The 288,358-nt window shown below is 42.7% G+C and overlaps 9 protein-coding genes and 1 long non-coding RNA gene across 20 annotated transcripts; 6 read left to right on the top strand and 4 right to left on the bottom strand.

Annotated features, from left to right (window-relative positions):
- The first annotated feature begins 1,101 nt into the window (after positions 1 to 1,101).
- Positions 1,102 to 24,513, top strand: LOC115152514 (protein ANKUB1). The gene is made up of 6 exons (XM_029697376.1): positions 1,102 to 1,191; positions 3,063 to 3,206; positions 20,247 to 20,457; positions 20,709 to 20,823; positions 22,080 to 23,021; positions 23,886 to 24,513. Exons 1-6 carry the CDS (start codon positions 1,102 to 1,104, stop codon positions 24,007 to 24,009), a joined length of 1,626 nt encoding a protein of 541 aa, XP_029553236.1. The 3' UTR covers positions 24,010 to 24,513.
- Positions 24,514 to 26,941: 2,428 nt separating this feature from the next.
- Positions 26,942 to 28,656, bottom strand: LOC115151512 (uncharacterized). The gene is made up of 3 exons (XM_029695501.1): positions 27,801 to 28,656; positions 27,548 to 27,635; positions 26,942 to 27,204 (listed from the first exon to the last, which is right to left on the bottom strand). Exons 1-3 carry the CDS (start codon positions 28,638 to 28,640, stop codon positions 27,026 to 27,028), a joined length of 1,107 nt encoding a protein of 368 aa, XP_029551361.1. The 5' UTR covers positions 28,641 to 28,656; the 3' UTR covers positions 26,942 to 27,025.
- An 18-nt stretch (positions 28,657 to 28,674) lies between these two features.
- LOC115152515 (uncharacterized) lies at positions 28,675 to 35,910 on the bottom strand. Its single transcript, XM_029697377.1, has 6 exons — positions 35,839 to 35,910; positions 35,481 to 35,599; positions 34,808 to 34,844; positions 34,267 to 34,676; positions 28,856 to 31,413; positions 28,675 to 28,724 (listed from the first exon to the last, which is right to left on the bottom strand). The coding sequence occupies exons 1-6, from the start codon at positions 35,839 to 35,841 to the stop codon at positions 28,675 to 28,677; spliced, it is 3,177 nt and encodes a 1,058-aa protein (XP_029553237.1). The 5' UTR covers positions 35,842 to 35,910.
- Positions 35,911 to 46,833: 10,923 nt separating this feature from the next.
- ppp1r2 (protein phosphatase 1, regulatory (inhibitor) subunit 2) lies at positions 46,834 to 78,406 on the top strand. Its single transcript, XM_029695502.1, has 6 exons — positions 46,834 to 47,249; positions 56,649 to 56,756; positions 57,442 to 57,522; positions 70,764 to 70,858; positions 72,819 to 72,989; positions 75,915 to 78,406. The coding sequence occupies exons 1-6, from the start codon at positions 47,113 to 47,115 to the stop codon at positions 75,926 to 75,928; spliced, it is 606 nt and encodes a 201-aa protein (XP_029551362.1). The 5' UTR covers positions 46,834 to 47,112; the 3' UTR covers positions 75,929 to 78,406.
- Positions 78,407 to 93,678: 15,272 nt separating this feature from the next.
- LOC115151514 (arf-GAP with coiled-coil, ANK repeat and PH domain-containing protein 2) lies at positions 93,679 to 171,482 on the top strand. 8 transcript variants are annotated; one of them, XM_029695504.1, is made up of 26 exons: positions 93,679 to 94,106; positions 113,502 to 113,559; positions 115,651 to 115,770; positions 120,106 to 120,159; positions 121,583 to 121,641; positions 122,981 to 123,164; positions 126,761 to 126,805; positions 126,918 to 127,013; positions 130,168 to 130,242; positions 131,507 to 131,518; positions 133,923 to 133,967; positions 139,070 to 139,182; positions 140,024 to 140,075; positions 140,480 to 140,580; positions 142,132 to 142,237; positions 142,678 to 142,883; positions 150,511 to 150,580; positions 150,843 to 150,937; positions 155,025 to 155,227; positions 155,884 to 155,985; positions 156,341 to 156,421; positions 158,437 to 158,672; positions 158,913 to 159,022; positions 161,675 to 161,785; positions 163,597 to 163,658; positions 169,215 to 171,482. In XM_029695504.1, the coding sequence occupies exons 1-26, from the start codon at positions 94,054 to 94,056 to the stop codon at positions 169,319 to 169,321; spliced, it is 2,556 nt and encodes an 851-aa protein (XP_029551364.1). In that variant the 5' UTR covers positions 93,679 to 94,053; the 3' UTR covers positions 169,322 to 171,482. The 8 variants fall into 8 exon arrangements, with proteins under 8 accessions (XP_029551364.1, XP_029551363.1, XP_029551365.1 ...); XM_029695503.1 differs by having other exon boundaries at positions 93,680 to 94,106; positions 142,675 to 142,883; XM_029695505.1 differs by having other exon boundaries at positions 93,680 to 94,106; positions 142,675 to 142,883; positions 155,025 to 155,218.
- Positions 95,421 to 98,699, top strand: LOC115151515 (mucin-17-like). Its single transcript, XM_029695512.1, has 2 exons — positions 95,421 to 95,589; positions 95,641 to 98,699. The coding sequence occupies exon 2, from the start codon at positions 95,649 to 95,651 to the stop codon at positions 97,536 to 97,538; it is 1,890 nt and encodes a 629-aa protein (XP_029551372.1). The 5' UTR covers positions 95,421 to 95,589; positions 95,641 to 95,648; the 3' UTR covers positions 97,539 to 98,699.
- On the top strand, positions 134,042 to 135,265 carry LOC115151516 (uncharacterized). Its single transcript, XR_003867315.1, has 2 exons — positions 134,042 to 134,739; positions 134,774 to 135,265. It is a non-coding gene; the product is annotated as an uncharacterized LOC115151516 (long non-coding RNA).
- An 8,651-nt stretch (positions 171,483 to 180,133) lies between the features above and the next one.
- On the bottom strand, positions 180,134 to 242,149 carry psmd1 (proteasome 26S subunit, non-ATPase 1). Of its 4 annotated transcripts, XR_003867316.1 has the most exons (26): positions 241,965 to 242,149; positions 241,051 to 241,094; positions 240,707 to 240,780; positions 240,162 to 240,331; positions 239,698 to 239,906; positions 239,306 to 239,449; positions 238,531 to 238,757; positions 238,290 to 238,350; positions 238,050 to 238,178; positions 237,844 to 237,932; positions 237,120 to 237,198; positions 236,816 to 236,989; positions 236,087 to 236,198; positions 234,542 to 234,738; positions 231,422 to 231,517; positions 230,926 to 230,990; positions 202,590 to 202,704; positions 197,603 to 197,719; positions 196,248 to 196,350; positions 189,219 to 189,388; positions 187,919 to 188,011; positions 187,453 to 187,551; positions 184,788 to 184,973; positions 181,487 to 181,651; positions 180,562 to 180,634; positions 180,134 to 180,319 (listed from the first exon to the last, which is right to left on the bottom strand). XR_003867316.1 is itself a non-coding variant. In XM_029695514.1 (25 exons), the coding sequence occupies exons 1-24, from the start codon at positions 241,978 to 241,980 to the stop codon at positions 181,505 to 181,507; spliced, it is 2,913 nt and encodes a 970-aa protein (XP_029551374.1). In that variant the 5' UTR covers positions 241,981 to 242,149; the 3' UTR covers positions 180,134 to 180,319; positions 181,487 to 181,504. The 4 variants fall into 4 exon arrangements, 3 of the variants coding, with proteins under 3 accessions (XP_029551374.1, XP_029551375.1, XP_029551373.1); XM_029695514.1 differs by lacking the exon at positions 180,562 to 180,634 and having other exon boundaries at positions 238,050 to 238,175; XM_029695515.1 differs by lacking the exon at positions 180,562 to 180,634 and having other exon boundaries at positions 187,459 to 187,551.
- On the top strand, positions 210,334 to 225,395 carry LOC115151518 (5-hydroxytryptamine receptor 2B-like). The gene is made up of 4 exons (XM_029695516.1): positions 210,334 to 210,713; positions 211,604 to 212,245; positions 221,520 to 221,720; positions 223,654 to 225,395. The coding sequence occupies exons 2-4, from the start codon at positions 211,984 to 211,986 to the stop codon at positions 224,574 to 224,576; spliced, it is 1,386 nt and encodes a 461-aa protein (XP_029551376.1). The 5' UTR covers positions 210,334 to 210,713; positions 211,604 to 211,983; the 3' UTR covers positions 224,577 to 225,395.
- A 17,263-nt stretch (positions 242,150 to 259,412) lies between the features above and the next one.
- Positions 259,413 to 261,912, bottom strand: LOC115151519 (uncharacterized). The gene is made up of 3 exons (XM_029695518.1): positions 260,941 to 261,912; positions 260,547 to 260,654; positions 259,413 to 260,452 (listed from the first exon to the last, which is right to left on the bottom strand). Exons 1-3 carry the CDS (start codon positions 261,749 to 261,751, stop codon positions 260,328 to 260,330), a joined length of 1,044 nt encoding a protein of 347 aa, XP_029551378.1. The 5' UTR covers positions 261,752 to 261,912; the 3' UTR covers positions 259,413 to 260,327.
- Between the last annotated feature and the right edge of the window lie 26,446 nt (positions 261,913 to 288,358).

Genomic DNA, 288,358 nt, shown 5'->3' on the forward strand with positions numbered 1-288,358 from the left:
TGAGATAACAGTTTTATCTCAGTCAAACAGCAACACCAGACAATGTATCTATATGCAGTGGTGGAAAAAATACCCAATTGTCAAGATACCTTAATAGAAAATGACTCAAGTAAAAGTCACTCAGTAAAATACTACTTGAGTCTAAAAGTCTAAAAGTATTTGGTTTTAAATATACTTAAGTACCAAAAGTAAAGGTTTAAATCATTTAAAATTCCTAATATAAATCAAACCAGACGGCACATTTTTCATGTTTTTAAAATTTACGGATAGCCAGGGGCACACCAACACTAATTCACAATCGAACCGTTTGTGTTTAGTGAGTCTGCCAGATCAGAGGCAGTAGGGATGACCAGGGATTTTTTTCTTGCAAAGTATGTGACTTTGACAATTTTCCAGTTCTGCTAAGCATTCAAAATGCAACGAGTACTTTTGGGTGTCAGGGAAAATGTATGGAGTAAAAAGTACATCATTTTCTTTAGGAATGTAGTGTAGTAAAAGTAAAAGTTGTCAAAAACATAAATAGTAAAGTGAAGTACAGATACCCCAAAAAACTACTTAAGTAGTACTTTATAGTCTTTTTTCTTAAGTACTTTACACCCTATTCCCTATGTAAGGCACTACTTTTGACCAAGGATCATTTGGGACTTACTATTTCTGTATTATCACATGACCCGTAGTTTTATGTTTACTATCTTTGTGCTTATCAGTGGCCAAGTAGACACATGTTTCTGTGTGCCCTGCAAAGGTATAACTTGTCTTTTGTTCTTCTCTCTCTCTCTGTGTGTGTGTGTGTGTGTGTGTGTGTGTGTGTGTTGTCACTTTCTCTCGTGAACACAACACCATCCGTCATACCCTTCTCTATGCCCCCCCCCCCGCCTCTTCCCCCTTGCAGAGAGGCTTCCTTAGATCCACCAAACGTCCCAGTCTTCCTTCCCTCCCTGGCACTTCCTTAGACCCACCAAATGCCACCCTGTCTCCCTTCTCTCCCTGGCCCTCCCCAGAATGGTCTCTTCAGACAAACCCTAGATACAAACTTCAACACTACACACACACTGCACTCTGTGGTTAGAGCGGTGGAGAGGGGCAGAGGGGCATCCTGCCATGAGGGTCTTCATCGCCTTTGATGGTTCCTGTGAGCCTTTTGACGTCTCTCCTGACCAGACCGTGGGGAGCGTAAAACTGATGGTAAAGGTAATTAAACCTCTAAAAGAGGACCTTGTTAAGTACTGTAGTCACCTGGTAATATAGCAGTGTTACTCCCCTCTCTCTGTTTGTACACTGAACAGCTATGGGAAATGAAGATGATTCTAAGAAACAATTTGTTCATTTGGCTGATGTCAACTAAAGTACGTGAGTAGTACTTACCGTAGGAGACATGGTTATGTGATGAGGTGATAGTACTTACAGTAGGAGACATGGTTATGTGATGAGGTGATAGTTCTTACAGTAGGAGACATGGTTATGTGATGAGGTGATAGTTCTTACCGTAGGAGACATGGTTATGTGATGAGGTGATAGTTCTTACCGTAGGAGACATGGTTATGTGATGAGGTGATAGTACTTACAGTAGGAGACATGGTTATGTGATGAGGTGATAGTTCTTACCGTAGGAGACATGGTTATGTGATGAGGTGATAGTTCTTACCGTAGGAGACATGGTTATGTGATGAGGTGATAGTTCTTACCGTAGGAGACATGGTTATGTGATGAGGTGATAGTTCTTACCGTAGGAGACATGGTTATGTGATGAGGTGATAGTTCTTACCGTAGGAGACATGGTTATGTGATGAGGTGATAGTTCTTACCGTAGGAGACATGGTTATGTGATGAGGTGATAGTTCTTACCGTAGGAGACATGGTTATGTGATGAGGTGATAGTTCTTACCGTAGGAGACATGGTTATGTGATGAGGTGATAGTTCTTACCGTAGGAGACATGGTTATGTGATGAGGTGATAGTTCTTACCGTAGGAGACATGGTTATGTGATGAGGTGATAGTTCTTACCGTAGGAGACATGGTTATGTGATGAGGTGATAGTTCTTACCGTAGGAGACATGGTTATGTGATGAGGTGATAGTTCTTACCGTAGGAGACATGGTTATGTGATGAGGTGATAGTTCTTACCGTAGGAGACATGGTTATGTGATGGGATTGAAATGATGATAATCAACAATGTTTATGTAGATTTTGTTGTCTATTTTACTATTATAAACTGGGTGGTTCGAGCCCCGAATGCTGATTGGCTGACAGCCGTGGTATTTCACAGGTATGACAAAACATACATTTTTACTGCTCTAATTACATTGGTAACCAGGTTATAATAGCAATAAGGCACCTCGGGCTTCCCGAGTGGCGCAGTGGTCTAAGGCACTGCATCGTAGTACTAGCTGTGCCACTAGAGATCCTGGTTCAAGTCTCTGTCGCAGCCGGCCGCGACCGGGAGACCCATGGGGCGGTGCACAATTGGCCCAGTGTCATCTGGGTTAGGGGAGGGTTTGGCCGGCAGGGATGTCCTTGTCCCATCATGCACTAGCGACTCCTGTGGCGGGCCGGGTGCAATGCATGGTCGCCAGATGTACGGTGTTTCCTCTGACACATTGGTACGGCTGGCTTCAAGGTTAAGCGGGCATTGTGTCCTGAAGCAGTGTGGCTTGGCTGGGTTGTGTTTCGGAGGATGCATGGCTCTTGGCCCTTGACTCTCCCAAGTCCATATGGGAGTTGTAGCGATGGGACAAGACTGTAACTACCAATTGGATACCATGAAATTGGGTAAAAAAAATAAGTCACCTTGGGGGTTTGTGGTATATGGCCAATATACCTCTGCGTTACGTTGTCCCTAAGAACAGCCCTTAGCTGTGGTATATTGGCCATATACCACACCTCCTTGGGCCTTATTTCTTAATTGGACACTTTTACAATTGTGTCTCTCTTTGTATGGTAAATCATCCATTGACATCTGTCTGGGTGGAACACGGCTCCATCAGTGTTGAGCCCTCTCACTCTGAATGTATGGGACACTAAATTACGGCTCTCTGTGTTTCCAATCTTCTTCCTCTGGCAGGATTACTTCCACGTGCAACTGTCAGACGACAAGCAGGTGAGGCACTTCCTGGAACTGAGCTATGCTGGTGCCATCCTTCTGGACAACTGGGTCCTGACAGACGTTGGCATCACCCCTGGCAGTGCCATCTGCTGCCTGCTGAAGGTACCAGCCGGACACCTAGCTTTTTTCAACCCGTGCTTGAAAATGCATATAAGAGTGTGCTGGCTATTGCTTGAAACAGCTTCATATTATCATTTACATAAAGTGTTTCACATATAGTGTGGTGATATATAGTGTGGTGGTATATAGTGGTGTGATATATAGTGTGGTGATATATAGTGTGGTGGTATATAGTATGGTGGTATATAGTGTGGTGATATATAGTGTGGTGATATATAGTGTGGTGATATATAGTGTGGTGGTATATAGTATGGTGGTATATAGTGTGGTGATATATAGTGTGGTGGTATATAGTGTGGTGATATATAGTGTGGTGATATATAGTGTGGTGATATATAGTGTGGTGATATATAGTGTGGTGATATATAGTGTGGTGATATATAGTGTGGTGATATATAGTGTGGTGATATATAGTGGTGTGATATATAGTGTGGTGATATATAGTGGTGTGATATATAGTGTGGTGATATATAGTGGTGTGATATATAGTGTGGTGATATATAGTGGTGTGATATATAGTGGTGTGATATATAGTGTGGTGATATATAGTATGGTGGTATATAGTGTGGTGGTATATAGTGTGGTGATATATAGTATGGTGATATATAGTGGTGTGATATATAGTGTGGTGATATATAGTGGTGTGATATATAGTGTGGTGGTATATAGTGTGGTGATATATAGTGTGGTGGTATATAGTGTGGTGATATATAGTGTGGTGGTATATAGTGTGGTGATATATAGTGTGGTGATATATAGTGTGGTGGTATATAGTGTGGTGATATATAGTGTGGTGATATATAGTGTGGTGATATATAGTGGTGTGATATATAGTGTGGTGATATATAGTGTGGTGATATATAGTGTGGTGATATATAGTGTGATGATATATAGTGTGGTGATATATAGTGTGGTGATATATAGTGTGGTGATATATAGTGTGGTGATATATAGTGTGGTGATATATAGTGTGGTGATATATAGTATGGTGATATATAGTGGTGTGATATATAGTGGTGTGATATATAGTGGTGTGATATATAGTGTGGTGATATATAGTGGTGTGATATATAGTGTGGTAATATATAGTGTGGTGATATATAGTGTGGTGGTATATAGTGTGGTAATATATAGTGTGGTGATATAGTGTGGTGATATATAGTGTGGTGGTATATAGTGTGATGATATATAGTGTGGTGATATAGTGTGGTGGTATATAGTGGTGTGATATATAGTAAGGTTATATATAGTGTGGTGATATATAGTATGGTGGTATATAGTATGGTGGTATATAGTATGGTGGTATATAGTATGGTGGTATATAGTATGGTGGTATATAGTATGGTGGTATATAGTATGGTGGTATATAGTATGGTGGTATATAGTATGGTGGTATATAGTGTGGTGATATATAGTGTGGTGGTATATAGTGGTGTGATATATAGTATGGTTATATATAGTGTGGTGATATATAGTATGGTGGTATATAGTATGGTGGTATATAGTATGGTGGTATATAGTATGGTGGTATATAGTGTGGTGATATATAGTGTGGTGGTATATAGTGGTGTGATATATAGTGTGGTGGTATATAGTGTGGTGATATATAGTGTGGTGATATATAGTATGGTGGTATATAGTGTGGTGGTATATAGTATGGTGGTATATAGTGTGGTGATATATAGTGTGGTGATATATAGTATGGTGGTATATAGTGTGGTGGTATATAGTGTGGTGGTATATAGTGTGGTGATATATAGTGTGGTGATATATAGTATGGTGGTATATAGTGGTGTGATATATAGTGTGGTGGTATATAGTGTGGTGATATATAGTGTGGTGATATATAGTATGGTGATATATAGTATGGTGGTATATAGTGTGGTGGTATATAGTGTGGTGATATATAGTGTGGTGGTATATAGTGTGGTGATATATAGTGTGATGATATATAGTGTGGTGATATATAGTGTGGTGATATATAGTGTGGTGGTATATAGTGTGGTAATATAGTGTGGTGATATATAGTGTGGTGGTATATAGTGTGAAAATATATAGTATGATGATATATAGTGTGGTGGTATATAGTGTGGTGATATATAGTTGTGTGATATATAGTGGTGTGGTGATATATAGTTGTGTGATATATAGTGTGGTGATATAGTGTGGTGGTATATAGTGTGGTGATATATAGTATGGTGGTATAGTATGGTGATATATAGTATGGTGGTATATAGTGTGGTGATATATAGTGTGGTGATATATAGTGTGGTGATATATAGTGTGGTGATATATAGTGTGGTGGTATATAGTGGTGTGATATATAGTATGGTGGTATATAGTGTGGTGATATATAGTGTGATGATATATAGTGTGGTGATATATAGTGTGGTGATATATAGTGTGGTGATATATAGTGTGGTGATATATAGTGTGGTGATATATAGTGTGGTGGTATATAGTGTGGTGATATATAGTGGTGATATATAGTGTGGTAATATATAGTGTGGTGGTATATAGTGTGGTGATATATAGTGTGGTGATATATAGTGGTGTGATATATAGTGTGGTGGTATATAGTGTGGTGATATATAGTGTGGTGATATATAGTGGTGTGATATATAGTGTGGTGGTATATAGTATGGTGGTATATAGTATGGTTATATATAGTGTGATGATATATAGTATGGTTATATATAGTGTGGTGATATATAGTATGGTGGTATATAGTATGGTGGTATATAGTGTGGTGATATATAGTGTGGTGATATATAGTGTGGTGGTATATAGTATAGTGGTATATAGTATGGTGGTATATAGTATGGTTATATATAGTGTGATGGTATATAGTGTGGTAATATAGTATGGTGGTATATAGTGTGGTGATATATAGTGTAGTGATATATAGTGTGGTGATATATAGTGTAGTGATATATAGTGTGGTGATATATAGTGTGGTGGTATATAGTGTGGTGGTATATAGTGTGGTGGTATATAGTATGGTGATATAAACTGTGGTGACAGAGTGTGGTGACATAGTGTGGTGATGTAGTGTGGTGATATATAGTGTGGTGATATATAGTGTGGTGATATATAGTGTGATGATATATAGTGTGGTGATATATAGTGTGGTGATATATAGTGTGGTGGTATATAGTGTGGTGATATATAGTGTGGTGATATAGTATGGTGGTATATAGTGTGGTGGTATATAGTATGGTGATATATACTGTGGTGACAGAGTGTGGTGACATAGTGTGGTGATGTAGTGTGGTGATATATAGTGTGGTGATATAGTATGGTGATATATAGTGTGGTGATATATAGTGTGGTGATATAGTATGGTGGTATATAGTGGTGTGATATATAGTGTGGTGACATAGTGTGGTGATGTAGTGTGGTGATATATAGTGTGGTGATATATAGTATGGTGGTATATAGTGTGGTGATATAGTATGGTGGTATATAGTGGTGTGATATATAGTGTGGTGATATATAGTGTGGTGATATATAGTGTGGTGATATATAGTGTGGTGGTATATAGTGTGGTGATATATAGTGTGGTGGTATATAGTGTGGTGATATAGTGTGGTGATATATAGTGTGGTGATATATAGTGTGGTGATATAATATGGTGGTATATAGTGTGGTGATATAGTGTGGTGATATATAGTGTGGTGATATATAGTGTGGTGATATATAGTGTGGTGATATATAGTGTGGTGATATATAGTGTGTTGATATATAGTATGGTGGTATATAGTATGGTGGTATATAGTGTGGTGATATATAGTGTGGTGATATATAGTGTGGTGATATATAGTATGGTGGTATATAGTGGTGTGATATATAGTGTGGTGATATTTAGTGGTGTGATATATAGTGGTGTGATATATAGTGTGGTGATATATAGTGGTGTGATATATAGTGTGGTGATATATAGTGTGGTGGTATATAGTGTGGTGATATATAGTGGTGTGATATATAGTGGTGTGATATATAGTGTGGTGATATATAGTATGGTGGTATATAGTATGGTGGTATATAGTGTGGTGATATATACTGTGGTGACAGAGTGTGGTGACATAGTGTGGTGATGTAGTGTGGTGATATATAGTGTGGTGATATATAGTGTGGTGGTATATAGTATGGTGGTATATAGTGTGGTGATATATAGTGGTGTGATATATAGTGTGGTGGTATATAGTGTGGTGATATATAGTGTGGTGATATATAGTGTGGTGATATATAGTATGGTGGTATATAGTATGGTGGTATATAGTGTGGTGATATATAGTGTGGTGATATATAGTATGTTGATATATAGTGTGGTGATATATAGTGTGGTGATATATAGTGTGGTGATATATAGTGTGGTGATATATAGTGTGGTGGTATATAGTGTGGGATATATAGTGGTGTGATATATAGTGGTGTGATATATAGTGTGGTGATATATAGTATGGTGGTATATAGTATGGTGGTATATAGTGTGGTGATATATAGTGTGATGATATAGTGTGGTGATATATAGTGTGGTGATATATAGTGGTGTGATATATAGTGTGGTGATATATAGTATGGTGGTATATAGTGTGGTGATATATAGTGTGATGATATAGTGTGGTGATATATAGTGTGGTGATATATAGTATGGTGGTATATAGTGTGGTGGTATATAGTGTGGTGATATATAGTGGTGTGATATATAGTATGGTGGTATATAGTGTGGTGATATAGTGTGGTGATATATAGTATGGTGATATATAGTGTGGTGGTATATAGTGGTGTGATATATAGTGTGGTGATATATAGTGTGGTGGTATATAGTGTGGTGATATAGTGTGGTGATATATAGTGTGGTGGTATATAGTGTGGTGATATAGTGTGGTGATATGTAGTGTGGTGATATATAGTGTGGTGATATATAGTGTGGTGATATATAGTGTGGTGATATATAGTGTGGTGATATATAGTGTGGTGATATATAGTGGTGTGATATATAGTGTGGTGATATAGTGTGGTGATATATAGTGTGGTGGTATATAGTGGTGTGATATATAGTGTGGTGATATATAGTGTGGTGATATATAGTATGGTGGTATATAGTGTGGTGATATATAGTGTGGTGATATAATATGGTGATATATAGTGTGGTGGTATATAGTGTGGTGATATATAGTGTGGTGGTATATAGTATGGTGGTATATAATATGGTGATATATAGTGTGGTGATATATAGTGGTGTGATATATAGTGGTGTGATATATAGTGTGGTGATATATAGTATGGTGGTATATAGTATGGTGGTATATAGTGTGGTGATATATAGTGTGATGATATATAGTGTGGTGGTATATAGTGTGGTGGTATATAGTGTGGTGATATATAGTATGGTGGTATATAGTATGATGATATATAGTGTGGTGATATATAGTGTGGTGATATATAGTGGTGTGATATATAGTGTGGTGATATATAGTGTGGTGATATATAGTATGGTGGTATATAGTGTGGTGATATATAGTGTGGTGATATATAGTGTGGTGATATATAGTGTGGTGGTATATAGTGTGGTGATATATAGTGGTGTGATATATAGTGTGGTGATATATAGTGTGGTGGTATATAGTGTGGTGATATATAGTGGTGTGATATATAGTGGTGTGATATATAGTGTGGTGATATATAGTATGGTGGTATATAGTATGGTGGTATATAGTGTGGTGATATATAGTGTGATGATATATAGTGTGGTGGTATATAGTATGGTGGTATATAGTGTGGTGATATATAGTGTGGTGATATATAGTGTGGTGATATATAGTGTGGTGATATATAGTGTGGTGATATATAGTGTGGTGATATATAGTATGGTGGTATATAGTGTGGTGATATATAGTGTGGTGATATATAGTGTGGTGATATATAGTGTGGTGATATATAGTATGGTGGTATATAGTGTGGTGATATATAGTGTGGTGATATATAGTGTGGTGATATATAGTGTGGTGATATATAGTGGTGTGATATATAGTGTGGTGATATATAGTGGTGTGATATATAGTGTGGTGATATATAGTGTGGTGGTATATAGTGTGGTGATATATAGTGGTGTGATATATAGTGGTGTGATATATAGTGTGGTGATATATAGTATGGTGGTATATAGTATGGTGGTATATAGTGTGGTGATATATAGTGTGATGATATAGTGTGGTGATATATAGTGTGGTGGTATATAGTGTGGTGGTATATAGTATGGTGGTATATAGTGTGGTGATATATAGTGTGGTGATATATAGTGTGGTGATATATAGTGTGGTGGTATATAGTATGGTGGTATATAGTGTGGTGATATATAGTGGTGTGATATATAGTGTGGTGGTATATAGTATGGTGGTATATAGTGTGGTGATATATAGTGTGATGATATATAGTGTGGTGATATATAGTGTGGTGATATATAGTGTGGTGATATATAGTGGTGTGATATATAGTGTGGTGATATATAGTGTGGTGGTATATAGTGTGGTGATATATAGTGTGGTGATATATAGTGTGGTGATATATAGTGTGGTGATATATAGTGTGGTGATATATAGTGTGGTGATATATAGTGTGGTGATATATAGTATGGTGGTATATAGTGGTGTGATATATAGTGTGGTGATATATAGTGTGGTGGTATATAGTGGTGTGATATATAGTGTGGTGATATATAGTGTGGTGATATATAGTGTGGTGATATATAGTGTGGTGATATATAGTGGTGTGATATATAGTGTGGTGGTATATAGTGTGGTGATATATAGTGGTGTGATATATAGTGTGGTGATATATAGTGTGGTGATATATAGTGTGGTGGTATATAGTATGGTGGTATATAGTGTGGTGGTATATAGTGTGATGATATATAGTGTGGTGATATAGTGTGGTGATATAGTGTGGTGATATATAGTGTGGTGATATATAGTGTGGTGATATATAGTGTGGTGATATATAAACTCAGCAAAAAAAAGAAATGTCCCTTTTTCAGGACCCTGTCTTTCAAAGATAATTAGTGAAAATCTAAATAACTTCACAGATCTTCATTTTAAAGGGTTTAAACACTGATTCCCATACTTCTTCAACGAACTGTAAACAATTAATGAACCTGCACCTGTGGAATGGTCGTTAAGACACTAACAGCTTACAGACGGTAGGCAATTAAGGTCACAGTTATGAAAACTTAGGACGCTAAAGAGGCCTTTCTACTGACTCTGAAAAACAACAAAAGAAAGATGCCCAGGGTCCCTGCTCATCTGCGTGAACGAGCCTTGGGCATGCTGCAAGGAGGCATGAGGACTGCAGATGTGGCCAGGGCAATAAATTGCAATGTCCGTACTGTGAGACGCCTAAGACAGCGCTACAGGGAGACAGGATGGACAGCTGATCGGTACATCCGAACGTAACACCTGCGGGACAGGTACAGGATGGCAACAACAACTGTCCGAGTTACACCAGGTACGCACAATCCCTCCATCAGTGCTCATCAGCCTGCAATAGGCTGATGAGGCAGGTCCTCACCAGACATCACTGGCAACAATGTCGCCTATGGGCACAAACCCACCGTCACTGGACCAGACAGGCCTGGCAAAAAATGCTCTTCTCTGACGAGTCGCGGTTTTGTCTCACCAGGGATGATGGTCGGATTTGCGTTTATTGTTGAAGGAATGAGCGTTACACCGAGGCCTGTACTCTGGAGCGGGATCGATTTGGAGGTGGAGGGTCCATCATGGTCTGGGGCAGTGTGTCACAGCATCATCGGACTGAGCTTGTTGTCATTGCAGGCAATCTCAATGCTATGCATTACAGGGAAGACATCCTCCTCCCTCATGTGGTACCCTTCCTGCAGGCTCATCCTGACATGACACTCCAGCATGACAATGCCACCAGCCATACTGCTCGTTCTGTGCATGATTTCCTGCAAGACAGGAATGTCAGTGTTCTGCCATGGCCAGTGAAGAACCCGGATCTCAATCCCATTGAGCACGTCTGGGACCTGTTCGATCAGAGGGTGAGGGCTAGGGCCATTCTCTCCAGAAATGTCCGGGAACTTGCATGTGCCTTGGTGGAAGAGCGGGGTAACATCTCACAGCAAGAACTGGCAAATCTGGTGCAGTCCATGAGGAGGAGATGCACTGCAGTACTTAATGCAGCTGGTGGCCACACCAGATACTGGCTGTTACTTTTGATTTTGACCCCCCCTTTTTTAAGGGACACATTATTCAATTTCTGTTAGTCACATGTCTGTGGAACTTGTTCAGTTTATGCCTCAGTTGTTGAATCTTGTTATGTTCATACAAATATTTACACATGTTAAGTTTGCTGAAAATAAATGCAGTTGACAGTGAGAGGACGTTTCTTTTTTTGCTGAGTTTAATATGGTGATATATAGTATGGTGATATAGTATGGTGGTATATACAGCGCCTTGCAAAAGTATTCACCTGCTTGGCGTTTTTCCTATTTTGTTGCATTACAATCTGTAATTAAAATGATTTTTATTTGGATTTCATGTAATGGACATACACAAAATTGTCCAAATTGGTGAAGTGAAATGAACAAAATAACTTGTTTCAAAAAAGTTGACTAAATAAAAAACAGAAAAGTGGTGCGTGCATATGTATTCACCCCCTTTGCCATGAAGCCTCTAAATAAGATCTGGTGCAACCAATTACCTTCAGAAGTCACATAATTAGTTAGATTGCACAGGTGGACTTTATTTAAGTGTCACATGATCTGTCACATGATCTCAGTATAAATACACCTGTTCTGAAAGGCCCCAGAGTCTGCAACACCACAAAGCAAGGGGCATCACCAAGCAAGTGGCACAATGAAGACCAAGGAGCTCTCCAAACAGGTCAGGGACAACTTTGTGGAGAAGTACAGATCAGGGTTGGGTTATAAAAAAATATCAGAAACTTTGAACATCCCATGGAGCACCATTAAACCCATTATAAAAAAATTGAAAGAATATGGCACCACAACAAACCTGCCAAGAGAGGGCCGCCCACCAAAACTCACGGACCAGGCAAAGCGGCCATTAATCAGAGAGTCAACAAAGAGACCAAAGATAACCCTGAAGGAGCTGCAAAGCTCCACAGCGGAGATTGGAGTATCTGTCCATAGGACCACTTTCAGCCGTACACTCCACAGAGCTGGGCTCTACGGAAGAGTGGCCAGAAAAAAATAAGCAAACATGTTTGGTGTTCGCCAAAAGGCATGTGGGAGACTCCCCAAACATATGGAAGAAGGTACTCTGGTCAGATGAGACTAAAATTGAGCATTTTTGCCATCAAGGAAAACACTATGTCTGTCGCAAACCCAACACCTCTCATCACCCCAAGAACACCATCCCCACAGTGAAACATGGTGGTGGCAGCGTCATGCTGTGGAGATGTTTTTCATCGGCAGGGACTGGGAAACTGGTCAGAATTGAAGGAATGATGGATGGCGCTAAGTACAGGGAAATTCTTGAGGTTAACCTGTTTGTCTTCCAGAGATTTGAGACTGGGACGGAGGTTCACCTTCCAGCAGGACAATGACCCTAAGCATGCTACTAAAGCAACACTCAAGTGGCTTAAGGGGAAACATTTAGATATCTTGGAATGGACTAGTCAAAGCCCAGACCTCAATCCAATTGAGAATCTGTGGTATGACTTAAAGATTGCTGTACACCAGCGGAACCCATCCAACTTGAAGGGGCTAGAGCAGTTTTGCCTTGAAGAATGGGAAAAAATCCCATTTGCTAGATGTGCCAAGCTTATAGAGGGGGGGGGGGGTTGTAGGGGGGATGAATACTTTTGCAAGCCACTAGTATGGTGATATATAGTGTGGTGATATATAGTGTGGTGGTATATAGTGTGGTGATATATAGTGTGGTGGTATATAGTATGGTGATATATAGTGTGGTGATATATAGTGTGGTGGTATATAGTATGGTGATATATAGTGTGGTGATATATAGTGTGGTGATATATAGTGTGGTGATATATAGTGTGATGATATATAGTGTGGTGATATATAGTGTGGTGATATATAGTGTGGTGGTATATAGTGTGGTGATATATAGTGTGGTGGTATATAGTGTGGTGATATATAGTGTGGTGATATATAGTGTGGTGATATATAGTGTGGTGGTATATAGTGTGTGTATAGTGTGGTGGTATATAGTGTGGTGATATATAGTGTGGTGGTATATAGTATGGTGGTATATAGTGTGGTGATATATAGTGTGGTGATATATAGTGTGATGATATATAGTGTGGTGGTATATAGTGTGATGATATAGTGTGGTGGTATATAGTGTGGTGGTATATAGTGTGATGATATAGTGTGGTGATATATAGTGGTGATATATAGTATGGTTGTATATAGTATGGTGATATATAGTGTGGTGATATAGTGTGGTGATATATAGTGGTGATATATAGTGGTGATATATAGTATGGTGGTATATAGTGTGGTGATATATAGTGTGGTGATATATAGTGTGGTAATATATAGTGTGGTGATATATAGTGTGGTGATATATAGTGGTGATATATAGTGTGATGATATAGTGTGGTGGTATATAGTGTGGTGATATATAGTGTGGTGATATATAGTGTGGTGATATATAGTGGTGTGATATATAGTGTGGTGATATATAGTATGGTGATATATAGTGTGGTGATATATAGTGGTGTGATATATAGTGTGGTGGTATATAGTGTGGTGATATATAGTGTGGTGATATATAGTGTGGTGATATATAGTGGTGTGATATATAGTGTGGTGATATATAGTGGTGTGATATATAGTGTGGTGGTATATAGTGTGGTGGTATATAGTGTGGTGGTATATAGTGTGGTGGTATATAGTGTGGTGATATAGTGTGGTGATATATAGTGTGGTGGTATATAGTGTGGTGATATATAGTATGGTTGTATATAGTATGGTGATATATAGTGTGATGATATAGTGTGGTGGTATATAGTGTGGTGATATATAGTGTGGTGGTATATAGTGTGGTGGTATATAGTGTGGTGGTATATAGTGGTGTGATATATAGTGTGGTGATATATAGTGGTGTGATATATAGTGTGGTGATATATAGTGTGGTGATATATAGTGTGGTGATATATAGTGTGGTGATATATAGTGTGGTGATATATAGTGTGGTGATATATAGTGTGGTGATATATAGTGTGGTGATATATAGTGTGGTGGTATATAGTGTGGTGGTATATAGTGTGGTGATATATAGTGTGGTGATATATAGTGTGGTGATATATAGTGGTGTGATATATAGTGTGATGATATAGTGTGGTGATATATAGTGTGGTGATATATAGTGTGGTGATATATAGTGTGGTGATATATAGTGTGGTGATATATAGTGTGGTGATATATAGTGTGGTGGTATATAGTGTGGTGATATATAGTGTGGTGGTATATAGTGTGGTGATATATAGTGTGGTGATATATAGTGTGGTGGTATATAGTGTGGTGATATATAGTATGGTGGTATATAGTGTGGTGATATATAGTGTGATGATATATAGTGTGGTGGTATATAGTATGGTGATATATAGTGGTGTGATATATAGTGTGGTGATATATAGTGTGGTGGTATATAGTGTGGTGGTATATAGTATGGTGATATATAGTGTGGTGATATATAGTGTGATGATATAGTGTGGTGATATATAGTGTGGTGATATATAGTATGGTGGTATATAGTGTGGTGGTATATAGTGTGGTGATATATAGTGTGGTGGTATATAGTATGGTGGTATATAGTGTGGTGATATATAGTATGGTGGTATATAGTGTGATGATATAGTGTGGTGATATATAGTGTGGTGATATAGTATGGTGGTATATAGTGTGGTGATATATAGTGTGATGATATAGTATGGTGGTATATAGTGTGGTGATATATAGTGGTGTGATATATAGTGTGGTGATATATAGTGTGGTGATATATAGTGTGATGATATAGTGTGGTGATATATAGTGTGGTGATATATAGTATGGTGGTATATAGTGTGGTGATATATAGTGTGGTGATATATAGTGTGGTGATATATAGTGTGGTGATATATAGTATGGTGGTATATAGTGTGATGATATAGTGTGGTGATATATAGTGTGGTGATATATAGTGTGGTGGTATATAGTGTGGTGATATATAGTATGGTTGTATATAGTATGGTGATATATAGTGTGATGATATAGTGTGGTGGTATATAGTGTGGTGATATATAGTGTGGTGGTATATAGTGTGGTGGTATATAGTGTGGTGGTATATAGTGGTGTGATATATAGTGTGGTGATATATAGTGGTGTGATATATAGTGTGATGATATAGTGTGGTGATATATAGTGTGGTGATATATAGTGTGGTGATATATAGTGTGGTGATATATAGTGTGGTGATATATAGTGTGGTGATATATAGTGTGGTGATATATAGTGTGGTGATATATAGTGTGGTGGTATATAGTGTGGTGGTATATAGTATGGTGATATATAGTGTGGTGATATATAGTGTGATGATATAGTGTGGTGATATATAGTGTGGTGGTATATAGTGTGGTGATATATAGTGTGGTGGTATATAGTGTGGTGATATATAGTGTGGTGGTATATAGTGTGGTGATATATAGTATGGTGGTATATAGTGTGGTGATATATAGTGTGATGATATATAGTGTGGTGGTATATAGTATGGTGATATATAGTGGTGTGATATATAGTGTGGTGATATATAGTGTGGTGGTATATAGTGTGGTGGTATATAGTGTGGTGATATATAGTGTGATGATATAGTGTGGTGATATATAGTGTGGTGATATATAGTATGGTGGTATATAGTGTGGTGGTATATAGTGTGGTGATATATAGTGTGGTGGTATATAGTATGGTGGTATATAGTGTGGTGATATATAGTATGGTGGTATATAGTGTGATGATATAGTGTGGTGATATATAGTGTGGTGATATAGTATGGTGGTATATAGTGTGGTGATATATAGTGTGATGATATAGTATGGTGGTATATAGTGTGGTGATATATAGTGTGGTGATATATAGTGTGGTGATATATAGTGTGGTGATATATAGTGTGGTGATATATAGTGTGGTGATATAGTGTGGTGATATAGTGTGGTGATATAGTGTGGTGGTATATAGTGTGGTGGTATATAGTATGGTGATATATAGTGTGGTGATATATAGTGTGATGATATAGTGTGGTGATATATAGTGTGGTGGTATATAGTGTGGTGATATATAGTGTGGTGGTATATAGTGTGGTGATATATAGTGTGGTGATATATAGTGTGGTGGTATATAGTGTGGTGATATATAGTATGGTGGTATATAGTGTGGTGATATATAGTGTGATGATATATAGTGTGGTGGTATATAGTATGGTGATATATAGTGGTGTGATATATAGTGTGGTGATATATAGTGTGGTGGTATATAGTGTGGTGGTATATAGTATGGTGATATATAGTGTGGTGATATATAGTGTGATGATATAGTGTGGTGATATATAGTGTGGTGATATATAGTATGGTGGTATATAGTGTGGTGGTATATAGTGTGGTGATATATAGTGTGGTGGTATATAGTATGGTGGTATATAGTGTGGTGATATATAGTATGGTGGTATATAGTGTGATGATATAGTGTGGTGATATATAGTGTGGTGATATAGTATGGTGGTATATAGTGTGGTGATATATAGTGTGATGATATAGTATGGTGGTATATAGTGTGGTGATATATAGTGGTGTGATATATAGTGTGGTGATATATAGTGTGGTGATATATAGTGTGATGATATAGTGTGGTGATATATAGTGTGGTGATATATAGTATGGTGGTATATAGTGTGGTGATATATAGTGTGGTGATATATAGTGTGGTGATATATAGTGTGGTGATATATAGTATGGTGGTATATAGTGTGATGATATAGTGTGGTGATATATAGTGTGGTGATATATAGTGTGGTGGTATATAGTGTGGTGATATATAGTATGGTTGTATATAGTATGGTGATATATAGTGTGATGATATAGTGTGGTGGTATATAGTGTGGTGATATATAGTGTGGTGGTATATAGTGTGGTGGTATATAGTGTGGTGGTATATAGTGGTGTGATATATAGTGTGGTGATATATAGTGGTGTGATATATAGTGTGATGATATAGTGTGGTGATATATAGTGTGGTGATATATAGTGTGGTGATATATAGTGTGGTGATATATAGTGTGGTGATATATAGTGTGGTGATATATAGTGTGGTGATATATAGTGTGGTGATATATAGTGTGGTGGTATATAGTGTGGTGGTATATAGTATGGTGATATATAGTGTGGTGATATATAGTGTGATGATATAGTGTGGTGATATATAGTGTGGTGGTATATAGTGTGGTGATATATAGTGTGGTGGTATATAGTGTGGTGATATATAGTGTGGTGATATATAGTGTGGTGGTATATAGTGTGGTGATATATAGTATGGTGGTATATAGTGTGGTGATATATAGTGTGATGATATATAGTGTGGTGGTATATAGTATGGTGATATATAGTGGTGTGATATATAGTGTGGTGATATATAGTGTGGTGGTATATAGTGTGGTGGTATATAGTATGGTGATATATAGTGTGGTGATATATAGTGTGATGATATAGTGTGGTGATATATAGTGTGGTGATATAGTATGGTGGTATATAGTGTGGTGGTATATAGTGTGGTGATATATAGTGTGGTGGTATATAGTATGGTGGTATATAGTGTGGTGATATATAGTATGGTGGTATATAGTGTGATGATATAGTGTGGTGATATATAGTGTGGTGATATAGTATGGTGGTATATAGTGTGGTGATATATAGTGTGATGATATAGTATGGTGGTATATAGTGTGGTGATATATAGTGGTGTGATATATAGTGTGGTGATATATAGTGTGGTGATATATAGTGTGATGATATAGTGTGGTGATATATAGTGTGGTGATATATAGTATGGTGGTATATAGTGTGGTGATATATAGTGTGGTGATATATAGTGTGGTGATATATAGTGTGGTGATATATAGTATGGTGGTATATAGTGTGATGATATAGTGTGGTGATATATAGTGTGGTGATATATAGTATGGTGGTATATAGTGTGGTGATATATAGTGTGGTGGTATATAGTGTGGTGATATATAGTGTGGTGATATATAGTGTGGTGATATATAGTGTGATGATATAGTGTGGTGATATATAGTGTGGTGATATATAGTGTGGTGGTATATAGTGTGGTGGTATATAGTATGGTTGTATATAGTATGGTGGTATATAGTGTGATGATATAGTGTGGTGATATATAGTGTGGTGCAGTCACCCTGCTTGAGACTTAATGTTGCCCTTGCTCAACAAAGACCATGGTTATGGTAGAGTGATAGGTTAGTAAGAACACTGCTTCGTGAGTGTGAAGTGTTGTTGTACAGAGGTTCCTGGGTACATGTCCAGAGCCGGACAGGGACAGAACTCACTCTGTTACACAAAGATTTGTGGAAGATTTGCTAACAGAGGAGAGTGGTTATGTATCAAGTACAAGTTTAACCATCAGAATAATGTTTATTTCTGTTCCTTACTCCTTACTTACACATCCCATCATTGACAGAGTCAAAGCCAGACCTTCTGTCTGTCTCTCCCTCTTGCTGGTTGACTAGAGTGGAAATCTATAGTATTGTATGGTTGACCTGGGATAGAGCTGAAATGTGGCCCAATGTAATGTTGCCTTTGTACCAAACACCCTTACAGTCATAAGCCTTTTCCCCATGTAATCGCCTTGACCTGTCTGGTGTTCGCTAACAGTAGCTGAAGAGTCTGTATACCCAGTGGTGTACAGTACAGTAGAGCACAGCAGAGTACAGCAGGCCGTATAGTAGTAGAAGAAGAGGCCATATACCCTTTGGGTTCATTGAAATACATATTAGATTTCTGTTAACAATTTAATCTGCACCCAGATTAGTGTTCAATTGAATCTGCACCCAGATTAGTGTTCAATTGAATCTGCACCCAGATTAGTGTTCAATATGATAGAACAGAACTCAGTGCAGTACATTAATTAGAAAATGTTGTTACAAGTTTGAGCCACGAGATGGTGGTAGATCACAAGTTTAAATAGAATGGACCTTTGATTTGTCTCTGGATAGAAATTGCCCTTGGACGCAGATCTAGGATCAGCTTACTCTCACCAAATCCTAACCTTTACCATTAGCAGTAAAAACACAAACCAGACCTTAGATCAGTGCAAAGGAGCCACTTCATCTTACCCCTGTAATTATATGACTCCTAACTTATATATACTGAGTGTACCAAACATTAGAAACACTTTCCTAATATTGAGTTGTACCCCCTTTTGCCCTCAGAACAGCCTCAATTCATTGGTACATGGACTCTACAAGATGTTGAAAGCATTCCACAGGGATGCTGGCCCATGTTGACTCCAATGCTTCCAACAGTTGTGCCAAGTTGGCTGGATGTTCTTTGGGTGGTGGACCATTCTTGATACACACAGGAAACTGTTGAGTGTAAAAACCCCAGCAACATTGCAGTTCTTGACACAAACCGGTGCGCCTGGCACCTACTACCATACCCTGTTCAAAGGCACTTAAATATTTTGTCTTGACCATTCACCCTCTGAATGGCACACATACACAATCCATGTCTCAATTGTCTCATGGCTTAAAAATCTTTCTTTAACCTGTCTCCTCCCCTTCATCTACACTGATTGAAGTGGATTTAAGTGACATCATTAAGGGATCATAGCTTTCACCTGGATTCACCTGGTCAGTCTGTCATGGAAAGAGCAGGTGTTCATAATGTTTTGTTTACTCGGTGTATAAACACAACATAGGTATTTATGTAAAACAAGTGAATATACTGTATGTCCATGGTGTTATACTTCAGCAGGAGCCGGTGGTGCGTGTGTTCAGTGCCGTGACGGGGGAGACCCTCTCAGTCTTGGGCACGGTGTTTCTCCTGAGTACGTCTGTGGCCAGGCTCATGACCCTGGTGTCCCAGCAGTGTGGGCTTCCCGTCAGCTCCTTCAGACTGAGCTCTCCCACCGGCCTGCAACTCTACGACTGCAACCGGCTCCACGACTACGCCGTTGACGTGGGTATGGCCTTCCTTGTGCAGTAGGTCAATGGTCCTCTGCTGTGTGTGTGTGTGTGTGGGGGGGGGGGGGTCCTTTATACTGAAATGTTTCCACATTACTGTGGAGGTCCAGTGAAGTTCCAGCATTGCAATGCAAAAAAAAAAGTCTCTACACCTTTATGGATGTAACATAGAGACAAATGGACTGTACGGAACACATTCTTGGTTCATGGCAACCAGGAGGACAACCCTGCATATGTCTCTGTCTCCCAGGGGCTACTCTACGGTTGGACACCTGGGATGGGTGGGCGGAGTTTATCAGAGGCTGCTTCCTGGGACACAGACTGACCGTCCAACGATACCTGTCTAGGGAGAGACCTGTGATGAGGTCATCTACACATCTACACATCTACACACGGAATAAACATCTACACACGGAATAAACATCTACACACGGAATAAACATCTACACACGGAATACACATCTACACATCTACACACGGAATAAACATCTACACACGGAATACACATCTACACACTGAATACACATCTACACATCTACACACTGAATACACATCTACACACTGAATACACATCTACACACTGAATACACATCTACACACTGAATACACATCTACACATCTACACACTGAATACACATCTACACATCTACACACGAAATACACATCTACACACTGAATACACATCTACACACGGAATACACATCTACACACTGAATAAACATCTACACACGGAATACACATCTACACACTGAATACACATCTACACACTGAATACACATCTACACACTGAATACACATCTACACATCTACACACTGAATACACATCTACACACTGAACTGTATGATAGACTAGTACAATTCCATTCCCCTCAGCTACTTGTATTATTATCAACAGTGATGGTACTGACCCTGTATATAGCTTACAATAATGGTACTGACCCTGTATATAGCTTACAATGATGGTACTGACCCTGTATATAGCTTACAATGATGGTACCTACTCTGTATATAGCTTACAATTATGGTACTCACCCTGTATATAGCTTACAATGATGGTACTGACCGGGTATATAGCTTACAATTATGGTACTCACCCTGTATATATCTACAATTATGGTACTGACCGGGTATATAGCTTACAATTATGGTACTCACCCTGTATATATCTACAATTATGGTACTGACCGGGTATATAGCTTACAATGATGGTACTGACCCTGTATATAGCTTACAATAATGGTACTGTCCCTGTATATAGCTTACAATGATGGTACTGACCGGGTATATAGCTTACAATGATGGTACTGACCCTGTATATAGCTTACAATAATGGTACTGTCCCTGTATATAGCTTACAATGATGGTACTGACCCTGTATATAGCTTACAATGATGGTACTGACCCTGTATATAGCTTACAATAATGGTACTGACCCGGTATATAGCTTATATTCTCGTGTTTTTTTCCTTTATACATTTTTTCTCTTACCCTGATATTTAATACTGCATTGTGGGAAAGAGTAAGCATTTAACTGTACTGTTTTATAACCTGCTGTATCTTGTGAACTTGACAAAAAAAACTTGAAACGTGTAATAAATACATTGTTTCTGTATTATTCCAGGTTCCAGCTCCGGGTGGCACTCTACATTGCTGCTTCTCTGGGCCACCTGGACCTGGCCGACTGGCTGCTGGAGAGGGGGGTGCGTGCCATTGAGCCGGTGGGGGTCCACCCTTACCGTGAGTGGTGCCACCAGATGGCCCACCCCGACGCCGCCAAGTGTCCCGCCGTCGCCTCCATCGAGCGCGGCCAGCTCACCATCCTCAAACTCTTTATCGCCAGCAGCGTTCTGACCCTTGCCTGTCGGGATCCCCAAGGTCGTGACCCACTCAGGATCGCCCTCCAGCACGGCCACAGAGAGTGTGTGTGTCACCTGGCCACCAAGCTGTGCTCTGTGGTGGTCCTCCCAGGTATGGCTCTGCCCATGCGGACATACGTCCAGATAAAGCGCTGGGTGAGGCTGGGGCAGAGGAGGGCAGCATCCAGGCACTGCATGGGCCTCAACAGGGCTCCGTTCAGGACCAGGGTGGGCGACACGGTCCTGGTGGACGGCTTCACCCTCCCCAAGATGTCCTCCAAGCCCAGGAGGAGTGAGGCCAAGGCGAGTATCAGGGTGGCGTCCAAAGCCTCTCAACCTTTGAGCCCCATCAACTGCCCGTCTCATGTATCCTGCACGCTCCGTGCCCTGGCATCCCTGGATGCACCTCTTCAACTACCGAAGCTACCCCCTGTGGCCACGAGGGATGGAAGAGAGAAGAAGAGAGGGAAGAAGAGGGGATGTGGTGGGAAGGGATGTGAGGAGGATGAGAGTGGGGATCATAACAGCAACCAATGGAGGAGCAGAGTCTCGCTCCCGCCCATTTCCAGAGACACCAATCTCAGACCTGTGTTTGCCTCTGCCTCGCCAAACTTCGCCCAGATCCTCACCACCTCACTGGAGTCCTTTTCTCTCCACTGCGACCGCACACCCAGAGAAAATGCCATATACTGTTTGGCCTTGGCCAGGTTAGTCCAACTTTAAATGACGGTGATTTACAAGTGAAATTACAGTGTTATTTCAATGCTACGGTTTTAATATGAATGTTTCTCTGGAGGTTTCTTATGAAAGGTGTGAATACTGTCAGAAGATGCCTCCTATAATCAGTGGTGGGGGAAAACACATGTAAAAGCTGTTTACACACTTTTTATTTTATTTTGCGCAAGCGTTTACCCACCTTTTGTGGAAGATGCATTGAAAGTATAGGGAGCGTTACTTCTTTAATCCTGAACGGCAATCAGCATTTACCAGTCAATGTTTTTACCACTTCATCACTGCCGATGATATACCCTTATCCTCCCTGAATAGATTTTAGTAAAAACAAATCATGAGCCAACCATCATGCTAAGAAGGTATATAGAGTCAAGTCAAATCAACTCAAAATGTATTTGTCACATGCGCTGAATACAACAAGTGTAGACCTTTCCGTGAAATGCTTACTTACAAGCCCTTAACCAACAGTGCAGTTCAAGAAGAGTTAAGAGAATATTTACCAAATAAACTAAAGTAAGAAATAATAAAACATTTGAACTAGTCCGGTGGCCATTTTGATTAATTGTTCAGCAGTCTTATGGCTTGGGGTTAGAAGCTGTTATTGGTTTACCCTAACAAGTCCTAAAACAAATCATGAGCCAACTATCATGCTTAGAAGGTATATAGAGTGTCAGCCTTATTGGTTTACTCTAACAAGTTGTTTCAGTATGGGGAGAGGAAAGGATGTAAGAAAGGGAGCTTCATTAATGTATTGAGGCCATCACATATACAGTATTTCACAATGTTAGACCACCGATTTGGCCCCCTAACCTTGTTCTGGTTGATTGACTCTCTAACAGTGCCTTCACACAGAGACCATGGCTGCAGCAGCTGAATGTAGCGCGGGCTCTGACCAGGAGGAGAGCTCAGCACATTGGGTCGACACCAGGATCCTGGTCATTAGGCAGATTAAACATACTGTAACAAGGAGGGACAACCTGGACTTGTCCAAAAAGGAACTCTTATTTAAGTTTTCTCTTTGGCAAAACATTTTTAAAATTTTTTAAAAATGTTTTCCATTGTGTGCCCTCATGAACACAACCCAGAGATCAACTACACTAACTGGTACCTCACAAAGTACCTGTATTGTCACTAACAAGGGAGGAAAATACAGTGAACAAGATGAGACTTTGGAACAGACGATGCCTGAAACAATGCGGACGACGAAGAATTGAGTTCCTTTTGATGAGGCTTATAGATATATAGAGATACTTATAGATATAGTCAGTACTGTGTTTGATTTGTGTGTAGAACGTTTATAACGGCAGGCAGTGGATTCTCAGTCACTCGTATTCTCAAGTAACAAAACCGGATCATATTTCACTGGCTATTTGTAAAAGCCAAATGTGAATGGAATTACTATTATTCTTGTCCGTCTTTATTCTAGAGTCATTCAGTTGAATGAATGTGACTGTATGTGATTGTACTGTATGTGATTGTACTGATTGTACTGAATGTGATTGTACTGAATGTGATTGTACTGATTGTACTGAATGTGATTGTACTGAATGTGATTGTACTGATTGTACTGAATGTGATTGTACTGATTGTACTGAATGTGATTGTACTGAATGTGATTGTACTGATTGTACTGAATGTGATTGTACTGAATGTGATTGTACTGAATGTGATTGTACTGAATGTGATTGTACTGATTGTACTGAATGTGATTGTACTGAATGTGATTGTAAGTGTTTGACATGGGTCTAATTGAGGCTCCAAACCCCCCACTGAACACTAGTTTTTGTCCATAGAAATCCCTCCTTGCTGATGAAGACCTATAGTGGTTGAAATCGATGTAAAATACACAGTATGAACACTGCTGCATTAAAACTATTTCATTAAGATGTGAATCATAATTGCTCATATAAATGAGTCTGTGCAGTGTCAAAATAATACATCTGTTACATAAGGAAAATAAAATGCTGTTTTGGGAGAAATAAATACCACCAAAGACATGAAATAATGGCATTATGGGGAAAATAATACAAAAATACATACTGTATTTCAGAGTATTTGAAAAAAACCTGTTTACATTTACATTTTAGTCATTTAGCAGACGCTCTTATCCAGAGCGACTTACAGTAGTGAATGCATACATTTCATGTTTATTTACATTACAAAACTGACAACTACTCTAACAATGTGTTAGACAGCATGTGTCATCATAGGCTAAACGGTAGCCCATTCCCCTGCAGTATGTGGTTTTACACAGCAACATAGCAGACAACTGAAATAGTTTTTATTTAACCATTATTTCACTAGACAAGTCAGTTAAGAACAAATTCTTATTTACAATGATGGCTAAACCCGGATGACGCTGGGCCAATTATGCGGCACCCTCTGGGACTCCCAATCACTTGGAGTGGGAAGGACACAAAATCCAATATCACACACTTCATCCTTAGTATTCTGAGAACTGTCAGATAGCTGTGAGAGCTATGAGTGGATCGTTGACCCCATGCATAAATGATAACTTTGCTTTAACTCAGTGGGGCAAGTAGAACATCCGGGTTAGTGTATGTGCATTGTCTTGTCAGTTGATTGTCTTTGTCTCAAAGATTTTTCATTTGTGGGGTATTGAAGAAGCTTCTGATCTCAAACTTCTTGACAGGTAAGAAACACTTGGTTAGTGTATGTGTCTCATCCAGTGTGTTGTCAGGTGAACGTTGAACATGCTTCTTGCAGGTGATCTAATGATGTCATTGAATCGTTGTCATTGAGTTGCTCACTGGACAAGACAATTATTCACTGAAAATGAAATCTGTATTGTAATTTCACTTGTTGATATTTGATTGGCTATTTGCTGTCTTTTGAAAATACAAAAATAAATATATCTGGTTTTATGAAGCACTTGTAGACATTCATTGTTTTCAAAATCATATTTTCAGCAGAACAGATACATACTTTTACAATATGACATCAAATAAAATAAAAATCAAGTAAGCGATAGGTAAATGATTGGCAAAAGGCTCCAAACACCCAGGTCATAGACTGTTCACTCTGCTACCACATGGCAGGTGATACGGAAGCACCAAGTCTGGGACAAAAGGCTCCTTACAGCTTCTACCCCAAAGCCATAAGACTACTGAACAGCTTCTACCCCCAAGCCATAAGATTGCTGAACAGCTTCTACCCCCGAGCCATAAGACTGCTGAACAGCTTCTACCCCCAAGTCATAAGACTGCTGAACAGCTTCTACCCCCAAGCCATAAGACTGCTGAACAGCTTCTACCCCCAAGTCATAAGACTGCTGAACAGCTTCTACCCCCAAGCCATAAGACTGCTGAACAGCTTCTATCTCCAAGTCATAAGACTGCTGAACAGCTTCTACCTCCAAGTCATAAGACTGCTGAACAGCTTCTACCCCCAAGCCATAAGACTGCTGAACAGCTTCTACCCCCAAGCCATAAGACTGCTGAACAGCTTCTACCCCCAAGCCATAAGACTGCTGTTAATTAATTAAATGGCTATCTGCACTATTTGCATTGACCCCCTTTGTTACTGATGCATTTTTCTAATTGTTTTGCCCTGACTCTCTTGAATTGGCTCGATGCACACTCACTACACTCTACCCACACATTCACTGTGACACTGACCGACTTTCACACTTCACACAAGTTGCTGCTACTGTGTTTATCTATCCTGATTGCCTAGTCACTTTTACCCTTACCTACATGTACATACTGTATTACCTCAACTACCTCGCACCCATGCACATTGACTCGGTACTGGTACTCCTTGTATATAGCCTTGTTATTGTTATTTTATTGTGTTACTATTTAGAAAATATTTTCTTACTTTTTAACTCTGCATTGTTGGGAATGGGCTTGTAATAAAGCATCTCACAAGTCTACACCTGTTGTTTTCGGCGTATGTGACCAATACGATTACATTTTGATTTGAACAAATGAATGCTCTTGTTGTTTTAATGAGGAATTTAATTAAATAATTTGGTTTTCCTTGAAGATTTGAATGGTCTGGAAAAGCCTTTTGTGATGGCTCTATACAATCTGGTGAAAAGGGAGGATTTGCGACTCTTCTCTTCAAGTGGGAAGGACGATGCAATATCAGAATTTCCCTCTGGAGCAAAGGAGCCATAAGAATTTGTCATCAACTCTGCAAAGAAAAGACCATCCAGTATGTCATCAATTTACATTTTTTGTCATTTAGCAGACGCTCTTATCCAGAGCGATTTACAGGAGCATTTAGGATTAAGTGCCTTGCTCAAGAGCACATTGACAGATTTTTCCTAGTTAGCTCAGGGATTCTGAACCAGCAAACTATCGGTTACTGGCCCAACCTCTTAACCCACTAGGCTACCACCCAGCCCGCAGTACAGTATGTCATAGGTAACAACTCAGAGGAGAGTACAATGTCTTTCCAAATGAATTAGTGGACTGGTAAAGGGATAATGTCTTAGTCTTGACTGAGCAGCAGCCTAAACAACAGCAGGGCTTACCTGTAAAGTACACAGTAGGGGAAGTGTTCTGAGGCTGGTACTCCATAGACTCTTGGGGACAGAGGTTCTTACTAACGTTCTTGGAACCCTGGTTGGTGGGAAAAGGCACATTAAAACAAACAAAACATGTTCTATATCTTAAAGTACAGCATATCAATTGCAAAGAAGCAGTGCAATGCCATGACCCAAAGAATCATAGGTCTGATAAAAGTAAACAGCAGTGTTATTCATGAAAGATGTATGTGTACTATACCTTTGTGTTAATGGTGAGGACCTGCTCTCCAGTACTGCTGGTGGTATCCCTTGCCAAATCAAACTCGCCTTCTACAATGTCACTGGTGGCCATGCTGGTAGTGGACTCAAAATAACATTTAGCAGTGGCTTTGGTGATCATTTGAAGAATTACCATGCAAGTAGAAGTCTTTGGATCATTCTGGACTGAAACATCAAAGTTTATATTTTCATACTCATCAGACCACTGTTTTAGGAAGCCCCTCAATGTCTCTTCAGCAAATATCTGGAGAAGCTGAGAGGAGAGATTCCTGGATACGCCACATTGTTCCTTTTCCCATTTCAGCCTTGAAAGAATGGCATCAGAAGCACTTTTGGCTGCTTCCAATGTTAAGACCTGTGGAGTGCTGTGGCTGTCCTGAATGGCTATCACTTTATCCACAAATTCATGACTGAAAATGTGGATGGTCCAAGTGGAAATTATTTTTCTCAATTTCCTAACAGCAGATCGGAGGTCGTCAGGATGAGAGGCACCCTGTCCATTTTCCTGTGTGTTCTCAACACTTTCCACCATAATGTCCACTACCACCCCAGCAGCTTTCCTGACTTTGTCCACAAAGGATGGGGGAAGTAAGTCCTCTGTGTGAAAAAAGTCCTCAATGATTGTGTTTCTTACAATGGGAAAGTCACACTGAGCAGGCAACTCAGTGGGTATGGGAGTCCCGGGTAAAGCAAAGTACCATTTCGACTGCCTTGATTTTGAAATAGGTGTTGGAGAGATGGAGGAGCGTGAAGAAGAGGGCTTTCTTGTCTTTTGGCTGTCAGCACTCCTACAGCGGATCGTGCCAATATCCTCCAGCATGGATCCTGAGAGCTCAGTGGTTTTAGGTAGTAAATCATGCGGAATGTCCACACAGGCATCTTTTCCACCAGGTGTAACACTGCTCTGGTTGACCTCAAGATGGCCGAGATTAGCTCTTTGTGATGCAGGACTGCTTTGATATGTAAACATTTTGATTGAATCAAAAGTTGTGTCTGATCTTTGAAGATCTTTTCTGAGCAACTCCGTAATCTTACTTTGCAGACTGTAGTAGATGTTACAAGCAACAGACCGGATCCTTTCCTCAGAAACCTGTCCAGTGGTGAGCAGGGAGGTTCCAGATACCATCTCCGATGATTGGGTGGTCTGGGTGAGCTCCTGCTGGTCTTTCACCATGGTTTCTATAATATCAGTAGATGTGGTGGATGTAGATACAGACTGGAGGTACTTATCTGTTGTACCTTCCTCCACAATGTTAAATGATCTAGAGAGGACCTCACTCACTCCTTTCTCAGCTTTGGTTTGGAACTCATGACTAGAGAGTTTCTGGAGGCTCTTTGTTGAAAGACTATGGGAAGATGCAATGCCTTTGGAGGTAGACATGCTGAAATCTAGATTTACTGGAGAGGTTCGCTCAAGAGAATCTTGGAGATGTTCAAACATGTTTTCACATGGTGTTGGGGACCTTGACAAGGAGATGTTATTCAGCCTAGACAGAACACCACCTACCAACACACTGACCTCAAGAGACACATCAGATATTTTCTTTCCTACTGTGGAGAAGCAAGGTGCATTTGATGTCTGATCCTCGCATGAGGTCAAGATTGTTGAAATGACCTCTTTGGTACTATTGGTCAGTAGAGCCTCATCTGTTTCAGTCCAGAGAAGTTTTGAACTCTCGCTGATACCCCTGTGTAGAGCCACTTCCTGGTTCAAACTGGGCAAGTGAGGCACACTCTTACTGGCTTGCCTCAAGTCTTGGCTTGCCAAACCAAGGTACTCCTCAGTCCCAAGATGTTCAGAGTCCTCTGTGGGTGTATGACTGGATATTCTGCTCAGCATGTCTGACCTCCGCTGGCGAATGGTGAAGTCCTTTAATGTCTTCTTAATGTTGTTATATAAACTAGTGGTAGCAGACCAGATCCTGCTCTGTAGCTTTTGTGCATTTTCCTGGAGGTCAGGTTCTCTCTGTTCTACTTCTGCAGGTTGCGCCAAGTTCTGCAGGTCTTCCACAAATGTGTCAATGATGCCAATGGCAGCAGAATCTGCACAAATATCCTTTGACCATGTGTTCTGGTTTTGAATGGAACCAGACCTGGATGCTACAGAATAAGCAGGCATTGCACTAGTTAAGCTAGTGGTGGACTTTTTAACTAGGAACTCACTCACTGCTTGAGTGGCATTTCTCTTGAATTCCTCACTTGAGAGTTTTTTCATGCAATCTAACAGACTTGTCAAAGAAGCTGTGGCCTTGCTGCCTATGATGTCCTCACATTCAGAGGGGAACTTACATACCATTGCTGATGGGGCCCTGGAATGGGAGATATCCCCAAGCTGAGCCAGAACACCTTCTACAAATTTCTCTCTCTCAATAGAAAAGTCCTCCTTTGACATCTCAGTGTTGTACAAGACCAGAAGCTCTGAGATGACTTCTTTGGTGCAAGTTGTCAGAAGGAGCTTGTTTTCTTCTGAGTCAGTTTGTGCCCAAAGAAGTTTTGAGCTCTCACTTAAGCCTCTTTGTAGAGTAACTTCACCAGTGGACTCTGGCAACTGAGGCTCACTCTTACTGGGGCTATATTTTTTGTGCAGGCATTGAAGAGGAACTCTCTCCTTACACTCAGCATGTGTGGTGTTTTCAGCAGATGTGACAGTGCTCTTTAAGGCACATCGTTGAAGCTTGCTGAAATAATCATTCAAGTTGTTTTGGATGCTGTGGTAAATGTGAACAGCAGCAGACCAGGCACTCTTCTGTTGAGGACTCTCTTTAGGCTCGGTCAAAGACTTCATATCTGACACGAAAGTCTTAACAACTACTGATGCTGCTGTGCCCACTGGGTGAATTGACAATGTCTTTACAATGCCAGACAATGTTTGACCTGATACAGCACCTGTTAACTCAGACTGAACGACTGAACTAGGAAAGCTCAAACTAATGACTTTTTTGTCAAGAACTCCACTCACTGCTTGTATTGCTGATGTTTGAAACTCCCGGCTGGAGAGTTTTTGGATGCTCTTAGATGTGAGCGTGCAGGAGGATCCAGATTCACTAATATTGTAGCTGCTCTCGTATTTCCTTATCAGGGCATCAAGATCGTCAATGAAGCCAACATGCGATGCCAAAAACGTGATATTTTTCTTCAGATCTTCCAGCAAATTCTGTTCGTTCTCGTCAACAAAAGCCACCATTGTTTCAGAGACGGTGGTTATGACTTGCCCTGTTAGACTCTTGCTCTCTTGGTCAACTTTTTCAAGTTTAGCTGCCAGCTCTCTCACCATGCTCTCAGTCACCTTGGTCTGTGCGTCTCCCCTTCTTCCAGATGTCACTAGAGAGGTTTGACTTGCAGAGGCACTCTTAACGACCACTGATATGGCCGACTTGACATCTTTAGCCAACTCTGCCATTACAGCAGGGGTTAGCGTCATAGAGCCTGCACTTCCAGATGGAGAATCGGACATGCATGCAAGTTTGGAGAGAGAACCTTGCAGGCTGTCCTGCACACAGGTGACGAGGGTGTCCTCTGAGACACCTAAAAGGACTTGTAGCAACTCAGAGTTGGTTGTCTTCTTCTGCACCTCAGACAAAGAGGTTTGAGACCTTGAACAAAACACAGAAATCATCACAGTCAAACAAATAATATGTAAGGCTGTGATGCACGTTCAGTGTGTCAAATACATCTGCACCATTGAAAACAATGAGGAAAACGCTGCTGTTTCCCTGAGAAAAAACCTTAGTGTGATGTCAGCCTAACTGCTTCATTTCTAAAGCCCAATAAAATGTTTTTTTTTGTATAAGTAATTTGTATTGAAACTAGCTTGTAGGTGGCAATATCTATCCTCAACAAAATCCAAATTGCTATAATCTTCAAATACTGTAACTTCTAATAACTTCAAGGACAATCATAAATACAAGGCAGTTTGAAGAAATGTTAAAGGGAAATTTCTAAATGTTTCAACTTCATATTCATCATCTCCAGCACCACCCCAACATCAGCATATGTAAAAAATGGGCATTTCTATGCTTTGTAGTAAAAAAGAAAGAGGAAGATAAGTGTTTCCTATGACATCGTCAACCAATTAGTAGGCAATGCCTACTCATAATTGGTTAAAATCACACGATGCACACTGATGACGTCATTAGAAACTACAGCTGAGCGATTAACCAACATTTTTGTTATTTTTCGGTTTTTAAACAACTAATTGACCGACGTCGGCTCAATTATTTGAATTCCATATATACCTAATTTTTTTCTTCTTCTGTGAGCTTGATGCTCAGTTTCTGTAGAGATAAATCAGATGAAAGCACGAACTATGCAATATAGTAGGAAGTTGTAGTTTTCAACAGGCCAATATTCTACATAGTTTAGCACAGAAAATATGGTAATTAATTCCCATAATCCATTGCACGCCCGCTTACTTGTCCACTCTGTGTGGAGCAGATACGAAGACCTCATTGACTGAGACGGAGAGAACGCATGTGAGCGATAAAAAGCAGTTGCTTTGCGAGGTTTCTCAACCTGGAAATACGTTATCTAAGTGATTGATAGTTGGTATTCAGCAGTCATAAAATTATGCCTTATTTACTTCGAAGAACTACTAAAATTGTGATTTTGTCAGACAGGATAGGCAGCAGCTCTATAGAGATGAGTTGATGACTTGGAATGAAATAATAAAGTCATCAAATAAATATTTTATATGAGAAAGTAAATGATGGTTAATAAGGGATGAGCAGTAATGTTCAGTCACTACCCAAAGGGGACTTTTATTAACTGTTTTATTCTGTGTTGTTACAGCATTCAACCCACATAATGCATACTGCATTCAATGTCTAAAAAAAATGATTGAAATCGAAAACCGTGATTATTTTTTAAATATTTTAAACCAAACCAAACCAACCTGAAAAAGCACAAATCTCTCAGCACTATTAGAAACAGTTACGTTCCTCTATCTTTTTTTACTACAAAACATGGAAATGTGTAATTTTCACATATGGTGATGCTGGAGATGAATATGAAGTTGTTAAATTTCACTTTAACCTCTCTGGGGTATGTGGGACACTATTCAACAGCCAGTGAAATAGCAGGGCGGCAAATTCAAAACAACTAAAATCTCATAATTCAAATTTCTCAAACATACAACTATTATATCCCATTTTAAAGATACACTTCTCGTTAATCCAACCACATTGTCTGATTTCAAAAGGCTTTACGGCGAAAGCATAACATTAGGTTATGTTAGGACAGCGCTGAGACAAGAAAAACCACACAGCCATTTTCCAAGCAAGGAGAGGCGTCACAAAAACCAGAAATACAGCTAAAATTAATCACTAACCTTTGACGATCTTCATCAGATGACACTGATGACTCAATGTTACACAATACATGTATGTTTTGTTAGATAAAGTTCATATTTATATCCAAAAACACTATTTTACATTGGCGCGTGATGTTCAGAAAATGTTTTGCCTCCAAAACTTCCAGTGAATGAGCACATCAATTTACAAAAATACTCATCATAAACGTTGATCAAATTTACAACAGTTATTGAAAGAATTATAGATACACTTCTCCTTAATGCAACCGCTGTGTCAGATTTCAAAATAGCTTTACGGCGAAAACACATTGTTCAATATTCTGAGTACAGAGCTCAGCCATCAAAGCAAGCTATATAGTTACCCGCCAAGTTCTAGAGTCAACAAAACTCAGAAATAGTATTATAAATCTTCACTTACCTTTGCTGATCTTCGTCGGAATGCACTCCCAGGACTCCCACAAGAAATGTTCGTTTTGTTCGATAAACTCCATATTTATGTCCAAATACCTCCGTTTTGTTCGCGTGTTCAGATCACTATCCAAAAGGCATAATGCGCGAGCGCAAAACCCGAGACGAAAAGTCAAAAAGTTTCATTACCGTTTGTAGAAACATGTCAAACGATGTTTACAATCAATCCTTAGGGTCTTTTTATCATAAATATTCGATAATATTCCAACCGGACAATAGCGTATTCATTACAGAGGAAAAAGAAGGAACGGCACGCCTGCGTGACCGCGCAGTAAACAACTCATTTGCCTCAGGCAGTCCACTTGTTGAGTCAGCTCTTATTCTCTCCCCAGTAACAGTAGAAGCATGAAACAAGGTTCTAAAGACTGTTGACATCTAGTGGAAGCCTTAGGAAGTGCAAAATGAACCCTAAGTTGAAAAACTACAAACCTCAAATTTCCACACTTCCTGGTTGGATTTTTCTCAGGATTTTGCCTGCCATATGAGTTATGTTATACTCACAGACATCATTCAAACAGTTTTAGAAACTTCAGAGTGTTTTCTATCCAAATATACTAATAATATGCATATCCTAGCTTTTGGGCCTGAGTAGCAGGCAGTTTACTACGCGCATGCCTTTCATCCGGACGTCAAAATACTGCCCCCTACCCTAGAGAAGTTAAGAACATACCTCATGGCCCCCTTGGGCAGGTAGCTTCCACTGCCCAGACTGCGCATCTCCTTAGTCAGGTAAAACTCCTTGAATTTAAATTGTTGTGATTCCTGCTCTTCTTCCTCTTCTTGCTCCATACAGTTGGAGGAAGGGTAGGGAGTCGGGATGCGAAAGCTAGCGTAAGACTTTCGACTGCCTTGCCTCTTAGGTACACCAGCCTCAGTAAATCTCACACGGGACTTGTTGTTAGCCTTATCGTCCTCCAGACTGCTGAGTGACGCTGTGAGAGATCTCTGTGACAATGGAGAGGAGGCAGCATCTTGGATGCCCAGTAGTTCGTAAAGACCTGGGATGATGATCTGCATCAGCTTGTCCGATAAAAACTGGACAATCCTCAGACACAAGCTGGCAAGCTGTTGTTTTGTCAGCTGTATTCCAGAAACAGAAGAAGTGTTTTAAAATGTTGCATTGTGCGTCTTTCAAAAGCTTATGAACAAGGTTAAACATGAGGCAGAGTTTTCATGGTAATCTGATTAAATTGTCAGTAACATGATCTTACCGGGTCAAACATGCCCTCACGAATCCCCCTCCATTGCCTGAAAACAATATTGTTCGAAATGTTGTCATATCAGGATGCCTTAGAATGTTGTCATATCAGGATGCCTTAGACATGTTGTCATATCAGGATGCCTTAGAAATGTTGTCATATCAGGATGCCTTAGAAATGTTGTCATATCAGGATGCCTTAGAAATGTTGTCATATCAGGATGCCTTAGACATGTCGTCATATCAGGATGCCTTAGAAATGTCGTCATATCAGGATGCCTTAGACATGTCGTCATATCAGGATGCCTTAGACATGTCGTCATATCAGGATGCCTTAGAAATGTCGTCATATCAGGATGCCTTAGACATGTCGTCATATCAGGATGCCTTAGACATGTCGTCATATCAGGATGCCTTAGAAATGTCGTCATATCAGGATGCCTTAGACATGTTGTCATATCAGGATGCCTTAGAAATGTGGTCATATCAGGATGCGTGGCAGAATTGTTTTTATTTAAATATTTGTCTGATAGTGTAGTTATACTTGCTTTGTGTCAGTTGTTTTGACAACATTGCAATGTGACAACTTTTCTAGCACTTTACTTTTTTTTTCTTTCGATTAATCCGTTTCTAATATGATCCTATTTCCTTCAAGGTGTGATAGTACCAAAGAAAACAGAACATACTTCTCAGTTAGGTTTAGAAAGAAGTCCATAAGTGTCAGATCTTCCACACTGTTGAGCTTCCCCTCTTCTGTGGTTTCCATCACTGAGGTTGCTCTGCTCCTGGTAGAATTGCTCTGCTCCTGGTAGAAATGTAATTATATTGCAAATAATCAAACTTAATATCAAACTTAATATACAACAAATATCATACTGAAATAATTATGAACTGTTAGAGAGTGGAGGAGCATTTGCAACGTTGGACCAATTAAACAACTGCAACACAACAGAGATGGTTGTGGTAAGTCAACATTGGCAATGATAGCATCACTATAACATTTTATTGGATTAATGTTGCAATATGAAATGATGGTCAACTTACCATCTCATTGACAGCTTCAGAGGGCAGGTGGTCATCCACCACACAGACAGGCAGGTCTAGAGACTGGGACAAGGCTCTATGGTCATAACCAGGAGAGAATGGAAACAACATCCGAGCAATCCCAATGGCAGAATCTAACCACTGTCTTCATGTTAAAGACTCACTTAGCAGTTAATACATAGCCACAAATAATGAGGGGTTCAAATAGATCTGCTGGGGACTTGACCCTACAAATGACTCCAAGAATGATGCCTGACCTGCCCCATAACAAGTTCTCTCTTATTAGACTCTCTCTCTTAATCTCCACACAACAATCTAACTGGACAGAGTGAGTGGCCTTACCTGACTGTCTCAGTGTCAGAAACATCATAGTCTTATTGTTCTATGTCTTCCAGGGATGTCTCAGCTACAGCAGAGGGGGCAAAGCCCGGGATGATCTCTCAAGCTGAAACAAAGTGACTGGATGTAAACTGAACCATTTCCCACTGGGCAAAAACTGCTTGAATCAACATTATTTCCACATCATTTCAAGCACAAAAAAGCTATGTGATATTTAATCAACGTAGAAAACGAATTGGATTTGCAAAAAGTAATCAACTTGAAAGGCATTTAGTCTTTTCGTCACCCAACTTTTAACCTAGAGACATGGTGAAATATTTTGTTGATTTTACATTGAACTCACGTTAGTTAACAACCACCAAACTTTAAACGTCTGTGCCCAGTGGGTTATATTAATGGTTCCGATCAATTATCTTAGTTCTGCTGGTATTATTAGCTGCATGAAAATACATCTGTGGAGTACAAATATTAGCTGCTTTCTGAAGGACAGCCAAGCTGAGAGACAACATGGAACCTCCAGAAAATTATGACATCATTGGAACACATGCACATGTCACAAACCCTTTGGGACTATAGAAAAAAGCAGTGTAGCAGTGGTTCCTAACCTGGGGAGGTGGGACAATTTTATTAGGCTTTTATTCAGATTCACCAACAATGCTCTACTTGAAGTCAATGAGTAAACAAGCCTCAGCAATGTAGACACATCCCACTGGGCACACCAGGTCATTTCTACATGGAAATGTGGGTAATATTTGATTGAGATGATGATCAATGAGATTTTAACCTTTATTCATCCACTCAAAAAGACAATGAGAAGTTTGGGAATATAAACAATGTGTTTTCACTATGCGTTCAACCATCTAAAAGCACCAACAAATTCCAATGGAAAAACAATGTCTGACTTCTGGTTTAGTTGTCATGTACATGTTTTATCACAGCGCTTTGAACCATTTAAAAGCACAACAAAGTTCAAATGGGAATACAATGTCAGATATTTTATATTTATACAACAACTTCAATGTGTTATCAATGTGCTTTATCTAATAGCACAACCAAATGACCTGGATTGTAGTTGGGATTACATTGAAAGAGCATGGTGCAAGTGATCAATGCTGTTTGAGATTCTGTGCAGATTAATAAAGCAATTGGGAAGATCTCCACCGACCTGCAACCTTAGAATGCTATTTTTTTTTCTTTTTTCCCCCCACCTTTATTTAACCAGGTGGGCAGTTGAGAACAAGATCTCATTTACAACTGCGACCTGGCCAAGATGAAGCAAAGCAGTGTGACCAAAAACAACAACACAGAGTTACACATGTCACTATCTTGAACATGCATGCTTTGTCAAAATGTGGCTATGAATGTGTTACTCATTTTAAGGTTGAATAAATACTGCGCCATTAGTTTGTAAGTTAGCCTAAAGTTCAGCCTATCTACTGTATTACTAAAGTAATATTGTGTTTGGTTGACAACGAAACCAAATATCAACATTTGAAGGAGACGTATCTTCTGCTTGGATAGTTCCATCTGTGCCACTGACTTAGTCTGGCTTTAATTCCAGTTTGTCTAAAAATGAATCATTTATATGTTAGATTCACGTCTTTACCTCAACCAAAAATCTAAGTTAAAGTATAGGTCTACATTTAATCAAATCAAACTTTAAATGCACGTTAATTAAAGTTTGATTCGATTTAGTCCTATTCTTTAACTTAGATTTTTGGTTGAGATGGAGACGTGAATCCAAAATGTTAATGATTAACAGGAAGATTCCATTTGAAATCAACCAAAGCTTGAGACACTAGGCCTATACTGTATGCCTTGTCTATTAGTTGAACTCTGGGTTGAATTGAAACAATAGCTGTTGATGCCTTAACAAATGCTATATAGGCTTTTATAAAGTATGGTTACATCTCATTTGCTTTGTCAAACCTACCCCTTGGAATGACTTCGATATTTACACTGAATATATTTTGTTATTAAGAGATCTCTCAATAATAATTCTCACAATAGCATATTGGTAGTAGTCAGTGACATATCAAAGCTAAGCAGGGCTGGGTGTGGTTGAAACCCTGGATGGGGTTCGATCCCGGGCTGTGTTGCAGCCGGCTGTGGCCAGAGACCCATGAGATGGCGCACAATTGGCGTCGTCCGGGTTAGGGGAGGGATGGCCGTCCGGGATATCCTTGTCCCATCGCGCTCTAGTGACTCCTGTGGTGTGCCGGGCACAATGCATGTTGACACGGTCGCCAGTTGTACGGCGTTTCCTCCGACACATTGGTGCGGCTGGATTCCGGGTTAAGCGAGCAGTGTGTCAAGAAGCAGTGTGGCTTGGCAGGGTCGTGTTTCGAAGGACGCACGGCTCTCGACCTTCGCCTCTCCCGAGTCCGTACGGGTGTTGCAGCGATGGGACAAGACTAACTATCAATTGGGAAGGAAAAAAGGGGTCAAAAAAATACCTGGATGGGAGACCAAATGAATAGCTGTAGATAGATGAACTCTCCAGTAGGAAGTGCTGCCCAACCTATTGTTTTTTCTGAAAGTATATATTACATTGAAAATCTGACATTGTTTCAAAGGTACAAATTCAACCTATCCATAGTTTAGAGGTTGAAAACAGTGTAGGCCTATACCCCATTTTATCCCCCCCCACCCCCCCCACACACACACACTTTACATTTGACCAATATGTATGCAGCCCACCAGCCCTAAAGCATGAACATGTTTTTTTCCTAGAAAATGTGGATTAAGAGAAGCAAAATTATCCTTTTCGCTAGTTTCATCTAAATAGGAGGGCAACATGACAGTGACAAACCTTGTCATATCTGCTTTCACCGGGATTTAAAAACCCAGGCTTTCCTAAACTGTTTACCTCAGCCAGTCTAGAACCCAGGTGTGTCTGCAAAACACATGCACGCCTCCATAAGGTTCATGGGTTCCCTATTGTTTTATCCCAGTACTAGAGGGGCAACTGGATTCAGGATCAAACACAAGTAGTCTTTAAGGTATATCTTATTACAGTTTAGGCCTACCTTATTATTTTCTTCCATCTGGCAATATCATTTTAAGGAATTAAATCTGTTTTGTTGCTAGTATTATTATTAACTGTAGGAAAATACAGCTGTAGAGTACAAGTATTAGCTACTTTCTGAAGGACAGACAAGCTGATAGACAATTTAGAACCTACAGTCAATTATGACATCTTTGGAACGCATGTACGTGTCACAAACGCCTTATGGTCACATGTTATTTTAGGGCGTGGCTCCGCATTCGTGACCGGAACTCTTATTTCTATTGCCCAGTATCCGTTACTGCGCAAGTTCTCGCGGGAATTCGGGATTAATACTTTTCTCATGCCGAAACCGGATTAGATAATACATACCGGTAGTTAAATGACAAAAATGGTTATATTCGCAATGTCATTAAGCAAAAAAACAAACAAACAAAACATCAATAGCCACTACAATTTAGAAACATGATTTTGTCATCAGTTCAGTAACATTTGTTTGATTTTTGTGGACCCGCGACTAAAGTTTATCGACGTTAGCTTCTTGCTAACGACGCTAGTCAGCATAGGCTGCTACATTAGCTACCTATTAGCCAGCCTAACAAACTGTCAAGTCCAATGGAAACCGATGCAACCCTGCTGGCAAATAAGGGCTGGCTAGATGGCCAGTGGTGACAGTGATGTCCCTATGAGTTTCAGGGCTGTAATAAGTGCTATCGTGCAGAAAAAGAGAATAAAATGCTAGCTAAATGAGCTAGCAAGACAGATATGACCGTTAACAGCGTATCTAAGTGAAGAAGGCATGCAAAACGCGATCGCCCCACCAAGCCAGATAGTAGAGGGGCACAACAACGCCAGTACACAGATGCATAGCTCATACAATTATATTTTGTTCCAGGCAATGACAATACATGTTGAAAAAATAAATACCTGCGTTAAATATATTGCATGCTAGTGCATAGCTAGCATGGATTTTTTGTTAAACCGGTGACCAGTAGATGTCCTCGTATACCCATATTTAGATCAAATGCACTTGATTTTTCAACAATACTGTGAATGACAAGCCCACTAAATCTAGTTTAATAATCTTTATACTCAGCAGGTAGAGAGAGGCCTATGTACTTCAAATCAGTGCTTAATTTGAGCCGGATCATGCCAGAACAGAATCCGGCACCTTTCCGTTCTGGACTGTTTTGTTCCGGAACCTATTTGGCCGGATCCTGTACCTCTCGTGCCATGAAAAATCATTTTCACTTTTTGCTATGTAACAATTATAATAAAAGCGATCAAAGTTCATTCGAGTTGCCTCTTCGTCAATTATCCTGCCCCCTCATCTTTCCAGAGTTGCACTTCATCAATTTGTTTCCTTATAGAATCATAGCTGCGTGAATGGTTCTGGAGGAATTTTCTAAAGTTATGTAATTACTGCTGTCTGTTCAGAAATAAATTCAATCATTCAGAATAGCCTAATACGTAATGAGAAGCACTATAATTTAACCACTGAGGACCAATAGCTTCTTTTAAAAAAATAGCCTACAGTCGGGAACGCGAGGCAAATCTGTCAGTGAAAAAACAGCAGGCAGATACAAAACAGGCCTTTTGCAATATTTCAAATACAATCGAGTGAAAACAGCGGCTGGAAAGCAATGACTCCTGCTGAAAAGATAAGACTATGCTGTAGACTACCAAAATATTTGATCAACTTCCAAATATTGTTTTACAAAAGAGAAAGAGAGAGATAGGCTTTTGAAACGAGCGCATCGACAATCTCCAGCGAGTGAACTGCGCATCATTGGGCGAGTCAGTGAAACTGGAAAGCATTTTTAGGACTATAATTTCCTCCTCATATCGTAGCCTATAATATGTTTCTCCACAAACCTAGGCCTACAGGCTATTGATGGATTCAAGACAAGGTCGTTTTTATTGATCTCAGATACTAAGTTTGTCAGCGTCAAAGTAGCCTGCCATTTCGATCATTTGTGCGGTATTAAAAAAGATAATGCCAATGTCTCCAGTCATGTAAAATGATGTAGAATTGCATGAAATGCGGTTTTAAAAGGCCAACATTTTCCCGGACCCCAGGCTACTAAAAATGTTCCCCATGTGTGCACCTTCTATAAGTGTCTCTACTCTACTGCTCTACCCCACTACGCAAATGTGATGATATGCGTTCAATGCTTGATTATAAAGGTGATCTTTTTTTCTCGTGAGTTCTGGTACCGCAGAACCCCCCCTCGAGCGCTCACTTTTTGTTCTGGCACATCCCGATTTACAAATTACCGCTTCAGATCACTTGTCTTCATGAAGCGTTTCATGTGAGCCTGGTTGCGTCCCCCATCTTATTAAAGTGCAAGAAGGCATTTGATATCACAAGGTATGCTGTATTTCCATTTCTCCTGGATTGCCATTTCTCATTTAGTTTGCCCCGCCTCACCCCTGAAATGCAAATCAGTCGTCAAATCAGTTTACAGAGAAAATGCATAGATGTATGAATGAATAATAATAATAATAATAATAATAATGTATGTGTCTAACAGATCCGTAAGTGTTCTCCAAAATGTCCCAGATATGTTAATATACAAATCATATGCAATGTAGACAGAGTACAGAGAAAAGCAGACCCGATATAATTTGGGATGCTTTTAAAGTGTACATTAGGGGATAATATACTCATACTCGGCAAAAATGTAATCTGAGTTAGAAATTGAAAATAAATAAATCAATATCTTACAAAAAGCCCATAAAAATCTTTACACGTTAAAGAAGAAAACAACATTTTTGAATTTAAGCAGGAATACAACCTTTTACTTTTGATGAAAGCCAACAATTACAGGTTAAACTAAAATAAAGCATACTACTTAATGGCAAATAAACCTGGTAAACATCTCGCCGCCCTCACAAAACGAATACACACCAAACCAGTTATAATTTTACTAGATAAAGATATAAATGCGTTAATTAGAAACAACATGATTAATGACAATTTTAAAAGCTTCTATAAAAATCTATATAAAGCAGAATTAAACAACAGTTGTACGGATCCTATAGCCTTCTTACACTCAATAACCCTGAAGCAATTATCAACAGACAAAAAATAATCACTCAAATCCGATCACCCAAAAATAAACATTAGACACAGTTAATAAAACATTCCCCTGGAGAAAAGCACCAGGAATGGACGGCTTTCCCAAAGAATTCTATTTAACATTTTGGATTAAAGTACTTACACAAATGACAACACACTAAATTTAAATGTAGTGCTTCCTCGTTCCATGTATCAAACAGTTATTTCAGTTATTTTAAAAGCAGGAAAATCTGGAGAGTCCCCTGCTGCTTACAGACCCATAAGTTTAATAAATTGTAACAATAAAATTAAAAATAGACAATTACAAACAAATACAAGAACATGTTTCAGTTTAATAAAATATACTAAAAAACAAGATAGAGATTCATCAATAATAGCAGTTGATGCTGAAAATACTTTCCACCGTCTTGAATGGCATTTTCTATTCAGAACTTTTGAATCTTTCAACTTTCCAGCTGAAATAATACATTTAATGAAAATTGTATACAAATGTTCTAAAGCAAAAATATACAAAAATAATAAATTATCTGGCTGAAACTACTTTAGAAAGGGGCACAAAACAGGGATGTACTCTCTCCCCCCTCCTGTTTGCACTGGCAATTGAACCACTTGCAGATTGAATTAGACAGGATCTAAACATAACAAGTACCGGTAAACAGGAATATAAACTAATCTTATTTGCAGATGTTCTCCTGATATACCTGACCAATATTGAAAACTCAATGCCGCCCTTGCAAAAAATATTTTCAGAATACTCTAAAATCTCAGGATATAAAATTAAAGTGAAAAAAATAATAATAATAATGGGAATAGGAAAAATAAAATAATAACTCATGATCTACAGCAATACTTTAAGTGGACCACAAAAAATATCAAATACTTAGGATGCTTAACATGTGACAACAAACAACAAATACAGGGGCGCAAGGTTGGTTTTAGAAGTGGGGGGGGACATAATTATTCAATTTTTCAGTCGGATAAATACTCCAAACAGCCTACCCAACCACTCGGAGGCGTCTGCATGGTCCTAAAGCACACCGTAGCCCTGTTTATATCACATTCCAATGATACAACTGGGGGGGGGACAAAAATGCAATTTCAGAAAGTGGGGGGGACATGTCCCCGTCTCCCATCCCCGTCCCCAGTGAAAGTTTTGCCCCTGAACAAATATATAAAGATAACTTTATCCCATTACTCAAAGATATATTATATAAACATATCTAATAAGCCAGCAGCCAGCAGCATACCACCCTGCATCCCACTGCTGGCTTGCTTCTGAAGCTAAGCAGGGTTGGTCCTGGTCAGTCCCTGGATGGGAGACCAGATGCTGCTGGAAGTGGTGTTGGGCCAGTAGGAGGCACTCTTTCCCCTGGTCTAAAAAATATCCCAGGGCAGTGATTGGGGACACTGCACAATGGCAGTCATGTCTTAAGTGTTAAAAAGTGGTATTACAATGTAAATTTACTTATAATCCATCTGTCTGCATAATTCAAGACATGGCATATGAGGGTGCAGTGATATACCCGAATGGTTGGATGTTACTTTTCTCGTCAATCATCTTGAAAAAAAGTATTCAAAAACTGGAAATCAACCAATCCGCCATAGTTAATAACACAATGGAAAGGAAAAATGCTTTGTTATCTAAATGTTGAAAGTGCGTTGGCAACAGAGACATACATAATTGTGCAGTTTGAGGCCATGTGGTGGAGAATAATGCTGGCGCTGGAAATGGGGTTGTGAGCAGGTGGGTCTGGGCAGGTGAGATGTCGTTGATTTTTATTTATCTATTTAACTAGGCAAGTCAGTTAAGAACAAATTCTTGTTTATAATGACGGCGTACCAAAAGGCAAACGACCTCCTGCGGGGACAAAAAATAAAGAAATTAATCAAATATAAATATAGGACAAGACACACATCACGACAAGAGAGACCTAAGACAACAACATAGCAAGGAAGCAACACATGACAACACAGCATGGTAGCAACACAACATAACAACATGGTAGCAACGCAACATAACAACATGGTAGCAACGCAACATGGTAGCAGCACAAAACATGGTACAAACATTATTGGGCAAGGACAACAGCCCAAAGGACAAGAAGGTAGAGACAACAATACTTCACGCAAAGCAAGCACAACTGTCAGTATGCGTGTCCATGATTGAGTCTTTGAAGAGATGGAGGTTAAACTGTCCAGTTTGAGTGTTTGTTGCAGCTCGTTCCAGTCGCTAGCTGCAGCGAACTGAAAAGAGGAGCGACCCAGAGATGTGTGCTTTGGGGACCGTTAACAGAATGTGACTGACAGAACGGGTGTTGTATGTGGAGGATGAGGGCTGCAGTAGATATCTCGAATAGGGAGGGAGTGAGAACTAAGTGGGTCTTGCGATGGGTATACAGAGATGACCAGTTTACAGAGGAGTATGATGGAGATAGGGGTGTGAGCAGGTGGGCCTGGACAGGTGTGATGCCGTTGATGTTTGTGGGTGTCTGTATGCTGTCGTTTGTATGTTTTGTAAATATACATCTTACAAAAATATGAAATCAATTTGATCTATGTGTATACGATGACACCTAGTGGTCGCAAGGTTGATTTGTCCCTAACCATAACTTATCTCCAGTTTCTGTTCAGTTTGTTGTGATCTGGCAGTGGTATTTATGTACATTTTTTGGGTATCTGTACTTTACTATTTATATTTGACAACTTAATTTACTACAATGTATGGGATACTTTTGAATCCCATACATTTCCCCTGATAGACCACCAAAAGTACATTTTGAATGCTCAGGCAGGACAGCAATCAAATCAAATTGTATTGGTCACGTGACCCTCCTGAGCGCTCTGGAGCAGGTTGTCATCACAGATCTTTCTGTACTTCGCTCTGTTAAACTTTCCCTTGATGCTGACTCGTCTCCCAGTCCCTGAAAAAATAAAATCCCACAGCATGATGCTGCCACAACCCCTCGTCACCATATGACTGGTGCCAGGTCTCCTCCAGACGTGACGCTTAGCATTCAGGCCAAAGAGTTAAAGCTTGTTTTCATCGACCAGAGAATCTTGTTCCTCATGGTCAGAGTCCTTTAGGGACCTCTTGGCAAACTCCAAGCAGCCTGTTGTGCCTTTTACTGGGGAGTGGCTTCCGTCTGGCCACTCAACCATAAAGGCCTGATTGGTGGAGTGGGGCAGAGATGGTTGTCCTTCTGGAATATTCTCCCATCTCCACAGAGGAACTCTGGAGCTCTGTCATTAATAATGATGGAGGCCACTGTGTTCTTGGGGACCTTCAATGCTGTAGACATTTTTTGGTACCCATCCACAGATCTGTACTTTGACACAATCCTGTCTCGGAGCTTTACGGACAATTCCTTCGACCTCATGGCCTGGTTTTTTCTCTGACATGCACTGTCAACGGTGGGACCTTATATAGACAGGTGTGTGCCTTTCCAAATCATCTCCAATCAATTGAATTTACCACAGGTGGACTCCAGTCAAGTTGTAGAAACATCTCAAGGATGATCAATGGAAACAGGATACACCTGAGCTCAATTCCGAGTCTCATAGCAAAGGGTCTGAATACTTATGTAAATATTGTATTTCTGTTGTTCATTTTTAATACTTTTGCAAAAATGTCTAAAAACCTGTTTTCTCATTGTCGTTATGGGATATTGTATGTAGATTGATGAGGAACATTTTTTATTTAATCAATTTTATAAAAAGGCTGTAACGTAAGAAAATATGGAAAAAGTATTACCGAAGAATACTTTCCGAATGCGCTGTATGTCTGTGTATACAAATCACAGAAGTTGGTGGCATCTTAATTGGAGAGGACGGGCTCGTAGTAATGGCTGGAGCGGAAAAGGTGTAATGGTGTCAAACACATGGTTTCTATGTGTTTGATGCCATTGCATTTGCCTCATTCCAGCCATTATTATGAGCCGTTAGGTATATATATATATATATATATATATATATATATATATATATATATATAGTTTATTAAACTGGAGTATGCATATAACCCAAGGGTGGGCATTTCCAGTCCTCAAGGACCTGATTGTTGTCACAGTTTTGCCCCAGCTAACACACCTGACTCCAATAATCACCTAATCATGATCTTCATTTTAAAATGCAATTTGATTTATCAGCTGTGTTTGCTAGGGATGGAGAAAATGTTTGACACCAATCAGGCCCTCAAGGAGTTGCCCCCCACCCCTGAATAAAAACCCATCTGAGTGCCACAATAAGTATGGCTACCTTTTCAGGTCACTGTGAAGAAAGCCTTCTTATAGCAACTCTATAATCTCGCGATGATAAAACAATAAAGGGGGTGTCGGCGAAGGTTGTCACTAGTTACCACAGCCATAAAATCAAAATGGTTTATATCGTAAAAATTCATGAAAACTAAAGCTTTTTTTTGTCCTAATGTAAGGTTAGGCATAAGGTTGGCAGTGTGGCTATAGTTAGAGTTAAGGGATTATGGTTAGATTAAAATCAGATTTTAAGAAGAGGTATTGTAGAAATGGGCGTTTTTTTTTTTGACTTTGTGTTTGTGGTAACTAGTGACGACTGTCGGCGACTGCTGCTTTTTGCCGCTAGTCGCCACCGATACTTCAGTGGTCGCCACAGACAAAACAGCGTGCGGGCACGCCAAATACTTTCAGCTGTGAAGTTGAGCGTGTTTATGAGACAACCGGGAGTTTGGAGTGCAGGAACAGTTGTAGCCTAATCGGGTTTTGTCTTTTTGAATCATAAAAGCAAAGGGCACAACATTTAAGGTGCATCGCGTTGCCAGCTAGTTCTGAAAATTGACAACCACTCTCCAGTGAGTGACCTAGCGCTTGTGGAAATGGCAGCTCCCCGGCCGATAAAAGGTATTCTGAAGAACAAGAACAGCGGGACGGGTATCAAAGTGGGCCCAGCCGAAGAAGTGCCAGTAGAGACTCCAGAACAAGTGGATCCTAGACTTCTGGAAGATGACCAACAGTGAGTAGACAAGTCAGTTAGCTTGCTAGCTTAGTTTCTTGTTGACACCGACAGTTTAGGTAACGTTAGCTTAGCTTGCTCTGCGTTGGTTGCTGCCCTGGCTGAAAACTTTATGGACTTGCTAGCTAACGTAAACTCGTCAGCAATGTGCCAGGTTGTACATAACGCTAACTAGTTAGCTAACGTTAGCGAGTCAGTTGTCATGCTTGCTTTCCAATTCACTCATATTGTTCTCACTAGGACTGTTAACTTACCAGTTCATGTTGGCTAGCCAATTTGCTAGCTAGTTTGCCCCGAGAAGGTAACATTGGCTAGCTACGTTACCTAGCTAACGTTTGCAACGTTTCAAATGTCTACTTGTCGATATCAGTTGATAAGGTGGCTAGTTAATATTTTATCCGGTTTCACACCTGTAATCAAACGTAAATTTCATCAGCCAACTCCCTGATGTTAGCTGTTTTAAAGGTGGGTGATGAATGGGTTGACTGGCTAGCTAGCCAAATTATAGCCTAGCCACAGACATTTTTACCAGCGCAAACAAACCAATTGGAAGTGTTTTTTTTTCTTTCTACAGATATGTTTAAACCCAGAGACTATTTTAGTAATTAGTTAAGATTTTAAGAAATGTTATGTTGGCATCAGGTATGTTAGCCAGCAGGTTACCCATTCCTACTCTCATCACACACACATGATGTACAGCAGTAACTGAAGGATTCAGACCTGTAAATTATAGACTCATTCACCATTGTGTGGTGGGCACAGACTGTCCTATACAGTTTAGTTTCTAAGACCGTGGGTAAATGTGGAAGCAGGATGGTAGCTTACTGTACACTACACCCTTAGTGCCTAGAGTGCCATCAGTGAGAGTATCTGCTGTTAAGGCACTGACTTCCACATCCCAAGCTATCACGTTATATTTACACCATGGCCCCCTGGGGTTGTCAGAACTGTGGTGAGTTTATGCCTGAAGTCAGGCATTGATCTAATTCACGTTGCACATTAAACTGTCAGTGAGCTAGTCCTTTTGAGCTGTTCAGTTGCTCAAATGATACCACTAGGAAATACACCGTGGCTAATTGCAACATGAGTGTTGTTTTCTCAATTCCAGCTTGTCTTTTTAACGAAGAGCTGGTGGTCCATGTGAAGATGCACAGGTGGATAGAGATGGAGGTTGTTCGAGTTTCAATAATTCATGCTCGTGATTTATATAGTCCATTTATGGTGTTAGGTGGCTAGCCTTCATACAACCTACTATGAGACTCATAACTTCCCGTCCATGTGAAACTGCCGTCCTTGTATGGCCTATTTATCAGTGAATTCCATTCCCAGCCAGTTCTGTGTTGATACCAAAATAGTCTCTCTGTAGGAAATGGGTAAAAAGGTTTCCTGAACGATTCTCTTTCTTCAAATGTAGTGGGATGAGACCAGCACGACTGGCTGCGCTGTAGCCTCCTCCTTCAGTTCAAGCTATGTCTGTAGCAAACAAACAAGAACACGCGCAGACAGCTGCATGCACTCACCCCTTCAGCACCAGAACTCATAGCGTGTTGTTTATATCCCATCTCTCTAACAGTCCTCACAAACCAAAACCACACACATGGCTTATTTTTTCATCACTACTCTTAAGCTCTTTCCCAAATTTTAGCTTAAGCCCTCTGTCTGTATTAGGGTACAACTTTCAGTCAAAATCAGATTTAAATTTGATGGATGAGCAGTAGGGCCGGGACGATACCATTGTCGCAACGTTTTTTTCCATGGCAAAAATTCAACCACAAAGCAGACAACTCTTTGGTCCTTTAAAAACCTGCTGTTTGTAAAATATTGTGTGCCATAGCTTGGAAAATAAATGTCACTCTGGATGACAACCGGTTGAGAGAATACCAAGACAGCTTTTCACTTTGAAGAATCTCAAATCTCAAATATATTTATTTAGCACTTTTTTGCTTACTACATGATTCCATGCTATTGTTATGGCGAAACTAATCACACATTAAGTACTTTATCCTTCAACACCAATTCTATTTGGCTATATCATCTCAAGGTTAGCTTACTGCATTCAGTTTGCTGTGCTGGAGGAACAATGAATCAACTAAAGCTATCGGAATTGTATCTATGTTAGGCTCATTGCCACAGCAGTGGAATATTCCCATGCTTTTCTAGATTTATTTTTTAATTTTATTTCACCTTATTTAACCAGGCATGCCAGTTTAGAACAAGTTCTCATTTACACCTGTGACCTGTCCAAGATAAAGCAAAGCAGTGCGACACAAACAACAGAGTTATACATGGAATAAACGAACATGCAGTCAATAATACAATAGAAAATGTCTATATACAGTGTGTGCAAATGACATAGGATAAGGGAGGTAAGGCAATAAATAGGCCATAGTGGCAAAATAATTAAAATATAGCAATTAAACACTGGAGTGATAAATGTGCAGAAGATGAGTGTGCAAGGAGAGATACTGGGGTGCAAAGGAGCAAAATAAATAACAGTATGAGGGATGAGGTAGTTGGATGGGCTATTTACAGATGGGCTATGTACAGGTGCAGTGATCTGTGAGCTGCTCTGACAGCTGGTGCTTAAAGCTAGTGATGGAGATATACGTCTCCAGCTTCAGTGATTTTTGCAGTTCGTTCCCGTCATTGGCAGCAGAGAACTGGAAGGAAAGGCGGCCAAAGGAAGTGTTGGCTTTGGGGATAACCAGTGCAATATACCTGCTGGAGTGCGTGCTACGGGTGGGTGTGGCTATGGTGACCAGTGAGCTGAGATAAGGTGGGGCTTTACCTAGCAAAGACTTATAGGTGACCTGGAGCCAGTGTGTTTGGTGAAAGATATGTAGTGAGGGCCAGCCAACGAGATCGTACATGTCGCTGTGGTGGGTAGTATATGGGGCTTTGGTGATAAAATGGATGGCACTGGATCCAATTTGCTGAATAGAGTGTTGGTGGCTATTTTGTAAATTACAACGCCGAAGTCAAGGATCGGTAGGATAGTCAGTTTTACGAGGGTATGTTTGGTAGCATGAGTGAAGGATGCTTTGTTGCGAAATAGGAAGCCGATTCTAGATTTAATTTTGGATTGGAGATGCTTAATGTGAGTCTGGAAGGAGAGTTTAGTCTAACCAGACACCTAGATATTTGTAGTTGTCCACATATTCTAAGTCCGAGCCGTCCATAGTAGTGATGCTAGTCGGGCAGGCAGGTGTGGGCAGCGATCGGTTGAAAAGCATGCATTTAGTTTTACTTGCGTTTTAAGAGCAGTTGGAGGCCACGGAAGCAGAGTTGTATGACATTGAAGCTTGTCTGGAGGTTAGTTAAGTGTCCCAAGACGGGCCAGAAGTATACAGAATGGTGGCGTCTGCGTAGAGGTGGATCAGAGAATCACCAGCAGCAAGAGCGACATCAATGATCTATACAGAGAAAATAGTCGACCCGAGAATTGAACCCTGTGGCACCCCCAGAGACGGCCAGTTTCTCATTCTTTAAGTAATGTATTGTTTGGGAAAACGTGTTCCTATCTGTTGCTAGGTTTTCCTCCAGTTGGTGGATGATTTTCATGCAGATATAATAAAACCTGCATAAAAACAAAAAGCAAATTTTTCCACCTGAGATGCGTTTCCATCAAATTGACTTGTTGCAACTAAAACAATGTGCTTTAATAAACTGCATGCTTTACTGAGTTGAAATGGGAGGACCACGCAACATATCATGGAAGTTTACTGCTTGTTATATGAATATTTGCGGTTTCCACTGCCTTTTCTCGCATGATTCATTTGACCAACACACAAAGATCCTACCTTGCCTAGAATATATGGAAAATGTACCGATTTTAAATGAGCTTTTTCCATCAGGCCTGTCGTAACATTTTGTTTAAAATCCGACATCTACTTTATTCGTGTGAAACGGTTGGATAGAACCCTGGTAAGAGTGGAAAGGGTAAGGGATACATGTCCAAGTGAATGCATTCAACTGAAATATGTCTTCTGCATTTAACCCAACCCCTCTGAATCAGAGAGGTGAGGCGGGGGACGATGACGACTGCCTTAATCCACGTCATTGGAGCCCGGGGAGCAGTTGTTGTTGGGGGTTAACTGCATTGGTCAAGGGCATTTTTTTTTTTCAGCTTGCCGGCTTGGGGATTCGAACCAGCGACCTTTCTATTACTGGCCCAACGCTCTTAACCACTAGGCTGTGTTGCCATCTCTTGTGTTTCCCAAAGGGGACAGAAAAGACTGGAGCTTTCAATTCATTAAACAGCACCAAGGGGATATCCTGAGCCTGCTTTCCAAATATCCGTATTGCTGTCACAAAGCATTTGTTCACTCTGCACCTGTCCAGAGTCCAAACAACCACAACTTCCTGCCATAGAGTTCTAGAAAGTGTCATGGGGCATGACTATTGGTGCCCCGTAAACAATAGTCAAGCATCTTCTCAATTTCAATGTAGGCCGTTTCATTGCACTCACTAATCAGTTAACATTGATGCATGGACCCCAAGCTCAGTCATTCATTATTCATTATAGTCAATGACTTTTAACTGAGTCACAGGCATGTTTCCATGAAACACTATCTCTCCTCCCACTGTCTTAGATGCCCAATCTGACCATTTCATGAGTGGGTTGAGGGACATTCATGACTTTTGATACAGTGGGGAGAAAATACCATAGGAACAACCTGTATAGTAGCCTACTTCCTGCTCCAGTGCTCCAGATCAAATGGGCACTGCAGTCCCTTGACATTGGGCTTCACTGGGTTCAAGCAAAAAAATTTTTTTTTTATTTTAAAACAGATTTATCTCAACATGAGTGGATTTCTAGGCTTTCCCCGCCTCTCCAAGTCCCTACTACTCCCTATATTGACTTTAGTGTGCTCTGATTTTACAAACAACACATTTTGACATTTTAGTCATTTAACAGACGCTCTTATCCAGAGCGACTTACAGTAGAGTGCATATGTTTTTGTACTGGTCCCCTGTGGGAATCGAACCCACAATCTTGGCGTTTTTTTTGAAAGCGCCAACTGAGCCACACGGGACCACGGCTGGAAAGACCAGAGAGCCCTTTAACACACTGCTTGTCTTAGAATATTCTATCTGATAGTGTAGTTCACCTCTCCACTTTATTTACTGAGGGTTTTTAGAGGGATGTACCCAGCTGTTGGCCTCTCCAAGAGATGCTCACTGCACACACACACACACACACACACACACACACACACACACACACACACACTGAATAGAAGTGTCAAATAGCGTCCGTTCTCAAATCAAATTTTATTGGTCACATCATATGCCGAATACAACAGGTAGACCTTACAGTGAAATGCTTACTTACGAGCCCCTAACCAACAATGCCGTTGAAAAATGATAATAAATAAGAATAACAGAAGTAGTAAGTCGCTCTGGATAAGAGCGTCTGCTAAATGACTTATGTTATGTATGTAAAGTAGTAATGGGGCTGTTTTTTTTTACCTGAAGAGGTGGTTGTCATTCCATTATGTATTTTTATTTTTTTAGAAACATTTTTTCCTGACTGGCTGCGTCAGGTCTTGAGTGGATTTGTACGGGTGCTGTGTACTGTAAATCAGGCCAGGCTGGCTGGCAGTGTCTGTGATGTGTTGTATAACCAACCCCCTCACACATACAGAAGGATAAAGACAGACGCAGAAATACACAGACTGACGTACAGACATTTTTAGAGCAGTGAAACTGGCTCCTCTTCTCTACTGGCTTGTCAACACTCCTCACATACATACAAATCTCCCTATCTGCCCTGGCCCAGATGCAGTCACACTGGTTTGGCTTCTGTTTTAAATGATTTAGAAATTGTCCATAAAGGTAGGGTTCAAAGTCTGGTGAATGTAGACGCATCAAACTAGGGATGGTGAAATTTAAAAAGTAACTGCAAACTTGTAATTTCCACGTATACAGTGAGCTCCAACCCTATTTGGGCAGTGACAGATTTCTGTTGTTGTTTTGACTCTGTTCTCCCAACACTTTGGATTTGAAATAATATCATGACTATGAGGTTAAAGTGCAGACTGTCAGCTTTAATTTGAAGGTATTTTCATCCATATTGGGTAAACCGGTTACAAATTACAGCAGTTTTTGTACATAGTCCATTTTAGGGGACTAAAAGTATTGTATAGTAGTCAAAAGTTTAGTATTTGGTCTTGTGACTACAAATTTTCTGGATGCAGTTGCAGTTTTGTTTTGGTTGTGTTTCAGATGATTTTGTGCCCAATAGAAATTCATTGTAAGTAGTGTATTTTGTCATTTTAGAGTCATTTTTATTGGAAATAAGAATATTATGTTTCATAACACTTCTACGTTCATGTGGGTGCTACCATGATTACGTATAATCCTGAATGAATAATGATGAATGAGAGAAATACACACGCACAAATATCATACCCCCAAGACATGCTAACCTCTCACCATTACAATAACAGGGGAGGTTAGCATTTTATATCATACCCCCAAGACATGCTAACCTCTCACCATTATTATGATTCATTCAGGATAATCCATAATTATGGTAGCATCAACATTCATGTTGAAGTGTTTAGAAACATTCTATTCTTAATTACAAAACATTCTTTACCATTTCTATTGGGCACAAAATCACCTGAAACACAACCAAAACAAACTGCAAATGCATCCCCAAAGTTTGTAGAGTCACAAGCTTGATGTAAATGTTGCCTGCTAGGAATATAGGACGAAATACTAAACTTTTGACTACTTTAAGACGCATATAAACTCAGCAAAAAAATAAACGTCCTCACTGTCAACTGCATTTATTTTCAGCAAACTTAACGTGTAAATATTTGTATGAAAATAAGATTCAACAACTGAGACACAAACTGAACAAGTTCCACAGACGTGTGACTAACAGAAATTGAATCATGTGTCCCTGAACAAAGGGGGGGGGGGGGGGGGGGGGGGGGGGGGGAGGGGGTCAAAATCAAAAGTAACAGTCAATATCTGGTGTGGCCACCAGCTTCATTAAGTACTGCAGTGCATTTCCTCCTCTTGGACTGCACCAGATTTGCCAGTTCTTGCTGTGAGATGTTACCCCACTCTTCCACCAAGGCACCTGCAAGTTCCCGGAAATGTCTGGGGGGAATGGCCCTAGCCCTCACCCTCCAATCCAACAGGTTCCAGACGTGTTCAATGGGATTGCGATCCGGGCTCTTCGCTGGCCATGGCAGAACACTGACATTCCTGTCTTGCAGGAAATCACACACAGAAGGAGCAGTATGGCTGGTGGCATTGTCATGCTGGAGGGTCATGTCAGGATGAGCCTGCAGGAAGGGTACCACATGAGGGAGGAGGATGTCTTCCCTGTAATGCATAGCATTGAGATTGCCTGCAATGACAACAAGCTCAGTCCGATGACGCTGTGACACACCGCCCCAGACCATGACGGACCCTCCACCTCCAAATCGATCCCGCTCCAGAGTACAGGCCTCGGTGTAACGCTCATTCCTTCAATGAACGCGAATCCGACCATCACCCCTGGTGAGACAAAACCACGACTCGTCAGTGAAGAGCACTTTTTGCCAGTCCTGTCTGGTCCAGCGACGGTGTGTTTGTGCCCATAGGCGACGTTGTTTACGGTGAGGTCTGGTGAGGACCTGCCTTACAACAGGCCCTTAGTCCAGCCTCTCTCAGCCTATTGCGGACAGTCTGAGCACTGATGGAGGGATTGTGCGTTACTGGTGTAACTCGGGCAGTTGTTGTTGCCATCCTGTACCTGTCCCGCAGGTGTGATGTTCGGATGCACCAATCCTGTGCCGGTGTTGTTACACGTGGTCTGCCACTGCGAGGACAATCAGCTGCCCGTCCTGTCTCCCTGTTGCGCTGTCTTAGGTGTCTCACAGTACGGACATTGCGATTTATTGCCCTGGCCACATCTGCAGTCCTCATGCCTCCTTGCAGCATGCCTAAGACACGTTACCGCAGATGAGCAGGGACCTTGGGCATCTTTCTTTTGTTGTTTTTCAGTCAGTAGAAGGCCCTCTTTAGCGTCCTAAGTTTTCGTAACTGTGACCTTAATTGCCTACCGTCTGTAAGCTGTTAGTGTCTTTACGACCATTCCACAGGTGCATGTTCATTAATTGTTTATGGTTCATTGAACAAGCATGGGAAACAGTGTTTAAACCCTTTACTGTGAAGATCTGTGAAAGTTATTTGCGATTGTACGAATTTTTACGAATTGTCTTTGAAAGGCAGGGTCCTGAAAACGGGACCTTTCTTTTTTTTATTTTTTTTTAGCTGAGTTGAAGTGCATTTGTCCCAATACCTTTGGTCCCCTACCATGGGGGGGGGGGAGACTATGTACAAAAAGTGCTGTAATTTCTAAACTGTTCCCCGGATATGGATGTTAATACCGTCAAGTTAAAGCTGACCGTCTGCCCTTTAACCTCGGTCATTATATAATTTCTGAAGTACAGAGCCAAAACAACAACAAATGTGTCACTGTCCCAATACTTTTGGAGCTCACTGTATGTCTGACAGTTTCATGTAATGATATAATTTTATGTTTTGTCTTCACTAGCTTACATTGGTTTCTTACATGTATCCCATGGGTTATATATGTTATGAAACAGTGGTTAAGCGCTGGCTTACCTCAGCAAGCCTGACTGAGCAGTATTGATATGTGCCTCATCCCATGATGTGCCATTTTAGTGTGAGACACAGCTGTACAGGGCACGTCTCCCATTGATTTAGCCCTGTGCCATCGACAGTCAAACTGCCTGCTGTGTGCCTGACTTATTGAGCACTCGTGTGTGTGTGTGTGTGTGTGTGTGTGTGTGTGTGTGAGAGCAGCTAGCGATGGCTCTGCAGGATTACTGCAGCAGGGAGCAGATTTATCACCCCCCCCCACCCCTCTCTACCATGATGGCAGGCCTCTGCCTCCATAAACACGTCCGGGAGGCTGGCTACTTTGACAAAGGGAGAGAGGGGCGCACCAGTAGAGACAGTTTAACGGCTGTATTTGGCACTGTCTCCAAGTCCAGACAGCGGTGTTATTGAAGGCGCCAACTCCAGCCAGAAGCCCAGAGGAAGCCTAGAATTTATACCTGGGGAAAGTACATTCGTGAAGCATTTCTACCCACACACTCACTCGCTCGATCAGCCTCAGCATCATTCTGAAGGTGAAGTGACCAACCTCTGTACGGGGTCACTGTCATTTTCCAAACAATGAATCATTTAATTGTACATAAGACCCTTTTTTTTATTTAATTGCTGCCTTGTTTGTGTTCCCAAAATATACTACGGGAGTGAAAACTGGGTCACTGTGTAGTCCTAGATTTAAATCTGCCAGGTCTCTAGGGTAATATCTGGTTGGTTTTGAGTACCACCCTGAGCTCATCTCTGGACCCATTCTTTCAGGAAAAAGTCACAGAAATGGGACGAGATGAACATCCTGGCCACGTACCACCCGGCAGACAAGGACTATGGGTTGATGAAGATCGACGAGCCCAGCACGCCCTACAACAGGTGAGTTGCCCCATTCAATGTGTAAAGCACGATGCAATTCATTCTCATGAACAGGTAAGGACATAGTTACCCAGCGAATGTCAAAATGGCTTCCCATATACACTGTTATCTAGTATTTCCAGTTTTTGACTTTTTTGTTTACGAATACCTCATAATGGTATTAATTTATTCAATTAGTTAGGCCTATTACATGTGAAAATGACAGTTGGACTTTTCACACTACATATTCTTAGTTCTGGGCAAACCAAAAAAACAAACTACTTTTCTGGAGTCAAATATCCACATTTGTTGACAGCAGAGATTTGTGATTGACTTGGCCTGAGAAGAAACTCAGCTCTGGTATGTTTGGCGTCATCCTACTTTTTTGTGTGTGTGTGTGAACAGTCCCTAGATCCCACACTAATGTGATGTAGAAAAGAGACTATAATTTGATCATTTTTGTAGAGAATATGTTCACCCCGGATTAGATACAATTTCGATAGCAGATTGGCCTTCTCTCATAGGGCACCTCAATTCTTGCAGTGCAGGTTCAGTGTGTGTGTGGATGAGTTTCTGCCCAGTCTGCATAAAGCGTGGGTGGGGTGGGCCATCTAAACTGGCACGTAACCCAATCTCCAAGGCCGTTGCATAGAAGGTCACCGTTGTGACACACTGTTCTCTCCTTCTCTCGTTCTCTCTTCCTCAGGATGGTGGGGGACGAGGAGGATGAAGGGGCGCACAGCGACTCAGAGGTCAACTTGCCCACTGTGGGTGACCTGGCCTCCAAGTAAGTTATTTCTGACTGGATAGGTTTGGGAGGGCCAGCATCACTGACTGGAGAGGTCTGGGAGGGCCAGTATCACTGACTGGAGAGGTCTGGGAGGGTCAGCATCACTGACTGGAGAGGTCTGGGAGGGTCAGCATCACTGACTGGAGAGGTCTGGGAGGGCCAGCATCACTGACTGGAGAGGTCTGGGAGGGCCAGCATCACTGACTGGAGAGGTCTGGGAGGGTCAGCATCACTGACTGGAGAGGTCTGGGAGGGCCAGCATCACTGACTGGAGAGGTCTGGGAGGGTCAGCATCACTGACTGGAGAGGTCTGGGAGGGCCAGCATCACTGACTGGAGAGGTCTGGGAGGGCCAGCATCACTGACTGGAGAGGTCTGGGAGGGCCAGCATCACTGACTGGAGAGGTCTGGGAGGGGGAAGGAGGGCTAAAGTTAAGTTATTGGACTCAAAGGTTTGGAATGTTAAAACACTTATCAAGGCTGTATGAGAAGGGTAGTGATGCAACTCAAACATAGCATCTTGATGCGTCTCGGTCTTATGAGACTGAAGGTGGGGGGGGGGGGGGACTCCGTATGGTTACGGCTTGAACATGCTGTATAACAGAATGTATACTCATCTGGATTTCAACTATTTGCAATAGGGTCTGGCTGCAGCAGATGCCTTCTTACGCCACAGATGCTATGAGACATACGAACTCAGACAGGATGTTGAATGGTGCCAGAGAAGATGGTGCGTTACCGCCACCAACAGCACAGGTGCTGAAATTAAGTTTAGAATTAGAAGATGGGTACTTGCTAGTGTGTGCTAGCTAGCGTGTGCTAGAGAGTTTGTGCTAGCTGGTGTGTGCTAGAGAGAGTTTGTGCTAGCTAGCGTGTGCTAGAGAGTTTGTGCTAGCTAGCTGTGCTAGAGAGAGTTTGTGCTAGCTGGTGTGTGCTAGAGAGTTTGTGCTAGCTAGCGTGTGCTAGAGAGTTTGTGCTAGCTAGCTGTGCTAGAGAGAGTTTGTGCTAGCTAGCTGTGCTAGAGAGAGTTTGTGCTAGCTGGCGTGTGCTAGAGAGAGTTTGTGCTAGCTGGCGTGTGCTAGAGAGAGTTTGTGCTAGCTAGCTGTGCTAGAGAGAGTTTGTGCTAGCTAGCTGTGCTAGAGAGAGTTTGTGCTAGCTAGCTGTTCAAGCAACAGTGGTTAATGTAACGCCCTGGACCAGAGTTAGTGCCGACTGGTATGTGCATAGCACAGTGACGCCCTGGAATAAAGCCACTAACTCACGCAATACACCAGGCCAACAAAAGCCTACTGGTTGCGCACAGCTGGATACTTTTCACCCCCCCCAAATAACATTGAGTATAGAGTGAATTTCGCTCTTGGGTAAATTGAATGATCAGCTAAATAGTTTTGGAGCCGTCAGAAGACAGTCTCACCAGTTGAGTTAACAGTAGAGGTAAAACTGCAGAAGGGAAATCCCCCCCCAATAAAGAAAAAATCTGAAATTAACTCCCTTGCCTTTCGTGAACTTAAACTGGCATATATTTTTTTCCTACTAGCACTGACTTTGCTAATAGCTACTTTATTGAGGAAAAATGTACTTACTATGACTGAGATATGTGGTTGTCCCACCTAGCTATCTTAAGATGAATGCACTAACGGTAAGCTACACTGGAAAAGATTGTCTGCTAAATGACTCAAATGTAATCCATTTCAACTCTGCCATCAAAAACCCTTATCCAATCAGCTCCATTTGACTAAAGGAGAACTAATTTTCCCCAAGTATCCAATGATACTCTCAATTAGCCTACAGTCAGAGTTAAAAAAAAAAAGTATTTTAAATGTTACATTTATTGTCAGTTAAAAATAAATTATTATTTACAATGACGGCCTCCCCTAACCCAGACGACGCTGGGCCAAATGTGCACCGCCCTATGGGACTCCCAATCACGGCTGGTTGTGACACAGCCTGGGAACGAACCAGGGTCTGTAGTGACGCCTCTAGCACTGCAATGCAGTGCCTTAGACCGCTGCGCCTCTCGGGAGGTGTGATAAGATAAGCCTCTCTCTAAACTCAAACATTGTGTGTGGTACACTTTTTCAGTAACTGATAACGTGTTTATTTACCTACAGCACCAGTCAAAAGTTTGGACACCTCCTCCAAAGGTTTTTCTTAATTTTTATTATTTTCTACATTGTAGAACAATAGTGAAGACATTAAACTATGAAATAACTAGTGAAACACCGATATACATTTTTTTGGCCCGATACCGATATCTGATATTTTCAAAGCCGAAAAAAAAAAAAAACTATGCCAAATTTCAAAGAATTTTGCGGCCTTTTAAGCATTCTAGTACAGTTAAATAGTTAACACATGCATGGATGCCTCGGTCTATGGCACTGCATCTCAGTGCAAGAGGCGTCACTACAGTCCCTTGGTTAGAATCCAGGCTGTACCACATCCGGCTGTGATTGGGAGTTCCATAGGGCGGCACACAATTGGCCAAGTGTCATCCGGGTTTGGCCGTCCATTGTAAGTAAGAATTTCTTCTTAACTGATTTGCCTAGTTAAATAAAGGTTACACGCCACACTGACAAAAAAGTTATTTTGTTGGCATTTATGCATGTCCCCATTACCAGTAATGTATGTCCCTATAACATCAAAACCTATTTATTTCACTTTCTTACTGTGTTGTTTCAATCAACCAGGATTGCATCATACATGTCAAGCAGTGAAGTTTCAGCTCTCTGTCCGTGGCCTCTCTTCCTTGGTGCGCACTGTCACTGTGTCCGTTTCCATCTTGTCCAGCTGTGTATGTAACATTTCACGTAAAACCTGTTTCTTGTCTGCATTGAAGTAGCGGTCCTTGTACATAGCATCGAGCATGGTGGTGACATAGTAAAGAGAGAATGCCACCGAAACGCTTTTTCACAGCCTGTGTGGGCTGTTTTGTTGCCAGGGCAAACTGTTGTCAAGGGCAACTGTTTAATTCGCCAATGTGGGCCAGTAAAAACATCCACCTCGTCGGGAAAAGGGGCCATGTAACGTTACACTCTAGCTGCTAGCTAACTGGTTATCTTAGTATTGGCGAAGTCAGAATTGGCATGCGCACTCCACTGTCGTGACAGAATCGGCGGCGTTAGAATTAGGAATTAGAATACAAATTCTACTCTGAATAAAAATATAAACGCAACATGTAAAGTGTTTGTTTCATGAGCTGAAAAAAAGATCCCAGAAATGTTCCATACACACATAAAGCTTATCTCAAATTTTGTGCATATTCTGTTTACATCCCTGTCAGTTTTGTTGAGCAGGCGTTTCAATGCCATGACAGAGGGTATCACGTCTGCTGCAGACGCAGTTGATGAGCTTATTTCTTCAGTCAGTTGTTCCAATGGAGCTAGCTAGTGTGTTCATGTTTCAAACATCTTCTCAAATGCCATTGAAATGGCAGCAGCGGTATGACAACGAGCATATTCATGAGCATGCAAAATGACTTTACTCAGTATGAAATACTTGACGACCCACTGTGCTGTCAGACTCTGCATGCTCATGGGGTTGATATCGCTGGCCCAAATGTCAGTCGTGAAGCTAATAGCAGGGATGCTATTACTGTGTAACTCCGGTAGGGCAACATCTGAAAAATAGTACCCCCCCCCAAAAAGTGTGCTCGACCAGTCGGCGAAAGCCAACATCACCCACGACAGAGAACGGTTGATTGTCAAGGGCAATGAATTCCATTATCTTGGCGTTTAATGGATTTTGCCTTTTGGGCTAGGTTAGGAATGCTGTGTAGCGCAACATTTTACATGGCGTCGTTACGTCATGTACCTACGTTATATACGAAGATGTTCTTATCGGTGTTATATAGGTATGCACGTAAGCTTTGATATCGGTTTTGCACATCGGCGTTAAACTAGACATCGGGCCGATGTTGGTATTTTTAGCTAATAACAGCCGATTCCGATATGTTAACCGACTATATCGTGCATCCCTAGAAATAACACATGGAATCATGTAGTAACCAAAAAAGTGTTAAACAAATCAAAATATATTTTAGATTCTTCCAAGTAGCCACCCTTTGCCTTGACAGCTTTGTACACGCTTGGCATTCTCTTAACCAGATTCACCTGGAATGCTTTTCCAACAGTCTTGAAGGAGTTCCCACACATGCTGAGCACTTGCTGGCTGCTTTTCCTTCACTCTGCGATCCAACTCATCCCAAACCATCTCAATTGGGTTGAGGTCGGGTGATTGTGGAGGCCAGATCATCTGATGCTGCACTCCATCACTCTTGGTCAAATATCCCTTACACAGCCTGGAGGTGTGTTTTGGGTTATTGTCCTGTTGAAAAACAAATGATAGTCCCATTAAGCGCAAACCAGATGGGATGCCGTATCACTGCAGAATGCTGTGGTAGCCATGCTGTTTAAGTGTGCCATGAATTCTTAATTAATCATGGACAGTGTCACCAGCGACACACCATCACACCTCCTCCTCCATGCTTCACGGTGGGAACCATACATGCGGCGATCATCCGTTCACCTACTCTGCGTCTCTCAAAGATGCGTCGGTTGGAACCAAAAATCTGTAATTTGGACTCATCAGACCAAGGGCAGATTTCCACTGGTCTAATGTCCATTGCTTGTGTTTTTCTTTGCCCAAACAAGTCTCTTCTTCTTATTGGTGTCCTTTAGTAGTGGTTTCTTTGCAGCAATTCGACCCATGAAGGACTCATTTACGCAGTCTCCTCTGAACAGTTGATGTGTCTTTTACTTGAACTCTGTGAAGCATTTATCTGGGCTGTAATTTCTTTTCCAGTGGCGGTCCTCATGAGAGTCAGTTTCATAGCACTTTATGTTTTTTGATACTGCACTTGAAGAAACGTTCAAAGTTCTGGAAATTTTACGGATAGACTGACCTTTATGTCTTGAACTAATGATGGACTGTCGTTTCTCTTTGCTTGTTTGAGCTGTTCTTGCCATAATATGGACTTGGTCTTTTACCAAATAGGGCTGTCTTCTGTATACCACGCCTACTTTGTCACAACACAACTGATTGGCTCAAACGCATTAAGAAGGAAAGAAATTCCACAAATGAGCTTTTAACAAGGCACACCTGTTAATTGAAATGCATTCCAGGTGACTACCTCATGAAGCTGGTTAAGAGAATGCCAAGAGTGTGCCTAGCAGTCATCAAGGTAGAGTGGCTACTTTCAATAATCTCAAATATAACATCTATTTTGATCTAACACTTTTTTTTTTTGGTTACTACATGATTCCATTTGTGTTATTTCATGGTTTTGATGTCTTCACTATTATTCTACGCTGTAGAAAATCGAAGAAAAAAAAAAGAAACCCTTGAATGAGTAGGGGCCCATACTTTTGAATGGTACTGTATAAATATTAGATTGAGCAATGTCGGAGTGGCATTGACTAACACACAGTAGAATAGAATACAGTATATACATATGAGATGAGTAAAGCAGTGTGCAAACATTTATTAAAGTGACAAGTGATTCCAGGTCTATGTACATATGGCAGCAGCCTCCAAGGTGCAGGGTTGTGTAACCAGGTGGAAGCCGGCTAGCGATAGATGCTGCCTTTCAGTCACGGTCCCAGCTTTGATGCACCTGTACTGACCTCGCCTTCTGGATGATAACGGGGTGAACAGGCAGTGGCTCGGGTTCTTGATGTCCTTGATGATCTGTTTGGCCTTCCTGTGACATCGGGTGTTGTAGGTTTTCCTTGAGGGCAGGTATTATGCCCCCCAGTGATGCGTTGGGCAGACAGCACCACCCTCTGGGGAAACCCTGCGGTTGCGAGCGGTGTACCAGGCGGTGATGCATCCCGGCAGATGCTCTCAACTGTGCATCTGGTACTGTATATCCCCTGGCACGGCGAGAGAAGGCCATGGCTATGGTAACACTGTAGATTTTCAGTAGCGATGTAGTAGGAGCTAGTCTACTGCTTTATAGCATTAGCACTCATCATAGAGTGGAGCAGATGCTCCGTCACAGCCTCAAGGCCAAACTCCACTGAGGCAAAGGTCTGTCACATGTACTGTTACCACACATTTTTATACCCACTTCACAGGCAGGGAGGTCAACCCTTTGTGTGTGTAAGTAACATGCCATTATAGCATTTGCTTTTATCTAGTGCGCGCATACATTTTTAGTATATGTGTCCCATGCGGGAATTGAACCCACGACCCTGGCATTGCAAGCGCTGTGTCCACTCCCTCTAAATCGACTCTGCCTTGGACGAATGCATTAATCTCAGTGTTACCTTTATCCCTCAATGTGATCACACTATTGATGCACTGAGTGTTTTATTTGAGTTTCAAACAGCGTGATTAATGCATGTGGGTTAGAGGGAGTGAGTAAGCCCTTGTGTCTCTTCACTGGTATCTGTTCTCTCTGACAACATTTTCATCCCGGTGTTGACTACTAGGCCACTGATGCTCAAGGCACACAACTATCTCTAACCTCACTGATATTACCTCTCGTTCTAATCTCCCCCCCCAGTGGAGCGTATTGGCTAAACATCACGTAATGGTGTTCGATGGATCTGCGCCCAGTCATTTATTTCAGTGAAAACAGCTTGGATCTATAAATGCCACTCAATAGATCTCATCAACCCTAAATCCAGGGGAATGAGGACAATGTAATGGGAGGTGATTACAGACTTAGATCAGTTTACTTTCTGTACCTGCAGCGTTGACTCCACCTGTCCGGTTGGTTTTAAACCTGTGAAATGAAAATTAATAACTAACTTACACAAAGCCTTGTCTTGTGTTATGCCTCTTCGACATTTTCAAATCAAACTGTATTTGTCACATGCTTCGTAAGAAACAAAAGGTGTGGACTAACAGTGAAATGCTTACTTACGGGTCCTTCCCAACTATGCCGAGAGGGAAAATATAACTTAAGGAATAAATACACAATGGGTAATGAGAAATTGGCTATATACACAGGGTACCAGTACTGAGTCGATGTGCAGGGATCGGAGGTAATTGAAGTAGATATGTACATATACAGTGCCTTCTGATAGTATGCATACCCCTTGACTTATTCCACATTTTGTTGTGTTACAGCCTGAATTCAAGCTCTGTCAAATTGGTTGTTGATCATTGCTAGTCAGCCATTTTGGGTCTTGCCGTAGATTTATGTCAACTAACTTGGTCACGCTGGAACGTTCACTGTCTTGGTAAGCAACTCCAGTGTAGATTTGGCCTTGTGTTTTAGGTTATTGTTCTGCTTAAAGGTGAATTCATCTCTCTGTGTCTGGTGGAAAGCCGACTGAACCAGGTTTTCCTTTAGGGTTTTGCCTGTGCTTAGTTCCGTTTATTTTTTTGTATCCCTAAAAACTCCCCAGTCCTTAATGATTACAATCATACCCATAACATGATGCAGCCACCACGATGTTTGAAAATATGGAGAGTGGTACTCTGTAATGTGTTGTTTTGGGTTTTCCCTATACATAACATTTTTGTATTCATTACAAAAAATGAATTGTTTTGCCACATGCTTTGCAGTATTACTCTGTCAATTAGGTTAGTATTGTGTTGTAACTACAATGTTGCTCCATCTTCAGTTTTCTCCTATCACAACCATTAAACTCCAACTGCCTCATGGTGAAATCCCCGAGCGGTTTCCTTCCTCTCCGGCAACTAAGTTAGGAAGGAGGCCTGTGTCTTTGTAGTGACTTGGTGTATTGATACACCATCCAAAATGTAATTTAGAACTACTAGTAAGTGCCCTTTTTGTGAGGCATTGGCAAACCTTTGTGATTGAATCTCTGTTTGAAATTGACTGCTTGAATTAGGGACCTTACAATTATCTGTATGTGTGGGGTACAGAGATGAGGTAGTCATTCAAAAATCATGGTAGACGTTTTTATTGCACACTGAGTGAGTCCATGCAGCTTATGACTTGTTGAGCAAATTTTTACTTCTGATTTTTAGGTTTGCCATAACAGGGGTTGATACTTGATTCAAGACATTTCAGCTTTTCATTTTTATGAATTACTAAAGAAAATTGTAAAACGATGCATTCGGAAAGTATTCAGATCCCTCTACTTTTTTCCAAAGTTTGTTACGTTACAGCCTTACTCTAAAATAAATAAAAAATCCTCTTCAATTTACACAATACCCCATAATAATAAAGTATGCAAATGGATACCTCATTTACATAAGTATTCAGACCCTTTGCTATGAGACACAGGTTCATCCTGTTTCCATTGATCATCCTTGATGTTTCTACAACTTGATTTTAGTCCACCTGTGGTAAATTCAATTGATTGGACATGATTTGGAAAGTCACACACCTGTCTATATAAGGTTCCACAGTTGACAGTGAATGTCAGAGCAAAAACCAAGCCATGAGGTCGAAGGAATTGTCTGTAAAGCGCCGAGACAGGATTGTCGAGGCACAGATCTGGGGAAGGATACCAAAACATTTCTGCAGCATTGAAGGTCCCCAAGAACACAGTTGCCTCCATTCATAAATGGAAGAAGTTCGGAACCACCAAGACTCTTCCTAGAGCTGGCCGCCCGGCCAAACTTAGCAATCGGGGGAGAAGGGCCTTGGTCAGGGAGATGACCAAGAACCCGATGGTCATCCTGACAGAGCTCCAGAGTTCCTCTGTGGAGATGGGAGAACCTTCCAGAAGGACAACCATCTCTGCAGCACTCCACCAATCAGGCATTTAGGGTAGAGTAGCCAGACGGAAGCCACTCCTCCAGTAACTGGTACATGACCGCCCACTTGGAGTTTGCGAAGAGGCACCTAAAGGACTCTCAGACCATGAGAAACATGATTCTCTGGTCTGATGAAGCAAAGATTGAACTCTTTGGCCTGAATGCCAGCGTCACATCAGGAGGAAACATGGTACCATCCCTATGGTGAAGCATAGTGGCGGCAGCATCTTGCTGTGGGGACGTTTTTCAGCAGCAGGGACTGGGAGACTAGTCAGGATTGAGTGGAAAAATTAACGGAGCAAAGTACAGAAATCTTTTATTTAATAAAATAAAAATTACTGCTACTCCCATACGGACTCGGGAGAGGCGAAGGTTGAGAGCCATGCGTCCTCCGAAACACAACCCAACCTAGCCGCACTGCTTCTTGACACAACGCACATCCAACCCGGAAGCCAGCCGCACCAATGTGTCGGAGTCGCCGCCAGGTGTATGGTGTTCTGGTCAGCGTTCGCTGCGCTCGGCCCGCCACAGGAGTCGCTAGTGTGCGATGAGACAAGAATATCCCTGCCGACCAAACCCTCCCTAACCCGGTCGACGCGTCGCCCCATGGACCTCCCAGCTGCGACAGAGCCTGGGCTCCAACCCAGAATCTCTGGTGGCACAGCAGTACAGAGATCCTTGCTGAAAACCTGCTCCAGAGCGCTCAGGACCTCAGACTGGGGTGACGGTTCACCTTCCAACAGGACAACAACACTAAGCACACAGCCAAGACAATGTAGCAGTGGCTTTGGTACAAGTTTCTGAATGTCCTTGAGTGGCCCAGACAGAGCCAGGACTTAAACCCAATCTAACCTCTCTGGAGAGACCTGAAAATAGCTGTGCAGTGACGCTCTCCATCCAACCTGACAGTTTGAGAGGATCTACAGAGAAGAATGGGAGAAATTCCCAAATACAGGTGTGCCAAGCTTGTAGCGTCACACCCAAGAAGACTCGAAGCTGTCATCGATGCCAAAGCTGCTTCAACAAAGTACTGAGTAAAGGGTCTGAATACTTATGTAAATGTGATATAAACTTGTTTTTTTGCATTGTCATTATTGGGTTGGTTGTGTGTAGATTGGGGGGGGGGGAGGGAAGGCTAACGTAACAAAATCATGGTCTGAATACTTTCTGAATGCACTGAAATTCCTTTTCTTTTTTTTTTTTTACTTCATGGGGTATTGTGTGTAGGCCAGTGACGACAATCTCAATCGAAAACGTTTTATATTGTCTAACAACAAAATGTGGATAAAGTCGAGGTGTGAATACTTTATGAAGGCACTGTATATGTGCATGTCTACTTCAATTACCTCCTACCCCTACCCTGCGTATATAGCCAGATTTCTGTAGGAGTAAAGTGACTAGGGGTAACTAGGCAACAGGATTAACATTTGATTTAGGTTATGTGATGAGTCTAAAGTATTAGTGCAAAGAGGGTCAATGCAGATAGTACTAGTAGCTATTTGGGTAACTATTTAGTTGTTATGGCTTAGGGGTAGAAGCTGTTTCGGGGTCCTGTTGGTTCCAGGCTTAGTGTGTTGCAATTGCTTCCCGTGCGGTAGCAGACAGAACAGTCTGACTTGGGTGGCTGGACAATTTGACTATTTATTTTAGGTCCTTCATCTGACACCGCCTGGTATAGTGGTCCGGGACTGCAGGAAGCTATTCACTGTAGCGCCATGCGGTCAGATGCCAAGCAGTTGCCATACCAAGCGGTGACGCAGCCAGTCAAGATGCGGTCAGTGGTGCAGCTGTAAAACTTTTTGGGAGGATCTGAGGGGCCCATTTAAAATCTTTTCAGCCTCCTGAGGGAGAGGTGTGTGTGTGTGTGTGTGTGTGTGTGTGTGGACCATGTTAATTCCTTAGTAATGTGAACACGCTGTCGACCCGCTCCTACAGCCCCGTCGATGTGCTTGGCCCTCCGTTTCCTGTAGTCCACAATCAGCTCATTTGTCTTATTGTGGTGGTTTATTTCTACATGGAAATGAATGACATACCTTAGGCCTACTCACTCACTGTCTCAACGGATGCTGCACATTGCATATCCACCATTAGTTGAAGGGATAAAGGCCACGGAGTTCAGTATTCCATATTTAACACTGTATTCGTCGCATGACACTACAAATGAAAGCTTTTTTTCCCGGTTTCCTCACCATCAATACGTCTAAAATTAATGTTTGTTTGACTAGACAAGTCCCTATTCAGTCCACTTCTCCCACAACTGTCATACACCGCCATCAGAACAAGACACATGAAATCATGGCTGCTGTTCAAGGAAATAAAAGCACTTGGAAAGGTCTCAGGTTTAAAGGACGCTGTTAGAAGTATTACATCAGTGGCCGTCTGGTCGGCTATTGTGCAATCATATTGGGTCTGGTCTAGGCTTGAAAGAAATGTCTGTCTGTGCTCTGGGCCTGTATGTGCGTTGCTCGTGTCTACTCATCAAAAGCCTGGTGTTGTGAAGATGGATGTCAGTAAATAAGTGAAGAGGATTGTTCTGCTCCAGACCTGAAACTCTATCTGCAGCCATTGTTTATTTCCACTCAGTGTTCCATTGTTCCACCTCATCCTATTAAAATGGCTACTGCCTGGTCTCTCGCTCCTTTGTTTTCTTTGTCCCTCCCCCTCTTTCTCTAACTCACACTCATTTTGTTTCTCTCTACGTTTCCCTTCCTCCTTCCCCTCTTGTGTTCACTCGTTCTCTCCCCCTCCCCAAATCTATCTTCCTTCCCTCCCTTTCTTATTCTGTCTTTCATCTCACTCTGTTCCTGCCCTCATCTGTATCCATCTCCAAGATAACTGTTTTTTATTTATTTTATTTTTTAAAAAAAATTCTGCTCTTCCTCCTTTTTGGAGGTAATTTAGAAAGTGAACGTGGACCAGAAAGTTCTGACAGTGACTACTGCGATGCTCATCTTCTCCCAGTAGAGAACTCCATAGATGTATATAGAGCTCATAATCTTGCTATGATATTGTCTGACTCAAGCTCTCTGGCCTTCACAAACAAGAAAGTTAATTAAGGACAACATTTTATTAAGTGTTTCTCACAGTCAAAAGTCAGATTCTTTTGCCATGTCCAAAACTTCACCCTGACTTTTAGGAGGAGGCAAAGAGTTGAATGGTTTTATCCTTCCGGAGACACCTGAAACCCCACCTCTTTAAGGAATACCTGGGATAGGATTAAGTAATCCTTCTAACCCCCCCCCCTTAAAAGATTTAGATGCACTATTGTAAAGTGGTTGTTCCACTGGATATCATAAGGTGAATGCACCAATTTGTAAGTCGCTCTGGATAAGAGCGTCTGCTAAATGACTTAAATGTAATGTAAATCTGTGGGCGTAAAAGGTCGCAACTGGAAAAGGTTTGCCAGATTCAGCTGGTGGAAAATAAGGGAATTTGCAAGGCACGGACTTAACACAGGCAGTGTGAATCTGACTTCCTCTAGGGTCTGTGCCTGTGTAGTACTGCATTTTCACCCATGAGAATATAAGCCCTGTCTAAGCCGCGGGGGGGGGGTCTTTGATACCAACGATCTTTTTGCTATTTGATTTTTGTATTTTTAAGACCATTCAAAGTATAAAAATATATATTTTAAGAATTATTTGACACTTTTTAAAAAAAATTTGGCCTTGCTGCTATTAGCTCATCCAAAGCCATTGAATAACAGATTCACTACATGGAACAATAGTTTGTTCAGAACAATCTGTCCTATATCTGAAAGATCAGGAAACGTATTTATTTGACATGTATTTAACCCCTTATTTTTTTACACTAAACAGTCTCCCATATATACTTCTATAAATGTTTCAACTGATACCAGGGGGACCTTCAGTCGTGAGGCCTGTGGGTGTCCTAGTGCACAACAACCAACATGTTCATGAGTCTCACCTTTACACAGAGGGGTCATATTACTGTGTAGCCCAAATCTGTTCGGACGCTACAGAGACAAGTTGGCAGATCGGCTGTACCGACTTCAGACGAGTCCCAAGACGCTTGTGGGGGGTGAAACGGAGAACACCATCGCGTTCGAGGGTCATCTTTCCGTAAAGGGGTCATAATAGTTTGTAGGCCACATGATTTTGTGAGGAGACGGATTTGTTTTATTTTTATTTATTTTTTTATATATTTTTTTAAATTTTAAATTTAATTTTTTTACTTTTTGGGGGGGATGTCTCATGGTCTGACAACACCGCTCTAGCTCTGTCACCTTTCACTGCAGAAGTATTACGTAGGCAGATGCGGTGGATTTGAGACTCATCCAATGCAAATAAACGATATCTCTAGCTTAAACTGACTGTTTTGTCTGTAGCGTCCTTACAGTTATGGCTACACACTAATATGACCTTCTGTGTAAAGGTGAGACCCTCACAAACACGTACATGTTGGTAATTCGATTTCCGTGGGGGTGTGGACATTTATCTTGGAGGGTTGACTTTGATTCACATGTGCGGATGGCCACATCTACTTCCCCTGCACACGTTTTTCTGTCTTTGTTACACACTTTCACTTATTTCTCCCCCCCAGGTTGGCGGCAGCAGAAGGAACAGAACCTCGCTTCATGAGAGAGGAAGAGGAGGAGAGCAGTGAGGAAGAGGATGAACTAACCCCAGAGGCTCAAGGTGGGGCCTGCACCCCCCCTTCGTCCTCCTCTCACCCCCTCACGTCTCTATTCCCACTGGGCATCAGGCCCTGACTTTTCCCTGACCTCTCCCTGTGTTGTTGTGTCAAGCGCTGTGTGCCCGGTAACGGATTCTCTCAGCTCAGCAGCCCGGGGCACTGCCGACGGTCCAAACGGAGCTTGCTCCCGTGGACCGTTCAAATTGACTGTAGTCCATTTTGGCTCCTGACACGCGTCTCTCTCCTCGCTTTCCTGCATTTTTATCTCGGGAGTTCAGGGGAAAGCAAGAGCTTAACGTGTAAATTCTCCCCAAATTCTGAAATGTGTGTAGTACTAGGTGTGTCCAGACATACTCTCATAGACCTATAATAGTGTTGCTTTGAGTTGGAATTCTACCTGTTTTTAAATATGGTGTTTTTTTTGCACCTATAATAACTTGGTATATGAGACCTGCTGACCTTCATACATACTATTCTTCAGAGTTAGACGGGCCATCAACTGAATATAAAATCTATTTAATATTAGATTATCTTTTGATTTTCTAAATTATGGGTGACCTGGATTTGAAGTAGTGTGCTTCGAACAATCAGCAAGGGAATTGATTGATTGGAGTGATCTTGACGACTAGTAACAAAATTCATCCCCAACACATTGAGCCAGCTGTCCCCTAACCTCACACTGTTACTCCATGAGACTGTACTAATGTGACATCACTAAGCCTCCAGACATTGGCTTCCAAATTTGAAATCTGTGTCACATCCTCTCTCCCACCTAGTTTCCATGTAACAATGTCCCTCAAGGTTGTTGCTTTACACTCCAAAGCTATTGTTTGGTACAAAAAGAAGCCTCTCCTGACCTGCCTCTCGTGGCAGCGTGCGTACGGCTGCAGTTGCAAGTCATCTTTTGAAAATGGCTCTTATTGCTTTCAGAAAGGGTTCATGTTATGTTGGCTGTAAACATGTATTTTTTTCATTTATTTTTTAATTTTTTTAGCTCTTTCTTTTCGGCATTTGCTTTTCATATAGCCACCATTACTTTTGTGGGGAAGGAGCAAGAAACGTTCAACTTTGACCCTGTTGTTGCAACCGTTGTCATGCTGATAACCTGACAGCTGCATGTTCTAAATGTCTTTATCAATAGACTTTCCACTGCTTTAAGTTCTTACATTCATTACAGTAGATTAGCGGCTTGCCCTAGCCTACTTGTAAATCATTTGTAAGTAATTACCTTGTATTTTTCTGTTCTGATGAATAGAAAGTTGGCTACTGGCGGGACTATTAAATATGTTACAGCAATCCTGACTAGATCGGTTGGCAGAAATAAAAGTACAGCACTATCAACAAGGCCCCACAGGCCCTAGGTTTGACGCACCTGGACTACTGTTCAGTCGGACTTTGTTTGATATAAAGAAAAGGTGGCAAAAAGTTGACTCAAACGTATTGGTATAAAAGGTATATTTATGTAGTAGTAGATTGCTGCTGGAATTAGAAAGCAGTTATTTTTTTTACTGTGTCATCTCAGAACCATGTCCTTGAAAGTAGATTAGATTCTACTGGAACTGTTCAGTCAGGATCCTCATGAAAGTTGAAAGTGGATTAGATTCTACTGGAACTGTTCAGTCAGGATCCTCATGAAAGTTGTTTATGGTGTATTGATCCTTCAACCGCCATTTTGAGGACAAGCATGTTAAAACTCTCCCCTTTCAACTAAAACCTCCCTTTTTAGCTTTTGAATGTGCCATCCTAGCATCTCCTAAAGTTTCTCTCTATGTATCACTGTCTCCTCCACAGACTGGAAATCAGGATATTTACAGTATGTGTCTGAGTTGTGGCTCCCCCTAGCCTCCCTTCCTCTCTTTCAACCCACCTCAATTCAAAGGGCTTTATTGGCATGGGGAAACGTATGTGTGTGTGTGTTTACATTGCCAAAGCAATTGAAACCTCTCTCTTTCTCCCCATCAGCGAAAAAGAAGCAGTTTGAAATGATGAGGAAGATGCATTACAACGAGGGCCTCAGCATCAGGATGGCCCGGCAACTCATAGCCAACGAGCTGGCGGAAGAAGAGGATGATGACGAGGAGATGAAGGAGGACATGGAAACAGAGGACTTTATTGTAGATCCCCCGCATGACGGTAAGACAAACAGGGATACTCACCTTAAGACGGTAAGCAGGGTGTATGGAGGTCCTTAAGTATTGTGCTGTGTTCAAATACTCATACTAACCTTACTATTTGTGACGTAAATTGAGTATGCTTATTGGTCATAGTATGGATAGAGTTAGTATGCCAAAAGTTCCCGGATGTTGTGGACAATATTCAAAGTCCGAGCGCATACAAATTCATTACTTTAACTAATTATGACATGTTGAGCACTGTAATAAAGTAATTACCTTTCAAATCAGTTGCATTACACTTTAGGTTGGCTGACAATTTGTTAGCTACGCTATCCTTACGTACCGCATAGTATTACAGCAGTATGTTTTTTTATAAAAAAAATATATTTGACCTTTTTATGTAACTAGGCAAGTCAGTTAAGAACATTCTTATTTTCAATGACGGCCTAGGAACAGTGGGTTAACTGCCTTGTTCAGGGGCACAACGACAGATTATTTTTTATTTTTTTACCTTGTCAGCTCTGGGATTCGATCCAGCAACCTTACTACTAGTCCAACGCTCTAACCACTAGGCTACCTGCCGCCTCTACACTCTAACCACTAGGCTACCTGCCGCCTCTACACTCTAACCACTAGGCTACCTGCCGCCTCTACACTCTAACCACTAGGCTACCTGCCGCCTCTACACTCTAACCACTAGGCTACCTGCCGCCTCTACACTCTAACCACTAGGCTACCTGCCGCCTCTACACTCTAACCACTAGGCTACCTGCCGCCTCTACACTCTAACCACTAGGCTACCTGCCGCCTCTACACTCTAACCACTAGGCTACCTGCCGCTGGAATGTTAGTTAGTTACCTAACATTAGTTGGTTACTAATACATCAAACTTATAGTATGCAGTATACAGTATGGTATTCGACTACACAGCTTTGGTCTTAAATTAATCTGATTTTAAAGGCCTTAATAATACTAATGTATTTAATTTAGTTTTGAGCGGTCTTAGTCATCTCCATCGCACTTCCTATGGTGTTTGTGCCACTGCTTAGTTGTTGCCACCAAAGCCCAAATTGTTTTTTAAAAATCGAATAATGTTTCTTTGTGCACGTCATGTGTGAGTTGGGCTGTTGCCGGAGGAGCGCGTAAGGTAGCCCAGTTGAGCAACATTTCGAAATGTCATTGTGAGAAAGACGGTTAAAACATTTAAAAAAGATTTAGCTTTGTGAGAGTCTAACAATTATTTTTCAAATGTCAATATAGAGGAAATGGTACCACTTTAGAGTATGTCATTGAGATGATGTGCAAGCAGAACAAAACATATTTAGAATTAGCAATCTAGCTAATGTGTGTTGAGTTCCCACTTCCTCTGGTGGTAAATGATATGGGGCATAGCCTAGGCCAATATGCACAAAAAAAACATGCAGGCAAATGAATCTCTAGAGACAAACAGATATCTGATTATGATGGATCCTATTTTAAATATCCATCATGCATTCCCTGAACATGTTAGATGAAATAGCATACTTTTTTCATGTCTTGCTTGGCACTGGAAGAAGTCAGTCCAGAGCCCTCCCACACCGCTAGACTACAGAATGCTCATTGCTAAAATAGCACACCTACTTGTAAATATGAGCTATGTAGGTTATGGCCTTCGTTGAAAAAGCCAGCTCTACAAATACAACTTTTTGCCAACATTGGCTCATTTCTTGAGGAATATTAGGGGAGTGGTGCGCAAAGAACGAAAAATGGTATTGCATTTCCTGTGGCATTAAATAGGTCTTAAATTGAACTTCGTGGAACCTCCGGATCCTTTGGGTAAGACAAAAAGGTTCTCAGAAACCTTAGGACAGGACTAGTCAGAAAAAGAACATTGGGAACGCACTCTGGCGATATCCTTTGAAAGAGAGAAAATGGTTGATTTGTGTTTTTGTAAAACATTTTTACTGCAAGAATCAATAGCCAATCCATCACGGGCTGGAAGCTATAGCGAGCCTTTATTGGTCAATCGCGCCATTTCATCGCCAAGCATTTTCTTTCCCCAACTTAAGCCCCGCCCACGCTCTTATCGCTGAGCTTTTTTCTCTCGCCCAGCTCACTTCGTTTGTTGTGGCTGCAGTAAACGTCACTGTGCAGACATCTCGGCACTCTTGCTTTTCTGTGATTACCATGTATGTATATCCTGGGAGGATTTCTTGGGTTCCAATGTCCCTCAGTCGAGCACTCGGATTTCCTTCAAGCCTAGCTGAATAATATAACATGTTTTTTAATCGTAGGGGTGGCACCGGGAATCGAACCCACAACCCTGGCAGTGCATGCGCCATGCTCTACCAACTGAGCCATACAGGACCACAGGAAGCACTGAGTACGCTGTGAAGACGCTTTTCATTACCCTGTTGCCTGAAGTACTAATATATAAACGGGGAAATGATAAATGTTCACTTGGTTATAAGACTTATGTACTAGCGTACATGCATGGGGAACCTTCTAGAAAGGCAGTTGGTTTCTGAGAGGGTTAGATACGTGTAAAGCTCCACACAAAAGGTTACCAGGCCCTGATTTTTAGTAGGCCTTCCAAATGTCAAGAGGTCATGCAGTTCCTCCGCGGAGGACTGATGTGGCACGTTGGAGAAAAGGTTAAAGGTCTTAATACTGGACTCAGCTGTTGACAGAAAACGGTCTCAATTGAGAAAGGGGCCCGTATTCACTAAGTGTCTCAGAATGTAGGATCAGTTTGACCCACCCTTTTTATTCATTGTGATTGAACGGGCAACACTGATCCTAGATCAGCACTCTGAGACACTTTGTGAATACAGGCCCCATGTTCACTCTACTATAAAAGTACTAAAATGTTAGCATTTCTGATGTTTCTCTGTTCCAGTTACTGTTGTAATGAATTAACGCATATGCTGCTGTCACTCACATGTCCTCTCTTTTTGGATTGCAGCTCTGGATTCCTAGAGGAGGAGGAGACGCCACCTCTCCTGTCCCCAGCCTGTGTGTCTCGGCTCTCATAAAACATTCAAAAGAGACACTTTGCTACATGTGCCGGGCCATAGAGCAGACCGCTTCATAACCTCACCTTGACCCCCCCCCCACACGTGTGTATATTTCCCAGAAACACTGCAATGCAAAGCATATCGACCCTGCCGGTCACTTCTCCTCGTTGCAAAAGAGTCCCTGTCAAAAACTTGCCGTCACCTCAAAGGAAACCAGACCTATAGGAACCGAGACCCTAAAGACTGTTATAACAGACTGTTATTATCAGTGAGGACTCCTGCCTCACACCTTGCTCAATCACTCACCTGCTCGCTCGCTAGCTGCAGTCTGTCTGTCTTTGTTTGTACGACTGTCCCAGCTCCTCCTGAGCCCCTGGCATAAGCTGTCGGAAACCCCACTTCCTAAAAAAACAGCAGCACCCATTGGATGGAAGTGGTGGATAATTATGATGACGGTGGATTTTGATCTCTTTTTTTTTTCTTCTTTTTTTGTGTGTTTAGTTCCCTCTGTACCTGTTTTTGTTTGTTTTTTAACTAATTACCAACATAACCGTTGTTGAAGAAATCTTGGTGAGAGCTTCTGTCCTGGGTTTTTGTCTCTGTCTGTTCCCCTGATCTTGGATATAGGCTTGTCTGGTATGGAAATAGGAACAGCATACTTAACATTTACAACCAGCCCGCAAGGCACCTCCATGTCCAAGGTGACCAGCATTTCAGTCTTACATAATATATATACACGCCCACTATAGGATTTGGTACAGAACATACATGTCCACTGACTAATATGGATATTTATGTTTCCAACAAAGTACCATTATCTTAATGGGATGGCTAATGTGCTGTAATTGACAGCAAAACCTATTTATTCTCATGCAATAAAATGACCATTTTATTATGGATTGCGTTGCGATAAGTAACCATAAAACAGCGTAATATAACGTCATTTCTCACAGGACATCTGCATATTAAAATGTAGATGTCCAGGCTTGCCATTATACCTATGGGACGCAGCTGTATTATGCATGGCTGCTAAAGCCTTGTGCTCATCAGCACTAATGCCATGTTCGCTCACTAAGCTAATAAGAAGGACAACATTTGGGAAAGGAACCTCCAGAGAAGGTTTGTACTACTGATAAGCAGGGGTATATTCACTAGTAACCAAACGGGCCAAAACGGTGAGGGACTAACTTGCATTTATCCAATAAGAAATGCTTGTTTTCATGGAAAGATGTTTTGCTACAGTGTACACTAATGAATACACCCCAGGACTGTTTCCTATACAATGTCAATAATACTACTTACCATCCTACAGTAGGAGTTTTGGGGGTTAATATGGGTTGATTGGCTGCATGAACGGAAAGATTTCTGGTATATGTAGTATATATTATCTCACTCTTACATTCTGTATGAAGGGTATGGTATTGTGATGTCGTTGATTAGGATCAATTTACCCCCATTTTTGTTTTTGCGTCCTGCTACCTTTGTAATCTGCTAGCTAGCTTGGCGGACAAAATGAGTGATATCTGGGCAACCAAGACAGTTGGTTACTGTGTATTTATTGCCTCTATGATATTTGAGTCATGGCACCTCGATCTACATGAACCTCTGACAACCACTGTCCTCCAGTGATAAATGAAGTCTTAAACATTGAGTTTTGATGTCCTTCTCTTCCTGAATGAGCACATTACAAAACATATATTTTTTGTTTTATCAGGGCATGTAGAGATGGTTTCTTCTCAGAACTAGACTACCAAGCCCTTTAATTGTGGGGACTGAATGACCATATAAGCTAGGTGTCCATCCATTGGATTCTGTCCTCACGATTTCAAAAGCTCAGCAGTGCTGAATTCCTTTTGAAAATGACAGCATCACACCCACAGGAAATGCTGATTGATACACTGACTATTCCCACTTTCCGCCTTGCTCTTTATTTTTATCTACTATTATCTGAATGAGGGAAGGCACATAGGCAACAAAAAAAAAAAACAAGGTAATTGACACTTAAGAGTTATTACAATGAAGATTTATATTTTTTTTCCATTTTTTAGGACTTAAGACAAAAGGATGAGGTTGTCTGTGAATCAACTTGTATGACATTAACCCGGGGTGGTTATTACAAGGCAAATGTGCCTAATATGATCTGTTTATGTGTATTGTAAATGAATAGGCTACGCTCATGTTCTTCCCTGTGCAGTTCAAAGGCTTGGATTCCACTGGCTACTTGTTGTCTTGCTTATATTCTACCATGTTTTCTTTCTTTACGAGGGACACTGGACTAACATTCTGTCTCGTGATAATTTGTCCCCAAATAATGGACTTTTGATTTCTGTTTTTTTTTTTTTTTTTTTTATCTTTTAAATTTGCATGTTCTTAAACATAAGGATGTGTGTATTTTTGTCTCCCATAATTAAAAGATGCTGTTTATGAAGCGTCTGCTTATGAGCCTGGTGTTTTTATGTGGAAGTAGTATGTAACACCATTTATTCTCAGGTTCATGTTTTTGATCCAGGATACCTACTCCTAACAGATCGCTCAGTACTTCTCTGTGGCCACTAGATGGCAGTAGTATATCATGTTGAGAGGCGCTATTACGACATGCTGTTAGTTCTGTGGATTCAGATGATATACTTTCTCCTTTTCTATTAGAATAATCCATTTGCAACTAGATGAGGTATGATATAGAAATTAAGGGTAGATGTATTTAATTGAAAAATATTTAAACTCCTGATTTTAATTTTTCTCTAATCATTCATTCACTAGTAATTATTTTTATTTTTTTTCATTTGCTAACAAGCATCGGTCAATTCTGAAGCCACTTTTTCAAAACTCTTCAGTCTGCATTACCAACATGCATCTTGGCCAAACAGTGAAGCTCACCTCAAACCACAAACACTTCATACATGTTTCAAAATAAGCTCATTCAACCATGACGCTGGCAATAATTCTCACTCAGAAAGCATACATTGTCACTCATAACACACTGACCTAATAAACACTAACAGCAGGGAGCATTACATAAATTATGAACTTTTGCAGTTTGAGTTATTATTCACATCAGTATTTAATTATAGAATAACACTTCACTTTAGTGACCTGTAAAGTATATGTAAAAAATAATGAATCAGAAATGCAGCAATTTGCTTCAATAGCCTCTTCTTTTTTTCTGTGTCTTTGCATATAGTAATTTACTTGTGGAAAAATAAGTTGAAACAAAACAAATTCCTGAGATTCTGAAGGCTGCAATAATAATTACAACAAACATGTATAATTATAATCACTCACTCATACTGTACAGTACTGTGAGGGTTCTAGTTCTCATCAACATGTATAGTATAATCACTCATACTGTACAGTACTGTGAGGGTTCTCATCAACATGTATAGTATAATCACTCATACTGTACAGTACTGTGAGGGTTCTCATCAACATGTATAGTATAATCACTCATACTGTACAGTACTGTGAGGGTTCTCATCAACATGTATAGTATAATCACTCATACTGTACAGTACTGTGAGGGTTCTCATCAACATGTATAGTATAATCACTCATACTGTACAGTACTGTGAGGGTTCTCATCAACATGTATAGTATAATCACTCATACTGTACAGTACTGTGAGGGTTCTCATCAACATGTATAGTATAATCACTCATACTGTACAGTACTGTGAGGGTTCTCATCAACATGTATAGTATAATCACTCATACTGTACAGTACTGTGAGGGTTCTAGTTCTCATCAACATGTATAGTATAATCACTCATACTGTACAGTACTGTGAGGGTTCTAGTTCTCATCAACATGTATAGTATAATCACTCATACTGTACAGTACTGTGAGGGTTCTAGTTCTCATCAACATGTATAGTATAATCACTCATACTGTAGAGTACTGTGAGGGTTCTAGTTCTCATCAACATGTATAGTATAATCACTCATACTGTACAGTACTGTGAGGGTTCTAGTTCTCATACAACATGTATAGTATAATCACTCATACTGTAGAGTACTGTGAGGGTTCTAGTTCTCATCAACATGTATAGTATAATCACTCATACTGTACAGTACTGTGAGGGTTCTAGTCCTCATCAACATGTATAGTATAATCACTCATACTGTACAGTACTGTGAGGGTTCTAGTTCTCAACATGTATAGTATAATCACTCATACTGTACAGTACTGTGAGGGTTCTCATCAACATGTATAGTATAATCACTCATACTGTACAGTACTGTGAGGGTTCTAGTTCTCAACATGTATAGTATAATCACTCATACTGTACAGTACTGTGAGGGTTCTCATCAACATGTATAGTATAATCACTCATACTGTACAGTACTGTGAGGGTTCTAGTTCTCATCAACATGTATAGTATAATCACTCATACTGTACAGTACTGTGAGGGTTCTAGTTCTCATCAACATGTATAGTATAATCACTCATACTGTACAGTACTGTGAGGGTTCTCATCAACATGTATAGTATAATCACTCATACTGTACAGTACTGTGAGGGTTCTCATCAACATGTATAGTATAATCACTCATACTGTACAGTACTGTGAGGGTTCTAGTTCTCATCAACATGTATAGTATAATCACTCATACTGTACAGTACTGTGAGGGTTCTAGTTCTCATCAACATGTATAGTATAATCACTCATACTGTACAGTACTGTGAGGGTTCTCATCAACATGTATAGTATAATCACTCATACTGTACAGTACTGTGAGGGTTCTCATCAACATGTATAGTATAATCACTCATACTGTACAGTACTGTGAGGGTTCTCATCAACATGTATAGTATAATCACTCATACTGTACAGTACTGTGAGGGTTCTAGTTCTCATCAACATGTATAGTATAATCACTCATACTGTACAGTACTGTGAGGGTTGTAGTTCTCATCAACATGTATAGTATAATCACTCATACTGTACAGTACTGTGAGGGTTCTCATCATCATGTATAGTATAATCACTCATACTGTACAGTACTGTGAGGGTTGTAGTTCTCATCAACATGTCTAGTATAATCACTCATACTGTACAGTACTGTGAGGGTTCTCATCAACATGTCTAGTATAATCACTCATACTGTACAGTACTGTGAGGGTTCTAGTTCTCATCAACATGTATAGTATAATCACTCATACTGTACAGTACTGTGAGGGTTCTAGTTCTCATCAACATGTATAGTATAATCACTCATACTGTACAGTACTGTGAGGGTTCTAGTTCTCAACATGTATAGTATAATCACTCATACTGTACAGTACTGTGAGGGTTCTAGTTCTCAACATGTATAGTATAATCACTCATACTGTACAGTACTGTGAGGGTTCTCATCAACATGTATAGTATAATCACTCATACTGTACAGTACTGTGAGGGTTCTCATCAACATGTCTAGTATAATCACTCATACTGTACAGTACTGTGAGGGTTCTAGTTCTCATCAACATGTATAGTATAATCACTCATACTGTACAGTACTGTGAGGGTTCTAGTCCTCATCAACATGTATAGTATAATCACTCATACTGTACAGTACTGTGAGGGTTGTAGTTCTCATCAACATGTATAGTATAATCACTCACTCATACTGTACAGTACTGTGAGGGTTCTAGTTCTCATCAACATGTATAGTATAATCACTCATACTGTACAGTACTGTGAGGGTTCTAGTTCTCATCAACATGTATAGTATAATCACTCATACTGTACAGTACTGTGAGGGTTCTAGTTCTCATCAACATGTATAGTATAATCACTCATACTGTACAGTACTGTGAGGGTTCTCATCAACATGTATAGTATAATCACTCATACTGTACAGTACTGTGAGGGTTCTCATCAACATGTATAGTATAATCACTCATACTGTACAGTACTGTGAGGGTTCTCATCAACATGTATAGTATAATCACTCATACTGTACAGTACTGTGAGGGTTCTAGTTCTCATCAACATGTATAGTATAATCACTCATACTGTACAGTACTGTGAGGGTTCTCATCAACATGTCTAGTATAATCACTCATACTCTACAGTACTGTGAGGGTTCTAGTTCTCATCAACATGTATAGTATAATCACTCATACTGTACAGTACTGTGAGGGTTCTCATCAACATGTCTAGTATAATCACTCATACTGTACAGTACTGTGAGGGTTCTCATCAACATGTATAGTATAATCACTCATACTGTACAGTACTGTGAGGGTTCTAGTTCTCATCAACATGTATAGTATAATCACTCATACTGTACAGTACTGTGAGGGTTCTCATCAACATGTATAGTATAATCACTCATACTGTACAGTACTGTGAGGGTTCTCATCAACATGTATAGTATAATCACTCATACTGTACAGTACTGTGAGGGTTCTCATCAACATGTATAGTATAATCACTCATACTGTAGAGTACTGTGAGGGTTCTCATCAACATGTATAGTATAATCACTCACTCATACTGTACAGTACTGTGAGGGTTCTCATCAACATGTATAGTATAATCACTCATACTGTACAGTACTGTGAGGGTTCTCATCAACATGTATAGTATAATCACTCATACTGTAGAGTACTGTGAGGGTTCTAGTTCTCATCAACATGTATAGTATAATCACTCATACTGTACAGTACTGTGAGGGTTCTCATCAACATGTATAGTATAATCACTCACTCATACTGTACAGTACTGTGAGGGTTCTCATCAACATGTATAGTATAATCACTCATACTGTACAGTACTGTGAGGGTTCTCATCAACATGTATAGTATAATCACTCATACTGTACAGTACTGTGAGGGTTCTCATCAACATGTCTAGTATAATCACTCATACTGTACAGTACTGTGAGGGTTCTAGTCCTCATCAACATGTATAGTATAATCACTCATACTGTACAGTACTGTGAGGGTTCTAGTTCTCATCAACATGTATAGTATAATCACTCATACTGTACAGTACTGTGAGGGTTCTCATCAACATGTATAGTATAATCACTCATACTGTACAGTACTGTGAGGGTTCTCATCAACATGTATAGTATAATCACTCATACTGTAGAGTACTGTGAGGGTTCTCATCAACATGTATAGTATAATCACTCACTCATACTGTACAGTACTGTGAGGGTTCTCATCAACATGTATAGTATAATCACTCATACTGTACAGTACTGTGAGGGTTCTCATCAACATGTATAGTATAATCACTCATACTGTAGAGTACTGTGAGGGTTCTAGTTCTCATCAACATGTATAGTATAATCACTCATACTGTACAGTACTGTGAGGGTTCTCATCAACATGTATAGTATAATCACTCACTCATACTGTACAGTACTGTGAGGGTTCTCATCAACATGTATAGTATAATCACTCATACTGTACAGTACTGTGAGGGTTCTCATCAACATGTATAGTATAATCACTCATACTGTACAGTACTGTGAGGGTTCTCATCAACATGTCTAGTATAATCACTCATACTGTACAGTACTGTGAGGGTTCTAGTCCTCATCAACATGTATAGTATAATCACTCATACTGTACAGTACTGTGAGGGTTCTAGTTCTCATCAACATGTATAGTATAATCACTCATACTGTACAGTACTGTGAGGGTTCTCATCAACATGTCTAGTATAATCACTCATACTGTACAGTACTGTGAGGGTTCTCATCAACATGTATAGTATAATCACTCATACTGTACAGTACTGTGAGGGTTCTAGTTCTCATCAACATGTATAGTATAATCACTCATACTGTACAGTACTGTGAGGGTTCTCATCAACATGTATAGTATAATCACTCATACTGTACAGTACTGTGAGGGTTCTAGTTCTCATCAACATGTATAGTATAATCACTCATACTGTACAGTACTGTGAGGGTTCTCATCAACATGTATAGTATAATCACTCATACTGTACAGTACTGTGAGGGTTCATGTTCTCATCAACATGTATAGTATAATCACTCATACTGTACAGTACTGTGAGGGTTCTAGTTCTCATCAACATGTATAGTATAATCACTCATACTGTACAGTACTGTGAGGGTTCTCATCAACATGTATAGTATAATCACTCATACTGTACAGTACTGTGAGGGTTCTAGTTCTCATCAACATGTATAGTATAATCACTCATACTGTACAGTACTGTGAGGGTTCTAGTTCTCATCAACATGTATAGTATAATCACTCATACTGTACAGTACTGTGAGGGTTCTAGTTCTCATCAACATGTGTAGTATAATCACTCATACTGTACAGTACTGTGAGGGTTCTCATCAACATGTATAGTATAATCACTCATACTGTACAGTACTGTGAGGGTTCATGTTCTCATCAACATGTATAGTATAATCACTCATACTGTACAGTACTGTGAGGATTCTCATCAACATGTATAGTATAATCACTCATACTGTACAGTACTGTGAGGGTTCTAGTTCTCATCAACATGTATAGTATAATCACTCATACTGTACAGTACTGTGAGGGTTCTCATCAACATGTATAGTATAATCACTCATACTGTACAGTACTGTGAGGGTTCTAGTTCTCATCAACATGTATAGTATAATCACTAATACTGTACAGTACTGTGAGGGTTCTCATCAACATGTATAGTATAATCACTCATACTGTACAGTACTGTGAGGGTTCATGTTCTCATCAACATGTATAGTATAATCACTCATACTGTACAGTACTGTGAGGGTTCTAGTTCTCATCAACATGTATAGTATAATCACTCATACTGTACAGTACTGTGAGGGTTCTCATCAACATGTATAGTATAATCACTCATACTGTACAGTACTGTGAGGGTTCTAGTTCTCATCAACATGTATAGTATAATCACTCATACTGTACAGTACTGTGAGGGTTCTAGTTCTCATCAACATGTATAGTATAATCACTCATACTGTACAGTACTGTGAGGGTTCTAGTTCTCATCAACATGTGTAGTATAATCACTCATACTGTACAGTACTGTGAGGGTTCTCATCAACATGTATAGTATAATCACTCATACTGTACAGTACTGTGAGGGTTCTAGTTCTCATCAACATGTGTAGTATAATCACTCATACTGTACAGTACTGTGAGGGTTCTCATCAACATGTATAGTATAATCACTCATACTGTACAGTACTGTGAGGGTTCTAGTTCTCATCAACATGTATAGTATAATCACTCATACTGTACAGTACTGTGAGCGTTCTAGTTCTCATCAACATGTATAGTATAATCACTCATACTGTACAGTACTGTGAGCGTTCTAGTTCTCATCAACATGTATAGTATAATCACTCATACTGTACAGTACTGTGAGCGTTCTAGTTCTCATCAACATGTATAGTATAATCACTCATACTGTACAGTACTGTGAGGGTTCTAGTCCTCATCAACATGTATAGTATAATCACTCACTCATACTGTACAGTACTGTGAGGGTTGTAGTTCTCATCAACATGTATAGTATAATCACTCACTCATACTGTACAGTACTGTGAGGGTTGTAGTTCTCATCAACATGTATAGTATAATCACTCGTACTGTACAGTACTGTGAGGGTTCTAGTTCTCATCAACATGTATAGTATAATCACTCATACTGTAGAGTACTGTGAGGGTTGTAGTTCTCATCAACATGTATAGTATAATCACTCACTCATACTGTACAGTACTGTGAGGGTTCTAGTCCTCATCAACATGTATAGTATAATCACTCACTCATACTGTACACTACTGTGAGGGTTCTAGTTCTCATCAACATGTATAGTATAATCACTCATACTCTACAGTACTGTGAGGGTTGTAGTTCTCATCAACATGTATAGTATAATCACTCACTCATACTGTACAGTACTGTGAGGGTTCTAGTCCTCATCAACATGTATAGTATAATCACTCATACTGTAGAGTACTGTGAGGGTTCTAGTTCTCATCAACATGTATAGTATAATCACTCATACTGTACAGTACTGTGAGGGTTCTCATCAACATGTATAGTATAATCACTCACTCATACTGTACAGTACTGTGAGGGTTCTCATCAACATGTATAGTATAATCACTCATACTGTACAGTACTGTGAGGGTTCTCATCAACATGTATAGTATAATCACTCATACTGTACAGTACTGTGAGGGTTCTCATCAACATGTCTAGTATAATCACTCATACTGTACAGTACTGTGAGGGTTCTAGTCCTCATCAACATGTATAGTATAATCACTCATACTGTACAGTACTGTGAGGGTTCTAGTTCTCATCAACATGTATAGTATAATCACTCATACTGTACAGTACTGTGAGGGTTCTCATCAACATGTCTAGTATAATCACTCATACTGTACAGTACTGTGAGGGTTCTCATCAACATGTATAGTATAATCACTCATACTGTACAGTACTGTGAGGGTTCTAGTTCTCATCAACATGTATAGTATAATCACTCATACTGTACAGTACTGTGAGGGTTCTCATCAACATGTATAGTATAATCACTCATACTGTACAGTACTGTGAGGGTTCTAGTTCTCATCAACATGTATAGTATAATCACTCATACTGTACAGTACTGTGAGGGTTCTCATCAACATGTATAGTATAATCACTCATACTGTACAGTACTGTGAGGGTTCATGTTCTCATCAACATGTATAGTATAATCACTCATACTGTACAGTACTGTGAGGGTTCTAGTTCTCATCAACATGTATAGTATAATCACTCATACTGTACAGTACTGTGAGGGTTCTCATCAACATGTATAGTATAATCACTCATACTGTACAGTACTGTGAGGGTTCTAGTTCTCATCAACATGTATAGTATAATCACTCATACTGTACAGTACTGTGAGGGTTCTAGTTCTCATCAACATGTATAGTATAATCACTCATACTGTACAGTACTGTGAGGGTTCTAGTTCTCATCAACATGTGTAGTATAATCACTCATACTGTACAGTACTGTGAGGGTTCTCATCAACATGTATAGTATAATCACTCATACTGTACAGTACTGTGAGGGTTCATGTTCTCATCAACATGTATAGTATAATCACTCATACTGTACAGTACTGTGAGGGTTCTCATCAACATGTATAGTATAATCACTCATACTGTACAGTACTGTGAGGGTTCTAGTTCTCATCAACATGTATAGTATAATCACTCATACTGTACAGTACTGTGAGGGTTCTCATCAACATGTATAGTATAATCACTCATACTGTACAGTACTGTGAGGGTTCTAGTTCTCATCAACATGTATAGTATAATCACTAATACTGTACAGTACTGTGAGGGTTCTCATCAACATGTATAGTATAATCACTCATACTGTACAGTACTGTGAGGGTTCATGTTCTCATCAACATGTATAGTATAATCACTCATACTGTACAGTACTGTGAGGGTTCTAGTTCTCATCAACATGTATAGTATAATCACTCATACTGTACAGTACTGTGAGGGTTCTCATCAACATGTATAGTATAATCACTCATACTGTACAGTACTGTGAGGGTTCTAGTTCTCATCAACATGTATAGTATAATCACTCATACTGTACAGTACTGTGAGGGTTCTAGTTCTCATCAACATGTATAGTATAATCACTCATACTGTACAGTACTGTGAGGGTTCTAGTTCTCATCAACATGTGTAGTATAATCACTCATACTGTACAGTACTGTGAGGGTTCTCATCAACATGTATAGTATAATCACTCATACTGTACAGTACTGTGAGGGTTCTAGTTCTCATCAACATGTGTAGTATAATCACTCATACTGTACAGTACTGTGAGGGTTCTCATCAACATGTATAGTATAATCACTCATACTGTACAGTACTGTGAGGGTTCTAGTTCTCATCAACATGTATAGTATAATCACTCATACTGTACAGTACTGTGAGCGTTCTAGTTCTCATCAACATGTATAGTATAATCACTCATACTGTACAGTACTGTGAGCGTTCTAGTTCTCATCAACATGTATAGTATAATCACTCATACTGTACAGTACTGTGAGCGTTCTAGTTCTCATCAACATGTATAGTATAATCACTCATACTGTACAGTACTGTGAGGGTTCTAGTCCTCATCAACATGTATAGTATAATCACTCACTCATACTGTACAGTACTGTGAGGGTTGTAGTTCTCATCAACATGTATAGTATAATCACTCACTCATACTGTACAGTACTGTGAGGGTTGTAGTTCTCATCAACATGTATAGTATAATCACTCGTACTGTACAGTACTGTGAGGGTTCTAGTTCTCATCAACATGTATAGTATAATCACTCATACTGTAGAGTACTGTGAGGGTTGTAGTTCTCATCAACATGTATAGTATAATCACTCACTCATACTGTACAGTACTGTGAGGGTTCTAGTCCTCATCAACATGTATAGTATAATCACTCACTCATACTGTACACTACTGTGAGGGTTCTAGTTCTCATCAACATGTATAGTATAATCACTCATACTCTACAGTACTGTGAGGGTTGTAGTTCTCATCAACATGTATAGTATAATCACTCACTCATACTGTACAGTACTGTGAGGGTTCTAGTCCTCATCAACATGTATAGTATAATCACTCATACTGTAGAGTACTGTGAGGGTTCTAGTTCTCATCAACATGTATAGTATAATCACTCATACTGTACAGTACTGTGAGGGTTCTAGTTCTCATCAACATGTATAGTATAATCACTCATACTCTACAGTACTGTGAGGGTTCTCATCAACATGTATAGTATAATCACTCATACTGTACAGTACTGTGAGGGTTCTAGTTCTCATCAACATGTATAGTATAATCACTCATACTGTACAGTACTGTGAGGGTTCTAGTTCTCATCAACATGTATAGTATAATCACTCACTCATACTGTACAGTACTGTGAGGGTTGTAGTTCTCATCAACATGTATAGTATAATCACTCACTCATACTGTACAGTACTGTGAGGGTTCTAGATCTCATCAACATGTATAGTATAATCACTCATACTGTACAGTACTGTGAGGGTTCTAGTTCTCATCATGTATAGTATAATCACTCATACTGTACAGTACTGTGAGGGTTCTCATCAACATGTATAGTATAATCACTCATACTGTACAGTACTGTGAGGGTTCTAGTTCTCATCAACATGTATAGTATAATCACTCATACTGTACAGTACTGTGAGGGTTCATGTTCTCATCAACATGTATAGTATAATCACTCATACTGTACAGTACTGTGAGGGTTCTAGTTCTCATCAACATGTCTAGTATAATCACTCATACTGTACAGTACTGTGAGGGTTCTCATCAACATGTATAGTATAATCACTCATACTGTACAGTACTGTGAGGGTTCCAGTTCTCATCAACATGTATAGTATAATCACTCACTCATACTGTACAGTACTGTGAGGGTTCTAGTTCTCCCTCTCTCCAGCATTTCGCCTCAAGTTCTCATCAACATCACATCTTATGTCTTCTCTGGCGATGCATCTTGGAAAGTATCTTCTGGAATGTCTAATCCAACCCTGGCAGTCTTTAGGAGAAGTGTCTTCACACCCTGCATTTATGGCATTCAGTAAGGACATCTGGTCATAAACCTTCCACCTCCACGCAGAGAGAAACTCTATGGGGTTTAGGAAGGGGGAGTATGGAGGCAGGAATAGTACTGACATCCTGGGATGTGCAGCAAACCAGTCTGACTGCAGCAGCGTGGTGGAATGACACATTATCCCACACAACGACGAAGGTAGGGGAGTTTCTTTCCCTATCCTCTGCGGGCACAAGTCCATTATGCAGGTCATTCAGAAAATAAATGAACCTCTGTATTGTAGGGGCCAATGAGTGGCTTGTGTAACAGCAAACCATCATTGGACAGTGCTGTACACATTGATGTTAGCTCCTCTCTGGCCTGGGACATCTAGTTGCTCTGTCCAATTTCTTCCCGGGAGTGTTTTTTCCAGGTTGAATCCAGCTTCATCCACAAAGATGAATATATGTACAGTTTGCCTGGCTTCCATCTCCATTACTCTCTAAAATCCAGTTTTACAGTGCTTTACACTATGCATCGTTGTGTATGTAGCCAGTTCGGTTATTGAACAGACATCTTACCTGGACATATTGATACCAGAGTTCTTTCACACCTTCACCATTTCTCAAAGGGTACATGTACAACTGCTTCCTTCATCCTTATTTTATGTTTCTCTAGGATTCTGGCAATTGTCGTTGTGCTGACCGTATTCACATTCCCTAAAGTGATATTGTCTGCCAGAACTCTGTCCCGAATTTCCCACAGTTTTATTGCGTTGTTGCCAATCACCATGTCAACAATGTCAATTTCCTGCGCATCTGATAACATTCTGCCTCTTCTTCCTGTGGGAGGCAACCTTCGGATCCTACTGAAAAACACAAAACAATCAATATATTTCAAAATGTCAGTACATGTAAAAATGTGAACATACTCTATTGTACTGTAATATGTAGTTCAATTATCACTGAAGGATGCACATCTCACCTGTTTTGCTGGAAAATGTGTACTATTGATGCAACTGTTTGAACGCTGCAGATTTGGTTGCACCCTTAGAGACATGTTCCAATAGCAGCAGGGGGAACAACGTTTCAGACAACTTACGTACACTAACACAACATTAAACACAACTATAAACACACATACACTACATCAAAAACATTTTACATTAAAAACACGAAAGTCTTGACTAAAAACAGCTGGTCTAAAAACAATTACACTCTTCTATGATATATATATATACATCGATCAAGTGTTTAAACTCCACCAACGAAACTAGATCATCACATTTTAAAATGTTCAGGAGAGAATTCCAGGACCACGGAGCTGAGTAACTAAAACTATTTCTACCATGACCTGTTCTAATTTTTGGTACTGCTAGAAGCAAATGAGAATGGGACCGTCATTGATATTTATTTACCGACCTGAATACAAAAGAACAGATATTATGCAGAACACCTGAGCACACCTCTATGGACTCAGATTTACAACCACCCGCCATTACACATTGTGTACGGTTTGATAGGTAATTTATAAACCAATCTAGAGCACAACCAGTAATTCCACAACATTTTAACCTTTGCACTAACACAGAATGGTCCACGGTGTCAAAAGCCTTCGACAAATCAATAAAGACAGACACACAATGTAACCTCTTGTCAAGAGCACAGTAGATGTCATTTAAAACCTTCCATGTTGCTGAAACAGTGCTGTGGCCAGACCTAAAACCTGATATCATTCCACTTAAGATGTTGTTTTCTTGGAGGTAGGACTTCAGCTGCCTAATAACTAAGGACTCCAGTACCTTAGATAGTACAGACAGTGTTGATATGGGTGGATAGTTGTCAAGTAGCAAAGGGCCTCCACCTTCCAGGAGAGGCAGTACAAAAGCAGATTTCCATAACTTGGGGATTTCCTTAACGTGAAGCGTGAGGTTAAAAATACATGTTAAGAGGTTAAGAGGGGAGCAATGATGTCTGCAGCTAGGTGTAGGAGGCGGCGGTCTAGTTCATCAGGGCCAGGGGATTTTTTCCCATCAATTTCTTTCAGGGCTTTACACACTTCTGAAAAAGAGAAGGATGAAAAATAGGAATTAGGAATTGAACCATCTCTCACACAGGCAATAGCACAGCGATCACTTATGTAATATGCAAAAATACCAGAAGCATTAAAACGATGAGTATTGGTTAAGATCAAATCAATCAAAGAGGATTTCAGAGGATACTTTATATTCAACCTTGTTACACACTTGACAATTTGAGTGAGATTAATAGGTATTGCATCGAATTTATTTTTTGGGAAAGAGACCAAAAACAGGACACTTCGGTAGGCTTTCAGCTGAAATTGCAATCAGCTGTCTTTGGAATGTTCAAATATTCTGCTGAGATTTTCTATATGTTTCAATCTGGTTACTGCAGAAATGCACGACATTTGCAATCATTCTGTTTTGAATGTGTTTTTAACAGTTTTAGAAACGGTGTGTTAGCATTTGAAAACATGCTGCAAATATATAGTTTTACAGGTGGTGGAGTATGAATGAGAAAAGAGTTCATGGATTTCAGAGAATGTGGTCATTGAAAGCATTTTTTTGTGTGAACGCAATAAAAAAATGATTCAGTTTGGTTCACATACACTGCTGTTTCGCTGACTGTGCGAAGAATTTTGACAATGTGACTTCAGTTTTGACCAATGCATGTTAGCAACTGAAAAAAACTGTAACGTTAGATCGAGGAAGAGGCGATGTGAGAAGTTTTAAAATCTATCCACGAAAATAAGCGCACAAAGTGGGGGATTTCTGTATGACGGTCAATGACCGTTTGGTCAGCTAACTGCTAATTTTCTACATGGGGTTTATTTGATTAAATAGAAGTTGCGTAATGTTTAAGTTGTTATGAATGACCTGATAGAAGTGGGCGCATGACATTTGGCCAATTGTTAAAACGACTACTATATGAGAGTTGTTCCTGTTGTCCATAGAGAGGGAGGAATCATCATGGATATAAATCGTTTTAGTATGGACATTGCCATTGAGGGCTTCCACCATTTTAAAGTAGTCAACTGGTTGGGGATTCCTATGAGTTGGGAGCGATCGGCCAATGAAGAAGAAAATTGCCAAATTGTTTCAATGGCTGTATAAATCTGAAGCATCCGGTTGGCACTTTTATGGGCTCCCGAGTGACGCTGCAGTCTAAGGCACTGCATCTCGGTGCTAGAGGCATCACTACAGACCTTGGTTCGATTCCAGGCTGTATCACAACCGGCAGTGAGTTGGTAGTCCCATTGGGTGGCGCACAGCGTCGTTAGGGTTTGGCCGGGGTAGGCCGTCATTGTAATTAAGAATTTGTTCTTAATTGACTTGCCTAGTTAAATAAAATAAAACAATTCCGCTCACCACTAAATATGGTGATGAGAGGCTGTCTAGATTTCGGCTGACATTCTGCTAATTTTCTCATCGATGGAACATTTTTATTTCAATAGAGTTTTCTATTCCCAAAACTAGACTCTGTTACAAACAGAGTGGACTACGTTTTGTAGACTTTAGCCTTTGTCAAAGTTTAAAAAAAATTACATTGTTTTGGAGTGCAAGGGCGAATTGACTTTCGGCAAATGCCCTGCTTCACAAAAATAGGCGTTCCATAACGGATAGCCAATAGGATCTCGTGAACTTGTGCTTGGCTCTGCCCACCTCCTTGCTTGTTCTGCCCACTATGATTAATTTACTCCCATTGGACAACATCCTGTTCCCCCCCCCCATCTTGGGTTAATTATAAACATCTTTGGCATTAGCATGGGCAGGGCCATTTGTAGAGCGTCCACCATTTTAATTTAGTCGACTGGTTGGGACTTCCAACGTCAGTGGCTGATCCCTCCTGGTGACCATGTTGTTGACATGTCCAACCGGATCATTAAGAGGACTCAGCCAATCTTTATTAAAATAAAAAAATGTACTTCAACATGACCAATGTTGTCACAGACGGCCAACTCGCACAGATACAAAGAGGAGTCCTCTATTTATCTCTATGGTTACAGTTCCCGAAAATACCACAGGTCCAGCCCCCAGTCCTGAAGAGAGCGTTCTCTTTGGATGTTCCAAGTGTCACTCAAGTCGTTTTTCATGGATCAGGAAGCACTTGACACGATGAGTCGTAGATACAGCAGCAGCTTGAATTCGTGAAAGGAAAAACCTCATCTCACTGGCTGCTATGATCTAGCTAGTGAAGCGTTCTTTTCCTATTCATTATTTAACATAAACAATATCTATTTCGATCTTTATTTTAAGTAGTTATTTTACTTGTAATTGTTTATGGTTGCATTTTCGGGAACCTATTATTTGCCAGCCCGCCACACAGCGGCAAACTGGCTAGTTTGCCAACGTTTTGTGGATTGATTCCCAGCTCTCTAACGGTAACGTTATTACCGTGTTGCCGAGTCCAAGGCAAGGGACAGCTCTTTTTAATCCTAGTGTTTTAATCCCTGTTTTTACTTGTTAAAGAAGATGAAGATAACGGTGGAATTCGAGGAATGTCTCAAAGACTCTCCAAGATTCAGGTAGACCAAGTGTCCTTGCTACTTTGTCACTACATTATCTGACAAGTTAGTCCATTTAGCGAGCTAACATTACGGTGTCGTTTGCTTGTTTCTTATCAAAAGAATTAGCTTGTTAGCTCGGGGGACTCAGCTCTTGTCCCCTAGCTAGCTAAATTACCTAACCATTTATCTGTGTATGTGAGACGGAATAACAACAAAATGTCAGTACAACCACTAGATTATTTGATTCTGAAGAGGAATGGTAGCAAGCGAAGTGAAAACTATTGTCATTTTCACTGCCAGGGTCAACTCAGTTGTACAATTCTACCTGCATTGTAACCTCATCACAAGCACTTATTTTCTTTGGTTTGTTTGGTGGATGGGAGGTTCTCATATTCTTCTTACCAACATGAAAAATGAACATCCCAGAGTTGTCAACTGGCAACCATAAAGTTGCAAGTGAATTGTTGCTCATGATCCTACAGTAGTAGCTAACATTACAGCTTGGTTCTAGGTTTTCAACAGTGCTGTCATTGACCTCCATTACATTGTCTTCAAGAATAGTAGGTAGTTAATAGCTCTAATATAATGCCCTGTGCTTCCTTTGAAGCTGTACAAGATGCGTCAGCCTGCCCTGCAGCCTATCAAAGGTTTTCCACCTTTATGTAGTCAAATGTTTTGCCTTTTTGTTATCAAATTGTTATTTCATCCTATTCAGTGAAACTTTGAGAAAGAGCCACCACTTCCTCTCGGACTGCCCCCTCTCCCTCCCTCTGCGCTGAACAACATCCTCTCTTATAAAATGAGAAGCAGATGTTAGAAAGTTGTTGGCAGGAAACGTGGAAAGAGGCTTTTCTTTATTTCCTCAAGGATCAGCTTGGGGGATGAACAAAAAGCCTTACAATCAGCTGAGTGTGAAACGATGACTGGTACTCTGGTTGGCACTGGTTGTGGTGGTGGCACCTGTGCTTTCATTTTGGCTCCTTCACAAGACTCAAAATGCCTGCAATATCATAATATATGCCATTGAGCAGATGCATTTATCCAGAGCACTTTAAGCATGCGTGCATAATTTTTTTTTTTTTTTTCGTATGGGTGGTCCTGGGAATTGAACCCACTATTTTGGGATTGCAAATGCCATGCTCCAACCAACTGAGCTACAGAGGACGTTGTCATGTCACACAGCCTAGTTTCCCTATCTGAAGAATGTAAGAGGTGCAGCTCTGCTTTAGTGGACTGTCTGTGCCACTATTTCATTTTTTTATATTTGTTATCATATAAGGCAAATGTTTTTGTTCTTGATCTCAGGAAATGGCAGAGGTGTGCAAAAATCTTAGTCCAAGGGGTGTCACTGCCCCCCCCCCACGGCTGTACTCAGCGGTAACACCTTGTTAAAAATATCATGGGGAGAACTCTGTGAAGGATGCCTACAGTCCCTCACCGACCCACAAACAATATCTATAGTGATTCGTCAGACAGCCATCAGTGCAGTCCACTGTGACAGGTAGACCTATGGACAGAGGCCAGGTTTCTACTGACCCCAGCACTGTGACAGGTAGACCTATGGACAGAGGCCAGGTTTCTACTGACCCCAGCACTGTGACAGGTAGACCTATGGACAGAGGCCAGGTTTCTACTGACCCCAGCACTGTGACAGGTAGACCTATGGACAGAGGCCAGGTTTCTACTGACCCCAGCACTGTGACAGGTAGACCTATGGACGGAGGCCAGGTTTCTACTGACCCCAGCACTGTGACAGGTAGACCTATGGACGGAGGCCAGGTTTCTACTGACCCCAGCACTGTGACAGGTAGACCTATGGACGGAGGCCAGGTTTCTACTGACCCCAGCACTGTGACAGGTAGACCTATGGACGGAGGCCAGGTTTCTACTGACCCCAGCACTGTGACAGGTAGACCTATGGACGGAGGCCAGGTTTCTACTGACCCCAGCACTGTGACAGGTAGACCTATGGACGGAGGCCAGGTTTCTACTGACCCCAGCACTGTGACAGGTAGACCTATGGACGGAGGCCAGGTTTCTACTGACCCCAGCACTGTGACAGGTAGACCTATGGACGGAGGCCAGGTTTCTACTGACCCCAGCACTGTGACAGGTAGACCTATGGACGGAGGCCAGGTTTCTACTGACCCCAGCACTGTGACAGGTAGACCTATGGACGGAGGCCAGGTTTCTACTGACCCCAGCACTGTGACAGGTAGACCTATGGACGGAGGCCAGGTTTCTACTGACCCCAGCACTGTGACAGGTAGACCTATGGACGGAGGCCAGGTTTCTACTGACCCCAGCACTGTGACAGGTAGACCTATGGACGGAGGCCAGGTTTCTACTGACCCCAGCACTGTGACAGGTAGACCTATGGACGGAGGCCAGGTTTCTACTGACCCCAGCACTGTGACAGGTAGACCTATGGACGGAGGCCAGGTTTCTACTGACCCCAGCACTGTGACAGGTAGACCTATGGACGGAGGCCAGGTTTCTACTGACCCCAGCACTGTGACAGGTAGACCTATGGACGGAGGCCAGGTTTCTACTGACCCCAGCACTGTGACAGGTAGACCTATGGACGGAGGCCAGGTTTCTACTGACCCCAGCACTGTGACAGGTAGACCTATGGACGGAGGCCAGGTTTCTACTGACCCCAGCACTGTGACAGGTAGACCTATGGACGGAGGCCAGGTTTCTACTGACCCCAGCACTGTGACAGGTAGACCTATGGACGGAGGCCAGGTTTCTACTGACCCCAGCACTGTGACAGGTAGACCTATGGACGGAGGCCAGGTTTCTACTGACCCCAGCACTGTGACAGGTAGACCTATGGACGGAGGCCAGGTTTCTACTGACCCCAGCACTGTGACAGGTAGACCTATGGACGGAGGCCAGGTTTCTACTGACCCCAGCACTGTGACAGGTAGACCTATGGACGGAGGCCAGGTTTCTACTGACCCCAGCACTGTGACAGGTAGACCTATGGACGGAGGCCAGGTTTCTACTGACCCCAGCACTGTGACAGGTAGACCTATGGACGGAGGCCAGGTTTCTACTGACCCCAGCACTGTGACAGGTAGACCTATGGACGGAGGCCAGGTTTCTACTGACCCCAGCACTGTGACAGGTAGACCTATGGACGGAGGCCAGGTTTCTACTGACCCCAGCACTGTGACAGGTAGACCTATGGACGGAGGCCAGGTTTCTACTGACCCCAGCACTGTGACAGGTAGACCTATGGACGGAGGCCAGGTTTCTACTGACCCCAGCACTGTGACAGGTAGACCTATGGACGGAGGCCAGGTTTCTACTGACCCCAGCACTGTGACAGGTAGACCTATGGACGGAGGCCAGGTTTCTACTGACCCCAGCACTGTGACAGGTAGACCTATGGACAGAGGCCAGGTTTCTACTGACCCCTGCACTGTGGGGGTCGTCACCTGACCCTCAGCACCGCTGGGGTTCATTGTGGGTTAGAATTTGCCAAAGATCCATAAACAACATACATTCTTTCCACTTTAACCACCATTGCTTCACTCTGTTTTCCATCGTGTTTGATTTGGCAGAGAAGAGGACAAAGAGAGAGCAGGCGAGTAATGGATGAAAACGGGGATGCAGACCAGCAAAGAACTGTCTTTTGACATCTGTTTCCATTTGTGTGTGTGTGTGTGTGTGTGTGTGTGTGTGTGTGCACTTTGAACTCTGTGTCAATGAATGATGTTTTTTTTTCTTCCCAAGTGGGTAGGCTACACCCCACATTACCACCTCTAAGGTCTCATTTTTAGATGTAGCCGACGTTATCATGTAGCCCTGAAACCTGTTTTCAACAGCTGGTCCGGGACTCGGATGCCAAAAGGCTGCTGATTCTGTAGACCTTATTTGCAATATGTTATGAGATTGCTGAAACAAATACTCTAACTCACTTATTTACAGTCAAAGTTTTCAGTGCCAGACTATGTCAGTTTTTGATGAACTTTGAACCAAATTTTAGGCTTTAAAGCATGTGTCAAACTCATTCCACGAAGGGCTGAGGGTCTGCAGGTTTTTGCTCCACCCTTGTACTTGGTTAATTAAGCTCACTAATTAGTAAGGAACTCTCCTCACCTGGCTGTCTAGGGCTTACTTGAAAAGAAAAGCCCAAAACCTGCAGACACTCGGCCCGTTGTGGAATATATATATATATATTCCACATTTATTTATTTATTTTTCTTTTTGTGACAGTTTGGTTTTGCGCACTGTTCGACACATTCATTTCAGTATATTGAGCATTTGAGGAAGTTTGCTGTTTCATTTTGCAATTATGGATTGTCCTTATCTTCTCTTTCCTCCTCACCCTGTGACCTTCTTTGTAATTGGCCGCTCGATAGTGGTAGCAATTTGACCTGCCTCATTGACAAACCCACAACAGACACCTCATCACTGACGTTGATAATGCAGAGGACGGCACCGGGATACGTTCACCACAGTTCAACACAGTTGATAATGCAGAGGACGGCACCGGGATACCTTCACCACAGTTCAACACAGTTGATAATGCAGAGGACGGCACCGGGATACCTTCACCACAGTTCAACACAGTTGATAATGCAGAGGACGGCACCGGGATACCTTCACCACAGTTCAACACAGTTGATAATGCAGAGAACGGCACCGGGATACCTTCACCACAGTTCAACACAGTTGATAATGCAGAGGACGGCACCGGGATACCTTCACCACAGTTGATAATGCAGAGGACGGCACCGGGATACATTCACCACAGTTGATAATGCAGAGGACGGCACCGGGATACGTTCACCACAGTTCAACACAGTTGATAATGCAGAGGACGGCACCGGGATACCTTCACCACAGTTCAACACCGTTGATAATGCAGAGGACGGCACCGGGATACATTCACCACAGTTGATAATGCAGAGGACGGCACCAGGATACGGTCACCACAGTTCAACACCGTTGATAATGCAGAGGACGGCACCGGGATACGGTCACCACAGTTCAACACCGTTGATAATGCAGAGGACGGCACCGGGATACCTTCACCACAGTTCAACACCGTTGATGGTGGGCCGGACGGTCCCTGGGCTAACGTTAGTTAGCCTTTGAGTTAGTTTACAACCACCGCTTGACTTCTGTGAGAAACAAATGTCTTTGCTACCCTTCAGGTGAGCTCATTTGCACGCCCGATGTAGCCTCAGCCTAATCTACGATTCCCTCTGGATTTTACGGGATACCATTAGCAATGAACACACAGGACATGTTTGATTAACCGACTATTGAGCAGCTGGGACACTACTGAGTACAGTAGCTAATTAAATATTTATCGCTGTCTTTTTTTAAAATGGGTATGATCAAGGTTGAGGTTTGTGGTTATGACTGACTTTTGGGTACGCCTTTGGATCTAGCCTACAGTTGAGCAGAGCACTTGAGATGTCTGTCAGCCGATTTACACTGCAACAGAGTAGTGGTCTGGGGATCGTCAGCCGATTTACACTGCAACAGAGTAGTGGTCTGGGGATCGTCAGCCGATTTACACTGCAACAGAGTAGTGGTCTGGGGATCGTCAGCCGATTTACACTGCAACAGAGTAGTGGTCTGGGGATCGTCAGCCGATTTACACTGCAACAGAGTAGTGGTCTGGGGATCGTCAGAGTTCTGGATGGAGTCAGAGGACGTGTAAAACACTGGTTTTCTCTTGGACTGGCTCCCTAGTTACTGTAACTGAATGACACACCCAATCACACAAACTTACTTGCTTACTCATTGAGTCACTTAGCCTACACCATATGGGGCCATACTGTACTTTGCCTAAGATTCTTCATTTGAATTTTACCACCAAGGATTTGATCTTGTTTGTTATTCCTGAGAGTTTGTGTGTAATGGTGGGTTTTTACCCCAGCGGGACTCCCCCCCCCCCCCCCCTCCAACACATCCCCGCTCTCTAACAATTGCAGGATATACGCCACAGCACAGGGGCTCGACCCAGTCTGTAATTTTTCCGTCTAGAGTTACAGAGAAGTATGAAGTAGAAGTATCAATGTTGGGACTGTCATCCTGTCCCTCTCAAACCACGCTTTCTGCTTGTCTCGTAGGATCCGACATGATATTGACGTTCTCAAAAGTTGGCAGGAAATGGCTGTGAGACACATCCTTTGATTTGGGAGGTGTTACGGGGATCAATATTCCTGGAACTTTCAATAAATTCCCTTTTTTTCCCAGAAATCCTGGTTGGAGGTTTCTGGATGTTCTGCTTATTCCCTCCTGATTCTAGGGTACACCAGGGAATTTATAGAAAGTTCCCAGAAATGTGCAACCCAATAGTGTGACTAACCTGTTTAAATACCTCACCCCCGCTCTTAAGCCTACCACACAAACCCCTCTTGGCTCACAGCCAGCAAAACTCCTGTAAGTAGCCAGAGGTTTACACAGGCAACGCTCAATGAGTCATTGGGTGGGAGTTCATTACGTCTGTTTTTAGAAACGATACAGGTCAGAATCCGTGCTCTAGATCCTCTATTATGGCCATTCGATTGTCTTGGTGGTGTGGACATGGGTGAAAAGGTTGGCTGAATGTAGACTAAACTGACTCCCCACTACTCTCTGTCTTGACAAGCCTGTCCACACCCTCCCATTTGTAGCTCTGCATTGTGAAATGGTATAGCGGATTGTGTGTGTGTGTCAGCCTGGGCGACTTGAGTGGTTTGGCCTAAAAGGGGTGCTATATATGTGTGTGTGTGTGTGTGAGAGAGACTTGGTACAGATGAAGTAGGACCTAAGTTGTTGAACTTACATATGTGCCCTGTTGATGTCAAAGCTCTCCCCAAACACTGATCTAGAATCAGCTTTCTCTTCCCTGATAAACTGAGTGTAAACTACAGCAGCCAAACCCAACACATTGTCTTGGACCAGTGCCTTGAGGCTGCGTCTTCTTCGTGGCCTAGACGGCCTCCCCTCTGCAAGGCTGAGGCCTCTGTTATCGCTGTGGTTTCCCCAAACCTGACTGACATGAGTCATCATGGACCTTTCAGCCTCCTTCATTCCACACACCAGCCTGAATCTCACTCACTCCCGAACTGCACCAAACACACTTTCTCTGTCAATTCTTGAATTTTCATACCTCAATAAATGGCTATTAACCATGTGCTCATGTTTTTCTGTCTTTTTTTAACAATTGTTCTGTTGTCTGGCTTCTTCTGAGAGGGAAATCTGTATTCACATACTTTCACACTGACTCAAATTTAGAGATTACTGAGTGTGCAGGTCTTGCCGGTCAGATCCTGGTCTTTCTCCCAGCGTTGATTGTGAAATGGAAGTAGACCAGATAACCACCGCTTCAGATGACTCCCTGTCTGCCTTTTTGGCGGCTAGCCGTCTTTATTTTTAGATGGCGAGACGCAGATACCTGCGTTTTGGCCAGGATCCCTGTGAGAGGTGTCACTTCTTCCTCTATCTCCATAATGTTGCTTTTATCACAGCTCAGCTTGACTTCTGGTGCTGCTCGGATGGAAGCTGGACTGTTTTTTATTTTTAAAGCCATTATGAAAGGGTGTGGTAATAACCAATGTATTATAACAATTTAAGATGTGTTGGCGCAAGATACAATCATTCTGCTACTGTAGGAGCCTTTATGAATTAACAATATTCTTCAAGTGAGCGTCCAATTTCATTATTCTGCACCGACGTCAGTTTTCTTTGACGTGCATCCTATCTGAAGTCTAGTGGTGCAGACCCGAGTACTGTGTCTGGTACTTTAACAATGCGTTTTCATGTTTGGAAATGCTGTGAAAGTATTCAGACCCCTTGATTCCCCCCACAATTTATTCTAAAAAGGATTAAGTTGTTTTTTCCCCTTTATCAATCTACACACAATACCTCATGTCAAAGCAAAAATAGGTTTTAGACATTTCTGCAAATGTATTACAAATAACAAACTGAAATCACATTTACGTAAGTATTCAGACCCTTTACTCAGTACTTTGTTGAAGCAGCGATAACAGCCTCGAGTCTTCTTGGGTATGACGCTACAAGCTTGGCACACCTGTATTTGGGGAGTTTCTCCCATTCTTCTCTGCAGATCCTCTCAAGCTCTGTCATGTTGGTTTGGGAGCGTCACTGCACAGCTATTTTCAAGTCTCTCCAGAGATGTTAGATTGGGTTCAAGTCCGGCTCTGTCTGGGCCACTCAAGGACATTCAGAAACGTGTCCCGAAGCCACTCCTGCGTTGTCTTGGCTGTGTGCTTAGGGTTGTTGTCCTGTTGGAATGTGAACCTTCGCCCAGGATCTCTCTGAACTTTGCTCCATTCATCTTTGCCTTGATCCTGACTAGTATGCCAGTCCCTGCCGCTGAAAAACATCCCCACAGCATGATTCTGCCACCACCATGTTTCACCGTAAGGATGGTGCCAGGATTCCTCCAGACGTGATGCTTGGCATTCAGGCCAAAGAGTTCTATCTTGGTTTCAACAGACCCAAGAATCTTGTTTCTCATGGTGTGAGAGTCCTTTAGTTGCCTTTTGACAGCCCGCTTGGAGTTTTCCATGTGTCTTTAACTGAGGAGTGGCATCTGGCCACTCTACCATAAAGGCCTGATTGGTGGAGTGCTGCAGAGATTTGTATTTATTATGGATCCCCATTAGTTCCTGTAAAGGCAGCAGCTACTCTTCCTGGGGTCCAGCAACATTTAAGCCAGTTATACATGATTTCTTTTTTTTTTACAATATATTCACAAAAGTCTTCCCTCAGGCCCCTACTCTACCACCACATATCTACAACACAAAATCCATGTGTACATGTGTTTAGTGCATATTTTACTGTGTGTTTGTATACATGCCTGCCTATGTTTGTGTGCTTCACATTCCCCTTCTGTTCCATAAGGTGTATTTTTGTTAAAAAATAATAATCTGATTCTACTGCTTGTGTCTGTGGAATAGAGTTCCATTGTCATGGGTCTTTGTAGTACTGTGCGCCTCCCATAGTCTGTTCTGGACTTGGGAACTGTGAAGAGACCTCTTGTGGGGTATGCATGGGTGTCCGAGCTGTGTGCCAGTAGTTCAAACAGACAGCTCAGTGCATTCAACAGGTCAATACCTCTCATAAATACAAGCAGTGATGAAGTCAATCTCAGCCTGTATTATTCATTACAATATTTAGTTGAGGTTTAGGGTTTAGTGAACGATTTGTCCAAATTACAGTGCTTTAAGTTTTAGAAATATTTAGGACTAACTTATTCCTTGCCACCCACTCTGAAACTTAACTGCAGCTCTAAGTGTTGCAGTCATTTCACTCTCTGTAGTAACTGACGTGTATAGTGTTGAGTCATCCGCATACATAGACACACTGGCTTTACTCAGTCAGTGGCATGTCCTTAGTATCAATTGAGTTTACCACAGGTGGACTCCCAAGTTGTAGAAACATCTCAAGGTTGATCAATGGAAACAGGATGCACCTGAGCTCAATTTTGAGTCTCAGCAAAGGGTCTGAATACTTGTGTAAATAAGTTATTTCTGTTTATTTTTATATATACAATACTAGTCAAAAGTTTGGACACCTACTCATTCCAGGGTTTTTTTCTTTTTACTATTTTCTACATTGTAGAATAGTAGTGAAGACAAACTATGAAATAACACCTATGGAATCATGTAGTAACCAAAAAAGTTAAGCAAATCAAAATATATTTTAGATTATTCAAAGTAGCCACCTTTTGCCTTGATTACAGCTTTGCGCACTCTTGGCATTCTCTCAGCCAGCTTCATGAGGTAGTCACATGGAATGCATTTCAATTAACTGGTGTGCCTTGTTAAAAGTTAATTTCTGGAATTTCATTTCTTCTTAATGCGTTTAAGCCAATCAGTTGTGTTGTGACAAGGTAGGGGTGGTATACAGAAGATAGCCCTATTTGGTAAAGTCCATAATAATTTCCAGAGAACAGCTCAAATAAGTAAAGAGAAACGACAGTCCATCATTACTTTAAGACATGAAGGTCAGTCAATGCAGAAAATGTCTGGAACTTTGAAAGTTTCTTCAAGTGCAGTTGCAAAAACCACCAGTTAACTCTAAATGAATTTATCCTCTGTAGTAGAGGTAACTGCACCTCAGATTGCAGCCCAAATAAATGCTTGACAGAGTTCAAGTAATCAATCTGTCTTTAGACCTAAACACAGTACTATTACGGCCACTGTACGTGTTGTAAATGATATTACTAATGCCCTAGATAATATAAAGTACTGTGCCGCCTTGTTCATAGATTTATCTAAAGCTTTTGACAATGTAGACCATGCGATACTTTTGGATAAGTTGTCGTCAATATGACTGGGATTGGATGCCTGTCATTGGTTTCATGACTATCTAAAGGATAGAAGTCAGGCTGTTAGAGTAGACGGCATCCAGTCAGAGCCATTGGAGTTGGTTAAAGGGGTCCCACAAGGTTCTATACTTGGTCCATTACTGTTCACTCTCTACTTAAACAATATCGGTGATGAGATAAGAAAGTGTCAAATTCATTTATATGCTGATGACACCGTCATGTACTCTATCGCTTCAACGGCTGACCAAGCATTATCACTATTGGAGACAGATTTTAAGATATTACAATACAGCTGAAACTTTAAATGCAAAGAACACATTTTAGGATTTTTAATAGGTTCAAAAAGTTGGTTGAAAATACACTTGCACTTACGAGCTTAGATGGTTCTCGAATTAATCAGGTCTCTGCATATAAATATTTAGGGATATGGTTGGATGATAAACGGTCTTTTTAAAATGCATATTGATGAACTTTGTAAACGGCTAAAAATCAGGCTAGGCTTCCTCTATAGAAACAGGACATGCTTGTCCTCTACAAATAGAAGACAAATTGTGCAAGCTACTTTTATGTCTGTTATAGATGATGGGGATATTATTTACATGCATGCTACGGCATCAACACTTAAATCGCTGGATGCTACTTATCATTGCACACTTAGGTTTATTACGGGTGCTAGCTACAGAACTCACCACTGTGTTTTATATCAACATGTGGGTTGGGCTTCGCTGTCCGTGAGATGAGAACAACATGCTCTCGTGTTTTGTCTATAAAGCACTTCTGAATAAGCCACCTTCTTATTTATCATCACTCATCAATATTAGAATTATAATTCCTAAAACCAGGTCTCATGCATGGATTACACTTGAGGCCCATGCGATTTCCACAGAGTTGGGTATGGCTGCCTTTTCCTGTTACACTCCTTGCCTTTGGAATAGCCTGCAGACTAAACTTAAACTTGAGACTCTTGTCACCCCCTTGCTCATTTTAAATATTTATTGGAGCATTTTTATTTTTGTATTGCTTGTAACTGTTTCAGGTAATGCAAGGTCTTGTGCTGTTAGGTTATTCTACTATGTGTAAATTACATTTGTTGCTGTATTTTTCTTGTTATCTGTGATGGTTTTGTTTGTCTTGTGTAGTTTCTTAATCATTGTACCTAAACTGTATGTGTAAACATGTATACGCAGGGCCCAGCTGTAAGAGGCCTTGGTCTCAGTCTGTGTTCCTTGTTGAAATAAAGGTAGAATACGTAAGACACATCTCAACATCAACTGTTCAGAGGAGACTGTGTGAATCAGGCCTTCATGGTCCAATTGCTGCAGAGAAACCACTACTGAAGGCCACCAATAATAAGAGACTTGCTTGGGCCAAGAAACATGAGCAATGGACATTAGACCAGTGGAAATCTGTCCTTTTGTCTGATGAGTCCAAAGTAGAGATTATTGGTTCCAACCGCCGTGTCTTTGTGAGACGCAGAGTAGGTGAACGGATGATCTCTGCATGTGTTGTTCCCACCGTGAAGCATGATGGTATGGGGGTGCTTTGCTGGTGACACTGTCAGTGATTTATTTAGAATTCAAGGTACACTTAATCAGCATGGCTACCACAGCATTCTGCAGCAATACACCATCCCATCTGGTTTGCTCTTAGTGGGAATATCATTTTGTTTTTCAACAGGACAATTACCCAACACACCTCCAGGCTGTGTATGGACTATTTGAACAAGACTGATGGAGTGCTGCATCAGATGACCTGGCTTCCACAATCAGCCAACCTCAACCCAATTGAGATGGTTTGGGATGAGTTGGACTGAGAGTGAAGGAAAAGCAGCCAACAAGTGCTCAGCATATGTGTAAACTCCTTCAAGGCTGTTGGAAAAGCATTCCAGGTGACTATCTCATGATGCTGGTTGAGAGAATGCCAAGAGTGTGCAAAGCTGTCAAGGCAAAGGGTGGCTACTTTTTGAAGAACATAAAATATATTTAACACTTTGTTTTTCTAATTTTTTTTTCTGTTACTATATGATTCCATATGTGGTATTTCATAGTTTTGATGTCTTCACTATTATTCTATAGAAAATAGTACAAATATTTGAAAACCCTTGAATGAGTGTGTGATATTTACTCTTATTTTTGTTTGTGAGGGGGTGGGCTTTGTTTTAGCAGCAGGGGAGTCTAAATGCATATTAGGGAAACACTAGTGTTGGAGGCATTGCTATCGCTTTATTGGACCATCACACACACGCAATACCTCATATTCCTCCAAGTGTGCAGCTGGTGTTGTGAAAACAGCTGCAGTTTCTTGCTATGCTTTCACCTAAACAGGTAAAGAAAATCAATTTTCTCCTCTCACAGTTAGGCCTACTTAACTATTGGCAAATGAAGCGATCCAAATGTTTCTGTTAATTATGTTGCCTTAACTTGACTATCCGTACGGACTTGATTATTAGACTTGGAGGTTGTTGATCTCTCAAAGCTCAGTATCATCCTACTCTTTCATGCTAATCACAGCCTGCTTATGATGCAATGACCCATAGTTTGGTGCAGTAGGAACTTAGTCACTGACAACCGCAATATAGCCAGCCGGTGGTGACAGCAGACACTACTGAGTTTGTGGAAGCGGTATATGGGTAGACAAAGGCTTAGTTGACATTACTCACACAGCAACAGTGCAGAATTAGCCTAGCAGGGTCTCTGCATTTGCCCAGCTGTGGTGGTAGCTTAAATATAAGCAGCAACTGTTTATAATGGTAGCAGCGGCGGCGGCAACATTGGTGCCTAACGGCGGCGGCGGCAACATTGGTGCCTAACGGCGGCGGCGGCAACATTGGTGCCTAACGGCGGCGGCGGCAACATTGGTGCCTAACGGCGGCGGCGGCAACATTGGTGCCTAACGGTGGCGGCGGCAACATTGGTGCCTAACGTCGGCGGCGGCAGCATTTAGCAGTACTGATAGCTGGGCCTGTTTTTTTTCCAGCTTTGTGTCTGTGAATTCCTGGTCTAAAGCGCTGCCTTTGTCTCTGAACTTCCCTCATTACTGTGACACTTGCTCACTCTGCTCATTATACAGACATACAATGGACTCGCTCCCAGGCCGTGGCTTTGAGGCTACGTCCTAGATTTTGTTAGCCGGAATCACGCCTTATCGTCTGTCAGCACTTTCACCAGTTCTCCGCCGAAGCGGAGTTTCATATGAAAAGAAAACATTCATTTTCACTTGGCAATAGAGAGCAGGGAAGTGGGCCAATTAATTTAGATTTGGGTTTGATAGCAGCTATTGGGGATTTTTCAAAGGAATTGAGCAGAACAAACCTCCATTAATTACCAGACTAGTTAGCCCAAGTGCTACGCTATTCCCAGAGGGATATGAAGTTTGGCATAACCTTTTAAGTCTTGCCTTTTTTAAAATTGGATATTGTTAGTGGAGTTAGTGTTGTTATCGCAATGTTACGTTTGTGATTTATACCCTAGTCATCTTCCATTGATATTCTCCAGGAGGCATAGCCATCCAGCTTAACCTTTTGATTATGAATGATAAATCAGTGGCCACCCAGACACAGCCATTTTGATTTAACAGTGCTCTGTCATTGTGGAGAGCACAGGGATCATTTAAGCGGTTGAATCCATTTGTTTCTTTTTGTCCCAATCTATTTTGTTAGTTTTTTTTAAACAGAAGGGGGGATTATCCAATGCAAAATAAGTGTTTTGTGCAGATGTGGTGGAATCAACTGCTTCAGCAGCTGGAGTGTGCAGTCTACCATTATCTTCTTTGACGTGTCTATATTGCACAGTGCAAGTAGTAATCAGTGCCAGCTCATATCAACCTACAACTGCCCAGCGGAATAGTGAAACAAACGACAAAGTAATGTGGCCAATGGGATGACTTGGCTTCTTGTCTGAAATATACTGGATGGCTAGAGTCATAGCTGTTTTGGCTTCAGCCAGCTTCTGATTAGCAGTTCTCATTTGGACAACTGTCAGACTGTGAGGATGCATAGTGTCTGTAAACAGGGTTCTACTACTCCCTACTGTTTGTTAGTTCAGTGTAGGTGTGTTGATAAGTTGTTCAGCACCATGTTATGCCAGTAGCCAAACAACATTTCTTTGACTCCATTCTGACAACTTAGTATTCAGAGAGAGCATCTGTCTGACTGCACATCTCCCATACACACAGACAGGGACGGACAGACGGACGGAGTAGTATTCAGAGAGAGCGTCTGTCTGACTGCACATCTCCCATACACACAGACAGGGACGGACAGACGGACGGAGTAGTCTAAGGGCCGAGTTGGGGGATGATCTTTGAAGAATCTTCTCACTGCTCTAGGAGTCAACAGCAACATGTTTGCATCTTGTTATTCACATTCCGCTGCCAGATGCTGTGGTGGGACGTGGCAGTCATAGAAACAGCTGGAGGGGTTTTGTATGGTCGTGTGTCCCCCTCCCCCTGCTACACTGTCTTCATTTGATGAGGCCGGATGCACCATTCAACCCCAATGACATCACATCAAACCCAAAGGGGATTATTCCAATTTTCCCAATCGCCACTACCACACGCTTATTCAGACTTATTCAGACTCGCCACTACCACACGCTTATTCAGACTCGCCACTACCACACGCTTATTCAGACTCGCCACTACCACACGCTTATTCAGACTCGCCACTACCACACGCTTATTCAGACTCGCCACTACCACACGCTTATTCAGACTCGCCACTACCACATGCTTATTCAGACTCGCCACTACCACACGCTTATTCAGACTCGCCACTACCACACGCTTATTCAGACTCGCCACTACCACACGCTTATTCAGACTTATTCAGACTTATTCAGACTCGCCACTACCACACGCTTATTCAGACTTATTCAGACTCGCCACTACCACACGCTTATTCAGACTCGCCACTACCACACGCTTATTCAGACTCGCCACTACCACACGCTTATTCAGACTCGCCACTACCACACGCTTATTCAGACTCGCCACTACCACACGCTTATTCAGACTCGCCACTACCACACGCTTATTCAGACTCGCCACTACCACACGCTTATTCAGACTCGCTGATCCCTATCGGTGGCCCATTATCCCGATGATGAACGACACTAGGATGTTTGGAGGAAACAAGATAAGCTTTCACTGCAGTATGCGTTTGCGGTACTGCGGAATGTCCCATTAACTTAGTGTATTTGGACCCCTTGACTTTTCCCACATTTTGTTACATTATAGCTTCATTTTAAAATGTATTTAAATATTTTGTTTTCATCAATCTACACACAATACCCCATAATGACAGTGAAAACATTTCTAAAAGTGTGTGTATGCATGCAGGTGCTTCAACAAATTTTCAGACGTTTGCGAAAAATTTCAAAACCCATTTTTGCTTTGTCATTATGGGGTATTGTTTGTAGATTGAGGGGGGAAAAACAAACAATTTTAATCAATTTTAGAATAAGGCTGTATTGTTACAAAATTTAGAAAAAGTCAAGGGGTCTGAATACTTTCTGAATGCACCGTCTGTGCCAAATGAAATAGTATAGGCCTACATAATTGCTATTTAGTAGTGAGGGGGATCAATACAGTTCCATATGGGGATATTATTCTTGAGCTAGTTTGCTGTACCTGCACCAAAACGCCAGTATTTCTTCTTTCATAACTTGTCTTTTTAAATGGGAAGCCCGTTTTATTATCAGCTCTTCTATTTCCATGACTGATCATCTCATTTTCGTGTCTTCTCTGCCCTCTACAGCAATATGTGGTGAGCAATATGTTTAACATCAAATCGCAATAAAATTGCTGTCGAATCACAATAAATATCCTATTGGCACCTAAAGTACCGTAAGGTCCCTGGCAATTCCCAGTCCTAATATTTATCTGGATTGCAGAATGTCTGGGTTCCGTATTTTATTAACAGGACAGATGTAAGTACAGCGTGGGAGACGGACATGGAGGGGAGGGTACAGAAAGTGGTTAAGGGCACCGCGTATCCAAAGAGCTATGCTTGTACTGTATCGGTCTTCCATTCTACTCCCCGATCAAATGTAGATATGACGAGGCCAAAGTGCTAACGTCACAAGCCAATATGCCAGAAGGATTTATTTGTGTTCGGTCGCAAGGGTCACTAACAGGTCCAATATATGTTCACATAAGGGCTCAAAGTTCTCAGTCGAATTGAGTCTAAAGTAGTGATCACCAATTGGTCGGTCTCCAAGGCATTCCTAGTCGATTGCCAAACATTTCTGAATAAAAAAGGACCAGCCTTGCGTTCTTTTTTTAAAAATTATTATTAGTCTCTTTCTGTTGGTGGTTCTGCTTTTCTTAGACCATGTTGCTATGTGCATAATAGCAAAGTTACCCAGCTTATTGGTGTTGAGAACAATACGGTGGAGTGAGGAGAGGAGAAAACAGCCCTTTCCTTCAAGACAAGTGAAGAGAGAGAGGGAGAGAGAACCCCAACTTAATTAAGTCTATAATCAACAGCCTAACAGTTAAATGTGCCTGGTTTTAGAAATCATCTATATATGTACAGAAATCCTGATTATGATTCAGTGAGCACCAAGCCTCACGCAGCCACATGGATAAACAATTTCACAAATTTGGCTGTTTTTTAATCTTTGCTGTAATAAAAGCTTGACTTTTTTTTTTTTCTTCATTAGAACATCCTCTCTGGTTTTACTTATATCATTTTACTGTTTACACTGTTATAAATGGTCAGAAAATAATAATAACCCTCTTTCCTTTATCTCCTTATTGTTATTACCATTATTATTGTAATCATCATTATAATAAGTAATATCATCATTACTAGGTTTTGTATAGTAGTCTTGTATAACCACTGTTGCGCTGTAGAAGAGGGCATCCTGTTTAGTGTTAATACCGTAGCTAACTGATGCCTGTGTTTTTCAATGCTTTTATATAGGTTACTGAGTCATCCGTTCGTTCGTCATCACACGGCATACAAGTCATTCATGATTTGTAATGCAATCAAGCATTTTAGTTTTAAAATAAAACATCAAAGCAACCGTTGAATAATTAGCGTAAAACAATAAATAAACCGTTCCGTGTCAGCAATTGCATTCACGAATGTATGAGACGGTTTTTATCCTTTTCTGTAATAAAGGCTTTCCCAAGAAATGAATTCCAACCCACTCTCTGGTACGCTTATCATTTATTTAGAAAAAAAACACTATTGTTCCAAACGGTCAGAGTAATTATATTGTAATCTAACAGCGCTTGATAGGCACACAGCGAGCGCTTGATAGGCACACAGCGAGCGCTTGATAGGCACACAGCGCTTGATAGGCACACAGGCACACAGCGAGCGCTTGATAGGCACACAGCGCTTGATAGGCACACAGCGCTTGATAGGCACACAGCGCTTGATAGGCACACAGCGAGCGCTTGACAGGCACACAGCGAGCGCTTGATCCTTAACTTCTTTTTATTTATCTCCAGTATTTTCCACTACTAGTCAAATTTATTCCACACATCTGACTTTCCCTTTACCTCCTGAGCAACCGAACATCTGCATCCATTATGGTATGCTGCGATAGGTCAGGCCCTGCTGGTCACGTCCATGTGTCACGTAAAGAGAGCAAGGGTTGAGGGAATAAGGAATGTTTTTCCTAAACAAATGGTTATAGAACCTTTCAGTCAGAAATGCCTGTAATTATGTTGGAGCGGCATTAACACGGACAGTGTGATTAACAACTGTTACTGCAGCAGGGAGGCGACAACGAATGCTAGTCACACTTGCTGTCATTTTTCTTTTTTTTAGCACAGCGTAGCAAGTCTGAGCCCGTTTGCACAATCAAATCAATTGCGGTCGGACTCCCTCTAGTCATTTGTGTGTGTGTAAAATGATTTTGTTTAACAGTGCGCTTAACATCAGACAAGCTCAGTGCATGTAGTTGATTAAAACACACAGGATGTGTCTATGGAAAAATCAATTGGTCGAAAGGACAGATGACTCTCATTAAGATGTTGCTTGTTGGACAGCCCTACTTTCTATTCAATACTTTTTCTAAGTCATAAAAAGCATGTTCTCCTACTTCCACTCTCACTACAACCAGCACTGCAGCAGTAATGCATGAGTAGAAAGGTTTATCGATAAGCTTGCTTTGTTATTAGTGGCTTGCTTTTTATCAAAGAATATTTCACTTTCTCTGGTTGTAGGAGTAACATGATTTTGTGCATGAGGCAGAATTAATGTGGTACATCTTGAGTTTTCCCTCAGCTGGAAGATGGTGTTCCTTTTGGCTTAGTGTCGGCAGAAGAACGAGAGCGGAGGGACTTTGAGAGGCGGACCCTCAGTCTGCTGCTCTCTCCCTCCGCTGACCATCAGATGCAAGCTCCATCAGCCCAGAGCCATAAAAATAAATATCATTTTTAAATGTATGCTCACTGAGCTGTGCCTCACATGTAATACAACTGATCTATTACCAGTGCTGAGAAGAACAACAAAGCATTGGCAGGGCAATTCAAGCAAAGCCAATATGCGGTGATGTTTTGCCCCTATAGCCTACTGCACAAACCTCATTACTACAGAACTGTTTTTCATTGGTTAATGCTGCATGTTTTAATTTTTTTTAAGTCATGTTAAAAAAAAAACATGGCTGTCATTTTGACTCCGTGATCTCGACTCAAAAAGGTTGGTGACCTCTGTTCTAAAGTGACATCTTGAAATTGTAATTCCAGGTTCCTCTTCCTCTCCAGCAGCTTGCTGCTACTGCTGCTCCAACGGTGTTGTTCCTAGGAAGACTAAAATGCGCTTTGCCACGTTTTAGTTGGAACAAAGTGCCAGATTTAGGCCCATGGCGTTACCCAATGTGTCATCTCTCAATCTGGCCCCTCATGGGGGGTGTTCCCTTTTCCCTCCGCTTTTTGCTTCCTTTCTGCGTCAACCCTACACACTGCACCAACATCATGTGGAATGCTCATTTCAGTTGAATGACTCACCTTCCAGTGCAAAGCAGTGTATCGACCGTCCATTTTCCCTTGTATCCTTTTTTTTCAAAGTCATTGACTGTTATCAGTTGAAATGAAGCTCCCCTTTATACAAGTAGATTAACTGTAATGTTGTTTTTTTCTCCTCACAGGGCCACTATAGAGGAGGTGGAAGGGGATGTTGGAGAGTTGGAGTCCAAACTCGACAAGGTGAGTCCAGATTTGGGCTTGGAGCGATGAACACAGTGATGGAACTCCTCGTCGTAGTAACCCTGTGTCCCACTCTCTTTTGTAACTGGCCTGAGATCAGTACGAGTTGACCTGGAGTGAGGGAACGAGAGTCTCAATCTGGAAAGATGGGTACATAAGAGGAGTGTGATGAAATCCCAGTTGTAGTTCTATAAAGACCCTGCAGCCAGTCACTAGAGCATTTTTCTTTTTTAAAAACGTTTTGTTGGTGGAAGAGGTGGGATTTTACTTATTCCTTGCAAGTTTACTCACTATTCCTGTATATCCAGTGATTGCGACTGCATTGTTATTGGTGTCTCTCTCACCTCTCATACCATACCCTGGTGTCACTTCCCTGTTGCGCTGCAGCGGAAGGATCTGCTCCAGGGGTTGTGGTGTGACTGCAGGGTGGGGGATGGAGGGGTGTGCCTGCAAGAGGAGGCTAAAGTTCAGGATTTTCTTAGAAACTAGTCCTTGCCATTGAGAAAGAGAGCCACGCACATAACCAAATTGAATCGTAAAGCAACAGGCTTCATTGGGACAATATTAATTCCCCTTGGGTGTAAAGAATATAAACTACGGATAATAACGTTGAATGACCGGTCATACAATCAAGGAAATCAGTGGCTATTATTATTTAATTTTGTTCTTCAAGATTGAATCTGCTGCAAGACAAACATTGAAGTATCTAGGAGGTAGCAGTCAACGATGGCACTAATACCCTGACTACACCGCTCGCGTCGCAAAATACATTTAGGAATCTGTTATTCAATTATGCTTTGCCAAGGGCTTAAATAGAACTCCTTTCTATTTCTGATGCAGATCACACTGCAAGTCCTGCCTCTCCCATCTCCTCATTGGTTTATAGAAGCAGGTACCCAAGTGCCGTCTCCTCATTGGTTATACCCACGTGGGTGATTGAAAGACTAACTTTGTTGCTGGTCGTCGTGGTAATACTACGAAAGTTTAGATGCCAATCACCATATAAGTTCAAAGATGAAAAATCCTGGAAGGAGGAGAGATGACTAGAAACGATTCGGTTGACCGTTTTATGTGTGGATTAATTGTCGGAGTAGAGGACCTTGTGCATTTCAGGTAAAATAACAACTCAATGTTTATATCCCAGGACAAATTAGCTAGCAACAGCAAGCTAGCTAGCTAAATTGCCATACATGTTTAATGCTTTTCGACCTGTCCCCAAATTAATGTAATTGGTTCAGAGTTTGTTTTGATATTTAAACCTGCGCGTCGTGATCGCGTTTGGTGTGGGGGGGACAAAATACATTTATGCACGATGGCGCACATGCGCTGCCGGTTTGGGTTCAGTGTTACACGGAAGTGCGCAGCTTTCTTGGGAGGGAAATGCATCCTTAGCGACCACTTTTTCTGGATCAAAAAGGGGCATAGGTCGTGGCCGCGGTTGGCCCGTCGGTGAATCTGATAATATTTTAGAGGCCCCCCATCGTTGGTGGTGTATAGACATTTTAGCAATTTTCCTGCAATTCTACGAATTAATCCATGGAGCTGAGACCCTTTTTTTTCAGTTTTAAAGCTAATTTCCTTTTATTCTACACATTTTGTCATGCAGCTGAGAGAATGTTTTAAAGGGATACTTCGGTATTTTAACAATGAGGCCCTTTATATACTTCCACAGAGTCAGATGAACTCCTGGATACCATTTTTGTCTCTGTGTATGAAGGAAATTGGAGGTAGTTTTGTGAGCCAACGCTAATGCAGGTCTTTGCATTTTGCCATGGCTAATGCTGTGTTCTTCTGCTCAAACATAACAAAATGTATGTATGTGTATATATATTTTTTTAATTCTTCCTGACTGTCTAGCTTTTATTTTGGTGATTGATAGTTCTCAAGGATTATATACAATAAAAAGGTATATTTCTGGTGGATTTACATTTTAGATTATCAGCCTTTCTCCAAGTTGTTTATTTATCAAACTCCAGTGTTTGAACATGGGAAAGTGGCCCAAAGGGACAGTGTGGAAAGCAAGCACTATTTCATCCATTACTCACTTCTGTCATCCCTGTCCCTTTCTCTCTCTCGTTCTCTCACCTCTAGCTGGTGAAGCTATGCATCGGGATGATCGATGCCGGCAAGGCTTACAACACGGCAAACAAACAGTTTGTCAATGGAATCCGCGAGCTCGCTGCGAGCTCCACCAAAGATGAAGTCATTGAGGTAAAAGACCTATAGTAACTGTCTGTTCATACTGTTAGGAAACCTCCAGTTTCCTCGACTCTCGACTCTCTTTACTGGGACTCCTCTATCTTCTCACATTTCTGCATTGAGGGCAGAGGTCGACCGATTATGATTTTTCAACGCCGATACCGATTATTGGAGGACCAAAAAAAGCCACTGCCAATTAATCATCCGATTTGTTTATTTTTTTTACATTTAATTATTATTTTCTTTTACAATTTTTTATTTTAATTAATACATTTTTTATTTGTAATAATGACAATTACAACAATACTGAATTAACACTTATTTTAACTTAATATAATACATCAATAAAATAAATTTAGCCTCAAATAAATAATGAAACATGTTCAATTTGGTTTAAATAATGCAAAAACAAAGTGTTAGAGAAGAAAGTAAAAGTGCATTGTGTGCCATGTAAGAAAGCTAACGTTTAAGTTCCTTGCTCAGAACATGAGAACATATGAAAGCTGGTGGTTCCTTTTAACATGAGTCTTCAATATTCCCAGGTAAGAAGTTTTAGGTTGTAGTTATTATAGGAATTATAGGACTATTTCTCTCTATACGATTTGTATTTCATATACCTTTGACTATTGGATGTTCTTATAGGCACTTTAGTATTTCCAGTGTAACAGTATAGCTTCCGTCCCTCTCCTCGCTCCTACCTGGGCTCGAACCAGGAACACATCGACAACAGCCACCCTCGAAACAGCGTTACCCATGCAGAGCAAGGGGAACAACCACTCCAAGTCTCAGAGCGAGTGACGTTTGAAACGCTATTAGCGCGCACCCGCTAACTAGCTAGCCATTTCACATCGGTTACACCAGCTTAATCTCGGGAGTTGACAGGCTTGAAGTCATAAACAGCGCAATGCATTGCGAAGGGCTGCTGGCAAAACGCACGAAAATGCTGTTTTGAATGAATGCTTACGAGCCTGCTGCTGCCTACCACCACTCAGTCAGACTGCTCTATCAAATCATAGACTTAATTATAACATAACAACACACAGAAACACGAGCCTTAGGTCATTAATATGGTCGAATCCGGAAACTATCACGTTTATTCTTTCAGTGAAATACGGAACCGTTCCGTATTTTATCTAACGGGTGGCATCCATACGTCTAAATATTCCTGTTACATTGCACAACCTTCAATGTTATGTCATAATTACGTAAAATTCTGGCAAATTAGTTCGCAACGAGCCAGGCGGACCAAACTGTTGCATATACCCTGACTCTGCGTGCAATGAACGGAAGAGAAGGGACACATTTTCACCTGGTTAATATTGCCTGCTAACCTGGATTTCTTTTACCTAATATGCAGGTTTAAAAATATATACTTCTGTGTATTGATTTTAAGAAAGGCATTGATGTTTATGGTTAGGTACAGTCGTGCAACGATTGTGCATTTTTTTTCGCAAATGCGCTTTTGTTAAATCATCCCCCGTTTGGCGTAGTTGGCTGTCTTTGTTAGGAAGAAATAGTTCAGTTCGCAACGAGCCAGGCGGCCCAAACTGCTGCATATAGCCTGACTCTGCAGAGGTGACACATTTTCCCTAGTTAAAAGAAATTCATGTTAGCAGGCAATATTAACTAAATATGCAGGTTTAAAAATATATACTTGTGTATTGATTTTAAGAAAGACATGGATGTTTATGGTTAGGTACACGTTGGAGCAACGACCGTCCTTTTTCGCGAATGCGCACCGCATCGATTATATGCAACGCAGGACAGGCTAGATAAACTAGTAGTGTAGTTAACTAGTGATTATGATTGATTGATTGTTTTTTATAAGATAAGTTTATTGCTAGCTAGCAACCTTGGCTTCTTACTGCATTCGCGTAACAGGCAGGCTCCTCGTGGAGTGCAATGTAAAGCAGGTGGTTAGAGTGTTGGACTAGTTAACCGTAAGGTTGCAAGATTGAATCCCTGAGCTGACAAGGTAAAAATCTGTTGTTCTGCCCCTGAACAAGGAAGTTAACCCACCGTTCCTAGGCCGTCATTGAAAATAAGAATGTGTTCTTAACTGACTTGCCTAGTTAAAAAATATTTATAAAAAAGAAAATCGGCAAATCGGTGGCCAAAAATACCGATTGTTATGAAAACTTGAAATCGGCCCTAATTAATCGGCCATTCCGATTAATCGGTCGACCTCTGAGGGTTCTGCATTTTTGTTCCTTTTTTGTCACTTTCCTTTATAGCTTCTCCCCTGGGTCTGAAGTTCAGCCATAGTGCATTTTTCTGAAAGAATGCCCTGGCTGAAGAATTCTCCCTTAAAGCACCATTGTTGCTCAAGGTTCAAATGACCTAAAGCAGCGTGGCTCTACTCTCGTGGATTTCCGCTTAGCCATACCTCAGTCACCCTCCGGAGGTTCTACTAGTCTGGAATTCAGTGTTAATACCCCGTCGCTCATAAGTGTGTTATGTGTCAGGGCTCGAGTAACAATGTCCACTGGTGCCACTTAATTTTACAGTTGGTGGCACCAGCCCATGATTTGGTCACACCAGGAAAAAAATCTGAAGCATCACGCAATAGAAAAAATAAGTAATTTCTTATAAAGCCATTCAGTGCTTTATTAAGATGTGTAATAGACTACTGGGATGGTAGTCAAGAAATATGTTGAATCTTAACACATCCATACAGGAACGGTAAATTCCATGTCCTAATTAAAACGATGCAGTTGTAGCCACTCGCAATGACCGATGCGCGTTTTGCACACTCCCTATCTCAAAAGTCATATCCAATATCTTGGTTGTAAAATAGTTGCTATATTTTACCTTCATTTAACTAGGCAAGTCAGTTAAGAATAAATTCTTATTTTCAATGACGGCCTACAGGGGAACAGTGGGTTAACTGCCTTGTTCAGGGGCAGAATGACAGATTTTTACCTTGTCAGCTTGAGGATTTGAACTTTCAACCTTTCGGTTACTAGCCCAACGCTCTAACCACTAGGCTACCCTGCCGCCATATAGAGCACAAATGAGAAATAGAAAATGATACCTACAGAAAGCTGAGAACCTCTTCTCTTTTTAAGTGTTTCTCCTGCAATTGGATTTTGAAATGTTAGTCTACAATCAGGACAAACACTGTTTATTCTCCCAGTGTGCAGGGGGGAGAGGGAGTAAGTGGCTTGCTCATCACAGCTGCAGGGCGGGACTTTAATGACAGGAAACGTGAGGATAATGCACATTTACTGTTTGACCAAATCCTGATTTGTAGCCTCATAAATGTTTTTTAAAAAAGCAGTGTGAAGTGACGTTTGGCATGAAGTGTGACCATGTAGAAAGGGCAGCACTCACTGCCAAGTCAAAGGGTTGCGAAATGCAACTAAATGGTCGCAGCCTGGAGCGGTGTGTGTGAGAGACCATTTCATACAATAGGACTATTATCCATGGATAATACATTTCTCTTAGACTGATGTTTTCACACGGCACTGTTCTGTCCCGTGTATCTGGACATACCGTCACAATACAGATTGATTTGATTTTTTATATTTAACTTTGTCACATGTGCCGAATACAACAAATGTAGCAGGTAGCCTAGTGGTTAGAGCATTGGACTAGTAACCGAGAAGGTTGCTGGATCGAATCCTCGAGTTGACAAGGTAAAAATCAGTCGTTCTGCCCCTGAACAAGGCAGTTAACCCACTGTTCCCCGGTAGGCCGTCATTGTAAATAAGAATTTGTTCTTAACTGACTTGCCTAGTTAAATAAATAAAAAAATTGCAAAATGCTTACTTACAAGCCCTTAACCAACAGTGCAGTTCAAGAAAGAGTTAAGAAAATATTTACCAAATAAACCAAAGTAAAAAATAAGTCGCACAATAAAATAACAATAACGAGGCTATATACAGGGGGCACCGGTGCCGAGTCAGTGTCCGGGGGTACAGGTAGTTGAGGTAATATGTACATGTAGGTAGGGGTGAAGTGACTATGCATAGATAATAAACAGCGAGTAGCAGCAGTGTAAAAACAAATGGAGGGAGGAAGGTCAATGTAAATAGTTCAGTGGCCATTTGATTAATTGTTCAGCAGTTTGGGGGTAGAAGCTGCTAAGGAGCCTTTTGGTCCTAGACTTGGTGCTCTGGTACTACTTGCCTTGCGGTATCAGAGAAAACAGTATGACTTGGGTGACTGGAGACCTAGTGTACCGCCCTGGAATCTAACGCGCCGCCCTGGAATCTAACGCGCCGCCCTGGAATCTAACGCGCCGCCCTGGAATCTAACGCGCCGCCCTGGAATCTAACGCGCCGCCCTGGAATCTAACGCGCCGCCCTGGAATCTTTGTTAAACTTTTATTTTTTTCTCCCACAGTCCAGTCTCACAACGTTTGCTGAGAGTCTGCAGGAGATGATCAACTATCACACGGTATGGCCGGCGACATTTGATTTAAAACCTTAACGTGGTTGTGATATACAGTTGGCTTGTGTGTCTAATCCAAAGACCATCAATGTTAAGTGCCAGTGGGTGGTTTTGACAGGAATGGGACCTTAAAATAGTTGGGTTTTCGTCTCTCTGAAAAGCAGAACTGCAAAACCAAAAACATCTCATGTTCCAAACACAGCCTTTAACCGCATGTAACAGGGAACAAACATCCTGCCTGCTTAAATGCATCCCTAGTCTCTTCTTTCAAGTGTGGTAGGACACTTGTTAATGTCCTACCCTCTCTACCATTCCCCCTAAACCCCACGGTGCATCAGGGCAGGTTTTAGATGGTGACTTAACACTGGAGAGACCTCCCTAGTCCTGTCTTAGTGTCCTACTGCCTAAACCCTAGGGTCTGAGACCATGACTCGACACTGGAGAGACCTCCCTAGTCCTGTCTTAGTGTCCTACTGCCTAAACCCTAGGGTCTGAGACCATGACTCGACACTGGAGAGACCTCCCTAGTCCTGTCTTAGTGTCCTACTGCCTAAACCCTAGGGTCTGAGACCATGACTCGACACTGGAGAGACCTCCCTAGTCCTGTCTTGGTGTCCTACTGCCTAAACCCTAGGGTCTGAGACCATGACTCGACACTGGAGAGACCTCCCTAGTCCTGTCTTGGTGTCCTACTGCCTAAACCCTAGGGTCTGAGACCATGACTCGACACTGGAGAGACCTCCCTAGTCCTGTCTTAGTGTCCTACTGCCTAAACCCTAGGGTCTGAGACCATGACTCGACACTGGAGAGACCTCCCTAGTCCTGTCTTAGTGTCCTACTGCCTAAACCCTAGGGTCTGAGACCATGACTCGACACTGGAGACTGCAGTGAGATCAGCTGAATGATTTGTTCAAGTTTGCTACTCAGTGTTAACCCGAGCACATGATCCTTAAAGCACAGAGCCAAATCTGTTTTGTCACCAGAGCACGGCCCTCCAGTCTTGTCCCAACCACACTGGTCGTATTGTCTGGCCCTGCATCAGCAGGCTCAACACCGTGAGGCCTTCAGCTTTGTGTCTGAGGCTAATTTTGCTGACTGTCCGTTAGTAAAAGTTCTATGAGTCGGTGGTCTCTGACTAACTAGCTGCGTCACAGCATGTCATTATCGAGCTGATTTGAGTTTTGAAACCTCTAGGCTGGTGTGAATTAAAATATTCCTGAAAGGGACAGTCCGAACAATGCTGATTTATGTCACGTTTTGTGAACTCACCTATAAAGTAGAGGTACACACCCTGGTTTGATGAGGTGCTGACTTGCAGAACACACACCATTACGTGTAAATAAATGAGTTTCACACACTCCAGCTTGTAATAATTAAATATGAGAAGGTTGGATAGGTACTAATCAGTCATTTGTTTCTCTGCTTATAGATTTTGTTTGACCAGGCCCAGCGATCGATTAAGACACAGCTTCTAACATTTGTCAAAGAGTAAGTATATCAACACATCACTGTTAAGTGTTCTTCTTGTCCACCATAACAATGGACATTAAGTTATGAACAGGCTCTCTGTATTTAACATACAAATGGTTTCTGATAGATCATGATCTTGGTCGAAAATAACTAAGGAAGTAAATGACATGGTCGTGTTGAGTGGTGTAAAAAAAAAAAAACTGCTCAAAAGGAGGAAGCCCACGCACACAAGCATCACGTGCTTATGTATGAAGAGATTAGGGGCAGCACATCGATACAATGCAGGATGGGATGAGACTCAGTCCAGGATGCAATTTGGAATACTAGGTTATTGTTCAGAATATTAGGTTCTGTTAAAATAATGAACATTTTTGTTAACCTACTAGCTAATGCACCCACATTTTCCCCAGACAGTTTACGTAAGAGTGTAAGCCTGCGGGGAACTTCATTTATTTAATTATGCAGCCAGCTGTCTTTGCCCACACCACATACAGGCAAAACTCCTACATCAGTGTTCTTTTTTAAAAGAAACACTCAAAACCATCTTCCCAAACAACAACTCACTCCTCCTAAGCAGTCCAAGGTGACTTTATTTTACTCAGACTCGAGCTGTACAAGCCAGAAAACAAGATGTCGGACATTGAGTTGAGGTACTAACCTTTTTCCTCTGTTTAGAGTAACTAGTGTCCTCATATCTGTGTCAATTAATTTTAAATGTACAATTCACACTGCACACACTAGCAAATGATTCAAGCTTTAACCTTTAGTTCCACTCTGAAGTTGTCAGCGTGCATGCGAGGCTAATATCCGAATAGTCATTAATTGCTTTGTCAAATACTTAACTCGAGCATATGACATCACTCTGAAGGCGGTAGACTCATTTGGACTCACAAGAAGGGAGAGAAATGATATGTTTATGGACATTACTTTCCTTTAAAATACTATAGACATAGAAGAGAGACATTTTCCTCTAATGATTAGCTAGACCACTTGTTAATACGTTTTTGAATGTCGCACATTTTCTTATTTTCGAGTGGCATCAATTGGTCCTTCTTGGTTACTGGTATCTGGGCTATTACAGCCACTTGTTCTGGTTACTTTAAACCATGTGAAACCAGAGAATCTCACTGCCTTCTCCATGCAACTTGTACAACCAAAACATGGCTGCAAACAATCTGTCTCAAAAAGAAAATAAACAATTGAATGCCAATGAATGAATGAATGAATGAATGAATGAAAGTAATGCCTATATTCCTGGATGAAGTACAATTTGACTAGATTGACAAACATTTAGCAGAGATGAGGCTTCCTCAGTGTCATACCTATTTCTGACCTATGTTTTAACTCCTGCCCTTAGGGACCTGCGGAAGTTCAAAGAGGCTAAGAAACAGTTTGATAAGGTGAGTGAGGAGAAGGAGGCGGCGTTGAACAAGAACGCCCAGGCGCCACGCAACAAGCAGCACGAGGTGGAGGAGGCCACCAACATCCTGACGGCTACGCGCAAGTGCTTCCGCCACATCGTCCTCGACTATGTCCTCCAGGTACAGACACGGGATCAGTTTACCTTAGAAATCCTGAACTTAACCTTCAGGGGTAAGTAAACATGCTTAGACTGACCTTTTTTTAGATCCGTTTTTCAACTTCATCCTACTATGAAGTAGCATAGACATGGGTTCACCAAGCCCTGTCCTAGAGTGCAGTATTAGGGTGTGCCGGGTTTAGTTCCAGCCCAGCACCTGCAAATGGCAGATAATCGGCTGAATCAGTGTCAGGATTGTACTCTCAAGGGCAAAACTTGGCTTTGCACTGGAAAACGAAAATTGGTGTTTCATATTGGACTAGTTCAGTCCCTCAGTTTCAGTCAGTTTTCTTCTGTTTGGTGTCAAATTAATACGATTCAGGTGTGACCGTGTTAGGCTGGAACAATAGAGCCCCACAGTGGTGTCATAATACCCATAAAACCTAGCGGTCAAACGGGGAAATGGTTCCAATTGTTTTTACAACGTTAATTTTTCCCCATGGGGGATTTTAGAAACACTTAAAATAAGGTCTGTGGTTCGTGTAGGCTTACCGTGACGTTTTAATAACCATGTAAATCTCTTTAGGACAAAAAAACTAGCATATTTACATAAGTATTCAGATGCTTTACTCTACTTTATTGAAGCACCTTTGGCAGCGATTACAGCCTCGAGTCTTCTTGGGTATGACACTACAAGCGTGGCACACCTGTGTTTGGGGAGTTTCTCCCATTCTTCTCTGCAGATCCTCTCAAGCTCTGTCAGGTTGGATTGGGAGCGTCACTGCACAGCTATTTTCAGGTCTCTCCAGAGATGTTAGATTGGGTTCAAGTCCGGCTCTGTCTGGGCCACTCAAGGACATTCAGAAATGTGTCCCGAAGCCACTCCTGCATTGTCTTGGCTGTGTGCTTAGGGTCATTGTCCTGTTGGAAGGTGAACATTTGCCCCAGTCTGAGGTCCTGAGCGCTCTGGAGCAGGTTTTCATCAAGGATCTCGCTATACTTTGCACCGTTAATCTTTCCCTCGATCCTGACTAGTCTCCCAGCCGCTGAAAAACATCCCCAAATCATGATGCTGCCACCACCATGCTTCACCGTAAGGATGGTATTGGCCAGGTTGTGAGCGGTTTCCAGACGTGACGCTTGGCATTCAGGCCAAAGAGTTCAATCTTGGATTCATCATACCTGAGATTCTTGTTTTTCATGGTCTGAGAGTTCTTTAGGTGCCTGTTGGGAAACTTTTGCTCTGACATTCACTGTCAACTGTGGGACCTTATATAGACAGGTGCGTGCCTTTCCAAATCATGTCCAATCAATTGAATTTACCACAAGTGGACTCCAATCAAGTTGTAGAAACATCTCAAGGATGATCAATGGAAACAGGATGCACCTGAACTCAATGTTGAGTCTCATAGCAAAGGGTCTGAATACTTATGTAAATAAGGTATCTGTTTTTTATTTGTAATACATTTGCTAACATTTCTAAAAATCTGTTTTCGCTTTGTCATTACAGTTACAGCCTTATTCTAAAACATATATTAAATAACAAATGTTCCTCAAACAATCTACACAATGCCCCGTAACAGAATGTGGGAAGGGGTCTGAATACTTTGAATGCTCTGTGTTACTACCCAGGGCTCACCCACCATTTATAAAGCAAATGTTGAGCTTTTATTATTCAAAAACATAAAATACTGTAAATAAAATGTAAAACCGTGATGTTATTTGGCCAAATCGCCCAGCCCCATCTTCTCCAGGTTAGATGCAGTCAAGACTGGTGCTATGCAATCATGTTAGATGATTAATAACCTAGCTATGGCAGCTATTAGTCTACTATAGCAAGTCTGCTTGGTTGGTTGTGGTCTCTGCCTCTCTCCTCCATGTTCCTGTGTCACTTGCTCACACTCGGAGTAGCCTACACACACAGCACGGCCCCTGTTAGAACGTCACCTCTCTCTACCTCCTCTCACAGTAGCCTACACACACAGCATGGCCCCTGTTAGAACGTCACCTCTCTCTACCTCCTCTCACAGGAGCCTACACACACAGCACGGCCCCTGCTAGAGGGTCCTCTCTCTCTACCTCTCACAGTAGCCTACACACACAGCACGGCCCCTGCTAGAGGGTCCTCTCTCTCTACCTCTCACAGTAGCCTACACACAGCACGGCCCCTGCAAGAGGGTCCCCTCTCTCTACCTCCTCACAGTAGCCTACACACACAGCACGGCCCCTGTTTTGGAAAGGTGAAGGCCTCTACTCTGTAGCATGCAAGGCAGACCCTGATAAGAATCCTCACACTCAGGCACATTCAGCCTATAGGTCCAACAGGGTACTGTTCACTCACTGGACCTCTGACCATCTATGGGACGACAGAAAGACATGTTTAGGGCTGTCACATTTAGTCTGAAGGCCCAGGCTTGTCAAGTGGCGGCTTTTACAGTAAACAAGGTATATTTCCCTGATAGCTTGGCTGACCTTTCACAATGGAGAGAACAGTTGTGTATCACCGGAATACAGCCCTGCCTGCTCCTGGGCGGCTGCAGTGATGATACATGGACAATGTCGGCTGATAAGGGGACCAGCCGTAGCCATAATATGCGTCCCAAATTACACCTTTATTCTTAATTTTAGTGGACTGCTTTTGGACTAGGGCCCATAGGACTCTGGCCAAAAGTAGTGCACTATATAGGGAATAGGGTGCTATAAGACTCTGGGATAAAGTAGTGCACTATTTAGGGAATAGGGTGCCATTTGTGACGAAGACGGTGTTGCTGGGAATGGGGAAGTGGACTGTTTTCTAGTGCATACGTTTCACAATAAGGGCATTTTTCGGTTTTCAAGGGCTGATTTGATAATTTATCAATGACTCTCTCTCTCGCCCCTAAATGGGGTAGTGTAGTAGTGAGCTTTTCTGCTATTAAGCTCCGAAAATCTATAGCCCAAGCCTGGAAAGCACCGCTGATAAAAATGAAAGGGGGGCATTCCACCTAAGTTCTACATTTTGAATGTGTTCTGTCTACTGTACGAGTGAGTTGTCCGTGTCGACGACCCCCTTTAGCAGCTGTAGTGGAATATTGAGACATTTTCCAATTGACTCTGTGCTTTACGTTGCTCAATATCCTCTCAACTGCCCAGTGGGTAAACAACCAGCGCCCTAGAACCTTCCGCTAGTCTTTAATCCTTCAGCAGATATCAAGGCGATGTGAAAGATGGTAGAAGCAGACTGCAACAGACGGTGTGTGTGTGTGACGTTAATTCACTCTGTCTAAAGGGTAAACAGATAGGTCATAGCAGTTTGTGTACAGTGCAGCTAGGCATATGAGATCACAGGACGCATCATACTGACTGCAGCATCTCTCTGCTAGAGGGACGAGGGGCTCCCCCTGATGTCAAAGAGAGGGATAGCCATCTATTCAATCTAGTGGCGTAATTCTTGCTAATTATATGCTAGTCTTGATGCTCTTTTTAATGGGGACCAATTAATTTGAAATACATTTAAAGTTGATTGGTTGGAACTAGGAAGAGTGTTTTGATTCCATAATTTCACTAGTACAGTGCTCTCTCTCTAGCTTTCTCATAGATACAATCTAACCCTGAACTTTCCTTTTCCCCCCCACACAGATCAATGTACTACAGTCCAAGAGAAGATCGGAAATCCTCAAATCGGTAAATATTGTTTTCCAGAGGACTTCCTCGTATAAACCTAAGTAGCAGTACGTTGATCCTACATCTCTTGCCTCGTATCCGACATCTCTGATTGGTCCGTTCCTCTCCACAGATGCTGTCCTTCATGTACGCCCACCTGACCTTCTTCCATCAGGGTTACGACCTTTTCAGTGAACTACAACCTCTGATGAAACAGCTGGGGGGACAGGTAGGCCTTTACCCCGTTGGCTCCCATTGTACTGAAACTGTGGCTCCAACCCGGCCACAGCCCTGGCCCTTGTGGCGGATGAATCACAATTAGTTGGGTAACATAGATAATTAAGATGTTTTATTTGCATAATATTCTTATGTGAGATACTTGTCATTAGAATGTATCCCTTTGGACTCTGGTGTTGGAAGCCTGACTTCTTCCCTCAGCTGGGGCTCAGTCACTTAGGGCCCAGAGAGGGGAGAGGTCAGGCTTGTCTTTCCCATGTCTCTGGTGCTATGCAGAATATCAGAAAGGGAAGAGGACAGGATGGAACATTGTCTTCATATGTGAATGTGTCTTTACCTATTCTTAAACCATGTAAAGGGATGGCGTGATTAATGGGGAACCAATTATTTGTCTCCACAATGTCTGTGCGCAAGTCACTCCCCTCAGTGAGCTTGTCCAGGAGTGGGATCAAGAAGGGGTTTACTTGAGATGGGAGTATCTAGAGTTGACAATTGATGTATGCCATTGGATGAGTTGGTGTTTTTGTACTATGAAGTACCAGGAACGAGATTAGAACCTCGTCTTAGGGACCAAACTGAACGATAATTTATAGCGAATGTTATCTGGATAAGGGATACTCCTTTCTCAAATATAAAGTCCCTTTGTGAACTGTTTCTAAAATCTGTGGTTCGTCATGTACGTTGAGAGGGGTGTATCTTGGCTATAAAAGATCTTTGTACTTTTGTGTTGAGACTTTCAATGGTTCATTAGAGAGAGCGCATCATTGAAAGTCAAGTGCTTTTGCAAAGCTCTTAATTATTAAAGATGTAGTTTAAATATAACTCTGACTGGTGTGTGGAGTTTAACTCTCCTCATTTGGTAATGCAGAAATTAGACACCACACCCTCTCATGCCTTGTAGCAGTGTTTTATCAAACCTTTCCTCGGGACCCCCCCCAGACGTTTCATAATTGTATTGTAGCCCTGAACGAGCTCACCTGATTGACCGAGTCGAGGTCTTTTATGATTAGTCGACATGTTGAATCAGGTGTGCTTGATCTGAACTATATCAAATGCGTGTAACGGCAGGGCGACCCCGAGGAGAGTTTTGAGAACCTCGGTCATGGGCAGGGCGTCCCCGAGGAGAGGATTGAGAACCTCGGTCATGGGCAGGGCGACCCCGAGGAGAGGATTGAGAACCTCGGTCATGGGCAGGGCGACCCCGAGGAGAGGATTGAGAACCTCGGTCATGGGCAGGGCGACCCCGAGGAGAGGATTGAGAACCTCGGTCATGGGCAGGGCGTCCCCGAGGAGAGGATTGAGAACCTCGGTCATGGGCAGGGCGACCCCGAGGAGAGGATTGAGAACCTCGGTCATGGGCAGGGCGACCCCGAGGAGAGTTTTGAGAACCTCGGTCATGGCATTTCTCTCGATACAGAATAGTGTAGCCATGATGGAAGTCAACGCTTGGCCTCCCTGCTTAGGAGTTGAGCTGAAAACAAATTGCTTCTGCCTATAAACAGTTCTCTTTTTCTGGGTTCACAAATGTGCCCTAGTTAACAGTGGCACTAGGCAGGGTCTTTGGCCAGAAATGATGCACTTTCGTGTGTGTGTGTTTGCCGTGGTCACTGGTCAGATAAACCAGCAAATTCCTTCCTTGCCAGGGGAGGTTTAAATGGAAAATGTGACCGAGCTCTTCTTGCTGCTGTTCCTCCTGCTGCGATGATTATTATCTTCCCTGTGGCTCAGTTGGTAGAGCATGGTGTGTGCAACGCCAGGGTTGTGGGTTCGATTCCCACGGGGGGCCAGTACAAAAAAATACAAAAAATTTAAATAAAAAATGCATGAAATGTATGCATTCTCTACTGTAAGTCGCTCTGGATAAGAGCGTCTGCTAAATGACTAAAAATGTAAATGTAAATCTTGGTAGAGAAAGGTGGGAATGAGGAAGCTGGATGAGGAATGGTTATTTGTGGTTCATTGGAACTCTAAGCCTAAGTAATACATTTCCTCTGTCACCGGGTAGTGTTTTCCTCTCTGTGAGAGGAATTATCCTAGCTGCTGATTTAGACACACGAGGAGACTCGAATTACACTGATGTAGGAAACAAGTGACCTAATTAAACAGTCAATAAGTTACTCAATCTGAAGTTGTTTTAGTGTGGTGGATGTGGTGCTAACCAGGAAGGAGAGAATAGATCTCCCCACAATCCAATTTCACACATGATAAAGTATCAATGGTGGCATCCATTTTGTTCAAGGAGGAGAGCTCATCTCTTAAAGGAGCAGTTGTTTATCCACGGGACATCGACATGTCTATGGGCTAGATTGAAAAGGAGCACGCTGACTATCCTCTCTAGCTACATCAAAGGGCTGTTCAAGATAGTTTAGTAGCCTAGTTTGGAGTCTCTGGTTGCTAGTTTTCAGTTTCCCCTACAAACAAACTTGATCTCAAATACTTGCTAATCTAAAGTGTCTTCCTCGTCTCACATCCATCTGCACTGTTCTGAAAACACTAGATTCCCCCATACTCGACTGGCGGGGTCAGTACGGACCACAGGTCCTGACTATAAAATCACACACCAGAAAATATATATTTATTATCATTTGTTGGGTGGAACTGTCAGGCTTTCGACTCCTGGTATCATAAAAACACACGTCATGGAAAATGTGTAGAATTGCAGGAAATTAGCTTTAAAATAGCATTTTCTGTCCGTCAACAAGAGGGGTGTGAACAGTTTGGGGTTGCGAGGTGGGGGTTTGTTACTATGCCGATATATGACAATATCCATATGAACCTTTGCCACCTAGGACATTTGTGTGACCACCGGACCTTCTCAGACAGTACTTCAGTACCCTAGCACTGGATGTGTTAAAGCAATATTGCAGAAGCCTACTGGGGATTGTGGGGAACAGCGCTGGATCGTGTTCATTAGGCACCAGATGTAAGAACGGGAGAGACTCCCTGGACTTGTCCAATAAGATAGTCATATTTGATTATGCCCCAATGAACACAACCCTGTTGAGGTGAAGAAAGCCTCTTTAAGACTACTGGTATGGGCACGAGGTATTTGTAGGCTTAAGGTGAGCAAAACCATGCAACCTACTTAATAATATGACATGTTTACTCACACACTTAATGGTTTCACACATTCTGCTGTGTTTCAGCTGGACCTGCTGGTGGTGGATGCAGCCAAAGAGAAGAGGGACATGGAGCAGAAACACTCCACCATTCAACAGAAGGTACACCCCCGTCCCCCCCCGTCCCTAGCCTTGGACAGCTCTATGAGCCTCTGGCTGGTCTAGTGGTGATCTGATGGGAGTGGATCTCTCAGCGATTTAAAAGGCCTTTCTTATTGTATTACTACCCTTTTCTATTAGGACCAGCCCTGAAACTCTGCTCCGATTTTCAAACCCCCCCCCCCCCCCCCCCCCAAAGACATAGAAAAATACAGTATGTATTGTTATGAATGAAGCCATTATTAACTATCTACATCATTGGACAGGCTTGGATAATGGCATTTCATTGGACAGGCTTGGGTAATGGCATTTCATTGGACAGGCTTGGGTAATGGCATCTCACAGGTTACGTCCTAAAATGGGGTCCTGGTAAAAAGTGGTGCGCTACATAGTGAATAGGATGCCATTTGGTACACAACGTTAGGGTGATCTCATGCAGTGGACACAGTCACACACCTTACATTATTCAAGTGGGTCGGAAGTTCCGGAGGGCTCACTTAACAACAGGGGTACGTTTCGCCACCATGTCACCCATCACGGACCTCTAATTCCACGGTGTTGGGTGGTAGATGTCATCTTGGCCTAAGTCACCAACTAAATCCCCATTTTTTTTAAAAGGAGAAAAATTTCCCATTAAACTGTGTGCATGGAGGGGTCCCTTGCGAAAGAGATCTTGATCTCAATGGAACTCCCTGTTAAAGGTAAAATAAATCAAATTCGTTTTGTATTGGTAGTCAATGTAAGTCCAAGACACTCAGGACAACTCTAACTGAAACCTGTTTTCGTGCATGGGTGAGTTTTGTCTGTTTCTGTCTGGCCTCTTATAGCACGTCAGGTAGTCTGTGTCTTCATGAAAATCTCTTTCAAGCTCCCTTTTTTTATTGTGTGTGTGCGCACGTGGCACGTGGTGAGCAGCAGCTGGCTCTCCAGCCTAAGCACCATTTCCAGCCAGGACCTCTCTCATAGGTGGCCCGTGCCAACTTCCGCTCGTCCTTGAGCGCATTGCTTCCCAGCGCCCTCCCTCTCCAACCCCCTCCCTTTTTAGTAGATGCTATTTTTATATTGCCTCGCTCCCTCCATCTCCCTCTGCCTCGCTCCTTCATTCCCTCTTTCCCTCTCTCTGCCTCTTTCATACACTCCCTCTTTCCCTCTCTCTGCCTTTCTTCTAACTCCCTCTCGCCCTTCCCCTCCCGCTCTTTCTGCCAGTATGTATAAGCAGTTCTAATCTCTCCTCTTTCTTCCTCCTCCACTCTCTACTCTTTCCCAGGCTGCTCTGCAGGTAAGCCTTTTTTCCCCCCCCATTTTTGTCTCTATCCTGTTTCTGTGCTGTCTCCTGTTCTTTCTGCATGTTGATTGCCCCTGACAGGGATTTAGTAGACTGCTAGAGCAAAACCGACCCAGTCATTCATGTAGACAGAGTAGTGTAGTCACCATGATGTATTATTGACACATGCCTGACGTGACCGGGATAAGACATGCCTGACGTGACCGGGATAAGACATGCCTGACGTGCTCCGTGTTGTGTGTGTCCGTTGAAGTCCATGCATGCCGGGCTGTGGTAAATGTCAATCATTCATTCACCTTATGTATTGTTGATACAGCATATTCTTTAACTCTCTAGTCATTAAGCCTTGCTGCAAAGGGAATGGGAGAGAGATTTTGTTAGGTTGATAAATCTCAAACTATAAGCTAAATGCTATAGGTGCTATAGCTATTGACATTCACCTTGCCTAGACTCATGTGCATTTCATTTTCATCAGTGTGTTTTTAGTAAGTTTTATGTGAACTGCCAGAGGGCACCATCGTGTCACAGAGAACCTCACTGGGCGAAGGGACCTTGAAGTTTGTGCTGCAGAAAAACATGCGTCTGTACACAGGCGTACAGTGTGTGAGAGGTCTCAAACAGAAGCTGTGTAAATGTTTTATGCCGGAGCTACTCTGCATGGAGTTGTGTTGGTTATTCTAACCCCATAGCACCAGCCAGCATCGACCTACACATGCTCTCACATCCCGTCGACCTACACATGCTCTCACATCCCGTCGACCTACACACACGCGCTCTCACATCCCGTCGACCTACACACACGCTCTCTCACATCCCGTCGACCTACACACACGCGCTCTCACATCCCGTCGACCTACACACACGCTCTCTCACATCCCGTCGACCTACACACACGCGCTCTCACATCCCGTCGACCTACACACACGCTCTCTCACATCCCGTCGACCTACACACACACTCTCTCATCCCGTCGACCTACACACACACACACACTCTCACATCCCGTCGACCTACACACACACACACACTCTCACATCCCGTCGACCTACACACACACACACACACACACTCTCTCATCCCGTCGACCTACACACACACTCTCACATCCCGTCGACCTACACACACGCTCTCACATCCCGTCGACCTACACACACACACACACACTCTCTCATTCCGTCGACCTACACACACGCTCTCACATCCCGTCGACCTACACACACACACACACTCTCTCATTCCGTCGACCTACACACACGCTCTCACATCCCGTCGACCTACACACACGCTCTCACATCCCGTCGACCTACACACACACGCTCTCTCATCCCGTCGACCTACACACACGCTCTCTCACATCCCGTCGACCTACACACACACGCTCTCTCACATCCCGTCGACCTACACACACACTCTCACATCCCGTCGACCTACACACACACTCTCACATCCCGTCGACCTACACACACGCGCTCTCACATCCCGTCGACCTACACACACGCTCTCTCACATCCCGTCGACCTACACACACACGCTCTCTCACATCCCGTCGACCTACACACACACGCTCTCTCACATCCCGTCGACCTACACACACACGCTCTCACATCCCGTCGACCTACACACACACGCTCTCACATCCCGTCGACCTACACACACACGCTCTCACATCCCGTCGACCTACACACACGCGCTCTCACATCCCGTCGACCTACACACACGCGCTCTCACATCCCGTCGACCTACACACACGCGCTCTCACATCCCGTCGACCTACACACACGCGCTCTCACATCCCGTCGACCTACACACACGCGCTCTCACATCCCGTCGACCTACACACACACTCTCTCACATCCCATCGACCTTCGCAAGCCGATGGGGCCTTAGCGGAAGGGGGAGGGGCCAAGCTCAGCCAGCAGCGGTGACAAGTGTTGATGACTGTCTCTCACACACACACACACACACACACACACACACACACACACACACACACAGAGGGAAGGGAGGGAGGTTTTGTTGTGGAGAGGCAGCTAACTTGCGACTGTGACGGGGCTGTCACTAGAGATGCTGCAATGGGACAGGTGAAGGTAGATAACGCTAGCTAGCCATCGTCACGGTGACTGAGACACACACACACACACACACACACGAACCTGTCACAGACATGGAGATCTTCAGCAGGTTCCACTATGTGTGGTATCTGGTGAGAGCGCTGGAAGGTTGGGACAAAACGTGTGTTTTTCTTTTCAGCTTGACATGGCTCTGTGCTATGGGCATTGTCTGTGTGGTTAACAAAATCCATTTTGTATGTCAGAGAATTCGAGTGTCCTTGTTTTTTTTTCTCCTTCAGTTTGTGTTTCTCTCAGCCCTGTCTTGTTCTTGCGGTGTGAGTCTTTAGGGGACAGAGGTTGATGGCCACAGCTTTTACACGTGGATGTCCTCTGTACGTAGTAGTTCATTTGAATGTGATATTTGTTTATCATTGACCCCACCCAACCCCACCCCCACCCTCCCAACCCCCCAACCCCACCTCCTGCCTGCACAACTGGAGTGATGACTGATTTGCATTGTCATGCTGTACATTAATGATTTTTGCCGAGGCGTGTGGTTTTTCTCATTCTAATGTATGGCTCCAATTGTTTTCCTGCTCACTACAAAGCATTAGCCTGGTCCCAGATCAGTTTTGGCTGCCATTCCAACTCCTTGTCACTCATTGTCCAGTTGGCAAGACCGGTTGCTGTCATTACTGTTCTGAAACAGGTCCTGTTCTGAAACATTTACTTCCTCTTCTCCTTGAAGCAATACCTGATGGGACATGTATGGGAAGCTATGTGGTACAACCCCTGCCTTCACCTTCCAATCCTGTTAGATTGCTGATTACTCCAAGGAAGGAGAGAAGGATTAAAAAAATATAACTTTTCAAGCAGGGCGATGGTTTGCCCACACAATCGATTATTGCCTTGGTCTTTGATTGTTTGGGTTTGGATTCTATGTCCCCGTCTGTCTTGAGCCCTTGCTGATTGGCTGCTGTGCAGTATGCTTTGTGTTTGGGTCTTAGGGACAGCCTCCAGTTGTAGTAGTGTCTTTAGAGGGATGGCATGTTTTCACCGCTTCCCAAAATGAACAAATATTTCATTCCTCCAGGGTACATGCTGGGACACAGCCCTTGAATAATATATATACAGCCCAAAAAGACTTCTTAACAGTCTGAGTAGGTTACACACTAGTGAGGCTACACTGTACAACCAGGTTACACACTAGTGAGGCTACACTGTACAACCAGGTTACACACTAGTGAGGCTACACTGTACAACCAGGTTACACACTAGTGAGGCTACACTGTACAACCAGGTTACACACTAGTGAGGCTACACTGTACAACCAGGTTACACACTAGTGAGGCTACACTGTACAACCAGGCTACACACTAGTGAGGCTACACTGTACAACCAGGTTACACACTAGTGAGTCTACACTGTACAACCAGGCTACACACTAGTGAGGCTACACTGTACAACCAGGTTACACACTAGTGAGTCTACACTGTACAACCAGGCTACACACTAGTGAGGCTACACTGTACAACCAGGCTACACACTAGTGAGGCTACACTGTACAACCAGGTTACACACTAGTGAGTCTACACTGTACAATCAAATCACATTTTATTTGTCACATGCGCCGAATACAACAGGTGTGGAGGTTGAAATGCTTACTTACAGGCTCTAACCAACAATGCAGTTTAAAAAGAAATACCTACAAAAATAAGAATAAGAAATCAAAATAACAAATAATTAAAAAGCAGCAGTAAAATAACAATAGCGAGGCTATATACAGGGGTACAGGTACAGTGTCAGTGTGTCGAGGTAATTGAGGTAATATGTACATGTAGGTAGAGTTATTAAAGTGTCTAAGCGAAGATAATAACAGTAGCAGCAGTGTAAAAGAGTATCCATTTGACTAGATGTTCAGGCGTCTTATGGCCTGGGGATAGAAGCTGTTTAGAAGCCTTTTGGACCTAGACTTGGAGCTCCGGTACCGTTTGCCGTGCGGTAACAGAGAGAACAGTATGATTAGGGTGGCTGGAGTCTTTGACACTTTTTAAGCCTTCCTCTGACACCGCCTGGTATAGAGGTCCTGGATGGCAGGAAGCTTGGCCCCAGTGATGTACTGGGCCGTACGCACTACCCTCTGTAGTGTCTTACGGTCGGAGGCCGAGCAGTTGCCATACCAGGCAGTGGTACAACCAGTGAGGATACAACAAGGCAACACTGCAAAATGAGGCTTTAGTTACTGTAAGTGGACTGTGCACACTAGGGTAAATAATCTTCTCTTCCTGAGGTGTCTTTCGAGCATAACATTAGATCTGTTCATTCGTACGTTAGTTCGATATCTCAGACAGCACAGGCCCGGTTTTGACTGAACTTGGGTGAATGATGCGTGTTGCCATAGAGATCCGGCATTTACTTAATGCCCCTGATTGGCCCTAAGGCTGGAGCTATGGTAATTAACTGGAATGTGTGAGTCGCACCCGGGAGGAAGAAAAGAAGGGGTAACTTTTGAAGACATGTATTTTCATTGTTAGATCGGCCACTTGTATCTGGATGATCTTGTATATTGGATCATCTGTGGTCACACACAGTAATTGAAATGTGTTAGTCACATGCGATATCCCAATTGGCCCAAGCGGGCGGGGGGGTGCGCTGCATCATTCGTGGGGGACGGCATGTTTACTGTTGCCTTGTTTGATCATGGTTAGTGATAAACCCAGCCGTCATATGAGACAGGATTTCCTTACCAAACTCTCTCGCAAGACTGATTGGAGAGGTTATGAGGAGGGCTCTGTCCTTTTGTCTTTGGCTTATTTCAAGTTTTTATTTTCACGGTGGAGGGCTGAAACATAATTATTTCCCCCCACGATGAAATGGGAGGGGGGGTGGGACTATCTCAGTTCGTATGTCAGTCACACGCAATATCTCACACCACTGGCCCCGATGATTGACCCGTCTTGCTCACCACTGGCCCGATGATTGACCCGTCTTGCTCACCACTGGCCCGATGATTGACCCGTCTTGCTCACCACTGGCCCGATGATTGACCCGTCTTGCTCACCACTGGCCCGATGATTGACCCGTCTTGCTCACCACTGGCCCGATGATTGACCCGTCTTGCTCACCACTGGCCCGATGATTGACCCGTCTTGCTCACCACTGGCCCGATGATTGACCCGTCTTGCTCACCACTGGCCCGATGATTGACCCGTCTTGCTCACCACTGGCTCGATGATTGACCCGTCTTGCTCACCACTGGCCCGATGATTGACCCGTCTTGCTATGGAAATCCAGGGGGGACTCTGTTTTTTCATATTTTTTTTTAACAACAATGCATTTTAAAACCGTGACGATCTCTAGTGATATTTACTGGTAGTAAGAGTTGGGGTTCATTTAGTAGTTACCCCCTCTTGGATTGAAGGGGTTCATTTTGTGATTGGAGTCTTGGATTGACACAGTTGGGCATCTTTGTACAGACAGTTTCCGTTCCCCTCCATTTGTCTGCCTGCCACTGCCTACATTCTGTACTGTACACCCCCATCCAAAAATAACCTCTGTTGTCCTACTGTGTGTGTGTGTGTGTGTGTCAAACCAGGGGATTGCTAGGCTGAGGGGTTTACCTCCAGGCCCCTTTGCTCAGGTTACAGTGCAGAGTGCAATCTGGTCGTGAGGACACACACCCACACACACACACACACACCCCGTTATCTGTATGTAGAGGCTGAAGGTTTGATGTTGAAGCACCACACAGTGGTCAAACTCCTGTTACACACAGATCAACCAACGGCGTCTTGCAGACCGATGCAGACCTTACTCTGGAGCAGTTGGGACGACTATAGGCCAGTGGAACCAAGATGTGGCAGTATGGTTTTGTGTTGCCGGGGGCAGATTTGACCGTGCCACTCTAAGGAAGTGTTTTGTGATTTCCATGTCGTGTGCTAGTAGTCATTTGGAACTGAGAGGATTACTGCCATCGTTTAACACTTGGATGTTTATTATCCTACAATTAAAGTCTTATCTTTCCTATCACAGATAGAATTTGACTTGCCTAGTTAAATAAAAGTTTTTAAAAAACAAACAGAAAACAAAAGATCTTTCATTAAATCCTATTGTTTGTCTTCAAACTCTTTTAACGACAAGTTCAGCAACACTTTGAACAGTGAATTCATACAAGTTTTAAGACCCAACTCCATTCCCACCTACCCTCTGACTGCATGGTGTCCAGTGTCCCAGAGGCTTAGCAAAGTGTAGCAGGCTGGAGGGGGAGGGCGATCTCATGACAGTGGTGGCCGGTTGGTCAAGTTACAGGGGTGTCAGTGGCTCTTTCAGAGAGAAGCCAACTCTGCCCCAGACCACAGGTGTTAAAGGATCGAGTCGGCTTACTGTCGCAGGAAACAAGGATGAGGACCGATGCAACAGATCTAGAATGAGTAGAATGGGGGTCCCCATTCAAGTTAATGATGCTATAATGGGTGCATTGGCAGCCGTTTTCAGAGTCTATTTCTATGGTCACTGCTACGTCCGCCTGGATCTCTCTTGGGACTGGATCTCTAGAACATTTCTATTTCAAAGGACCAGGCATGTTCAGTAGACACTAAATAGGAAAATGTCTAGTTTGTGTGAGACTACCTCAACCGTTTACGAAAAAGCATTCTCCCTTTTTTCATTTTGATCAAAACCAAATATTTAACCAACATCTTTTCAAAGTACCCTGCTCTTCCTCTCCAAACTCCATAGAAATACCATTACTATGTAAGTTGTATAATTAGCCATGACTTTTATAGAAACCCATTGCTTTTGTTTAGTGTTTGTTACCTACTGAATTGTCCGTTTTTGTAAGGTCAACAGGGTTGTGTTCATTAATGCCCACCGTAGCAAAACGTTGTGCAATGGAAAACGAAAGCAGGCTTTTCTTATTGGACAAGTTTAGTGGTTTTCTTCCTTTTCATGCCTAGTGAACACGACCCCAAAATGTGTGGCTGAATGGTGCTGAGTCGCTCTTCACCTGGACGCCCACAGTGAATCAGGATCAGCCTGTTTTGCCCGCCTTACTGACTGAACGTGTCTGTATGCCACAAGCCTGTTTGTGTGCTGTGTATTCGATGTGTAAAACCAAGTGCTACCAACACCAAATGCCATTGTCCATTCAAATGTATATTTTTCTCCCTCCCTTTCTCCCTCTCTGTGTTGTCCTACCTCTGCTCTCTCTCTCCCTCTCTGTGTTGTCCTACCTCTGCTCTCTCTCTCCCTCTCTGTGTTGTCCTACCTCTGCTCTCTCTCTCCCTCTCTGTGTTGTCCTACCTCTGCTCTCTCTCTCCCTCTCTGTGTTGTCCTACCTCTGCTCTCTCTCTCCCTCTCTGTGTTGTCCTACCTCTGCTCTCTCTCTCCCTCTCTGTGTTGTCCTACCTCTGCTCTCTCTCTCCCTCTCTGTGTTGTCCTACCTCTGCTCTCTCTCTCCCTCTCTGTGTTGTCCTACCTCTGCTCTCTCTTTCAGGACTTCTCGAATGACGACACCAAGCTGGAGTACAATGTGGACGCAGACAATGGCATTGCGATGGAGGGCTACCTGTTTAAGAGGGCCAGCAACGCCTTCAAAACATGGAACAGGTCAGCTAGAGGACATGATGCAAATCTCTCTCCTTCTCCCCCCTCTCTTTCTCTCTCTTTTTCTCTCTTTTTCTCTCTCTTTCTCTTTCTCTCTCTTTCTCTCTTTTTCTCTTTCTCTCTTTTTCTCTCTCTCTCTCTCTCTCTCTGTCTCTGTCTCTCTCTCTAGCTGTCCCCTGTAATGGCTTCACCGTTGCACTAAACAGTACATGTTCAATAGATAGAACATTCCTGGTAGCAGTAATCTCTCTGTGTCCTCTAACCTTATGGTGTTTTTTGTTACTAGCTGGGTGGGGAAATGATAAGTCACTGTTTAGTATGCATTCCTCCAGGGCATTCCTCCAGGGCAGTCAGTCAGGAGGGAAGAATGGTGGGAGGGAGGTAGTGATGCCCTAGTCATCTGACACCTGGGAGAGCGCAGCCTGAATGGCGCAGCCTGACACCTGGGAGAGCGCAGCCTGAATGGTGCAGCCTGACACCTGGGAGAGCGTAGCCTGACACCTGGGAGAGCGCAGCCTGAATGGCGCAGCGCTCCGTGAGCTACATGGAGTTAACAAGAAGAACTCCAATAGCCTCCAAAGACATTCCCTGTACTGCGAGATGGTCTCTGGAACCATGCTGTTTAAAAAAAGAATTATTATAGTGCAGGGAAGCTTTTTTCCAGACCTTCTGTCAAACGGCATAGTTTTCTACCAACTCTCCCAGAATAGGATTTAATCACCATAATATCAGATTATCATTTATGTCCTTCATTAAATCTCTATCAATTTTAATTGACTATTAAATACTTCAAATTGTCTCAGCTGTTGACCGTGATGTGAACGCTCTTGTGATCTCCTTTCAGGCGCTGGTTCTCCATTCAAAACAATCAGCTAGTTTACCAGAAGAAGTTCAAGGTAAGTCGGATTACTCCATTCGTGTCCCAAATTGGCTCCCTGTATAGTGCACTACTTTTGACCGGAGTTCTATGGGTAGTGCCCTGTATAGGGACATAGGGTCCCATTTGGGATGCGACCAACATCAAATATACACTTCCAGCCCAAATTCCCCCTGCATTTGTAATACAATGAGGTAGCATTGAATGTGGAGCACAGTTAACCCAAAATAGATGAGTTTGTGGAATAGGGAGGAAAAACAATTCACTTTGTTGCAGGTTGTGTGTTGTGTATAGCTCTGAAAAAATGACATTTGTGTGCGTGTCTGTGTGTGATCGCTTGAGGCTGCACATACAAATGTATATTTTGTGTGTACATTGCATCGTGTGTGTGTGTGTTACGGAGGCTGTGTTCTCCTTTCCCAGGATAATCCCACAGTGGTGGTGGAGGACTTGCGGCTATGTACAGTCAAACACTGTGAAGATATCGAACGCCGCTTCTGCTTTGAAGTGGTGTCCCCCACCAAGTAAATACACACACACACACACACACTATAATGCACATATACACACAATATATACAAAAGTATGTGCACACCCCTTCAAATTAGTGGATTCGGCTATTTCAGCCACACCCGTTGCTGACAGGTGTATACAATTGAGCACACCGCCATGCAATCTCCATAGACAAACATTCTCAGTAGAATGGCCTTACTGAAGAGCTCAGTGACTTTCAACGTGGCACCGTCATTGGATGCCACCTTTCCAACAAGTCAGTTTGTCAAATTTCTGCCCTGCTAGAGCTGCCCCGGTCAACTGTAAGTGCTGTTATTGTTAAGTGGAAATGTCTAGGAGCAACAACAGCTCAGCCGCGAAGTGGTAGGCCTCACAAGTTCACAGAACGGGATCGCCGAGTGCTGAAGCACGTAGCACATAAAATTGTCTGTCCTCGGTTGCAACACTCACTACCAAGTTCCAAACTGCATCTGGAAGCAACGTCAGCACAAGAACTGCTAGAACTGTTTGTCGGGAGCTTCATGAAATGGGTTTCCGTGGCAGAGCAGCCACACACAAGCCTAAGATCACCATGTGCAATGCCAAGCGTCGGCTGAAGTGGTGTAAAGCTCGCCGCCATTGGACTCTGGAGCAGTAAGAATGCGTTTTCTGGAGTGATGAATCACGCTTCACCATCTGGCAGTCCAACGGACAAATCTGGGTTTGGTGGATGCCAGGAGAACGCTACCTGCCTAAATGCATAGTGCGGTGGAGGAGGAATAATAATAGTCTGGAGCTTTTTTTCATGGTTCGGCTAGGCCCCTTAGTTCCAGTGAAGGGGAATCTTAATGCTACAGCATACAATGATATTCTAGACTATTCTGTGCTTCCAACACAGGGCAATGTCCCCAATCACTGCCCTGGGGCATTGGGATATTTTTTAGACCAGAGGAAAGAGTGCCTCCTACTGGTCCTCCAACACCACTTCCAGCAGCATCTGGTCTCCCATCCAGGGACTGACCAGGACCAACCCTGCTTAGCTTCAGAAGCAAGCCAGCAGTGGGATGCAGGGAGGTATGCCCCCATTCACAAAACGAGGTCCATACAGAAATGGTTTGTCAAGATCGGTGTGGATGAACTTCATTGGCCTGCACAGAGACCTGACCTCAACACCATCGAACATCTTTGGGATGAATTGGAATGCCGACTACGAGCCAGGCCTAATCACCCAACATCAGTGCCCGACCTCACTAATGCTTTTGTGGCTAAATGCCACAATGTTCCAACATCTAGTGGAAAGCCTTCCCAGAAGAGTGGAGGCTTTTAGGGCAGCAAAGGGGGGAATCAACTCCATATTAATGCCCCTTAATTTGGAATGAGATGTTTGACGAGCAGGTGTCCACATACTTTTGGTCATGTAGTGTATATACACTTACAGAGACAAGTGCACACGGAGTACCTAGACACTCCAATGTTGTCACACCACACACTCTGGTGCTGCTCAGTAGCACATAGACCTCTACACACTAGATTTCAATCAGGCCAGGTAGCAGACTGACGTCCCAGTGTCCCTCCACCTCCAGGAGTTGTATTATGCAGGCTGACTCTGAGAAGCTGAGGCAGGCTTGGATCAAAGCTGTCCAGAACAGCATCGCCACTGCATTCAGGGAGCAGGGAGAGGACGCTGAGGTGAGTCACCACGCGCTGACGGAGCTAATGACGGAGCTGCTGACGGAGCTAATGAATGACGGAGCTAATGAATGACGGAGCTAATGAATGACGGAGCTAATGAATGACGGAGCGAATGAATGACCTCATGACATTTCTCCATGTTATTTATTTGCTATTTGTTTTCGTTTAGTACATGTCAGGATGAAAATAATCAGACGTACCTCATGTGAACAAAAATAAAGGATTTCCCTCGTGTGTGTGTGTGTGTGTGTGTGTGTGTGTGTGTGTGTGTGTGTGTGTGTGTGTGTGTGTGTGTGTGTGTGTGTGTGTGTGTGTGTGTGTGTGTGTGTGTGTGTGTGTGTGTGTGTGTGTGTGTGTAACAATAGACAATGAAGTAACGTTCTTCCAGTGTTATATATTGTGTATAACGTCATGTTCATGACCCTCCATGCCAGAAGCTGGACCGGAAGTCTTCCACCTCCACAGGCAGCCTGGACTCAGGCGGCGAGCCCAAAGAGAGGTCACTGAAGGGGGAGAGCGCCCTCCAGAGGGTCATGGTCATTGGGGGCAACGCCTGCTGCTGTGACTGTGGTCAACCTGACCCACGCTGGGCCAGCATTAACCTGGGCATCACCCTCTGTATCCAGTGCTCTGGGATACACAGGTATACTACATACTGAAGTACTGCTACTACACTGAACAAAAATATAAACGCAACATGTAAAGTGTTGGTCCCATGTTTCATGAGCTGAAATAAAACAAATCCCAGAAATTTTCCATATGCATAAAAAGCTTATTTCTCTAAAACGTTGTGCACAAATATGTTTACATCCCTGTTAGTGAGCCAATAAAAGGCCACTTTAAAATGTGCGGTTTTGTCACACAACATAATGCTACAGATGTCTCAAGTTGAGGGAGTGTGCAATTGGCATGCTGACTGCAGGAATGTCCATCAGAGCTGTTGGCAGAGAATCGACTGTTCATTTCTCTACTATAAGCTCCAATGTCTTTTTAGAGAATTACATCCACAGACCACGTGTAACCACGCCAACCCCGGACCTCCACATCCAGCTTCTTCACCTGTGGGATGGTCTGAGGGAGGGGGGTGCTGAGGAGTATTTCTGTCTGTAATAGGGGGAAAAACTTCAACTGATTGGTTGGGCCTGGTTCCCCAGTGGGTGGGCCTATGCCCTCCAAGGCCCACCCATGGCTGCACCCCTGCCCGGTCATGTGAAATCCATAGAAAAGGGCCTAATGAATTTATTTAAATGGACTGATTTCCTTTTTATATGAACTGGAGCTCAGTAAAATCTTTGAAATTGTTGCATATTGCGTTTTTTATATTTTTATCCTTTGAAAAATCCCCAATAGCTGCTATCAAACCCAAATCTAAATTAATTGGCCCACTTCCCTGCTCTCTATTGCCAAGTGAAAATGAATGTTTTCTTTTCATATGAAACTCCGCTTCGGCGGAGAACTGGTGAAAGTGCTGACAGACGATAAGGCGTGATTCCGGCTAACAAAATCTAGGACGTAGCCTCAAAGCCACGGCCTGGGAGCGAGTCCATTGTATGTCTGTATAATGAGCAGAGTGAGCAAGTGTCACAGTAATGAGGGAAGTTCAGAGACAAAGGCAGCGCTTTAGACCAGGAATTCACAGACACAAAGCTGGAAAAAAAACAGGCCCAGCTATCAGTACTGCTAAATGCTGCCGCCGCCGACGTTAGGCACCAATGTTGCCGCCGCCACCGTTAGGCACCAATGTTGCCGCCGCCGCCGTTAGGCACCAATGTTGCCGCCGCCGCCGTTAGGCACCAATGTTGCCGCCGCCGCCGTTAGTGCTTCCAGGATACACAGTACATTCCTATCACTGCAGATACTACACATCATGGTACTATGAACTTCATATGTATTCGTAGGCGTCATGCCCATAGGGGGCACCGGAGGAAGTGTTTCTAAAAAATGTATTTTTCATTTGATTTATTATGCTACTAGCCAGTTAGCGTTGTTATGAAAATGGTTTTAGCTAGCCCAGACAGGCTCTCAACCGCATAACTAGCTACCCAGAAGCCATTTCAGGCTGTCAATCAAGAGTCGCTAGCTTGTCCAACTATCTTAGCTGACATGTCTGCTGGCATGATTGGTAGACTTTTAGAAAAGCAAGCAATAACTAAATGTACTGAATAAGACTCGCATTCCTTTCAATCGTTTACCCAGATTTTAGTAGAGAAGCATATTCAGTTCCTTTTAAATAAGGAACTGAGTTCTGACTTCACCAGTTCTGAGGATACAGACAGCTCCAGAAGTGTGCTTAGATATTTTTTTTACATAGAATTAAGCATAATGGTGGTTACTCTAGATTTCAGTAAAAAGCTGGTTCAGGTGTTAGAAAAATTCAAAATTCTCCAATGTACGGACGGTGGGCCAACCCCCCCCCAGGCCATCCTCACGTACTTTGTGCCCCCTCAGATTTTTGGGGTGCATGACGCCCCTATATGTCCTCAAGGTACTACACCAAAGTACTTTATCATTATTGGTATTGCACCTTCTTATATTAACATGAGATCATAAAGATGCTATACAGCAACATACTGAACCAGCAGACTGGTGCTGGACAACAATATACTGAACCAGTAGGCTGGTGCTGTACAGCAACATACTGAACCAGCAGACTGGTGCTGGACAACAATATACTGAACCGGTAGACTGGTGCTGGACAACAATATACTGAACCAGTAGACTGGTGCTGGACAACAATATACTGAACCAGTAGACTGGTGCTGGACAACAATATACTGAACAGCAGACTGGTGCTGGACAACAATATACTGAACAGTAGACTGGTGCTGTACAACAATATACTGAACAGCAGACTGGTGCTGTACAACAATATACTGAACAGCAGACTGGTGCTGTACAGCAATATACTGAACCAGTAGACTGGTGCTGTACAGCAATATACTGAACAGCAGACTGGTGCTGTACAGCAATATACTGAACCAGTGGACTGGTGCTGTATCGCAGTACAAAGGTTCACCTTGTCCCCATGTGCATTTTAGACTGTTGACTTACTCAAATCAAATTTATTTATATAGCCCTTCGTACATCAGCTGAAATCTCAAAGTGCTGTACAGAAACCCAGCCTAAAACCCCAAACAGCAAGCAATGCATGTGAAAGAAGCACGGTGGCTGGGAAAAACTCCCTAGGAAAAACTCCTGAGAAAGGCCAAAAACCTAGGAAGAAACCTAGAGAGGAACCAGGCTATGAGGGGTGGCCAGTCCTCTTCTGGCTGTGCCTGGTGGATATTATAACAGAACATGGTCAAGATGTTAAAATGTTCGTAAATGACCAGCATGGTCAAATAATAATAATCATAGTAATTGTCGAGGGTGCAACAAGCACGTCCGGTGAACAGGTCAGGGTTCCGTAGCCGCAGGCAGAACAGTTGAAACTGGAGCAGCAGCATGGCCAGGTGGACTGGGGACAGCAAGGAGTCATCATGCCAGGTAGTCCTAGGGCTCAGGTCCTCCGAGAGAAAGAGAGAAAGAAAGAGAGAATTAGAGAGAGCATATTTACATTCACACAGGACACTGGATAAGACAAGAGAATACTCCAGATGTAACAGACTGACCCTAGCCCCCCGACACATAAACTACTGCAGCATAAATACTGGAGGCTGAGACAGGAGGGATCAGAAGACACTGTGGCCCCATCCGATGATACCCCCGGACAGGGCCAAACAGGCAGGATATAACCCCACCCACTTTGCCAAAGCACAGCCCCCACACCACTAGAGGGATATCTACAACCACCAACTTACCGTCCGAAGACAAGGCCGAGTATAGCCCACAAAGATGTCTGCCACGGCACAACCCAAGGGGGGGGCGCCAACCCAGACAGCAAGACCACGTCAGTGGCTCAACCTACTCAAGTGACGCACCCCTCCCATGGACGGCATGGAAGAACACCAGTAAGTCAGTGACTCAGCCCCTGTAAAAGGGTTAGAGGCAGAGAATCCCAGTGGGAAGAGGGGAACCGACAAGGCAGAGACAGCAAGGGCGGTTCGTTGCTCCAGCCTTTCCGTTCACCTTCACACTCCTGGGCCAGACTATACTTAATCATAGGACCTACTGAAGAGATAAGTCTTCAGTAAAGACTTAAAGGTTGAGACTGAGTCTGCGTCTCTCACATGGGTAGGCAGACCATTCCATAAAAATGGAGCTCTATAGGAGAAAGCCCTACCTCCAGCCGTTTGCTTAGAAATTCTAGGGACAATTAGGAGGCCTGCGTCTTGTGACCGTAGCGTACGTGTAGGTATGTACGGCAGGACCAAATCGGAAAGATAGGTAGGAGCAAGCCCATGTAATGCTTTGTAGGTTAGCAGTAAAACCTTGAAATCAGCCCTTGCCTTAACAGGAAGCCAGTGTAGGGAAGCTAGCACTGGAGTAATATGATCAAATTTTTTGGTTCTAGTCAGGATTCTAGCAGCCGTATTTAGCACTAACTGAAGTTTGTTTAGTGCTTTATCCGGGTAGCCGGAAAGTAGAGCATTGCAGTAGTCGAGCCTAGAAGTAACAAAAGCATGGATTAATTTTTCTGCGTCATTTTTGGACAGAAAGTTTCTGATTTTTGCAATGTTACGTAGATGGAAAAAAGCTGTCCTTGAAGCAGTCTTGATATGTTCTTCAAAAGAGAGATCAGGGTCCAGAGTAACGCCGAGGTCCTTCACAGTTTTATTTGAGACGACTGTACAACCATCCAGATTAATTGTCAGATTCAACAGAAGATCTCTTTGTTTCTTGGGACCTAGGACAAGCATCTCTGTTTTGTCCGAGTTTAAAAGTAGAACATTTGCAGCCATCCACTTCCTTATGTCTGAAACACAGGCTTCTAGCGAGGGCAATTTTGGGGCTTCACCATGTTTCATTGAAATGTACAGCTGTGTGTCGTCCGCATAGCAGTGAAATTTAACATTATGTTTTCGAATGACATCCCCAAGAGGTAAAATATATAGTGAAAACAATAGTGGTCCTAGAACGGAACCTTGAGGAACACCGAAATTTACAATTGATTTGTCAGAGGACGAACCATTCACAGAGACAAACTGATATCTTTCCGACAGATAAGATCTAAACCAGGCCAGAACTTGTCCATGTAGACCAATTTGGGTTTCCAATCTCTCCAAAAGAATGTGGTGATCGATGGTATCAAAAGCGGCACTAAGATCTAGGAGCACGAGGACAGATGCAGAGCCTCGGTCTGACGTCATTAAAAGGTCATTTACCACCTTCACAAGTGCAGTCTCAGTGCTATGATGGGGTCTAAAACCAGACTGAAGCGTTTCGTATACATTGTTTGTCTTCAGGAAGGCAGTGAGTTGCTGCGCAACAACTTTTTCTAAAATTTTTGAGAGAAATGGAAGATTCGATATAGGCCGATAGTTTTTTATAATTTCTGGGTCAAGATTCGGCTTTTTCAAGAGAGGCTTTATTACTGCCATTTTTAGTGAGCTTGGTACACATCCGGTGGATAGAGAGCCGTTTATTATGTTCAACATAGGAGGGCCAAGCACAGGAAGCAGCTCTTTCAGTAGTTTAGTTGGAATAGGGTCCAGTATGCAGCTTGAGGGTTTGGAGGCCATGATTATTTTCATCATTGTGTCAAGAGATATAGTACTAAAACACTTTAGTATCTCCCTTGAGCCAGGGTCCTGGCAGAGTTGTGCAGACTCTGGACAATGAAGCCCTGGAGGAATACCCAGATTTAAAGATGAGTCCGTAATTTGCTTTCTAATGATCATGATCTTTTCCTCAAAAAAGTTCATAAATTTATTACTGCTGAAGTGAAAGCCATCCTCCATTTGCGAATGCTGCTTTTTAGTTAGCTTTGCGACAGTGTCAAAAAGAAATTTCGGATTGTTCTTATTTTCCTCAATTAAGTTGGAAAAATAGGATGATCGTGCAGCAGTGAGGGCTCTTCGATACTGCACGGTACTGTCTTTCCAAGCTAGTCGGAAGACTTCCAGTTTAGTGTGGCGCCATTTCCGTTCCAATTTTCTGGAAGCTTGCTTCAGAGCTCGTGTATTTTCTGTATACCAGGGAGCTAGTTTCTTATGACAGATGTTTTTAATTTTTAGAGGTGCAACTGCATCTAGGGTATTGCGCAAGGTTGAATTGAGTTCCTCGGTTAGGTGGTTAACTGATTCTTGTCCTCTGACGTCCTTGGGTAGGCAGAGGGAGTCTGGAAGGGCATCAAGGAATCTTTGGGTTGTCTGAGAATTTATAGCACGACTTTTAATCTTCCTTGGTTGGGGTCTGAGCAGATTATTTGTTGCAATTGTAAACGCAATAAAATGGTGGTCCGATAATCCAGGATTATGAGGAAAAACATTAAGATCCACAACATTTATTCCATGGGACAAAACTAGGTCCAGAGTATGACTGTGGCAGTGAGTAGGTCCAGAGACATGTTGGACAAAACCCACTGAGTCGATGATGGCTCCGAAAGCCTTTTGGAGTGGGTCTGTGGACTTTTCCATGTGAATGTTAAAGTCACCAAAAATTAGAATATTATCTGCTATGACTACAAGATCCGATAGGAATTCAGGGAACTCAGTAAGGAACACTGCATATGGCCCAGGAGGCCTGTAAACAGTAGCTATAAAAAGTGATTGAGTAGGCTGCATAGATTTCATGACTAGAAGCTCAAAAGACGAAAACGTCATTGTTTTTTTTTTTGTAAATTGAAATTTGCTATCGTAAATGTTAGCAACACCTCCGCCTTTGCCGGATGCACGGGGGGTTTGGTCACTAGTGTAACCAGGGGGTGAGGCCTCATTTAACACAGTAAATTCATCAGGCTTAAGCCATGTTTCAGTCAGGCCAATCACATCAAGATTATGATCAGTGATTAGTTCATTGACTATAACTGCCTTGGAAGTGAGGGATCTAACATTAAGTAACCCAATTTTGAGATGTGAAGTATCACAATCTCTTTCAATAATGGCAGGAATGGAGGAGGTCTTTATACTAGTAAGATTACTGAAGCGAACACCGCCATTTTTAATTTTGCCCAACCAAGATCGAGGCACAGACACGGTCTCAATGGGGAAAGCTGAGCTGACTACGCTAACTGTGCTAGTGGCAGACTCCACTAAGCTGGCAGGCTGGCTAACAGCCTGTTGCCTGGCCTGCACCCTATTTCATTGTGGAGCTAGAGGAGTTAGAGCCCTGTCTATGTTCGTAGATAAGATGAGAGCACCCCTCCAGCTAGGATGGAGTCCGTCACTCCTCAGCAGGCCAGGCTTGGTCCTGTTTGTGGGTGAATCCCAGAAAGAGGGCCAGTTATCTACAAATTCTATCTTTTGGGAGGGGCAGAAAACAGTTTTCATCCAGCGATTGAGTTGTGAGACTCTGCTGTAGAGCTCATCACTCCCCCTAACTGGGAGGGGGCCAGAGACAATTACTCGATGCCGACACATCTTTCTAGCTGATTTACACGCTGAAGCTATATTGCGCTTGGTGACCTCTGACTGTTTCATCCTAACATCGTTGGTGCCGACGTGGATAACAATATCTCTATACTCTCTACACTCGCCAGTTTTAGCTTTAGCCAGCACCGTCTTTAGATTAGCCTTAACGTCGGTAGCCCTGCCCCCTGGTAAACAGTGTATGATCGCTGGATGATTAGTTTTAAGTCTAATACTGCGGGTAATGGAGTCGCCAATGACTAGGGTTTTCAATTTGTCAGAGCTAATGGTGGGAGCCGTCGGCGTCTCAGACCCCGTAACGGGAGGAGTAGAGACCAGAGAAGTCTCGGCCTCCGACTCCGACTCGCTTAACGGGGAGAACCGGTTGAAAGTTTCTGTCGGCTGAATAAGCGACACCGGTTGAGCATTCCTACAGCGTTTCCCTCCAGAAGCCATGAGAAAGATGTCCGGCTGCGGGGACCGTGCGAGGGGGTTTATACTAACGTTACTATCTGTACTTGCTGGTGGCACAGACGCTGTTTCATCCTTTCCTACACTGAAATGACCCTTGCCTAACGATTGCGTCTGAAGCTGGGCTTGCAGCACAGCTATCCTTGCCGTAAGGCGATCGTTCTCCTGTATATTATGAGTACAACGACTGCAATTACTCTGTTACTAACTGCATACTCCCACCTTGTGGCCACAGTACAAACTACACCCTCGATTGAACAGCGTGTTCCTGTGATGAAGCTGTGTGCACTCAGTTATTTTTAGACAATCTCTTTGATGTATGAGTTGATAACAGACTCTCACCATCTGCAGGAGTCTGGGGGTCCATTTCTCCAAAGTGCGCTCGCTCACCCTGGACTCATGGGAACCTGAACTACTCAAGGTGAGAAAAGAAAGGGGGGTGAGGGATGGAGGGGCACAGGAAGAGAAAAGCAGGAGACTTTCACACTCACATGCTCCCTCTCTTGGATTCGCTAGTGACAGATCAATGGTAAAATGTAATGGTTACAGATTACAGCTGTCTTTTACATGTCATGAATTTGCATGAATGACATGTTGTCCTCAGAATGTGCTGGTTAATTTTGTCATGGTAACATTATTGTGTGTGTGTGTGTGTGTGTGTGTGTGTGGTGTGTTGAACACAGTTGATGTGTGAGCTGGGTAACGGGGTCATCAACCAGATCTACGAGGCTGGGAGAGAGGAGCTGGGAGCCATGAAGCCAAAGCCGACAGACCCCAGGTACTACCGCCGTGTTGTTCTGCAGCTACCACTGTGTTCTACAACTACCGCCGTGTTGTTCTGCAGCTACCACTGTGTTCTACAACTACCGCCGTGTTGTTCTGCAGCTACCACTGTGTTCTACAACTACCGCCGTGTTGTTCTGCAGCTACCACTGTGTTCTACAACTACCGCCGTGTTCTGCAGCTACCACTGTGTTCTACAACTACCGCCGTGTTGTTCTGCAGCTACCACTGTGTTCTACAACTACCGCCGTGTTGTTCTGCAGCTACCACTGTGTTCTACAACTACCGCCGTGTTGTTCTGCAGCTACCACTGTGTTCTACAACTACCGCCGTGTTGTTCTGCAGCTACCACTGTGTTCTACAACTACCGCCGTGTTGTTCTGCAGCTACCACTGTGTTCTACAACTACCGCCGTGTTGTTCTGCAGCTACCACTGTGTTCTACAACTACCGCCGTGTTGTTCTGCAACTACCGCCGTGTTCTACAACTACCGCCGTGTTGTTCTGCAGCTACCGCCGTGTTGTTCTGCAGCTACCGCCGTGTTGTTCTGCAGCTACCGCCGTGTTGTTCTGCAGCTACCGCCGTGTTGTTCTGCAGCTACCGCCGTGTTCTACAGCTACCGCCGTGTTGTTCTGCAGCTACCGCCGTGTTGTTCTGCAGCTACCGCCGTGTTGTTCTATAGCTACCATTCATTGCAAGATGGCGCCGACAGAGATGGTCACCTCGCTTCGAGTCTTTAGGATTATATCTGTATTATTTCTTACATTGTTAGCCCAGAAAATCGTAAGTATTATTACATACAGCCGGGAAGAAGTATTGGATATAAGAGCGACGTCAACTTACCAACATTACGATCAACAATACGACTTTCCCGAAGCGGATCCTTCCCCGAAGCGGATCCTTTGTTCGGACCTCCACCCTGGACATGGGATCTAATCCCAGAAGCCCGACCCAAAACAACGTCGCCGCAGAAGAGGCAGACGGAGCGGCCTCCTGGTCAGGCTCCGTAGGTGTGCACATCGCCCACCGCTTCCGAGTATACTACTCGCCAATGTCCAGTCACTTGACAACAAGTTAGACTAAATTAGAGCAAGGGTTGCCTTCCAGAGAGACAAGAGATTGTAACTCTCTCGGGATACGTTGTCGGAGTCGATTCAGCCACCGGGCTTCTTCATGTGTCACGCCGACAGAGATAAACACCTCTCTGGGAAGAAGGGCGGGGGTGTATGCGTCATGATTAACAACTCATGGTGTAAACATAACAACATACGGGAACTCAAGTCCTTCTGCTCACCCGACCTAGAATTCCTTACAATCAAATGCCGGCCATATTATTTCCCAAGAGAATTCTCGTCAGTTATCGTCACAGCTGTGTATATCCCCCCCCCAAGCAGATACCTCGACGGTCCTGAAAGAACTTCACTGGACTCTATGTTAACTGGAAACCATATATCCTGAGGCTGCATTTATTGTAGCTGGGGATTTTAACAAAGCAAATTTGAGAACAAGGCTCCCTAAATTCTATCAGCATATTGATTGCAGCACTCGCGTGAGCAATACACTCGATCACTGCTACTCTAACTTCCTCGATGCATACAAGGCCCTCGCCCTCCTTCTCTGCGGCAAATCCGACCACAACTCCATCGTGTCCTACCGTCTTATAGACAGCAACTCAAACAGGATGTACCCGTGACTAGAACCATTCAAAGCTGGTCTGACCAATCGGAATCCACACTTCAAGATTGTTTTGATCACACTGACTGGGAAATGTGCCGGGCAGCCTCAGAACTTCGAGCTATACGCTGACTCTGTGAGTGAGTTTATAAGGAAGGGCATTGGAGATGTGGTACCCACTGTGACTATTAAAACCTACCCTAACCAGAAACCGTGGATGGATGGCGGCATTCGCACAAAACTGAAAGCGCGAACCACCGCATTTAATCATGGCAAGAGGACTGGGAATATGGGCGAAATATAAACAGTGTAGTTATTTCCTCCGCAAGGCAAACAAACTAAATGTCGGTATAGGGACAAAGTGGAGTCAGAGTTCAACGGCTCAGAGTCTACAGGAAATCACGGACTACAAAAAGAAAAGCAGCCGCGTAACGGACACCGTCTCGCTCCCAGGCAAACTAATGGATAACAGTACCACAGTTGCGGCCCGCTAAAAGAAGACTGCGCCCCCCCCTCCTTCTCCGTGGTTGATGTGAGTAAGACATTTAAACGTGTAAACCCTAGCAAGGTTGCTGGCCCAGACGGCATCCCTAGCCCTGTCCTCAGCATGCGCAGACCAGCTTTCTGGTGTGTTTATGGACATATTCAATCGCTCCTTATCCCAGCCTGCTGTCCTCACATGCTTCAAAATGGCCACCGTTGTTCCTGTACCCAAGAAGGCAAAGATAACGGAACTAAATGACTAACGCCCCGTAGCACTCACTTCTGTCATCATGAAGTGCTTTGAGAGACTAGTCAAGGATCATATCACCTCCACGTTACCTGCCACCCTAGACCCACTTCAATTTGCATATCGACCCAACAGGTCCACAGACGATGCAATCACACTACCCTATCCCATCTGAACAAGAGGAATACCTATGTAAGAATGCTGTTCATTGACTACAGCTCAGCATTCAACACCATAGTACCCTCCAAGCTCATCATTAAGCTGGAGACCCTGGGTCTCAACCTCGCCCTGTGCAATTGGGTCCTGGACTTTCTGACGGGCTGCCCCCAGGTGGTGAAGGTAGGAAGCATCTCCACTCAACACTGGAGCCCCACAAGGGTGTGTGCTCAGCCCCCTCCTGTACTCCCTATTCACCCATGACTGCGTGGCCATGCACGCCTCCAACTCAATCATCAAGTTTGCAGACACAACAGTAGTGGGCTTGATTACCAACAACGACGAGACAGCCTACAGGGAGGAGGTGAGGGCCCTCGGAGTGTGGTGTCAGGGAAAACCTCTCACTCAACGTCAACAAAACAAAGGAGATGATCGTGGACATGAGGGAGCAGCCCCCTATCAACATTGAAGGGACAGTAGTGGAGAAGGTGGAAAGTTCCTTGGCGTACACTTCACAGACACACTGAAATGGTCCACCCACACAGACAGTTTGGTGAAGAAGGTGCAACAGCGCCTCTTCAACCTCAGGAGGCTGAAGAGATTTGGCCTGTCACCTAAAACCCTGACAGACTTTTACAGATGCACAATCGAGAGCATCCTGTTGGGATGCATCACTGCCTGGTACGGCAACTACATCGCCCTCAACCGCGAGGCTCTCCAGAGGGTAGTGCGGTCTGCACAACGCATCACCGGATGGCAAACTACCTGCCCTCCAGGACACCTACAGCACCCGATGTCACAGGAAGGCCAAAAAGATAATCAAGGACAACAACCTCCTGAGCCACTGCCTGTTCACCTTGCTACCATCCAGGAGGCGAGGTCAGTACAGGTGCATCAAAGCTGGGACCGAGAGACTGAAGAACAGCTTCTATCTCAAAGCCATCAGACTGTTAAACAGCCATCACTAACTCCGAGAGGCTGCTGCCTACATGGAGACCCAATCACTGGCCACTAAACAATGCCACTTTCAATAATGTTTACATATCTTACATTACTCATAAGATATGTATATACTGTATTTTATACCATCTAGTGCACCTTGCCTATGCTGTTCAGCCATCGCTCATCCATATATTTATATGTACATATTCTCATTCACCCCTTTTAGATTTGTGTGTATTAGGTAGTTGTTGGGGGAATTGTTAGATTCCTTGTTAGATATTACTGCGCCGTCGGAACTAGAAGCACAAGCATTTCACTACACTCGCATTAACATCTGCTAACCGTGTATGTGACCAATAAAATTTGATTTGATTTTAGCCACCACCATGTTTTATAGCTTTTTAAAATGTTATTTCTATGAAGCAAATAAAGGTTAGTCCCATACAAGTCGGAGGTGTCGTACTACAGCAAGTGTGCAATAGCGTTGCTCAAAGATTGCCAAAAATGTTGCTTGCTGTCTTTGCCTGATTTGTTCAGGTTGTTAAATTCAGTCTTCCTCTTTCTCTGTGTCTTTCCCCAGGCAGGAGATCGAAGCCTACATCAGGGCCAAGTACGTGGACCGGCGTTTCGTGCAGCGCCCGTCCAATGAAGAGTTACGCGCCAAGGTGGTGTCCCTGGTCAAGCAGGAGAAGAAGCTGAGCGGCAGCACGGAGCACCTGCCCCCCCGGCCGCCCCCGCCCACGCCCAAACTGCGGCCCTCCTCCAACGCCTCAGGTCAGTCAGGTAGGTGTCAACCCGTCCCTGGTCCGGTCTCTTAAAGGTGCACTCTGGAGCTCTTCCTCGGTTTGGTAGTATTACGAATTCATGTATACTGTATAGGCTAACTGTACATAAACACATAAACATGGTTCTAAACATGGTTCTAAACATGCAAATTCACCAAAAATGCCAATCGATAGCGCCTGTTCCGTTTTGATTTTACACTTGGAAAATTTGATTTTACACACTTCCTCTCACTCAGTCCTTTAAAACAATCAAGCCGTAGGGCCTGTTACTGTTAACCAGGAATACAGTACAAGCTACAGAGTGTGCCTTTTTAAAGGAACAGCAACTGAATTGCGCTAATAGAACGATGTCATGCTCAGGGCACACAACGGAAGGCACCCTCCTATCTTCTCTCTCGCGTTCTCTCTTTTTGTTGTAGTCTAACTGCCTGTGCTTCTATCCTCCTCTCTCCTCTCAATCCCCCTCTTCTCCACCCTCCTCCGGCTGCTCTGTGCTTCTATTCTCCTCTCTCCTCTCAATCCCCCTCTTCTCCACCCTCCTCCGGCTGCTCTGTGCTTCTGGACTAACCCCTTCCCCCTGCTTTTTATTCCTTTCTTCCTACCCCGCCACCTCGTGCCCTTTTCTCTCTGACCTCATCCACTGCCCTTGCCTAGCTGCTGCCAAGGGCTTGAAGGCGCGCCGCGACTCTCTCTTCTGTCCAGACGAGCTTGACTCGCTCTTCTCCTACTTTGACACCTCTGCCAAGCTCAGGAGCAGTAAGTATAGCTCTGTGTTTCACTCTCCACCTCCTTCCCTCCTTCCTTACATCCTTCCCTCCAGCCATCCATCTGTACTCACTGCTCTGGCTGTAGACTAATACCCATTCCACATTCCCTCGTCTTGCTCCCTTAATGAGCCGCGCCGTCACGTTGAGTGTGTCGTTGTGGTCAGTGTTTTGTCTATGGGTTTCATCTGTCTTATTGTGGCTGTGGGGGTCAGCTGGGAAATTCTTACTGGCTGTGGTGACCAAAGTACACTGCATTCTCTAACCACTTGGTTAAAGTTGGAGAGGGTGTATGTGCGCTGGTGTGTAGTGACTGACTGAGTGACTGACTGCTTGGTCCCTTGCAGTAAGAAGTGCAGACAGTGGCATCCAGAACAGTGCAGAAGGAAGTAGAGAGATGTTAGCCACCAACAGCCTGGCTGAAGCAGGTGATGCTCTCTCAAACACACACACACACACACACACACACACACACACACACACACACACACACACACACACACACACACACTCTAAGGCCGTGATGGCATTTTGAATGATTGTTATTGGTCAGCCAAATGATCGTGTTCACTGTTATAATCGTTTTAATAGCACACAAAAAATACTTAAATATATATTTTTCTTTTTTAAGTGGTTATGATCCATAATCGTCAGTTGCATGATTATACAGTAATTGTGCCAACCCACACACACCCACACACACCCACACACACCCACACACACCCTAACACACCCTAACACACCCTAACACACCCTAACACACCCACACCCACCCACACCCACCCACACCCACCCACACACACACCCTAACACACACACCCTAACACACACACCCTAACACACCCCCACTAACACCCCCACTAACACCCCCACTAACACCCCCTAACACACCCACACCCACTAACACACCCACTAACACCCACTAACACACCCACACACCCTAACACGCCCGATGAGTCTCACTCGTATCCAGCTTATATTCAAACAGCTGTTCAATGACCCCACACACGGGCGCACACTGAAATGACCCCACACACGGGCGCACACTGAAATGACCCCACACACGGGCGCACACTGAAATGACCCCACACACGGGCGCACACTGAAATGACCCCACACACGGGCGCACACTGAAATGACCCCACACACGAGCGCACACTGAAATGACCCCACACACATGGGCGCACACTGAAATGACCCCACACACACGGGCGCACACTGAAATGACCCCACACACACGGGCGCACACTGAAATGACCCCACACACGGGCGCACACTGAAATGACCCCACACACGGGCGCACACTGAAATGACCCCACACACGGGCGCACACTGAAATGACCCCACACACACGGGCGCACACTGAAATGACCCCACACACACGGGCGCACACTGAAATGACCCCACACACACGGGCGCACACTGAAATGACCCCACACACGGGCGCACACTGAAATGACCCCACACACGGGCGCACACTGAAATGACCCCACACACACGGGCGCACACTGAAATGACCCCACACACACGGGCGCACACTGAAATGACCCCACACACACGGGCGCACACTGAAATGACCCCACACACACGGGCGCACACTGAAATGACCCCACACACACGGGCGCACACTGAAATGACCCCACACACACGGGCGCACACTGAAATGACCCCACACACGGGCGCACACTGAAATGACCCCACACACGGGCGCACACTGAAATGACCCCACACACGAGCGCACACTGAAATGACCCCACACACGAGCGCACACTGAAATGACCCCACACACGGGCGCACACTGAAATGACCCCACACACGGGCGCACACTGAAATGACCCCACACACGAGCGCACACTGAAATAACCCCACACACACGGGCGCACACTGAAATGACCCCACACACGGGCGCACACTGAAATGACCCCACACACGGGCGCACACTGAAATGACCCCACACACGAGCGCACACTGAAATGACCCCACACACACGGGCGCACACTGAAATGACCCCACACACGAGCGCACACTGAAATGACCCCACACACACGAGCGCACACTGAAATGACCCCACACACACGGGCGCACACTGAAATGACCCCACACACGGGCGCACACTGAAATGACCCCACACACGGGCGCACACTGAAATGACCCCACACACACGGGCGCACACTGAAATGACCCCACACACGGGCGCACACTGAAATGACCCCACACACGAGCGCACACTGAAATGACCCCACACACGGGCGCACACTGAAATGACCCCACACACGAGCGCACATTGAAATGACCCCACACACGAGCGCACACTGAAACTAGAATTCCCTACTTATATTCCTATATTTAAATATCCACTGGATTACCATGAAAAACAACAGTTTACACCTCGACGCTCCTGATAACCTCTTAACTCCTTCTCTCTCTCCACCCCTCCACTCAGAAGCTGCCGAGGCGCCCCCCATGGCCATGCCTGCCACCCTGCCCCCTCCATCGCCCTGTAAGGAGCTGGTGGTGTTCTCGGAGCCCAAGGAGTACTCCCCGGGTCTGCAGCTGTACTGGGCCTCGTGTGCCCGCAGCCTGCCCAACATGGCCGAGGCCCTGGCACACGGAGCGGAGGTCAACTGGGTCAACACCGACGACGACAAGAGGACCCCGCTCATCATGGCTGTGCAGGGGGTGAGGATACTTGAGTGTTGTGGACAGGCGTGGGGAGCGTTGTGGACAGGCGCGGGGAGCGTTGGGGACAGGCGCGGACAGGCGCGGGGAGCGTTGCGGACAGGCGCGGACAGGCGCGGGGAGCGTTGCGGACAGGCGCGGCCAGGCGCGGGGAGCGTTGCGGACAGGCGCGGGGGTGGATCTGGCCCTGTATGTGTGCTCATGCGTGATAAATGGACTGGTACTTTTCTGTTTTTCCAGGGCTCGTTGGTGACCTGTGAGTTCCTGCTCCAGAACGCAGGAAACGTGAACCAGCAGGACGCCCTGGGTCGAGGACCCCTCCACCACGCCACCATCCTGGGACACACCGGGTCCGTTCCCACCCCTTACCACCTACCACAACCTCCGATCTGTCTTTTAGCAGAACGTTAAAGACCCCATGACCTTCTCATAGAGAAGACATAAGCATTTACATTTTTTATTTAACCTTTATTTAACTAGGCAAGTCAGTTAAGAGGGATGGCAGGTAGCCTAGTGGTTATCGTTGGACTATAAAAATCAGTCGTTCTGCCCCTGAACAACGCAGTTAACCCACTGTTCTTAGGCCGTCATTGAAAATAAGAATTTGTTCTGAACTGACTTGCCTAGTTAAATAAAGGTCAAATTAAAAATGTAATTAAAAAATGACTATGACGTCCTACAGGGGAACAGTGGGTTAACTACCTTGTTCAGGGGGATTCTGCCTTGTCAGCTCAGGGATTCAATCCAGCAACCTTTCAGATACAGGCCCAACGCTCTAACCGCTAGGCTACCTGCCACTCTAACCACTAGGCTACCTGCCACTCTAACCAATAGGTTACCTGCCACTCTAACCACTAGGCTACCTGCCACTCTAACCACTAGGCTACCTGTCACTCTAACCACTAGGTTACCTGCCACTCTAACCACTAGGCTACCTGCCACTCTAACCACTAGGTTACCTGCCACTCTAACCGCTAGGTTACCTGCCACTCTAACCACTAGGTTAACTGCCACTCTAACCACTAGGCTACCTGCCACTCTAACCACTAGGCTACCTGCCACTCTAACCACTAGGCTACCTGCCCCTCTAACCACTAGGTTACCTGCCCCTCTAACCACTAGGTTACCTGCCACTCTAACCACTAGGTTATCTGCCCCTCTAACCACTAGGTTACCTGCCCCTCTAACCGCTAGGCTACCTGTCACTCTAACCACTAGGTTACCTGCCACTCTAACCACTAGGTTACCTGCCACTCTAACCACTAGGTTACCTGCCACTCTAACCACTAGGCTACCTGCCACTCTAACCACTAGGCTACCTGCCCCTCTAACCACTAGGTTACCTGCCACTCTAACCACTAGGTTACCTGCCCCTCTAACCACTAGGTTACCTGCCACTCTAACCACTAGGTTACCTGCCCCTCTAACCACTAGGTTACCTGCCACTCTAACCACTAGGTTACCTGCCACTCTAACCACTAGGTTACCTGCCACTCTAACCACTAGGTTACCTGCCACTCTAACCACTAGGCTACCTGCCCCTCTAACCACTAGGTTACCTGCCTCCTCTAACCACTAGACTACCTGCCACTCTAACCACTAGGTTACCTGCCACTCTAACCACTAGGTTACCTGCCACTCTAACCGCTAGGTTACCTGCCACTCTAACCACTAGGTTACCTGCCACTCTAACCACTAGGTTACCTGCCACTCTAACCACTAGGTTACCTGCCACTCTAACCACTAGGTTACCTGCCACTCTAACCACTAGGCTACCTGCCCCTCTAACCACTAGGTTACCTGCCTCCTCTAACCACTAGACTACCTGCCACTCTAACCACTAGGTTACCTGCCACTCTAACCACTAGGTTACCTGCCTCCTCTAACCACTAGGCTACCTCCCTCCTCTAACCACTAGACTACCTGCCACTCTAACCACTAGGCTACCTGCCTCCTCTAACCACTAGGCTACCTCCCTCCTCTAACCACTAGACTACCTGCCACTCTAACCACTAGGCTACCTGCCACTCTAACCACTAGGCTACCTGCCCCTCTAACCACTAGGCTACCTGCCTCCTCTAACCACTAGGCTACCTGCCTCTCTAACCACTAGGCTACCTGCCACTCTAACCGCTAGGCTACCTGCCACTCTAACCGCTAGGCTACCTGCCACTCTAACCACTAGGTTACCTGCCACTCTAACCACTAGGTTACCTGCCCCTCTAACCACTAGGTTACCTGCCACTCTAACCACTAGGTTACCTGCCCCTCTAACCACTAGGTTACCTGCCACTCTAACCACTAGGCTACCTGCCACTCTAACCACTAGGCTACCTGCCACTCTAACCACTAGGCTACCTGCCACTCTAACCACTAGGTTACCTGCCACTCTAACCACTAGGCTACCTGCCACTCTAACCACTAGGCTACCTGCCACTCTAACCGCTAGGCTACCTGCCACTCTAACCACTAGGCTACCTGCCACTCTAACCACTAGGCTACCTGCCACCCTACAGCATCGGAGGTCTGTTATTTCTAGATCTCACCTGGTGTAATAATACACGGCAGACTGTTCCTTTTGTTCATGTGTTCTGGTGTAGATTAAAGCCTTTATGGCCTCGGCTAAGCCTTTTTGTATGTTATATTTGATCGTAATAGACGAGGGTAGTGTTTGAGCTTAATTAGTGGGTTGAGGTTAATTAGTGGGTTGAGGTTAATTAGTGGGTTGCTTAATTAGTGGGTTGCTTAATTAGTGGGTTGAGGTTTATTAGTGGGTTGAGGTTGTTAATTAGTGGGTTGAGGTTAATTAGTGGGTTGAGGTTGTTAATTAGTGGGTTGAGGTTAATTAGTGGGTTGAGGTTGTTAATTAGTGGGTTGAGGTTAATTAGTGGGTTGAGGTTTATTAGTGGTGACAAAGGGGAACTCAGTCTATGATCTTGGTTCATGTTGGGGTATTACAATTGATTTTTTTCCTTTTTTAAAAATTTTATTCTCCAATCCAGTCAAGTGTGTTTGTTCCTGAAGAGAGGAGCCAATCAGAACGCGGCAGACATTGAAGCGAAAACGCCCCTATCCATGGCAGTGGATGCTGCCAATGCAGACATCGTCACATTGTGAGTGCCAAGCCTTTTGGCCTTTAAAAAAAATATATATATATACTGAACAAAAATATAAACGCAACATGTAAAGTGTTGGTCCCATCTTTCATGAGCTGAAATAAAAGATCCCAGAAATGTTCCATACGCACAAAAAGCTTATTTCTCACTTTTTGTACACAAATTTGTTTACATCCCTGTTAGTGAGCATTTGTCCTTGTTTAGTTTGGTTTATTAATTAATTAATTAATTCCACCATTTAAAAAAAACAAGCACAGATAAAACTTGAAAAAGCCATACGTGCACATGAATAAAATCATGGAGGATAACGCACAATAAAGTCTGGGACTTATTTCCATTGTGGTCCTCTTGAGACAAGATGGCTGGACAAGATGGAACACAGTATGGCAGTGAAATAATAAAACTAAAACATAGAAGAAGAACATCCATCTCATCATTCCAGTTACATCATAGGGGTTATTCATATGGGCACAGAAGACATCTTTGACAAGATAACCCATCCACCTGACAGGTGTGGCATATCAAGAAGCTGATTAAAACAGCATGATCATTACACAGGTGCACCTTGTGCTGCGGACAATAAAAGGCCACTCTAAAATGTGCTGTTTTGTCTCACAACACAATGCCACAGATGTCTCAAGTTTTGAGGGAGCGTGCAATTAGCATGCTGACGGCAGGAATGTCCACCAGAGCTGTTGCCAGAGAATTTAATGTTCATTTTTCAACCAACGTTGTTTTAGAGAATTTGTCAGTACGTCCAACCAGCCTCACAACCGCAGACCATGTGTATGGTGTCGTGTGGGCGAGAGGTTTGCTGATGTCAACGTTGTGAACAGAGTGCCCCATGGTGGGGTTATGGTATGGGGCAATCATGAGCTACGGACAACTAACACAATTGCATTTTATCAATGGTAATTTGAATGCATAGAGACACTGCGGCGAGATCCTGAGGCCCATTATTGTGCCATTCATCCAACGCCATCACTTCATGTTTCTGCATGTATTGTTGTGAATTGTTAGATACCACTGCACTGTTGGAGTTAGGAACACAAGCATGGCGCTACACTCGCCATAACATCTGCTAAATATGTGTATGCGACCAATAACAATAATCATTTGATTTGATGATAATGCACGGCCCTGTCACAAGGATCTGTTCTTCCATGGCCTGCATACTCACCAGACATGTCACCCATTGAGCATGTTTGGGATGCTCTGGATTGATGTGTATGACAGCATTTTCCAGTTCCTGCCAATATCCAGCAACTTCTCACACCCATTGTAGAGGAATGGGACAACATTCCACAGGCCATAATCAACAGCCTGATCAACTCTATGCGAAGGAGATGTGTCGCACTGCATGAGGCAAATGTTGGCCACACCAGATACGGACTGGTTTTCTGATCCACACCCCTACATTTTTTTAAAGATATGTGACCAACAGATGGATATCTTTATTCCCAGTCATGTGAAATCCATAGATGAGAGCCAAATAAATGTATTTCAATTTACTAATTTCCTTTATATAAACTCTAACTCAGAAAAGTCTTTGAAATTGTTATATGTTGGTTTATATTTTTGTTCAGTATACATAAATATTATATAAATATAGTGTATTTAATTTTTTATGGAAAAACAATTTGCCTTATATTTGTCACTTAATCTCAAATTCAAAATGGAGTACTGAGGCAACATTTTATTTGACTTTACACTGTCTCAATTCATATGGATTGCTTCTATAAGTCTAAAAGTGGGTTGGATAAAGATGACAAAATGAATAATGACTCCCCTCGCTCTCCTTTCCCCAGACTGCGATTGGCCAAGATGAACGAGGAGATGCGGGAGGCGGAGGGGCCCTACATGCAGTCAGGTCAATATTCCACCAGCAGCCCCACAGAGATGCAATACAGGAAGTGTATGCAGGAGTTCATTTGCCTGCAGCTGGCTGAGCCTTAGAGATCATAGAGCCCAAATACAAAGACAAGAGAAGCAACATACTTTTATTAAGCAGACATTGGGCCCTGTGATGTCCTGTGTTGTTCAATACCCACTTTATTAAGCAGACATTGGGCCCTGTGATGTCCTGTGTTGTTCAATACCCACTTTATTAAGCAGACATTGGGCCCTGTGATGTCCTGTGTTGTTCAATACCCACTTTATTAAGCAGACATTGGGCCCTGTGATGTCCTGTGTTGTTCAATACCCACTTTATTAAGCAGACATTGGGCCCTGTGATGTCCTGTGTTGTTCAATACCCACTTTATTAAGCAGACATTGGGCCCTGTGATGTCCTGTGTTGTTCAATACCCACTTTATTAAGCAGACATTGGGCCCTGTGATGTCCTGTGTTGTTCAATACCCACTTTATTAAGCAGACATTGGGCCCTGTGATGTCCTGTGTTCAATACCAGCCAGGTGGTGAGCGAAGCTGCATCTTGTGTTTTAGACAAAGGTGCTCGACTTTTTACTTCCAACCGGGGTCAAAACCATTAGCTCTAGAGCCATTGTTTTGACTACTGAACAGCTGTGACATAAACAGTCCTTTATTTTGAAGTCGTCTGTTGCGTCCCAACTTTCAAACCGCCACGTCTTTTATTAGTTGTGATGTCGAAGAGCACGTGCAACAGAGGCTGTCATTACTATCGAACAGCAATGCTACGTCGGTGTTGACTCGCAGGCAGTGATCCTGACATTTGAATGACAGTTTTGACCATCAGGCTGTTGAGTGGCTAGCAGTGTGTTGCCATGCACCAGGTGTGGTTATGAGTGATTTACCTGAGGGAATATTTATGCACATTCCTGGTATGCTTATGCAATATCTCAGTGTGTTACATGTATCGTTCCCACAGTCTTAACCTCCCCCTTTTTCTTGTTCACTTGTTTGAACTGTTTGTTACAATGATGAAGTGTACATTTTGGCACATTTTATGTATGCGTTTTACTTTAGTGGGAGAATTTTTTTTAATAACAATTGGAACCATATAATGATAAGATGTCATTGTAAATGATGTATTGTACATAAATATACATACATTTCTATATCATATACAGTATAAGCAAAATAGGAAGTAAAGTTGAGAGAGATTCTCGGAAGCGGTAATGTCAGAAAGACGACACATTATCAACAAGGGTGAGTACTGTAAGTCGAATGTCAGTAAGACAACACATTATGAACAAGGGTGAGTACTGTAAGTCGAATGTGCTTGCATCCTTGTTTTTGTGTGTTTTTTGTTGTTGTATTGTGTTGTATTTTCTACACCTGTTTTAAGACTATGATTTCATTGATTGTTGGTCTACCTGGCTATGGTATAGAACCTGGCTATGGTATAGAACCTGGCTATGGTATAGAACCTGGCTATGGTATAGAACAATACCCCCCTCTGGCAATCCTGTTCTTTTGACATTAATTATACAGTCCTTAAAGGGATACTTTGGGATTTTAGCAGAGTCTCTTTATCTACTTCCCCAGAGTCCGAGGAACTTGTGGATACCATTTTTATCTCTCTGTGTCCAGTATGAAGGAAGTTGTAGGTAGTTTTGCAAGCCAATGCTAACTAGCGTTAGCGCAATGACTGGAAGTCTATGGTTAGCTGCTAGCATTAGAAGTATCCCTTTAATGTTAGCTGACACTGGTAAGGGTGTGAATTTAACCCCTACGCCCTAAGCACATGTGAAGATCTGAGAGGATTTGATTGGTGTAAGCAATATGTTAAACCTAGAATTTAGGGGTGGGATTGGCCCAGAGACTCCGTCTCTCGTCAGTCATCTTATTGTATGTTGAGCCAGTTGGACATTTCGAGGCAAGACACGTTTCATTATGTCAATGGTCTCATGCACCATGGAGTCTTGCTCTGAGACCAGCCAGTGGTGATGCACCGAGGAGATTTGAATATCAGTTTAAATATAGTGATTTTAATGATAGACAAGACTTTTCAGGAACAGCACTATTGGTCAAAGGCTAGTTTGTAGCGGGTCTGACAGGGTGAGGAAACAACTACCGTAAAATTCCGGACTATAAGCCGCAACTTTTTCCCAGCTTTGAACCTCGCGGCTTAAACAATGACGCGGCTAATATATGGATTATTCCCACTTTCAATTTTTTTCTCCAAAAAACACATTCTGTGACGTGCTCGGTTTTTTGGTGGCATGAAGCTTTCATTAGACCAATGAAATTGCCGAACGGGTTAAGGTCAAACAACTTTTTTGTTTACTGTTTAGATTAAATCGAGCGCTCTCAAATTTCCCATCATTCTGATTACGGTAGTCATTTTGTCACCCTCATCATGGCAAAGACACAGAGAAATGCATATGATGCAGCTTTCAAGTTGAAGGCGATTTGATCTGGCTGTTGGAAAAGGAAATAGAGCTGCTGCACGGGAGCTTGGTCTTAATGAGTCGATGATAAGACGTTGGAAACAGCAGCGTGAGGAATTGACTCAGTGCAAAAAGACAACTAAAGCTTACTGCTATTTTTTTATTTTTTGTTACAAGCCGTGTTTCGTTAAAGCCTATTTATTTTTGTTACAAGCCGTGTTTCGTTAAAGCCTGTGTAAAGTTAATTTGTTTCAATGTACCGGTAGGCACCTGCGGCTTATAGACATGTGCGGCTTATTTACGTTCAAAATAATATATATTTTTTAAATTCAGTGGGTGCGGCTTATATTCAGGTGCGCTTAATAGTCCTGAAATTACGGTAGTTTGTAGCGGGTCTGACAGGGTGAGGAAACAACTAGTTTGTAGTGGGTCTGACGGGGAGGAAACAACTAGTTTGTAGTGGGTCTGACGGGGAGGAAACAACTAGTTTGTAGTGGGTCTGACAGGGTGAGGAAACGACTAGTTTGTAGTGGGTCTGACGGGGAGGAAACAACTAGTTTGTAGCGGGTCTGACAGGGGGAGGAAACAACTAGTTTGTAGCGGGTCTGACAGGGGGAGGAAACAACTAGTTTGTAGTGGGTCTGACGGGGAGGAAACAACTAGTTTGTAGTGGGTCTGACAGGGGGAGGAAACAACTAGTTTGTAGTGGGTCTGACAGGGGGAGGAAACAACTAGTTTGTAGCGGGTCTGACAGGGTGAGGAAACAACTAGTTTGTAGCGGGTCTGACGGGGAGGAAACAACTAGTTTGTAGTGGGTCTGACAGGGTGAGGAAACAACTAGTTTGTAGTGGGTCTGACAGGGTGAGGAAACGACTAGTTTGTAGTGGGTCTGACGGGGAGGAAACAACTAGTTTGTAGCGGGTCTGACGGGGAGGAAACAACTAGTTTGTAGCGGGTCTGACGGGGAGGAAACAACTAGTTTGTAGTGGGTCTGACAGGGTGAGGAAACAACTAGTTTGTAGTGGGTCTGACAGGGTGAGGAAACGACTAGTTTGTAGTGGGTCTGACGGGGAGGAAACAACTAGTTTGTAGCGGGTCTGACAGGGGGAGGAAACAACTAGTTTGGAGCGGGTCTGACAGGGTGAGGAAACAACTAGTTTGTAGTGGGTCTGACAGGGAGGAAACAACTAGTTTGTAGTGGGTCTGACAGGGGGAGGAAACAACTAGTTTGTAGTGGGTCTGACAGGGGGAGGAAACAACTAGTTTGTAGCGGGTCTGACAGGGTGAGGAAACAACTAGTTTGTAGCGGGTCTGACAGGGTGAGGAAACAACTAGTTTGTAGCGGGTCTGACAGGGTGAGGAAACAACTAGTTTGTAGCGGGTCTGACAGGGTGAGGAAACAACTAGTTTGTAGCGGGTCTGACAGGGTGAGGAAACAACTGGTCCAATTACCTCGTGTGGCCACTGGAGGGAGTGCTCCATTTAGAAATCCCCCAATTCACTCTGAGTGGAATATAAATGTTGAGTTTGACAGGGAGGTGACCCAGCATGCTGCTCTTTGGACTTCATGTAGTTCTACAGGATATAGTTCCTCCACTTCAAAAGTGTTTGGTCATTGACTATTCCAAACTTTTCGAACACCTTCCACCTTACTAATATTGAGTTTTTCCCCTCAGAACAGCCTCCATTCGTCAGGGCAGGGACTCTACAAGGTGTCGAAAGCGTTCCACAGGGATGCTGGCCCATGTTGACTCCAATGCTTCCCACAGTTGTGTCAAGTTGGCTGGATGACCTTTGGTGGTGGACCATTCTTGATACACACGGAAACTGTTTAGCGTGAAAAACCCAGCAGCATTGCAGTTCTTGACACAAACCGGTGCACCTGGCACCTGCTACCATACCCTGTTCAAAGGCACTTAAATCTTTTATCTTGCCCATTCACCCTCTGAATGGCACACAAACACAATCCATGTCTCAAGGCTTAAACATCCTTCTTTAACCTGTCTCCTCACCTTCATCTACACTGATTGAAGTGGATTTAACAAGTGACATCAATAAGGGATCATAGCTTCCACCTGGTCAAAGTGTCATGGAAAGAACATGATTTTGTATACTCAGTGTAGATTCAGTCAATGACCCGTAGATTCTTGGACCTGTAACGAGAAGAATAGTTGATTTTAATACGACTGTTCATGTACCGTTTTCTGTCATGATTTAAATCCAATGTGAGCGATATTTGCCTGTTATTACCTTGAAGTCAACAGCAGACAGTTGTAGTAGTTGGGGATACAGTAGTGTTTTCTACAAAGACAATGTTTTACATCTTGTTAGTGTACAAACCTGAAGTGTATGAATGTGTTGTAGGGAAGGGATCCAATGGAAGTGTAGGATGATGCTGTCTTGTCAAGCTCTCTGCTCAGTTACTTGTTGCACTCTTATTCTCTCATTGCTTGTCTCTCTCCCTCTGTCTATCACTTTGTTCTGTACTGTTTCTCTTTCTCTCTCCCCGGAGTTTGTGCCTTTTTTCTGTTCTCTCGTTTCTTTGGGGTGCTGAGTCCAACACAGCTGTATTTTTGTACATAAATCCTGCACTTTAAATACAATACAGTTGGTAACAAAACTCATCTTGTGGGCTTCCTTTTTTTTCCCACGTCACAATTCACTGCAAAGAGAGGGCTCCTTGCCTTAGTACTGTTTTAGGCCTGCACACTCTTCAAACATTGGGCTGCTTCTTCTTTCATTGTTACATCTTCCTCTGCATAATGCTGTTTCTCTCTACTGCGCAACAGTGACGCTTTAAGGTATTGTCACATTTCTATTTCTTTCATTCCCTCTTCAAACCTTTAGGATGTTTTTTTATTGCGATCTTACCTGTATTGTGTGTGTCTGTGACAGAAGTCTGAGCTCTCGTAAATATTCCTTTTGTAAGCTTGCATTTTGTTATACAATACCAACTAGTTTTAGTCTACAATACCAACTAGTTTTATTCTACAATACCAACCAGTTTTATTCTACAATACCAACCAGTTTTATTCTTTTAAGTCATTGATATTATTACTCCTGGTATTACCGAGCCGTACTTACACTGTAATGGTTTACTTTGTCCTTGCAGGAGATGAAACCTACCAAGACATTTTCCAGGATTTTTCCCAGATGGCTTCAAACGATCCGGAGAAGCTGAACCGCTACCAGCAATATGACTCGCAGCAGAGGCCATGAGGGAAGGAGACAACCTGGAAGTCTGGGGAAACCGTCTGGCCTTTTTCCTGCTCAGTGCTGTGCTCAGTGCTGTACTCAGCACGAGTATTGGAGGGTCTGTTTCACCTGAACCTCAATGGTGACGGTGTCTGTCGTATATCACCTTTTAATTGGTTTTAAATGGGTCTAAAATTGTACATTTTTAAAGTAAAAAATGTATACATTTCATTGAGGCTGGATGGCTCAGGATTGTGAATTTAAACAATGTTTTATGAGACTCTGGACTGGCGCCCAGTTTGTAAAACAGTTCACATTTGAACCTGAATGGTACAGTATTATGCTTTTCACATAATGTGACAGTTTGGTTGAAAACACAACCAATAACAAAATCAAGTCGAGTCATAATTGTCTATTCTGAATTCATATAAACCAAATAGACCACTCATCGTGTCTTTTGAAGTTTAGTAGGCTTTTTACATGTAGATACTTTTTTTAATGTATAAAAGAATGCGCATTTTATTTGTGCTATCAATTTGTTAAAATCGTCCCATTTCAATGTGGTGTTTTGTTGATAAATAAACAGCACCTTTTGTGATTTTGGCTGTAGTAGTGTGTTTTCACAGCATTGATCTACTGTATATTAAAATGCAAATGCAACTCATTATGTTAAAAATGAAAGTTCATGTTAATTCCCCCCCCCCCCCCCCCCCAGGTAGTTGACATATTCTGCCACCTTAATTATTTGCACAAAGTCCCACCTTCCTCGTCAACACTGTTTTGTACGGTGAAACTTGGGAGTGTCAGCTGGTGTAAAGCGCGCATGTTGCTGAAGTGTAGGTGTGTCACTCTTCTGTTACTGTTGAAAAGCCCTTAATGTGGCTCATACATAGATGTTGATTGTGGGTATTTTGCTGTTTTATTTTTTTGATGAGGCAATACTTTTGTTTTGTGTGGTTTTTAAGATCTGATTTTCTATGTTTGTCACCAAGGCCAGTTCTTTGTTTGTTTGTTTTATTTTTTTTATGTGAGGAAGACGAGCCTTATGTTTTAAAGTATAATTTCATATTCAATTTTGTTTTAGACCGGAAACTGACTGTTAAAAAGAGAAAAGATTGCATGTTAGGCCCTTTCTGTACATGAATGTTTGAATTTAGGTCCCCACATTGTAGTATCCACTTTTTCTGACATGTCTCACTATTTTATTTTAAACAGTATTATAGCATCCTGTTCATTGGATGGCAAAAAACAACTTCTATAAAATATACCTTGTTTATTAGTATAGCAGTGTATTAGACACTAACAAGCATGTACCACCTTCCTGGATACATACTACTGTGGCACTGCATTGCAATTACAATATGAGGAGCTCTTAAGCCCTGGTTATACCTGGTGCTATCATTTGCCTTTTGTCCTGATCTTGTCCACATTCAGATTGTGCCCACATTTTTAGATGGGTGTAGATGATTAAAGCAACTGATTGTGATCAAATCCTCTTTACAACTTCTGGAGGAGGTCTGTGTAGTCAAACCATTTAAATCCACCCTCAAATCATTGACGTGGGGTACCACTGACTAAAAGCATCAATATTGGTCTATAACGTAAAATAAATATGATTATTTTAGAGACGGTGGCCCGGTAGGACCAATCTAGTAATTGACAGATACAGTAGTGATTGGATCAGATCACATGTAAATGAAATGTGTAACTAGGGATTTTCCTTTCTTGATTTTTATTGGACTCTAACTTGTAAACTCTGCCCACTGAGCTTTCATCCAACCAATCAATTTGTCCCAACTACTTCCGTAGGTGGTCAGGAAGAACTGATCAGTGTTTTTGATTATTTTTTTGTTAGCACCAGATATAAACTGGGCATTTCTTAAATCCAACATGGGATACAGCTTTTGAATATGCATAAGTTAAATCTAAACTAGTGGTACTTGAATCATTAAATAAGCGCTTGTAAATGCTGATAATATAAAAAGACAATGACAAGATAAAAATGTCTCCCTATACCACTCAGATATGGATATTATCGATATAATTAAGGACTATATTACATTTACTGCAAATCATGGACTTAATTTCTTGCTGAATGTTGAACTGTTTGTTGTATTGATTTTATAAAGCAATTTTCCGTTCCGATTGTCTGTTTAATTACTTTAATTAAAGGGATACTTCACTATTTTGGCAATGATACCATTTTTGTCTGCATCCAGAATGGAAGTTGGAATTGACTCCCGAAACTACCTCTAACTAGCGTTAGCACGATAACTGTTAGTCTATTGTGTCTACTAGTATGCAAGCAGTTACCATAGACATCGTCATTGCGCTAACCCTAGTTAGCAACTTTAAACTGCACACAGAGTTCATCTCACTCTGGGAAAGTAGATAAAGGGCTTCACTCCCAAAATCTTGAAGTATCCCTATAAGGGCTTTACTCTTATACACAAAATTGGCTTCCATATTTCATATCCTGTCCTCATTTTATCCCTGACGCATAGATGTTATCTGACCTTCTGAGAAACGTTGTCCCCTCTTCCATGCAGAGTGCTTACCTCATGAAGGATCGCTGTTTCTACTTCATAGAAGGCTGGCAAATATACTGAACAAAAATGTAAACACAACATGCAACAATTTCGAAGATTTGACCGAGTTACAGTTCATAGAAGGAAATAGGTCAATTGAAATTCATTAGGTCCTAATCTACTGACTTCACATGACTGGTGGAGGGGCATAGGCCGGGGGAGCCAGGCCCAGCCAATCAATAAAAATAAAAACTTTCCCACAAAAGGGCTTTATTGCAGACTGAAATACTCCTCAGCAGCCCCCCCCCCCCAGATATAAACTGGGCATTTCTTAAATCCAACATGGGATACAGATCTTGTACAGCTTTTGAATATGCATAAGTTAAATCTAAACTAGTGGTATTGAATCATTAAATATGCGCTTGTAAATGCTGATAATATAAAAAGAGACAAAATTGTCTCTCTATAGCATTCAGATATGCATATAATTTAAATCAACAGGTGGCTTATGGTAAAGAAATGAACATTCAATTGTCTGGCAACAGCTCTGTTGGACACTTTACATGTTGTGTTTATGTTTTTGTTCAGTATACAAACAATGCATGTGTGTCTGAGCCTCTCCAGCCATCCTTTTGATGTGCTCACAACAGTGATGTCACAGAGAAGCTATTCTTCCTTTCCCTATGGATCACCTTGTCGCTCCCACATAAGCCCTGTTTGTACCTGGGGCTAACATGAATCCTTTGTCCTGATCTTGTCAAACATTCTGATTGTGCCCACATTTTCGGGAAGGCAAAGCAAATACCTAATTAGTTGCACAACCGAATGCATTTAACCTGTTGTGGAAATTCTACAAAGGGACACCAAGTCAAACTTAAACAAATCATTCTTTATTAACAGCATGCTGGAGAGGTCACAGTCAAACTTAGATGCATAACATGCCAGTCTGAAGTGAGCTTTTCCGGGCCAGTCCGGTTAGTTCTCTTATATACTGCAGACAAGTTATATTTGCATGATTTAGCTTATCGTTCATTCATGTGACCGACCAATATTGGTTCATTCATGTGACCGACCAACACTGGTTCATTCATAGCTTATCGTTCATTCATGTGACCGACCAACACTGGTTCATTCACGTGACCGACCAACACTGGTTCCTTCACGTGACCGACCAACACTGGTTCCTTCACGTGACCGACCAACACTGGTTCCTTCACGTGACCGACCAACACTGGTTCCTTCACGTGACCGACCAACACTGGTTCCTTCACGTGACCGACCAACACTGGTTCCTTCACGTGACCGACCAACACTGGTTCATTCACGTGACCGACCAACACTGGTTCATTCACGTGACCGACCAACACTGGTTCATTCACGTGACCGACCAACACTGGTTCATTCACGTGACCGACCAACACTGGTTCATTCACGTGACCGACCAACACTGGTTCATTCACGTGACCGACCAACACTGGTTCATTCACGTGACCGACCAACACTGGTTCATTCACGTGACCGACCAACACCTCATGAGGCTTCTTCTCTCTAAACTCAGACCTTGAAATTAATTCCATTCCTTTACTTATATTTGTGTATTAGATATCACTGCACTGTTGGAGCTAGAAACACAACATTTGATTTGATTTTAAAACAGACCTTTCGTTCTCAAAACAAGGGTCTGGGCGTACTGCCAAATTGCAGATACTGATAGTGAAGATTTGTTGAATCAGTCATTAAAAAAGCAAACATTTTCTTTCACAAACCCAGACCCTCAATCAGAGCGGTGCGGGGGGGGGGCTGCCTTAGTCAACATTCACGTCATCGGGGAGCAGTTATCGTCGGGAGCCAACTTCCTTAAGGGCAGAACGTCAGATTAAAATAATAATAATAATCCACGAGTGACTTTAAGGTTACTGGCCCAATGCTACACCTGGTATTAAAATGAGTCTATTATCTGTCCAATGTGTCTGCATTGTGACCAGATTTCCTTGTCCCTCCCTGTATGTAAACTATTTGAAAGATATTCTTTAAAAATAATATATATTTTAAGCCACATTAAATCATCATTGATTTATGGCATCACAGTGGTCCATGGACACTTGCGTGCCTGACTACCTCCGGAGGTGGTCAGGAAGATCTGATCACAATGTGTCTTTTAATCATCTACACCGGTCTGAAAATGTGGGCACAATCAGAATGTGGACAAGATCAGGACAAAGGACGCATGTTAGAACCAGGTATAAACAGGGCTATAGTGAACATATATCCCTGATGGTGTCACCCACTCAATAATTACACTGTTTATTTCTCCTGGTGCAAAAAATGTAAGGCATCCAGTCCTCTAGTCCTTTCATGAGCTATGGTCCTCACAGCAGACATGTGCATGTTTAGTCTGTTTCAAAGCATTGTCCTGGGCCACATCACAAAACGCCTACCCTGGTCACATACAGTAACTGCTACTGGCAATGGAAAACATCTGCCGTGTAGGCCTGACTCGGCTATTTAAGATCCTATAGATGCGGAGTCAGCCTATACCTTTCACGCTCCAGACTGGTGTTGGTAGTAAAGGCTCAACTGTCCAGTCTGTACCCAGCCACAGGGCCTGGATCCTGGCCTTTTTTCTGGACTCCCCTGCAGAGAGGCGGAGGGCCGCTGCTGGAGACGTTTCCCCTCTATAAAAGAGAAATGTGCACAAACGCAAAGAGGCTCCATTAATGTCACTCGCCGCAACGTCCAAGGGTCTCGGTACACTGAGACTGCCAGGACTACATCTACCCTGGAGGAGTACTTCATTCATGCTACTTCATTCTGCAGTTGTGCTGTTTATGTCTCCAGCCCTGCTTCCCAGAATGGGCTGGTCCTGTAGCCCCTCTCCTTTAGAGGAGACTATATTGGGGGGGGGGGGGGGGGGCTCCCTGGAGGCCTGTCCTCCACACCCGGTGAGCAGCCAGCTGTCAGCCTTTCCAGTGGGATGACCCGTCTAGGAAAATGAAGTCCTCACCATCACACGTCTGGCCTTCAGCTGCTTAGAGGGCCACAGAACGCCCCTCTCTGCCAGGTGTGGGGAACCCAAGCTGGAGAGAGTGAAGGATGGCTAGTCTAGCCATAGTGACATCCCTCCTTTGGGTCAATTAGCTTTTACCATTAAACCTTTATGGAAGTATATGATATTATGGCTTCCATACTTCTGTGAGATTTGGAAGGAAGAGTAACTGGAAGAGTAGCTGTTGCTTTCGCAATAGCTAATGGGGATCCTAATAAAAAAGCCCTAGACAGCCTCATCTTCCACACTGGCCTAGGTGGTTGTGTCAGCCCTCCGAGAGCTGAAACCCAATACGTCTGAGGTTGACAGAAGAGGACATTTGAGGTGTTTGTTTCAGCAGTCGCAGAAGCTTTGAGAGTCCAAAAACTTTTCTGAACAGAACCTAACCACCTGCAAAAGCAACATGACTCCTGTTGCGAAGGGTGACTGGAATCAAACATACAGTAAGCCATTCATGTAAAACACGGGAAAGTTAGCTCATGTAAGAGCAGCTACTCTTGTGATGCAAACTAGGCTCATGTCATTGGTACAGTATTTCTCTGCGATTGTACTATGGACATTTATTTTTAATATAGCCAAACATGTCTTCCATCCTCCAATGCAAATGTAATGGATTAAGGAAGAGTTCTGAACTCAGCTGCACTAGTTGATTGTAACTGGGGGGGAAAAAAGGCTCAATTTAGTATATTTGAAAATTAAATTTGTCAAGCACTTCAGAAGAAATGGCGACGGAGGCAAACAAACAAACCACAACATATTCATCACATCACGGAGACATGAAACATAACCACAGCATATTCATCACGACACAATAGATTCTCTTCATATTTTTCCTAGAAGATGCTCGTCTCAATGGGAGGTCTGACTGATGTACCCTGCCTTTTAGTTCAGAGATACTAGGACTTTGGACATCAGCCTAGATCCACAACATCCCACCAGTTAGATCTCAAGTCTCATTGAGGAGTCAAAACAGTCTGCCCTGTCCAGAGTCCCATGGACCGCCGGCATGTCACTCGCTGGCCTATAATTCAAGCGAACACGCTGGGGCCTTAACCCTGCCTTCAGCTCCATAGCCACACAATCAATTTAACAACCATCCCCTCCTCTCCGACGACTCTATTGGCCCATCCTGACCTGGTGGGACTGCTTGTTTGCCTAAACAACATGAGAGCTGTTGAGCCGCAATCATTTCATCGACACTTACTCATCAACACTCCCAACAGACGGTGACTCCACGGGCGAGAACGCCAAAGGTATGCTCGTTCCTTCTCTCATTCATCAGTATGCTGAAAAGGCACTGGAGGCGCCAGTCTACCGCTTGACCATAACTGCTCCCCTGGGTTCACGGCTTGGCCTGGCTGGACGCCACATCAGGAGTAACTTTTCGCCTTGTATGGTGTTGGGCATATTGTCCCCGTTGGGAAATTACGCTGAGGACTTGACTAACACCAACTACAACACAGCCCACCAATTATAGAACTGATGTTGCGCCGGATATTGACTCATGAACACAAGTTTGTGTTTTAGAACTTAAGGTTACAGGTCACAGAAAAAGGCCAAGGTTAGAGTGGGTTACCTGTAGAATTATTCCATGTGGCAGTACTGGGGTCATAAAGAACCATTGCTGCTGATGATGGAAAGGGTGTGTGTGCCAACATGTCATTACTTTGTTTAATTACTTGGTCAGATAAGTGAGTGCCAAGGATGAAATGTTGAAGAGAAAAGCTGAGGCAAAATAAACAAAGACAATGTCAACTATTTCAGATTTACAAGGTTCTTCCAGGAATTTAGATTTTCCACTTTTTCCCCCCCAGAAATCTACAATATCCCACCCGCATAGAACAGACATACGGGAAGTGAAACATTGGCGGTCATCTCATCTCCTTTGGGAAACAGGGTGGAGAAGGGAGGCTCAGAGTGTGACTAAACATTTCCTCGTGTTAGTTGGGGACTAAAGGCTATTACAACGTCCTGTGGTATGTTTGAGGTTCGGTTGTCCCAGTATGACGTGTGACCTTTCCAACACCCAGGAAGCTCCGATTCAAACTCTCAGACAGCTCTGCAAGCGTTATACCAAAATACATTTGTTACTTTCCAAATATGGAGTTTCACTGAGCAACTATCTTCATTTACTCCTGTATGAACTTCCAAAAAAAAAGTCTAAATAAAAATGTACAAGCAACTGAAAAAAAAATGGCTCTTCGGCACCTCCAATGTTTTGAGCTGTTGTCAGAGTCATTAGAGGTGCTGAATAGGCATTTTTTAGGTTTCTTGTAAAAACAAATATTTAGACATTTTTTTGGAAGTACATACCGGCCGTAATGGGAGTAAATAAAGATAGTTACTTAGCGAAACTCCATATTTGGTCAGTAATTAACATATTTTCACATAACGCTTGCAGAGCAGTCTAATGGGAGTTTGAATCTGAGCTTCCTGAGGAGACGCGTCATACCGTCGACGACATCTCTAACACAGATACTGGGGAAAGGTTGGGTACAGTGCATTAGAAAAGTATTTTTTATTATTTCACCTTTATTTAATCAGGTAGGCCAGTTGGGAACAAGTTCTAATTTACAACTGTGACCTGGAGTATCCAAACCCCTTGACTTTTTACACATTTTGTTATTTACATTTAAGTCATTTAGCAGACGCTCTTATCCAGAGCGACTTACAGTAGTGAATGCATACATTTCATACAACTTGATACATTTCATTTCTGTACTGGCCCCCCGTGGGAATCGAACCCACAACCCTGGCGTTGCAAACACCATGCTCTACCAACTGAGCTACAGGGAAGGCCAACTGAGTTACAGACTTATTCTAAAATGGATTAAATAAATCCTCAATCTACACACAATGACAAAGTGAAAACATGTTTCTAGAAATAAAAAAAACAAATACCTTACTTACATAAGTATTCAGACCCTTTGCTGTGAGACTCGAAATTGAGCTCAGGTGCATCCTGTTTCCATTGATCATCCTTGAGATGTTTCTACAACTTGACTGGAGTCCACCTGTGGTAAATTCAATTGAATTGACATGATTTGGAAAGGCACACACCTGTCTACATAAGGTCCTACAGTTGACAGTGCATGTCAGAGCAAAAACCAAGCCATGAGGTTGAAGGAATTATCGATAGAGCTCCGAGACAGGATTGTGTCGAGGAACAGATCTAGGGAAGGGTACCAAAAAGTCTGCAGCATTGAAGGTCCCCAAGAACACAGTGTCCTCCATCAAACAGAGTAATCAGGGGAGATGGGCCTTGGTCAAGGAGGTGACTAAGAACCCGATGGTCTCTCTGGCAGAGCTCCTCTCTGGAAGGTTCTCCCATCTCCACAATGACAAATATCTCTGCAGCACTCCACAAATCAGGCCTTTATGGTAGAGTGGCCAGATGGAAGCCACTCCTCAGTAAAAAGGCACATGACAGCCCGCCCAGAGTTTGCCAAAAGGCACCTAAAGGACTCAGACCATGAGAAACAAGATTCTTCTGTCTGATAAAACCAAGATTGAACTCTTTGGCCTGAATGCCAAGCATCACATCTAGAGGAAACCTGGCACCATCCCTATGTTGAAGCATGGTGGTGGCAGCATCTTGCTGTGGGGATGCTTTTCAGCGGCAGGGACTGGGAGACTAGTCAGGATCGACGAAAGATGAACAGAGCAAAGTACAGAGATCGTTGATGATAACATGCTCCAGAGCAGTCAGGACCTCAGACTGGGTCGAAGGTTCACCTTCCAACAGGACAACAACCCTAAGCACACAGCCAAGACAATGCAGGAGTGGCTTAGGGACAAGTCTCTGAATGTCCTTGAGTGGCCCAGCCAGGACTTGAACCCGATCGAACATCTCTGAAGACACCTGACAGAGCTTGAGAGGATATGCAGCGAAGAACGAGAGAAACTCCCCAAATACAGGTGTGCCAAGCTTGTAGCGTCATACCCAAGACTTGAGGGTGTAATCGCTGCAAAAGTGCATCAACAAAGTACTGAGTTAAGGGTCTGAATACTTATGTAAATGTCAATTTTTTTTTAACATTTTTGAATAAATTTGCTAACATTTCTAAAAACCTGTTTTTGCTTTCTCATTATGGTTTATTGTTAGTAGATTGATAAGAAAAAAATGTTTTAATCAATTTTAAAACAAGGCTGTAACGTAATAAAATGTGGAAAAACTCAAGGGGTCTGAATACTTTCCAAAGGCACTGTAGATAAAAAATGTTCTGCACGCATTCAGTGATACAGTAGCAAAAGCATATAGCAGCAGCTGGTTCATATAACATAACGTTTAATTTGATTAGGAGCATTGCAATGCTCCCCTGACAAGCAGGAAGATGGAGCGAAATAATTTTGTTTTTCCCCCCATTGCAGGGGCATCACATAGGAAAAAAAAGAAAAGAAGCTTGGAATCAGGTGCACAGTAGACAACCAACCACGGCTGTACTTCCTTAACCTTGTTTGACACATTGTGGTTATCGACCACAGCTGCATGGGTTAGTGTTACTAAATAGCTGAGGTACAAAGGACTATAGTGAGGAGGAATAACCATTGATTGTTTTCAAGCAGTGAAGCACACTTCTCTCCCTCAAAATAGTTGAGGTCAAACATTTGTAGCTACATAAAATGAAGTAAGTTAATTGTTTTCCGACATGCAACATATTCTATGGCGGCTTCATGTCACCACACTTGCTTTATTTATTCTTACCCAGCAGCATTTCACGTGAACTCTCATCTTCTCCCCCAGATAGTAATGGAATAAAGAGGGCACATATTAAACACTAATGACTTTAAAGTATTAAGAACAGTTGCTTCTAATGTTAAATATCAAGCGTTGCCTAAAATAACCCCAACTGGCATTCCACAGGTTTCCATAAACAACCGAACCCAACTTTGGAAACAGAAACACCATGTGTCACTTCACCTCAATGTGCAACTTGCTCATCTAGTTCTCCGTTAACGGTTCGCACTTTTGCAGCCGAAGACTAAAACTTGCGTTGAGATGTCTAAATTTATGTTTCTTTTTTTAAATCTGACTTGTATGTCTAAGAGTGTATGCCCTTGTGCATTCAATGTGAGTGTGTGTTCAAGCCCTGGGTATGGTAAGGAGACAGTGCTTCAGCTAGACTGGGCAGAATAATAGCAGGCTGGTGGCCAGGCTGTGAGGAAACACTGGAGAGAATGTAAACCATCCTAAACGTGTAAGATTAGGGGGATTTACACTATGTACACACAGCACATGCAGGAAAAAAACTAAGCACACGCTCCACTTTTTTATTTTATTGTACTGACAGAAAATGATACCATTTTAACAAGAGAATGTCAAACATTCCCTGTCTGACAAAGGGGGCCAGGACAGGGAAGGAACATGTAAAATAAGTAATGGGGGAGAGACAAAGAGGTGCATGCTGGGATGTGAAGATTCTTCCTGTAGAAGCCTGGTAATGTCACCTGTGGAACCAAAAGGACAGAGCGGTTAGGATACCACCTGACCAGGCTCTGTGTTTGATCACAAAACACCCTTAATTCATTACTTTTTTATACAGGAAAGTTTTGTTAATTAGGCATATCTATATTCTAATGTTTATTAAAGGACAATTAACTTTTAATGATCATAATTTAAAGGCTGTCATTAAAGTAACTGTACAGTGAAAAATCATACTTTTAAAAGTTCATATTCTGTTAACTCGTACCCAAATAATGTTGACGACTCGTCATATTCTCTTATGTGACCAAAGCATTTCCTCAGAGGACGATGTCCTCCTCCTGAGGAGGATGAGTTGACCAATCAGCAGTCTACTCACATTCATATTTTCAATTACAGGTATAGAACGCCCACACCATTCCGTTGTTGGGGTACGCCCACACCATTCCAACACAGAAAAGCTGCTTTTTAACATAATCAATTACCATTTATTTAGAAGAAAAACTATTTCACCAGTTTCAGAGATTTGTTTTTATATTGACCACAGCGGTGTGTTTTTGAAATCATCTTACTTGCAGCGCAGGAGCATTGCTGATCCAAAAGGGCATGACAATATCTAAGCATCCCATCATTTCATCTTGTTTAACATACGTACTACTGTATGTACAACCCTGGGAGGTAAATGGGGACCAAGACAAACATAACATTGTGCTGATGGCCAAAAATGACAAAACAATCTAGATCGGCTCTCTATGCCGTGCAATTATAGATGGGAGGGTTTGCCCTCAGGTGGGTGTGGTTTGGCGACGGCAGCACTGTTTACATTCCATAGGCAATGATGGACGTGAGCCAGGTTAGGCATGGGAACAAGAACCCAAAGACCTGCACACTGTACCATTACCTCTCTCTGAACCATCAATGTGGCATAGCTACTCTGAGACTGTTGCCTGTATAATTACAAGGCGATGCTGAATATTCAGGCAGCTTGATCCTGAAAGTTTGAGTTCTCTATTTACCCCTAGGCTGGGGTAAAACATGTTTAGCACTAAGACCCATCTACAGCATTTGCACAACAAAACGTTTCTAAGCAAAACCCACACTTTCAGAGTGAACCCATGAAAAAAACAATTATCTGCAAACCATCAATTGTACCCAGATCCATCATTTGGTAAACATAGGTGCAGGACACATACCTTTTGCTTGGAGGACGTTCACTCGTCAACGTACTCGAAGGACTCGGGGGCCTCGGGCTCCTGTTCCTCCTCCTCGATCTTGGGGCCGTGGGCAGAGACAGGCTCCACCAACTCCTCCTCTTCCTCGCTGGTGTCCTTCATGATGATAATGCCGCCGGTGTGCAGCTGGAGACAGATAGGGGACACAGACATGAGCGACTAAGCTGTTCGACCAATGATGGGTGTCTTTTAATTTATTTATTTTTCTTTGGGGGCGCGGGTGTCGTATTATACGCACAACACTGTCTGCCTCCCCAACTGAGCAGTACACCCGTCAAACATCACCCGCACCACAATAACCTCAACTCGAATTCAGAGAAGACACTGCACCCCATACTGTTTAAAATCTCACCCACTCTCCACTGTCAACACGGACTAGCATGCTTATGCAACAGTTGGACACATTTAACAAGGCTTATGTCCATGTAAACCTCTGAAGTCGAGAAGTGAGGAACTGTGACAGGTGTTTAATAACGCTGAAGTCGAGAAGTGAGGAACTGTGACAGGTGTTTAATAACGCTGAAGTCGAGAAGTGAGGAACTGCGACAGGTGTTTAATAACGCTGAAGTCGAGAAGTGAGGAACTGCGACAGGTGTTTAATAACGCTGAAGCAGAGAAGTGAGGAACTGTGACAGGTGTTTAATAACGCTGAAGTCGAGAAGTGAGGAACTGTGACAGGTGTTTAATAACGCTGAAGTCGAGAAGTGAGGAACTGTGACAGGTGTTTAATAACGCTGAAGCAGAGAAGTGAGGAACTGTGACAGGTGTTTAATAACGCTGAAGTCGAGAAGTGAGGAACTGTGACAGGTGTTTAATAACGCTGAAGTCGAGAAGTGAGGAACTGTGACAGGTGTTTAATAACGCTGAAGCAGAGAAGTGAGGAACTGTGACAGGTGTTTAATAACGCTGAAGCAGAGAAGTGAGGAACTGCGACAGGTGTTTAATAACGCTGAAGTCGAGAAGTGAGGAACTGTGACAGGTGTTTAATAACGCTGAAGTCGAGAAGTGAGCAACTGTGACAGGTGTTTAATAACGCTGAAGCAGAGAAGTGAGGAACTGTGACAGGTGTTTAATAACGCTGAAGTCGAGAAGTGAGGAACTGTGACAGGTGTTTAATAACGCTGAAGTCGAGAAGTGAGGAACTGCGACAGGTGTTTAATAACGCTGAAGTCGAGAAGTGAGGAACTGTGACAGGTGTTTAATAACGCTGAAGCAGAGAAGTGAGGAACTGCGACAGGTGTTTAATAACGCTGAAGTCGAGAAGTGAGGAACTGTGACAGGTGTTTAATAACGCTGAAGTCGAGAAGTGAGGAACTGCGACAGGTGTTTAATAACGCTGAAGCGGAGAGGAACTTTCAAAACACTACAGACGTGGTGAGGGATTACACAGTAAAGAGATTTATCATGACTGCAAGAAAGAACAGGTGTTTTTTCCCCCAGTCTACCCGTGAGGATTTTGAGGGGATGGTTGTCTCGTCCTACTCTGTGAGCACATTGCCCTTGCAGTGGTTGTACAGTGCATCAAGCAGCTTGGTTATCACTGTAAATCATTTAGAGATATGATCAGGTCCAGACTAAAGCATCAGGTATGGTGAGCACTGCCCAGACTAGATCTTTACTCCTACATTATCTCCGGGCAGCTAAGTAGCACTAATTTACTCACAGACCACACTACAAGACCTTTGGAACAGTTGCTGTGTGCTCGGATTGCCTTCTATGGAATAGGTGAAATGGAATCACCACAATATGGAGGGAAGGTCTGTGGGAGACATACCCTGGCCCCACAACAACGGATCGCTTTGTGTTAAAACACCGCCTTCAAAAAAAAATGTAATACTAAAGAAAGTTTTAGGAGACAGACGAGAGCAAAAACACTCAAGTGTCATATGATATGACCCCATGATGCATTGCTCTCAGCTCGACGTGTGTTGATTTGACATGTAACCAAACGATAGTGCTCTTTATTGGAGTGGGATTAGGATAAGTGTGTGGGTGACTGCATATGTCATGTTATTTACTGTGGAAAGATGTCAACATTTTGCGCAGGGCCAGAGTACAGAGTGGTTTATTGTCCGGCAACTTTAAGACTCCGTGGATCTAACCGGGGCTTGGTTGGAAAGACGAATAAAAGATGGCTGATGAAAGACAGCTTCAACGCTGGATCCACATGCTAAAAAAAAGAAATAACCAAATTTAAAATCGCATTGCAGTCATCACAAAACTACCACCAACAGGTCCAGACCATCATCATCCAGGCTAAAATAAATAAAACATACGTAATACAATTCTGTCAATAGGAGGATAAACATCTTTCAAATAATTTGCCACGGATACAGTGCACTCGGAAAGTATTCAGACCCCCTTGACTTTTTCCACATTTCATTACGTTACAGCCTTATTCTAAAATGGATTAAATAAAATCTTCAATCTACACACAATACCTCAATGATAAAGCGAAAACAGGTTTCTCAAAATTTTTGCACATTCATTATTTACGTAAGTACTCAGACCCTTTGCTATGAGACTCGAAATTGAGCTCAGGTGCATCCTGTTTCCATTGATCATCTGATGTTTCTACAACTTGATTGGAGTCCCCCTGTGGTAAATTCAATTGAATGGACATGATTTGGAAAGATGTACAACTGTCTATAAGGTCCCACAGTTGACAGTGTATGTCAGAGCAAAAACAAAGCCATGAGGTCGAAGGAATTGTCCGTTGCGCTCCGAGACAGGATTGTGTCGAGGAACAGATCTAGGGAAGGGTACCAAAGAAATTCTGCAGTATTGAAGGTCCCCAAGAACATAGTGACTTCCATCATTCTTAAATGGAAGAAGTTTGTAACCTCCAATACTCTTCCCAGAACTGGCTGCCCAGCCAAAATTATCAATAGTTCCTCTGCGGAGATGGGAGAACCTTCCAGAAGGACAACCATCTCTACAGAACTCCAAATCAGGCCTTCATGGTAGAGTGGGCAGGCGGAAGCCACTCCTCAGTAAAAGGCACATGACAGCCAGCTTGGAGCCAGGACTGCAGTAGATTGAACTTCTCTGTCTGGTAGGTAGCCAGGACTGCGGTAGATTGAACTGCACTGCCCCCTAGCGGTCATAAGCAGGACCATATCTGAATTGTGAATTCACGCCATTTTATGATTTTTTTTAACCCCAGTTAAAAAAGAAATAAAATCATGTGTCACATCCCTACCAGAAACACACTTAAAAAAAGTCCCATGCGTTCACAGACTCACACACCAACAATACGTACCGGTTTGAAGGGCTGGTAGCGGCACGTCTCGGGCATGTTGAGCACTTTGAGCTGGGCGGGCATCACTCTGGCTGGGTTCTCCATCAGCTGGAAGTTGGGCTCGGGTTCTTTCTTCTTCTCCTTCTCTTTCTCCTTCTCCTTCTCTTTCTCCTCATCTTTCTTTTCCTTCTCAGCCTCCTGTACCTCCTGAGAATCCAACAAATACAATGTTAAGCGTTTTCCCTCCCTTTTCCTGAGGAAAATCCACGACTCAGTGAGTCCGCAATTCATTGGATGATAAAAAAGATGACGATGGCAGTAAGGGTCACCTCGGAATAAAGTGTGCCTTCATTTCATACGTTTCCTGACACCACCAAAAAGCTTCAACTCTGGAAGACGTGTTAATCTTGAGATGGGTGATACTCTTTATCGGTTGTCTTGCACAGTGGCCAATGATTTGTTAGGCTCTCCCTGCCTCCTGTCCCCTGCCCAGGTCTCCCGGCTGCTACCACAAGGCCCTGTACCATCTGACGATAGGCTGAAAACTGGACCATAGGTGTGCAATGACTCATATCAGCACTCCTGTTTGTCTACGTGTGTGTGTGTCTCAACTAAAAACCACACACAGTGTTTGTGTGAGAGAATAAAACAAATCTCCACTGTCCAATGCCTTTGGTTAAAACTAACACACTGATATAACCGAGGGTTAAAATACTCCCCCCCTTTCTCGTTAACCTCGATGACAACAAGCCCAATCAATCAAACTGAGCGGATCCAACTTTGCCTGAGATCGCAGAGCCATCCCTCAACGAGGACGTGAAATCTAGCATGGTGGACGCCATCAAACATAGCGATAACGCCCAGCGGTCAACGTCCCACTGAAAGCAATACTGGCACTGGGTTGACAGGGGCTGTCGGTAATGGTATGTGTTCCAGCCGTGTGCTTCATGCATAACTTGGTCACGTCAGTGGAGAGGGGCTGGGGGACCTTGCCAGGGCTGACAGATAGCTGCTTGGTCACGTCAGTGGAGAGGGGCTGGGGGACCTTGCCAGGGCTGACAGATAGCTGCTTGGTCACGTCAGTGGAGAGGGGCTGGGGGACCTTGCCAGGGCTGACAGATAGCTGCTTGGTCACGTCAGTGGAGAGGGGCTGGGGGACCTTGCCAGGGCTGACAGATAGCTGCTTGGTCACGTCAGTGGAGAGGGGCTGGGGGACCTTGCCAGGGCTGACAGATAGCTGCTTGGTCACGTCAGTGGAGAGGGGCTGGGGGACCTTGCCAGGGCTGACAGATAGCTGCTTGGTCACGTCAGTGGAGAGGGGCTGGGGGACCTTGCCAGGGCTGACAGATAGCTGCTTGGTCACGTCAGTGGAGAGGGGCTGGGGGACCTTGCCAGGGCTGACAGATAGCTGCTTGGTCACGTCAGTGGAGAGGGGCTGGGGGACCTTGCCAGGGCTGACAGATAGCTGCTTGGTCACGTCAGTGGAGAGGGGCTGGGGGACCTTGCCAGGGCTGACAGATAGCTGCTCCTTAAAGGGGTACTTCACTAATTTCCTGAAAACTGCGATTTTAAAAAGCCTAGTTCCCTCACATTTCTTAAGAACTGCTACGTTAACCCATAAGAGTCTAAGCCCTGGGGGGGCGCTGACTTCGATTCCTGATTTGAAATTTTAAGACCCCTTGAAGTATAAAAACATTATTTATTTATTTTTGAATACCATTTTTTGGGGGGCCTTACTGCTATTAGCCCATACAAACACATTGAATAACAGATTCACTACATGGAACAACAGATGGTCCCCCCCAAAAAAAATCTAAAGGAAGTTTGTTCTGAAGAGTCTGTTCTATATCTGAAAGATCAGGAAACATTTGTTATTCTTTTATTTTATTTAACGTATTTTCATGTGGTCATGTAGGCCAAACCGTTGGGACAATACAGACGTTTTCGTGAGAAGACTGATGTCTCATGGTCTGACAACACCACTGTAGCTAGGCCACCTTCCACCTCAGAAGGCCGCCATTGGTGGATGCGGTGGACTTAATGTGATGCTCATGCAAAAAAAACAGATCTCTCTAGTTTAAACTGATGGATTGACGGCCATTTTTTTTATTACGCTAATTCGATTTCAGCGAGAGAGTTCACTCAAGATTTCCTGAGAAAACTTCTCTGCATTGTTGGTTAAGAATTGTAAGAATTTCACTGTAAAGGTCTACACCTGTTATATTTGGCACATGTGACAAATAAACGTGATTTGATTTTGAACTGCTACTTTATAATAATTAAAAAAAAGGGACATTTCATTGATGGTTTTGTTACCTTTGAAACGATCTCCTCTGCAGTAGTATGTGTACCTGGACAGTACATCTGACATAAGAAGCTTTGTGGGATACTGAGTGAAATATCAGTGACGGAAGTTGCAGACTGCAGAGGCCCGACACGTTAAGGGAGACTGTTTTCAGGTCTTTGAACCATTAGTACCTCACAACCAATTACACAGATCATTCCTCAATAGGCTGGTCAATATGAGCAGAGATCTGTTGTTTGGGACAGGGGCTACCGGATTCTTGCTTGAGGAAGGTTAAAAACATCTACATAGAAAGCAAGACTTAATTTGAAGAAAAATATTTAAAAAATGAAAAATGGTCTCTATGAGGCTGGCCATCCTATGAAATGATTGTGTTCATACACTCACTACTTCCATCTTCTCCTCCTCTTTCTCCTTCTTCTCCTTCTCTTTCTCCTTCTTCTTAGCTTTGGCTGTGATGGAGAGAACAGCAGTAGACACCTGTAATGGAGGAAGAGAGAGTAAATGAAGGGAGAGTTGGCACAGAAATAAAAAGGCACTGAGGGGCAATCATAAAACCTCTTAAAATACACGACACAAGTGAACTAAAAATATCCGCTGTTTTTTTATTACGTTATTAAAATGTACCCATGTTCTAAAATGAGCTAAAACTCGGACTGAGTAGCCAAAATAACATGGTCTCAGACTGACAATATGGAAATGAAACGAGAGAGGGTTCAAAAGGGACTCGAATAACAATAACCTCCAACAAATGGATTTTGGCTGAGGACACTTCATTCAGGATGACCGTGAGAAGCAGCGAATGCGACTTCAGGGTGACATCACGTCACTATTGTGGGACTCTCACCTTCTCCTTCTCTTTCTCCTTGGGTACCTCCAGGGCCGGAGGGTAGGCGAAGGTGGAGGGCTTGCAGTTGGAGCGGTACTGCACCTTGGGCATCTGGACAGGGAAGACAACAGTGTGGTGGTCAAACATCAATAACAAGCGATGGTAGTAAAGTCCGGCCCAGCACCCTATGAAACGTGATGTTCCGGGTTTACTTATAAATCTCTAGCTTAAACTGACATTTTGATGGGGGCATGGACATCAACTCCAGGGGCTAAAGTGTGAGAGGGAAGGGAAATTGAAAAGTGTTTCTCTTACTGCTGTAGCAGTAGGTGACTTCACCTGAGAGAACAGTGGGGTGGGACTGGCGTGGATACAGTGGGGTGGGAATGGCGTGGACACAGTGGGGTGGGACTGGCGTGGACACAGTGGGGTGGGACTGGCGTGGACACAGTGGGGTGGGAATGGCATGGACACAGTGGGGTGGGAATGGCGTGGACACAGTGGGGTGGGACTGGCGTGGACACAGTGGGGTGGGACTGGCGTGGACACAGTGGGGTGGGAATGGCGTGGACACAGTGGGGTGGGACTGGCGTGGACACAGTGGGGTGGGACTGGCGTGGATACAGTGGGGTGGGAATGGCGTGGACACAGTGGGGTGGGACTGGCGTGGACACAGTGGGGTGGGACTGGCATGGACACAGTGGGGTGGGACTGGCATGGACACAGTGGGGTGGGACTGGCATGGACACAGTGGGGTGGGACTGGCATGGACACAGTGGGGTGGGAATGGCGTGGATACAGTGGGGTGGGACTGGCATGGATACAGTGGGGTGGGACTGGCATGGACACAGTGGGGTGGGACTGGCATGGACACAGTGGGGTGGGAATGGCATGGACACAGTGGGGTGGGAATGGCATGGACACAGTGGGGTGGGAATGGCATGGATACAGTGGGGTGGGACTGGCATGGACACAGTGGGGTGGGACTGGCGTGGACACAGTGGGGTGGGAATGGCATGGACACAGTGGGGTAGGACTGGCATGGACACAGTGGGGTGGGACTGGCGTGGATACAGTGGGGTGGGACTGGCATGGATACAGTGGGGTGGGACTGGCGTGGATACAGTGGGGTGGGACTGGCATGGATACAGTGGGGTGGGAATGGCGTGGACACAGTGGGGTGGGACTGGCATGGACACAGTGGGGTGGGACTGGCGTGGACACAGTGGGGTGGGACTGGCGTGGATACAGTGGCGTGGGACTGGCATGGATACAGTGGGGTGGGACTGGCATGGACCCAGTGGGGTGGGACGTTTACCTTGAGGTCCTTGTTGAGTCCGATGATGGCGGTGGGGGTGAAGGCCAGGGAGAGGAAGTGGGAGAGGGGGAACCAGAACCAGAACTGGGTGAACACCAGCAGGCCCACTACGGACGGCATGTGGGTGTGGCCCGTCCTCGACTGCAGGGAGATGGTGACGTTACGGCCACCTGCACACAAAGAAGGGGGCAGGGAAGTAGAGAGTTTTGACATTTCACTTTGATATGTATTGCTTCCATTATAACACTCAAATCTCATTTTATAACTTTGGTACCTATTATGGCATTATATGATGTTATGGTGGGTTCCTCTACTGTCATGCTTATAAAGGCTGCGTCTCTAAGGGTACTTTGGCCAAAAGAATTACACTATAAAGGGAATAGGGTGCCCTCAGGGACGCAGCCACAAACAAGAAGTGAATAATGAGGAGGGGTTAATGAACTAACTTACTACACTGACAAAGCCAGCCATTTCACTAAATCATCGTGATTACTCCTAATCCCAGGCCAAGGGCCTCACTAACGTTTCCATTAGTCATTTATAACCTTTAAACTTAACAAGATTAAAAAATGTGAACAGAATGCCGGTAAAACAATGATCTGGCATGGCTAGTGTGAGGTAATAAAGCCTTTTCCAGTGTACAAAGGGGGTCACGGGCTAGGGTGCAGACAAGTAGAACAATAGACCCCCTTTGCCCTCTGGGAGACCGCTAGGGAGAAGAGGATGAAGGGAGTGGGAGGAAGAGGGTTGCAGAGGAGTGACAGGATGGATGAAAAGGGGATTGGAATCAGTGTTGGGAGGTCCTTCCCAACATTATTACAGCAGAGACCGCTGGAAATGTTTCCAATGTGATAACAGATCAGACAATGGTGGTTGAATCACGGGACGTTTTCATTTAAACAGACCTACCGCAGCTCAGTTGATTTTTTTTTTAAAGGTAATTACAGTGATGACTTCTGGGTGATTTGATAACTTTCTTTTGATGGCTGAAATGGCCTCCTAATGCCCCGAACAAATTGATTTACTGGTTGCCAGAGTGGTTGCCAGGTATCCTGGGGTTTTTGTCAACCTACTTTATGGCAGTTTAATTTTTATTCCTGGGGAAGGGGACATCCTTTCCCAGAATCCAAGGTGTTATGTAATTCCGAGATCAACTAGCATTTTTCCGTAATCGCATAAGGTCCTTTTGGCACAACAGAGCTGAGGGATTTCTGTCGCTCTTGATAAGAATGTCTAAATGATCAAATGTATGTATTTTTTTAAAGGCTATAGAATGTCTACTAAATGATCAAACGTGTGTATTTTAAAAGCTATAAAAAAGGAGCCTTAAGAACTGAACACGGTCACTGGGTGTACAAAACATTAGGAATAGCTGCTCTTTCCATGACAGACTGACCAGGTGAAAGCTATGATCTTTTTTTGGTGTCATTTGTTAAATCCACTACAGTCAGTGCAGATGAAGGCGAGGAAACAGGTTAAAGAAGGATATTTTATCCTTAAGACAAAGATTTTGTATGTGTGTCATTCAGAGGGTGAATGGGCAAGACAAAAGATTGAAGTGCCTTTGAACTGGGTATGGTAGTAGGTACCAGGCACATCGGTTTGTGTCAAGAACTGCAACGCTGCTAGATTTTTCACGCTCAACAGTTTCCCATGTATATCCTGTTGGGGCTACGGGGCAGTATTTTCATGGCCGGATGAAAAACGTATCCAATTTGAACAGGTTACTACTCTGGCCCAGAAACTAGAATATGCATATTATTAGTAGATTTGGATAGAAAACACTCGGAAGTTTCTAAAACTGTTTGAATGGTGTCTAAGTATAACAGAACTCATATGGCAAAAACCTGAGAAAAATACAAGCAGGAAATGAAAATCTTGTGGCTGTACTTTTTTCAAGTCATTGCCAATGGAACACACAATGACTAAGGATTCATTTTGCACTTCCTAAGGCTTCCACTAGATGTCAACAGTCTTTAGAAAGTTGTTTGAGGCGTCTATGATGAACAGAGACCGAATGAGAAGGCTGGGAAGTTGGTAACCCAGGGAATGACATCACTTCATTGGCGCGCGTTCACGAGAGAGGTAGCTCTATTCCAAAACGTTTTTCAGGACACAGGAATGGTCCGGTTGAAATATTACTGAAGTTTCACGTTAAAAATGGCCCTAAAGATGGATGCTATACAACGTTTGACATGTTTGAACCAACGTAAATAGTTTTTTTTTTTTTTTTTTTTACTTTTCGTCGTGACGCTTTCCTTGCGCGCCCTACATTTTGAGTAGCTTACTGAGCACGCTAACAACATCGAGTTATTTGGACATAAATTATGAACTTTATCGAACAAAACAACATTTGTTGTGGACCTGAGATTCCTGGAAGTGCCTTCTGATGAAGATTATTAAAGGTAAATGAATATTTCTAATGTTATTTATGCATTTAGATGACTCCAAAATGGCGGCTATCTGTATTGCCTAGTGCATTTTTCTGAGCGCAGTACTCAGATTATTGCAAAGTGTGCTTTCCCAGTAAAGTTATTTTGAAATCTGTTAATGCAGTTGCATTCAGATGTTAATCTATAATTCTTTGAATAACAGTTTAATATTTTATCTACGTTTATAATGAGTATTTTTGTAAATTCACCGGCAGTTTTGGGGGAGATACATTTTCTGAACGTCACGCGCCAATGTAAAATGCTGTTTTTGGATAATTATGAACTCGATAGAACAAAAAATGCATGTATTGTCTAACATAATGTCCTAGGAGTGTCATCTGATGAAGATTGTCAAAGGTTAGTGCATAATTTTAGCTGGTTTTCTACTTTTGGTGACGCCTGTCCTTGCAATGAAAATGGCTATGTGTAAATCTTTGTCTATGTACTCTCCTAACATAATCAAACTTTATGCTTTCGCCGTAAAGCCTCTTTGAAATCGGACAATGTGGTTGGATTAAGGAGATGTTTATCTTTCAAATGGTGTAAAATAGTTGATTGTTTGAGAAATTGAAATTATTAGATTTTTGCTTTTTTGAATTTCGCGCCATGTATCTTGTCAAGCAATCCCGTTATCGGGATAAGAACGGGAAGGGGTGGCCCCAACAGGATATCAAGAATGGTCCACCACCAAAGGTTATCCAGCCAATTTGACAACTGTGGGAAGCATTGGAGTCAACATGGGCCAGCATCCCTGTGGAACGCTTTCGACACCTTGTAGAGTCCACGCCCCAATGAATTGAGGCTGTTCTGAGGACAAAAGGGGTGGGGGGGTGCAAAACAATATTATGGAAGGTGTTCCTAATGTTTTGTCCACACAGTGTATAACAGACATACTGAAAAAAAAAGAAAAAGAAAAAGAAAGAGAGAGAGAGAGAGAGAGAGAGAAAGAAAGCATTTGATTCTATTTGGCATACAGGACTGTTCTACAAAGTTATTGAAAGTGGTGTAGGGGGTAAAACATATGACATAATTAAATCAATGTATACTGGCAATACGTGCAGCATTAAAATTGGTAAGAAAAGGACAGAATTCTTTAACCAGGGGCGGGGCCTTCGTCAGGGTTGCAATCTGAGCCCTGCACTCTTCAATATTTACATTAACGAATTGGCCACTATTCTAGAAAAAATCCTCAGCCCCTGGTGTTAGTCTCCACATTCAGAAGTTAAATGCCTACTCTTCGCAGATGACCTATGCCTGCTGTCACCCACAGCACCTGGCCTACAGCAGAGCCTGGACCTGCTAGAGCAGTACTGCCAGACCTGGGCCCTGGCAGTAAACCCCAAAAAGACTAAAATAATGATTTTCCAGAGAAGATCCAGATCTCAGGGAATTAGACCAAAGTTCTCAATTGGTACAAAATATATAGAGTACTGTACACACTACAATTACTTAGGTTTAAAAATAAGCTCAACTGGACACCTTAATGAGGCAGTGAATGAACTGAGAGAGAAAGCACGCAGGGCATTCTACGCCATTAAAAAGCAAATTCAAATTGAAATACCTATTAAAATTTGGCTAAAACTAATTGAATATGTCATTGAACCAATTGCACTTTATGGCAGCGAGGTGTGGGGTCCACTTGCAAAACAAGATTTCATCAAATGGGACAAACACCCCATTGAAACCCTACATGCAGAGTTCTGTAAGATTCTCCTACGTGTCCAGAGGAAAACTACAAACAATGCATGCAGGGCAGAATTAGGCCAATATCCACTAATAATAAAAACTCAAAAAAGAGCAATTAAGTTTTGGAAACATCTAAAATACAGTGACCCCCTCTCATATCATTACCAAGCCCTGCAATGCCAAGAGCTGAGCAAAGAAAAGAGTCCCCTCATCCAGCTGGTCCTGGGGCTGAGTTCACAAACCTGTTCTACTAACACACTGAAGCCTCAGGACCAGAACATCCAATCAATCAGAATAAACCAAATTACAACACAGTCAAAACAAAACTACATTGCTTATTGGGAAACACAAGCACAAACACAAAGCAAAATGCAGTGCTATCTGGCCCTAAATCGACAGTACACTATGGCTAAATATTTGACCATGGTTACTGATCAAAACCTTAGAAAAACCTTGACAAAGTACAGGCTCAGTGAGCACAGCCTTGCCATTGAGAAGGGTAGACACAGGAAAACCTGGCTCCCTGTAGAGGAAAGGCTGTGCAACCACTGCACAACAGCAGAACCTGAGACGGAGCTGCATTTCCTGACAAAATGTAAAAAATATAAAACAATTAGAGAGTGTCATTTCCCCAAATTTGAAATCCTTATTCAAGGTTTTAAAGACCTCTCTGATGAGGATAGGCTACCCATCCTGTTGGGGGAGGACGCAGAGAGCTGTGGGTTGGCAGCGCACTACATTGCTGCCTGCCATAAGTTGAGGGACAGTGTCTGACAGACCAATAAACCTGCACATGTCCTCAACTGTATGATTATTGTTATTGTTGAATGTATGGTTATATTGACCGTTGGTTATTGTTGTTACTGTTGTCCCGTTGACAATTTTTGATTCTCATTTTTATTTATTTTTTATATTGTAAATATCCAAAGTAAGCTTTGGCAATATGTACATTGTTACGTCATGCCAATAAAGCGAATTGAATTGAATTGAAAGAGAGAGAGAGAGAGGGAACGTCCGGAGAGAGAGAGAGAGAGAGAGAGAGAGAGGGAACGTCCGGAGAGAGAGAGAGAGAGAGAGAGAGAGAGAGAGGGAACGTCCGGAGAGAGAGAGAGAGAGAGAGAGAGAGAGAGAGAGAGAGAGAGAGAGAGAGAGAGAGAGAGAGAGAGAGAGAGAGAGAGGGAACGTCCGGAGAGAGAGAGAGAGAGAGAGAGAGGGAACGTCCGGAGAGAGAGAGAGAGAGAGAGAGAGAGGGAACGTCCGGAGAGAGAGAGAGAGAGAGAGAGAGAGAGAGAGAGAGAGAGAGAGAGAGAGAGAGAGAGAGAGAGAGAGAGAGAGAGAGAGAGAGAGAGAGAGAGAGAGAGAACGTCCGGAGAGAGAGAGACAGAGAGAGAGAGAGAGAGAGAGAGAGAGAGGGGGAACGTCCGGAGAGAGAGAGACAGAGAGAGAGAGAGAGAGAGAGAGAGAGAGAGAGTGGAACGTCCGGAGAGAAGAGAGAGAGAGAGGGGTAACGTCCGAAAGAGAGAGAGAGAGGGGGAATACGTCCGGAGAGAGAGAATAGAGGGGGGGAACGTCCCGTAGAAGAGAGAGAGAGTGGGAAACGTCCGAGAGAGAGAGAGAGAGTGTGGTAACGTTCCGGAGAGATAGAGAGAGGGGGAACGTCCTGGAGAGAGAGATAGAGAGGGGGAACGTCCGGAGAGAGGAGAAGAGGGGGGAATCGTCCGGAGAGAGATAGAGAGGGGAAACGTCCTGAGAGAGGAGAGAGGGGGGGACGTCGATAGAGAGAGAGAAGGGGTAACCTCCGGAGGAGAAGAGAGGAGGAGAGAGAGAGAGAGAGAGAGAGAGGAGAGAGGGGGAACGTCCCGGAGAGAGAGAGAGGAGAGAGAGAGAGCGAGATAGGGGGAAACGTCCTGAGAGAGAAGAGAGGAGGGGAGTGGAACGTCCGGAGAGAGAGAGAGAGAGAGGGGGAACGTCCGGAGAGAGAGAGAGAGAGGGGGAACGTCCGGAGAGAGAGAGAGAGGGGGAACGTCCGGAGAGAGAGAGAGAGGGGGAACGTCCGGAGAGAGAGAGAGAGAGAGAGAGGGGAGGGAACGTCCGGAGAGAGAGAGAGAGAGGGGGAACGTCCAGAGAGAGAAAGGGGGAACGGTTGGGCGTGTAGTTTGCGAGAGCTGCTTCTGAATGCTGAACCTTCAGTAATGAACACCAGAGATCATGAAACGGAACCCTAATGACTTTGCCTGTCACATGTCATACGATTCCCCAACTGCCCCCAAAATCACAACCCCACTTTTAACTAAAGACTAATACTCCCCTTCACCTTATCTGAAATCAAAGTGGTACACTAGAAGTGAAGTGATGGTTCTTTGGGAGGAAGCTGCCTTCCTGACGTTACTCAACACCCAGCCTTCCAGGCCGTCTCAAAACATGGATGTGTATCAGGGAGCAGTGGCCTGACAGTTGTTAAGGGTAGTAGAGGGAGAGGAGAGAGCCTCAGTGTGCCATCTTACAAATGACCCCATACTAAAGATTTTGTCTGGGTGGTTTCACGCGACGGAAAACAGGGAGGGGGGGGACTCTGGAGTTCTTCATCTTGGCAGGAGAACGAGGGCTCCCAGTTTGGTCTCGACTGTCGCTATAGTGACAAAGATCGTCTGAAAGCATTATGGGAACAAAAATAATCACAAGAGTCATGTGGCTGTTGACATTGCTGGCCCGCCAGGCGCTAAAGCTTCGTAACATGATCGCTTCCAGAGAAGGCAGTTGGGAAAGATCACAGGGGGGGTCTGGGACTTCCTGTAAACCACACACATACGCAGACACACCTCCCCTTAACAGCAGACAGAAACAGATAAATACACCCACACGTCTTCTGAAGAAATCCAACCCCTAAATCCAAATGTCACAACACACTGACCTGCATCCAGGATGCCCTGGGCCAGGATGGCCCCGAACTTGGCCATGACGTCATCGTGCTTGTCGTTGATGACCTTGGAGTAGAGCTGCCGGAACTGGTTCACCTGTGTGTCGGGAAAATAACAAAAAACCAATAAGACTTAAACCCATTGTTCAGTTCTTTTGGTGGGTCTCCACATTACAATCTAACATTCTTATTAAATTACATTTTTAGTAGCATATGTTAAATATTTATTCTGCCACATTGCTTTGGTTCTGATTAAGTCAATGAGCACGCCAGGGCCCACAAGCAGGAGATGCCCTTACCCCCCTTTAATAATATTAAAAACAGGTTAAAACACTGACGAGAGCCACTGTTGGTGGAAGCTAAGGACTACTAACTCAGTATTTTTGATTATAGAAATACTTTTGTTTCTCTAACTCACTTTTTACTGAGAGAAATAAGCAGTGACCGAATAGCGGCACATACGTCTTTAATAAGAAGGTCATACGGCTAAAACACTACTACTGATATGACCATGTAACATATGTAAAGGGAAATTAAAATGTGATGGAACATAGAACAGATCTACTGCTTCTTAGACTTCCTTTCAATGAGAATGACAGATCTATAACTCATATTTCTATGAGTTTGGTCGGGGTCGTCCAAAAAGTGACATATTGCAGCTTTAAAACCAGTCTCTCTTGAACAAGTGTAGTGCCTCCTGCTGTTTCTAGTTTAAAACCAGTCTCTCTTGAACAAGTGTAGTGCCTCCTGCTGTTTCTAGTTTAAAACCAGTCTCTCTTGAACAAGTGTAGTGCCTCCTGCTGTTTCTAGTTTAAAACCAGTCTCTCTTGAATAAGTGTAGTGCCTCCTGCTGTTTCTAGTTTAAAACCAGTCTCTCTTGAACAATCTCTCACACCACCCCAAGCGCAAAGCCTGTTGATGTAACGTTACAGGCCATGACCAGAGGATGCATGAAAATGGGTCTGGCATTTCATAAAACGGCTGTGACAGAGCTTGTTGTGCATAACGGAGAAAGAGAGAGAACAACTCCTGTCCCTCACTGTACTCAGTATAAAGCTGTGGTCATATTAGGCACTGAGTCACATCAACACGCAGCTAAAAGTTCAAAACACTTAGACAGCTTCTGGTTAGGACCCAGAGCCTCCACGGGGGTTCATCAGGAGAGAAGTAGAGGACTGGACTCAAAATAGAGAACATTTCTATAGGCTAGAATCACATTTAAAAACAGATGATTCCATTAGCCAATCAAATTGAAGATATTTTAGTCTGTGAATAACAAAGTTGTTTGTGGACAATTTCTATGGTAAATGTGGGCTGTGAATGAGATGGGCTGTTTCTCATACACCCACCTTGGGACAGGTGACCTCGGTCTGCTGGATCATGATGAGAGCAGAGGAGATGAGGGCACCCTGTCTCACGTAGTTCACTGGGTCGTTGGTCATAGGTTCCAGCAGGTTGATGGCCTCCTGAGAGAAGGGAAAAAGGAAAATTGACAAGTTCTATGACAATAAAATACACAAATTAAACTAACAACTAGATGACTACTTGACCAGCAAACCTTAAAGATGAGAGGTTATCGTGCCGAGTAGCTTAGAGTAAGTAAATAGATAGATGAAGTTTGGTGCTATTGCTTAAGTACGAGTGCAGCATTCAGCAGTGAGGATCCAAGATGAGGCCTACAATCACTTCAGATAGACTGAAACCTTATTGCCCCTTAAAATGATTTTTTTATTTACACTCTGCATATTAAAACAATATAAAAAGGATGAGTGAGCATCCCCTGAAAACTACACAAAACAAAAAAGCTTTAAGAACAGAACTCAGAATCTGTTATCTTTGGTTTTAGAATCTTTGCCACGGCAAGCAGAGCGGAGAGCTGTAGCGTGCGGGGAGCAGTGGCGTAGGAGGGACACTGGTGGAGCCCTTGCTACCACATAGGAGGGACACTGGTGGAGCCCTTGCTACCACATCCCCTTCCCGATTGGTCAGCGGTAGTGGTGTAACGGTACACGTATTCGTACCAAATCGTTCGGTACAGGGACCTTGGTGGGGTCCGCACTGAACCCGAATGAATACATAATAAAAAAACACATTTAAAACACTAGGCCTATAGGCTATACCTACACTGCGTTGTATGCCTCTTATTGGGTAAATCTGATTATTACAGGCTAAACAACTAGAGCCTATGAGCACATTGTAATCCAAATTCAAATCTTTACTGGCACATTTCAAAATGATCCTTTAGTGAAGTGCAGCCGGGAACTAGTTCTGTACGATGGGGAGTGGTAGGGTAGGGAACGTTTTGGCTTCCCAGATTACCACGGCGATAAAACATTAACAGTATGGGGGCATCCCAGGGCTAGAGGCGTCACTACAAACCTGTGTTTGATCCCAGGCTGTGTCACAACCAGCCGTGACCGGGAGTCTCATAGGGCGGCGCACAATTGGCCCAGCGTCGTCCGGGTTAGGGGAGGGTTTGGCCGTGGGGGGGGGCTTTCCTTGGCTCATCGCGCTCTAGCGACTCCTTGTGGAGGGCCGGATGCCTGCAGGCTGACTTCGGTCGTCAGTTAAACGGTGTTTCCTCTGACACATTGGTGCAGCTGGCTTCCGGGTTAAGTGGGCGGGTGTTAAGAAGAGTGTTTTGGCGGATCATTTTTCAGAGGACGCATGACTCGACCTTCACCTCTCCCGAGCCCGTTGGGGAGTTGCAGCGATGAGACGATCGTAATTGGATCGCAATTCGATATCACAAAATAGGGGAGAAAAAGGTGATAAAAAAACTAATAAATTCAGAATTAGATTTTTTTAAAGTAACAGCACGTCGCCACTGCTCAACGAGAATAGCCTATGCAGAGTGGCGTGTGTAGATAGCTTGCTGTTGTCGGTCAATCACAAGTCGTCAAAGCGGCATTACAGTCATAGGGCCTCCGTGTGTGGCAAAGCAAGTTAGGAGATTATCTAATGAATAATGTGGAAATTGGGGAGAAGTCTGTCCATAATAAAACGATGCTCTGCCTTCTTAACAACACTATCAACAAGGCAGGTCCTACAGTCCCTGGTTGTTGCACCTGAACTACTGTTCAGTCATGTGCCACAAAAGGGGGCCTTGGGGAAATTGCAGTTGGCTCAGAACAGGGCAGCACGGCTGGCCCTTAAAAGTACACGGAGAACTAACATTGACGACATGCATGTCAATCCCTCATGGCTCAAAGTGGAAGAGAGATTGACATCATCATTACTTGTTTTTGTAAGAGGTGTTGACAAGCTGAAGATACAGAGCTGTCTGTTTAAACTACTAGCACACAGCTCGGACACCCATGAATACCCCACAAGACATGCCACCAGAGGTCTCTTCACTGTCCCCAAGTCCGGAACAGACTATGGGAGGTGCACAGTACTACATAGAGCCATGACTCAGGCACAGACACATGCATACACACCTGATAACATACGCAATTAAAATGATGTAATAAAACAAAAATATGAGAAAGATACGCTACAACAACCAAGAGCCAACAGGTAGTTTGCTACTTAATAATCTGAATGGAGTTGTTATTTGTAACTGTAGGACGAGGAGGAAGCGCATGCAGTCTCAATTAGCCTAGCTAGCTAGCTAGATAGCTTAGCTAACTTGCTTCTAAAATCGTCTTGATGCAGTCAAAACGGGTCTTACGTAATCATATTTTATGATAAATAATCTAGCTATGACAAGCTAGAAATGAGTCGGCTTGGTATTTTCTGTTTTTTTTTTGCGTTGATTGACATCTCTCTGAATCTCCCTCCCCGTGCCACTTGCTCACAGTAAACACAACGCAAGGCCATTCCTCCGATCGCTAGTTTCCCTCTCTTGCGCTTCAGCTCTGGTTAATAAAGTAGCTTACAAATGTACATTTCTACTGCTTCCCTCACCTCGGATAGAGTCTGGATCCAACCAGGTCTATACGGAACCAGTCTAGTTGTCCTCGGGTCCGTTTGGAACAGGTCTCTATATTAAAACAATTATTTATGCATATCGTGTTCGGGTGGGAAAGCCCCAGGTCCATTTCAAAACAGGTCTAACAATCTCAACCTTAGTCGGTTGAGGTTTCAATTGAGATAATTAACTTCAATCAGCAGAGCTGGCTGATGCAGAACATGGCATACAGGGGCCTCAGTAGTACTGCAGGGTGACATCACTTCTTCGGACTTGACGAAAGTTCTACACAGTCAAGAGGTTTAAATATATTGATTGAGTCAAACAAAACAGCTGCTATTACTTGCCTATTTGAAATGTACAGAATATCTCATTTCAAATCGTGAAAAGGACGGCATAGTCACTCAGAAGAATGAATAATTAGAATGTTTACACGAGGCTGGTAAAAAAAATGTGTCATTTTCTACCCAATTCGTTAAACCCCAAAACTTTCATGTCGACGCACACCTTTGTATTGACGGATAGGGAGCGTGAAATAGGTTCCAATCCAACTCGCTTTCCTCTGCATGTTTTTACCCAATACCAGTCAGCAAGAACCCGAAATTATAGGGTAATAAAAAAATATCCAAACCCCCAGGATGTATAAATGATGACAGAGAGTATGAGCTCCATATGTAATAACTAGCTGACCCACTTCTACTGCCACAACACCATTCCACTCACCGAAGCACGGAGCTAATGTACTGGAGGACTGGCTGTGTGAAGACTGGAGTCCTGGTCTGGCCCAGTCCAGTGTAGGCCTAGAACGTTCTCCCTTTGGGCACCAAGGCCCGAGTGTAATGGGCTGTGACTCTGTTTGGGCATCGGGCACCTGAGAGTGACCAGTCCACATCATTAAGCTGTTCTGGGCCTGGCGGCAGCCTCTTCTCCCTCCCCTCTATCCCTGACCGCAATGTCCTCGTCTGGCCGACAGGGTACAGCTCAGTGGCAATATGCCAACCAAACAGAAACCGAACTGCGCAATATGTCAAATGTATCTCAGGCATTGTATTTCATTTATTATACTCTGGATCGACGTGCACAACGCGTTCCAGCTCCCGCTAATATCCAGCAACTTCGCACAGACATTGAAGAGTGGGACAACGTTCCTTAGGCTACGATCATGAGAAGGAGATGTCGCACTGCATGACGCAAATGGTGGTCACACAAGATACTGATCCATGCAACTAAAAACAAAAAGTATCTGTGACCAACATGTGAAATCAACAGATTAATTAATTTATTTCAATTGACCTTATACTGTATGAATAGTAACTCACTAAAATCTTTGAAAATGTTGCGTTTAGATTTTTTTTGTTCAGGATATAATTTGCTGACAGAGAAGCCGTTGTTTTAGAGGCGTGGACTAGTAGTTAACCCTACTGAAGGCCTTTCATTTCAGATGAACCCCTGTGCTCAGCATAGGACATCAGTATCGGTGACAGACAAGGGACTACAAAGAACAAAAATGACGATGAGGAAAAAGGAAAATTGCCATCACCGCATATTGAGTGGGCCAGATATGTCTTCATTATATGACCCAACAGAGGTCAGCAGGAATAGGCAGGTGTCATCCTTCCAGGGTATCAACATTGGTGAAGCATGTCTTGTGGGTTGTGGGTTCGATTCCCACGGGGGGCCAGCACAGAAAAAAAATGTATGAAATTGTATGAAATGTATGCATTCACTACTTGTAAGTCGCTCTGGATAAGAGCGTCTGCTAAATGACTAAAATGTAAAAAAAAATTCTAACAAGCATTCCAAATATAGAGACTCTGGCCACTGGTCAAACAGGCATGTTCTAGGATCTCCCTGTAAAAAACTAGTGCACAAGCATTTTCACCACACCCGCAATAACATCTGCTAAATATGTGTATGTGACCAATAAAATGTGATTTTAAGAGTTGAATGCTTCAACAGGGTTGGTTCAGATTGGAGCCCCTCTAAGCCCAGTCTCCACATAGGAGCCACGCTCGATCCTATCCTGGCTGTGATTCTCTCTGTGTACCAGGCGTGATCATGGCCCCTATTCCAGCAGAGTGGTTTCCTCAGAGTCCTGCCACTTTATTCAGTCTGATAGACACTAACAGCTGCTAGAAATGCCTCCGGGGGGCAGCTTCCTAGGTAGGATACAGTGGTATCCGTTTGTTTTGCTACACGCGTGGTGTGGCAGGCTCGGAGTCGTTGCGGCAGGCCCGGAGCCGGGAGGAGCTGGCTAGAAGGAGCTTTCCCAATATTGCATAGACCCTTTTGATTATCTCAGAATCACGAGGCTGCATTAAGAAGTGTTTATTTTGGACTGGACAATGAAGTTGGCAGCTGGTTCACAGAGAAGTGAGGACAGGAGCGAGGTAGGGTCGGATAAGGAAGAGAGGGGCACAAACCTTGTTGCCTGTCCCGGCACAGCAGATGCCCAAGGCCATGGCGGCTCCGCAGCGCACATGGGGGTTGTAGCTCTCTGACAGGAGAGACACCACACTGGGGCATTGCTCTGGGGTCCTGTAGCGAGAGACAGAGAGACGGTTATCTTTTATTTTATTTACTTCACCTTTATTTAACCAGGTAGGCAAGTTGAGAACAAGTTCTCATTTACAACTGCAACCTGGCCAATATAAAGCAAAGCAGTGCGACAAAAACAACAGAGTTACACAAACAAACGCACAGTCAATAAGTTATTCAATTACGCTCATTGTTAGAGTCTGCAGTCTTGCCTCTTGTAAACATGGTAAACACAATGTAAACATAGTTAATACAAATTCTATAACTAATATAATCATTATTAACTTTTTTGACCATTTTTTGAAGACTGGGTTTGTGTCAACATTGCGGGTCATAGGAATGAATCCAATTGGACCAGGTCCAAGGCTTTAATATCATTACAGAATAATTGTTCAGGTGACAGGTGGCTCAAAGCCACAGCTCAACAAAGGGATTGCAGCAACAGAACCGGTGATAGAGGGTGAACTTGGGGGGGGGGGGGGTATGGTGTGTGAAAAGGGGCAATGATTTATAGGTCTGACACCTCCGCAAGTCTTGATGATTTGTATCCGGGGCTGCTGCTCTATGAAGAAGAGAAAACATTGTGCTTAACCATTTTGCGAGATTGAAATCTTGGACTTGAAGTATAATGGCACAGGTCTAGAGCAAATAGTTTTTTTGTTTATTTAAATCTCTGCTAAGCATAAATGGTTATTTCTTTGCTGACTGAAGTGAAGACTGAGCCAAGACAATTAAAACGTACAGCAGGGGAGACTCTGGCCTCTTAACTAGCCTACTACATAACATAACGCCCATCCAACAGGCACGGTTAATAATGAACGATTTTTATATTTCTAAAATGATGATAAAGAACAACCTTTAATGTGATGGACGTTGGCAGAAAACTGTGCCCCGTGAAAACTTACAGTGTAATTTGGCAGAACGTTACCTCAAGTCTAAACACTACCAGTGTAAGTGAATATTCGGTCTAACCCTTCCAATCCACTACCTTCGACCATCGTGGTTTACATGTAAATGCTAGGATTTTCCTGGTTTCCACAGGTCCAACCGTCTCATTGTGAGGAAACTCCTCACCATGTTCATTTTGAACCAAGACCTTATACAAACTCTCCCAAGTCTGCAGCTGTGTCAAGATGGTTTCTTTAAACAATTTACACAAAGTAATTATAGTTACCCCCCCCCTCCCCTCAATAGCACCCTAACAGGACTATGGGGTGAGAAAATAGAGGTAAGAGCAGGGTGGGAGGTAGATTTTGGACCCTAACCTCATCTTTACTTAAGGCTCAAAGTGCCGTTAGGGTAAGGGCCATTTGCCATTAGGCGCTTGAGATTTGAAGTGAATTTAAATGGGCTCTATTCTAAGAGTAAAGTGGGAATGGAGAGCAAGTGGATCTGTGCCACCTGACTGTTGCTGGGACAAGAAATGTAGGTTCTTAAAGAGCAACTTATCATCTGATAGAAAACAGCCTCTGTGGCATCCATAATAATCAGAAACATTTATTCTACTATCAAAATTGACTAGAAAGTGTAAAAAGGATTATTTTGGTCATAAAGTCAGTCTCATCCAAAACAGAGTTTTGTAAGTGAGTTCGTCATGATTTAGGGTTGTGGATTTCATTTCGACAATGTTCACTAAACACAGGATACACAGCTTCGGTGATGGAGCTCTTTCCAATCCTACCGCAGAATACAGTGAGACAGACCTACCCAGCAGACCTGCCTTTGGTTTTACTTGAGAGAAACACTGCACCAAAAACCTTAGCTCAGGGGCTCCAAAACTTTTGTCGTCCACAAACTCATTTTGATGTGAAAATTCTTGCGGAACCACGCAAAAAAATGTATGCAATTAACAGCCAATGTATTTTTTTTAATTCTATATATATATATATATATGAGAGAAAGAGAGAGAAAGATATATTTTTTCCCCGGGGCTATGGCAGTCAATTACAAAACATTCTAACAGTATTTCTGATTGTCTTAACTCACGATACATACTTTTAATGTGGGGCTATGACAGTCAATTGCAAATTAGTCTGACAATGTCTCATCTCACCACAAATGATGAGTTGGGTGTGTTTGATGCATGTCAGAGCTTCTCAAAGTGAGGGGGCAAGAGGTCAACACTGCGCACCTCAAATCTCTGCGGTCACATCCCACCTGGATCGATATTTGGTTTTAATGCAGACGAGAGCACTGATGAATCCAGCGACACACAGATATGAGCTGCCTGAAGGGTACCGTGAGTTTTAACGCACTGAGTGAGACGGCTGGGTATTTATTCCCTTCAAGTCAGGAACCAAAACACCTGTGAATGCTTTGTCTGCAGCACTCGGTCACATGACAGTTCATAAGGCCGCACTTGAATCATCCCAATTCAAGAGCCACTGTCAAGTGCGGGCGGCCTTTGCCCACGATCTAAGGGCACTGATTGAATTTATCTTTTAGATTTCAATACTTTTCATTTAGATTTTTAAGGTTAACCACATTACAATGATTTTAAGATACAAAGATGATATATAAAAACATTCATTATTTTGGAAATTCTCCCGCAACCCCATTTTCATATGACCCCTAGTTTGGGAACCGCTGCCTTAGCTAGATGTAAAATTTTGCGACTAAAACATCCTCGTCAAAAAAATCCTAATTACTTACAGATTTCTTTAGGTATCTTAGATTCATTCTGACTATTTTGAGGAAGTGATACTGGCTTTGTTCCATCCACCCAATCATCCTCAGCTTCCAATTGGCTCATTCATCCCCCCTCTTCTCCCCTGTAACTATTCCCCAGGTCGTTGCTGTAAATGAGAATGTGTTACGGCAATGCAAACGAGTCGCCTGTTGTAGCCTGTGCAATTAGTGAAAATTCCTGCCAAACTGCTCAGCTAAACATGTATTACTCATATTTGGTCACAAAAAAAGGGAATGCAATTACAACTGGTCAGGAACAAATACTGCCTGAGAAAGAGGGATTTCATCATAAGTAGTGGTAACTTCTTACTCAAATCACTACAATGTGTGTTACATTATCAGCATTGGAAATGTATTACAGCATAGCCCATGGTAATGTCTTGAATTAGGGAATCTGTCAAGACAGAGGCAAACAGCCACTATGGGATGAGGTCAGCAGCATTATATTGAGCGTGTTATCCAGCCGGCTATGCTGTAAAAAGGCAGTTGGATAAGACCAACACTGCCACGGCATGGACGGTAAAACCGATGAGGATATTACCATATGCCTTTCAGATTTCCCAGAAAGGTTCAGTTCTCCGTAATGGTCATTGAGAGTCTATCAGTTAGGTTTTAATTGTCATTCACCCGAAAAACGATAGGCGGTAAACCAATCCTCTATAAAAAAAAACAGACCCCTCGGTCTTTTCCAAAAAACAAGAATAATCAACGTCGCAAATCCCTCTCCATGACTCCCATGCCACTAACTCACAAAAAACGTAAAAATAGCGCGGCTCGACCATAAAATGTGACGCGTCCCTGCAATTGATGAGGTCCTTTCTGCTTCTCAGAGAAAACCTTATTGGTTTGATGGCGTGAAGAGGCCAGGAGGACGTTATAATTATCAAGCGGCTTAAGAAAGCTCAGAGGAATATGGATCCCTTTTGCCGGACACTGAACACATTGTACACATTATTACGGTTGTGCTACTGCTCAAACCCTATTTGCATGACTGGTAGTCCTTCAAACCAAAAACAGGCAGTCTTGATTTTAAAACAAATTAAAACTAGTGTCAAACCAACTGCAAATTCCACGTAGAAATATGTGTTATAGATCTGCCATTCTCATTGAAAGGAAGTCTAAGGAGCAGTAGATCAGTTCTACGTGCACTTTTCTATGATTCCCATTTTAAAGTTTCGTTTTTACGTCTTTCACTTTGGTACACCAGCTTCCAACAGCTGAAAATACAATATTTTCGGTTACGGAAAATATATTTCACATCGGTTCTGATGCTTCAATGATTCTCTACACTATCCTTGCTTGTTTTGTCTTGTCACAAACTGAAATTAAGTTACTATCAGAATTTTAGCAACCAGGCAATGGCGGAGCGAATTCGGTATAGTGTATCTTTAAAATGTAATCCAAGTGTAATCAGACACTACATTAAGCCCCTTACATACTGACCAAACTGGCCGTTTTGCTAAATAAATGTACACATACATGTCATTCAATCGTTTCATCTGCTAAAATACAACTATTTTATACGCTTGACGTGCTGCGTCAAGTCCCGCCCTTTCCCAGCTACTCATTGTTTTTTTACAAGCATATACCCACGTGGGTGATTGAAAGATGAAAGAGATCCACACTCGGTGGCAGTAATGTATAATAAAAACTTCTACAAAGATCCAGCAAAAAAAAAAAAAGAATAAATAGGACCATATGCATTTCAGGTAAAATAACAAACCAATGTTCATCTCCCAGGACAAATTAGCTAGCAACAGCAAGCTAGCTAAATGTCCATGAATGTTTCATGTTTGTTTTCGATCTGTCCCCAAAAATAAATGCAACATGTAAAGTGTTGGTCTCATGTTTCGTGAGCTGAAATAAAAGACCCCAGAAATGTTCCATACACACAAAAAGCTTATTTCTTTCAGATTTTGTGCATAAATTAGTTTACATCCCTGTCAGTGAGCATTTCTCCTTTGCCAAGATAATCCATTCACCTGACAGGTGTGGCATATCAAGAAGCTGATTAAACAGCATGATCATACAGGTGCACCTTGTGCTGGGGACAATAAAAGGCCACTTGTGCTGGAGACAATAAAAAGTTTGTCACATAACGCACCAGATGTCTCAAGTTTTGAGGGAGTGTGCAATTGGCATGCTGACTGCAGGAATGTCCACCAGAGCTGTTGCCAAATAATTTAATGGTAATTTCTCTATCATAAGCTGCCTCCGTTGTTTTAGAGAATTTGGAATAACGTCCAACCGGCCTCACAACCGCAGACCACGTGTAACCACACCAAGCCCAGGACCTCCACACCTGACTTCACCTGCGGGATCGTCTGAGACCAGCCACCCGGAGAGCTGATGAAACTGAGAAGTAGTTCTGTCTGTAACAAAGCCCTTTTGTGGGGAAAAACGCATTTGGATTGGCTGTGCCTGGCTTTCCCAGTGGGTGGGCCTATGCCCTCCCAGGCCCAGCCCTGGCTGCGCCCCTGCCCAGTCATGAGAAATCCATAGATTAGGGCCTAATGAATTTATTTCAATTGACTGATATCCATATGACATGTAACTCAGTAAACATTTTGAAATGGTTCTGTTTATATTTTTGTTCACATATGCTGCTGCTACTCTTTATTTTCTATGCAGTCACTTCACCCCTTACCTACATGTATATATGACCTCAATTACGTCGACTAACTCGTACCCCTGCGCATTGACTCAGTACCAGTACCCCTTGTATATAGCCTCATTTTATTGTGTAACTATTTTTTTTTTCGTTTATTTACCACATTTTTCTTACTTTTTAAAAACTCGGCATTGTTGGTTAAGGGCTTGTAAGTAAGCATTTCACAGTAAGTTTTACACTTGTTGTATTCGGCGCACGTGACAAATCAAATTGATTTAGTAGCTCATCTCAACTGGTCAACCAGTTGATCACAAATTATCTGGATTGCCTTTCAATTTCACCAGCAAGGATATGAGATGTTACTGTAGTAGACATTTAACAACCACCAATCTATTCTTTGAGAGCTGTGGCCAAGCACAGTCTTTGCAGTTAGGTTCGACAGGTATATAGTCCATTGTATGACTAAGCCAGTGGCAAAAGTGTCAATACCACATATACATCCATTCATTTTTATTTTTTTTAGCAAAATATGAATGAGGTTAAGGTAAAATAAGATCTTTCCAATGAGCCAATGCTTTATACATTTACGGTTTACGAACCATTGTTTGGCAATGCCATGTCTTGTGGTTGAATATGCGTTTTGCTTTGCTACCGTAGCAATATAAATGATTGACAAGATGGTGCCGACAGACACGGTCGCCCTGTTTCTAGCTACTTTTTTGGGGGGATTGTGCGTAATATTGTATTTCTAGATATTTCTCCACTGATTGAGCTAGAAACATAAGCATAGACTGCACCTGCAATATCTGCAAATCTGTGTACACAACCAATAAACTTTGATTTGATAACATTTGGAGTTAATAAACATTGCTCCGAGAGGCGGTAGGTAGCCTAGTGGTTAGAGCGTTTGGCCAGTAACCGAAAGGTTGGTGGATCGAATCCCCGAAAAAAGAATCTGTCCCTGAACAAGGCAGTTAACCCACTGTTCCCCGGTAGGCCGCCATTGAAAATAACAATTTGTTCTTAACTGACTCGCCTAGTTAAATAAAAGGTTAAAGAAAAAAATACCTAGTCAATAGTACAACTGAATGCTTTCAATCGAAAATGTGTCTTCCGCATTTAACGCAATCCCTATATAGGCTATGTGCGAGTGCACCTAACATGTTTCACCAGACGTCCTGACGGTGTCCGACGCTGAATTATTATTTTTTTATTAAAAAGCACAGTAGCACCAGCTCAATGCATCTTGTCCTTTCCTCTCAGCCGCCAGAGATGACCAGCACAGCGGCACACATAGTAAGTAGGAAGCAGGGAAACATTAAGGCTAATGAAACCAGCACCAGTTCATACATACACTGCCAAAAAGCCGATATGATTCACTTCGTCATTCCACTCGATCCAAATTAGTAATGAAAAGCAGTGTTTCTTTCCACACAGAGACATAAGAACATTTTGCAGCACTTCTCTGTACACCATGAATCCCACTCCAATTAGAAATGACTGCAGACTTAATCATGAGTTGGCAGAAAATCTAAGTGAAATCATGCCCATTGCTATCCTGTCTAGCTAGAAGATATCTGAAGAATTGGGCAGGTCATTGTCGTAAAATCTAAGTCGGCTGAATGTTCAATCGAATTGTATTTATTTAAATAATGTTTTCAAGTAGCATCTGCAGCGTTAATGCAGAAAGGTGGAAAACAGATGTCTGTGAGGCGCTAGCAGGAAGTCCCCGGGCAACTCCTAACATCAGAGGATCAGGAGCATCCAAGTGATTCACATAGGAATCAAGCGAGGAGGGGGGTGACCTTTGGCCTTTGTTCTAATCAAAAGACAATTGCTCCGACTTGGCCGGGGGTGGTTAGGCTGTGAAGTTAAGCAAGATTTGAGATGCCAAACATAACCCCCTGTACAGGCACGGAAAGGGAGACAAAAAAACTTGCCTCTGCAATTTCTTATATAACCATAATCCGGAAAATGTGTTATTAGTTTTTATCTACATTTTTTTTTTAAAGAAGTGAAAATGCTGTTTCAACAGGACACGTGAAGCAACACTTAACCTACACAACTAAAAACTCTCTCCTCCTCCAACCACCATCCCCAGCCCCTACTGGAGGAGAGAACAGAAAGAGACAAATATAAACAGTAAGTCGGCTGTGTCGAAGGATATTGCCTCCCAGAAACACCGGCATTCGGCCAGCTCTGAGACATTCATCTGTCTTCTCCCTAGCCTGACTCATGGATAAGTGAGGTGGTAAGAGAGAGAGAGAGATAGGAGGGAGCGAGGGGGATGGAGAAGCAGTATGAGGGAGTGAGAGACGGAGTGCGAGAGGGGGGAGACAGGACATCTGAAAGTTTTCAACCTGTGATCACGGTAGGTGATGCGAATCGAAACCAGGGGCTCATCCAACAAATGAGACAAAGGAATTTCCTCAGGATGGAATGCACCAAAGTGAGATAATATTAGGCAATTATTTTCACAAGGGCTGCCTGTGACATTTTTGGATTTTGGAGGAGTTCTAAGTATAAAAACATGAGCGGGGACAAGAAAAAAAAAGCAGTCACTGAAGGAGTTTGAAGATTGAGTTGTTTGGTGATGAACAGCCCTGGTTTTGCACGATTGAAAAACATTTGGATTATAGCAGCTCAGAAGGCGATACAAATGTACAGGACAAATCAAAGGAGAACACAAGGGCTGCTGCCTTTGATGAAGGTAAGAAAGAAACTATTTGTTCATCATTCTAAAATAAAAATCAGTTAAATCTACAGGAAATGGTTCATGTTTTTGATCAAAAAGTCTGAGAACTTCGGAGCTGTGCTTGATTTAACGTCAGTCAGTTAACTTTAAAGGAAGATATAAAATGTATGAGTTACAATTAATGATGACATGTAAATAACATGTATAAGCTATTTAGAGGATGTGACTATAGAGTGTAATATTATTGTCAATTAAATAATAACCAAATATGCTTATGTTTGCATAACTTTGATCTATAAAAACGGAGGGGGAAAATCATAATTACCCTAGTGCCACAGACTCAAACCACTATGATATGCAGTGAATAAGCTAGATGTGTTACAAGTAACTATATACACTACAAAGCAAAATTAAGGAAATTATTTTTTACAAATAAAATTGCTTTCAAAAGTGAAATGAAAATTAACCATAAGCTTTATTAAATTGTATGTTCAAAACTGAACCATGCATAATTTAACATTAGTTCAAGAAATAATTCTAGCCATGTTTTTTTTTTATGACATGCAATCGTTTTCAACCTTACGTGTTAACAATTTTGTTTGAAAATAAAATGTTCAAACCACTACACAAAGAGACCCAGAACGAACATATTAGCAGTTGATAAATGTTTTTTTTTTAAACCACATGTAGAAAAACATGCCAGAGTTAAGCGTGCAAGCAAGCAGTGATTACAGTCGATAGCTGTTTCCTTGGTCTAGAAACAATACTAATGACTGTGGAGGAAAATCCCATGACATTTGTTATGTTAAATGTCACTCATCATTAGGTCTTCACACTGAAACTAACGTCCAAGGGGTTTAACATTGTCACTTTTGTTTCCTTTTGTTTCCTTCTAAAACTTTTAGTAGAAACCGGCCTGTTCTAGAGCGTACACAAACCAGAAGACAACGGCGCCTGGATTACGAGTCAGACAACCAACTCTTGACCTAACACCCCTTTTACTGTGGAGGTACATTCTGTGCTTGGATTACTGCCTTGACCACGTTTTGAGGCGACCTGTTAATAAGTTTGGGAGCTGCTGGGCTTTTTTGATTGTGAAGTGGCCCTTTTGGTTTATACGGTACGCCCGGGTATGAGCCACCGCCCTGTGTGCTGGACCTGAGCTGCCCTCCGCCCACCCCTACCCCTGTTCGCGGGACCCTGTGACCATGCTGACCAAGCCCCCTGAACCAGCCAGAGCAGAGCCCCGACCCGCGCCCAGCCCAGCAGTCCTCTCCACAGCAGCATGTCCCAGCCAGAGGCACCCCCGCTGGCGGTCAACGGTTCGGGGTCCGAGGAGGTGGCTGGTGCTCAGCTACGCTGGGCCGCCTTGCTCATCATTATGGTCATCATCCCCACCATTGGGGGCAACATCCTGGTCATCCTGGCAGTGTCGCTGGAGAGAAAGCTGCAGAATGCCACCAACTACTTCCTGATGTCCCTGGCAGTGGCCGACCTGCTGGTGGGACTCCTGGTGATGCCCATCGCCCTCATCACTGTGCTCTACAGTAAGTCACCTCAACATGGTTGACCTCTTGCCTTGCCATCAGAAAGGAACCCTTCATTGATACCTTCATTCAACCACTTGTAACTCAAGACCCTGCTGATACTAGGGTTGGGCGGAATACTGTATACTGGGGTATTTTAAAATACCCACGGTATGATTTTCAAATCACAAAATGTTCAATTGGTTCTTTTAAAATAAATACCTGCAGTCAACTTGTGTCAATAGATAAAGCAGATGGCGTTCTTAATGAAAAAAATTATGCAGCAGGCGAAATGAAGAAGCCATTCAACATAAAACATACCACATGACTGGCTCAAAGAGCACATGGAAACTTTCGTGACGATCCTACTAATGGTTTCCAGCTAACTATCTAAGATGCGCCAAATAAATTCTCTCCAGCTCAGGGCTCCAGCTATGCATTTGGTTTACTACCCAAGTGTCTAGATGGCAAGATCAATCTTCTTGGTTACAGCAGAATCGATCAATCCCTCCTGGATCAACATTCTTGCTGTCTAATATTTGTTAATTGTACAACTTTATGAACTGGGGTGTCTGTCTTCGCAATTAGTTTACGTTCACATGCGTTTTTTCTAAAGCATAAGATTTATTTGTTACATTTTAAAATAAATGTCCACTTGTTTGCACTGACGATAATACGGTATACCCCCAAGACGGTACAGGATTTAGGTATGATCATCTGTATACAACCCAACCATAGCTGATACTAAAATGTACTGATCCTACAAGTGTGAACAGTTCATAGAACTCTAACACCATGATTGCCTCAACATTAATTTGAATTATTCTTTTTGGCCCCAACACAGCAGCTGATTCAAGCACAAACGCTGGCCTCTTACTTGTGTTTAGCTTGGCCCCCATCAATCAGATCTAAAATTGCACTTGGTCACCCCAGTTTCCATGGAGACGCTATTAAAAAGCTGCTGTCAGTTGAGACCAGAGAAACACCTGTAAATGTGCATTGCAAAGCAGAAATCCACCACAGTAGGTAGCCAAAATATTTTTCATTGGATCTAGCAGATCTAGCATTCGATGACAAGAATTGCCGCCTTCTTTTGTTAACTGAACCGAGCAAAAAAATAAATAAATAAATAAGCATGCATATTTATAATATAATAATTGAAGAACAGCAGAGTTTAAAATCGGACACCACAAGAGATGCTGCTGAAACTCCGCCAGCTACAGTATAAACAAATTATAGCAGATGGCAAAAACACAAGACAGTGGATAATAAACAAGGTACTTCCTTTGGCTGTGTAATCACAGCAAAGGCACAGTCACATCAGGTACCAATGATCACGATGACCCAATTTCTGCATGACTTTCACAAACGACTTTCCACTCACAAACCAACCTCTCCCTCGGCTCACACACTCAGTTAGGTCGCGAGGGGAAAATACAGATGTAAGAGCGAACTGAAAACATTTGCATTCGATTCCATTAAGTGACGTATGTTTACAATGTTTTTATTTAACCTTTATTTAACTAGGGAACAGTGGGTTAACTGCCTTGTTCAGGGGCAGAACGACTGATTTTTACCTTGTCAACTCGGGGATTCGATCCAGCAACCTTTCGGTTACTAGCCCAACGCTCTAACCACTTGGCTACCTGCCGCCCCACAAATCCTGACACAGAATGTATAGTCGAGCCACTACTCCTCGTTCATTCTGTTGGAGTAAACGGCCCTGTGACACACGCACCCCACCTCGACTGTGCTTGGCAGGAATCTGATCTCAAGTCATGCTTTCAGAAAACAGGCACCATCTTTGTATAAGAACCATATGTGGCGTGCAAACAGTGGGCACGAGGTTAACTGTATCGGGGGAGGGGCTCCATGCTTCCATCGGATCTTAATGACGTCCATCAGGCCTAGACGGAGGGGAAGGAGAGGTTCGGGCCTAGACGGAGGGGAAGGAGAGGTTCGGGCCTAGACGGAGGGGAAGGAGAGGTTCGGGCCTAGAAAGAGGGGAAGGAGAGGTTCGGGCCTAGACGGAGGGGAAGGAGAGGTTCGGGCCTAGACGGAGGGGAAGGAGAGGCTCGGGCCTAGACGGAGGGGAAGGAGAGGTTCGGGCCTAGACGGAGGGGAAGGAGAGGCTCAGGCCTAGACGGAGGGGAAGGAGAGGCTCATCTTAATGACGTCCATCTGGCCTAGAAAGAGGGGAAGGAGAGGATCGGGCCTAGAAAGAGGGGAAGGAGAGGATCGGGCCTAGACGGAGGGGAAGGAGAGGATCGGGCCTAGAAAGAGGGGAAGGAGAGGATCGGGCCTAGACGGAGGGGAAGGAGAGGATCAAAGTCAAGGACATGTGATACATAAATAACAGCCAGAGGCTTCTGAATAGTAGTAGCCCATGTTCAGTAGGAGGGGGGCTGTGTGTGTACGTGTGCGTACATGTAAGTTCGCACAGAGCTCCATGTCTGAATGGATGCAAGGTACGTTTGTGCAGGGGCAGCTGTCATTTCTCTACTGGCTGGAGACCGAGCACACAGTGGGGGGGGTTGGTCAGTGCTTCACTCCAAGCCTTTAGAGCCACTCGGCAGGGTGGACCAGTTAAGGCCTGTGCACATCCAGGCCTGCAGCTCTAAGAACAGTGTGTGCAGGGAAATGGCGAGAGGGAATCAGTGCAAACTTCCAAATACCACCTGAAATTTACCAGAGGACAGAGACGAGATGTTGTAGCTACAGTATTGTCACCGCTAATATATCACCGCCATTAAACACTACACTCTAAATTCCCAATAAACCACAACAACTATTTGCTTAAAATAAACACAAAGAAAGTAATAGCAACTCAGTTTTTTGACCATTTATCCAGTTTCTTCTGTGTCTGCCTGGATGGATCTCCTCTCCATCCCAAACCCTGGCTGCGGGAGAAGTTTCAGACTAACCTGGAGTAGCTATTGCCTCAAACTAGTGACGTGCAGTTCGACTCTTTTACTGAACAAATAGTTGTAAAAACTCTACACCACCAAAATTGGGGCGTCTAAAATGTTGCCACGCCATCTGAAACACCCCAGCCACACCAACCACCTAAGTCCCTTCTTGATCCAGAAAAAAATGCTGCAGTTCGCAAATGATAGTGCTAATCTCCTCTCTCGGCAGTCAAGCAACTGCTTTCCGCCAAGAGTCAATTTCAGTTGCGGCAGCAACTAGACCTCATTCCAAAGGTATCAATAAATAATTGTATATGTATGCCTAGCAATCACAAATGTACATTGTTTGAATCACACTTTTATATGTCTGTCACAAATTACAGATCCAATAAGCCCCCTATGGTGAACGTGCAGCTTGTAGAATCAGGATTCTTTTTAGTTTCAGAGTTTTTAGTTTATCGTTCATCAGTAGGGGGTCCTTACAGAATCTAATGAACAAAAATTATTTTGGAGTGAACGAAGTTGAAAAGATCAGTCATGAAAAAAATACGAACTTCCCATCATCACCTCAAACATCCAATATTAATGAGTTAGTGAGCCCAATCATAACTAGACCTTCCTCCTAAATTAAACATTTTACTGGAGGAGGGAAAGTCTAGTGTGCAATAGCTTTCGATAAGAGCTGTAAAGAAGTCCTGAGGACCTCTTCCACATCTGCCCAGCAGATGAATGTAAGGCTTATAGTCAACACCTTGAAAAATGACATGGTTCCAAATGTTTAAAAGGCTGCACTGTAGACTGACTACAGTGCTAAACTAAAAACATACAGCTGACTAAGGCTTGGGTGACGAGAGAGAACAATTAAGAAAAGCTATTTGAAGGATTCGGGAGGGGAGGGGGATGCACTAACCATAGGGCCATATTTACAAGGTAGCACCATGAGAAGTGTTTACATGGCGGACAGATAAATGTTTACCTGAATATATATATTTGGGCCGTGGCATAAGACCTGGCAGTGCAGAAAACTTGTTCATTGTTCCATCATCAGAGTGAAGAGAAGAATGAAGATTAAGATTTCACGAAATAGCCCACCAGGCCATAAGAGAATGACGACAGAACATTCTTACCCTTCTTCACTAATGAGCTTAAGACTGTTTCAGGGAGAGGTCACTCTTTTGCAAGACAAGCTTCGACCCCAGACTCACCCAGTCTCCCCACACACACACACACACACACACACACACACACACGACCGGCAGGGCCTAGGTCTACGTTTCCTACTCAACCAGAGCTGCCTTTTAGCCTAAACTTCACCATAATTCATTTTGAGAACCCTGGAAAATGTCATTAAGTCAAAACATGCCTGATTTAAAAATGTAAACAAAACCTCCAAGCCACCCATTTAGTGCTCCGGCAGAGAGCTTTATAACGAGAAAAATACAACAGATGAATTAATGCTGCCTTGAAGGACGTCAGCGCAGAATAGAAAACGCTAGAATGCCTGTTGTTAAAGCCTTCAAAAGAAGACAATTATTTTCATCTGTGGGACATCGATTGTCAATCAAATTCCACGGAGGGCCGAGTGTCCGTGGGTTTTCGCTCCACCCTTGTACTTGATTGATGATTTAAGGTCATTAATTAGTAAGGAACTCCCCTCACCTGGTTTTCTAGGTCTTAAAAGGAAAAACCAAAAACATGCATAATGACTGGGAGACACCCCTGATCTACAGTGCCTTCGGAAAGTATTCAGACCCCTTGACATTTTCCACATTTTGTTACGTTGCAGCCTTATTCTAAAATGTATTAAATAAAAATCCTCAGTAACCTACACACAATACCTCATAATGACAAAGCGAAAACAATTTTGCCAATTTATAAAAAATAAAACAGAAATAGCTTATTTACATAAGTATTTAGACAAACTTTGCTATGAGACTCGAAATTGAGCTCTGGAGCATCCCGTTTCCAGTGATCATCCTTGAGGTTATTCTACAACTTGGAGTCCTCCTGTGGTAAATTCAATTGATTGGACATGATTTGGAAAGGCACTCACCTGTCTATATAAGGTCCCACAGTTGACAGTGCATGTCAGAGCAAAAACCAAGCCATGAGGTCAAAGGAATTGTCCGTAGAACTCAGAGGCAGGATTGTGACGAGGCAAAGATCATGGGAAGGGTACCAAAACCAAATTCTGCCGCATTGAAGGTCCCCAAGAACAGTGGCCTCCATTCTTAAATGGAAAAAGTGTGGAACCACCAAGACTCTTAAGCTGACCGCCCGGCCAAACTGAGCAATCGGGGGAGAAGGGCCTTGGTCAGGGAGGTGACCAAAAACCCGATGGTCACTGACAGAGCTCCAGAGTTCCTCTGTGGTGATGGGAGAACCTTCCAGAAGGACAACCATCTCTGCAGCACTCCACCAATCAGGCCTTTATGGTAGAGTGGCCAGACGGAAGACACTCCTCAGTAAAAAGGCACGACAACCCGCTTGGAGTTTGCCAAAAGGCCCCTAAAGACTCTCAGACCATGAGCATCAAGATTCTCTGTTCTGATGAAACCAAGATTGAACTTTTTGACCTCCATGCCAAGCGTCACATCTGGAAGAAACTTGGCACCATCCCTACAGTGAAGCATGGTGGTGGCAGCATCATGCTGTGGGGATGTTTTTCAGCGGCAGGGACTGGGAGACAAGTCAGGATCGAGGGAAAGATGAACAGAGCAATGTAGAGATCCTTAATGAAAACCTGCTCCAGAGCGCTCAGGACCTCAGACTGGGGTGAAGGTTCACCTTCCAACAGGACAACGACCCCAAGCACACAGCCAAGTCAACGCAGGAGTGGCTTCAGGACAAGTCTCAATGTCCTTGAGGTCCAGCCAGAGCCCGGACTTGAACCCTATCAAACATCTCTGGAGAGACCTGAAAATAGCTGTGCAACAACGCTCCCCATCCAACCTGACAGCGCTTGAGAGGATCTGCAGAGAAGAATGGGAGAAACTCCCCAAATACAGGTGTGCCAAGCTGGTAGCGTCATACCCAAGAAGACTCAATGCTGTAATCGCTGCCAAAGGTGCTTTAACAAAGTACTAAGGAAAGAGTTTGAATTCTTATGCAAATGTGATATCAGTTTTATTTTTAATAAGTTGGCAAACATTTCTAAAAACCTGTTTTTGCCTTGTCATTATGGGGTATTGTGTGTAGATTGATTTAAATAGTTTTTTCCCCCTTCAACAATTTTAGTATAAGGCTGTAACGTAACAGAATGTGGGAAAAACAATCAAGGGGTCTGAATACTTTCCGAAGGCACTGTATATCATACAGAAAGACTATAAAACGATTGTGACGACTAGATCAGCTTTCACTAGATTTAGGATGAGTTCTTCTTACAGAAGAACAAAAGGATTCCCATATAAAGTATGGAGGCCCTTAAGAAGTGTGGGCATGTCTTGTATAATCAGAGCCTGACAGACATCAATGACTCTAAATCGGATCGTTTACACCCCGGTATTTGCTGGAACAGGGACATTTTCTAAAAATAAGCAATAATAATGATTAACAATGACAATAATACTACTCAGACGCAGACCTTTAACAAGACAGCGATCTCAGCTTTGTTTTTATTTGAGTCCAAATCGGCTTTTTCCCCCCAACTATGGAATAGTGACCTCACCCTAGAGGTTGGTAGCTCCGTTTTCATAGAATTCTCTCCATCTCCCTCTCCCTCTCTCTCAAAGCTGCTCCACTGCAATGACTTCACATGTTTGTCTTAGAAATGTGCCCGTGGATGGACACCTCTGTAGCCTTGGCAACACATATATCAGAAACTTTACCAGACAGATTTTAACAAATCTGGTGGTATAAGCACACAATATCCTCACATGTAGAACTTGTTGAGTATTATTCCCATAGAAAATAATCTTTGCCCATGTTAAATAGACAGATGACAGCAATTACAAAAGGGCCCACAAAAAATATACTCTTAGAAAGTAGCCTACCTATCAAAGTATAAATATCCCACAGAAAATATTTCTAAATGAAAAAAAGAGAGAGAAAAGGCAAGTGGTGCGTGCGCGCGAGGAGCTGAACAAAGCCCCTGAAAGTAGAGTAGACCCCCAATAAAATGAATGGCCATTACATTCATAGGCCACATGTAGAACAGGGAGGACACTAAAATATTGATAGTAGTGATACTATGTGTATTTATTTTATAATTTAATAAGTATATACAAATATTAAAAGTAATACTTATTAACAAAAAAATAAACATATCCACTAATGCTTGAATTATGAAATACAAGCCATCAGCAAAACAGGTTAACAAGAAAATCATTCAAGAACCTTTCCAACACACAATCAAGCCCAATTATGGGGCAATTTCACACGTGGGATCCAAAATAAACAAACACGTCTGGTGAGAAGGGGCCCGAACATATCTACATCAAGAACATAGCTGTTTCAGCTCCATACAAAATGTCATAAGAAGCATTTCTCGGCAGTAAATGAATTATTTACAAAAATAAATAGAATTCTTTACATCAGAGCTGGTTTTAATCATTAGCTATTGAAGCGCATCTCCCCAATGCTGGTGGCGTCGCTGATGTCCACAACACAAGTTCTGTTTAGAATGCAAAAGGTTTGCTGGACAAAATGGGACTAATCAGAAATTAGTCCCCATTTCAAAACGGGCTACTTCCTCCTCAGGAATTAAAAACAAACACCTGCATCATTACCACTAAAGTAAGAGAAATGGCATGACTAAATGTCCAACATCTTCACACTTCATTTCCTATTTTCACCTTTTATTTTGGCATCTTTGACAAATCTCTATTCGCCTCCAACACACACACACACACAAGCCCATGCAGTCCTTGACATTATAAACGCAACAATTTCAACAATTTAACTGAGTTACAATTCATAAGGAAATCAGTAATTTAAATAAATTAATTAAACCCTAACCTATGGATTTCACGACTGGTCAGGGGCGCAGCCATGGGTGGGCCTGAGAAGGCATAGGCCCACCCACTGGGGGAGCCAGGCTCAGCCAATCATGAATTTTTCACCACAAAAGGGCTTTATTACAGACATAAATACTCTTCAGTTTCATCAGTTGTCCAGGTCGCTGGTCTTAGACAATCCCACAGGTGAAGAAGTCAGATGTGGAGGTCCTGGGCTGGTGTGGTTACACGTGGTCTGCGGTTGCGAGATCGGTTGGACGTACTGCCAAATTCGCTAAAATGACGTTGAGGCGGCTTATGGTAGAGAAATTAACATTCAATTCTCTGGCAACAGTTCTGATGGACATTCCTGCAGTCAGCATGCCAAATTGCACTACCTCGTAACATCTGTGGTATTGTGTTGTGTGACAGAACTGTACATTATAGTGGCTTTTTGTTCCCAGCACAAGGTGCACCTGTGTAATGATCATGCCGTTTAATCAGCTTCTTGATATTCCACACCTGTCAGGTGGATGGATTATCTTGGCAAAGGAGAAATGCAGTGGTGTAAAAAGTACCCAATTGTCATGCTTGAGTAAAAGTAATGATTAATTTTCTATTAAGGTGTCACCCAGTAAAATACTACTTGATTAAAAGTATTTGGTTTTATATATGCACACGCTTATGTATCAAAAGTAAAAGTACAAGTATAAATCAGTTCAAATTCCTTATATTGAGCAAAGCAGATGGCCACATTTCCTAGTTTTTTACGTTTATTTACAGATAGCCTGGGGCACACTCCGACGAAGCATGTGTTTAGTGAGTCCGCCAGTTCAGAGGCAGTAGGGATGACCAGGGAGGTTCTGTTGATAAGTGTGTCAATTAGACCACATTTTCCTGTCCTGCTAAGGCTAAGCATTCAAAACATAATAACTTTTGGGTGTCGGGGAAAATGTATGGAGTAAAAGTACATTATTTTCATTAGGAATTTAGTGTAGTAAAAGTTGTACAAATAACAATTTTTACTTAAGTAGTTTTTTGGGGTAAGTACTTTACATCACTGGAGAAATGCTCACTAACATGGATATAAATCAAAATAAGCACACAATTTAGAGAAATAAGCTTTTTTGCGCATATGGAACATTTCTGGCTTTTATTTCAGCTCATGAAACGAGTTTAACACTTTACATGTTGCGTTTAATATTTTTGTTCAGTGTAAGATGGTAATAAATTACTTGAATGGCTATTATGTTTATTTTTACAATGACTTAGTCACTGAAATCCAAATAGGCTCCTCTCAGGGTGAAGAAAAAAAAAAAAAAGATTTAGCACCACAGTAATGAAGTTTGAGAATGTGTCTAGAAAGGCATGGTTTAAATCTCAAATGGTTCTGTATTGGCCTATGAGAGCAGCTAACAATCCAATGCTTCCCCTCATCTGTCCGTTTCTCAGATTCCGGATGGCCTCTTCCGGAGTTTCTCTGCCCAATCTGGCTCTTCCTGGACGTCCTGTTCTCCACAGCATCCATCATGCACCTGTGTGCCATCTCACTGGACCGCTACATAGCCATCAAGAAGCCCATTCAGCACAGCCAGTATAAGTCCAGGGCCAAAGCCATGGCTAAGATAGCAGTGGTGTGGTTCATATCTATTGGTAAGCTGCTGTTTTTTTGTTGTTGTCCTGTGTTGAAATCAGGAGCATTCTCCAATGTGTTGTTTGAACAAGTTTATTTACGCTATGTCATTGCGGTTCAATTCCTTAGCGCCTGTGACGTGACATGTCTCAGAAAAGCCGGATGCAATAAAAGCTATATAAAAACGTTCACATACAGTACCTCGCTTAAAACTTAACCCCGATTAACACATTGTAAACAGTAACAGAGCATCATAGTGTTAGCAGTCAAGGGGACCTGTGGGAACACACAGTTAATGAGCCAGACAGATTTACACAAAAACAGCATCAAATTAAAAAAAGGGAGGTTTAAATTATAGAGAGTATGCTCCCAGGAAGGAAATTAATTTCACATCACTGCCCTTGTGATGAGCGTAGTGAAACAACATAAGGCTTACAATTGCAAAAATATGCGCGCTCTTTGAGCAGTACAACGGTTTTACAATGTTGCTACAACGCTATGGATCACAGATTTGTTTTTCAGAAAAGTTTAAGACAAAATAACATTCAAGACAAAACCAAGCATTCAAACCACAACCTTATTTGAGGATTCCTGGACCAGTAACTACTTGACTCTTCACAATAAGCATAAAATGTGCACTGCAGAACAGATAGGAATCTGCAATTTTACAAAACTGAATAGAAAAGCAACGCTGAAGAGCCTCTGGTATTTTCAGTAATATTAGGTTACGAGACAAAAGGCCATTTGGACTGAAGAGGATAAGGGGCAGGAGATAAAGCTAAGGACCATAAGCTTAGTCCATAAACAAAGGGGAGGTGGAGCAGCTAATACACTGGAATCCTCTTCACACAGAACATGTTACATACGAGGGAATGTCAGAAACTGGTTTCCCATATTTGGCCCAATGTTAAGCCTATACCCAAATGGGTCATTTGACAGCCCAATAAGACAGTTTGAGACAAACATTGTTTTATTTTTCTGATTGATGTGCTTCTTATTACTTCTTGTCCACTGTCCGAGTCTGTATTGTTAATGACTGGCCAGTGAACCCTTGGTAAATATGCACACTGGTTTGCAATAAAAAAATGTATGTCATTTAGCAGACGCTCTTATCCAGAGCGACTTATATATATATATATATATAAAACAAATTATTTGTAAGTCGCTCTGGATAAGAGCGTCTGCTAAATATATATACATTTGCTTTCCAGTATGAAATGAAACTGAACACCTCTATTCTCGTTAATCATGACAGTTCCTCTGGCTGAAGCATTTAGGAGACTGGTGTGAGGACTTGGCAGAGTTCAGCCTGGCATTAATCAAGTTTAAAGTTGTATTAGTCACATGTACAGGATACACATGGTATACACCATCCAACGACATGCTTACTAGCAGGTTAATGGAATTCATAGGGCGTTCAGACTCGTTCACAACAGCACGCTCTCAGTTTTCACCTCAGGGCTAAGGTTCTACACATTGACTTTCTTTCGGTGAGCAAAACCAGACGATTGCTTAGAGTTACGCGAGCAGCACTTACACGCCACGACAGTAGAAGGGACTCTTCGTCCAGGGTGTAGTGCTCACGGTCACTGTATTATAGCTGGCAATATATGGTTTGTTTATTTGATTTTTAAGCAAAGAATGAGAACTTCCAGAACGACCCTTTGCGCTACCTCTGCTGTCCTCAGTCGTGAAAGCCTGAAGCTTTAAACAGAGTTATACTCTGGCAGCATCAAAAGGAAAAGCAGATGTGAACATTTCATGTCCTATAAGAAAATGCAAAAAGAAAAGCAGCATAAAGTGTCCACTGGCTGCGAAAATCCTGTCTCTACTCCCAAAACACATTTAATCCCAAACAACCAAAGTTGTTAGTCTTTCCATCTAACACTGTGAAGAGACAACAAAGTTTGGATTGATCATTTGACTGACCAAACTTCTCTCTCTCACACACAGGTATCGCAATTCCCATTCCCATCAAGGGGCTGAGAAACTACCACCTTCCAAACAATGTCACCTTTAACAGCAACCACACCTGCCTACTGAAACCAGACAGCTTCCGAGAATTCATCATGTTTGGCTCCATGACAGCTTTTTTCATCCCTTTGACTATCATGATGGTCATCTACCTGCTCACCATCCAGGTGCTGCGCAAGAAAGCCTTTCTGCTCAGGTCAAAGGTGACCCAACGCTTCACTCGCCCAACCGTCTCCTCAGTCTTCCAGAGGGAGCAGTCAGTGGCTTCTCCCACAACTGAGAAACTGTCAGGAAAATCAATTTCTCCCGCCAACCCAATCATAGGTGACGAGATCCCCATCCGTCGCATGTCCACCATAGGCAAGAAGTCCATGCAGAACCTGACCAATGAGCAGCGTGCCTCCAAGGTGCTGGGCATCGTCTTCCTTCTGTTTGTGGTCATGTGGTGCCCATTCTTCATCACCAACATCACCTCTGTGCTTTGCGCCAGCTGCGACGTCCATGTGATCGGCCGTCTGATGGAGATCTTCGTGTGGGTAGGCTACGTGTCATCAGGCATCAATCCGCTGGTCTACACCCTCTTCAACAAGACCTTCCGCCAGGCCTTCACACGCTACATCACCTGTAACTACAGCAGCGCCACTAACACACCAGCCAGGCAAACTAGGGAACAGTATGGCTGCAGGAATCTGACACGGATCTCCTTCCATTCATCTGTGGCGGAAAACTCCAAGCTGTTCATGAAGCGGGGGATGAAGAACGGCATCGGGCCGGTGAGCTATCAGAGCCCGCCGAGGCGACGGCAAGCACCCATGCAGTCCTCTGCTAGCGTTGTACTGGACACTCTGCTCCTTACAGAGAATGAGGATTGCAAACCCGAAGAGCATGTCAGTTATGTGTAGCGCAAAAGGAAATAATTAGAACTAGAAAGTCACGTGAAAAAGACAGAGCAGGCTTGAGTTGTCCAGGGGTTCAGGTGACAAGACACCTTCCTTGAGCATCACTTCTGTGGATTCGGTGCTATTAAAGAAAACACCGTGTGTCCTCAGGGGCGAAACGAAAGGAGATGCGCGATCTCTGTCAAACACTTTGGCCAGAAAGAAGAGGCCCTCAGATTCTGTACAGAGATTGCTGAACATTAGGAGTAAAATGAGACAGCAAATAGGTGCGTCGAGTTAGTTAGTTAGTTACCCTCAATAAAAGACAAACCCTACAACGCTCAGGTCGGATTGTCCTTAAGGAGGCCGCCAGACAGATAAGGAATGAAGACAGACTGTCTGGAAACACTCTCAGTGGATACAATGTGTATTCCCATGCTACCCATGGGATATTTGGTTGTCTGCTATGGACAATTTCCATGGAGGAGATGACATGCTTACCAATTGAGGACAAACACTCCTCCCACAAACTAGACATTCAGTCTCCACATCACACAGAGTTCTGAAGAAGATATTATATATTATAATATATAATACACTATAAATGCCACCCATTTTAACTGCAATGTTTGGTAAGTGTTTTTATAAACTGTGAACAGATGTTATAAAGTCACAAGTCCTATTTTCCCCAAAGTGTTATAATAATCCACTTGGATGTTTATATATAAAATGCAACATAGACAAAACCTTTTGCAAATGGGAAGCTTGTCAAATACAAAAATGTATAGCCTACGAATGGATGTGTGATGGTTCAGAAATGTATAAAACTGTGCTTGGCTTAAAGAAAAGCCGTGTCCTTTTTTACAGTTCTTAAGAGGATCTTGAAAGCAGATGTAACTACAGACCAAGTCATCTTATTTTAAACACGTTGTCTTTTTCTCTGAAAATATATATGTTTTGCGGCCGCAACGACCGATCTACTGTTTCACTTTCAGAGTTTAGATAGTGTCTCCTTGATGGGGTGGTAATGAAGCAAAGCAAAGCTAACTGGACTTGGGAGCCAAAATAAACACACCATAAACCACTGCGCTAGGAGTTCATCGTCACAAACAACGACTACGAGGAGGCTGAATCCCGAACGTAAGTGCGTAGGGACATGACCGCTTTATGAGGGGCAATAAAAAAAAAAGGGCATTTTGATTAATTCTCCGTACCTGTGAATTAAGTGACGTTACAACTCAAAAACAATTGACTTCACATAAACCTAACAAAAGTATTTTTATGGTGAGTGTGCCAAATTAGTCCACAGCATAAAATCTATAATAATAAGTCCCAAGGAACTACCACAAGGCCAGAAATGTAATGAGAGAGTCCATGTTTGGTTCATATACAACTTCCAATGCATATTTCTGCCATCATGAGACTAGTCGGTGGGGAGGAATATGCCCATGGCCTTTCAAAGCAGTTGGGGAGTGAGAGACGCCAGCACACCAGCGTTCACGCTGACCTTTGACCCACTCAGAAAGCAGCTCTGAGCACCACATCCTGGTTTCCCAAGACTAAGGGGGGCCTGGAAGCCATGGGGGAGTGGGAGCTCAGCTGAATTGTTGCCGCTCAGGAGGATCTCTAAACAGAGGAAGGATTTACACAACGTTTATCTAACAGCCAATTGATCATGGGAATATCGCATAGCCTTTTTTGGGCTTAAAATAGTCCCTCCATTTTCTTCTGCTTGGCTCGGTGTCATTTAACGCTGCAGTGCTGCCTGATGCTGTTGAATGCTGCAGTGATGCCTGATGGGTAAATTCACGTCAGAGAATGAGTGATCAGCCTCCGTAAACAGACCAAAAAACAATAATGCGACTCGGAAGGATGACGTGAAGCCAAAGTCCTCAGACACTGAACTACCTGTAAAGGAGCCAGGAAGTAATTATATCCTCTCAGCTAAAAGTGAACCTAAATTCTGTCATCCATTTGATGAGATGCTGATCACTATGTCATGTTGATAATCCGCATGCAAACCAATCACAGGATCACTTAAGAGTGCCAAAACTAGGAAAGTGAGGGATAGTTTGCAGCTGATAAATGTAGGTCAGGCTATGCTTTCTAAAGACTAAAATCACTTCCAAAAGTGTCATATCTTTGATCATGAATTGCATTTAAAAATTACAAGAGGCTACTGAAAACCATTGCACAGACCAAAACAAGGGTGGTTCAAAAATGATTCATGTTCCATAGATTTAACTTGGACATGAAACAAATTCTCACATTGCTGAAACTTAAGCACACTTTCAAAACATTTAACTGTGTTGGTTTTTCAAATGACAAATGATACCCAGCGCTTACTGGGGTTGAGCTCAAATCAGAATTTTGGAATTGAATCCCATTCAACTCATGACTTGAAATTCAAATTGTCCACACCCCCACAGGATGTAGAATTTGAATGACAGGAAGTAGAATTTAATTTGATTCAATTAATAATTCCACTCTGTCATAGAATATGCGTTTCATTGAATGACAGGTGACAAGTCCAGACAACAAAGAATATCACTTCTCTGCAGAAACATTCTATTTTAACCTTGGTGCTTAGAATAGCCAATTAGATTTTCTTAACAAATAATACAGTTATATTAGACCCTACCTTATATATTGTGTTTTGTATTCTAAAGACACAATCCGTGACTGGTACAAAAGATATTGTACTTTTTTGGATATAAATGTAAACCCATTGACTCCTGGAGAATATCACTCAGACTGTATAGCCTGATGAGCTTAGAACTACTGATCGTCACCATTATAACCACAAAAACGTTTATTTCTCTGTTTACAAATGTAGACAACCCATTTAAAACTTATGGGATAATTGCTCTCACTATCAAACCATTTCATTTGTTTGGCTTTTTTTTTTTAAGGCCTCAGGGTCAACTTGAGGGTTAAACTAATGCCTTCTGGGAAATGTAGTATTTTCTCTATTTTGAACATAATTTACAAGGCCCAGTGAAGTCAAAAACTAGATTCACTCGTGTTTCATATATATTTCCATACCATGAGGTTGGAATAACAACGAAATTGTGAAAATTATGATACACTAAAAGGGCATAAGAGCTGTTTGAAAAGACATTCCCTCATTGTGAAAAGTAAATAAGGTCTGAGAGGACAGAGGAAGTGGCAAACATCCTGCTTATCGATCTGTGGCTGCCAACTGGCTTATGGCACTGCGCAAACACACACACACACACACACACACACACACACACACACACACACACACACACACACAACAGAGCCATGGCGTTTTGGCCTGCCTAGTGACATCACCAAGCGTTAATTAGTCAACAGACCAATAAGTTCCAAACCTCTTCCAATAACAGATTGTTTTCCCATCCCCACTAAGACCACTCCCAGACAGACATAAAATTCTTGATTGAGAAATTGGTCTTTGCTAAGAAGTTATTTTTTGAACATTTAAATTTAAAAATCAATCAATCACAAGGTACTCAAAAAAAAGGTGCAACATGAAGAAATTGCTACGCCATTTCCTGTTGCTAAAATTCTACTAGTTTGCTAAATTTCAGTGTGTAATGTAGAGAATCCTTGTACCATCTAAACCGCTATGAAATTCCTAACCTAAAATATTGTATTTTCAGCCGTTTGAAGCTGGTGTATAAAACCAATAGTAAAAGACGCAAAAAAACGAAACTGAATGGGAAGCATAGAAATAGTGCACATTGAACAGATCTACCGCTTCTAAGACTTGCTTTCAGATCTATAACTCACATTTCTATGTGAATTTGATCAGGTCACCGAAAAAGTTACATGTTGCAGTTAATTGTTACCCAGAAATGATTTGATATTGAGATAGAAACAACTGCATTGGACCTTTACAGATATTCTCTGGTACTTTTGAAAGTAGTGCCCGAGCCAAAAGTGGTCCCTAAAAATGGCATACTACATCACAAATGTGCAGATATGTGCACCACGTCATTGCTCTCTCGCTCTACTGTGTCTGTGTCTTGCTAGCTGTCACTCAAACGGCGAGGGACTGTTTTTTTGCTGAAACTTGAATTTTTAGAGGGCTGGCCCACATGGGGGTAAAGGTAGGGAAAATGTCATCACAGAGCTTCTAGAAAACAGTCACTAGGAATTTGGTGGCTAATTGAGGTAAGACAGTAAATTTGCTCATAGATTATGCATGTATGAACTACAAACTGACATCCAGCCCAAATACTTACTATTTTCCAAAGTACCTGAGCATGTCTAAGTGAATAATGAAATATAATAACTTAGAATATTCGCACACAGGTTTTGTTTTCCTGGTGCATGAATTTAGTTTTTCTTGAAAATAAAATTGTTTCAACAATTGTATTTACATACATATAAATAACAACATGGTTGATGTTATGTATAAGATGTGTATTTTTATAGACAACACCTAATAACGAAGAGGCATTTGAATTTCAATGAATTATATTTCCTTTCATTCAAATAGCAATTCTGCATCCTGTTAACTACTCCAATTAAAAAATTTGAATTTCTGAGGCATTCTCAACTCAATTCTGAATTGAGCCCAAACTGGGCGCTTACTAGGGCTGGGCGGTATACCGTATTTTTTAGATATACCGGTATTGATGCACGAACCGGTTTGGGTTTTTACTTTACCTTCTATAAACGGTATTTTAATGTTTGGTTTGTTAAATGTGATACGCCGTGTTTAACGTCCATTTTTATATAGTTTCCTTTGCTATTTGAGTCATCTCTCTCCGCATGCTGCTTTCAACACAGACCTAGCCCCGCCCTGTCACTCAAGGAGTGCATTTGTTGTTCCTCGACTATGAGACTCTTGCGTTCTGTCCGCATGGTCAATGTAGCACATGCAACAATGTTGATGACAACAATGCTGTTTTCACTTTGTTTCTTCATATAAATCCACTAGTGTTCTATAATTACACTATTAGTTTGTGTTGCTTACATCTGCAAACAGCTAGTTTGTCTTTTCTTAGCAAGTTGGGCCTAAATCTTGTTAGACGCTAATGCTAATCGCTAGGTAGCTAGCTAATAAAATGTACTGAGTCAGAGCAAAAATAATTAATTATACAGCCTGATAATACCAGTGATGGTGTAGACCTAAATCAGCATGTTGTTTGTGCAACAGTACCTTCCACATCAAAAAGGAATACAAGAAGCATTAATATGTTAGCTACATGAAGTAGAAAACAGACAATGTAGCCTAAGATTATAGGGTCCCTAGGAAACAATTAGCATTTGATTTTTTTGATTTTACCTTTATTTACCTGGACAAGTCAGTTAAGAACATATTCTTATTTTCAATGACAGCCTAGGAACAGTGGGTTAACAGCCTGTTCAGGGGCAGAACGACAGATTTGTACCTTATCAGCTCAGGGATTTGAACCTTTCAGTTACTAGTCCAACGCTCTAACCACTAGGCTACCCTGCCGATTGAAAATAAGGTTTCGATTTTTTGCCCATATTGTGCAACCCTACATGGCAGTGTGGAAATTCTCAAATGAATGCAGAAAATGCAGAAATTTATGAAAATTCAAAAAAAAATATTTTGGGTTGAATTGAACAGTAGAAAACAATCAGAATGGAGAAAGACCTGTTGAAATCACTTAGAATGTGTGTGTTGCCACCCTGAGGTCATGCACTACTTATAAAGCAAATTTAGAAAATGTTATAATTTAAAAACATAAAATATTGTCAAATACCATCATAGACATTTGTTTTTATAAATACCATATATGATATGATATTTTGGCCATATCGCCCAGCACTAGCGCTTACATAAACAATTCAGCGTATAAGAAAAGGCAAATCAGCCCAGAGCTCCATCTGGGCTAAAGGTTAACCTTACTGCATGCCCTTGGTTACTCAAAACCCCAAACAGTGTTCAGACAAATTCTTCGGGGGTGAAAATTCCACAGGCTATGGTGAGAACTTGCGAAAACCCAATTCTTGATGGGAAAACATGGAACGTGGAAATGTGGGTTAACCTCAGGGCCAAAGATGGGTAACAGCCCCGGTGGCAATCAGGAGTGGAAAAGCCCCATCTATTTATCTGAGGTCTAGGCGGAAGAAATCTATCTCACTGTTTGTTTTAACGATCAGGATGAGGGGAGAGAGGCTACATAAACTGCCAACACCACCCATCTGAGGACATACTCCAAAAGCATTTGGAAATGATGCCCGGGGCTATGGGAGGAATGCAGTCTGTGTAAACATGTAGGAGCTGATTGATCAGTTAGCTTGGCTTCGAGACAAGCAGTGGACCAAGAGGCTGAAAGTAGGGGGACCTCTGCTGGGCAGAAAGGGGATTACATAGGGGATACAGGGTTGCATAAGGCCAAGGCCTTACCTGAACATGATGAATCCAATGGACTCCACCGCTGCCCTTCTGACATCATCGTTCACATCGCTTACCTGACAGGTAGAGAACAATGTATTAATAGCAGGAAAAAAAATACAGTAGGGCAAGGAGATAACAGCCACTAATAACCAATTTCCTGCCCAAACGCCAAACTCCCAATCTGCCCAGATATAAAAAAGATTTGGGGAAAGCCTATACTTGTTCATAAAAAGCTCTTGTATCACAACATCTTTAGCTTGTGCAGGCTGCCATCTGTACGAATACCAACTCAACCATCTGCACCCAGTAACATTAATGAATCTATCAGGGCTTCCTGTACTACCAAGGAATTTATTTAATTATGGCGATTAACATAAAAACACATTTTAATTTGCTGTGAGGTATACTATCGTCTGTCATAACCGTACTCCCAATTCCATTTCTTGACTATCCCTACTCTGATTCCTGGTTGTCAGTGTTTTGCGTGAGGAAGGAGGCTACTTACAGCCACATGCAGCAGACGTCTGATGGCCTTGTTGTTCCCGGAGCCGCAGTAGGCCATGCCCACTGTGTACATTCCAGAGCGGCGCAAGATGGGGTCCTACAACACACACAGTGACAGAACACAGAGCCTTAGCTAAGAGACAAGAGTCTGCAGCAGTAGGGTTGCAAAATTCTGGCATTCCCGAAATCCCAGTTGGATGATTCCCATAAAATCAGGAGGGAATAAGCAGGAAATCCAGAAACCTCCAAAACAGGATTTCTGGAAAACCACGGAATTTATTGAAAGTTCCCGGACTTTTGCAACCCTAGTAGGTAGTCATGGAAACAAATGTATGGTCAACAAAGGTATACCTCTTATTTGACAAATAACACATTTAAGTATGGGTACTGCATGTACCATTCATACAACGGTTCAGGACAGGTATTCATTGTCGCAGTAAATTGAAACTGATGACTACAGGCTGGAAAAAAGAAAAAACACCAAGAATAGGCAAGAAGGTTAACAGTCATGGTTGCAAAGCCAAGGAATGAAGGTCAATATATTGGTACTAGGGGATGAGGTGAGTTTCCACACCCTACAATGCATAGCGGAACCCTTCCCCACGGCAGGCACAGCGGAACGAGTGTGTGTGTGTGTGTGTGTTAGGGTTGTCCAACCTAAACATTTTTTAGTTCTATATTATAGACAGATATTATAGACAGCCACACCCTGTGTTTGAATAAAACCAACTACATACGCACTGAGCTTGTCTACATAAGCATACTGTTTGATGAAATGACTCAAGCGTGTTAAAACAAGTGACAGCGAGTGCCTGTGTGACTGGCGGACGTTGTCTCTCCTCCCTACTCCAGCGAAAAAGACAAGTGTTTATAACATTGCCTGTGCTGAAGCTGTTACATCATTTCAGCCATGTAGTTTCTTACTTGTTTGACTGAAAAGTGATCAAAATCCCCCTAAATAAAACGTTCCCCCTCAACCCTTGCTCTCTTTACATGAAACATGTAATTAGGGCTGGGCGATATGACCAAAATCTCATATCCCGATAACAATACAGCACATTTTCTGTAAATTCAATGAATAAATAGTTTATATAAAATGCCCACATGTAAAGGCCTATTTCTTATTACATTTTGAATTAAGCGCAACAATAAAAAAGGGACTTACTCATATACGATTATTTCTCTTTTATTTAGAACCAAATTTTCAATTAAGCATGTAACAAAATATAAAATGTATAAAATCTAAAAAGGTAAATAGAAAAAACTTCAACTATAGTTGCACACAAAATAAATAAAGGCCTAAAATATAAATATTTTTTGGGGGGCTTGCCTGTATTGCAGTTATTTTGACATTAATACGTGTCACATATCAATTTGCATTTGGTACCTTGGGTCGAGTGTCAGCACCAACTGACGAAACCCCTGGTTTCTCAACCGTGTAAATTGGGGCCACGTTTTTGCAGATGTAAGTTGTAACGACATCTTCGTGATTCTTTGCCATTTGGTCTGCCGCGGGCAAAAGCCTCTTGCAACGTCTGAGTCGGGGGGTTGTTTTGAGCATTCAACTGTACTTTTTGGGGTCTCATCCGTAGACTCTCTCCGTACTGTTTCACATGATTCTTGCATAGGTGGTAAAAGAGGTTAGTGGTGTTTGAGCCTGTTGTCAGGACCGGCCTGCGGCATATTTTGCAGAGGACGGTTTTCTGGTCCGTGTCAGACTTTTCATACCCAAACCACGTCCATGCGACCGAAGTAGCCCCTCTTTTAGGTATGAGCTCCGTGTCTCCGTGCCACGTTCACGCTCCTCCATGTTTGTTTGTGTTGCAAAGTTCACGCAAAGCGTCGTCCAATTGACAGAAAACATTGCCGCAAAGAGTGTGATTTGCGACACAACGAAATAAACGATAGAGCATAATATGAAACGATATATCGTGTGACGATAGAAAAAACATCTATATCGTCATATCGCCCAGCCCTTCCCTGTAGTAGCTCAGTTGGTAGAGCATGGTGTTTGCAACGCCAGGGTTGTGGGTTTGATTCCCACGGGGGGCCAGCACAGAAGAAAAAAGAAATTATGAAATGTATGAAATTGTATGAAATGTATGCATTCACTACTGTAAGTCGCTCTGGATAAGAGCGTCTGCTAAATGACTAAAATGTAAATGTAAAAATGTAATCATAGCATGCATGTGACCAATAAGTTATAGGTCAGACCCTATCATAATCACATCAATAAATTGGTTATAACAAACTCCGAACTCGGTCATGTCGACTGCAAAAAGAATGCGGAGGACGTGAAAAAGAAACTAAAAACGGGTGAATGTTTACTGGTTGCTCAGGAGGGAAAGGGGAAGTCAAATGTGTGGAGGACATATGACCTAGTTGTAGAAACTACTGGGGATTAAGGAGGGTATAGGAGCAAGCACTGCATGAGAATATATATATTTTTTTACCATTTGGAACAGTGTAAACACTAAATAAATGTACTAGAGTCTGTTCTAAACATACATATATGTCTTAATTACAGCAGACTATTGCATGCATTCATGAATTGCAGTTTATTGTTTAGGCTAATTTTTCAAAGCTGCCTTTGTCATTTAATTTTAAAACAAAAATGCTTGATTGCATTTCATGTCTCATATTCTGCGTGATGGCATGAACGAACGAATGTAAATCTAATCCCTTCCGAATAGGGTTAAGGCATTGATCGCAATATGCTGGTAAATTCTGCCATTATGCACATAGCAATGTAGGGAAAGATGACAATTCTATGGCGCACTGAAGATTATCTTTCAGAACCACAGACAGTGACCATATCCAACACGGGATAAAGAGCATTATTTATACAGTATATTAGTGTTGCACCATTATTTTTACATAATATAACCATATACAATTTCACATCTTAGAGTGATGACTGTGCCATCCCCATGGCCTCCACAATGGATTAGTCCACTGAGACAAGCATTAATCATCAAAAGAAAACATGAAAAAAAAACTTTTAAAAAACTAAATAATTGCGACTGCTCGACTAAAGAAATAGGTCAAACAGCCTATCGACCAAACAAAAAAATGTGGTCAGTCCTAGTACATGTGAATGCATTTCAAGTCCCATTGTTACCTTGTCCCTACAGAGGCTCTCGATGAGCGTGTCTGCCTCCTCCATGCGTCCGTACATAACCATGGCGATGCCCACGGCCAGCCCGCGCAGGATCTTCTCGTGCTGAGTCTCCTGGGCGTAGCCCACCATGTCCTCGATGGCCTGGGCCGACTTGGAGCCCAGCATGACGAGCCCCAGGGCAAGCCCCGCCGCCTCGCCTGGGAACAGAGGATCAAAACATGAGCACCGCATGATGGCACCAAAGAAAAGTCCTTTCTAAATCTGAACAACTGGCAGCACAGTGTTGATTTTCTAACAAGTTGCTAGTATCACTGATCTCTTGTAAATTGCACAAGCAATGCAGTTTTTGTTGCAAGCATACTGTATATTAACAGATGCAAATAATTCAAGATGTTTTTCTGAATCCCCTACCGATGGGGAATTGACGTCCCATGTTACACTTTAAGGGCTACAGAGATATACTGAACAAAAACGTAAAGTGTTGATCCCATGTTTTATGAGCTGAAATAAAAGACGCTTATTTGTCTGAAATTGTGTTCACAAATTGTGTTTACATCCCTGTTAGTGAGCATTTCTCCTTTGCCAAGATAATCCATCCAACTGACAGGTGAGGCATATCAAGAAGCTGATTAAAACAGCATGATCATTACACAGGTGCACCTTGTGCTGGGGACAATAAAAGGCCACTTTAAAATGTGCAGTTGTGTCACAACACAATGCCACAGATGTCTCAAGTTTTGAGGGAGCGTGCAATTGGCATGTTGACTGCAAGAATATCCACCAGAGCTGTTGCCAGAGAATTGAATGTTCATTTTTCAACCATAAGCCGCCTCCAATGTTGTTTAGAGAATTTGTCAGTACGTCCAACCAGCCTCACAACCACGACCATATGTATGGTGTCGTGTGGGCGAGCGGTTTGCTGAGGTCAGTTGTGAACAGAGTGTCCCATGGTGGCGGTGGGGTTACGGTATGGGCAAGCATAATCTACGGACAACAAACACAATTGCATTTTAATCGATGGAAATTTGAACGTATCGTCATGTCATTCATCTGCCACCATCACCTCATGTTTCAGCATGATAATGCACGGTCCCATGTTGCAAGGATCTGTACACAATTCCTGGAAGCTGAAAATGTCCCAGTTCTTCCATGTCCTGCATACTCAGACATGTCACTCATTGTCACTCCAATATCCAGCAACTTCACCCAGCCATTGAAGATGAGTGGGACAACATTCCACAATCAGCCTGATGATGAGCTACACGTGAAGGAGATTTGTCGCACTGCATGATCCCGACTGGTTTCCTGATCCACACCCCTACCATTACGTATCTGTGACCAACAGATGCCTATCTGTACTCCCAGTAATGTGAAATCCATAGGGCCTACTGAATTTATTTCAATTTACTGATTTCATTATAGGAAATGTAACTCAGTAAAACCTTTGAAAACGTTGCTTTTATATTTTTGTTCAGTGTATAATAGTTGGCTAAATTTGAACTTGACTAGCACCAAATGCCTCACTGTCTGTTCAGGGTCGTGTACCTGTGACTGCATCGTCCTGGTACAGGTTAGACTTGAGCAGATCGTACACATCTTGCCTGGCTGTACCCAAAGCAGCCAATCCCAGGCCCAGACCTCCCCCGTGACGGACAATCTGTGGGAGGAAACAAAGCAAACCAAAAACGGCCATCACAGACAAATAGAACTTTATATTCAACTCAAATATGACATGATATCCCTCTGATGGGCTTCGTTGGAATAATCTCCGTTTTGCTTAATGCATCAGCATGCTTCAGTTTGACTGGCGCCTAGCCGGAACAAGTGTTCGCTTACTCCCTTAAAAAAGACCTTCACTTGAAAAACTAGGGAAAAAAAAGTGCCAATCGTACTGTTTTTCCATCTTGAGATGCTGTTGCCAGTAGACACTTCCTCAAAATAGTCAGAATTCATCAAAGAAAACTCAAGAAATCAATTCAAGAAACTCAATAAATTGATTTTCATGTTTTTGCCGAGGAGATCTTAGTCACACAATTGTACATCAAAAATGTTTGATTCAGTATTTCTCAATAAAAAAAAAAATATGCATGAAAACGTATCAAATTGTTTATAATACAAGCACAAACTTTTCTGAACTGTTTTGGCTGGGTATCACACAGATGCCTTTACACACACACATCCGATCAAATCTAAGTGACCAAAGGGGTGGGGGGAATATGGGTTGATTTGGAATTGATTAAAGGAAATGTGACGTGTCTGCATGTGGCCACTCACGTCGTTGCTGGCGTTCTTGAGCTGACTGAGCAGGTAGTCAATGATGTCCCCCCCGTGGTTGGCGTGGATTAGCCCGAGGGCATACAGGCCGCCTCCCTCCTGATAGGCTGATCCGGGTGAGGTGTCTTTGGGCAGATAGGTGGCCATCAACTGCAGTGCCTCTTTCTCGTGACCCTGAAAATATGCAGATTATTCAGTGAAACTTTTTTTTTTTTTTTTTTTTAATATATATATAAAAAAATCCGAAAACCAGAGATGTCGCAAATATACATTTATGTTTTAAATCTTTTCCACTAAAGTTTACCTTGTGAATAACGCCAAGACTGGCTGTGGCTGTGAACTTGGCCCAGTTGGTGGCTCTTGCAAGCCACTCCAAGTTCTCTCTGTTGAAAAAATGAATAAAATCACATCACACAGCACTGGCCCTTTATATCCTCACACCAGGCTTCAGCCAAAAACTATTTTGATTACTTAAATTACTTTCACAAACATTTCAAAGTATTCAAATATTTTTTGGAAGAAAATATAAGTAGTTGAATATTGGAATGTATTTGGAAATAAAATTGGAAAGTATAAGCATTTATTAGAAAATTTAATTTAATACAGAATACATAAAAATTCAAATAAGTACTCCGATGCATTTGAACCCAGGTCCTAGGAGTATTTGAAATAATGCATTTGGAAATAATAGTACCAGTGGGCTATTTATAGGAATTATTTGAAATACTTCCAGTAGAAGTAGTTGATTTCAGCCACATTATTTGAAAATACTCAGAAGCCAGGTCTGCCTCACACCAATAGAATGTACCACATTACCACCATCACAACGAAATATAAATACACACACACACACACACACACACACACACACACACACACACACACACACACACACACACACACACACACACACATACACATACACACGACTTCCTGGAGGGTATGTTTTGAAGTGTGCTGGCAAAACCAAAAGTGATATTTTCTGGGTTTATGCTATAGCTGGTGATGTTATAGTATAGTGGCTATACCTGAGGAACTGGTCACTTGTGGTCCCCGTATGCATGAAGGAGTTGGCTATGACCGTGGCTGTGTGGCAAACTGAATTTCGGACAGCATCCTGAATTAGGTAGACAAAGCAACAAAATTGTTTTGCGAAAGCCTTTTTATAATGCAGTACATGTCATATGCCTATTTAACATCCAATACATAGTGGCATCATAATGGCATCCTTTACCTTTGTGTTCTTGAGAATCATTAGATCTGTGTTGTTGTTCCGGATGAGGAACTGCAGATGAAATTCGATGGCCATTTCTCCACTGAGAATTTTGATCATCTTCGCGTTCTGGTCCTTAGGCTCATCCTTCTATGCAAGTAGAGGAAGGGAAGACCCATTATTATTGGTGACAAGAACAGCTATATAAAATTGACAACTTCTCTGCACGGCCATAAAGAAGCACCAAGTAGAGCTACTCACACTGTCTGAGGCTTTTCCTGCAGGGGAGCTGCTGACCTTGTCGTCCGTCTCCATAGCATCACTGAGAAAAAAAAAAAACATATTGGCTAAATCAACTTTGTATCACAATAAGTTACCGGTGATGTGTCAAGATATTTCACCTACACCGATCTTACTACATTTCCTTCACATTTCCCCGTCATCTTTCCCTCTCCTCAACCTACCCCTCTCACCCTGTGACTCCACCCTCATCCTCACGCACCTGTCTTTGTCTGGGATGGGCACTGTGCCTGTGTTGGTGGAGCCGGGCACGGCGGGGATGGGCGTGCCCACGGTGCGCAGGTTCTGGATGACGGAGGAGAGGAACTGCTGGCTGGCACTCTCATACAGGTCGAAGCAGATCTGGTAGGCCATCAGCAGGTTGTCTTCCTTCACCAGCTTCTCCAGGATGTCGCTCACCGCCTGTGGGTCGTCCAGGAAGATCAGGCACTGCGGAGGAGAAAGAGAAGGAGAGACAGAGTTTGAGGGTGACGCATGGTGGTCAAGTGGTTCCTTCCTCGTATTAGTAAGATGGATTTATTTGATATTGTACACATTTGCATCTAAAAGCTGAATTGCAGTAATCAAAAAGAGATTCAGGTGGGGTGAGGGGGAAAGAAGAGCAATAGTCTGTAGTCAGCCTCAAAGTGACTGCCTCTGCTGGTAACACGTGTGGGTTTGGGCACATGCAACCTGATGAAGATCCACCTCAGACGGAAACGTTGTTACAATTGAGGTGAACAATATTTTGTGGATCTTTTCATTTCATTATGCAGAGTTTCTCACCTATCTCCCTTAATAATAATAATAATAATGTGTGCACGTGACTGTTTATTTTCAAAGTAATTTGCTATTGAATGACTATGTAATTCCACTGGATCAGGATGGTATTGTTTCAGATTGTGAAATCAGAGAACCATCGCACCACCAAACTGCAGGCAGCTGAATTGATATTTTAAAATCAGAGCCCAATTTGAAGTGTGCTTTCTCCCTGTTACCTGGCAAACGTTGATGAAGTCAGGCTTCTCCAGATTCATGTAGAGCTTGACCAGCACTCGGAGGACCTCGTTGCGGAACTTCTTGTTCTGCATTAGTGACATGCAGACCTTCAGGCTGTAGGCCAGTAGGCCACTAACGTCATTCTGTACAAGACAAGAAGGAAGAGGGTTAGGATTTCAACACAAAATGCAAGTTGTTACTGAATGTTGTTTTAAACCACAACAAAAACGTTCCAATAAAATGTAGGCTAAACCAAAAGTCATGGATCTGTGGATTTTCATTAAGCTAATTGTTTTTTTTATTTATTACATTAAGTAGAAGTAGCGCCAAATTAGATAATCTGTGGAACCAAAACAGAACGTGTTCAGAAGGCGACCAGGGAGCCACTGACCGATTCAAGGATAGTCTTCTCGAAGATGTCCAGGCGTCGTGTCTCTAAGGCAATGCCGATGGCCTGCTTGTACTTATGGTCGCCCAGGCAACGCAGGAACATCTTGTTGACGATGCCCTCCAGCCGGGGGTCGATGCTCTTCTTCTCCTCGTCCTCAGGAAGCTCGGCGTTCTCCACCCGCTGCTTGGTGTAGTGGTCAATGCATTTGGCTACGGGGAAAAGACCAGAGGTCATCAAAGAACTGCTGTATACCGCTGAGGAATAATCAATTGCCATGATTAGTGGCATCAGTGTGTTGATATCTAAATTAGCAACAGTGGGTATACATAAATTAAACATTGTTGAGGTGACTATGTGTAATGTAACAAAAGGTAAGCCTATGGATCAGCATTAGAAGCCCTTGAGGTCATTATTAAGATGGTATACTTGGGGATACCAAAACATGCAGTTGTGACATCACTCACCGATAATGGTCTCCACATATTCAGTGTCGTCTGTGACATTGAAAAGGTCTCCTGCACCCAGAGCGTAGTTCAACGACTCATCAAACGCCCCGAGGTGGTAGAACACTTTGGAAGCCACCAAGGCAGCAAATGCCCTGCTCCTAAATGTCTCATCTTCATACAGGACCTCACTGTGAGGAGAGAACAAATATTTCCCCTTGAGTAATTTCTTTATTCTAATTAAATATGCACTACTCAGAAATCACTCCGCCATTTGCTGGTTACTTAAACTAAATATAGTTTGCCTAATTTCAGTTTGTGACAAACTAAGTTAGCTATAGTGTAGAGAATCAATGTATCATCTAAACCACTGTGAAAAATATTTTACATAAGCAAAAATATTGTTGTTTCAGCTGTTTGAAGCTGGTGTACAAAACCGAAAGTTAAAATAAGCAAAAACAGAACGTTAAGTGAATTTGGTCAGGTTGCCCAAAAAGTGACATATTGCCAATTTAAACTGACCATGGAAATATGTGTGGCTTTTCCCCCCTTATTTAAAAACGTACATTTTGTCAACAGATCCCGATATCTCAGCCCAGAAGTCATTGACAATGGAGTTCAGCTTGTGCAGAGCAAACTCCTACAAGCAAAAAAAAAATGTTAAAAATATGTTAAGACACTTCACGCAAACAGTAGTCAAGAATAATCATTGCCAAGTCAATAGGAATGTTAGTGGTCACCAAACCTGGTCCAGGAGAGCTACAGTGTCCAGCACTAACGACCGATTCCACTAACTAGCTACTTATGATGGTCTTTAATGTTATTGTACAAGGCTTCTCATCTTCTCTAGGTCCAGGGTTGGTGACCATTGGTGTATTCTCACTGGATAACAAGCTTAAGTTTATGATACCTTGAGTTGGGGCTCCTCCTCATCCAGCAGTGAGATGATTCCAGCTAAAAATCAAAGAATGTGTTGTCAGTTTCAACATCATGGATAAACCCACACACATTTGTATGTAACGTAGCTACTAGCTAGGTTAGACAGAAAACGTTAACCTTCTCATTTCTGACTGTTATAGTAAAAAAAAAAGTTTCATGTGAAGCCTAAACAGGTCAAACTCGAAAGGGAAAAGGGGATATCTAGTCAGTGGTATAACTGAATGCATTCAACTGAAAATGTGTCTTCCGCATTTAACCCAACCCCTCGGAATCAGACAGGTGTCTTAATCGACACATTTCAATTTAATAACTGACTACGTATCCCCCTTTCCCTTCCGAGTTTGACATGGGGCAGATTTAAAACGTTTGTCGGCTCGGGGATTCGATCCAGCTACCTTTCGGTTACTGGCCCAACACTGCTACTAGGAGCAGGAATGGCTAGGAATCCTAGCCGCCGGGCTACATGCCGCCCGTTTACCGGGCTTCGAAAATATTACATTATAAACTAGCTAACTACGTTAGTTTCCCAGGGCACAGCTAGGTAACGTCAGCAGCTAACCAACGCGGTCGGTAAATTCCTAGCTAATGTTAGCTAGCCATTTGGCTAACGTCATTGTCCAACGACTAACGTTAATGGCGACTATAGACATGAAACAATACGATAGGAATAAAGGCGTTATCCAGCCACCTAGGTAACTAGCTATCCGTTATTAACGTACAGTAGCTAAATTAGCTAACTGTGAGTTTTAAAAGTCTGTAAACTGGGTAGATAGCTAGTTAGCTAGCCAGTTAGCTATGTGACTCAGCTAAATCAATGGATGCTAGCTTGCTACCGTTAGCAATCTTTTCTAAAACGCTGACATTTGCTAGTATGTTACTGCTTACCGGCAGACGTTATCATGGTTGGTTCTTTATTCTCCGCCTCTTAACTCCACGAACCCAGGTTATACCGTTTCAGTTAGTGACAATGAAATTATAAAACATCAACACCTTGAAAGTACAGTAGATGTGTCAGTTGTCCACAACAGCGGGACACTTGTCTGTTGAAAAATATTTTTGGTTCAACAATGAAAGCCCCCTTTCCCAAAACCCATAGTTAAGTATACCTAGATAGTGCCTGATGAAAATACAGCTCGTCGTCATTGTCAATTATTTAATCTCATCCTGATTCTTGGACAGGGGGAGGAAAAGTGATGACTAAAATCATTGTAATGGGCTGTATATTTTTATTCTTAGCTAGAATATTTAAAACATAATTTCGGTATATTTTTATCCACAAACCGGCTTCTATTCTGCCAGTCTCGAATGAATCAGTTATTTTACCTGTCCTACACACGTTGTTTTTCTGCCCCCTAGCGCCCCTTACAGAAAAATATTACAGCTTGTCTTGGTAAATCGCGCTGTTAAGACACTGATGCCCTTTGCAACCATGTACCTATGTGAGAGTGGATTCTCGGCCCTCACTAGCATGAAAACTAACTACAGGCACAGACTGTGTAGAAAATGATTTAAGACTGAGTCTCTCTCCAATACAAACCAACATTGCAGAGTTATGTGCATCCTTTCAAGCACACCCTTCTCATTAACCTGTGGTGAGTTATTCACCATTTTTGATGAACAAAAATGTTTTATATGTAAGGTGGCTAATTAAAGAGCAAAATTATTGATTATTATTATATTATTATTTGGTCCTATAAGAGCTCTTTGTCACTTCCCACGAGCCGGAACAAAAACTCACACTCATTCTTATGTTTAATAAATGTACTGTATAGTGTGTGTGTGGCAGGCTTACAATGATGGCAAAAAACAACATTTGAGAGTGCGCTGACCCTGGTGCTAGAGGGGGTACGCAGCTGGAGGTTGAATGTTTGAAAGGGTACGGGACAGTAAAAAGTTTGGGAACCACTGCTAATGGAATCCAGAAAGAACAAAACCCTGCCCTCAAACATTTACATTAAAAGGTTCAAAGTTATGGGCAAAGACACAAAACATCCACATCAAATTAAATATTTTTCTGGATAAAATAACATGGAAAGCAACCACTTTTTACACAGTATTAATTTACCATTCTTATAAACCATTTAATATAAATGTACATTACTGTATTGTACATATGCTGGTCATCTAGGTTTGGTACCTGTATACTTTCCATCAACATGAAGAAAAACAATGCACAATACAGTAATTGAGTAGGCCTACATTGAGACATCAAGTGGTTTGTGATGATGTGATGTGATAATGTGGCTCAGTTGGTAGAGCAAGGCACTTGCAATGCTAAAGTTGTAGGTTTAACCCCCACGGGGGACCACTCTGAAAATGTATGCACTTAAGTTGGTCTGGATATGAGCGTCTAGTAAAAGGAATGAATAGACCATTTCAGTTTTCAACAAGTTGCATTTGCAAAGTATTTAAATACATTTTTATATTCCACAAGTATTATCAGATTAACTGTTTTGTACAGATAATTATCAGACTCAAGTTAGAAATGCTGGTAAATTCTCAAATACAAATACATTTTTATATATATATATATATATATATATATATATATATATATATATATATTATTATTATTATTTTATTTATTTTTTAACAAAAGTAGTGCACTGGGTCTTTACTAGTCCTGTGTTAGCAAACCGGTATAGAAGTCTTCAGTGTGGGCAAATGCGTCGCAGCACCCCCACCTCTAAACTACTTCCCGCGGCTATGACAAGGGATAGAGTTAGGGTAAATAGCCCATCTGTTCTGTTACACCATGAGGACATAGAGGGTTTATAAGAGTTATTATGTGAGTGCTTATGCACCGAAGCCTTTATAACTGCCAGAGGTTTGGGCATGTGGCAACAGCCTGTAGAGAGAAAAAAAGGTGTGCCAGGTGTGGAGGGGAGCATGTGTATGGGAAGTGTGGGAATGGTGTACAACCAAAGTGCTGCATCTGAGGTGGTGCTCATAGTGTGGCATATAGTGGGTGTGAGGTAGTGAAGCAGGCAGGGGAGGTGCAACAAGTGAGAGCGGAGAGAAGGGTGTCATATGCTGAGGCGGTGAGGGTGGTCCACGTCTACAGAGATACAGGTTCGAGGGAGAGATGGGTAGGAGCATCTAGACCGGGGATTACGGGGCAGGTGGGTGGCGATATGGTATACATAGATAAGAGAAAGCTGGTGACGTTCATAGCAGGAGCTATCGATAGCACTGCTAAAGTAGAGTCTGAAACAGAGAGGATTAGCTAATAGTGAAAGTGGCTGGGAGACATCTGAGTATGACAGGGTTGACATGGGCAGAGGTTCGAGATGACCTCAATCAGCCGAGGGTGGAGTCATGTATTACTGGATCTTAGTTATGGTGGTAATACTACAATGGAATGCTCAAAGCCTGTTGGCTAATGGGCAGGAGTTCAAGCAGTTCATTGTAGATGTGCCAGCTAAGCCTGATTTGTGTGCAGAAAACATGCCTCAAACCGACTTCAGAGTTTATCATACAGGGATCCCAGAAATTTTACATATGCACAAAAAGCGTATTTCTCAAAAATGTTGTGCAGAAATGTGTTTACATCCCTGTTAGTGAGCATTTCTCTCTTGCTAAAATAATCCATCTACCTGACAGGTGTGGAATATCAAGAAGCTGATTAAACAGCATGATCATTACACAGGTGCACCTTGTGATGGGGACAATAAAAGACCACTCTAAAATGTGCAGTTTAGTCAAAAAACACAATATGTCTCAAGTTTTGAGGGAGTGTGCAATTGGCATGATGACTGCAGGAATGTCCACCAGAGCTGTTGCCAGAGAATTGAATGTTAATTTAAGCTGCCTACAACTTCATTTTAGAGAATTTGGCAGTACATCCAACCGGTCTCACAAGTGCAGACCACATGTAACCACACCAGCCCAGGACCTCCACATCCAGCTTCTTCACCTGCGGGACCAGCCACCGGACAGCTGATGAAACTGAGGAGTATTTATGTCTTTAATAAAGCCCTTTTGTGGGGAGAAACTCATTGTGATTGGCTGAGCCTGGCTCCCCAGTGGGCGGGCCTATGCCCTCCCAGGCCCACCCATGGCTGCGCCCCTGCCCAATCACGTGAAATCCATAGATCTGGGCCTTATGAATTTATTTAAATTGAGTGATTTCCTTATATAAATTGTAACTCAGTAAAGTTTTTGAAATTGTTGCGTGTTGCATTTATATTTTTGTTCAGTATATAATCCTTGTCAGATATTGGACCTAAAAGTGCTGGAGAGTTTGGAGGGCCAGAATAGAATTAAGGTAATGTGGTGTGGGGATTTTAATGCCCACAACACTCTCTGGGGGGGAAACGGATGGATGGAAATGGTCAAGTGATGGAAAATCTGATGAGATCTGGTGTGCCTGAATGATGGCCGAGGGACCAGGATTGATGTAGCCACAGGGAAAGAGTCTGCCTTGGACCTCATTCTGGTATCTAGTGAGATGGCAGGAATCTGTGAGTGGGAGGTATGGGAGGAGTAGATAGTAGGGAGGGATCATTACCCCATAGTATGCACAGTAGGCCGGAGGGAGGAGGAGGTGTCAGTGGTGGAGTAGGCAGGTGGGTGTTTGGAAGGGCAAAGTGGGATCAGTTTCAGGAGCTGAGTGAGCAGGTGATGGCTCAGGTGGATATGAGAAGGGATGTGGAGAGTATGAATAACTGGGTGAGAACAGCGTTAGTGGGGGCAGCTACTGAGGCTATACCTAAGAGTTCAGGGAGGAGGAGAAGGAGGAAAGCAGTCCCATGGTGGACGGAGGAGTGTGGGGCAACGGTGAGGAGTAGGAACAGGGCATTTAGAGTACTGAAAAGGATGTATAACTTCCAACATCTGATTCAGTGTAAGCAGGCTCTGGTGAGGAGAACTATCTGTCAGGCAAAGAGGTCATGTTGGCGTCGGTTCTTGGAAGGGCGACACTTGTGGGGAAATTGTGGTGAATGATTAAGAGGATGAGTGGGGTCAGAAGGGAGTGGGACTATCCAGTGTTGACGAGTGGGGAGGATATGACAGTAACAGATGAGGAGAAGGCAGAGATGATGGCCAAAGCATTTGTCAAAGTGCATAGCTTGGCAACTTTTTCAGAGGATGGGGAGAGAGAACGAGAGAGGAGCACCCTGGAGTGCTGGATAGGAGGGAGGATGTAAATGATGCACTGAATGCACCATTTACCATGGCAGAGATGAAAAGGGCAACAGGTAAGGTTGGGTTAACTTCCCCTGGGAAAGACGAGGTGTGTTATGTTGGCCCATCTTAATGATGAGGCACTGGATAAGGTATTGATGTTGTACAGATTGTGGGAGGAGGGGAAACTACCAGGCAGCTGAAAGGAGGCAGTAATGGTACCAATCTGGAAGTCAGGAAAGGACCCAGCAAGGCCAACAAGCCGGAAGCCAGGGAAGGACCCAGCGAGACCAACAATCCGGAAGCCAGGAAAGGATCCAGCGAGACCAACAAGCCAGAAGCCAGGGAAGGTCCCAGCGAGGCCAACAATCCGGAAGCCAGGAAAGGACCCAGCGAGACCAACAAGCCAGAAGCCAGGGAAGGACCCAGCGAGGCCAACAAGCTATTGCTGAATAGCTTTAACATCACATGTATGTAAGAAGAGCTTCTGGATATCAGGACAGCGATCACTCACCTCGGATTAGACAAAGATTTTTTCTTCAACAAGCAGGACGCACAGGACATTCTCCAAACACCTGACAAGGCCAACATCCCAGTTATTTGCAAGAGGAAGAGACGCAGGTACAGAGGATACAGAGCGGGGTGCCTCGTTAGGATCCGAAGAAGACGAGTGGGAAAGCTGCCGTTACCATCAATATTACTCACCAAAGCGCAATCATTGGGCAATATATTAGCGAGATACGATCACTAATATCCTACCAACGGGACATCAAAAACTGTAATATCTTATGTTTCACGGAATCGTGGCTGAATGATGACATGGATATTCAGCTAGCGGGATATATGCTGCACCGGCAGGATAGAACAGCACACTATGGTAAGAAGAGGGGAGGTGGTCTGTGCATATTTGCAAACAACAGCTGGTGCACGAAATCTAAGGAAGTCTCTAGATTTTGCTCGCCTGAAGTAGAGTATCTTGTGATAAATTGCAGACCACACTACTTGCCCAGAGAGTTTTCAGCTATACTTTTCGTGGCTGTTTATTTACCACCACAGACGGATGCTGGCACTAAGGCCGCACTCAGTCAGCTGTATAAGGAAATAAGCAAACAGGAAATTGCTCCGGCGGTAGACGGCCGGAGACTGTAATGCAGGGAAACTTAAATCAGTTCTACCTAATTTCTATCAACATGTTAAATGTGCAACCAGAGAGAAAATAATTCTAGATCACCTGTACTCAACACACAGAGACATGTACAAAGCTCTCCCTCGCCCTCCATTTGGTAAATCCGACCACAATTATATCCTCCTGATTCCTGCTTACAAGCAAAAATTAAAGCAGGAAGCACCAGTGACTTGGTCTATAAAAAGTGGTCAGATGAAGCAGACGCTAAACTACAGGACTGTTTTGCTATCACAGACTGGAACAGACTGGATTCTTCCGATGGCATTGAGGAGTACACCACATCAGTCACTGGCTTTATCAATAAGTGCATCGAGGACGTCGTCCCCACAGTGACTGTACGTACATACCCCAACCAGAAGCCATGGATTACAGGCAACATTCGCACTGAGCTAAAGGCTAGAGCTGCCGCTTTCAAGGTGCGGGACTCTAACCCTGAAGCATATAAGAAATCCCCCTATGCCCTCCAACGAACCATCAAACAGGCAAAGCGTCAATACAGGGCTAAGATTGAATCGTACTATACCGGATTCGACGCTCGTCGGATGTGGCAGGGCTTGCAAACTATTACAGACACGAGCCTACCAGACGAGCTAATTCAATTCTATGCTCGCTTCGAGGCAAGCAACACTGAGGCATGCATGACAGCATCAGCTGTTCCGGACGACTGTGTGATCACGCTCTCCGTAGCCGACGTGAGTAAGACCTTTAAAGAGGTCAACATTCACAAGGCTGAGGGGCCAGACGGATTACCAGGATGTGTGCTCCGGGCATGTGCTGACCAACTGGCAGGTGTCTTCACTGACATTTTCAACATGTCCCTGATTGAGTCTGTAATACCAACATGTTTCAAGCAGACCACCATAGTCCCTGTACCCAAGAACACAAAGGCAACCTGCCTAAATGACTACAGACCCGTAGCACTCACGTACGTAGCCATGAAGTGTTTTGAAAGGCTGGTAAGGGCTCACATCAACACCATTATCCCAGAAACCCTAGACCCACTCCAATTTGCATACCACCCAAACAGATCCACAGATGATGCAATCTCTATTGCACTCCACACTGCCCTTTCCCACCTGGACAAAAGGAACAGCTATGTGAGAATGCTATTCATTGACTACAGCTCAGCATTCAAAACCATAGTACCCTCAAAGCTCATCACTAAGCTAAGGATCCTGGGACTAAACACCTCCCTCTGCAACTGGATCCTGGACTTCCTGACGGGCCGCCCCTAGGTGGTGAGGGTAGGTAGCAACACATCCGCCACGCTAATCCTCAACACTGGAGCCCCCCAGGGGTGCGTGCTCAGTCCCCTCCTGTACTCCCTGTTCAGTCACGACTGCATGGCCAGGCACGACTCCAACACCATCATTAAGTTTGCAGACGACACAACAGTGGTAGGCCTGATCACCGACAATGACGAGACAGCCTACAGGGAGGAGGTCAGAGACCTGGCCGGGTGGTGCCAGAATAACCTATCCCTCAATGTAACCAAGACTAAGGAGATGATTGTGGACTACAGGAAAAGGAGGACCGAGCACGCCCCCATTCTCATCGACGGGGCTGTAGTGGAGCAGGTTGAGAGCTTCAAGTTCCTTGGTGTTCACATCACCAAAAAACTAGAATGGTCCAAACACACCAAGGCAGTCATGAAGAGGGCACAACAAAGCCTATTCCCCCTCAGGAAACTAAAAAGATTTGGCATGGGTCCTCAGATACTCAAAAGGTTCTACAGCTGCAACATCGAGAGCATCCTGACTGGTTGCATCACTGCCTGGTACGGCAATTGCAAGGCACTACAGAGGGTAGTGCGTACGGCCCAGTACATCACTGGGGCTAAGCTGCCTGCCATCCAGGACCTCTACACCAGGCGGTGTCAGAGGAAGGCCCTAAAAATTGTCAAAGACCCCAGCCACCCCAGTCATAGACTGTTCTCTCTACTACCGCATGGCAAGCGGTACCGGAGTGCCAAGTCTAGGACAAAAAGGCTTCTCAACAGTTTTTACTGTCGGAAGTTTACATACACCTTAGCCAAATACATTTAAACTCAGTTTTTCACAATTCCTGACATTTAATCCTAGTAAAAATTCCCTGTCTTAGGTCAGTTAGGATCACCACTTTATTTTAACATTGTGAAATGTCAGAATAATAGTAGAGAGAATGATTTATTTCAGCTTTTATTTCTTTCATCACACTCCCAGTGGGTCAGAAGTTTACATACACTGAATTAGTATTTGGTAGCATTGCCTTTAAACTATTTAACTTGGGTCAGACGTTTTGGGTAGCCTTCCACAAGCTTCCCACAATAAGTTAGGTGAATTTTGGCCCATTCCTCCTGACAGAGCTGGTGTAACAGAGTCAGGTTTGTAGGCCTCCTTGCTCCCACACAGTTTTTCAGTTCTGCCTACACATTTTCTATGGGATTGAGGTCAGGGCTTTGTGATGGCCACTCCAATACTTTGACTTTGTTGTCCTTACGCCATTTTGCCACAACTTTGGAAGTATGCTTGGGGTCATTGTCCATTTGGAAGACCCATTTGCGACCAAGCTTTAACTTCCTGACTGATGTCTTGAGATGTTTTTTCAATATATCCACCTAATTTTCCTTCCTCATGATGCCATCTATTTTGTGAAGTGCACCAGTCCCTCCTGCAGCAAAGCACCCCCACAACATGATGCTGCCACCCCTGTGCTTCACGGTTGGGATGGTGTTCTTTGGCTTGCAAGCCTCCCCCTTTTTCCTCCAAACATAATGATGGTCATTATGGGCAAACAGTTCTATTTTCTATTATGGGCAAACAGTTCTATATCAGACCAGAGGACATTTCTCCAAAAGCACAATCTTTGTCCCCATGTGCAGTTGCAAACCATAGTCTGGCTTTTTTATGGTGGTTTTGGAGCAGTAGCTTCTTCCTTGCTGAGCGGCCTTTCAGGTTATGTCGATATAGCACTCGTTTTACTGTGGATATAGATACTTTTGTACCTGTTTCCTTCAGCATCTTCACAAGGTCCTTTGCTGTTATTCTGGGATTGATTTGCACTTTTCACACCAAAGTATGTTCATCTCTAGTAGACAGAACGCATCTCCTTCCTGAGCGATATGACGGCTTCGTGGTCCCATGGTGTTTATACTTGCGTACTATTGTTTGTACAAATGAATGTGATATCTTCAGGCGTTTGGAAATTGCTCCCAAGGATGAACCAGACTTGTGGAGGTCTACAATTCTTTTTCTGAGGTATTGGCTGATTTCTTTTGATTTTCCCATGATGTCAAGCAAAGCTGTAATGAGTTGGAAGGTAGACCTTAAAATACATCCACAGGTACACCTCCAATTGACTCAAATGATGTCAATTAGCCTATCAGAAGCTTCTAAAGCCATGACATCGATTTCTGGAATTTTCCAAGCTGTTTAAAGGCACAGTCAACTTAGTGTATGTAAACTTCTGATCCACTGGAATTTTGATACAGTGAATTATAAGTGGAATAATCTGTCTGTAAACAATTGTTGGAATCATGCACAAAGTCGATGTCCTAACCGACTTTCCAAAACTATAGTTTGTTAACAAGAAATTTGTGGAGTGGTTGAAAAACAAGTTTTAATGATTCCAACCTAGGTGTATGTAAACTTCTGACTTCAACTGTTTTTGGGAGAAACCAGGAGAGGCTGGGGGCCTTCAGGTTCCTTGGGCTGTACTTTGACACTAGACTGACCTGAAAAGTGTAAGAAGGTACTAAATGTGATGAGCTGTCTGACGGAGAAGGAGTGGGGGGCTGGGCGTGCTTCATTCAGGACCATGTATGATGCATTGATTCGATCTGTAATAGACTATGGCAGTATAGTGTATGGTTCGGAGGCCCAGACCTCATTAGAAAGACTAGATGGCAATCAGGGGCAAGGGCTCAGAATATGTAGTGGGGAGTTTCGGACGTCCCCAGTGTCTGCACTACAGGTGGAGATGGGAGATATGCCATTGCAGATTATGAGACAGCAGCTGGCAATTAATTATTGGGTCAACCTACAGGGACATGGGGTGTCTCATCCTGCAAAATACATTTTACAGGCATCCTGGGAACATGAGCGAGGACAGAACACAAGTTTTGGGTAGTTGGGTAATACCCAGGCGACGGAGATGGGACTGTATGGAAGGGAGTTTAGTCCAACGGTCGCTATACCTGTAAACCCTCCATGGCTACTCCCACTTCCAGTAGTTGATATAGAAGTGTGTTGGAGAGACTACAGAAAGATAGGGAGGGGGGGTTGATCCATCTGATTTGTTTAAGAGATGTCTGCATACTGTGTATCTGGATTTTATAGCCATTTACACCGATTCAAGAGATCCAAGGACAGGATGTACTGGGTCAGCATTTGTAGTGCAGGAATGTGAGGTGGAAATCAGGAAATGTATTACAGATCGTCTGGCTGTATATACGGCAGAGCTGATGGTCATACTGTTGGCCTTGCAGTGGGTGGAGGAAGTCAATCCAGACAGAATAGTTATTTGCTCTGATTTATGTGCAGTGTTGATGAGTCTGCAGTCCTTTAGTTCACATAGCAGACAAGACCTGCTTTATGATTTACTACAAACCCATGGCAGGATTAGACAGATGGGTATACAAATAAGATTTACTTGGGTCCCAGCCCATGTGGGACTGGAGGGGAATGAGTCAGTTGAAGTACTGCCTAAACAACCACTTAGTAGTGGGGATGTTAAGGCTGCAGTTTCAATGAGAAAGGCAGAGGCAAAAAGCCTGATATGGACAGTGGTGGTGTAGAGATGACAGGTTAAAAAGCCTGATATGGACAGTGATGATGTGGAGATGGCAGGAGCAGTGGAATAGAGATACTAAGGGACGGCATTTATTTCAAGTACAGAGGAAAGTTGGGGAGGGGAAGACGGCAGGAAGGGACAGAACAGAGGAGGCAATTTTTTTTTACAAGATTAAGGGTGGGACACAGTCGGTTGAACAAGACTTTAAATGTGATAGGAAAGCATCCAACAGGAAAGTGTGATTACTACCAGGAAACAGAGACAGTGGAGCATGTATTGACACAGTGTGGGCAGTATCAGAGGGAAAGAGAAAGGCTGAGATCAAGTATGAGGGAGAAGGGGATACAGGAAATTAGTTTAAAGAGTATATTGAGTAGAACGTCATTACATACAGTCTCAAAAATGTTGTTATCTTTTTTAAGAGAAACAGGGCTGGCAGGTAGGATTTAGTTTCTCCGTCTCTGTCCCACACTCCAGTACAATAGGTGGCGGTAACGCACCATAACATTGGAAGGAAATCTGCCGCTAATCCCCACCGAAGAGTCAGAAAGTACAGTCAGAAATAATGACAGAAAAATTCTGTCAGAAATAATGACAGTGAATTCACATCAGTTGTTAATTATAGACCCATGAGTAATTACAGGGTACACATATGGCAGTTAAACATGATAATAAAAATGTGGAGGATGTGGTAAGAAATATGAGATAAGAGCACCTCTCACAAGTGATTCCATTGTATTGAGTAAAGGTGTCCACATACATAGGTTCAGTTTGCTCCTATGCGATGCGAATGCCTGTGCATACTCCTTAAAGACCTTAGCTTGAAGAACGAAGGAAAAAAGCTGCAATATTACTGTTGTTTGTCCCTTTTGAGCCACCATAGCAACAACATAGCCAGTAACACTTCCTCAAAATAGTCTAAATGAATCTAAAACAGAGGAAGAAATACGGGAGGGAAAGGTTTGTTATTAGATATGAGCAGTAATGGGTTGAAGAGCCAACATTAAGTGAACTGCTGGGGAAATGTTCAGGGGATGTAGTATTTAATTATGTATTTAGTTTCCTTAGAGAGACAAGAACATTGGGTAGGATTTAGACCTTCCCTGTCTCTGGTCCACACTCCAGTCCAGTTCATGGCAATAATGCAGCTTAAAGTTGGTTGCCAATCGCCATAAAAAAATCCACTGAAGAAGAAGCAGTAAAACAAGGAAGAGGAAGCAAAAGGCCCAACTCGGCGGAAAATCTGTATCCCTCCAGCAGGTGGCGTTTTTTTGTTGTTTCGCCCACCAAGCGAGGAGTTTTTGTATGTAGGTCAAAGAGAGTGTCGAATTTGATCAACAACAAAAATGAATGGTTTACACGCTGACCACACCGCTCGCGTCGCGTGGGCGAGTGTTGCAAAATAAATTTACACATACATGTTATTCAATCATTGCACCCACACTGCTCGCGCTTGCAAAAATCTATTTGCGCACAATGTCGCACGACATCCATACTGGACGCGCACGTGCGTCCATCGTGCGCCATCGTCCGCAAATTGATTTTGTCAAAAGGCATTAAACATTTATGGCAATTTAGCTAGCTAGCTTGCAGTTGCTAGCTAATTTGTCCTATTTAGTTAGCTAGCTTGCTGTTGCTAGCTAATTTGTCCTGGGATATAAACATTGAGTTGTTATTTTACCTGAAATGCACAAGGTCCTCTACTCCGACAATTAATCCACACATAAAATGGTCAACCAAATCCTTTCTAGTAATCTCTCCTCCTTCCAGGCTTTTCTTCTTTAGACTTTATATGGCGACTGGCATCTAAGGTGTATTACCACAACGACCGACCGACCTCAGTTCATCTTTCAATCACCCACGTGGGTATAACCAATGAGGAGATGGCATGTGGGTATATGCTTCTAAAAGCCAATGAGGAGATGGGAGGCAGGACTTGCATCGCGTTCTGCATCACAAATAGAAGCAACTTCTATTTTAGCGCCTGGCAACGCAGACGCTCGTTGGCGCGCACGAGCAGTGTGGGTGCAATGATTGAATAACATGTATGTGCAAATTTATTTTGCAACGCACGCGACACGAGCGGTGTGGTCAGAATGTTATTTGCTACGTGAGGTTAATTTGATCGAATAGAAGTTTCGCAATGATAAAGTTGTTACTAGTGTATTGATATAAGTAGGGCACATTACATCCGGCAACTTTGAGAAAAAGCACTTTATATCGGCGTTGTCTCAAGTTGGCTATGCATATTCATGGTATGAGGCTAGTAGCATAGCATCTCTCTCCATTGAAACCAGGCGGTTGACATCAACAACTGTAATCAAATATTCAAAAAAGGATTACAATACTGACATGTATCCACCAATCCAAAGAAAGGATAGGCGAGAGCTTGACAGCCCTCTGTGCCGCTTTGAGGACAATGACTCCCATTGTTAGAGCAGAGAGAAATGTATCTTGTCAGTATATCCATAATCTTTGTCTAAGATAATCAAGAAATCTGTAATTCATTTTGTCGTTATTGCCAAGGAGTTCTTAGTCGCACAATTTTACATATAGCTAAGATGTTTGGTGCAATTTTTTTTGCATGAAACTAGAAGTAGACTGCAGACAGTCGGTGCGTTCCTCTGCCAAGGCGGTGGGACGCATGCCAGATCTTACAATGCCTGGATAGGTATTTTAAGTATCAGCTAACCGCATCAAGTCTAGGTCCAAAAGGCTCATTAACAGCTTCTACTGCCAAGCTGTAAGACTGCTAAACCCTCTTACGCCTTACTCCCCCCTATCTGAGATACCTACTGCAGCCCTCATCCTCCACCCATTCTACCAGTCACGTTCTGTTAAAGGTCCCCAAAGCACACACATCCCTGGGTCTCTCCTCTTTTCAGTTCGCGGCAGCTAGCGGCTGGAACGATCTGCAAATAACACTCAAACTGGACAGTTTTATCTCAATCTCTTCATTTAAAGACTCAATCATGGACACTCTTACTGACAGTTGTGGCTGCTTCGCGTGGTGTCTCTACCTTCTTGCCCTTTGTGCTGTTGTCTGTTCCCAATAATGTTTGTACCGTTTTTTGTGGTACCATGTTGTGTTGCTACCATGTTGTTGTCATGTTGTGATGCTACCATGCTGTGTTTTCATGTGTTGCTGCCATGCTATGTTGCCATGCCATGCTAAGTTGTAGGTCTCTCTTTATGTAGTGTTCTGGCGTCTCTCTTGTCATGATGTGTCATTTATCCTATTTTTTTTTATTTTATTAATTTAATCCCAGCCCCAGTCCCCGCAGGAGGCCTTTTACCTTCTGGGAGGCCGTCATTGTAAATAAGAATTTATTCTAAACTGACTTGCTTAGTTAAATAAAGGTTCAATAAAATAAACAGTTCATCAAATGGCTACCCGGACTATTTGCATTGACCCCCTTTTTTATGCTGCTGCTACTCACTGTTTATTATCTATGCAGTCACTTTACCTCTACCTACATATTACCCTAATTACCGCGACAAGACTGTACCCCGCATATTGATTCAATACTGGTACCCATGTTGTCGTAGGAAGGAGCGGACCAAACTGCAGCGTGTGTGTCGTTCCACATTTTATTTTCACTGTGAAACAATGCAATACATAAAACAAACTGAAGAACAACACAGCAAACCGTGCCGCAGCGGTGAAACATACACTACCTCAAAGACAATCTCCCACAAATCCAGGTGGGAAAAACACACACTTAAGTATGATCTCCAATTAGAGACAACGAGGACCAGCTGCCTCTAATTGGAGATCATCCCAAACAAAACCCAACATAGAAATACAAAACTAGAACATAACATAGAAAAACTAAACTAGAAAACCCCCGTCACGCCCTGACCAACTCTACCATAGAAAATAACAGATTTCTATGGTCAGGACGTGACACATGTATATAGCCTCGTTATTGTTATGTAACTTTTTTTTTTACTTTAGTTTATTTTTATTATTTTTATATACTTTATTGGTTAAGGGCTTGTTAGTAAGCATTTCACGGTAAGGTTGTATTACCTGTTGTATTCGGCGCATGTGACAAATATAATTTGATTTGTTTCAACCTCTCCCCAAATTAATATACAGTTGTTGTTTCACGGCTGTTTTTGGTATTTTAACCTGCATGTCTTGAAAGTGTCTGGTGGGGATAGACAAATCAACATGCGCACGATGGCTCACAGGGATGCACGCTCGGAGCCAGTTTGGTCATCATGTTAGGCAGGTTTCGATATAAGCAATGTCGCAAAAAAAATCTTTGCGACATTGGGTAATGGAAATGGCATATATAGGAGACAACATTTTTATCCGTTCGAGAGGGGTGGATTTTTCTGTCGACAAATGATGATGGAAACTGTGTTTTTAGAATGAATGATTTTTGTCGAATACTTTTGAAGGTATTCGGGGGACGTGATAAGAATTGAGTTCGAGTTTATTTTATTTTTACAGGGACAGTGCACATTAATCAACGTTTCAGTAAAAGTGCCGGTTTTAGCCGGCTAATTTTCAACCGCAGTCCCCGGGCAGGTTATTATTGTCCTGACTTTGCTTCACCTTGCTTTTCTGGTTAGCAGGATGCAAGTTTCACCATCCAATTATTTCAGATCTACAGTTGTATTCAAGTTTGACTTTGCACGAACCTTGGCGATACGTTGGTACAGTAATTATTCAAATATGGCAAATATTAGTTAGTAATTGCATTATCGGTGGTTCCAAACTTCTTCCATTTAAGAATGAGTTCTTGGGGACCTTCAATGCTGCAGACATGTTTTGGTACCTTTCCCTAGATCTGTGCCTCAACACAATCTTGTCTCGGGGCTCTTTGGACAATTCCTTTGACCTCATGGCTTGATTATTTTGCTCTGACATGCACTGTCAACTGTGGGACCTTATATAGACAGGTGTGTGCCTTTCCAAATCATGTCCAATCAATTGAATTTACAACAAGTGGACTCCAATCATGTTGTAGAAACATCCCAATGTTGATGATCAATGTAAACACAATTTATCTGAGCTCAATTTCGAGTCTCATAGCAAAGGGTCTGAATACTTATGTAAATAAAGTTATGTTTTTTTATTGTAATACATTTGCAAAAATGTCTAAAAAACAGTTTTCGCTTTGTCATTATAGGGTATTGTGTGTAGATTGATGAGGAATGTTTAGAATAAGAATAAGGCTGCAACGAAACAAACCTGAGCAGAGGAACATGCCGGGGGTCAACTACTATAGTGGAGGACCCTAGTGAACCTGCAATAAAAGGCCCCTGAAGCAATAATGTCTAGTATTCCAGAAAGCAAACCATCACTTGTAGACGGAGAAAGCAAGCACGTTACACTAAAGTGAAATACAACTTTTTGTTATCAACCCCGTTTAATCAGTAATTTCACATAACTTAAAGAAAGATGCAGTACATGGTTACTCTTTGAAAATAAGTTTATTGTAATTAATTAACTGCATTAGTTTTACTCCATTGGTTCCATAACAAGCAGCGGCTTCAAAACTATTAATGAATTGCATTAAAACAGTCAATGAGGCGTACAAGAAATATAATGTGGCAATACATATAAAAACTATATACAGTGCAATTATACAATTCTTTAGTTTAAAATCTAAATACAAGTTAAAGTAACCCATTGGATTATGGTTGGATTAGTGCAACTGCTATTGTCATTACACAAAAACAAATGCTGGGTTAAAAACAAGCAATATTTTTTATTTCAATTGGGTTGTTGATTTTGGGTCATTGAGCTATGATCCACCGGGTCAGATCAGAAGACTGGAGATGTGGCTTTGTGGGGAACTGGCTTTCAGATAGTTATTTTTGGCCACCTGTGAGAGTAAATGCCATTCCTATTAATCTGTTCTGTTGTATTGTCAACACATGTTAAGGTTGAGCACTGACACTTTTGTAGCTTTAATAAGGCTTACACTAGAGTATGAGTTCCTTAAGTGCCTATGCATATCGCAATGTTGGGATATTTACCACTTTGTTATATTTAAACAATGTTATACAATTTATATAAAAACATGTCATGTGCAAAAATATTAAGGAAAATTGAAATTTGCAGTGTACAAACTTAACAATGGGGCGGCAGGTAGCCTAGTGGTTAGAGCGTTGGGCCAGTAACCGAAAGGTTGCTGGATCGAATCCCCGAGCTGACAAGGCAAAAATATGTTGTTCTGCCCCTGAACAAGGCAGTTAACCCACTGTTCCCCGGTTGCACACCAGTATTTCTACTTGCACATCCTCATCTGAACATCTATCACTCCAGTGTTAATTGCTAAATTGTAATTACTTTGCCACTATGGCCTATTTATTGCCTTACTTCATTTGCACACACTGTATACAGATTTTCTATTGTGTTATTGACTGTCGTTTGTTTATCCCATGTGTAACTCTGTGTTGTTGTTTTTGTCGCACTGCTTTGCTTTACCTTGTCCAGGTCGCAGTTGTAAACGAGAACTTGTTCTCAACTGGCCTAACTGGTTAAATAAAGGTTAAATAAAAAAATGTAAAAATAAAATGGCTGTCATTGTAAATAAGAATTTGTTCTTAACTGACTTGCCTAGTTAAATAGAGGTTAAAAAAAAGATGAACATGAATGACATTTACTCTCACAAAACGCCAAAAATAATGCCCCCAATAGGCCACACTTTTCGATTAATTTAACCATCTGTTGGGTTTTTATTCACTTTTATGCTTGTTTTACCCATCAGATGGGTCTTCTTGGCTTTCAGATAAGTATTTTTGGACAGCAATGAGAGTAAACTTCATTCCTGTTCATCATAATGTTTGTACACTGCAAATATACATTCGCCAAAAATATTTTTGCACATTACATATTTTTATATACAATTAATAACATTATTATTTAAATATCATAACAAAGTGGTTACTATCCCAACATTGGGATACACATAGGCACTTGAAGAACTCAACTTGTGTAAACCTCATTAAGCTACAAAAGTGTCAGTACTCAACCTTATCATGCGTTGACAATACAACAGAACAGATTAACAGGAATGGCATTTACTCTCACAGCTGGCCAAAAATAACTATCTGAAAGCCACTTCCCTACTAAGCCAAATCTCCAGTCTTCTGATCTGACTTGGTGGATCATAGCTCAATAACCCAACTAAGTGTCCAAACTGGCTGGGTCAAATATAACCCAATGTTTGTTCTGTCCATTATTTACCCAGCACTGTTTTTTTTTTTTTTTACCCAGGGCTGGATTGTTTTTTTACCCAGGGCTGGATTGTTTTTTTACCCAGGGCTGGATTGTTTTTTTACCCAGAGCTGGATAGTTTTTTTTTTTTTTACCAAGGGCTGGATTGTTTTTTTTTACCAAGGGCTGGATTGTTTTTTTACCAAGGGCTGGATTGTTTTTTTACCCAGGGCTGGATTGTTTTTTTTACCAAGGGCTGGATTGTTTTTTTTTACCAAGGGCTGGATTGTTTTTTTTTACCAAGGGCTGGATTGTTTTTTTTTACCCAGGGCTGGGTTGTTTTTTTACCCAGGGCTGGGTTGTTTTTTTTACCCGGCGCTGGGTTGTTTTTTTTATCCAGGGTTGGGTTGTTTTTAACCCGCCATTTCTTTTTTGTGTCGACTAAATTTCTAAGGCACCATACACTTTGGCCTTTCTAATTGTTTCTAACTCTTTCTCATTGCGCCTATTCAATCTATATTCTTTTTAAAAACTATGTTTTCAAACTCACTAGTTGCTTAATGTTGATTGAAGTCAAGCAAAAGAAAATACCATCAAAACACTTACCGAACAGTAAATGGTCATAGTGTTTGTTGGTCAGACATTTTTTCATTGTTGTTTTACAATTCAAGGTGAACTCTTTGTAACAACAAAAGCAGATATTACATGACAATTATTTCAAGTGACAACATACATGGATGGTTATGTAACTGAGTAACCTCACAAGATACGCATGTACACTAAATGTATTAAGTTGTGTAACTCGAGTTATCTCTAAATTCAAATTGTTCATAATCACAGGCTAATGTATCAACTCTTCCATGACTGATCATCAACCCATTGCAAGGCCAATGTGTCAGTCATGTGACTTAACGGCAGACTTGTACAGACACCAATGTTCCTTGAGACCAACTTTTGAGTATTGTCCACAATTTGACATGGAAAATCATGACCCATGAATGTCATCATGACTGTCCTTTCTGGTTACACCACAGTCTGACTCTGCCTGGGGTCCAGCGGACAAAACACCAGTCTTCAGGGGGATCCCTTCCTCTGCACTAGCAGTGTCACCTGAAAAACAACAAAATTGAACTGTTATCTACCTTATATACTGTCACGGACGTACATGGAAAGCGGAATGGGAAGAGGACAACATTTGTTTTACCTCTTTCCCTGTTTGCTGAAGTGTTGTTGGCCTGGCCGCTGTGTCTTCTAGGCCAAGGCAAACATTGGAATGGCCTGAAAAACATGTTCCCTCTTTCCTCAGAATTATCTGCAAAGGCAATAATGAGCATGAACATTTGGCAGCAAATCAATGGGGCAGATTGCTTAATGAATGTTTATTTTGTTCTGAAGTCCACTAGCCTGTGAGAATATCGAATGCATGAAAAATGTCCCCAGTCTTATGTGTGTCCTGAACTGACCTACCTACATAGGCTATATGCCTATAGCCAAACATTAGTTATGATCATAAAAATTATAAAAGTACAAACTATTCACAAGGCCTATGAAACGGTGCATAAAATAACTAACTGGACATTTGAAAATGTGTATTTCACCTGAGGATTGGGCAGAATAGATGGCTTTGCAGGCATATTTCTTGATGGCCAGCATCCTATCCTCCGTCTTGGGAATGAAATGCCCTGCCCAGATTGCTTCTGGTGGATGTTTCCGAAACACTGAACGAAGCAGGCCCTCCAGAAATCCCACTGATTCACGCGTCTCATTGCTCTCACCTATTGAGCATATTAACCCGAGTAGTGCTGGGCGGACACGGCCACGTTTCGCACGTGACCTAACATCCTTCAGAATTTCTTTCATGCAAATTGCGTTTGCACTGCCACTGAAAAACTCCTGTCTAAATATAAATATTATAATAGGATAGTCTATTATTCGCTTTCTTCTACAACTGTTCATGCTTGAGGTTTTGGTCTTTTGGACGTTCCCATTTAGCCTCGGGGGTCCTTTATCCTCCCCCATAGACTTGGCACTCAAAACTAAATCCTTTGGCCTCGTTGACAGAGGTATTTTGTTCCCCTGGGCTTGAGGCAAAGTCTTGCAGTTGATTACTGTTTCGCATGTCCCATTATTTTCGATTGTAGTATCCCCTTGACTATTTGGAGAGGAATAAACCTGACCATTAGTGTTGTTGTTGGTATGGTTCGTGCCAAGGTTTTTAGTGCGCCCGCTATGAAACATGTCCTGAATGAACTCCTTTAATATCCCACTGGCTTCGTCCTCCTCATCCGATTTGACGGCATCACTTACTAAGTATATATTCTCTTTACCTCCAATTTGACGCAGTACTTGCTGAAATTCGATGTCCTCGGTGGGCTGCGGTGTGTCCTTTGGATAGATCGGACAAGCCATAGTAAATCGCCCTCTTTGCTCTTTAGTATTTAGCTACAAGACAACGCACACCGCTCAGACCACGCTCCAAAGAGTTTAAAAAACACGTCAAATGATAAGTTTTATTTACATGGACTATTGTACTTGGGAGCTCCATGCACAAACATGAAGTGTGTACATATGAAACTTCCAAAGCGCTGAAGGACAGCAGCACCGGAAGAAAGGGTGGGATTAAAGACTCTATGCCTATTGCTATTGGTTAGCCAGTCTTATGGGCGGGGTTGTCTGTCTTGTTTTTTGAGCCAACAAATATACCGTAAAATGTTTCATCATAATGAAGTTCATTTTTAATATATCTGATATAACAGGCAAATAAAACAATTTGAGAGTAATCTTGACAGCACTACAGAGAGAGACTATAAACAAACAAGAAGACAACAGAGAATAAAGAATTGAAGGAGGTCTGCATCTTCAGTTGGAGAGGTTAGGAAGAGTCCACGACGTGATGCAATCTCAGTGGTCAGAGGTCACTCTTTCTTATTCCCAGTATTCGCAGGGAAATCACCCCTCTGTTCTCTCCAAGACTGTAGAGAACTGGCTTCTCAAAAAGAACAGAGAGATCATGAAGTTACTTATGAACATAACTTGAGTATACAAACACAGTTGACTATGCCTATGTTATTACAGTATCATTAATCCCTAGTTAATCCATAGTGTGACCTGCTGTTACTTTGTTTTTACTGCACTCTGAGTATTAGCGTTTTTTTGCTTGCTTGCTACATTGTGTTTCTTAATCAATGTGTGCCTTTTCAGTGTGAATAACCCTAACTGAAACCTAAACCTTGTAACTAGCCACAATCTCTGATAACATTAGTGTAGTAATTTATTGATTATGGCTTTCCTTACAAGAGCTTATATGGCTCTTTTAAGTGCCAAGCCCTAAAATATACAATGCCACAACAATAGATGACCCTTTTACAATTAAATGAATGATAAACCTGAATGACTGCCCAAAGCTAACAGAAACTGCTCAGTCATTGAACTTTAGACTTGCTGATTAGTGTTTGACAGGGGGCAGTTTCACTTTGTTTGAGATTTATACTGTTGACATTCAGATTATCATCATTGGGAAGTTTTGTGATATTTTTACATTTACTATTGTTGTTATTAACATTATTAAAATGTTTACAGTATCAGTATGATCGCATAAAGTTTAGTCATTTGTGTAAACAGTACTAACCTCTTTGTATAGGGCAAGAAGTAACTCAGGGACAAGGAATTCTCTTGGACCAAAGAGAGCCACATGCACACCTAAACGGACTGAAACATTTTTTTTATTTCAGCTATTTTGGCCATAGTGTGGAGACGGTCTGGTCAAGGTCAATCGCCTTACAACATGTTTCCACAGACTAACACAAACTCTAATGTCACGAACTCATTAATTATTCAAAGTAAACAGCAGATATGAAATGTTAGCACTACCTGTGATTTTTCTCTTTGACCCTGGATCCTTTTGACTGGCAAAGTTAGTTGGTGGACCAGAGTCTAGGTTTGGGAGGACAGAAACTTCAGAAGGTGAAGAGACAGAGTTGTTTCCCTCACGTGCGACATATCTCTCTTCAGTTGTCCATTCTGCAGACAAGCCTGTTGGATATCAGGGTAATTTATACATGTAGGTTGAGGCAAAGTGACTATGCATAGATAATAAACAGTGATTAGCAGCAGCATAAAAAAGGGGGTCAATGCAAATAGTCCGGGTAGCCATTTGATTAACTGTTTATTTTATTTAACCTTTAGTTAACTAAAAACTGTCAGTTAAGAACAAATTCGTATTTATAATGACGTCCTACACCGGCCAAACTCAGACGATGCTGGGCCAATAAATGGTGTATATCAGTTTCAGATTTCCAGTCAAAATAGCTTTATATGGTTTCAATTTTGCCAGAAACTATACTAACTACCAGGGAGTTTGCAAAAAGAATAAAACACAAAAATAAAATCATGAAACGATCTGTTATATTTTACCTCTTCATTTGAACTTTTGTTTTACATTTCATGATTCACTTCCTCTGACAAATAACAAGCGCACTTAGTATAAATACTAAGTAAATCTGTCCCAGTGAGCAGGTGACATGGTAACCTGTTGACATTGATGGTTCCAATGTGAGTTTTTGCCCCTCAGTTGACCCTCTGCGTGTGCTCCTTCACCTAGGCCAGTCCTGTGAGCTAGCAGGATCTATCAGTAGTATCAGGCTAGTCCTGTGAGCTAGCAGGGTCTATCAGTAGTATCAGGCTAGTCCTGTGAGCTAGCAGGGTCTATCAGTAGTATCAGGCTAGTCCTGTGAGCTAGCAGGGTCTATCAGTAGTATCAGGCTAGTCCTGTGAGCTAGCAGGGTCTATCAGTAGTATCAGGCTAGTCCTGTGAGCTAGCAGGGTCTATCAGTAGTATCGGGCTAGTCCTGTGAGCTAGCAGGGTCTATCAGTAGTATCGGGCTAGTCCTGTGAGCTAGCAGGGTCTATCAGTAGTATCGGGCTAGTCCTGTGAGCTAGCAGGGTCTATCAGTAGTATCGGGCTAGTACTGTGAGCTAGCAGGGTCTATCAGTAGTATCGGGCTAGTCCTGTGAGCTAGCAGGGTCTATCAGTAGTATCGGGCTAGTCCTGTGAGCTAGCAGGGTCTATCAGTAGTATCGGGCTAGTCCTGTGAGCTAGCAGGGTCTATCAGTAGTATCGGGCTAGTACTGTGAGCTAGCAGGGTCTATCAGTAGTATCGGGCTAGTCCTGTGAGCTAGCAGGATCTATCAGTAGTATCGGGCTAGTCCTGTGAGCTAGCAGGGTCTATCAGTAGTATCGGGCTAGTCCTGTGAGCTAGCAGGGTCTATCAGTAGTATCAGGCTAGTCCTGTGAGCTAGCAGGGTCTATCAGTAGTATCAGGCTAGTCTGTGAGCTAGCAGGGTCTATCAGTAGTATCAGGCTAGTCCTGTGAGCTAGCAGGGTCTATCAGTAGTATCAGGCTAGTCCTGTGAGCTAGCAGGATCTATCAGTAGTATTAGGCTAGTCCTGTGAGCTAGCAGGATCTATCAGTAGTATCAGGCCAGTCCTGTGAGCTAGCAGGGTCTATCAGTAGTATCAGGCCAGTCCTGTGAGCTAGCAGGGTCTATCAGTAGTATCAGGCTAGTCCTGTGAGCTAGCAGGGTCTATCAGTAGTATCAGGCTAGTCCTGTGAGCTAGCAGGATCTATCAGTAGTATCAGGCAAGTCCTGTGAGCTAGCAGGGTCTATCAGTAGTATCAGGCTAGTCCTGTGAGCTAGCAGGGTCTATCAGTAGTATCAGGCTAGTCCTGTGAGCTAGCAGGGTCTATCAGTAGTATCAGGCTAGTCCTGTGAGCTAGCAGGATCTATCAGTAGTATCAGGCCAGTCCTGTGAGCTAGCAGGGTCTATCAGTAGTATCAGGCTAGTCCTGTGAGCTAGCAGGGTCTATCAGTAGTATCAGGCTAGTCCTGTGAGCTAGCCGGGTCTATCAGTAGTATCAGGCTAGTCCTGTGAGCTAGCAGGGTCTATCAGTAGTATCGGGCTAGTCCTGTGAGCTAGCAGGGTCTATCAGTAGTATCGGGCTAGTCTTGTGAGCTAGCAGGGTCTATCAGTAGTATCTGGAACATTTGTTTGAAGTAGTTTGACCGGATATAATTTCTAAAGCAGACAATGTCTCTTACCCTGTTGCCATTGTTCAATTTGACATTGAGATGGTGGCTATTCATGTTCTTTTCTTTTATGAATATTGGCCGAAAAGAAAGTATTATGACCGGTAATGTTGATCCTTTGTTCAGAAATTGGTGAACTGGAGTGGTTTCTGAGATGGAGAAATGAATTTGTTCTATACCAAATGTTATCAAATCATCATTATACTGAATAAGTTATATGTCCAGTACAAGACACTCTCTTTTTTAAAAAAAACCCGATTTGCTCTTATGAAAGGACCGGTAGAATGGCATTATTCACAGCTCAGTGACATTAGACCAGTGCGAATGCAATTTTGAAATACTTAACAGTGATCTGTCATGCATAGTTAGGTAATTTTACCATAAATGTATTAATGGCAACCAATGGCAGTTTGTCTGTTTACAACTGTTATTAATCACAATATTAGTCTCAATTGTAGCTTGAATACACACACCAACATAATTCTCTGAATTCCTTACCTACTGCTGCCACAGAATAGGTCCTGAAGAGTAGAAGGGAAAGTAGTTGACCAACAACAAAAACGGTCTGGAGTCTATTGTTAAAGACCCAATCGGCCTGTTCTCTGCTCATGTTGGTGAGCAGAACTGTAATTGTAGCAATTGAGAGACTACAATCACAATGTGATGTGGCATTGTGAGTATAGAGTTCAAATACAATACCTGAAGGGCCAGAGCTTTTTTTGCAAAGGGTGTAATTTCAGCTACCTTTTGTCTGCAACCCAAAAGAGGAGCAAGTCCTTAAAGGGCTGGATTCCTTTTTGAAATAGTGGTGGGATTAATACGAAGATGATTAGTTTGACAAATTAGTTTTAGAGCAAACAAATAAACAAACTAAGCCATATCAATGCAGTTAAACAGGTTAATGTATTATTTGCATTGAACCCCTTTGTTATGCTGCTGCTAGTCACTGTTTATTATCTATGCATAGTCACTTTACCTCGACCTACATATTACCCTGATATCCGACAGGCTTGTCTACAGAATGGACGACTGAAGAGAGATATGTCGCAACAACTCTTGTCTCTATGCCTTCTGAAGTTTCTGTCCTCCCAAACCTAGACTCTGGTCCACCAACTAACTTTGCCAGTCAAAAGGATCCAGGGTCAAAGAGAAAAATCACAGGTAGTGCTAACTTTTCATATCTGCTGTTTACTTTGAATAATGAATGAGTTTGTGACATTAGAGTTTGTGTTAGTCTGTGGAAACATGTTGTAAGGCGATTGACCTTGACCAGACTGTCTCCACACTATGGCCAAAATAGCTGAATTCATACTGTGTCCATTTTCTAATACACTTTAGAAATACTTTTTTTTTCAGTCCGTTTAGGTGTGCATGTGGCTCTCTTTGGTCCAAGAGAATTCCTTGTCCCTGAGTTACTTCTTGCCCTATACAAAGAGGTTAGTACTGTTTACACAAATGACCAAACTTTATGCAATCATACTGATACTGTAAAAATGAAAATAATGTTAATAACAATAATAGTAAATGTAAAAATACCCCAAAACTTCCCAATGATGATAATCTGAATGTCAATGGGTATAACTCTCAAACGAAGTGAAACTGCCTCCTGTCAACCACTAATCAGCAAGTCTTAAGTTCAATGACTGAGCAGTTTATGTTAGCTTTGGTCAGTCACTCAGGTTTATCATTTATTTACTGTGAAAGTGTCAGCTATTGTTGTGGCGCTTGTATATTTTATGACTTGGCACTTAAAAGAGACATATACACTCTTGTAAATTACACTTATGGCACTTCCAAGGCCATTTCATTATGATTTTTACAGTTGTGTCAATCATGTTATATATTTAGGCTATTGTAACACGGCATATGCCAGCATTATAGGCCTACTGCCTCTGCCCAGAGGCCTACTAGGCTTTTCATAGCAGTGGCCGTTTGAGCCCCTGTTGCAGCTTTCACTTTCTTCCGCTACACTGGTGGCAGAATGGGATCACGTCCAGCTCCCGTCTAGCCTCTCTGGATTAAAATCTAATTATGACAAGTGTACCATATTCCGTATTGGATCGTTAAAAAATACAGTGTTTATACTACCTTGTAGTTTACCAATAAAATGGGTGGCTGGTGAAGTAGACATACTTGGTATTCACATCTCAAAAAATATAAATTAATTTACCACAATTCATTTCAATAGAAAGTTAGCAAAAATAGATAAGATTCTCAAACCATGGAGAGGTAAATACTTGTCTATTTATGGAAAAATCACATTGATTAACTCTTTGGTCCTATCACAGTTTACTTACTTACTAATGGCACTGTCTACTCCAGATGACTGTTTTTTTAAATCATATGAGCAAAAAATATTTCATTTTCTATGGAATTCTAAGCCAGACAAAATTAAACGTGCCAATTTATTTAATGAACATGAGTTTGGGGGGGCTAAAATGATTAAATATTAAAGCTTTAAACCTCTCATTAAAAGCTTCACTCATACATAAGTTATACTTAAACCCAAAATGGTTCTCCAGTAGATTGTTAAGAAAGGCTCATCTTTTGTTCAAAAATGGCCTTTATACATATTACAATTTCTAATTTCCAACTAATTGAAAATTACATTTTGGTTAAAGTATCGCCCTTTCTTAAACAAGCTATACAAAGCTGATTACAATTTCAGTTTTATCCTCCAGAAAACACAGAACAAATATTACAACAAATGTCATGGTTAAACTGAAATATACTGATTATGGAAAAAAAATGTAAATATTTTGAATTATATTTATTAATGATATTATTAATAGAAACAGAGGAGTTATGTCACGTATGCATTTATCGAGAATATATGGGAATATCTGCTCAATCCAAATTTACAACCAACTGATTGCAGCACTACCACAAAAATGGAGGAGGCAAGTGGAAAAGTGCATAAATAGAAAAATATACCAGTTTCATTTGAGGACAACAATGTTGACTGTCATGAATCCCGCTTCCTGAGTCTGTTTTCTGCCTGAGCTGCCTGTTTTCTGTTTTGGATTTGTTTCCTGAAGTTTCCGAACACACCCTGTCTGGTTGCCGGGCGACGAAGCTAGGCGAGAGATCTATCGATTACCCGCACCTGCATCTCATCAGCACACCTGGTCCTGATCATCACCCCACCTCTTCATAAGCTCTGATCTGACATCCGTTCCCTGCCGGATCGTTAGCTATGAACAGTATGTTGTGTCAGCCTCATGTTACCAGTGTTAGTTATGTTGTTCTGTACTTTTTGCCGGTTACTCACCCCGGTTTACTCTGTCTACAGTCATCCTCCCGGAACATTCAACTCCCTTGCCTGGCCGTCGGTGGATTCAGTGACTTCATTGGATCAACCCGTTCACTCTCATCAACTCACCTCCGCTGCCGCTCCGTCTCCTGGATTATTCTATTTTCACCTCGAGACTGTAAATAAATACTCACCTTCATTTTACTCACCCTGTCCTGGTCTGCTTCTGGGTTCAGCTTTAGAGAATCGTGACAGTTGACAGCTGCACCATACAGGTCGCAAAATAAATGGGAGGAGAGTTTCAATGTACCAATTCCATGTCACATGGTTTATGAACTGGTACAAAAAACTACACTTGATTCAACACTTAGTTTTTCAATTTAAATTATTATATACAATTCTTGCCACCAACAGAATGCTATATATTTGGGGCATACAACAATCTCAGCTCTGTAGATTTTGCTGCGAAGAGACAGAATCAATAGATAATTTATTCTGGTATTGCCCCAATGTAGCTTGTTTCTGGTCACAGGTTCAGGAATGGTTAAAAATCACAACATGCACTTCAAATGAACCTTACCAATAGCAGTGTTTGGCGATTTGGAAAGCCACAGTCAGCCAATAAATAATATAATAATACTCGTAGGAAAGGTTTTCATCTTTAGCTCACAATCTGTGGATACTACACGATTAGAAAGGTTAAAAAAGTATGTAAAACATCACAATTGAAAAATATATTGGACATGGAAACCAAACGAGGTCTATGGTGATAGGTGGGGTGGGCTGAGAGTGGCTGAGGGGTGGGATTAAAGAGTTATGTATAGAAAAGTATTATTGTTATGTGACTGCTTTATATAAAAGTACCATGTATGTAAAATGTGTATGCAAAATTTGTATGTAAAATGCAAAATATGTATGCAAAATGTATATGTAAAATGGATATGTAAAATGTTTGTATATGTAGCAATAAAGCTGTAAAAGAAACATAAAAAAAATACATATCTCATCCAGGACATTTCCTTAATCCCAACTGGCCTATCAGAGGTCAAGGTGGAGCTATCAGCAAATTGCTTACACCTATCCAATACTTCCAAATCCACACAAGTTCCCAGGGGGCTAGTTCCCAGGGGGCTAGTTCCCAGGGGGCTAGTTCCCAGGGGGCTAGTTCCCAGGGGGCTAGTTCCCAGGGGGCTAGTTCCCAGGGGGCTAGCGGTTGGTTTTTCAGGAACTAGTGCCAATGGACCAGGTCACTGGGTTCTGAGCCCAAGTCCAGATCAAGATCAAGGGACTGCAGTTGAAAATTAGCCGGCTGGCTAAAACCGGCGTTTTTACTGAAACGTTGACTCATGTGAAAACTGTCCCTGTAAAAATAAAAATAAACTAAAGACTGCATTTATGGGTGTTTGAGTAGTCTTAAGGCCAATACTACAATAACAATAAACTATGCCTGCTATAAAGTATAGTAGGCCTGCTTGTACTATGGTTAGTAGGGATCAGGCATTCCTGACCGGTCGTGGAATGCCCCCATTGGTCACCAACCTTGTTCCTGGAAAGCCACAGTGTGTACAGGCTTTTGGCACAGCTAACACAATGCTGGAGGAACTCTTCACTGGCGAGTTTCAGAAGAAAGTTATTTGTTTCTGGACATTTTGAGCCTGTAATCGAACCCATAAATCCAGATACTCAACTAGTCTAAAGAAGGCCGGTTTTATTGCTTCTTTAATCAGAACAACAGTTTTCAGCTGTGCTAACATAATTGCAAAAATGGTTTTCTAATGATCAATTAGCCTTTTAAAATGATAAACTTGGACTATCTAACACAATGTGCCATTGGAACACATGAGTGGTGGTTGCTGATAATGGGCCTCTGTACGCCTATGTAGATATTCCATTAAAAATCAGCCGTTTCCAGCGACAACAGTGATTTACAACAGTAACAATGTCTACACTGTCACGTCCTGACCAGTAAAAGAGGTTGTTTGTTATTGTAGTTTGGTCAGGGCGTGGCAGGGGGGTATTTGTTTTATGTAGTTCGGGGTTTGTTGGGCTATGTTCATATTTAAGAGGGGTGTTTGTTTAGAGTGTTTCGGGGTTTGTACGGCTATGTTCTTGTTAGCTTATTTCTATGTTAGTTCTAGTATGTCTATTTCTATGTGGTGTTTATTGGGGTGACCTTCAATTGGAAGCAGCTGCTCCTCGTTGCTTCTAATTGAAGGTCCTATTTAAGAGGGGTGTTTTTTTCTATGGGATTTGTGGGTAGTTGTTTTGTGTATAGCTGTATGCCTTACAGGACTGGTTGTCGGCGTTATTTTTGTATACGTTTGGTTTTCCTTCTTTCTGCCAAATAAAAAGAAGATGAGTATACACATTCCCGCTGCATTTTGGTCTAATCAATACGACGCCCGTGACATACACTGTATTTCTGATCAATTTGATGCTATTTTAATTTGCTTTTCTTGCAGAAAAAAATACATTTTTTAAGTGACCCCAAATGTTTTGTCACGTTCTGACCAGTAAAGGGGTTATTTGTTATTGTAGTTTGGTCAGGACGTGGCAGGGGGGTATTTGTTTTATGTAGTTCGGGGTGTGTGTTTATGTAGAGGGGTGTTTGGTTAGTGTTTTCCGGAGTTTTTGGGCTATGTTCTATGTTAGTATATTTCTATGTTCTAGTCTTTTTAGTTCTATGTTTAGTTTATTGATTTGGCCTTCAATTGGAGGCAGCTGCTCCACGTTGCCTCTAATTGAAGGTCCTATATAGAGGGGTGTGTTTTGTTTGGGTTTTGTGGGAAGTTGTGATTGCATAGCTGTGTTTAGCCTGTAATCCTGTTCGTTCGTACGTTTTGTTTTCTGAAGTGTTCAAAATAAATATATAATGACCACTCAACCCACTGCGCTTTGGTCCACTTACTATGACGACCGTTACAGAACTTCCCACCACAAACGGACCAAGCAGCGGGGAAAGGAGCAGCAGATGGACTATCGGGAGTTTTGGACTTGGGAGGAGATATTAGCTGGAGAGGGACCATGGAGAGAGGCTGAGGAGGACCGGGAACGCTACAGGGGAACACCGCTGGCAAGGAAGCCGGAGAGGCAGCCCCGTGGGGCACACGGGTAGTTTGGCTGGGCCAAGGGTAAGCCCTAAGCCAACTCCCCGTGCTTATTATGGGGAGCGTGTGGTGAAGAGAGCGCCGGTGTATGCGGAAGTGCGCACGATCTCGCCCATGCGCACGCACAGTCCGGTGCGAGTGATCCCAGCCCCTCGCAAGTGCTGTGCTAGAGTGGGCATCCAGCCTGGAAGGAGGATGCCTGCGCAGCGCATCTGGCCACCAGTGCACCTCCTAGGCACAGGCTACCCTACGCATGCTCTACGCACGGCAACCATCAGGTCTCTGCACAGCCCAGTTCGCCCTGTGCCAGCACTCCGCTTGTACAGGGCTACTATGACCATCCAGCCCGCGCGGGTTGTGCAGGAAGTGCGCTCCAGACCTCCAGTGCTTACCCATGGTCCAGTGTATCCTGTTCCCGCTCCACGGTTCCCGCAGTCCGGAACCGAGTGAGACGGCCCGCAGTCCGGAACCGAGTGAGACGGCCCGCAGTCCGGAACCGTGTGAGACGGCCCGCAGTCCGGAACCGAGTGAGACGGCCCGCAGTCCGGAACCGAGTGAGACGGCCCGCAGTCCGGAACCGAGTGAGACGGCCCGCAGTCCGGAACCGAGTGAGACGGCCCGCAGTCCGGAAACCGAGTGAGATGGCCCGCAGTCCGGAAACCGAGTGAGATGGCCCGCAGTCCGGAAACCGAGTGAGACGGCCCGCAGTCCGGAACCGAGTGAGACGGCCCGCAGTCCGGAAACCGAGTGAGACGGCCCGCAGTCCGGAAACCGAGTGAGACGGCCCGCAGTCCGGAACCGGGTGAGACGGCCCGCAGTCCGGAACCGGGTGAGACGGCCCGCAGTCCGGAACCGGGTGAGACGGCCCGCAGTCCGGAACCGGGTGAGACGGCCCGCAGTCCGGAACCGGGTGAGACGGCCCGCAGTCCGGAACCGGGTGAGTCGCCCCGCAGTCCGGAACCGGGTGAGTCGCCCTGCAGTCCGGAATCGGCACAGCCAGAGTCTCCCTACAGCCAGAGCTCCCAGAGTCGCCCTTCAGCCTGAGGTCTCCAGCGACGCGCATCAGCCTGAGGTCTCCAGCAACGCACATCAGCCCGAGGTCTTCAGCGATGCGCCATAGCACAGAGACTTCGGGAGGGGTAACATTAAATATGTATTCAGCGGGGGTGGACAGGTTAGGTGGGGGACTAAGGCCAGAGCCTGAGCCACCTCCACAGTAGGAGGATTGGGGAGGGGGGTGTAGCACGGGAACCGTCGGTGACGGTAGCCACCCTCCCTTCCCTCCCTTTAGTTTGGGGGGTTTATTTTGTGTTTATTTTTTTGTGTGAGGTGCATCCTGGGTCTGCACCTTTGGGGGGGGGGGTACTGTCACGTTCTGACCAGTAAAGGGGTTATTTGTTATTGTAGTTTGGTCAGGACGTGGCAGGGGGGTATTTGTTTTATGTGGTTCGGGGTGTGTGTTTTCCGGGGTTTTTGGGCTATGTTCTATGTTAGTATATTTCTATATTGTAGTCTAGTCTTTTTAGTTCTATGTTTAGTTTATTGATTTGGCCTTCAATTGGAGGCAGCTGCTCCACGTTGCCTCTGATTGAAGGTCCTATATAGAGAGGTGTGTTTTGTTTGGGTTTTGTGGGAAGTTGTGATTGCATAGCTGTGTTTAGCCTGTAATCCTGTTCTTTCATACGTTTTCTTGTTTTGTTTTCTTAAGTGTTCAAAATGAATATATAATGAGCACTCAACCTGCTGCGCTTTGGTCCACTGACTACGACGACCGTTACACGTTTGAAGGGTAGTGGATATGCTGAGAGCTGTTGCAGGTAGGCATGCTATATAATACATATACAACATAGCTACAGGTACAAGGATGCTTATTATAGGCAGGGCTGGATGCTGACCACAGGTCATACGTTACCTTGGCTTTAAGGGAAGGGCAATATCTGCACTTGCAATGTCATCGTAAGGTAAGACTGATTCCTCAGTGTGTGTAATGTGATAGCATTAATAACTATTAACACTTGAAATTGTATATATGTTGCATGATGTATCCGATCAATTACATTTGTATCTAATAATATTTCCCTCTCTATGAAGCAATTCAGGAGCCAAGTAGAGAGGAGGCTCGTCAAGAGGCACATAAAGAAGAGGCTCAGAAGAGTAAAGATCTACACTATGTTAAAGCTAAGTATGTTAAGTACAATTTCACCAATCTGAAATGGTGGCAGCATCTCACACTATGCAATAGGATATGTGCTTCAAATTCAAAGCACACTGCACAACATGACCTGATAGTAGACTTCACACTGGGCGATTTCACAAGCCGATTGTTTACACTCGAGCCCCTGCCTTCCCCCTCTACCTAAATTCTGTGTTTACGATAGCTAAAAAGACATTGGTAGAAGTTGAAGGCCATTATCATAACGTTGTTGACCCTCTCATATTGTGAACATTCAGACACAGGTCACATGGCCAGGAATCAGATTTGTATAATTTAAAACCACCTGAGAATGTGGTTTGAAATGAAGCCCAAAATATCAGTTTCCATGTGCTTTTTGCATGTTCAGACTGCAGGAAAAACGGATACGAATTGCGTATGCAAAAAAAAATGATTTTAGTCACTTCAAATTGCCAATGTGAAAACGGCTTAAGAAGCGTCTCGACAGGTCAGCTGTTGCAACTTGCCACGATAAGAGGGTGCCTTAACACCTCATCCTCTGCTTCCTGTTGGAGATGAAGCTACAGACTCAGGGGATAATGGACTCTTTGACTCATAGCTGAGTCATGCACTTTGTTACCACTGAAAGGTCAACTTTGTTGAAGGCGTTGGCAATCTGTTATTATAGTGCAGATGGTATTGCTTGCATCAGTGGACTTCATGTCTAGCAGGCTGACCAAGGAATCTGTCGTCGACCTTCCATTTCTGCATCCAAACTGCCTTGGTGTCAAGCTTGTGTCCGATGTCTTCCAGCATCCAATCGGTGGCATGGGTTCATTCACACTGTTGATAAACTGGGGTAAAGAGACAAACTGATTGAGGCTTAAGTCATGTTGATGTATAATCCGGTCTGTAGCAGCTGAGTGTATAAATGCTTTCAGGGGCACCAAACTCCAAACAGCCTACCCGACATGTCCCCCCAGTCCCCAGTGAAAGTTGCGCCCCTGAATGCTTTTGAAAACGTAGTTTGACTGGGATGTGAGGAGAATAAAGGAGGATGATGTTAGTACTATAGACTGACTTGAGGAGTTTAGAGTGGTAGATTGGGGCTTTATAATTGAACGGGTCATACATTAGTGTGCATACAGTTTATTTGGTGTGTGTTGTCCGACAGTGCAGACTAAATTCCTTTTAGAGTGAACAGTGGTTAGGTACAATAAGTTGCTACAGGATCAAATCTAATGGCAGGGTATCCCAGTACAGTCAGGCATAGATAGCACAAGTTCATGCTAAGACAATAACACAGATGGAGGAGTACATTCAAAAAGAGCACACAAACACCCATGTGTTATACCACTCCTCACCTCTCCACCCTGATAGCTGATGTGTAGTGAACGTTCTGGCACAATATGGTTGCTATGCATCACCAAGTGGTGGATAAGGTGAAGTGCTTTGAAAGGTCTTTCTGATTTGAACAGTTATTTCACGTCTGCAGAAATAGTTTTTCTGACCTAGCAGTATTGTTTTTCTGTTAATTATCTGATTGTACTCCCAGTTCTTCCTCAAAGATGGTCCAGCAAAGGAAGTTGGTCCATGCAGTTTCCCAGATACAGTTATGCAATCCCTTTCATATTTATTTGCAGGATGCAATGCCATCAACTACACCAGGGTTTACCAAACTTTTCCGCCACCTATTTCTAAGCTTTGATCTAACTTTATTAAACGAACACCATTCGCCAGAGTAGGCTAGCCTGTTTTCTATGAGTGGAGCGGAGACTGTGAGTGGAGTGGAGGGTCCCGCACATGCGCAGAAGCTTCGGGACCTTCAGCTATCGGAGGAAAGATTGGAAAAGTTGGTTCCGCAGCCACACATTGCATGCTTTTATTTCACACGTTTTCAATAATCTCACCAGAGAAAAACATAACTAACCAACACTAATACGTTGATATAATCAACTCAGTGTAAAAATCAATATTTGTTTGTTCTTTAACACTTTGTTAAATGCTGTATGTATTTATTAACATTTTTGCTCACTAAATGTTCCTTTAAAAAGAGTTTTAGAACAAGCTAGACAGATGACAACAAATCAGAAATAACATTAAAACTTAATCAAAAGCTTTGATTTGGGAATTCTAAGTGTATAAATCAATATCAAATATTTCAATGCCCTTGGACACGGGAAAAATGGGGCACCTTTTTTTAACGCAAATGCTAAAGAGCCGTTGTGTTGAACACTATGCGATGTTTAACAGTGAGAATGGTGAACTTACTAAATGAAATGAGAGGTTGACTGTGTGATAATAGGTTGCTTCTTGTGTAAATATTTTCTTTCTGGATTTTAATGATTTGAATGACACAACTTGAAACTTCAGGAGGAGGAACCCAAGTAGTGGACCTAGTTTCAATGACAGAAAAGTCATTTCTACATTTAGATTTTTACATTTGCCATATTGTGTTGAATATGGTTTGAAAATATGCAACGTTACTTTTTTCTACTATTTATTGCATATTTCTTTGCCGTCTGTGTATTATCAGGGCAGACAAAAAGATAAAAACATAATGTGGTACAGCGGTGGTCACTTACCAACAGAATACTCAATGTTGCGTTGGAGAAGAGGGCAAAAGCTGTGTCGAATACCATCTACCATCTATGAAAAAGCTTGACCTTGCCACATTGTTCTGTAATGTTTATTTAAATGATAAGACTTTCCTCTTTTGTCTCCTGTCTTTGTACTGAAACATTTTGGGGATTTCAAGGTTTTTATACAGTAATTGTGAATAACATTTATCAAATACATGTGTCAACAATGACGGTGTACAGTTGCTTAGGTTTTTCACTTTGGATGTACCGGAGTTAAAATTATTATCAATGTAATGGATATGAAATGGAAAAGTAGAAAAAGACCAACAACAAGCATGTTAACCAAAGTCATTTGTTTGCATTGCCACTTTTTTTTTTGTAGGGGGGTTGCAGAATATTCCATTAATAGGCCTATACTCTTTCACTGAACCAAATATAATACCCCTGGTGTTCTTCTTAACTGAACCAAAATGTGTTCCATATATAACCCTGTATGGTGCCATTTAAAATGATTGGTACTAATAAAAATAATATCAACTTTTTAATAATGGACAAAACAAAGAATACCAGCATAGTTTAGAAAGTCATGTAATGATTAACTAAGTATAGTTTTGTTCCAATATGCGGTTAGGGGTCATTTTAAGGTCTGAATATTCAAATATTCAATAATCTTTGAAAATTTGATGATGAAGTGTGAGTGATTTCTGAAGGTAGGCAAAGTTTTTTTTTTTTTCAACTAACCTGTTTCATCTGCAGCAGATGGGGGCGAGACACTGGACACGTTCCTCTGCCCAGGCGTTGCTGACTCCTGCCAGATCTTACAACGTCTGGATGTGTATTTTACGTATCAGCAAACCACATGTTATATCAATCTGTCAGTCTATGATGAATGGTTATTAGTTGATGTATGCAACCTATGATGCAGCGTTCAAAACAACTGGGAACTTGGAAATCTCCGACTTCAGTGCATTCAAGAAAACTGGGAACTCTGGGGAAAAAAACGAGCTTCGACTGGGAAAATCGTTTTGAACAGTCATCCAACTCGGAATTCTAAGAAAAACTATGAAACTGGTCAAAGGTTATTGGATGTGACATATTCAGAAATGTCCTCGTTTCCTGAGAAGATTAGCTTAACACGCTGGGCATGGGATCCAACGTACCAGTACCTCTGGGAAGCCCTTTGGCAGAGGGTACCTCTGGGAGGCCCTTTGGCAGAGGGTACCTCTGGGAGGCCCTTTGGCAGAGGGTAACTCTGGGAGGCCCTTTGGCAGAGGGTAACTCTGGGAAGCCCTTTGGCAGAGGGTAACTCTGGGAGGCCCTTTGGCAGAGGGTAACTCTGGGAGGCCCTTTGGCAGAGGGTAACTCTGGGAGGCCCTTTGGCAGAGGGTAACTCTGGGAGGCCCTTTGGCAGAGGGTACCTCTGGGAGGCCCTTTGGCAGAGGGTAACTCTGGGAAGCCCTTTGGCAGAGGGTACCTCTGGGAGGCCCTTTGGCAGAGGGTAACTCTGGGAAGCCCTTTGGCAGAGGGTAACTCTGGGAGGCCCTTTGGCAGAGGGTAACTCTGGGAGGCCCTTTGGCAGAGGGTAACTCTGGGAGGCCCTTTGGCAGAGGGTAACTCTGGGAGGCCCTTTGGCAGAGGGTAACTCTGGGAGGCCCTTTGGCAGAGGGTAACTCTGGGAGGCCCTTTGGCAGAGGGTAACTCTGGGAAGCCCTTTGGCAGAGGGTAACTCTGGGAAGCCCTTTGGCAGAGGGTAACTCTGGGAAGCCCTTTGGCAGAGGGTAAGAAATATAATGGAAAATGTGTATTATCGATCATCAGTATTTGGCCAAATCAAGTTCATTGGGCCTACAACTAACTCATTTAAGGCCCTGCAACTTTGACATCACTGCCTAAATACTGTCCATATTAAGTTAATGAGAATTATCCTTGTTAGGGACAATTTAAGGATATTTCGTTTTATGGTTGTGGTGTAGCTCCATTTTCTCCTTTGAACTTCTTTAACAGTACAGCCATTTACAAATACATGGTCGGACAGTAGGCCAGACAGTAGGCCGCAGAGACTTTGAATATGTGTGACTGGGGTATTCTTTCTAGTTTTCCAAACTGCATGTATTATAGTGTGTTGTGTTTGTGTATTTGTATGCCAATTTCATGAAATCAATTTCCATGTATATTTCATTTTTGGAGGATCGCTTATTAAATGGGTTAAGGTTATGTATAGTAACCCTAAGTGTAAAATAGTAAATAATGGCTACTTCTCGAAAAGTTTTAAACTGTCAAGAGGAGTAAAACAAGGTTGTCCACTATCGGCATATCTATTTATTATTGCCATCTAAATGTTAGCTGTTAAAAATCAGATCCAACAATAATATGAAAGGGTTAGAAATCCAGGGCTTAAAAACATGTCATTATAAACTGAGGATTCATGTTTTGTTTTAAATCCACGATTTGGATCACTCCACAATGTCATGGAGGATCTAGATAATTTGGTTTTAATCCAAAGATTACAAAAAGTATGATAAATATTACGTATTGGATCACTAAAAATGTATCATCCTGGATGAGCTGCACTACCTGAGCCACTTGTGTGGGTTGTAGACTCCGTCTCATGCTACCACTTGAGAGAAAGCACCGCCAGCATTCAAAAGTGACCAAAACATCAGCCAGGAAGCATAGGAACTGAGAAGTGGTCTGTGGTCACCACCTGCAGAACCACTCCTTTATTGGGGATGTCTTGCTAATTGCCTATAATTTCCACCTGTTGACTAATCCATTTGCACAACAGCATGTGAAATTTATTGTCAATCAGTGTTGCTTCCTAAGTGGACAGTTTGATTTCACAGAAGTGTGATTGACTTGGAGTTACATTGTGTTGTTTAAGTGTTCCCTTTATTTTTTTGAGCAGTGTATATGGAGTCAGTAGGAGCAGGTGCCCCTGGAATAGGGGTAGAGGAGCGCGTCCAGGAGCATGCAACGATGCTCCACCATCTCGACGCCGCCATGGACCGCATTGTCCAAACTATGGACCGCTGGGAGAGACAGGGAGTTCCTCCAGTGCTTCCACCAGCACAACCAAGGTCTCCACTACTCGCCCCCCCTTCACCCAGTCCCAGTGGGATTTGTCTCGCCCTTCCCTGGGAGTATGACGGGACAGCTGCATGCTGCCAGGGTTTCCTGTTACAGCTCGACCTCTACCTGGCAACCGTCCACCCGGCTCCTTCAGGTTGTGAGAAGGTGTCCGCCCTCGTCTCGTGCCTCTCTGGGAAAGCCTTGAAGTGGGCCAACGCCGTGTGGGGAGAAGGAGATGCGGCGCTGGACCATTTTGAGGATGTCTCTTCCATCTCTTCCATCTGAGGCACGGGATGGAACGATAGGGCCCTGATCGACCACTATCGCTGCAGTTTGCGCTAGGACGTCCGTCAGGAGTTGGCCTGCAGGGACACCACCCTCACTTCCGACCAGCTGGTGGACCTGTCCATTCGGCTGGATAACCTGCTGGTCACCCGCGGACGTCCAGATCGGGTTCTATCGGTTCCATCCCCCAGCACCGCCGCTCCGGTACCCATGGAGCTGGGAGGTGCTGTGCGTAGGGAGACTGGAGGAGGTTTCGGCTCGTGCACCATCTGTGGCCGCAGAGGTCACACTGCCGGTCGGTGCTGGGTTGGTTCCTCTGGGGATCGAGGCAGCAGGCAGGGCACTCTGGGGTCATTTCAGGTGAGCCGGCACCCTTCTCACCCAGAGCCCTCTGTTGCACACATGTTTTTGTATGTTTCTTCCCCTGAGTTTTCCCCACATTCCCAGCATAAGGCGCTCGTCGATTCAGGCGCGGCTGGGTAATTTTATAGGCAGATCGTTCGCCCTTAGTTTAGGGATCCCCATTGTTCCCTTGGCTGGGCCCTTCCCCGTTCACCCCTTAGACTGTCGACCATTAGGGTCAGGGTTGATAGGGAGGCCACCGCTCCTCTGGGTATGGTGACGCAGGGGGATCAAAAGGAGAGAATTAGTCTCTTAAATTATATGAGCAAAGAATATTCAATTTTATTTGGAATGGCTATGAATATGAAATCGAAGGGCAGAAATGATTAAATATTAAAGCATTAGACCTCATTAAAGGTGTCAGTCATACAAAAGTTATACTTAAATCCAAACTTCTTCTCCAGCAAATTAGTAAGAATGTCTCACCCCATGTTCAAGAATGGCCTCACTTTCGGTTATTCTAAAATTAAATAATCTCCAAAATATAGTTATTTTTTAAACAAGCCATAGAAAGTTGGTTGCAATTTCAATTTAATCCACCAGAAAAGACAGAACAAAGAATGCAACAAATATTGAGGTTAAACTCAAATATACCAATTGATAAAAAAGCATGATAAAAAAAAAAAAAAATGTATAAACTTTGTAAATTATATCATAAATAGGACTGGTGGCGTTATGTCACACATGCAGCTAACACAAATACATGGAAATGTCTGCTCTACACAGAATTACAGCCAACTAATTGCAGCATTACCGCAAAAATGGAAGAGGCAAGAGGAAGGGGGGAAAAGTAAGGAGCTTTTCTGTCGGCACTGCATTAAAGACCAACATTGGTTAAAGAAAATTGTCATCAATAAATATACCAGTTTCATTTAAGGACCAAAAAATTGACAGCTGTGCCATATAGATTGCAAAATAGCTGGGAAGAGATTTTCGATGTTGCATAGCACATGGTTTATGAACTGATATGGAAAACGACGCTGGATTCAAAACGTATAATTTTTCAAGTTAAATTATTATACAAAATTATTGCAACCAATAGAATCTTATATATATGAGGGATACAACCTTCCCAGCTCTGAATATTTTGCTGTGAAGAGACAAAGTCATGAGATCATTTATTTTGGTACTGTCCATATGTAGCTTGTTTTTGGTCACAGGTCCAGGAATGGCTGAAGATATACATATGTATGTGTGTGTGTGTGTGTGTGTGTGTGTGTGTGTGTGTGTGTGTGTGTGTGTGTGTGTGTGTGTGTGTGTGTGTGTGTGTGTGTGTGTGTGTGTGTGTGTGTGTGTGTGTGTGTGTGTGTGTACGTACGTACGTATGTATATCTTAAGCCATTCCTGGACCTGTGACCAAAAACAAGCTACATATGGACAATATATATATATATATATATATATATATATATATATATATATATATATATATATATATATATATATATATATATATTATATAGTGAAGACATCAAAACTATGAAATAACACATATGGAATCATGTAGTAACCAAAAAAGTGTTAAACATATCTAAATATATTATTTCCTTTTTAATGCATTTGAGCCAATCAGTTGTGTTGTGACAAGGTAGGGGTGGTATACAGACGATATACCACCCCTACCTATTTGGTAAAAGATCAAGTCCATATTATGGCAAGAACAGCTCAAATTAGCAAAGAGAAATGACATTCCATCATTACTTTAAGACATGAAGGTCAGTCAATTCTGAAAATTTCAAGAACTTTGGAAGTTACTTCAGGTGCAGTCACAAAAACCATCAAGCGCTATGATGAAACTGGCTCTCATGAGGACCACCAAAGGAAAGGAAGACCCAGAGTTACCTCTGCTGCAGAGGATAAGTTCATTAGAGTTAACTGCCCATCAGATTTCAGCCGAAATAAATGCTTCACAGAGTTCAAATAACAGACACATCTCAACATCAACTATTCAGAGGAGACTGTGTGAATCAGGCCTTCATGGTCGAATTGCTGCAAAGAAACCACTACTAAAGAACACCAATAAGAAGAAGAGACTTGCTTGGGCCAAGAAACATGAGCAATGGACATTAACCCGGTGGAAATCTGTCCTTTTGTCTGGTGAGTCCAAATTTGAGATTTTTGGTTCCAACCACCGTGTCTTTGTAAGATGCAGAGTAGGTGAACGGATGATCTCTGCATGTGTGGTTCCCACTGTGAAGCATGGAGGAGGTATGATGGTGCTTTGCTGATGACACTGTTGGTGAGTTATTTAGAATTCAAGGCACACTTTACCAGCATGGCTACCACAGCATTCTGCAACGATACACCATCCCATTTAGTTTGCGCTTAGTGGGATTATCGTTTGTTTTTCAACAGGACAATGACCCAAAACACACCTCCAGGCTGTGTAAGGGCTATTTGACAAAGAAGGAGAGTGATAGAGTGCTGCATCAGATGACCTGGCCTCCACAATCACCCAACCTCAACCCAATTGAGATGGTTTGGGATGAGTTGGACCGCAGAGTGAAGGAAAAGCAGCCAACAAGTGCTCAGCATATGTGGGAACTCCTTCAAGACTATTGGAAAAGCATTCCAGGTGAAGTTGGTTGAGAGAATGCCAAGAGTGTGCAAAGCTGTATCAAGGCAAAAGTTGGCTGCTTTGAATAATCTCAAATGTAAAATATATTTAGACTTGTTTAACACTTGTTTGATTACTACATGATTCCATATGTGTTGTTGCATAGTTTTGATGTCTTCACTATTATTCTACATTGTAGAAAATAGTAAAAAATTAAGAAAAACCCTTGAAGGAGAAGGCGTGTCCAAACTTTTGACTGGTACTGTATGTGTACATGTATGCATATGTATGTACACTACCGTTCAAAAGTTTGGGGTCACTTAGAAATGTCCTTGTTTTTGAAAGAAACGCACATTTTCTGCCTAATAAAATGACATCAAATTGATCAGAAATACAGTGTAGACATTGTTAATGTTGTAAATGACTATTGTCGCTGGAAACGACAGATTTTTTATGGAATATCTACATACGCGTACAGAGGCCCATTATCAGCAACCATCACTCCTGTGTTCCAATGGCACATTGTAATTTTAAAAGGCTAATTGATCATTAGAAAACCCTCTGCAATTATGTTAGCACAGCTGAAAACGGTTGTTCTGATTAAAGAAGCAATAAAACTAGCCTTCTTTAGACTAGTTGAGTATCTGGAGCATCAGCATTTGTGAGTTCGATTACAAGCTCAAAATGGCCAGAAATAAAGAACTTTCTTCTGAAACTCGTCAGTCTATTATTGTTCTGAGAAATGAAGGCTCTTCCATGCGAGATATTGCCAAGAAACTGAAGTTCTGGTACAACGCCGTGTACTACTCCCTTCACAGAACAGCGCAAACTGGCCCTGACCAGAATAGAAAGAGGAGTGGGAGGCCCCTGTGCACAACTGAGCAAGAGGACAAGTACATTAGAGTGTCTAGTTTGAGAAACAGACGCCTCACAAGTCCTTAACTGGCAGCTTCATTAAATAGTACCCGCAAAACACAAGTCTCAACGTCAACAGGGAAGAGGCGACTCCGGGATGCTGGCCTTCTAGGCAGAGTTCCTCTGTCCAGTGTCAATGTTCTTTTGCCCATCTTAATCTTTTCTTTTTATTGGCCAGTCTGAGATATGGCTTTTTCTTTGCAACTCTGCCTAGGCGGCCAGCCTCCCTTAGTCGCCTATTCACTGATGACGTTGAGACTCGTGTTTTGCGGGTGTTATTTGCGGGTACCACCACCAAGACTCTTCCTAGAGCTGTCTGCCCGGCCAAACTGAGCAATCGGGGGCGAAGGGCCTTGGTCAGGGAGGTGACCATGAACCCGATGGTCACTCTAACAAAGCTCCAGAGTGCCTCTGTGAAGATGGGAGAACCTTCCAGAAGGACAACCATCTCTGCAGCACTCCACCAATCAGGCCTTTGTGGTAGAGGGCCCAGACGGAAGCTACTACTCAGTAAAAGGCACATGACAGCCCGCTTGGAGTTTGCCAAAAGGCCCCTAATGACTTTCAGACCATGAGAAACAAGATTCTCTCAAGATTGAACTCTTTACCCTGAATGCCAAGCGTCACGTCTGAAGGAAACCTGGCACCATCCCTATGGTGAAGCATCGTGGTGGCAGCATTATGTTGTGGGGATGTTTTTCAGTGGCAGGGACTGGGAGACTAGTCAGGATTGATGGAAAGATAAACGGAGCAAAGTACAGAGAGATCCTTGATGAAAACCTGCTCCAGAGCTCTTAGGACCTCAGACTGGGGCGAAGGTTCACCTTCCAACAGGAGAACGACTGTAAGCACAAAGTGAAGACAATGCAGGAGTGGCTTCGGGACAAGTCTCTGAATGTCCTTGAGTGGCCTAGTCAGAGCCCGGACTTGAACCTGATCGAACATCTTAATTAATTCCTACTGACATCGCTCGTCCATATGTATATAGTCTTAATTCATTCTTACTTAGATTTGTGTGTAGTGGGTATATGTTGTGTAATTTGTTAGATATTACATGTTAGATATTACTGCACTGTCGGAGCTACAAGCACAAGCATTTCGCTACACTCGCAATAACATCTGCTAATCATGTGTATGTGACCAATAAAATGTGATATCTCTGGAGAGACCTGAAAATAGCTGTGCAGCGACACTCCCCATCCAACCTAACAGAGTTTGAGAGGATCTGCAGAGAAGAATGGGAGAAACTCCCCAAATACAGGTGTGCCAAGCTTGTAGCGTCATACAGAAGAAGACTCGAGGCTATAATCGCTGCCAAAGGTACTTTAACAAAATGCTGAGTACAGGGTCTGAATACTTCTGATAAATACTTCTAATATTTTTAAAAAGAATACTGAAAATATCTTAAAACCTCTTTTTCCTTTGTCATTAAGAGCGTTTGCTAAATGACGTAAATGTAAATGTATTATGTGTAGATTACTGAGGAGGAAAAAAACGATTTAATACCTTTTAGAAAAAAGCCAAGAGATCTTAATACTTTCCTAATATATTGTACCTATGTTATTAACCACTGTAAAAGGCCATAGCGTAACACAACACATTAGTTAAACTGGAATGGCACTCTCACTCATGGTTGCACAAAAAAGAGCTGTTGCTAAGCCCTTCCCCGAAATATGCTAATGAGATCAGAAACGCCTTGAAACATGTTTTTATTGAGACAATTCTTAACAGGTTTGTTATCAGCCATAATCTTTGTGTTGCCACCAGATGGCAACGTGTACCATGTACACAGGGCATCTCATTTTCGTTTTTATGTGCTGTACTTACTACTACTTGATTTTAAATAAATAATAAAAATACAAAGAATATATCTTAAAAAGTTATGAAATAAAAATAATAAAAGCTAGAAATATTTAGCTAAAAAATGACATTCTAAATAGTCTGCCATCATTTATAGAAAAAGCGGTTTAAATCTTCACAAAGCAGTCTTTTATTTACTACATCCAAGTTCAGGGTGTATGGAGATATTTCCCCATATTCATTTAAACTTCTTGATTACAATATCTACCAGTCTCTGTCATACAGTAAAGTACATTACCAGAACATTACAAAATCCAATACTGTTAATTAATTATTTATGAACTCCATGTTACCAATAACACTCACTTTAAATACCATAGCTATTCCTTTAAAGTTAGAGTACGAATTTGCATGACATATATTTATATACCTACATTTCAAGTTGCGTTAAAATTGTAATTTATGTTTAGAATTCGAAGTTACCAGTCAACAAGTAAGCTATACATTTTTCTAATAAATCAGTGAATATTATGAAACTGGATGGGTGACTGGATGGGAAGTGGGGTGTGTGGTGAGTTGAGGGCTAGTGGAGGGTTGTTGCTGGTCTCCACACTGGCCGTCGCTACATTTTGTGACACGTTTCACCGTTATTGAAATACAGTAAATATACTATGATGTACAAGTGGGGTCCAAATGATTGGATCCCTCGATAAAGATGAGCAAAAAAGACAAAATTAACAATACAAATAATGAGCTGAGGTATGCAACCAAAAAAAGAGGACCATTTGTATTATTTTTATACTATACAAATCGCTCAGAGGAAGAGATTTTGTTTAACAAGTAATACAAAAAAAATCAAAAAAATCTAGGGGTCAGAATTATTGGATCACCGGTTTTCAATACACCAGCATTGCAAGAATAACGACGCTGAACCTTTTTTTGAATGAGATTGGAGAACAAATTGGGAGGGATCTCAGACTGTTTCTCCATACAGAATCTTTCCAGATCCTTGATATCTTTTGTCAGCGCTTATGTTCAATTCAAACCACAGATTTTCAATGTTTTTTTTTATTTCACCTTTATTTAACCAGGTAGGCAAGTTGAGAACAAGTTCTCATTTACAATTGCGACCTGGCCAAGATAAAGCAAAGCAGTTCGACAACATACAAAAACACAGAGTTACACATGGAGTAAAACAACATACAATCAATGATGCAGTAGAAAAAAAATAAGACTATATACAATGTGAGCAAATGATGTGAGATAATGGAGGTAAAGGCAAAAAAATGCCATGGTGGCAAAGTAAATAAAGTATGGCAAGAAAAAAAACACTGGAATGGTAGATTTGTAGTTTGAAGAAAGTTAAAAGTTAAAATATAAATATAAATAATATGGTGCAAAGGAGCAAAATAAATAAAATAAATAAATACAGTAGGGGAAAAGGTAGTAGTTTGGGCTCAAATTAAAGATGGGCTATGTACAGGTGCAGAGATCTGTGAGCTGCTCTGATAGCAGGTGCTTAAAGCTAGTGAGGGAGATAAGTGTTTCCAGTTTTAGAGATTTTTGTAGTTCGTTCCAATCATTGGCAGCTGAGAACTGGAAGGAGAGACGACCAAAGGAGGAGTTGGCTTTAGGGGTGACCAGAGAGATATACCTGCTGGAGCGCGTGCTACAGGTGGGTGCTGCTATGGTGACCAGTGAGCGGAGATAAGGGGGGACTTTACCTAGCAGGGTCTTGTAGATGACCTGGAGCCAATGTGTTTGGCGACGATGATGAAGTGAAGGCCAGCCAACGAGAGCATACAGGTCGCAGTGGTGGGTTGTATATGGGGCTTTGGTGACAAAACGGATGGCACTGTGATAGACTGCATCCAGCTTGTTGAGTAGGGTATTGGAGGCTATTTTGTAAATGACATCGCCGAAGTCGAGGATTGGTAGGATGGTCAGTTTTACGAGGGTATGTTTGGCAGCATGAGTGAAGGATGCTTTGTTGCGAAATAGGAAGCCAATTCTAGATTTCACTTTGGATTGGAGATGATTGATGTGAGTCTGGAAGGAGAGTTTACAGTCTAACCAGACACCTAGGTATTTGTAGTTGTCCACAAATTCTAAGTTAGAACCGTCCAGAGAAGTGATGCTGGATGGGCGGGCAGGTGCAGGCAGCGATCGGTTGAAGAGCATACATTTAGTTTTACTTGTGTTTAGGAGCAGTTGGAGACCACGGAAGGAGAGTTGAATGGCATTGAAGCTCGTCTGGAGGGTTGTTAACACAGTGTCCAAAGAAGGGCCAGAAGTATACAGAATGGTGTCGTCTGCGTAGAGGTGGATCAGAGATTCACCAGCAGCAAGAGCGACATCATTTATGTATACAGAGAAAAGAGTTGGCCCAAGAATTGAACCCTGTGGTACCCCCATAGAGACTGCCAGAGGTCCAGACAGTAGGCCCTCCGATTTGACACACTGAACTCTGTCAGAGAAGTAGTTGGTGAACCAGGCGACGCAATCGTTTGAGAAACCAAGGCTACTAAGTCTGCCGATGAGGATGTGGTGATTAACAGAGTCAAAAGCTTTGGCCAGGTCAATGAATACGGCAGCACAGTAATGTTTCTTATCGATGGCGGTTACGATGTCGTTTAGGACCTTGAGCGTGGCTGAGGTGCACCCATGACCAGCTCTGAAACCAGATTGCATAGCGGAGAGGGTGCGGTGGGATTCAAAATAGTCGGTAATCTGTTTGTTGACTTGGCTTTCAAAGACCTTAGAAAGGCAGGGTAGGATGGATATAGGTCTGTAGCAACTTGGGTCAA

This window comes from Salmo trutta, chromosome 17 (assembly GCF_901001165.1).
Source record: "Salmo trutta chromosome 17, fSalTru1.1, whole genome shotgun sequence".
Taxonomy (NCBI): Eukaryota; Metazoa; Chordata; class Actinopteri; order Salmoniformes; family Salmonidae; genus Salmo; species Salmo trutta.

Excerpts from the sequence above, each read along its gene's own strand:
- LOC115152514 (XM_029697376.1), top strand. The coding sequence starts at position 1,102 with ATGAGGGTCTTCATCGCCTTTGATGGTTCCTGTGAGCCTTTTGACGTC. Across the intron at positions 20,458-20,708 it reads CGACTACGCCGTTGACGTGG|GGGCTACTCTACGGTTGGAC; the intron begins GTATGGCCTTCC and ends TCTGTCTCCCAG. Across the intron at positions 23,022-23,885 it reads TACTGTTTGGCCTTGGCCAG|TGCCTTCACACAGAGACCAT; the intron begins GTTAGTCCAACT and ends ACTCTCTAACAG.
- LOC115151512 (XM_029695501.1), bottom strand. The coding sequence starts at position 28,640 with ATGCTGGAGGATATTGGCACGATCCGCTGTAGGAGTGCTGACAGCCAA. Across the intron at positions 27,636-27,800 it reads TCCTCACCATTAACACAAAG|GGTTCCAAGAACGTTAGTAA; the intron begins GTATAGTACACA and ends CCCACCAACCAG. Across the intron at positions 27,205-27,547 it reads CCCTACTGTGTACTTTACAG|AGTTGATGACAAATTCTTAT; the intron begins GTAAGCCCTGCT and ends TTTTCTTTGCAG.
- LOC115152515 (XM_029697377.1), bottom strand. Across the intron at positions 34,677-34,807 it reads GTGAGGGCATGTTTGACCCG|CTGACAAAACAACAGCTTGC; the intron begins GTAAGATCATGT and ends TCTGGAATACAG. Across the intron at positions 28,725-28,855 it reads CATCTACTACAGTCTGCAAA|AGCAGTGTTACACCTGGTGG; the intron begins GTAAGATTACGG and ends GAGGTCAACCAG.
- ppp1r2 (XM_029695502.1), top strand. The coding sequence starts at position 47,113 with ATGGCAGCTCCCCGGCCGATAAAAGGTATTCTGAAGAACAAGAACAGC. Across the intron at positions 47,250-56,648 it reads CTTCTGGAAGATGACCAACA|GAAAAAGTCACAGAAATGGG; the intron begins GTGAGTAGACAA and ends CCATTCTTTCAG. Across the intron at positions 70,859-72,818 it reads ACTAACCCCAGAGGCTCAAG|CGAAAAAGAAGCAGTTTGAA; the intron begins GTGGGGCCTGCA and ends TCTCCCCATCAG.
- LOC115151514 (XM_029695503.1), top strand. The coding sequence starts at position 94,054 with ATGAAGATAACGGTGGAATTCGAGGAATGTCTCAAAGACTCTCCAAGA. Across the intron at positions 126,806-126,917 it reads GATCGGAAATCCTCAAATCG|ATGCTGTCCTTCATGTACGC; the intron begins GTAAATATTGTT and ends TCCTCTCCACAG. Across the intron at positions 163,659-169,214 it reads GGGGCCCTACATGCAGTCAG|GAGATGAAACCTACCAAGAC; the intron begins GTCAATATTCCA and ends TTGTCCTTGCAG.
- LOC115151515 (XM_029695512.1), top strand. The coding sequence starts at position 95,649 with ATGGACAGAGGCCAGGTTTCTACTGACCCCAGCACTGTGACAGGTAGA.
- LOC115151518 (XM_029695516.1), top strand. The coding sequence starts at position 211,984 with ATGTCCCAGCCAGAGGCACCCCCGCTGGCGGTCAACGGTTCGGGGTCC. Across the intron at positions 212,246-221,519 it reads CCTCATCACTGTGCTCTACA|ATTCCGGATGGCCTCTTCCG; the intron begins GTAAGTCACCTC and ends TCCGTTTCTCAG. Across the intron at positions 221,721-223,653 it reads GGTGTGGTTCATATCTATTG|GTATCGCAATTCCCATTCCC; the intron begins GTAAGCTGCTGT and ends TCTCACACACAG.
- psmd1 (XM_029695513.1), bottom strand. Across the intron at positions 237,199-237,843 it reads ACAAGTGACCAGTTCCTCAG|AGAGAACTTGGAGTGGCTTG; the intron begins GTATAGCCACTA and ends TTTTTTCAACAG. Across the intron at positions 184,974-187,452 it reads AGAAGATGGAAGTAGTGAGT|GAGGTACAGGAGGCTGAGAA; the intron begins GTATGAACACAA and ends TTGGATTCTCAG.
- LOC115151519 (XM_029695518.1), bottom strand. The coding sequence starts at position 261,751 with ATGGCTTGTCCGATCTATCCAAAGGACACACCGCAGCCCACCGAGGAC. Across the intron at positions 260,655-260,940 it reads CTATTCTGCCCAATCCTCAG|ATAATTCTGAGGAAAGAGGG; the intron begins GTGAAATACACA and ends TTGCCTTTGCAG. Across the intron at positions 260,453-260,546 it reads TTCAGCAAACAGGGAAAGAG|GTGACACTGCTAGTGCAGAG; the intron begins GTAAAACAAATG and ends GTTGTTTTTCAG.